Raw genomic sequence first — 288,358 nt, forward strand, 5'->3', positions numbered from 1 at the left:
ACCGCTTCAAAAATCAGTGGTGTAGGAAAACATTGAAATTAATACCCATGAACCTTACATGACTGACTACCCTGGTGTAGGTGATTCCCACCAGTAGATAAAATACTAACAACACAAATAAATTTATGAGAAGATAAATGTGAGCTATATATTCAAATTTGCAGTAACTGAGTCCCTGGGTTGCTCTGTAAAACGCTTGCTTAGTCCAGACAGGTGTTTACACCATGCAGTTACCATGGCACCTGGTTCAGTGTAGCGCTAAGTCCTGCTGAAAAGACAATGATTCTGTTCAGGCTTGGCTATGTGGCAATGCATCCACACCACCTCCACTCTGCTCAAGATTTAAGTAGGATGGGCTCCTTTTCACCTGCAAAAGCCTGTCTAAACGTACATAAAGATAAATAATTGCAAGAAAAGAATTGTCTCCTTGCAATGCAAGATTTTTCCATGGGATATTTGCCATAATTTGCCAAGATCTCATTATCTATCTTTCCTCTTACCCCCGAGAATCCTCACATTTCATATCAGACCTCTTCCCTTTTCCTTCTCTGCCCTGTATTTTTGCCTGGTGAGACCAAGCTCTGAGACAGTGCTCATCATTTGGACAAGAGTGTGAGAGCTTTTGGCAACTAAGATTAGAGGTGCTCTGTGGGAGACAAGTATGTGCTAGAATGTCCTATATTATTTAGATGTCTCATTTTTAGATATGTTCAGAGCCATCAGTTCTGCAACTGAAGAGTGTACTAATGTATCAGATTTTAAGAAATGAAAAGTATCAAAGGAGGTCTATGAATTTTCTTAGGGCAGTATGCACTAAGGAAGGTAAGGAAGTGAAAACAAGAAAGATATTAAGAAAATTATACTTATGAGCAAATTGTTATCAATTATCAATATACTGAAGTTTACAATTTTGCCCAACAGCAGAAATAATAGCATAAATGAAAAAAATCAAAAGACATATTCATTATAATGATTTATAACAATGGCATTATCAAAATAAAGGATCAAATTTTTTTTTTATTTTTCTTTCTCTTCAAGGACTTAACAAAGGCATTTTATCTAGATTCCAATTTCTCCAGTATGACTAAAAAAAGAGACTATAGAAACCTGTGAAAGGTGACTCATATCTCCTAAGTTCTCTGCCTAAAAATGGGTATAATTTTGATCACATCTATGTTTTTCCAGCTTGCTTTTTAGGTATATTAAGAAACTTTGTTTACTCATGCAAAGCATATCAGAGTGGAGATTTCAGCCATCATCCTGTTAAAATCTGTTAGGACATTATAATCTCCTAAGTAGAACAGAATAGAGATTTCCTTTACATGACCTCCCTGTATGCTACTACCTTCTACTTTTTATTCTCTTTTTCCTTCATTGGATGTGCAGAGTAGATCTTCTGTGTCAAAAAGTCAGCATTTGTGGTAAAGAAAGCCATTGATTGCAGAATTCTTTCTTGTTGCTGAATTTAGAAAGAGCATACTGAGTGACTAATGTGATTGCAAGCAGAGAGAAAAGGTCTCATTAGTCAAAGCAAACAAATGATTCTATGGAAAATTCCTGTGTCAAGTCAGTTAATCTGCCTCTTCACAGATGATCACTATTATGTGTTTCTTATTTTCTGAATGCTCAGCTTGATGATCTGGTATCTAATTGATGGACCTGCTACTCAGTAACTAATAAGCAGCAATGAGTAAGAGCTACCTTTTGGACATAAGTGCTATTCAGTGATAAGTGTTCTGCTAATAACAGACACCAGAGATGTCAAATTATGGACCTGATCTTGCACAACATTTTCACACTTATCTTACCTGTCCTTCTCTTTCAGTCCAAAGTGGAACTGCTTTGACAGAAGAGTTAGGGTAATATGTTAAAAAAGGTTTACATTCTCAAATCCAGTAGCAATGAATGCTAAAGAAAAACCAAGAAGCAAACTTTGGTTAAGGAGTCATAAAATAAGGGATAGAAGCATAAGCTGATTATAAAGGGTGGAAAATAAAGACATTCCACTATAAATATAGCATATGATCTTGTTAATACAACTTTTTTTTCACAGTGAACAAGCATCCTTACAAAGGCATTACCTAACTTTGATTTTCTTAGCTCAGTGGTTCTAAAATTTAGGCAGGAAAGGTTGATTTCAGTACACAACTCATTTTGGAGTTCTAGAGACAATTTTCTAAAACTTATTTTACATGAAATGCTTATTAGATTGCTACATTTTTTGGTGTGAGGAGCCAGCATATTTTACTGGTTTGTGTTTAATGAATGCTCCTTGAAAACCAAGTCTTATCCTTAAGAGCCTAAACATCAATAATACATCTTAAGTTCAAGATCCTATTATATGAAATCTTGACTATTGTACATTTTTGTGGTTCAAGGCCAGCTGGAAATAAGGCACCACACAGCCACTTGCTCATTCTGCCTCTCCCCCATCCAACACAGTGATAATGGAGAGGAGAACAAATGTTAAACTTGTAGATTGAGATAAGAGCAGTTTAATAATCTAAAATAAATATACAGTAATAATGCTATTAATAATAATAATAGGGGAAAAGCAAGTGATGTACAATACAATTGTTTATCACCTGCTGACTGATGACAGACCCACTTACCCAAACCCTTGGGAAATCAGCCCCACTTCTGAGTAATCCCCCCCTAGTTTATATACCGAGTATGACGTTCATGGTGTGGAATATCCCTGTGGTTAGTTTGGGTCACCTGTCCCAGCTAGGGTCCCTCCCAGGTTCTTTTGCTGCCTTCTCAGTGGCAGAGCATGAGGCAATAAAGTAGTTCTTGACTTATTTTAGCAAAAGACCAAAACATCAGTGTTTTATCAACACTTCTCATTCTGAATTCCAAACATAGCATTTATAACATCTACTGAGAAGAAATGAACTCTACCCTAGATGAAACCAGGACATACATAAAGATGAAAACCACAAAATGCAGACATATGTACAAGCATTATAAAAATGTAAAAAGCCATTTAATTTTAAATATGCATTTGAATGGCAATGCTGACACATTTCTTTCAAAATGTCACATCTATGGCTGCATCTCAATTTGTGATAACTTTCTGCAAATATTTGAGTGAAAATTACATTTTGAACGTCAATATTCAAGTATAAGGTTTATTAATCTTGATGACATGGATTTCCCTTTCCATAACCAGGTTCCAAAGTCACTCTAAGTCTTTATCAGAAACAGAGGTTAAGAATGAGGAATTGGATGGATGACCACATCAAAAAGTTTCAATCAATGGCTCAGTGTCCAAACAGATATCAGTAAGAAGTGGTGTCCCTCAGGGAGCAGTATTAGGACTTATGTGAATCAGTATCTTTATTAATGACATGAGAGTGGGATTGAGAGCACCCTCAGCATGTTAGCAGATGGCTGCATGGGCAGCTGACACACCTGAAGGATGAGATGCCACCCAGAGACACTTTGAAAGGCTTGAGGAGCAGGTCCATGTGAACATCATGAACTTCAACAAGACCAAGTTCAAAGATCTACACCTCAATGGAGCAATTCCCCCTATTAATATGAGCTGGGAGGTAAATGGATTGTGAGCAGCCCTGCAGACAAGGACTTGGAGATACTGGTGGATGAAAACTGGGTCATGAGACAGCAATGTGTGATGCAGCCCAGAAAGTCAGCTGTAGCCTGGGCTGCATCAAAAGCAGCATGGCCAGCAGGGTGACAGAGCTTCTGCACTTTGCTCTGGTGAGATTCCCCCTGGACTTCTGCATTCAGCTCCAAGTCCTCAGCACAGGAAAGATGTGGGCTTGTTAAAGCAGGTCCAGAGGAGGCCCCTGAAGAAAGGCTGAGAGAAGTGGGTTTGTTTAGCCTGGAAAAAGAGGAGGCTCAAAGAGACCTAAGTGACATGCTTGATTTCTAAATGACAGCTTTTAAGAAAGATGGAGATAGAGTCTTTTTATCAGGATCTCTAGTACAGGACAAGAGGCAAGGATTTTAATCTGAAAGATGGGATGTAAGAAAAAAACTTTTTATGGTAAAGATGGTGAGATATCGGGCCATTTTGCCTAGAGAAGTTATGGATGTATCCTCCATAGAAGTTCTTAAGGCCAGGTTAGATGTGGCCTTCAAACCATCTGATCTAGTGAAAAATGTCCCTTCTCATGGCAGGGGACTTGAAATAGGTGATCTTTGAAGGTCCTTTCCAATACAAACACTCTGTGAATCTGTGAATCTATTCTGATTTTACGAAATTGATTTAGTACGGCATTTTAAATAGTAGGACATTTAGGACACCCATAAAGAACCCTGATTTTAAGACTGGTGCCAATTATTGTAATGTTGAAACATAGAGCAGCAATTATACTGTGAAGTGTCTTAGCAAAATATATAAAATATACATCATTAGGTATCTTCTGTCAGAATAAGGGAATAAAGAGAGAGGGAGGTATTTAACCATAACCATTGCTACTGTTTATTCACAGAATCTTCGTAATAAGTCTTTTATGTCTCTCAGGTTTAATTATGCAAAGTTCAGATAACAGGTTTATAATTATGAGAATTATCCTCCCTGGTGTGGTTTCCTATTAGGCATTTTAGGTCCTGAAAATTATGCATATGTCTATTTTCACTTAAGGGCTGTCATCACCACAGATCTTTCACAGAGCTGGTCAGCAGGAGTTACACACACCCATTAAGCATTCTTCATTCTGGGTCTGCTGCCAACAAAGATCATTAACTGAACAATGTATTTAATCTCATAAACATTTTCTGTGCTCACAGTTTGCTGGTGTTAACTTGCTAGGGACTGTAAAATTGCTATACTTTCTCCTGGGTTAAGCAAGTCCTGCTCTATTATCTCTAGTTCTGAAAGACTGTACAGATGAATGATAAAAGTCTGAGACTATAAACCAGAACCTTTGAATTTCCCTTGACAGATAAATGCCCTAATTGTTGGTCTAGTCAGTCTTGCACATGCTCTTGATCTCTGGCAGGTTCAATATCTTGTGCTTTCTTGGAGAGTAGAATAACTTCAAAGGAAGGATGTAGAATTAATAGCATCCTTGCACTCTGAATAGAGTCCAGCTTGTGATTTTCAGTACTCTTCAGTGAAGGGAAAGCTAAGATCTGGTAAAAGGAGTTTCACATGTTTTTCCCTGTATTCAAATCTAGTGATTTATGCTTAGAAGTGTAGAAGATGCCGAGGCTTCATCTGTCTCCATTTTCCAAAGAAAACCTCTAGGAAATTCTAGACTATAATCCTTGAGTGCAAAGGAGGTTTTCTGTTGATCAATAACATGCTGAGGTGCAAGGAAGGGGTGTTTATTTGACAACATTTTCCTTTTCTTTTCCTTAACACACTCTAGTTTACCTATCTGGGACAAATTTTCATGACAGCAACTGGAGATGTCTAGGCCTCAAAACTAGAGAGTGGCCCTGAAACTGGACAGCAGAGCCATGACAGATTTTTATTACTTTTTAACTTGGGTTTGGACTTTTCCTCACTGAAAGAAATTCACTTAAATGTGATTATATAAGTTTGCCAGGTTTGTGTGTCAGATGTGATTTTCAAAGTTGTCAGAACTGGTTTGGTGATTAGTCAAAAGCAAGCAGTTTAGGGGTCCTGGTTGCTTAAAAAAACTCTCATTTTACCTCAATGAAGTTTAGCCTGTGGAAATTTTGGTCATAATGCTGTCAAAAGGATGTGTGCTGTTGACTTCATTTAAGCCTATCCTTCTATCCAGACAATTTTTCCTTTAAGATAATCAACCACGACAATGAGTAGGGGAGAGCTTTGGAATAGTCTCCTAATTATATGTCAAATGTTTATTTTGCAATAAGTATGGTTCTGGCTGATATTTTAAAAAATAATATAATGAGACTTGGAAACTGCAAAAATCTCATCTGTATTAACACCCTTAACAAATGGAGATGAAGGAAAAGTAGGGGATACAGTATCATAAAATCTTCCCAAGATGTACAGGATTGTAGTGCATATGATGGGAAGATGTATTTAAGGAGTTATAAGCATACAGTGGAAGCTATTTAGACTTAAAAAACATTTAAAAAGTGTATGAGTCAAGATAGTTTTAATAAATGATGATTTTAAGTGTTCTAAGTAGATGGTCATGTAGCCTTCTGACCCTAAAACTATGATTATAATAAGATACAATTTACCAGTCTAACTGACAGCTGGAGATGCAAGTAGTTCTAAACACTAGTTTTTATTTTTACTCCTGTTTTCAATGCAGTCAAAATTTGCAGTTCAAACCAAAAATTTGCATGATTCTTTACTGAGCCTTTCCAATAAAAACTATATTTTCTCAACAAAAACTATATGAAAATTAATTCTGAACACATTTATAATCACATAAAATTTTACTAACCAAACTAGCTCTTTCCAGTCTCAAGAACTTTATCTCATTCTCAATATATTTTCCCCAGACTGTCAAGTTCTATTCAACTAAACAGCACTTTGACCAGGTGAAGCAATGCACTGCGTCACTCAATTTTTTTTTCTATAATGTATTCCTAACTTTTTTCATGGTTAATTTGAGCTTTTCAATGGTTAACTCATGTAATGACTACGACAAAAGAAAATGACTTTCAAGTGAGAATCCTCCTCAAACAAATATTTGTTTTAGTCCAGTTACATCCAGGTCGCTATAAAAGGCTAGATTTCACCAGGACAAATTTATATTTGAGAGCTCAGTTAAAACCACATTTTGACTTCCTTATGCCTTTTTATCCTACTCCCTTAATCCAAGAACAAAAAGCAGAGGTTTTTCCTTCCTTGAACAAAGCCATACAACCTACACTTCAAAAGTTACTCCACATCATTCTTGCAGTGAGCAGTGGAGTACGAAACGTGCCCATCCGAGGGAGTCTCTCTGGAGCTGTATGTGGAGGTCCTTCCTACTTGGAATCATATGGACACCTTGATGAGGAGAAGGCTTCTTCTAACTACCCTCTTCTCTTTGCAGAGTACAGACGTGTCAGAGGCACCACTTCCAGGCATTTTACTACAGTAGAACAAACTTTTGTCTTATATGTGTGAGTGTACCTTGATGTTACATATTTTTGACCTTTATCAAATGATCTTAGATGTAATCTTAGAATTTTGGCCTTTTAACTTAATTAAAAGCATGTAAAATATTTTTCTTCCTCAGGAAATGAAACTATTGCAGTAATTGAACAAGTTTTTTGACGCAGGTTTCTTCCATCTTTTAGCAAGATCTCCAGGTAACTGGTCAAGCTGGCAAGTACCATAAAATTGGCTTACAGATGTATGGGCATACTTACGTAATAAAAAGTTATGTAGCTGTAAAATATTCTTAAACATATGTTTTTTAATCTTCTGAAACTTCATACTATTTTATCTTTTATGAAAGTTTAGATTGTTTCTCCTTCAATCTCTCTTTTGAGTAAGTTTTGAATATTGTCTTATTAAAATCATCATTAAAATAATTTTTTTCTTATTTCATGCTTAAAAGACAACTGCAAAAAATAATACTTTCATCTCTTTAATAACTATCTTGAATTATATGTATAGGTAGAAAACATTTTTATATAAAAATCAAGGAACAGCTTCCTTCTCTATTTTTGTCAGAGATTTACATGGTTTACTTTGCCAGGATGTGTTTTGTCTCAGGTTAGGTTTTGATTTTTTTAGGGCAAAAATTGAAATATAGACATAGTGCAATGTAAGCAAGTTGTTCTTTTTTCTCAATTTATTAGTAACTATTAATGATAATGCTTATTTAATTTTCCCCAAATATTATTTACACCTTTTCTTTATAATAATAAGTGTTCCTAGTTTTGAAACTGTCTAAAAATGAATTAACAAAATATGTTTGTGTTGTCAACTGGAGAGTAATGAGTAAATAGCATCAAAGAAGAGTATCTTGTGTAGGCTCATAGCTGCGATCTAATATGAGAACAAAACTTGCAGGCTTCTTCTGTTCTCTTCATTACAACATTACATGTTGTGTTATGTTGGATTGTTCCATTCCCCCCTGTTCTGTAATGGTTCTGCCCTGGTTCTCCCTCCCCTCCCTTACTTGTCTGTCATCCCAACTCCTCCCCAGTTACCCTAGCAACTGATGTATCTTTTTTGTATCCCTCCCCGGTGCCTGTTACTCTCTGCTCCCACCTTTTTCTCTAGAATCTTCCAGCTGGAGCAGTGGGTGATTGGCTCGGGAGCCAGGGCCCCTGCTTTATGTTGTTCCCATTGGTGTTTCCCTCAAGTCAGTCTTTTGTACCCCACTCCCCCCTGAATCCCTATTCGCCCAAGGATAGGCTCCTCCCTTGTGTCCCTCACCTTTTATAAGTTGTAACAACCACCCACTCCCTCTTTTCTGCTGCTGGTTTTCCCCTGGGTCTCCAATAAAGCTAGACTGTGCCCCAGCTGGAGAGCGCCCTCTTTATTTCCTGCTGGCTGAAGCTTTGTCACAGCCATGTCCTGCCCAAGGAGGCATCGCTGCTATAACACAGGGTGCTATCCTTAGGCTCAGCCCCGAAGCGCTGCTATTGGGGTAGTGCTCCCCGAGCTGCAAGCGGTGCTGGCCAGCTTGCCGGGACGTTTGGGAAGGTCGAGCCTTGCCCCTCTAGCCGACACTGCTTCAGTTCCTGGCACCCAAAGTGGGGCCTGAGGCCATCTCCAGACCCCGCGGACGAGACTCAAAGTCTCCTTGTCAGTCAGACTACCCCCGTGGGAGCAGACCCCTTTTTGGTGGGTGGCGCTCCAGGGGACCAGGAATGGCAGCTCCTTTCACCCAGGGAGTCGTTCCCATGGCAGGGACCACCACGCCTGGACTTCTTTTGGTCCTCACTGGATTTGATAAGTATTTCTTCTTTTTGCCCTGTCTTTCCCTCTGCATCGCGGGTGGTGCTAGAGTGGTTTCTTCTTCCTGTGCAGCCCTTTCCTTGCTTGACAGGGACAGGTGTGGGGCTCTTTCTTGTTTTCTTTAAATTTTTCTCCGGGATGGTGGGGTGCTTGAGCTGCACCACTTAAGATCTTTGAAATGGGAGCTCGTTTCTCTGCGGCTCAAAAGAGAGCCCTAACCCAAGTTGCAGGAATCCTTGCTGGGGAGAGTTTAAGGTTCATAAAAAAGAATTAAGATTGTTAATAAAGTGGCTGTTTTCCCAATTCCCTGAGGTTTCTCCTGAGCAAATTTATGATCCCGGTTTTTGGGACGTTGTCAATTGCAAATTAAGATTTGGTTAGATTGGGGGATTCCTCCCTGACAAAAATCATTTATTGGACATCACAGATTGATATTAAAACCTGGCTCGGTATTGGGAAAACAGTCCTCAGTTTCAAGTTTATTCCCCAGTTCTTCCTGCTCCCCTGCTCCTAGCCCTTTTCCCTCCCCTGCTTGCCCTAAAGCAGGGATTTTGAGAGGAGCAGCTCGCTCCAGCAAAGTGCAGGGTGTCCCCATTCCCCTGGCTCCCCTCAAAGCTCCCAATCCCCCCACCCTAGGAGTCCTGGCCAGACTCTTAGGGATCCCTTTCCTTCTTCCTGTATCCCGGTTAATAAATCCCCAGTTCAAAGCCCCTCTGTTAGGTTTTGTCTCCCTCCACAAGATGGCTCCCAGGGAGCTCAAGATGGAGGGAGCTGCATGGTTTTTCCCACCACTACCCCTGATTCTGACTAGAGAGGAAAGGTGAGGGAAACAATAGATAATAAGTTACTGTTTTATATATTTTGATTTCTATTACGATTAACACTCAATGTTATAATTAAAAAAAATTAAAGAGAGTCTTATCATGATATGATGGAAAATTTCTAATTACATTTTCATAGAGAAATCCAGTCCATCAACAATTTCTAAATGTATATGGGATAAGTGGCCATGTACCTTCAAGTAATAGTCTGTGGAACTAAGGTTCAGTGGTGAGAATTTTGAAAGAAATCAAGAATCTTGCCTTAATGTGTGTTTCATTTGATCTAAACCAGGATATTAGATAAGGCAACAGACTGTATTTTGTATTCAGAAGAATTCTACATTTGGTCAGGCACAAAATAAAAATCTCTTTAAATCTCTTTGTGTCTGGGTTATCTCACATGGTCAGCATGCAGGAGCAGAACAAGGAATGGCTAAAGGAACAGCATGACTGAAGCATGTGTAAGAAACTATGGGCAGAAGTAACTCTTTCTGTAACAGCAGTTTGGCTCAAACTGGGCTTTGCTACCCAGCATGAACTGACAATAGTGACTTTGAGTGAAATTTTATAAATTCATAATTGCATGAAGAATTAGGTAGTATTATATTGTTTATATTTTTGGATATTTCTCCTGTTGATGAATATGCTAGTTTCTAAGCTAATTAAATAATTTCTCAAAAAGACAAAAAGCTGTTCATTGAATGCTGGAAAATTCAGGTTAATTGTTCTGGATTTCTGATATCAGACTTGAGCTAGCCTGTAAGTAGTGACAACTTCAAAAGTGAAAATGAGTTTTATTGCTGCTTGTCATAACCTTGGGAAAATTTGCATATCTTGGTAAAAGTGTTTCTGGGGCATATACCCAACTATTATAACACTAAATAATATTATTCCTCTTTCTTCTGTATATTGCCCTGACAGACAACTCAACACTTGGCAGTACTCTGTCTTCTAAAAGCAAATGTCAGTTACAAAATTCATAATCTCAGATAACTAATTGAAGTACCTGTGCTTAAAACCCAGCCAAAGCTGGTTTCTGCTTGTATCCAAAGGAGATACCTGGGCATCTCACAGACAATTGCATTTCATTGACATGCAGTGATCACTGTCTGTCCAACAGCCCTAAAAAGAAATGATAAAGGTGGTCTTCTAAGAGGTGTATGTTTGCAACAGCAGATTGCAGTGGTTCCTAGCAGAACCATGGAATAGAAATCTGCCAGTATTAATAAATACCTAAAGAACTGGTGGAATCCATGAAAATAAATGATTATTGGTGAAGCACTCGGGGGAAAGCCCCTATATATTATTCCCCTGTTTTTATGCTATTCTCTAGTCATCAGCTTATGATCATTGTCAAAACTGTCATACTGGGCTGAAGGGAGTGTTGATGCTAACACATCAACAGTCTTTTATCTCAGGAAGGATAAAGGCTTGGAACGTTTGGGGTTTTTTGGAAAGGATCTGCACTGGAAATTTTTTGACAGAGTACCACCACATATGATGGTATCAGGTACAGATTCCTGTGTGAGAAGTTTTGCTTCCAGGATCAAAGCCTAGTTTTACAATTATGCTGATGAAGGTATGATTTATACTCCCCATGCTTCAAATTACCTTCCTTTACTGCTTTTACTTCCTTGAAGGCACTCAGAACCTAAATAGATCTTGTCAGCCTACCATCTGCTTCCAGTGGCAGCCAAGGGGCAGAAACATTTATATCAACAGCAGTGAGGCTCAGAAGTGACATATCTTCCAAAAGTACTCACCACTAATTACAAAAAGAGGCCTAAATGACAAAAAGAAATATTTTTGTTCCAAAAAAGAGTAGCTACTCTCCTCCTCTGAGTTCATTGAGACAAGAATAGGAGATGCTTAATGTACCTTTGTCCAGTGAACAAATGGGTTAGGGGTGAAAGAATTTTGGGAAGTTTTGAGGTCACTCAGTTCATGTTTTTATTTTTGTCTATATGTGTAAAAGGTTGATGTAAAATGCTATCCAGGTTACAATGTGAAGTTCACTTTAGGAGAGACAAAAAGCCTCTGGCCAAGGCAAATTTAGCTTGAAATGCAAGAGAGCACTATGATAAAAAATATATCTTGGAACTGGAGTTTTAACTTTTCAGCAGGATCTGAAATTCTACAAAATAAATATGTCTTCCACATAGACATTTAAAATCAACTAAATTCAGAAGAGTCTTACACAGAAAGCAGGGAATTTTGAGAGCAAGATGTTCTGAGGGGCTGTGTCAAAGGCTTTTCAGAAATCCAAATAAATGATATATGTAGCCCTTCCCTAGTCCACAGATGCAGTCACCCCATCACAGAAGGCCACTAGATTGCTCAGACAGGACTTGTCCATGGTGACACAGTGCTGGCTGTCTCAAAGCACATCCCAGTTCTCCATGTGCCTTAAGAAAGCTTATAGGAGGAGCAGCTGGTCTATTCAAGGTGGAGAAGAGGAGAGTGAGGGGAGACCTCACTGCAGCTACAACTTCCCCATAAGGGTCAGAGAAAGGGCAGGCACTGATCTCTTCTCTCTGGTGATCAGTGACAGGCCCTGAGGGAATGGCCTGAAGCTGTGTCAGGGGGGGTTTAGGTTGGACATTAGAGAAAAGGTTTTTCACCCAGAGGGCGGTTGAGCCCTGGAAAGGGCTCCCCAGGGAAACAGTAACAGCACCCAAACTGACAGAGTTCAAGAATCATTTAAACAAAGGTCTGGAGCACACAATGCAATTCTTGGGGATTCTCTTGTGCAGGGCCAGGAGTTGGACTCCACGAGCCTCGAGGGTTTCTTCCAATTCAGCTTATTCTGTGATTATACAAAAATGCATTTCTGAATTTTTTTCAGAATGAGATTATAAACTTATGGGTACTTTAATTAGTAGTGAAATAAATGGAAAGTGTTATTGTGTAATAGTTAATAAAGAAAGAATTGAATGATAGGTAGGTAAGCATATTCATCCATAAATAAATTCATAGATGGTTTTCTCAGGCACAAGGTATTATTCAATGTGAGCACATCTGCTGTTTAAAAAGATATGGACATAGATACAAGCAAAACATATAGATTACTCTTTGGTATTTCACATTAGTTCTCTGGATTCTGTGAGGTTTTTAGAAGAAAAATACACTCTTGATTTTTAGACTGTATATTGCTCTTGCATTGAGGAATATCATTCATTACTCAGAAAATGTTTTGTTCATTTATCATGTTACATTTGTTTTGCTAAAACAAGAGTTGATAGGAACATCAATTAAGTTAAACAAACAAATATTCAGTTACCTGGTTAAAAAAACCCAATCTCTGCTCAATATACTTAACTATAAATATCTAAACTATTACAGCACTACTAAAATATAATACTTGTTTTTATCCTTAGAATTTAAGGCATTTAAAATTGATTGCAATTCCAGCATAACACATAGCATTGAGGATCTGCCTCAAGGTCACAAGACTCTTCAAAAAGCTGAATTGTACAAACTGTAGATCTTTCATGGGTTTGAAGGCACTCAAATTATGAGATAAAACAAGTTTCCTAGGAAATCACGTCTTTTAAATGGAAGGTCTCCCTCTGTTGTTATAGTAAAGTACAGGGGATTGTGACTAGATGTTTGGCATAGTAACTGCAGAGCAGGACAAAAAAAAAGGTACCGCATTTCATTCCCTTTTCAAACTCAAAAGGAACTGTTTGTTTCAAGTAAAATTCAAAGTATAAGCCTTTACTACAGTAGGAAGAGATTTTAGCAACTCTGTCTGTGTGTCTAAACAGTTATCATACATACTGTGTGTGTGATGAAGAGACTTCAACAAGCAGATCATCAATTTTATCAGAACACCCAGTCTTAACAACTCTATGGTCTGTGCTATGAATTGGTAAATGGCTGCTGCCATACAGTATTACTTCTGGAACTGCAATTCTGGTTCCCCTACAGGTCAAAGAACATTTTGTAACACAGAGGGAAAAAAATATTTTATTTTGATCTGCAGAACCAAATGGACAATTGGAGCCAAAAGCTTTAATGCAAATTTGCCATTTGGTCTGCCCTTCTGCCAATTTCAGCCACTCGTAGAATACATTTGAAGGGGTTCTTGTGCTAGTCCTGAAATGAGTGAAAGCCAGAGACTTGTTCCATAACAGGCTCAAAAGCTAGATATCAAAGGAAAGGGAAGTATTGGATCTACGGAGTTTGCCATGTACAAAATGATTCCACAAATTATGATTTAACAAAAGAGAGTTCCTCAAGCTTCTCTATGGACATGAGCCTGCATAACCACAAACATGACAGCCTTCTGCCAGTCTATGCTATGAAAAGCTCAGTGGACAGATTTCTGATGGCTGTATAGGAATTAATTGCAATTAGTTGAAGAAAGCTGCTTTGAAGGGTCCTCTCTACCTTTATTTGTTTATGTCCATATTGGCATGCTGTGGGATAAACTATGTTAAAGAAACCAGAGGCACAATCTACAGTACAGGTTAACCAAGCCCATAAATCAGCTGTGACAATATTTCAAAATCAATACAGAAATGGACCAGCCAAGGCACAGAATACGTTCCACCACACTCACCAAGTGAATAGGCAAAGCTTTATATTGCTCATGTGCTACTTCAGTTGGCCTGCTACATGAACATTGATGTGGTGGATAGATAGCTTTACCCTCTTGCCTTACAATTTCTATTTCTGTCATATTCTGTATTGCACAGATGGGCTTATGTGGATAAGAAAAACCATGTCATTTCATGTAAATTATTTTGTGTGTTATTTGCAGAAGACACTTTCATTTTAAGCCTTCAATTTTGCAGAAGGCAGAGTAAAGATGCCAGTTTATTTCAACAGCATCCCCAGGATAGTTTAGGTTCACTGGTACAATCTGATAGGCTTTTTTATAAGATTTGGTTGTTTTTCCCTGCTGCTGTTTCTAACTCACATAAGTACATATCATAAAATGGCAATCTAACAGTTTAAAGACAGAGCAAATCTATTGAGATCAAAAAGAACAACTTAGATCCTGATGAGTCACACTGCTGGGAAAGCCCATAAATAAGATCTAAAGCTCATCAGCCCAGTGTTTATGACTTAGGGGCATATCTCCTGCCAAAAAACACGTGACACAGGAGGGGCTTATTCCTATTTTTGTTTTCCAAGGACTGTTAAGGCACTCAGCTTGTTACACTTGCTCAGATATCCAAATTATTTAGACTGCTTCAAATCACAATGTTAAGTTCTTAATACTCTCCTAGGACAGAGGTTTTCAGTCAGGTCATTCCTTGCTAGTCTTGACATGAAGTGTGATGCAGCATAAACCTGCACCAAATAGTTTCAGTTAATAGATTAAAAGTAAATTGTTGCATACAAGGCCAGAGGCAGCTTTAGGCTACTAATTGTGTAGAGACTGGAGTGTCTCAGTATCATCCAGAGTCCCAATGTGGTGGTGCAGTTGTGCTAAGAATGGAACCCAAAAATCAGTGGTAAATGATGATAAGCAGTAGCAGAAGAGGCAATGTTACGCATTGAGAGGGTGGGAAGGCAACAGGAATAGTACAAAACTTGCAGAAGAGCTGAAGAAATGGAGAAGGGATCCACAAAGATTCAAGCCAGATGATGGGAGGAAGGTAAAAAAGAGACATCAGCAGCACATTGGGGGACTTTGAGAAAGCAAACAGAGCAGACTCATAAGTCTTGAAAGCTGCCCCCAGGTATGTCTGTGTGAACAGTCCCTGGAACAGTTTCCTCCCCAAGCCCAGGAATCTGGATCCATTCTGGTTTGTGCAAGGCACTGTCCACTAATGTTCTCCTAAACAATTTCCAGTTGTGGTTCCTAATGAGAATGGACCACAGCCCACTCATAGCTTGGTTATGTCTACCCACTTTTGGGCAATACAGGATCTTAGTAGCATAGATTTGGACTATTTCATGGATCATTGGATCAGCTGTCAACAGTCTGAATGACTTGCAGTTTCCTAGACTATCTCTAGCCCACAGCTGTGAAGGAGTTGCATCATTTCACTATACTGGGATTTTTTCCCTTTCATAACCATCTCAGATAAAGAAAAAGCTCTCCCTATTTTGATACTGTTCCTATAATAGGAGACAACCAAACAGAAAAATAGCACAACAATCTTATTTTGTAATTAAATGATGTAGACATAACCATACAGTTCACAAATGATTGTTCATAAGCAATCTCTAATAATAATAACTGGAGACAGCTTTCTGGACTAAGAAATCTTCTTTTCCCTCTTCCTCTCTGATGCTCTGTTTAAACCAGAGATGAGAACCAAACTGTAGATCTGTCCTGTGTAGTTGCACTTACAATGTGTCCTCTTTCCTCAGAAGGCAAATTTTTCTTTCAAAATATGAAACCTAGCTTCTAACCCAAAATAATCCATGCTTTTCTCTCTTTTTTAGAGTCTGAACAGGATGCCAGGAACATATTTTGTATGAGTGGACAAAATGCAGATGTGATCATAAAGTAAATGCAAATATTATTTCTTCAATCTAGTTTTCTTTGGTTTCTCTGTAAGCAGGGATGCTTCTATTTCACTTGTGGTTGTTTTCACTGCTCACAGTATATATTGATTCTGGATAGTCAGTCTGTCACTCCTGATCATTTTCTGTCATTTAGAGATGCCAAAAGATCTCTGAGTGTCTGAAGAGATGCTAAAATCAAGAACCCTGCCTCTTAAGGACCAGATGTTTTCTCTCCTTTGGGAAAAGTTTTGTCTCAGCAAAAAGAATTATGACTGAGTGCCTCGTTATGTTCTAGTCATTGCTTCATTTACTTCCATGAATGTATATATTTCCTTTCTTGTTTCCATTATCTGTCTTTCATACAGATAAAAGGATGAAATTTGTGTGGCTCATCCAAGGAAGAATAAGTAAGCATACACAGAAACACACGTACCTCTATTAAATTCCACATAAAATATGTACAATATGTGATTGTGTTCCAGTATCAAATATCTTGTGTCCTAGATATGTTAGTAATTATTTTTGAAAATTTTTTCTTTTTTCATATTATTTTTACTTTCTTACTGATTTCTGTACATTTAAATTATTAAGTTTCTTTACATTCTCAGAAAAAGGATATTTAAAGAGAGAAATACTACACAAATTATGTAAAATACTTCCTGCAGGATAACCATTCATTTGATAAATCCATTATATTTATCTTCCTTTTAAGCTGGTTATTTTTTGTATTTGTTTAAAATTTTAATGTTCTAATCTAACATTATCCTTTATTTTAAGCACAAGGCAGCAAAAGCTAATTGCTTGCTATTAATGCGACAGACCTTTATACTCCTGGCCTCACGTGGCTTTGGTTGACAAGATCTGTTGTGTCTGGTGTGAGATGTGAAGGATTCTCCTAAATCTTATATTGTCAGTACCTAAGACAAAAGAACGTTCGCCATTAAAGCTGTCCAAAAAAAAAAGTACTTTAAAAGAGTTTACATTATTTTAAGTTTACATTATTTTTACATTATTTTATACACCCTTACATTAAAACTTCTCTTTATTCTCTCTGTTGAAACTATTTTTTGTCAGTCATTCAAGTTCCAGAGTTCATTTTATTCTCTTCCATACATTCATCAGTCTGGAGTGTGAGTTCTGGTGTTGACCTACTTTAATACATCGATGTATACTAGTGCTAAAGCAAAGAGATGTGTATTTCCATTTTTCTTCAACTGTCACTCTCAAGATGACTAATAGTATGAAATGGTTCTTGGCTGCTGTCAAAAAGCTAACAAAAAGAAATCTGGTGTTCTCTGCCTTCCCCTTTTACTTTCTTAGAAGATTGTGTGATTCCTGCAGTAGGAGTGGGAGGTCCATTTAGAAAACAGACCTTTGCATGCCAGTAACTTGTGTGGGTCTCCTTCACAGCAGGCTAACTGGGCACGTGAGGTTAGGATGCAGTTATCTGATCAAATGTACATTCAGCTTTACTGTGGAATGAATAAATCTCTGCAGGCCACAGATGCCTTTGAGAAAGTCTCAACTGAATTAATTTAAGGTCTAGATATCTTTGAATAAACCTATACTGGAGACACCTTGGGGTGAAGTGATGCCACTCTGAATGTGACAAAATTTCAATGCCAAAAGATTTCACAACTTTGTGGGTGTGCTACTTCAGTGGGTCAGCAGCTTATATCTTTATTCATTAGTAGCATGTATTTAACTATTCATTCTGACATTTTCTGTATAATATGATGCCATAATATTTAGTGAAATAAATTATTTATAATTTTGTTTTGCACCAGATAAAGATGTATTTGTCAGGCATACAAAGGATTCAAATTACTTATTTGCTATTTTTTCATTATTAAAAAAAATAGAAAAAATTGAAGGTAACAACCTATTTACCAGTGATGGAATGAAAGGAATCCTTTTGCATGATACTCTCAGAAAACATATCACATCTTCACTTGTTCAATCAACAGAGTTAATGAGACAAAGAGAAACTGCTTCAATCCATGAGAAGGAGAATTCTTGCCAATTCTTGTTTGCTGACATTCATTCAATTTTTTTTATGTTAATAGAACTAATAATTACATTACTCTTTACAGAATTTCCAGTAGTACAAAAATTCCCAAAAATGCATAATTCCAATTCTGCATATTAAGAGCAATTTTCTTTTTCTTCAGGGTGCTGATGAAGTCTATGGGTAAAAGTTGACCTGATTTATTCATTCATATATACACAGAGTTAAAATTGAAAAGCAGTTAATGATTTTAGGAGAGGGGCTTTTCACAAGGGCATGCAGGGATAGAACAAGAGGGAATGGTCTTAAGCTGAAGGAGAGCAGCCTTAGATTAGATATAGGGAAGAAATGCTTTACTTAGGCAGTGAGGCACTGGAGCAATGGCCCAGTGAGGTTATGGATACCCCATTCCTGGAGGTGCTCAAGGCCAGGCAAGCTGTGGCCTGAGCAACCCAGTCTTAGTGGTTCCCTCCCCACAGCAGCTGAATTGTAACTAAAAGATCTTTGAGGTTCCTTCCAGTCCTAATAATTCTATGATTCAATGATTTCACAGAATAAAGAATTCAATCTATGCATTTAGAAGGAATTACATATGTTCATGAATATGTGCCTATATAATTCTCAAGAGAACCTATGGTAAAGTAAAATGCTTACTCGTTTTCTTTGTATCACTTGAGTACACATTAGGGTGATGACAAATTTTAATTGTTTTTAACTTATGCAATGTCAACAACATAAATAACCACTGTCTAACTACTTTAGCCTGTAGATTAGGCTACACATTACCCCATATTCCTATCCATTCCACAATCTGAAAAAACATAAATGTTACTCATGATTGCAGTTTATGGTCTAGGGGGTGGACACTTTTGATGCAAAGTTTATCATGAAATGAACCAAGATGCTTATGTAATGTACTACATTTGTGCTGTTATAACCTTGACATAAATGCATATTTTTAATTTTATAGCAAAGAATGTCAAATGACAACTCATTCTTTTTATTCATTTTCACGTATCCTCCTGCACTGACCTTGCTTTGAAAGAAGAAACTTTTAAGCAACATAATAATTAGCTGTCAGAGGTATTTGTCAAAGACTTGGCTCCCTAACATCTATTCAATCACAACTGACTTTCAAGAACCAGATTTCTGTTATCTTCTGATTAAATTTGTCTAATTTTCAGTTTAATACAAAATGTTATTGTCAGATTATGTTAAAGCAATGGAAAGGTGTTGCTTCCTAATTCTAAGAAAGTTTTTAGAGACTTTCTGCATTAAATCTATTTCACTGTTATTATACAAGACCCATGTGTTTCTCATGGAAAGAATGCTCTTGCCACCTCTAGGTGATCCTTTGGTTAGTGCTACTCTATAATCTCAATAAACCAGGATCTAAATCCAATCCACTGAGAGTACCACTCCACAGACAGAAAAGTCAGAACACATGGAAATTTACTCTATGGCTCTTTTTGTTTTCCCCAGATTATGAAGTTTTCTTGGAGGAAACAGAAACAGGTCTTACTGACAGAAGGGCCATCAGCCTTCTGTGTGGACACCCGCAGAGATTGCAGGTTTTGGGCTTCTACACCACCACAGAGTGGGACCCTCTCTGCTTTCTGAGCTGCAGGGAGGGTCATCTTCTTGCATTCTCTCTTCCTACAGCAGCTTCACACATACAGTGATGTAAAATGTAAGAGCTGAACATCTTACAGATGTGGTACAAAGTAAGTTCACCCCAGTGAAGCAGAGAAAAAACAAAATGGTCTCTAATATGCTTAATTAATTCAATCCCACCTTTCTGCATGCTTTACCATATTTGTGGCGTTAAACAATTTCCTACAAATTTCTGTTCATGAGATTTTGATTAAAAGTTTTAATGTCTGTATTTTTGTTTGTAAATATTTGTGTAGATTGCCAGATCTTCTAGGTTTTTAGTTAAGTGATTTTTAAATTTTGTTCTCTGTTCATACTGTGATATAGAAATGATTAAATGTATTCTGCTGTAATAGCATCACTCTTTGAATTTCTAATTGCAACACACTGAAAACAGCTTTGATGTGATAGCTTCTTGATCCTGATGTCTATTCCTATGTCCTGATCAGAAAAACAAAGAAATCCAGGCAGGGATATCGACCATGGTGAGAAAAATCTTTTTTTTTTTTTTTTTTTTTTTTTTTTTTTTTTTTTTTTTTTTTAAATAAATGCTCTTTCAGTTCATGTTGTAAATTTTGCTAAAAATGAGACTTAACAAATTCAGTTGTGGTGTTTGGGATTTTTTTTCTGAGTGCAGGCAGAAAGACAATAACTTTGTCAATCATATGTCATAAAGATCTTTGGTGCCTTTGGTGATGACAATATCCCAGTGATGACAAAAAGAAAATTAAAACATATTTTTACTTGACATATTTCCACAAGCTTTTATTTTCTTTCTTTTTTTTTCTTTTTTTTTTTTTCTTTTCATTTAGGAAGTCTCAACCCTACTATGATTGATAGCAAACCTGTGGAGGCACTAGGGTTTCATCTGCAATTTAATTTATCTTTAACTCTCATCAATTTTCTTGGTGTCAGTAAGAAAACCCTCAGTTATTAGTTAAAGTACCATAACTAGGTTGAGACTAGTTAAAGGAGAATGAACCTTGTCAATCTCCTGAAAAGAAAGAATTGCACTTGTCATGGCAGTGATGTAACCAGAGGAGATGCAGGGATTTGCCACAGCTACGCCTGTTAGTGGAACTGCACTGGCTTCCAAAGGAGAGATTGTCAGGATCAGACTGGATGATTTCTGAAGATAATTGGTGCAAATAGTCAGGACACATCATCCAGTAAACCAAGCATATATAAAGGGTGTGGAATACCCATGCCAAAGGCCTTTTTCCCATCAAAATGTATAAGAAGGAGAACCTTACTCCTGATAGAACAATACCCAAGTGGTCACATATTGCCTGAAAAACACCAGATCAGAAAAGCAAACTGGAATCAGGTGAAAATGTATGTCCACCACACTTATGTATCTCAAAAAAAACCAGTTTAATCTTGATTAAATTCTCCATTGCTCATTCTCATGACTTGTTCTCATCACTCATTCTCACTGCCAACTCACTATAGGATAACTGCATGTTTGCAGGACAGTTCAGTCGCTGCACTGGGAACAGTATTCAGCACCTATGGTATCTCTCTGTATACTGATGTAGCATCATTTTTAAATGCCCGTCATTTTTATTTTTTGCATCCCAGAAGTTCAGGTTTTTCAAGTCAGGACTTGAGAGAGCTTGCTCATTATTCATAAGTGCTTTTATTTTAAAAGTTGAGCACGATGGTAATGTAATTCACACATCTCTCCCAGCTTTATTTCTGTAGCAACAAGTATTTGTATAAGGAAACAATTTTCACCTCTCTGAGGCTGGGTTAGCTGTAACATGGTGGGAGATGCTACTGTTTTTAATAGCCCATACCGACTGCATTATTCTGGTCCTTATTTTTTAGTCTCTATGCATCTGCAAGGTAAATTCTTGATGCATTTGGTAACAGTAGGACTTCAGCTGACAGGGCTGGGCAATCACCAACCACACAAAGTATCTTTTTTACCTGAGATGTTGCAGAAAATTACATAAATATTCAGAAGGAAGGATAAATACATTCACCTTCAGATTCTGTGGTTTTGCTTGATAAAAAATATTTCTTTTGATTTAAAGTTAATTTTTGAAATATGTTATTTTTAGTAACTCTTCACCACACTTATCTGCTATAATTTTGAACCCTAGAAGAAGCTAACTTTTTTCTATTTTCTATTCCCAAAGAACTTCATCAGGCCCAACCTCTAGCATTATTTCCTAAATAAAGAGACGTCATCTCACACTTTTCCCTCAAAGCAGGTTGAAATACCTCCTGGAAAACTTCCCCAGGAAGGGTGGCACATGTCTGATTTTCCTTTTTATTTGTTGTTCTCAGAGACAGTCTACCAGCAGTAGCAAACACACCTTTGTGGTAGCTTGCATTCTCCATCCTGCAGAGTGCAGCAGCAGTCACCAGGGAATGGCAGGAGCAGAAGCAATAGATTATATTTAAGGCTGAGCCTGAGACTTGTATCCATGACTGCCATTACTCACAGAGGTGGATTTTATGATGTTGCCATTTCATAATTTTCTGGTTTGAGAACTCGATACTGTAGATGTTGTTTCCACTTTTAGTAGCCTCTGGAGTGTCCCAGATATTACTTTATGTTATTGATAGCAGATGTGGCCATGGTCTCTGTGGTATATGAACATTTCTGGTGAAACTGCTATCATTTACTGTTAAATCTAATTTGAGAAAAGAAATCAACTGTTACACACTGTGTATGTATTAGAAAAATAAAGAAACCAAACCTAATAACTCAAAATAATGGAAGTAGTGGGTTTCCTTCTGTGGATTCCCAGACAGCTCAATTGCAAGCCCTCTAAATTTTGCCCAAGCTCTCCAGACACCAGGGGTGATCAAAAGGTCCCAGTGTGAATTTTTCTACTGTGAAACACAATGAACAAATGTTCTAAAAAACAATGAAACCAATCTATTTCAAAAATTTTAACACAGTAATAAAAACATATTTTATTTCCTTTATGGTAGAAGCATAGCTGTCACTGCCATATAGAGACTCATTTGGAGAGTCCATAACCAGTCTCATGCTCTGCTGGAGAAGTTTCTGCACTAAATCATATGAATTATCAGCAATAGGTGCATGCAAACTTTTTGACTTTGAATTCTTACCTTCCCTTACTTGTAGTCCTTCAAAGCCTATTAAAAGGCTTAACAAGTATTTGAATCCAATCAATTTACTTCTAGTTTCACTTTCCAATAATCTTGAGAAAAAGTAGCAGAGTTTTAATTACTGTCTTTTCCCAAGAGAACACAGTCTTCTTGATGATGAAAATTAGATATGAACTGGTCCAAAGCTAAGTGTCCCCCAACACCACTAGAGTTTCATCTGTGATTAGACCTGATATTAGACCAAGCCTTTAATGAAGGTCTGAAATATCCAAATAACATTTTATTTTTATGTATGCAAATTTGCCTTATGGGTTCCAGATGGAACTGGAAATGATGAAAGATCAACTGGGTTTGTAGCAGCATTTCAGAACCAAAAACAGAACAGCTCTAAATTTTCCAAGAAAATATTTTCTTGTAAGGTCTCCAGATAGATATCTTCTAAAGCTCAAACTATTCAAAGACTTCAATCCAACTCTGTCTAATCACCAAAATTTTCTTTATTTAGGTGAATGGAATTAAAAAAGGAACAGATAGAAGTTTACCTATTTTAATGAAAGCCCATGTCAAATTTGCTTTCAGTGGCAACCAGGATGAAAAGAGAAAAGACTTGCAAAGATCTGCACTGGGGGAGCAGTGAATATGCTAAATATTAGTTTTAATTATAAAGCTCTGGTAGGTTTAGGAAAGAAAAATGTTCTGTGCATTGTGATGGTTTCAGTGCAAATCAAAATTATTAAGATTTTTTGTGACTTTTTTAGGTGCTAGATCATGTTATTAGGGAACAGAAAGAAATAAAAAGAGGTACAGAAAAGTACTGCTATCTACCTTATAATCAATCAACTATTACTGAACAAAAATGTTTAAGATTCAAAACCACAGCAATGCAATCATTTTCCAGAACCAGACTATCAATCTGGCTCTTTAAATTCTCATCCTAAGTGCTGGCAGCTGCTGCAAGAACTTAAGCTTGAAAATCCCATTAATGATGTACCTTATTTCATGACCTGAGAACGGAGAATTTTTAAAGCATGTGAATAATTTTCTACTTTCTTTAGTCAAGGAACTCGGAAAAAACCCCAAAATATTAAATTTAATAGCAAAACTTTGTTGCCTTTGTAGGGTACATCAACCTACTTATCCAAAAGTGAGGAGGTATGTGGGAACATAAATGAACCAGAGTTAATTTGGTGCATGCAACCTTGTTAACCATTTAAAAAAATGTGATAAAGCATTGTACCCTGGGAATGAATCAAGAAATTAATGTAAACATTTTAAAAAATAGGAATGCTACATTCCCAAGAAAATTTTAATAGTGCATGACTGTGTAATTCGCTCTTTATAACTCTTAATTCTCTTCCTGCTTTGTCTGGAAACTGGACTACCTCCCATTTGCTCTTTGAAACTTGGAATAATTAAAAATCCATTATACTTCTCTCTTTCCAATGACAGTACATAAATTAAGCTTCAGCAGTGTTGAAACATACACAAGAATTGATATGACCCTTTCAAAGTGTCACTTATCTGCAATGCAAATTTCTTCTGGGTGATCACAAATTCAGCAAATATTTTTTTTCGTTTAGAACTCAATCTTTTACAGCTAAGTAGTGTTCATTTGTTGATTCACAGTTCAGAAGTTACTGAGGTGTTTATTTTTGTTAATCAAATGCACACTTCTCTAGTTATTTTTATATTCCAGAACTCCCAGTAGTCAGCCTCAAGGATGCCTCAGTGCCTCTCAGCAAAGTGAGCTGCAAAAATATGCAAGCCAGGCTTTTACTTTAAAAAGTCCCTAGTTTTAGTAACTCTAAAAGAAATAATAAACAGCAAGTTCTGCTAAAGTGTATCTAGTATTTACCTTCTGTCCTGTTTGTGTTTACATATTTTTAATTCAGACAAAAATTATCCTAGCCCAGAGCTCCCCAGATATCTTTCACTCAAACCTCATATCCACAAAAAGGAAAAGTAGTTGTAGAGTTAGCCTGAGTCAGATGTATGCATGTAATGTTTTGCAAGAATTTGACTATTTATCTTGATTATGGCTTTTCATTTTAAATTTTATTCTGTGAAAAAATGTGTTCTTTTTATATTTTCTGAAGATGCTTGAATAGGCTTTCCACTTACTCTCAAACCTTGTTACAAGGTGTGTATTGAAAATGGTTACGGAAATGTTGGCTGGAAGCAGCCTCTAGCCTCTTCCTCAGATAGTGGAACCTTTTGTTCAAAGCATAAAGGAAAAACATTGAAAATTTGCCAATTCTTTGCATAATTTGTCTATTTGTATTGAATAAGGTAGGCTTCTGGGAAAAAGAGAGATTTGAAAAAACAGGTATAAACTCTATGAATTTTTGCATTAAAAAAAAAAAGCTCTGGATGCTTAACTTCATGACTGACAACTATGACTGTTTTTAAATTTATTTTGTGTTTTTGCAAAAATGTGAGCAAATTTATCTCAGCATGAAAGGGAAACTTACAAGCAAGTATTTTCTTTTTCCTTATCTCTTTCAGTCATTGGCTTGAATGTCGCCCAAGGGGTTTTTTGGTCAAAGTCTTTACATTACTTTCTGATGGCTTGAACTGCTTGTGCCACTGCTGCACAGTATGATGAGTAGAGACAAAGGGCAAATCCAAGGGTGCAGACAATCACTTTAGAGGCACTCACATCTCTACTGCGTCTCTAAAAACATTAATGTTTAGAAAGTTTACTCCACAATTATTTTAACAGCTAGAAGTCCATTTATTTAGTTAAATTCAGTTTTTTCTTAAATTCTAGGTTCTTCAAAAGCAGATTATTATTTAATTTATTAGATGAATCAGGAGAATTTTCATTTACTTTTCCCCATTTTCATGCATTTACTCTCCATCCTCATCATAGTTAATGTCCTGAAATATTTTTTTATTAAAAACCTTGGGCATCTTTAATTTCTGTCCATTTATTTTTTACTCTTCTTCATTTTTGGGGTTTTTTAAATACTTGAACTGACTGTGAGATACCAGATTAATCTTGTATGTTTGAGCAGCTATTGTGATGCTATGGGCTGATTCTGGATACCATAGGTAAGATTGGTTTTAATTCAGAAATTAGGAAGTCTTAAGTAGTAACATTGCTCTTTGTGTTCTCTTCTAGGTAGAACTTGCCAGAGTAAATGTAAAGCTCTAGCTCTATGTCTTAATTTACTTGAGGTCCCTCTCTGGCTAAGCAAGTGAATTAGGAAATTCCAGGTCGTGATTAATCTTACTGATTAGCTAAAATAGGCCAGATGAATATAAGTCTAGAAATGTCTCATTTTCTCCATTGAGTGTAGAAGGAGCCAATGAGAGTCAGCACAACTTTAATTTTTTTTTTTTTTTTAATGGACATCTAAATGTAGGTTAGAAGAATCTTGCCAGAGATGAGTAAGGTAAAAATTACTTGGAAGCAATGCAGTCTGTGTGGGTGCTTTGTTTCATTTTAAAATTCTCTTTGGAATTAGAGGGAAATTATTTGAGTTAAGACAATTTAGTGAAGCACCAGAAAAGAGTACTTAGGCAGGTTATAACATCCCAGTTACTGGTGGATTTCATGACAGGATAGAAAATATTTGTTCAGAATAAATTGAGGGACAGAGAAAGAAAAAAAACCTCTTATAATTCAGATAAGATATATAAGGGAAAGATGAGAAAAAGTATGTGGGCATGTGTGGGCACTCTTGCAGGGATATAAGGGGCAAGATGCACATACTTCTGCTATTCTTGCCTTGTAACATGAGAGTAAAAAGACTGGGAAAATGATGATCATCTCTTTGTACATTGGATACAATTAAATACTTTCTTATACTGGGTATGAGGAACACCACATTATTTTCTACATTCCTTTCTAATACCCTTAAAGTTCCTTAGGGAGCCAATGTGTTGAACAAATAAAAACACCTTGAAAAAGACGACAACACAAATCTTAAAATCTACTCACCATCCTACACTTCTGGGATGAAGAAAATACTAAATTTTATCCCTCATGAAACTAGGACATCCTGAAACTTGTTTCTATTATGATCTCAAAGCTGCAGCATGGATGTGGTGAAAGGAGGGAATGAATTAGGATTTAGATCAGTATCAGAAACAGGCAGGTTAGACAGTCCAATGGGTGCCCAATGAAATCCTGGACTATACTGCACTTTCTACCTAATCACTGAGTCAAAATACTTATAAGCACCTATAGCACAGAAAATCTACAGAAAATAATGGAAACAGAGGGAGGAATAGTTTGTAAAGAGGTTATAAATTGGTTTCTGTTTGCCAGTTTAAGGTCTTCACTTTGGGATTACATAGAGCAAATGATTTTTCTCAGCCCTAGCTTAGCAATTTTTGAAGTGGTAACAGGGTGGCAGGAAGGGGATAAGGCAAACTTTGTGAGATAATAAGTGCAACAAGGACTTTGGGAAGAAAGGACATAAAAGAACTTTTAAATGTGAACATTCTAGTGAGTACCAGAAAAAGACATAAAAGATACTACCCCCCAGTCTTTCCAGCTGAAGGTTTGAAAAGAGAGCAAAATATTTTCTTAGCACTATTTCTTGGTTGTGTCTGTGAGTTTATAGGAACATGTCATACTCCCCAGTATATAATGCCATGATTCACAGATATTTCATGTGCTTTATAAAGTAGTTGTCTTCTGTAGAGAATAATCCAATTTTTCAATTTCAGAGCTACTTTGCTAAAATTTGCTGCCAGTTGAAACCAGGATCTCCTGAGAAATTATTTTAAGCAAACAATGGCAATGGACAAAATATCAACAAAAATAGAATCAGTAAAAGCAGACTCTGCATGTTCCACAAAATATGTGTCCTTTAAGGTAATAAAAGAACCCCAGCCATGAATTCCTCTGGCTCCAATTCCTTTCTAAGTTGCCTTTTGCTTTTGTATGCTTTTTTTCCTTCCCCTGTGATTGTTCCCTACATGTAGCTGTTAAAGATATTTTAAGTACAGACAGAGATTGCCCGTAGCACTCACTAAATGAGACTGTCACATAGGAAGGTTGTAAATGCACACAAATAATAAAGCAAAGTCTAGGACTTTGGCTACCAGCACCTGCTCATAATAAGCTCTCATGGCCTCTGGCAAAGCAAGAAACTGGAGATGAAACAATACTTCCAATTGCATAAGGGGATTGTTTTTCCTGGGTGGTACTATGCAAAAGGTGTGTCACTGGAATCATTGTGGGGGTGGGTGGAGAAAAGACATCATGGGAATTCTGGTCACTGTGAAATCACCTGGATAAAATTCAAAGAAGGCTGTGAAGAACTCTCCAAAAACAGTGCAAGCATTTGCTCCATTTAAAATGGAATGGTGCAGTTTCCTGATCCAGTGCTGGAAGGAACAACAGGGCACTTGCAGCAGTATGGACAGAGACAGAATGACTTTGCTCCTTCATCTGTGGGTACAGCTCTGACCTCTTGGTATAAGAATGGGCTGTTTGCTCATGAGCAAAGGAATGGCTGGGGGAGTATCAAAACATTCAACAAAAGGAACAGAACATATGTAATTGCTATTATCACTGATCAGTCCTTACAGTCTCCCCTCTTCTGCCATGTGATGTTGCCCTGCCCCACTGGCCACTGTCTCATCTCTGAGACATTTCAGCAGCTCTGCCCTATTTATGTCATACCAGGTGCAGATGTTTTGCATTGGCCACAGCTGTCTGGTCCAGAGTTTACATCTAACACTCTCTTCTTATGGAAACACATTAATTTAATGCTTGACCAGCTTGATATTTCTTTTGTCAATCAGATTTCTCAATCTGAGGATGCTTTCTGTGGTAAACAAACCTATACATTAGCATTGTGATCAAACAGCACAAAACTGGACCTCCTTGGTCAGCAGTCCAAAGTAGGAATCAAACCCACAATTCCTCTTTACAAAAGATTGTCATCTTCCAACATGCATTTTCTAACTAGAGAACTAAGCTTTTTGTATGGTGGGTATGTGCATACACAACAGTATGCACATCATTAGTAGCACTCTATTCAGAACACATTATGTGTCTTTTGATGGCACATTTGAACTTTTTCCTCCATAAAGCATCATAGGAGTCTTTTGTAGAGCTTTTCTAGTCCTTAGATGATCTCAATTTAAGAGTCACATTTTTAAAGTATTTTTCAGATATTAGCTCTTTGATTTAGCACAATCTTTAAATGAGGGCAACAGGACATTATTTCTTCAAAGACTACCCTTATCAGAAATTTCTGGATAAGGACAGCAGCAGTATCTGAAACATGTTTATAAGCCCTATTTTGGCTGTTCAGACTTGACTTGTCCTAAGCTGAAATACCTGACACTGATACCAGAAAACTGTGTCTCATGAAGCTTCCCACCTGGCAGGGCTTTCCCCAAAAGGAGTGTAGCTATGTCAAAAACTGCAAGGGTGGGCTCCAGCTCCCCAGCCATCTGAGGGCTGCCCCAGCTGAACAGCAAACGGCTCCAGATCTGTGTCCTCCCAGGGGCACCACATGTCTGTGACCAAACTCAAGTGGGAAACAACTTGGTTGAGGGTGTCTAAAACCTGGTCTCATAACAACAGAGGCATGTCCTGCCAGATGCCTTGCAGAGTCCTGCTGGGCTCTGGAATGGTGGGGAAAGAAAAAAAAGGTAAATAAATACACTCCCCAAAGCTATAAATTCGTGGTATAAAAAGGAGCTGTCAGTCACAGCTGATGGAGCACCTCTTCAGAGAACAAACTCTCTCACTTTCCTGACATGCTTTGATGAACAGTGAAATAGTTAACAGTCTTGACATTTATAGATTCTCTAGAAGAAGTACACTCACTAGACCATACTGCTTCATGGTGGACCAGGTCACACCTTCACTGTCAGCTTCTACTTACAAGGCTGTAAAGAGTAGTCATGGGAAGATTTTATGAAATTAAAGAGAAGAATTAATATAATTTTAAGTGCCTCTGGCAGAAACATTTTATACATGTAAATGCATATGCAGTGGTTTTCTGCTATAAAAGGAGAGGTAATGCTTTTTTTTTTATTTTTATATCTTTGCCAGAGATGAACTCTCCTCAATCAGAACCCTTCTGTAATCACATGAAAATGTGAGAGTAAAAAATGAGACTATGAAAAATAAGAATAAAAAAGACCAATTTCCCATGTTTGATAATCTTAAATATCTGCTGGGAAAACAGCAAAACAAACAGCAAGATAAAACAGAAATATTTTTTAGCTAAATTGAAAAAGTGTGTATGGGCATGTGACCAAGAGAGACAGAAACCTTCAATGAACACACAGCTGTTCACTCCTAGCCCAACAGTTAATTCTGCCCCTAAGCCTCTCAATCAATATTGCTCTTTTCTGAGTGAACCCAGTAACTCTGTTCCTCCCTTAACTGTTTCTCATGTAGCATCTGGGATTCCTTAACATCCTTCCTAAAGCTGAAATGCTGCTCTGTGTCTCATTTCTCACTCTGGTTTCTTAGAGTCTCTCTATTTGAGCACTTATTAGGGGCCTGGGTTGTTAATGATCTCTCCTATTGCTGTCAGACAGACAGATGATAGAGGAACAAGTCTCATAATCCTAGTTTCTGCTGTATTGTTCCCTTCTGCCTGGCAATGGAAGAAGGGAAGTAAGTTCATTTACTCTTTGTAATGTCTCAGATTGGTTGTTCTTCCCCAGAGATGTATTAAAAAAATGTTTTTCGAACCCGAGAGAAAGTGGCTTCTTTGGATGACACAACTTGCATAATCTCCAAAAAGAAGGATTATAATGTGAGGATTGAATTCCTTTGTCTGTGCTTCTTAAGTACTGAAAATGATCAGCACATTCCTGTGTAGGTACAGGCAGTTCTCCATTAACTTAAACCTCTGTTTTCAGAACTCTAATATCAGAGCTTTTGTAAAACATGCTTATTTTCAGGCATGGCCATTTAGGAAGCTATTGTTGGCTTGCTGTTTTTTTATTTAATAATATGGGATGGTAATTTAATCCTTTTAACTGCATGTTGTGGTGATCCTTACCTTTAACATCTGGAGAAATGGACATCTGAAAATGCTGTTCTGCATAGCTATTTGTGAAAGACAAGGTGGGTCAATCACTGCAGTGAAAACAGTGCTCAGCTGAACAGACACTCTGATTAAACCTGATGACTAAGCAGATGTATATTCTCTAGTGTCCTCCTAAAACCTGCATGAGATCTCAATGTCTTCTTTTTCAAATGGAATTTTAGAGTAAAACCAATATAAGTTAGAAGCAGAAGAAATAATTCATAGTCTTAGTTTATCTTGTGCCCACTACAAACAAGCTGATGCTCCAGTTATTTAATACAGGTTCAGTACTAAATGGAAAGTTTTTATTTAAATGACTGCATAACCACATTGCAATCAATATATGTATAAACCTTTAAACATGGCCCAAAAGCTCTTTTAACTGATTATTTTTGTAAGTGTCCACTGAAATCTGAGGAAGTTTAGTCCCCAGTTAAAAAGCCCCTTTTCCTTGATCATTGAATATACTCTGACACAGCATTGCAGATGGATAAACCAGGTCCCAGTGGTTTGGGTGCTTTTATACTATATTGCAAAATCTGTCTATAATTGTTATGTCATCACAGAATAATGTAGAGAGTCTCTACTCATAAAAGAAACTGTCCAGTGGTTGTTCAGATTTATTTTGAAAAGTCACAAGGATTTTCAGCTGAGCACTAAAAGTAAAATATGAACTGCATTTTGAAGCTTGTGTTTTGAAAGCCCAATGTGTATTAATATTTAATTTCTAATATAACATTTCTACGATCTGTATTTATATAAAGCAGTAAGAAGTTACAGTATAATAAAGAACTGTGATATGTTTTTAATAAAGACTATTTTTACACATGAAGTTGTGGGCACACTTAAGGGATCACAATGCACATAGATTTTCATGCCTTCAAAAGATGGACAGTGTTTTGTTTAAAAGGATCTATATATGGATCATTGACTGAATTCCTGAAAATGTGTTCATACATTTCTGAGCTTATATTTCACCACAATAATTTGCACCAAAAAGTAAAGAGAAAAAAGACGGATTTTATTATCAGGGAAGAAAAAGTCAATAAACAGAATAAAGTGTAACTCAATGGGCAATTAAAATTATTTTCTAATATTAATTTAATTATCGTGCCACTGAATGTTTCAATTGCCTCAGGCAGAATTTTTCCCTTGCTTTCAATATTCCTTATATTTACTAATGAAATATGGGGTATACCAATAACAGGAGCTAAATTATTTATCAAATTCCATTTATTACATAAATATTTGTTTGTCTTTGTTGTTTTTAATGTTAATTTCCTTAATCAAGTTAACTCTATGATATCAAAGCATTTAAAGGATCAGGAGTGAATTTTTTGTTTGAATATAATTTATTAAGAGTCCCACAGACTGTCTTTTCAAATAACATAATGCATTTTTTGCAGCTAAAATCGTAGTTTGCATAATTTTTGCAAGTTATGTATTGCAACCACTAAAAAAAAATTAAAAATTCATCTAAAATTTACTTTTCAGTTTTATGAAACTCCCAGTCTTTGACATGCCCTTTAGGCTCCCTCTCAAAAAGAACAATTTTTCCAAAACTATGTGGGAGAGTACAAAAGGATATACCAATATGTGTTTTATTTTCTGAAAGAGCTGACCTGTTTGTAGGTATTCAGATTACTGACACCTACAATTAGGTCTCTGCATAGGGATATTTCCTTTCTTGTTTTGTTTTGTTTTGTTTTGTTTGCTTTTTGTTTGGTTTTTGTTTGGTTTTTGGGGTTTTATTAATCTAAAAGATGTCTATATATTGAAACAAACATGTTTGGTGGGAAAGGATAGGTTTCAATAATTTTTTTCTCTTCAAAAAATTGTCAAAGGAAATCTCTAGATAATTTACAGGTAGCAGAGACAGCTGATGATCTTCTGAGCTCTTTTCAGGGCCTGTGTTCATAAACATCTAGAAAAGCTGTAATTTTTTCCCCACAGTGTCAGCCAAAGAAAATGTCATGGTAAATTAAAGTGACTGAACTACAACTGACATGTGAGAAGATTCCAGCTCTACCTAAAATCTGACCTGTCTCTTACATACATAGCAAAAGTAAGAGGTTGGATGATTAAATTTTATTCTCTCTTCTTCACCTGCAGTGAAGATGAGATCATCTGTAGTGGATGATTCACCTCCCAGCTTCAAAAACTCCGAATCTTAAGAGCCTTTTTATATAGCTGAGTGATCCGATCAGGAAATCACCTATCTTGAGGCCATCCTGACACCATTCTGTAGTGAACCCCACTCTGGGTGGCCACAAAGAAGAGGACAATGCCTGACCTTCTTTTCTGTCAGCTGAAATTTGGGCACGTTGATCTCGCTGAACTACAGAGAGCACCTTGCCCTTCTGGGTCATTGTCATCATCATGAATCTCAAACATGATGTAGGCTGGGGCTGGAACACATGCCAAGGGTCATTCTAATACCCTGAAACTGGAAAAAACCCCAGACTGTAGTTAATATTGCATTTTCTTAACAAATAAGAGTAATTTCACAGGCTATAGTATTCTCTGTGTGTTTCTAAGCTGTCATTATATATCTACAAAGAATTCCGTGAAAATTAACTCTACAAGAAGAAGAGTGTATGAAATTTCAATGTATCATTTTTTGTTGGTAGGGTAAGGTTTGCTGGATTTGTGTTGGCTTTTCTAGTAGAGATTTGAGAAATTATTCAGAGATTACAAATCAACATAAAGACCAACTTTGAAAGATAGGATATACTGCTCACTATGATTTGTATGAACTAATCTCTAATGGCTCTTTGGGAAAAAAAATCAACTGAAACTTATATTCCATGCATATATTAGCAATGACTACTTATTAATCTTATAACCTTTTCTAATTAACAGAGTAAATTCTAAAATGAATACAAATTGAATGTATCCAAGGGTAAAATATATTCAGCTATGGAATGTGCCCTTATATTTGCTGAAATATCTATGAAGTAAGTGGTGTGTCACAGAAATAATCTGTTCAATCCCTTTTTCTTTCACTTTTAGGCGAGAAGAAAAGCAGTGCCAGCAGCTGGCACTTTGCAAGTAGCAATCTTATATATCATCATAGGCATGGACAGGAAAATTGCATTGTTGCTGCTGCTGTTGCTATTGCAGCTGCTGCTGTTTACTGTGTGCTGCAGTCCTTTCTTCCAACATGCGACCGATGAAAAGCAGAAGAGAAATCTGAAGGGCAATTTTAAATCTAACATCCTATAGTCTAAGGTGCAATGCACAAATTGATCCACAGGATGAAGGATGCTAATGACAAACATGCTACATGGAAATTGACACTGTATGGAAATTCTGCTGTGTGTGTTCCAACCAACAATTTGTTCCATCAAATCCAGCATGGACAAAAGTGCATGCAGGAACCATCATCATAAAAAGAGGTACAAATGCCTATAGAGATTAGGATATGGTAAAGGAAGAAAAAATACCTATAGTTATTTCCTAGCAAGAATCAAACTGATATAGCTACATGAACAAGCAAAAACTATCAAGAGATTGAATCTAGTTGTAGCAAGTTTAACATATTTGGTATTCAAGGAAGGGAAACTTTATGTGCAGTCCTTTAGAAGCATCTGACTCTCTCTCATTCCACTGTCTGCAGGAATTAAAAAGCTGCATTAAACATCCAGGTTTACACTTTCTTATCCAGGAACCAAACAGAAGTCCTAGAGTACAAGTGATACCTTACTTCAGCTGGAACCTATTTTGGCACTCTCAGCTCTGGAATAGAGGTATATATATTTTTTATTTGTGGGAAAACAGCTCAAATTCGAGGAAACATCTGCAGAACCAGAATTATTATTTTACTGCAGTAATTACTTAGAGAAAAGAGGAAATATGAAACATAAAAGGACAAAAAAATCAGAACTACTTTTTAGTTATACTTCCCATAACAAAAACTTCAAAATATCCATTTATGACAATTGTATCAATTCCATGATACACCATACAAGATAGGCAGCATAAATCTGGGATTAATGATTATGAGTATATATTTGTCTTTTAAATGTACATTTCTGTGTATAAGACTATAAGTGTAAGGCATACAGGCTTCCTTCAGTGATACCCAGTGACAGAAATCATGTCAGCAGGCACAAAGTGAAACACAGGAGGTTCCCTCTGAGCATCAGGAAACAGTTTGTTTGTTTTTTTTCCTGTGAGTGTGACTGAGCATTGGCACAGATTGCCCAGGGAGATTGTGCACTCTCCATCCTTGGAGATACTCAAATACCTCAGTACCTGGTTCTTAGCAACTGGCTCTGTGTGGCTTGGCTTGATCAGGGGCTCGGATCAGATGAACTCTGGAGGTTCCTTCCCATCTCAGCTATTCTGTGATAGCATCATTAAATCATATATGATTAAAAAAATCTATGACTTAATGAAGTTGTCTGTTTAATTAAGAAAAGTAACTTCTAAAGTAATGCCATAAAGCAAAATTATGATTCCTTTGCAGCTGAGTAAGTTTAGCCCAGAGACATTTTATAGGTGTTAATCTGTGTGGCTGAACATAGTTATTAAATATGTTGAGTCTTTTTCACTCACATCCCCAAAGCCATTTAGATGTTAAAGTTCCACAGACTGAAATTTATGAAATTATGATTAAATTGAAATTAACTGACTTCTCAGTGCCTAAAACTCTCCAAGGTATTTGGTCCTCTCTCTTCAACAGAAAAACATGTCAAACAGGAGACTTCCACCACTACATAGTTGCCTTGGTACCGCTCTTCTTGAGCTATACAACTGACATTGTGCTCTGTAAAATTACCAAAATGAAAACTGATTTTAATGGAGTTTTCTCTTCTTATTACCATTTTAAAATGTATACAAATATTACCAAAATAATAACTCAAAATTGAGGTGCTGCAGTCAATGTATATACAGTTTTACATTCATATTTTCCTTCTCCTTCAAATAAGGTAACTCCATTATAACTTTCTATGAGTGCTGTAAACACAAAGCCAGAGAAGCTATACCAGAAAATGTATTATATTAGCACAAAAACCAAGGAAGATTATTGAGAGGTGAGAGCTAAAAATGTAAAACAACAAACTATTGATTTTTTACTGCATCTGTCTCCAAAAGGCTACAAGATTCTGGGACTCTTCTGGTGTCTTGTAAAGATTATATGGTATGGGCTATTGTGTTACCATGGTTAGATGAGCAATTCCATGAAGACCAATATTATTAACTATTGAAAAATTGATAAAATGTATTTAATCAGTGCTTTTAAAGTAATCTACACACATTTGCAGTCGATATCCATTCATCAGAAGCTTTCCTTGATTTTTTATTGCAAGTTAGCATACTGCATCTTATCACCTAGTTTGGAATACTGGATATAGAGGACTTTTCTCACATCAAGGTTATTTGAGTTATGCATACCTATTATAGGATTCAGTATTAATTTGCTGTGTGAATAAGTAAGGAGATAGAGGTTTGGATGGCATGGAAAAACCATAGATATCTCATAATCTAAGTCTTGTTATTTGCAATTCAAGCACAAGTCAAAAACCATATTCATTGCAGATGAGTGCTCCCTTGACTGAAAAAAAACCCCAGCAGCAATGAAAAAGAAACAATCTCCCCCACTACACATACCCCCAAGAAAACCCACATTTTACACACAGGACAGAATGTCTTCAGGAGGGAAATTGAAATATGTTAAGTTCTATTTTGAGCAACACTAACCCCAGATTTTTGTCCCTTGTTTAGTAACATGGTGGTGATTGGCAGACATTAAGCCACCACAGCATGCATACAACCATTCATTATAGCCATCACTAACTTCTGATGTCAGCCCACATCCTCCTCAGCTAAAACTATGTCAACCAACATCACATGGCCCCAGTTTTCTTTTTTGCTCATTCCAACACATCTTCACTATTATAAAAATCCATTTTCTTATTTGGAGATCCTTAGAAAGGTCTCTTGTAAAAAAAAAACAACTGATTTTGTAGTGAGAAGGAAACATGGCAATGCAGGAAAATCATGTCTCTGGAGTGAATTTTCTGGTCACCTCCAGAGGCCGTAGGATCCATTGGAAATCTGTGCTGTAACATCACAGGCAATTCCTACTGTTCAGCAAACAGATGACACAGGTGTTCAAATTGGACTAAAGTATTGGAAGCCCTACCAATATCCAAGCATTCTGTTTCAGCACACTCTCCCATCTGCATTCTGCCATCCATTCCTAGGCTACCATTCAAGAATCTGAGTTTTAAAGTCTTCTCATTTTGCTCTGGTTTTGTATGAAAACTACCTCCTTGAGCATACACATATCCCAGTAGCTGTTGTACACTCACTTGTCTAGTCAGGGCACTTCCAATGACAAACCATGCAACTAAAAGTTAAAGCTCCATGCCTCCATCTATTTGAGAGTTTCTTAATATTCTGTATATGTTTAATCCTCTTTACTTGCTGCTTCCTCAATTTGTCATACAAATGCATCCTTCCTACTGAGATCAAACTTAAAATAAAATTTGCATTCCATGGGTAATGGCCTCCTCTCAGACACCTGGGAAATTATCTTTCTCTGTCTGGCATCTTTTATCAGAAAATCCAGTTTCCCTCTATGTTAGGGTTAGCACCAGTGCAATTATGGCTGTCACAACACAGTTGTCCCAGAGTAGTAGGCTCAGTGCACCCCACTAAAATAAGAAACAAAAAGTAATTACAGTTCCCATTCACACAGATTCCATTCCATCCTGTCTTTTTGAGGAAAGGGGAATTAAACACGAGCCTGAACTGCTGTATAGGGGTTATGACCCACCAGTGCCTGGGTTGCCTCCCTTACTGTCTGAATTAATTTTCTTCTTTTGGGATGAAACTAAAGCTGGCATTTTAAAGTCTTACCTTTCAGAAAGCATTTTGGGATGTCTTCCTTAGCAAGTAGTATTTTTTATTCCCTCCTGGTTATATTTAAGCCAATTCCTATTCCTCACATCCTCATTTTTCAGGTTTCTTTCTTACTTTGATTAACTTGATTGATATTCCTTCAAACATACTATCAAAGTTTAATAAAGCAATGCAAACATCCCCTGGAATATATGCCAGGTCAGTTTAGTATAACATGGCACTTAAAAGTTGCCAACTCTCGGGGTGTGACTACAAGAAATAACACCATTTGGCTATCTCCTGCTGACCTGCTTGCTCCTTGTGATGGGAAAACGCCAACCTCCTCTACTTTAAAACTCTGCCAGTGAGAAATATTTTGGTCTCTCTCCAGTCTGTAAGCAATACATAGTCAATGAAAGGTCTCTGGCAAAGTATTCCTCCTCCACTGAGGAGGTGGCAGACAGGCATGGACATGGGAGAGGGTCAGAGGTATCAGCCGAACCTTTTACAAACAGTTGGTAGGGCAAACCACAAAAATCCCATCACCTTAAAGCTACCTTCTCCTTCCCCTTCCTCCCTTCCATCCCTCTGCTCTGTCACATGGAGTATCTCTTGAAACATGTGAGGAATGGGTGAAACAGAGAACACTGAAACTTTGGGAAGGGGAAGAGACAAGATATTCCTGGAGCTGCCTGCTTCAGTATAATGGTGGCAGCCCCCAGCCCTTGCCCCTAAATACTGCTTTGCTGGGGGATGTGTCCAAAAGTGGCCTAGTCCTAGGAAGTAAAGAAAAGAAGCACACAGAGGAAGGCTGTGATGGTTTGAAGGACTAAAACAAGACTGAAGATTGACTTTTGGGCTGAAAAAGCAGACTTGCCTCCATTTACTGATTACCAAAGAGAGCTGGCAAGACCGGTTGTCCCAGGTAGAACAGGGCTGGCAGGTTATTCTATTTAAAAAAAAAAAAAAAACAAACCAAGACAAACAAACCAACCAAAAAAAGCCAACAAAAAAAAAAAAAAAAAAAACAAAAAAAAACCCAAAAAACAAACCAACAACAACCAAGCCCTAATCTACAACTTTGTCTTATTTATCTGTTTTGTTAAGGCTTTATGGCTGTGTTGAAAAAGGATCTCTCCTTTTGGGGAAACCCTGTTACTGGGGTTGACAGTTCCAGAGTTCCTGCTGCTGCATTTATAAGGAGATTCTGTGCATCATGTTTGAATTAAGGGAAAAAAAAGTGGCATGTCATGATGACTTGATTGATGGCAAACAAGTTTCTAGTGAGGAGGCAGGAGAATCAGAGCTCTTGCAACACAACACAGAAGATTAATGCTAAGTATATTAGTATTGATGTGGGCAGTAGATTACACTTAATAAACTGTTTTAAACAGTATCAACAGCCAAAAAAATGTGGATGCAAGGAACTCACACAGTCTGATCAACAATGGAATTTCAGATGTTCTTTAAAAGATCACATGTAGTAATGCAGAATAGTTGGATTTTAATTTGGAATTCATCTTCATTGTTTCAGTGTTATTCAGAATTATTTCAGTACTATCTTGCTTTTCAAGGCACGGATAAAACCACCAGAAACACAGGGAAACACTTCTACCAGAGTCCCTTCTTTCTCATCATTAGGAATCAGCACTATATCTGATGGACTCCTCCAGCATGAAGAATATGGTTGCTCCCTGTCTTGGACCTTTTATGTGAGAGGCCTTTGCACACCCTATAAATTCAAAGATATGAATGTGGTAAAAGTACTACATATGATAGAGACTAATTTCTCAGCCATATGGTTTTTCTCTGTTTCTGTAATCTGCTTCCAGAATCTGTGTTATCTAACACTGAGCTGAATGGGAGCTATCTGTTCTCTGGCAGTAACAGAGCACCCTACTGAAACATTCACTGGAACAATAACGTGTCTTGAACACTGAAATAATGCGTGCTCCAAAACCTTTTTTTAAAAAACAGACTTCACAGTGGCAGAGGGCAGGGAATACTCACAGAGCATTAATAAATATCACAAAAGAAGGTCACCCTTTAGTTTAGACAAAACTTTGTGTTCCTCAGAAAAGAAAAATCTAAACTGGCTGAAACATGTCTTCTTAAGCAATGTTGAACTACAGCAGAATGCTATATTTTATGGCAAAACATAAGGTACCTAACTCTCAGAGTTAAGTCACAGATAGCTGGGAGTACTTGGTAATTGAAAAACTATCCCCTTCTAGCTATGAGTTGATATATGGATTCATATCCCTGATTGTAGGCATCAGACATACATTCCTTTTACCCTACAATAATGTTTTCAGGGCATACAAAAGACCATTAACCCACAGCAAACAGATGAATGACAGCACTGACCTAGCAGTAAAATTGTTCTTATATCTTCCACTTACGAAAGATAGTGAGTTTTTTGGTCAAAATTTAAGGTTTTCATTAAAACACATTCATGTTTTTTATTAAAAAAAAGTGAAAAAAGTCCAAATTTTCATAATCTTAAAAGAAAATTCTAAATAAAAAGAGGAAGAACACAAGAAAGAAAAAGGAATTGATCAAGAAAAGTATTTTTTTCAAAATAGTTAATATTTGAATTAAAATCCAATTAAATTTATATCATCTGGTTTTCCTCTCTAATTATTCAACTCAAAGTTTCATAACAAAAAAAACCCAAAATGCCCCATTTCAGATGAATATTTTGCTTCATTACAGATAGTTCTTTGAAAATATTGTGATTGCTGGGAACTGTTTGCCACCATGACTGCATATCACACAGTTTGAATCTAAACTAATGTGGCAAACATTTGAAAAATAATTTAAAATGTATATTCTGTAGCTAACAATCATGACTTTTCAAGTACTACATCACAAAGCTTTCCATCACCTCCTGCAGCTCCAGCCTTTCATAGAGAAATGTTTTGCTGCTACTCTTTAAATTACCATGCTTTTCTGTGAAGAAAAGCTTCTTACATTAGGAATACATTTATGCACCTAGATTCCTAACACATGACATGTATTGTTATTTGATGTTGTATTTTGTTTATGATATTCCAAAGTGCACTTCATGTGGTGTGACAATGGTATGCCCTCTACCAATTCTTATATCTTACAGAAAGATAGGGGCAATATTTTCTTAGGGGATCATAATTATTGGTGAAGACTTATTAGAATCACTGTTGCCCATTGAAGATGTGGCAAAATGAAGAAGACAGTGCCAATGTCACCTGTTCTGGCATATTTCAGGAAGCATTTTAACAGCTACAGTAGAATATATTATCATAAAGGTTAACAGTTTGGCGACCATAACAATTATTTTAATGGAGTTTGAGAAATTCCAGTTACATCCTTTTCTATTTTTTTTTTCCAAAGAGTATTCTGAAGGTTTATAAAGGAGACTTAATGATGTGCATGCTTGTGCATTATGATATTTTGTGGATCAGTATTCCAGACCTGAAAGCACAACCAGGAAGACCTCTTTGCAAATATGTAAGCTGTTGGTGTGCCTTTAGGGCAAGATAGTTAGTGATTTAATCTGGGAGCCATGGAAACATAGAGGTGCAAGATCAAGTACAGATTGAGTTCAAAGGATCAGGTTGTCAAGCAACATCTTAAATGAACTCAGGTCTGGCATGGATCTCCAGATATATCTATGCAAGTTAAATCAAGGCTTTTTAACTGTCAATGTTACTTAATCTTATTAATACAAGAATACTGAGAAAAAGCTGAGGACAGACAAAGTAGTTAAACATGTGGAAACACACAGTGGCTTCAGTACCTGCTTTCAAAGGCCTCCTAACAATACATTAGTTTAAATAAATTAGATAATTCTTTTTGCGTGGAAGGCTCTAGAATCTTTCCTATAAAAGCTTTAGTGTTTAATGACTACCATTGAATGCATTAATCATGAACCATTTATATTTTCATCATTTACCCTTGAGGGATAAGAAGCCTAGGCAGGCAGGGAAACCATGAAGTCCAAGTCTATTCACAAAAACTGACCTTCAGAGGACCAATCAAAATTTTCAGTTTACTTTTTAGGGTTGAGACATTACTCTCTTCTCTACTTTGATGAAAGGAGTACCTTTGTTGATACTACTGCTTTGTTCCTCTGGTGCATTTGTTATTTTTTTATGGTGTTTTGATCATACCTCCAACTCTTCCTTTGCCTCACCAGCAACATTTCTGCTGGTAGGTCTTCTCCTCATGCAGCTTGTGGCCTACCTCTCCAGCCATGCCTACACCATCCCTTCCTCTGCACACGTGTCCTTTCCTGCCTCCACTTCAGCTGTCCCTGCTGCCAGTGCCAGGGTAGTGAAAGACTTAAAAATCATCAGTATCACTACACAGCTGTAAGTTTACCAGGACTTCCCCTAATTAAAGAATTGTTGAATAAAGGGGCAAGGTGAGGCAAGTAGAGGAGCCTTACAAGAAATTAAATTATTTAAGGGTGTTTTATTAGAGGCATCCACCAGTTAAGGAAACTTAGCTGCAGATTCACTTATTTGCAATGGTGTATCTTCTGAAGTAGTGATTAAACCTTTTTCCTAAACCTCATTCCCCCGCTTCATTGAATTTTCACCCTGAATATCTTGTGTTAATCACTTCTTAAAGTTAGCAACAGAGTTCATCTCTTCTTTAGAAAATGCTGCTTCTCTTTGATGATGAAAATGAGGAAAATTGCAATGGAATAAAGAGTACATAAATTTGATAGACAGAAATAGAACAAAAATACAGAAAACATTTCTGTGAAACTGAAATTTAACTTTCTGCTGAAATCAGGTTACTGACTCCTTAAGTATTTGATGCACATTTATTCTAATTAATTTCAATTATGCAAAACTAAATGCAAATTAATATTGAAACATGGATAAAGAAACCATGCTCTTCTATCATCACTAGGCTTGATTTTCATCTAAGGTGATTAGTAAAAGTTCTAGATGGTCCACTAAAAATTGCATATTATCTCTTCTAAGTGATCAGTTGCATTGGGTAGGCTTCCTAATATGATACTCCTTAAACAGATTCATATCCTTTGAATTTTCTAATTAATGTTGACAAGTACATGCCACTTTTGTTAAGGCAGTTAATAATGCGTAAGATTGGAGAGTCTTCTGCTTCAACTCTGAACTTTTCTTTTTTTTCACTATTTTTGTTCCAGAAAGATTGACACACTAAAATCTTTAGAAATATCTCTTTCTTTCCTTGTTTTTTTGGAGGGTTCATTGCTAACTTCTCTATTGTGTTCTTCTATGAATTATGAATTGCTAGAAACAGAAACAAGCAATCAGGACCACAGCCCATTTATCTGTCCAGAGGAAATCATCACCTTTGGTTATATTGTTTCTTGGATAGATTGTATCTTGTTGCACCATCTGAGGAAGCCAGTGCCAATAATTCATTAGGAAGTGCAAGGAAATGTATGCTTATAGTATTCATGCAGAAAGGTAAGAGAAGTGTGTGAGTCTGAGTCTGATATTTTGCTAATGTCAAATTACTTCAGTTTTAAATATGGCTGTACTTAATATTTTGGTGCAGCTAATGTAGATAGAATGAGACTTTTTTAATGAGCTTATCCAGCTGCTGCTTTGCAGTTTAACCTTGTAAGCACAAAACTGAACAAGGATTAATTTATGATTCTAAGTGATGTTATTCCTTTGGAAGCTAAATTTTAATAGGCTTTAGAGTTTTATTTAGTAGTAGCAGCAATTTGGAATTATATTTGACATGTTATTTGACAGTACTTAGGATCATGATGTTACCTTGTAATGGAAGTAGGTAAAGAGCAGAGTTACAATGAGGAAGAGAAAAGAGAAATTATTGTCTTAGTGATTCATAACAAAAACAAACTTACATGTCCCTAAGCACAAATGTGGTTTGAACAGAATTAGAAACATGTATAACATATATTATATGGATCTAGGATCATAGCATCTATTCCAACAAACCTGAATTAGTTTCTATTAATGTATTTCATTAAAAAAAACCAAACAAACAAAAAAACAGAAAAAGAACAAAACCCTCCTCCACAAAAAAAAAGAAAAAAAGAAAAAAAATGCACAAATAAAACATGGATGCTTGTCCAAACATATTTAAAAGTAGGTTAAGTAAAGAATAATTTCTTCATTGCTAGAGGCACTCATCATGTTTCTTAAATTAATATGTCTTATCTGGCCCAACATTTACTTTGTCTAAGTATTTGGTAACATTATATTATTGTAACATTGACCAAAATAGTCTGGTGAAATCACACTTAAGTATTTATTTCATTTTATTCAGGGAATAAGAATAGACTAACCATAAAAGCTGCTGGCAATGCTGTCCCAGATCAACAACTTCAAAACCACTGCTTCTGGATTGCTTCTTCCTCTACAATTAGATTTGAGAATTTCTCTTTCAACACAATTGCAGAGAGAAACCTATGTGTTTAATTTTATTGTTTACGATTAACATAAATATATACCTCTGACAAACCTCAAAGTAATTTTTGCATTAAATTTATGTACAAAAAAGTAGGCATTTAGAGGGAATCCCTCCGCCAATTACAGGGCTTCATAGTTGTCCAAGTCAAACAGATCTTTTTATAGGATGACAGGAGTTTTTGGCTTGGAGGGGACCTTAGAGACATCTAGTTCCAAGCTTCTTGCTATAGGCAGGGACACCTTCCACTTGACCAGGTTGCTCGAAGCCCCATCCAACCTGGCTTTTCAGGGCTGAGGTATCAACAACTTCTCTAAGCAAACTGTTCCAGTGTCTCAGCATCTTCACAGTAAAGAATTTTAGTATCTCATCTAAACCTGCTCTCTTTTTGTTTAAAGCCATTACCCCTTTCCCATCACTACATGCCCTGGTAAAATGTCTCTCTCCAGCTTTCTTTTAATCCCCTCTAGGGACTGGAAGGCTGCTCAAAGGTCTGCATAGAGCATTCTCCAGGATCAACAGCATCAAATATCACTCTCTGTCTTCACAGGAGAGCTGCTCCAGCCCTCTTATCATCTTCATGACCCTTCTCTGGACCCACCCCAACATGTCCATATCCTACTTATGCTGGGGGCCCCAGGACTCAGTACTACAGGTGGGGTGTCACCAGAGAAGAGCAGTGGGGAAGATTCCTTCCCTCCTGCCCACACTGCAGTGCCTTGCCCTGCTGCCCACACTGCTTTGGATGCAGCCCAGGACACAGTTAGCTCTCTGGGCTGCAAGCACACATTGATCAGTCATGTTGAACTTCTTGTCAACCAACACCACCAAGTCTCTCTTGAGCTGCTTTCAGTCCATTTTCCACCTGTATTTGTGCTTGAGATTGCCCCAACCCACAGGCAGGACCTTGCACTTGGCCTTGTTGAACTTCATAAGATTTTCTCCTCTCAAGCCTGTCCAGGTCCCTCTGGATGGCACCTCTTCTCTCCAGCATGTTGACCCACCTGACAGCTTGTTCTTTTTTGGCAGACTTGCTGAGAGTGTACTCAATCCCAGGCCAGTCCCTTGTCTGCCAAGGGATCCATCTATCAAATCCACATCTCTCCAGTACGGAGACCAGGATGTTGTGTGGGACAGTGCCAAATGTTTTGCACAAGTCCAGGCAGATGAGATCAGTCACTACTCCCACAACCACCAATGATGTAACCCTGTCCCAGACAACCACCAAACCTGTCAGACAGGATTTGCCCTTAGTGAAGATATCAGCTGTCACTAATCACCTCCTTATTTTCCATGTGCTTTAGCAGTTTCCAGGAGGATCTGCTCCATAAACTTGCTAGGCACAGAGGTGAGACTGGGTGACCTGTACCTCTCTGTGTCTTCCTTCTTACCCTTTTTAAAAACGGGGGTTCTGTTCTCCCTTTTCCAATCAGTGGAAACTTCACAAGACTGCCTCAACTTCTCAAACACACTTCCAAGTATACATCAATATACAATATACATCCAAGTATAGCAGAGCTGGTGTACATTTTTTTTGTATCTTTCTGTGGTTACTTGAAAAATTCATATATTTAATACTTGAATCCATTTTCCCTGGATGTTAGTTTATTTGAAATTCTTTCAACAGCATTTTATCTGTGGAGTCATAAGCCAATGCAACAGTTGCTAATGCTGGGCTTAGCTCATTTCTGTCTCCATGTGTAAAATGCTTCTTTCACCTCTCATTTAAATATTTTTGTCCTCTGTTTTAACAATGGAATCTAACAGATTTAGTGTTGCTTCTTGTGACCCATGTAAAAAGGTACATATTATAGCTGGATAGTAGATGATCATCAATTCCTTTGGATTTATTCTCTCAGAAAGCTTTTTATTGTTCTGTTAGTTTTTATTCCTTTTTATCCAGTACATCCTACATCATGATCTTTATGGTAAACAGTATCCTAGTAACAGAAGTAACTGGCTATAGACCTCAGAAAAAAATATTAACTTGCATTGCATTTTCAAAAAAAAAGCAAGGCTGGAGGCAAGCTTACAAATGTCTGATGGACATTGCCTAAAAGTATGGAATTGGAAAGGTTGGAAACACCTGGCAATTAAAACATGCAAAATGTTTTTGGTTTAGAGTAAATTAAATATATTGATAGTATAAGCAAAATATTATGCATTGCTTAATCTTCTCTTCAATGGTCTCAATCAGCAAAATTCCTGGATGCAGTGGAAATTGCAAACCTTGTTTAAATGTCCTGCTGAACTAGGATCTTTCTCCTTGTGTTCTTACAAGTCATGTGATAATACTGAATACTCTGACATAAAAACCATTAAGGTGCTGCAACTAGTTTTATACCTAATATAAAGAAGCGTAAACATTTTTAACTTAAGAAACAAACTGCAAAAAAATGCCTAGCAGATGGAGCCCTAAAATATTTTTTCATGCATAATTCAGTGCAGTTTATATGTTTGCTTGGCTGCAAAGTATTTCTGAAGATACAAGAAGATAGAAAATGTGTCATATGTATATAACAATGTAAATTTTTTAACACTTAAACATCCACCATAGTAGAGGTTGAAAGCTGTATTTTAAATTTCATGAGATTTTTTCTAGAAGTTCAGCAGTATTCTTCAATTGAAGTCCTTTCAAAACAATCAAAACTGATGTTAAAAGAAAATGTAAATTGGAAAATATCTTCAGTTACTGTTAGCAAAACTCTATTATAATTGAAATATTTCACCACAGTAAAATAATTAAAGCAGCATAAAAAAGACTAGTATGATCTTAAAAACAAATTGTCTGACCTCTGTAATGATGACACTTCTTTTAAGTACTTCCAATAGGATATTTCTTCTCTTACTTGCAGATAATGGTAGAGACAAAAAGAATAGAAGATCCATGCAAATAAACCCCAAGGAAACAAACAAGTAAACAAAGACATGTATCCTTTAGAAAAGGGGCTTTCAGTGAAAAATAGGCATTTGGTTGCAAATTTCTGACATGATGATCCATTTTAAATTTCATAAGTACTTTCCTACTTAAAAAAAATTCAAAGATTGCAGGAGAAAGAAGTAGGATTCTACTCCCTAAAAACAGGTGTTGTGGGATTTTATTAAATGTTTAAACTGTTTAATGTTTAAATGTTTAAGCTGTTTAAACTATATCCCGTGTCTTTTTTTTGCCTAAGAAAAAAAAAAAAGGCACATTATTAGACATGACTAATAAAATCTTCACACAGCCACACAAAATAGCATTGACCCATCTTGGTTTTGTCTGTCCTGGGTAGAAATGGAGACAAACTCAGGTATCTTCATCATCTAACTTAAATAAATCTCAGACCTAGAACTCTATTTCTACCTACAGTGGTTTCTAAATTCTTCTGTGGGCAGGGAATACATCCTCCCTATGTCATCTAAGTACTTTGATCCTACTTTCAGAGCACTCCTGGCAGTGTGAGAATGAGGTCCTTTCTGCACAAGCACAGTATTTCTAAGCCTGGGATCAAAGAAGACAGATAATACTTCCAAGCCTCCTCTCCTTGACATTTTTCTAGATAGGATGTGGAGTTAAAACAAAGCATTCCTAAGCATCTGTGTCTGGGTGTGAAAAAAGGTGGGCAAGGAGAAGTACACTGTACTTTCTGCCTTTTTTGTAAGAGCTTTGCTGCTCTGAAGCAAAGACTGCTACCCTCACCAGGTCAGGTAGTGAGTAATGGAGACAGAAAGTGACTTCATAGCCATAAGATATATCCTTCTCTGCTCCAGAGGCAATATGTGTACCTCATGTGATTAAAAACACTTAATCAGTCTTGAAGTTTCATAGTAAAGCTGTCATCACAGCCCAGGTGAGTGTCCTTACCGCTAGGGAATTTTGCCCTCTTAGTTTGCTGGATTTAAAATTTTTGGCCATGCAGTGGCACAGTCAGATGATGAAGAGCTATTTTTTTTCATTGGCAGCCCGTACACTTTCCTACATCATGATTTCTACATTCCCCAAAAATGGATCTGGAGAGCAAAAGGAAAAACACAGGAGATCGCTGAAACCAACCATAGGTTTAATATGTGAAGATGGAGACTCTCTATATAGCCTGGAATGGAGTGCATAAAAAGTGAGTGTCAGCAGCATTCCTTTAGTACACATTGCTGCAGCTGCTGGAGCTCTAGCATTCATTATTGTCATTAATCCAGAAAGGGCAGAGTGCTTATCTGCTGGGGTTGGTCTTTTGTGGCTGAATTTTCTTATAAATAAATATAATAATATAAATAATAAAAGAGGGTTGTGATTTGGTAGCATAAAGCTTAGTATCAGAGAGGATTTCCATTTATTTTTGGTAAATTTCATAGAGGAGAAGGATAGGGTATGAGGCAGCTCATTTTGCAGAATATTATGCTTTTTGAAAGCTTGGTCTGTGATGACAGATCTCTGAATTATTCTGTTTCTCATGGGTATCAGACAGGGAAATGTTAGGATCTAAAACTCTCATCCTAACAATCTCCCTGAAGTTTAAATAGTCACCAGGAGAGTGGCATTAATCAGTTACTTCCCAATGCATTGCATATGACAATGCAAGGTTGACACTTACCAACCAATCAGCACATTTTCCTACATCTGAGTATAAATACTGTCTGCTTGCCAGGAGGAGCTATAACATAAAAGATAACAATGAGGAAAAAAAATGAAAAAAATTCTCGCACATAGCACAAATTTCAAGTATTCTTTTTATCACTAACGGCACAGGCAAACTATTCTTAAAGTTTTTTCTTCATTACTTCGTTTTTAATTTGTGAGCAAGAAAGACCATATTAAACCAAAGTTATTCTCTTGCAGCCCAACTTGAGTCCATAAGGCTTTTGAGATGCTTTGTATCTAATCCTTTGTAATAAATATTGCTACCCAAAGCAACTTTGTATCAAATTCTCTTAAAATAAGTGTCACAATGAAGAGCTCTGCCTTATAATTTAAACTATTTCACAGTATTTTTCACATAAATCAGGTACAATGAAGTATTATCTGCATAAAAAGGCTTTATTATTGGATAAAGGTAGAATAAAAAGCGTTGGAGGGTTTTTATAACTGAGCTGACCCCCACATGCCGAATTTATTATCTTCTAATATAGCTTTCTTTTCCAAGGAAAATACCTGCAACACCATTTTCTAATAGATAAGACTAACATTAATCTACATAGGGAACCTAACCTGATTTATATTAAAGCAATGTTTTTTAGGCATTCAGGAGATGCTGCATAAACATCGCAAAACCTATAATTCACATCTCCCAAGTTCAGAAATGTTTCATAACCTTGACAGTGCAATTAGAGATGCACAGATAATCAAGCCAGTCTTTATCTCACTAACCAGTATAGCACAAACTCCAGTGGGAGTCTGAAATTCAGCATCTTCCACATGTATAAGAAATCTTCAGTTGCTGTGTCTCGCATTGGCACAATCTCATTGTTCTCAGTACCAAACTCACAGGATAAAATTAAGGAGGGGTGGAACTTAAGAAAAATCTGCACAATCCTTTGTTTTCTGTACATGCGAAGTTCTAAGCAGATTCTTATTAGTTTGATGTAAATAAAAGCTACGAAGAGGAGCATGGAAAAGCCATATCTGTCAGCCTTACCTGCCAGGGTATTTCCAGGACTCTCTGAATTATTTGCAGTTTTAGCAGCCTGTAAACTGGGAGTCCCTAGAGCCTGCCTCAGGTCTTCTGGTCCTCCAGCAAAAAAACGTGTGAGACTGTTGCTGCCTTAGAGTGTCAGACTAAGATCTGTCACCTCATGTATGATGATTCAGGAGCAGTCTGCTTGGTATGATTATTCAGAGGCAAGAGGTCCTGCATCCTGTGGGTTCCAAACTAATTTCCACCTGACATCCTGACACAGAAGGACCCTGTTGCAGAACACATGACAGTCCCGTTGGACACAGTGGGGACCTCATTCCTCCTGGTCACCTGCAGTCTCTGACAGACCCAGAGGAAGCAGCAATTTCACAGAATCACAGGATATTCTTAGTTTGAAGGGACCCAGAATGATCATCAAGTCCAGCTCTTCAGTGAATGGCCCCCATGGGCATCCAACCCTGAACTCTGGTGTTATTAGTTCTGCTCTCCAACCAGCTTAACCAGTTTAACCAGTTACCTAATCTCAGGGTCAATTTCCAGATCTCTGTCTTTAGATTGGAGATAAGCCCCAGACACTCTTTGCTTCCTGGTGGTTCCCATGCAGAGTTTTGCCCAAGCCTTCCCTCCTGCCCGCGTGTCTGACCGCACTGCTTGTAGTGGGCAGGGTGGCCGCCTCTTGCTCCTTACTGCATATTTTGGATACTGCACAGGCAATGCCAGAGGAAAGGGAAATGAGAGAGAAGATGAAAAGATATATCTTAAGCACAGAACTATATGTTCTAATGTAAGTAAAAATTATTGTAGTAATGGATGCCAAAAACATAAATTAAAACACTTTTTAATAAACACACTTCAATAGAACATATGATTTTTGTAGCTATGCTTGCACTCTTCTTCTTTCTTTTTCCTTTTTTTCCTATATCAAGTGATATTTTAAGTGAAATTTTTTACATTGTCCACATATCTGAATATCCAGATTTCCCATTACTACAGTGTGAAATAAATGATTGCTGGCAAGTGATGATTCTCACTGACCTGTGAAGTATACAGAACAGATTCTCTTAGTTCTGTGCAAACTTTCAGTTGGATTTAAGCAAGCTGACACCTCTCGCCAAAGCTCCTATTTCCCTTTTTTTTTTAACTTTTGATTTTTCTGACCATAATTGGAGGCAAGTCGGGACATCTCTATTTTTAAGAGCTGAGAACCTGTGACATCCAGTCCCTGAGGGAAAAACATTATTTATTATCCCACATAGTTTCCTGACTGCTAAAAAAGAGAATAAATATAATTATAAAAATGGGACTTAAAACTTTCTCTGAATCCTAAGTGTGTATCTTTTTTAGCCATCTATTCTTTCTCCTCCAGATCACAATCCCACTAAATAACACACAGAACCCACCTGCAAACCTCAAGTTAAGGGTATCACCTACCGTCTAGGGGGATCTTCTACATCCTGTTTTTCCAGCTTTTAAATTGTGTGTTCTATAGAGAAGGTACTAGAAAGTTCACCTTTACCAGCTTACCACATTCAGCATTTTCTGTTCTTTCAGTATTCCCAGCAGTTAGAGAAATACTGTTTTCCTCTTCTGAGTGCAGCAGAGGAGCTGAGAAATGAGTTAAATGACTTGCTCTGGGCTGTACAGGGACTCTGTCACAAATTAGGACATGATACTGTTAAACAATACTGTAGAGGAATACACTACCCTCTGAAGCTGAACTCCCTGTTTAAAATGACATATCCTATAAACAGGCACCATGTTACAAGAGCAGTGCTCATTAAATGATAGATTGAAAGTCAGTTTCCAAGTATCAGAGCAGCACACTCTCCTTGAGCCTTCCTTGTTAGTAAATTGTGAAACAGGTATATGCCATCAATAACCTGTTGTTAAAAACAAAACTTTTCCTTGCTAGATCAGGCAGTGCCATTACACAAATGTTATATTGTCCTTCACATTTTATTTTGCAGATAAACAAGACTACTTTAATTACCCTGATCTGACACGCCATCTCCAGAACAGAAGGTATAGTACTGAAAAATATAATACATTTGCAATACAAGGAAGGTTTATTTTAGGTTTTAAATGAAATGGTATTAACAAAGAATACGAAAAATACTTCCCTGTTCTTCACAGAATCTTTCTTGAAGGAATAATTTTAAGAATGGATTTCAGATTTTATTGCTTATGTCAAAGTATTAAACATTGTACTAAATTATATTTTGTAAAATATTAAGTTTGTGCCACAAACAAGAAATATTTTATATTATTTATATTAAACAACATCTCAGGTATGTTTTTATTCCTTATATTTCATAATGCAAAGTTCATTCCTTTTGGATCTTAAATAACCAGGAGGTTAGCAGAGTCAAGGAGCCTTACGAGTCAAATTTTATGACAAAGACAACTTTGCATTTTCTGATTGATTAAGGCAACATAGCCATTACAATTAATATGACAAGCAAACAGAAGGACTGAGTGGTAAAGAAATAGATGGAAAAATATTTCAGGGGTGTGGATGTTTTAAGAAAGGAGATTAGAAAGATGGCATCAAAAGCCAAGGGGGGTATGAGAGAAACATCATATTCAGGCAAGAAGAAATCAGAGCAGTAGAAAAGTCATCATTTTTGATATTTGATCAAGCAGCACAGAACAGCTGTTGTGCCTAGCAGAACAAAGAATTCTTGCACCTGCAAAAAGAAAGAAAAAGAAATAATAGCAACACAGTGTCTTCCTGATTAAAAAAAAGTCAGTGTGGGTGTCCTTGAGAATATACATTTAGTACTCTGAAAGGTCACAGACCAGAAACTGTGGAAACAAAGTAGAACTAATGACACCAAACCCCTTGTCTGAGTTAGCACTGTACACTGAACACAACACTTTTTTTTTTCCATTTTCTTCAGGAGTTCTTGTTTGAAAAGCTTTTGTGTAAGCTGTGGCAGAGCTGTGGGAGTTGGAAAGAGCATCCCTCCACACCGTGGTGTTTCTGCACTCTGGCCACAGCTAGGCCTGAGTGCTGCCCTTTGGCTGCAAGGAGGGACATGCTGGCACCAATGCCATGCCCCAAGGGGTTCTAGGGCCACATGGTGAGGACCAAAAATTTGGGATGTACAGATCCTGCCATGACATTGAAAGGCAGCCACTCTCATGGAAGAATATTTGTATTCAAATGAGAGGCATTTTTCTTCCTAAGGTTATGTAGTACATTCAGTGATAAATATTGGTCATGGGGCTTTGCCTCCTGCAGAGAATTTGCTGAGGGTATAATTAAGATCATGAACACAAGGTGAAACATCAAAAATAGGACTTCAAGGAAAAAGTACATTTCCCAGGAGAGGCTTCTGGGTATTGTGGAGAATGAAATTTTGAATGAAACTGCAATGGAAAAATCAAATAAAGCCTAGGTTTTACAGATAGAGAAGTATACCATTTATCACAATATATTTTTTAAGGAAAGGCTTCAATAGCTTACAAGAACTGGGTCACAACCTTAATGCTGGCTGACTGAAGCTACTGCATTACTATCATCACAGATCACTTTTGCCCCAAACAGCTTTTAATACATTGTAATGTGGGAATTAACTGCTGCTTTCTGATAAGGAGTAAGTCACCTTCTATTATCAGGCATCAAATCATTTTAGTATTTTGCTGATATCTTCTTTTCATCTGCAATATGCCAAAGAAAATAGTTTGTCTGCCTGTAGAGGGGAAAGAAAATGTGCCTGAATAAGACAGAGATAAAAATGGATACAAAAATTAGCCCTTGAGGACAGTAGATTTCCCAAGACCTTGCTGAGAACTCAGAGACAGTTATATTTGGCTTTAAGTACTCAAGCCCAAGCTTATTTTCAGAAAATGATAGATCCTATTCAGAGAGCTTAAAAGATGGCAAAGATATTTAAAGGAAGACCAAATTTTATTTATTTGTGATTACTTTCATCAATGGAAGAATAGGTATGACAAATAGGTGAAAGACAAATTTGTAGTGTCATGTAAATTTGGAACTCATATATCAAGTATGGACCAAATATTTTCTTTTATCAGTTGGAATATGATCATAAGGGTGTGCCTGTATCAGGGATTGAAGGATTTATGCACACACACACATATGCATATACATATATATATATATATATGTATATATGGAGACTTGTGGTACACACTCAAACACGCAGCTGGTGCAATTGAAGTGGTGTCCTTTTGAAACAAAGGTTGCTGCCATGCAATAGGAAGAACAGCAGGGATGCTGGGGAGCATCATTTTAGTACAGACACAAGGTCTTCTACTACCATAGCTCTATGCATTTTTATGGCACATTCAAAGTTAGACTGTTGGCAAGCTGTCAGTTTTTTCATATTTGTCATGGTTGTTAACAGAGATCTGTTGCAAGTCTGCTCTTAACCTATCTATCAGTTACCAAATGACTGTCACAGGAGGACCTCTCCACTATTATCTCTCTGTTTTCAATTACTCAGTGCTATGTCCTACTAATGGATAACACTTAGTAAAAAGGACAGGAAAGTGTGCATTTAGTAGTTGTGATTGACAGAACTGATAGGTAAATTCTTTGCTGTGTAAGACAAAAGCACAAGCTGAAGGTCTAGAAAATTATCTCCCATAGAAAATGCCTACAATTCTACCCATGTGTATATGAGGACGGCAATGTGTCCTTCATGCTGTGTGATAAGGACAGAGGTCTGTCTTGCCTTCCCTCTCCTGGCACATTTTCTTGACTGAAATTCTCTTCTACTGCAATATGTATTTGAAGACTGGTCCTCCACCAACACAACAAAACCTTCTGAAGGCTTGTACCCTAAGTTCAAGTCAGACACTCACACTCAGCTGGTCCAGTTTCTGAAAGGGAATTGCAGCTTATTTATCCCAAATGCACCTGCAGCGGACCCCCTCCTGACTCATAGTCACAGTAACAAGACTGAAAGAGAGATGAGCAGCAGAGCTGGAGCCATGGCTTCCAGAGAAGGTTGTCCCATGACAGCTGGTTAGGAACAGCATGCAGGGATTTGGTGTGGTTGTCTACTGCTTGTTGTATGACCCTGATGATTTCATAGAAACGGCTCTCAGTTTCTGGAGTCAGTGGCACTCTCTCTTCAGGGTCTCTGGACAGATCGAAGAGCAGTGGAGGATCATGTCGTGTAATGAATCCTCCATGGCAGAAGCAAACGTGAGAATCATAGCAACCATTGGAGTCCTCAGGACTGAAGTTGGGAGTGAAGAAGAAGACCTTCCAGATAGATTCACCTGCAATTTACAGCCACAAAACAGTCGGTGATAAAGTGATAAAATAACAAAATGGAAGTTCCTTGGTCTTAGGAAATTCCACCAACATGGGAAGTCAGTCTTTTGGTAAAAAGTACAGACACTCTGTAACAAAAACTGCAGCATACTAAAAGACTAAAACAAGATAGAGCAAAGCAAAAATAAGCAAAACATCATGATTTTCACGCTACACATATTTATGAAGCAACTATGATAATTTCATTCCCTTGGAAGAATTCTGATTAACCAAATTATAGAATACTTTAAATAACATTGAGTTTTATATAAACAATGCTAAGATTTGCAGAAATATATACTAAGTCTTCTTCAAGGCTTATTAAAACTTATTTTTGCCCCTTGACTATATTTACCCACTGCTGGGCCCTGTCTGCTTCTCATTTTGCTTATCTAAATAATTTCATTGTTACCTTTTCCCTCTCTTCCTCTCTTTGTTGTATTAACCCATTGTCTTCTGCCCCATTTCTTCATTGCAAACACCTGGATACTCATTTTATTAAATGGGATAACAGGATGACATGGAAAGTCATAAGGGATGCTAAATTCCTGTCTTATGCTTCTATATGATTTTTCCAAATATAAATTTAAAATAACAGTTACAGTAGCACAACTCTTAGGTGACGTTCTGCTTTGCAAAATGAGGACCAAAGTTCTTAATTTATAGACTGGTCATTCTTAGTTTGATTTTCTGTATACAGAAAATGGAACTGCCCGTCCTTATGTAACTTCAGTTGGTGCTTTCACTGCTTGAAAATCCTAGCTATTTCTTGGAATAAGAATTGGCAAATATCAGTTGGTTCTTTCAAGAAGCACCCTCAAAGAGGAGGATCAAAAAACACTTAACAAGAAAGCTATGAACAAGAAAGTCGTTACTATTTCCCTCAAGTATCAGAGAACAAACAGGAAAGGCAGAAACAGACAGAACAGAACTTCCAGGGAAGCACACCGTGTTCCTACAGCCAATGAAGTATACAGTTCTTCAGAAATGGAACAAAGAATAATTAATTAGAGTAAGAAAAATCTGTATTTTATTCTTAATAAAAACAGGTTACTAAACAACTGAGATCTGCAATGTCAGATTAACTGTCCACTTGAGACTATAAAAACATTGGAAAACTGTAGTCATCAGTAATTTACATTTCTCAGCACCCTACTGTGATTTTTTTATCATCTCAAGTTTTTAAATACTGAGTGAAAAATCTCTTTTTGGTATTTTGTTGAATTTTGTTAAGGTCACAGAAAGCCTGTTAACCAAGTAAGAGACTTTCAAAGATCTATGTGTGCTACAGTAGTTAATATTTATTAATCAATTCATTGGTACAACAGAGTGGAAGGCACTAGAAATGTGAGATGGGAAGAGCAGAGAGAAACTGGTATACACCATGCTGTAACTACATCACACTCAGCTTTTAAAGAATAAAAACAGATTTAAAGAGAAATGTTTCAGCAGACTTAAGGGTCACAGACTGCAGTTTGAGACTATAGGATGGATTTAAAGGACAGTAGGTGACCTTAAGATTCTTTACAGCTTCTTCCACTCCACAGCATTTTTCACATTAGAAGCGATTTTTCCTTTAGGAACCAATTCAATGACAGAGCCTGGGGACTACCAGTTCACTTGGTCTCCACTTAAATCAGGGTCAGATAGGTGATGGCTATTATACACATTAGACTGGGAGAAGACTCTAAATGCTTCTTGGAAGTCAGCAAAGGGGAAGGACTTTTAAAGGCTGAGTGAGTTGCTGGCACAGACAATGGGACGTGGCAGGTTTTAAAAGGCTCCAGCTGTGACAGCCGCAATGGCACAGTCTTACTGGGAAAAAATGAAAGGAAATTTAAAGGAAGGCAAAGCAAGATAAGGTCAGGTAGCATAAGATGGCATTCCTTCATCTGCCTCCAGTAACATTTTGAAAGGTTGGTCTAGCACTTAAGTCTCTTGTTTTCTTAGAATTAAAATAAACAAAATCAAATACTGCCTCTTAAATTTCTTTGAACTTTTGTGCAAAACATTTCCAAGAAGTTTATCTCTTGTTTGCTGAGATTTAGAATTTTTATTCTGAGAAGGCATGTAACTCTGTACTAAGCATTGGTTCAGGCTCCTCAGACATGTTTAATTGGCAAGATGGATGATAAAAAACATAAAAAAGCCAAAGGTCTTGGTTATTCAGTGCACTGTGTGCCATCATAGACCATGAAACGCTTGCCAGCCTGAGAATTTGATTCACAACGCTATAACAACTTGACAGAAGATCAGCAGAAAAAAAATTATATGGCTACCAAAATGTCAGTTAAAAGAAATTCCAATTAGGCCACGCACATGAGAACTTTGTGGTTAAGCTGTCTTCCCACACATTGGTCTTTCAGGTTGACATGAATGACATTGAAAAGAAAATTTTCAGCCACTTTTTTTAGTGTTGGGCATTGTAGTACCAGGTCTGCTGAAGGGCTTACAGACAGCAATACAAAATTGGGAACTCCGAATTAATGGAAGCCAGTACAAGCAGCTGATATAGGTAAGAAATGGGGAAAGAAAGAAATAAGGAAGTTGCACCATGATTTTTTTTTCCCCACACAAAAGAAAGACTTGTTTAGGTTTTGTTAAATGCAGAGCATACAGCATGTTTCAAAATCATGTGTGGGTTTGGGGACAAGGCATACGTGACATCATCTTGTGTCTAAGAGACACTGCTAGTGTTCTGAAAAGCTGATGCTACTTTATCAGATAAGCAGCTACAGAATGTCACAAAACACTGAGCTCTGGGAGTGCAAAGCCTGTTCCTGTGCAATGTTTATCTGTTGCACTGCAGCAGTGTTTCTGGAACTGCATGTTGTGCTGGAGAAGCAGCAGCAGAATTTAAACACCTCTTTTCTAAGCATGATAAAAACTAAAGCCTATCTGTCAGTGTCTGTGGCTGAGGAGCAGCCAGTATACCAGGAGACATTAGGAACTGTCAGACTTCCAATCAGTAAAGCTGATGAACTGTATAAGGCATGATATTAAAAAGAGAGAGCTCTTTCCCAGTCTCTCAGCTGACATAAAATCTCATTCTGTCAGAAAGCTAACTACAAGGATCAAATTAATCTCCCAGTAATTAACGGTACCTGTGTTCTCCAAAGCATCTGGATAGTAAACCCTTGTTATATAAAGATAACTGTATGTCTCTTCCACAGTGAAGTTAGTTGTAAAATTGTCAGGGTTTCCCCAAAGCCAAGTATATCAAACCCCTTCTGAAACAGCAGGCAGGCTCTAAGCCTGCAGCACCCTTAAAGGTCCCGCCCCAGTGCTTCACAAATAATTTCAGTTCTATTTTCCTGCAATTCTCCAGTTCTCTGAGCTGTCCAGTAAGTTTGCTCTCAGAATACCTCTTTCCTTTACATGTTAAGAAAAACAAAAATTAAAGAAGTTGTACTTCTAAATAATTTCAAATTAAAGGGGTTGTCATTATTCCAAGTAAATCTGCTATGAACATAGTTGTTCAGTGTTCAATCTCCCTAGAAGACTCCTTTTATTATCCTTTACCCAGCTATTTATCCTCTCATACAGACAATAGTTGCTCCAACAGACTGGTTGACACCTTGAGATTAAATAAAAGTCTCTCAGTAAGATATATTAATATATTCAAGATGAAGTGACACACTGGATAGGGATGCCATTTCTGTTATAAAAACACCCTTCTTAATCATTGATGGCAAGTGAGGGTTTTCTGATAAGCAGTTCTTGATGTGCATAGAAGCTATTGTTGTCTTATTGCCTGGAGTTCATTTTCACTGCATTTAATCTATGACAGTAGGTTTATAGGTTTGCAGCTACTGTCATTTCCTTTGCTTATATTATTGTGTTGCTTCTTTCTGTAGAAGAACAAGTTAACCAGGGCTGTTCTCCACTGTATATTGGGGAGCTAGTCCCTGCTTGAACTCAGATGCCTCTGAGGGGAGCCATTTGGGTGTAGCAGACCAACATAAATTGAGACAGACTTTTCTGTGTCTCAGGTGTGCTCTGTAGCCATTGTCAACTCCCGCACTCTAACTCATGCTTTTCAATGTTTCTAAACAGTAGCAGATGAAAACTGAAACTTACTTGAAAATTACTTTCTTCAGATAACTCTTGTTATTAGATTGAATCCTTTCTTCCTGCTTCCTCTAAGTTCATTCAGAATTTTTAGGTTCTCTGCCTATCTTATTCATAGCAGATAACACATATATTCAGCTCTTCAATCATTTAACTATGCAGAAAAGGCTTCAGTTGTGAAATTCCTGTAGAACTATATATAGCTCTATATAGCAAAGACAACACTATTTGGTTACTGTAATGAAATGACACATTATTTTTATGACTATGTGCATTTCTCTAACAGCTAATAAAAATACTCAATTTGAATTTAAAAATTTGTAACTTTATTGTTCTTACAATGAAAACTACTTATTTTTTTATATTTTTTAGATAGCTTTTAAGTGATAGCTTTTTTTTTTTTTAGATAGTTTTAAGTGTCTGGGTATCTTCTAGTGTTATTTTGTTGCACCAGTCAAAAGACAGCACATGATGTCCCAGTGTAGGTGGAGAACAACTGAGTGATATACAAAGACACAATGTTGGTTTACAACAATCAGTTGTTGCTAGAAGAGACTTGCATAAAGAACTGTGCAGAACTTACAGTATTTGAGTGAATCCCATGGAAAAAACCAGCAGTAGCAGTGATTTTAAAATATTTAGAAAAAATCCTACAGTGTTAAGTATCCAGTAAACCAGAAAGCATTGCACATTCTTGAATATCTAATAATCTCACTGAACAACTGCTGCAGGAAAAATACAAGACACACTGAAACCATGCTCAGACTGCTGAAGACAGAAATCTCATGACTGAGCTCATTATCTAGAGTAAGTGCTGTGGTATGAGAAACTTCCACTGAATTCTGCTCAAAAGTCAAGATTATCTTGTTGAATTGTAGTAGATCAAAAAGAATTATTTTCCTGAATTCTTCATCATCACCTTCAAAAAGAATTGATTGATCATTTGCAGTGTTTTCTTGTTGAAGAAAGTCCTAAAAGAGAAGAATCTGTGGGTATAGAAATTATGCTGCTAAAGTAGGAAGTGCTATAATGCCATGTTATGCCTCATATTGAGATGTCTTAGGTGATAGCAACATGGAAGAATACATATTGCTCTGGAAGAAAAATTCCATCTGTAGCAATTTCATGTAAATAATCCAGACACCTGCTAAAGATTTGTTAGAAGAATATTTATCTGCTGAATGGTCCATGTAATTTTCAGTTCATCTGAGGAGCAGCTGATGGCATGCTGAAGACAGAAGATAATGTTGGCACACACACAAAAAAAAGCAACCTCAACCAAACCAAACCAGAAAAAAACCACCCAAAAAAACCTGCTCATTTTCAATCTATATAAGAAGCCCTTGAAAACAGAAAAGCCTTATTTTTTTGCTTATGAAAAAAATAGTCTTGATTTTCAGGTAGTTGTTTTCCATGGGAGTCAGTAAGAGATTAAGAACACCCTTTCAGTAATCAATTTATCAGTTAAGAACACCCTTAGGAACAAAGCAGAAACACTTTGCCAAAGATAGCAAAACCAAAAGAGAAACCTATTCAGAACTGTGTTTTGTATTTGGATTATTTTTCCTGTCCTTCAAGATCACATTTTACAAACAGAAAATAAATTTGGTACAATCATTTCCCTCTTTCATAAGGTGGATGCAATTTTTCTGAGTGAAAAGAACAGATATGGAAGATTCAGACAGCAATTTTTCTGATACTAGTCAAACATATGGGAGAAAGATGCCATTGAAGTCCTAAGAAATTTCTGCAAATATTTTTAGATAAGTTGGAGTCAGCCAAAGCCAAACCCATCCCCAGGAATTTTTTAAAATAAATTATTATCTTCAGAAAGTTTTCAAAATTTGGATGTCAAAAAATAAGCTGTTGATACATGAAATGATAATGAAGTATTCAAAATAATTAATATGAAAATTACTATCATGCCTAACATTTAAGTTACCAGATGTACATCTAAAGCCAAAGAAATAATTGTTCAAAGTTACTTTAAAAATGAAAAATAGAAATTTTGTAGCTGCAGTTGCCTGAAATTTTGTGCTGTGCCAAAGAACATGGAATAATAATTTTCTTTACTTTAAAAAGTCAAAGAAAATGGTGAATTACTCTTCCTTACAAGTGTCCTAGCTAGTTGAATGATTTCATTTTTCTTTTATTTTTATAAAGTTACTAGGTCACTTAGGCAACCTTTTGAAAAAAAAAATTAAGATTCATTCAGTTAAGCATAGAAGACAACAGAGCAAAGGAGTTTCTTTTTTGAGACAAAAAAAATTGAGTTGAAGAAAGCAAACATTTGCAAGTAATTTGGTGCAAAAAATATCAGTATCAGGCAGTCCTAAATATTTAAAAAAAAAAAAAAACAATAGCTGAAATTTGGTTTTATTGTAAAGATGTATGTCCAGTTTAGCGTCAGAAATATGAGACAGCAGTTTTTATCCCAGTGTTAGAAAATGCATGTATTTTCCAGAATATGAAACTAGTAAAAGATTACAAGCAATGTTAAACCATAAATTTGCAATTCTCCTGATACTGAGCAAACAATGCAAAAATCTTTCAAAATCCTGAATTAAAAACCTTAGCATGAAAAGGACATAGCACAGGAGGTTCTCTTACAGATGATCAGCAGGGACTCTGGTACAAATTACAAATTTGTTCCTAGGAACATTTCTAGAAGTGTATTTTCTCTTTCACATTGACTTGTTTGAGGCAATGGTATTTCAGAGAAATCCAACAGTTCTTTAGTTTGGACCTTTATGCAAAAGCCAAACTTGATTTCACAGTTTCAGGCAGCAAAAATGTCTGACTTTGGAGAGTTTTAGTAAAGTAATGGGAATATTTTCTTGTTTTGGTTGAATACAAAGTGGATGTAGAAATCTCCAGCTATTCTCCAGATGACAGCAAGTAATGGAAAAAGGAAAGAATCCTGACTCTCTCTTATAATTTTGAGCTTAAAAATGCATGTACAATGTGCAGTGAAAAATAGGCTTTACCTTTCAGAAGTGCAATAACCTGCTAAAATCTCCTTCCTCTGAGAATCAAGAACAGAGAAACATGTCCAGTGGATGCAGATGAGAAAAATAGGTTTTAACTGTTCCTTATAGAGGATTTAGATGGAAATACCAGCATCATTTTCATAAACGGTTACTTAGGTCTGTCATTCAATTAATACAAAATAATTTTGGAATTTTCAGGGGTTTGTTGTTGGGTTTTTTTGGGGAGTTTTACAGGGGCTTTTTGGTTTGTTTTTTTTTTTGGGGGGGAGGGGTTTGGGGGGGGGGGGTTGTTTTTTTGGTTTATGTTGCTGGTTTTTTGGGTTTTACAGGAAGTCTGGCTTGTGCCTTCCATACTGCAGCCATATTCCTGCCTCTTAGCTTGCACTCTAAACCAGGATAAAGGGATGTGAAAATAAGACAAGAAGCAGAAAGGGAATAAAAAAAGGTCTCCATTTCAGCTTAAATAACTATGATAATAAATTTGTTTCATGCTCTTGCTATGATTAGGAGTAGAGTTAGTATTTTTTAAAGGATGGTATTTAATTTCTTTTCATTCCCTTTATTCATATCTCTCTCACTCTCTCTCTTTCTCTTTCTCCCAGAATAAGTAGGGGAATGATGGTAGGGAATGGAGCACTGCAAATCCCAGGGTATAAATAGCTCTGCCTGAGCCTAACAATAACTCTGCTGCCACCAACACAGAGCAGAGCAAAGGCAAGAAAATACTTTAACAGTATTTGTCATGCTTGTCAGGGGGAACACTTTCCTACCTAAAAAATTGTGAGCAGAAATTTGTATCAGATGATTAGGTCAATTTTCTTGAGCTTGATACAAACTGTTTCCTGGTGTCTCTTCATGCTCTTCATGCTCTTCTCTCTTTTGACAGTCATGTTATTTCACACTTATCAAATAATATGTCCATAACTGTGTCACCCAAATTCAACTGCAGCTGCTCTGATATGAGGCTCAAGATAGCATATTAAAATTCTTAATGAGATAGTTTAGGTAAATGACATTTGATGCTTGTTTTGCTTCCTCCAGTGCTGTGGTTGAAACACAGAACACGAAGAAGGGATCTGGGAGATGATTTGAGATTTTTGGAAGCTTTCCTTGATTGTGGTGCATCCATGACATGGGGAAGATCAGGTAGAGAGAGGGGAAAAAAAACAATGGGGGCAAACATGGAGTGAAGATGATGCTCATAAAGCAAGTTAGGAAGCAGGGAAACAAAATATCTTCAATAATCAAGTATATTAAAAGGTTGCAATGAACTAGAGCAAGAAACAGTAGTAAGTGATTAGATGTTTCATGCAGAGCAAAAAGATATTTATTTTTGATATAATCAAAAATAAAATGAGTAAAGAAAGAGACCATAAAGATCTTTGAGAAATCATCATCAACAACAAAAAAACTAATTCCAAACCCACTTCTAAAATAGGAGGCTTCTCTAGAGAGTACACTGGAAGTCAAGGAACTTGTGAGATTGAAAAACAAAAGGCAAATGACAGAAAAACCCTCATGAGGGTCAGAGTTCATTATAGCTTCTGCAGTCACAGAAGGGAGAGTCACACAAGGGTTGGATCAATTAAGAGGATCAAAAGAGGATTCACTATCAGTGAGATGAGAAATAAAGGGAGCAAGATGAATAAACAGACAGGAAAAAGATGAAAAACACTGTAAAAGGACACAGTTCAGAGGGGAGAAAGGGGCTGCTCTCTGTCCAACAAAAATGTGCTGTAAGTAATGTGAAGACTCCTGAGTTATTACTGAAGGAAAAGTGACTTTTCTCCCATGACCTACATATTATGAATCAGATACTTGATGCTATTTAAGTCCTTCAGTGGAGAACAAACACTAATCCATGTCACACTGACTTTTCATCAATGGCAGTACTCAAATCCAGAAAAGTGGCCTGCAGCATTTGTCTTCTACTCTTGAGGAAACCTCAAGAAACAACTTTGCTGTAAACTCTAGCATGCAAATGTCTAATATCAGTGAAACATATTTCTGTGTATCTATGGAAGCTTGCTACTTTTTGCTACAAGATTTTGTGCAATTTCTTTGATACATTACTTTGCACTGTGTGTTGCTAATAAGACAAAATCTGGTGACAAGGAATGAGGTTTAAGTGACACTAATGATGTTTTTTAAAGTGATTTTGTGGAAGGACACCTATGCTTCCACAATAAGAGCTGCCCCATCACCAACACCACCTGTAGGAAAAAGTAAAAAGATTACTAGAGAGCTGATAGCTGACAGGTAAAGTAAATGACAATTTCAGTCTTGTGTTAAAAGGAAAATTGAACAAGCATAGTGAGAGGCACTTTCTTAATTAGATTTTAAAGATATTTATGACACTGCCACTCAAGTCAGGATTTGCATTTCAATATCTTTCTGACCATTCTTGCCAGTTCTTTCATGACACTAATGAATGAATAAGATGCTGCTTTTTGTTCCAAAACCAGTTAACTCTTTGCATTTTATTGCACATTTTAATGACTATCTTATTTATCTATATGTGTAGACAGGTCCTTTTTTGAATCTCTGGTGATTTAAAAGAAAAAAATACACTAAATAAATTCCCTGAGTCTAAAATTCCTAGTCAACTTCAAAAGTCTCCTAGAGTATTCTTCCTGTCACTTAGCCCAATAATACTATTTTTCAGAATGTGAAAAAGGTAGCAAGGCATCTCCACTTTTAAATTCATGTTACTAAAATAGGATTTATTGCTCATCACTTTGCTGCTACTTAGCATTCAATCTGACAATCTGGTTCACCTCACTTAATTTTGGATCACTGCAACCAACGTGCTGGTCTTTATGTAAGCTAGTTACCAGCCAATAGTTATCTGCTTCTTAACTTTGTTAGAGGTGTTTAGGATGAGAAGAGTTATGCTTGTTTCTCTTTTGATGAGAGCGACTCGCTGGGGTTAGCTCAGCTGTAGGCATCTACACAGTATAGTATACATGTACATGTTGTCATCACCATCTTCAGAGTTTGCTAAAAAAACAAGGTGTTATGAGTCTTGAAGGCACCAAAAAGCCTCACTGGCCCTGCCCAGCCCTCGGGGGGACCCTCATCTGTACACCCTGCCCATGGACCAGGATTCCCATTTCAGCTCAGCCCAAGGCCATCAGTCCCTGCCCGAGTGGTGCAGCAGCGCCAGTTCCCAGCCCTGTCTCTGGATGTCTCTAGGCTATAGCCTTCCTTCCAGCTCTGTCTGTGCTCTCATCTCCTCCTGCTCCTTAATGCACTCCCTGGGTAGACCTTGAACTTGACTTAGCACCTTTCCAGGACTGGGGCTACTGTGGAGTCTGTTACCAGCACCCAGCTCTGCTCATTCTGCTCAGGTGCTGGAAGACATTGCTCTGTCAGTGCAGGGGTCACCCAGTCCTCTTGGACTCACCTTCAGGATGAAGTGTCACCCTGCTTAGAAAGCTGAACTTGTCTCTCCAGTATTCTCTTGTGTACCCTCAATTTTGTTTTTAAGACCAAATACCTATCTACAAGGTGCTGCTGCTTATGAAAATCCCACAGTGTTCATCCATAGGATGTTAAAAATTTCCTCTCAAGCACATGTAAAACCTATAAATATCACTGACATGGCCAGAAAATAGAGAGGTTTGCCTTCCTTGCTCATATATGTTACTTCTGCATACTTTTTTAAAATGAGCCTTACTTATCCTTAATGGTCATTCAATGACCTTTGAAATGCAGTCGCTAACTACAGCACATCTACATCAACACTGCTTATGAGATGCTGTGTCTTGCTCATATAAAAGTACAGTTTCTTAGGTTCCAGTTGTAGAAAATAAGAACAAAATCTCATTTCAGGTATTTCAAGTGAATTTTCTTTTTGTCATCTAATTCATCCCCCTGCCACTGCACAATTGTTCTCCACAATGTATTTTCTAAGAGCTCTCTTGATGTATGGTGTCTTCTGTTGTAACTTTTGTGCTACTATCATTCATTTCCTTTATTGCAGAAGACAAAGACATTTTATTGGCATACTCCTTTCACTTGGTGTTTTATCTACTAACTTTTTCAAATACAAATCCTTCACAAACTTTTTCTGGAGTTTAAATAAGGATTTTGGTACAGATGACTGTCTCACAGTTCATTTGGTCTGCCCCATCCCTCAATTACCTTTTGCATTGTCTATTCTAAATTCCATTTCCACACCTTTTGTAGAGTTGTGGTGCACTGAAGTGAATGTTAAAATCCCTGTGAATTTACTGATTATTTAATCTTGTTTGCCTTCAGTTCAACAAAGTAGTCCTACATTAGCTTAAAATAATAACTCCATGCTTAAATTTAGCAAAGTACAATGTATTCTATGACTGAAGCTGCTGTGTGCTTAACTAATTGCTTAAGCAAGGATCTGCATATGCTGCTCAACTTCCATCAAATCTCCTACTTCAAACAAATTATGAAAAATAATGAGTAAATTATTTTTTGGCCACCTGTGCTATTGCTTAATAAAACAGTTAATAAAAACTGTTTTATTTCTTTGCAACACTGATATATATTATTGGATATACTGTGAGGAATTAATTTAATGTTGTCTCAAGGCCTATAGGAAGAAGCTACCTGAATCAAGTTTTACCAACTCTAACTGTCCTGTTCATTGGACAACTAACTCTGCCTTGTAGAAAAATCAGTGTTCAGTTTACCTCCCTGAAGATTAAACCCATGTCTGCTTAGCAACATCCTCTCCCTCCAAACATACATTCCTCAGTTACTCAGCATCTCAGTGGTAACATCTTGTTGGCTTTTCTTCTTATGGCATACACATCTACATGTGGCATACTACTTAATATAGCCAGGTAAATACAGGTGCTTTCGACCTGTGTGATGCATGGACCTGGGTGCAGCATTTGAACAAAGCCCTTCCCAGCTCTTGGGCCTCCTGAAGAGATTCATCAGCATAGGATAATCCTACACAATGCCCACAGTGCTGAGCTGAGATGTAATCAGCTATGGAGTGAGTTCATCTCAAACCAGAAGAATGCAGCAATGGACCTCGGGAACTCCAGCCACTGTTCATCATTCTCTGTGCTATATTTTCTTACAGATTGTAGTGTGAGAAATACAAGAGTGCTAGAACTTCAGTCAGTATCACAAAGGGCCAGGGGTTTTGATGATACATGAGTGGCAAAAGGAATACTGGTGGAGTTTTTTTTCTCCAGTTTCTGGAGCACAGTAGGTAGACCACTGCTGTGAATGAGGGGGTAGAAAACATGTTTGTTGCCTTTGGCTTGATCTTTTATTTTTTACTAGCTATACAATTCAATTTAATAATTCTAACAAGCTTCAAAGTATCTTTGAAGAGGGCACTTACCTCATAAACTCAATCCAACACCTATTATTACTTCTTGCAGCACAAGGAGGCTCAAGATATGTTAAGACAATTACAAAGACAAGTTAAACAAAGAAAGCTTTATCCTTGAGCATAAAATACACCTTTTTACTGGTGTAAGAGTATGTTGCCATACATTATGGTTTTCTTTAAGGACTCTAACCTCTTATTTTAAGAATTGATATAAATAAATAGAATATAAAACTGTTCGCAGTCTGAAGTCATTCAGTTACACATTGTACCTTCTCAGAACAACTCAAAGTGCTTTTGGCACTACATGACAGGTATAAATTTTATATATCCCTCCCTCCTCACTGCAGTTAAGAGTAATGGCATGATATTGTGAAATAGAAACATCTGCATACTGGTAGTTGTTTCTGGACTGTTGAATCTTACATTAAATTTTTAATTCATAGTTCTGCAAACTCAGCCTCCATCTCTCAATTTTAGCTGGTTTCTTTGTCAAAATACTCCTTATAAAATCTGTGACAATAGTAATGGCAGCAGGAAAGACTAGGAAATCTCTTTCTATTTTATTCACTACTCTGGCCCCTTCTAAGCATTTTTATGTTGTTCTTCACAAAGCAAATAATCTTACACATATTCCTCATCCATTGCAATGGAAAAGAAAATGGATAACATTAATTATTTTTAGCTGTAAACCAAGTATAGTTTAGCATTCAGCAGTGGTTTGCAGTAATCCTTCCTTCATACTATAGCGCACTGCACACTGACAGACATTTACCCCTAGTTCATCTTGTGATTAATTAAAACACACTTTCTATAACATTTCCAAAGAAATCTCTAACTAGCTGTCATTTACCCTGCACATGTCCAAGATTAAAGTCTCCCTTAAACTTTTTACTGATACTCAGAGGGAGTTCCTAACTGAGGTCTTGGCACTTGGACTCTGAAGACAAAAAAAGAAACCTGAAATTCAGTTATGATTATAGAATAGGAAATCTACCAACCAAAATGCACTCAAGTGATAGTCAGACCAGGCAGATGGACCTGCTAAACAATTTAGCTGTCATCCAGATCTTCACCCTCACTTTGAAAGCTTTGCCTGTCCTGCCGAATCTCATAGATCTGTCTAGTTTTAATTTCAGAACTTTGGATCACTACTCACCTATCAAATATAAAAAGACCAAAACTTTAAGCATAAAAAGGTCATTTGTGTTCACAACTAGCTCTGCAAGAGCAGATGAAAATTTACAGGAGGAGTAAGACACCCATATATGGACATATTACACAGCTGTACCGATGTCCAAGAATGCAGACAGTTTAAGCCTTCCTAAAGCTTCTCCTCTACATCCCTGAGACACAATGTGTCCTCACACAGCTTTTTCAAGTATGTAGCAACTGAAATGCAAAATCTAACAATGCAGCGTGGCAAAAAAAATATCTGAGGTCAATTTGGTCTGCAAAGAGAACAAATTGCCTGAAAGACCAAATATCATAGGAACTGTTCTTCTGTGTCCAGGCAGAGATTGCATTGCCAGGTTCAGCCAAGCTCTCAAGGTTCACATGTTAATGGAGTAGAAACCTGTTTCTGACTTCTCCATGCCATGGCAATAACACAGATTTATCAAGCTTGACACGTAGACATTGTCCTTGTAATCACTTGCCAACACCTTAGTTTGACGAATACTCACTAATGGAATAACAATACTTTAAACCATTCTAATAATTTATACTTAATTTTCTTGATTTAGAGATAAAAATCTGGAACTTTTTCACATTTAAGCTGTGTTAAAGAGAGTAATGTTGGTTTTTTCATATTTTCTATCTTCCAAATACAAACACTTCCCATGGATTAAATGCTTTGAAAGATATGTAATAAGAATTTTTTTCTGAAGTACAAGTGGCACGTTTACTTTTTTTAGTTCCACCTGCTGGTTGCTAAACATTCAAATGTACTTCTCTGACCTTAGTTCAGGGTTATTGTTTTGGTTTGGCTTGGCTAACTTTTTTCAAAAATCAGTATGTCATCACCATTTAAAACCATTGGTAGATATTAAACACTTTCAATATGGAGACCTCAAATATTTTGGCAATATAAAAGGCGGGGGGGAAAGGAGGCCTTTGATAATTATCAGGAGGCTTAATATTATCTATTTAGTACCATGTTCCCAAACCCAGTTAAAGCATTTCTCAGCACCTTTTCTTGATTATTATAGCGTCTCTGTAAATATCAGCATGGTTTTCTAAGTCAGCCTCCTGTTGCCACAACACAGCCCTGGTAATTGGTGCAACTCAGCATTCTTGAAATCACCAGAACCTTTAAATGACCCAACAGCACCACTAGAGCAGAGCTGAATGAACTGAAGCAATAAGGAAACAACCTGTATTCTTGTACAATTTTTTGCAATTCCCAGTTGCTCTTCTACCCACAGACTGATTATGTTTCCATTGACCGTGAAACTGAACTGAGACATTTGTGTTCAGTACTTACTCTTGTGCTAAGACAAACTCATTAATGAACTTTGCAATATTTTCAGGAAAAACCTGAAAACTATCAAAGTATAATATCTAATAGAATTTAGATGTAAAAGAACTGGTAATTTTTGCTAATTTTGAAAAATTCAAATGTCATAATCCAAATATTGCAAGTATCATAATTCAGTTTTAAATGGATTTAATTTTATTATAATCCCTATTTAAAGTCACATAATGTATTTTCTGCCACTAAAGAATGCATCAGATTACTAATATTTTCCTTACTCAAAACCTAAAATTAAAGAATGAAAAATAAAATAAAATGTATGAAGTTCTGAAGTTTTCCTTCAAAGTTTAACACTGACCATTGCAAACAGGACTCAAAAAAAATTTACATGTCTCTGTATTTGTTTTGAAAAAAAGTCATTTATATAAAACCCCAGTTTCTGCATGACATAATAGCTACATTTTTCTCTCTCCCTTATTTTCTTGATTCTACCTTTGGTCTTCTTATTCTGATTAGCTGTATTAGGATAAAAGCTTCCATATGATATTAAGGTTTTTTAGGAAATTTCCAACTTTAAGACAGAACTTCCCTCTCACAGCATAATTCATCTTCACTTCTGTGAAACCTGTATTTGTCCTCATACTTTCACATAAGCTCATGCCTTTACAGCATACCTACAAATAGTCCTCACTGATGAAACTGATTTTGTCTAGAAAAAATGGTAAGTTTTATTCAATCTCTGGATTTCTTGTAAGTTGCTTTTTGAAAAGTGACCTGAATGTTCAAGAGCTGTAGTTGTTTCTGAATCATAAAGGTATGTGGTCTTAGAGCCTCTGGCTACAGCTGAAAATTGGTTTTAGTAACAATTACATTGTTTTTCAGAGTCAAAAAACCATTGTCAACTAAAAATACTACAAGCAATCCACCATTCAGTATTATAGAGCTATCACTGTCATCCTCTGTGAGTGAAAGTCAAAAATCTTAAACTTTTATATAATATTTATGAATCATAATTATGTTTATTAGGCTTTGAGAAATCAGATACTAAAACTATGATCTCATATAGAGCACCTGATGCATATATATATTAATAAAATAACTGTTTTAGCTTCTAATTTAGATATGTTGCATAAAACAGAGAGGGATATCTTACAGCAGAGCAAACTCCATTTTTTTATCAATGCTTTAAAACCCACAGTCTACCTACAGTAGATAGGAATTGAATTTTTCCATAAAACAACGTCTGAGACAGAAAGATAACAGCTGATCAAAAGCAAACAGCAATGTAGTTGCAATAAAATCTCATCTGCTTGACTGGGATAATTTGAGAGATGAAGAAGTAGAGAAAGTGCATGAAAGTGCATCCATGACCAGCTGTGGCATAAAGTGGACTTAGACCCTGATGGAACTAAAGGATATGCAGTTCTAAGGCACCATGGTCATGAAGAACTAATGAATCCTAATTTTAATGTTTCCCAGAGCATCCTAGAATGCTCTAAAAGTGCATTCAAAAAAAATTACAGAGTTTTGAGACAACATTTTCAGAGAATAAGTAATTTTTTTATTGAGGTAGATTTATTTACTCACACTTTCTTGTCTAATATTTCAGTCTTATATTTTCATACTGCTAAAGTCAAAATCTTCATTAAATAATTTATACTTTGTAATTACCTCTCTCTAATTAGCTTTATGTTTATGTATCATGGTACTGTTTTAGCAGCTTCACCAAGTGACTAATTAACAATGCTGGCTTTTGGAAGATAATAAAGTATTTGGAGCTTGGCATTGGAGAGGAATGGGAGGGGACCTTTTTTAAAAAACCCACCAACCAACTAACCAACAACAACAACAACAAAACAAAAAACAAACAAACAAAAACCAAACCCATGTGAATCAACTAAAATCTTCCAAAATTTCAATTCTGTAAAGAGCTAGAGAAGAGAATTCAAAGCGTAATTATCAACAACACAGTAATCAAGACATTGGTTTTGAGTCCACACTATAAAACTTTGTGGCTAAGTAGTTTTGCTGTCAAGGATATGAACTAATGCTAAGGTAACTATAAGCTTTTAGGACTGAGATTCAGTATTCATTCGTCACCAAACAGGACCATACAGAAAGATAAGACTTTCAGACTGAATAACTGCCTGTAAATATCCTATGGCATTGAAGAGAGCCCAGATAATATAATTAAGTTAATCTTGAAGACTCTATGGAGTCTTGAAGACTACTCACTGAGCAAGTGAGATGATTGAGTATCTTGCTTCTGTGATATAATACCATTTAAAAATTAATGTTCAACAGACAGGTAACAGGTTGCACATGAAAAATTAGCACACACTTGGTAATGACAAAATTATCTTAAGGATGACTAATATTTCTTAATACTAAAAGGGTCACCCTTTCTTTATTGCATTAGTGCTAATTCTAAGTACTAAATTTTCATTATCTTTATTGAGGTTTTATAGTCTTGTTGACTTTTAATGTTGTGAGTGAACCATGATTTCTAACTTCCTCCTTGTACTGTGAATGCTAGAAACCTACTTTGCTTTAAAGTGTCAGTCTTGAAGAGGACTGAGTAATTGAGTCTCAGAAATGTTCACCTTACAGACCTACAACCACGAGACCATAAAATTCTCCTGAATACGAGTGCACTGCATCTGAAAAATTATTTTCAATAAATTTGGGGTTAAAACTTTGAATAAATGTGAAAAATGTCACAATGTGCAGGAACCTATTTTATACTATTTCACCTAATTTGCTTTTCTACTAGGAGGTAATTGAAAGAACTATGATAAAAAACTACAAGTGAAATGTAGTCTCTTTCAGTTTCAAAAATCTTTCATACAAATCCACTACAAAATTTCTGTACTAAGGATGACACAACAAGTAACAAGTTATAGAAATCTGTTCAGTGTTTTGCTGTGGGTTTTTTTTTTCCCCTTACTTTTAGTTTTAAGAAACTATAAATGCCTTAAGAAAAGATACTTGAAAAATTCAATGTGTTACATACCCTCTGATATTTTGAGACCACATAAAATGGTCTGAAAGCAACAAAAAGACCACTCTTTGTACTGAGATGTGAGCTTTTCTCAGGCTGATAACAGTTTCACTGATTACTGAGTAATTCTGCTTGTGTTTTCTGTCCAAAGTACTGAGCAGAACTTAAATTTAGAAGCAATTACATGGTACAGAGTGCACATCATCCACAGATTGCACACTGGCCTCCACCATAGTATTGCCCAAGTGCACCTAGCCTGCAAACATTCACTGCTTTCTTCTACGTTTATTCCTTCTGCCTTTCATGGCAGGGTCTTCTCATGCCATACTGAGAAGTCACCTCACTATTGACAGTCAAGTTTCCAGGGAATTTCTCTAATAAACATATGGTTTGTTTTATTTTCTAGGAGTAATAACATGAGGTTAGAGGCTGTGGCACACAGAATACTCCACGTGGGCTGTGCATGCATTAACTACTTCCCTTGAAGAACATTGCCTAAGACAACATATGCCATTTGAATCCGACTTTAAAATTAGGATGAATCAGCGCTATGTTCTGAATGTAACATGCAAAATGCTGCAGGCTCAAATCCAACATTGAGCTAAAGATATTTTTGGAAGTGTAATGCTCCAGATATTGTTAAAGACTCACTTTTAATGTTACTTGGAATGCTGAAATTAGTTTTTGAAAGTTGCAGAGCATTTTTACCTAGTCTTTTATGTGGTTGTTGTTTTCACTACTGCTAAATTTATAAATAAATAAAAATATATCAGACAGTTGCTCTAACTCAGATACCTTTTTGTATTTAAGTGTTAGCTGTGGAGTATACAGAAAAAATCCGTTAAAATTTATCTTTTGTACACATCACAAATGCATGACAAAATATCTGACAGCAATTCATTAAAGCTGAGGTTTAAATAGCACTGAATTATCTACTTTAAATGCCTTTGCCATTATATGATCACTGAAACCTGTCAGCCTCTTTTAGTGTTCACTAAAAACATTACTAATTTAGGTCAAGATATTTTGAACTCAATAGACCAGTATGTTACAGTTTCTATTTTTATATGAAGAAAAAGCATTCTGATATGATCACTGAAAGTCTGTGTGTATAATGCCACTGTCAAGGGACATTTGCCATGGTCCTTCACTGGGGGAACGGCCCTCTAAGACAAAAATGTCCTGGAATCAATTTTACTACAATTAAAGAAAAAGTCTGTTATTGCTAGCTGGAAATCTAGAATTTTTGTGACAATAGGAAAGTTTTACTCCTTTAAATGTTTATTCTTTCTATTTTATCCTTTCTCATCTGTTATCTTCTGAGAAAAGATACAAGGTTGGTGTGATAAAAGATTGGATTAAAAAAAAAGATGTTTCTTTGTAAGGAAACAAAATGTTTCCTTGACAGCAGTGGAAGTCACATGGTAGTATCTCTCCTTGAAGATGTTTTGCAAAAGAAGAAATTTCTGGATCAAGCTTCTATTAAATTTACCTTCCTTTGTACTATTAAGCAATGCAAGCAACTGCAACTGTTGGCATTCTCAGGGTCAATGTGAGTCTTTACTAATCTGCAATAACATCTTCTACGTCCTTCATTCCCCACAGAGAAGGCAAATAAACCATAAATGGAAAAAGCTCCTCCGAGAAGCAAGCAAAAAGAATAGGAAGAAGTTAGGCAAGGGTATGGGTTCTGCCAATGGGTCTTCTGTGTATGACAAGCACATCCCACATCTTACAAATGAAGCTGCTGTAGCATTTGTTCACACTATGGTAAAGAACACACTGAAAATTTTCCTCTGTTATTACTAAGAAAGTAGTAAAAAAGCTTATGAGGCTTTAAAGAATGATTTGAATGATTTGAAATTTCTTGTTTATATTCAGAAAGTGGAAGCAATATTAAGACAGATCTTTAAAACATCAAGTACTTAGGAAAAACTCTAATACTTTCCAATTCAGAGCAAAAAGAGGTGCTAATTTACTTTGTGGATGTCTGCATAATTATATTTCTTAGCTGCACTAAGAGGACCAAACAAGGAAGGACAGGCATTTTCAAGTGTTTTTGCACCACATAACACTCTAAAATTTCCCTTATATACACATTATGTACACACTGTTTGCTAGAGACAACCACTAGATTCACCTACCCTCACACTGAGAACCTGACTGGAAAAAAAAAACATTTCAAGCTGGTTCCAGAGCTTTTTAGAAGTTTTCCAGTTTCTGTTACTAGTCCAAACTCCAACTCCTGTGTTTTTCCTCAGAGTATAATATTGTGCTCACAAGCCAGTGTTTTAAGCATATGAATTCATTTTACAGTTTTTAACTATTAACACTGAATGTGATATTACAAAAAATTAAGCTAAGAATGGCACTATAAATAATGTGAGCCCCCTAAATTTATAAGGTAACTCTTACTACCCTTTAAGGCTTATAACATTGGGCTTTTGAGAGGTAAGGAACAGTGGAAGGTATTCCTCGTGTCTAATTTCTTCAAAACCAGGTCCATTTTAACTCAATTTCACAGGAAAGGTTATGCTTTTCCAAACCAGAAGTTGTTACAAAATGACCCTTCTGAGAAGATTTTTTATGTTTTGTCCTCTCTTTATTATGACTCCAATGTTTTTAGTCAAACTAAATCTGGAGGAACCTCTTAAAAAACCCAAAACACTATTCTGGCAAATTTATCCTATATATTCAGTCTGAAAATTGCAAGCCAAAATATTTCTCTCTCATTTAATTTTTATTTGTTTTTCACCTTCAATTTTTACAGCTGAAAATGTAGAAAAATTCATGACTAGGAAGCGCCTATAACCCCTAGCCATAAAACAAAATATGTCTCATGAAATACTGTTGGATGCTGGAGAATATTGCAACAGCCAGGAATCAGAATAGGTTTGAATTCTGTGATACTACAGAGAGAATCCCTCACTGGGGAATTTGACTGAAATAATTTCAGAAATTGAGGTAGTTCACGACATTCAAGAAAGTCAATATAAACACTAATTGAAATGTATCTTATTTGTTAATTGAAGCAAAGTGGGAAATTTCTATATAAAGGTTTTCAGTGAATTTCCACTGTCTTTAAAAGTCATTATATTTGCACAATAAGGTAGTTTGGCATTGCAGTGTAGTCTGCTTCAATTGAACTTCCCATAGAAAATCTCCTTGTCTTTTGTTAACTGAATGACATATTCCACTGAAGAGCTAAATCCATTTTGAAATAGAAAAAGTGAAGTGCTGCTAGTAAAGTCACTCTAGCATTCATCAGAAACATTATTATATTTTTATCAGTAGTAGGAAAATACTGTGAAGATCATTATTTCTTTATAATGCAGACTGCATTGCATTATATTTCTCAATATTTATTACACAGCATTACAATAAATTTTCTCCTTATCAAATCAAAATTTTGCACACAAGCAGTGCAACCTGAAAGATGAAGTTTCATTCAACTATAGATTGGCTGTGTATCTGATTAATCCTCTCCTTATAATTAAGTTGTCATAGCAATGCATTTTTAGTAGTACTGATTCATATGCCAGTAATATTCTGGAGACAGTGCTCTTGGTAGTTTTTCAGTACTCAGTTATGCTAAATTATAAAGTTAGCAAATACAAAAGTACTGGTCAACTTTCCCAAGCAGAAGAACATGTGATCAGACTTAAAACAGGCTAAAGTATCATCTGGCATACATCACAGAAAGCAACACAAAATTTTGGGTGGCTCAGCTCAAGAACGTTAAGGCAGATCCTACATCTGTTTTATTTTCAATATAAATGCTTAATGATTAAAAAAATACTCAATGCTTTAAAAAAACAAGGTGATTATGATTACATCTTACTAGGAAGAAAGAAAATGTAGTGGTTTTTTCCTAAAGGTGTTGCTTTCATATATTGGTACTTCTGTGGTATACCAGGCAGCTGTGCAGAAAACATATTGATAATAGGAAATCACTTTACTTTTTTACATGTCTTTCCCTCTGTATTTTTGACAAATACATTAAATTAAAAATATTTATAAGCTTTCAAGACAACAGAAAATCATCCTTCAAGGTCTAGGACTATATATCTTGGCTGCTTCTGAGCCAATTACAGCAAGTTGGACTCAATGATCCTTCCATTGAATGGAAGGATGTGGGTCCCTTCCAACTCAGCTTATTCTGTAACTCTGTGATTCTGTGAAGTATCAGCATGCACAAGTCTGTGAGAGCAAAAAAAATTTCTTGATATTTCATTCATTTTTTAAAATTCAGAATCTGAAGAATTATGTGCATTATTTTCTAGTATGAGGTAAAATGTGAGTCAAAGTGACATGAAGAAAAAATGGAGTTAGCTTATTTCTGTGGCTGAGAAAGGAAAAGAGAAAAAAACTCAAGAGATTATTTTCCTCACGACTCTCTAGAAAGCACAAGGTTTAAATTCTGCAGACTTTTTTTGAGAAGATCATTGCATAGCACACATCCTCTAAATGCTCCTTCAAAGGACTGATCAAGGGGAAAGTACATTGTGAATGCAATAACTGACCTAACTAATATAACTTAATGAAGATGTGTATTGATTTGGTTATGAGGAACTCTTAGCCTCTAAATGTATAAATGCAAAATGGTAATTGTTCACTCTGAAGTTTCTGACCTTCCCTGAATGATGTGAGAAACCTGCCTGCTTAACTCAGACTAGAATCTTGCAAGCAAGGGAAAGATGTGCAACTACCAAAAATTTAAATCACACTACATTTTCCTGTTTCATATATATACATAAGAGTCAAAAATTAAACCCAAAAAAGGGTGTCTGGACTGAGGCATGGTGAAAATCTAACAGTGACAAAGATGGAGTTACTAAGGGAAGTGTGGGGTGATGGAATTAAAAAGGGACCAAATAGTTAAGCAGAATTTAGCTGAGGATTTCCTGAGGATCAAAGCTAATACTACACTTTGAGCATCTAGAAAAAACAGTGGAATAAGCAAGCTGTCACTGATATGCAAATTGAGACTTCCCAGAAAATAAATATAGTAAGAAATCTCATGATAGATGCATTAATAAGTGCATACACACAGTATATGTACCATTACCTTGTACCGTAATCAATAAACACATACATCACATTTTCCTTAACTATTGTAAGCTTTCTCTTCTAAGCTGTTGTTGCTTTATTCTTCAAAAAGTACATATTTGAAATTAATATAAATTACATGTTTAATGAAGGAATGAGCAGTCTAGTTGGACATTTGGGTTAGGGCCCATTACCAGAGAAGTGTAGAAGGTGCTGAAGGGTGTGAAGCCCTCACAGAGGGTTGGTACATAAGACAATAGAGAAGAATACCTGGCTCTTGTCTACTCTCACTACAATGTAAGCTGACAAGGCAGAATATCAAAAGACCTCTGTGCTTGTTTTGTATGGAATAGAGCCAATTTACCTCACAGTAGCTAATATAGGGCTGTGTTTCACATTTGTGCTGAAAACAGCGTTGATAACAGGGATGTTTTATTTATTACTGTGCAGACAAGGTTCTTCTGCCTCTCCCCCCACCCCACCAGTGAGTAGGCTGGGGGTGCACAAGGAGCACTTGGTGGGAGCACTGCTGGGACAGCTGACCCCAACTGACCCAAGGCATATCCAAGACCAAATGACATCATGTTCAGCTTTGAAAGCTGCAGAAATAAGAAGGAAGGGAGGATATTCAGGGATGACATTTGTTTTCCCAAGTCACCAATATGTGTGGAGCCCAGCTTTCCTGGAGATGGTTGAACCCCTGCCTGGTAATGGGAAATAAGAAATGAATTCCTTGTTTTGCTTAGCTGGCAAGTGTGGCTTTTGCTTTATCTGTTAAAATGTCTTTATCTAAGCTAATGAGTCTTCTCACTTCTACCCTTCCACTTCTCTTCCCCATCACAGAAAGAGACACAGAATGGCTCTGTCAGTCTTAGCTGCTGTCTGGAATTAAACCACAACAACCTTCTGTACAAAAGCCAGTCCATGGTATGAAGATGTTATCACCAGGTTCTGAGTAGGCTTTATCATTTGAATGCCTTGGAGAAAGGATGAATCACTCTCTACATTGCTGTTACTCATCAAGTAAATGCAGTAGACTAGTCCCCCACTGTTGCTCATTTCCCATCACATTCCCCTTCAGTGAATAATAAAGATGACCCTTTCCTCAGACAAGGGTTATATCATCTTGCAAAGGTGTATGTTTGAGAAAAAACTGCTTCTCTGCCCACTTCTCTCATGATGCAGAATAACTTCATCCAACAGTTGATACAAAATGGTTCTAGATCTGATTGTTTGGTTCTTCCTTATGATTATTTATCAAATGCAAGACATAGAGGCACAGTAATGGTAAATAAATATTATACTTAGTATTTCCTTTTTCCTAGTTTAAAGTCCAAGACAGGTAGAGAGTCAGCCTACAGATGACCAAGAAAACAGAGTTTCCAAATACTTTAAGTTTGCATATTAACTATTAAACAAGTCCCTTCCACAACACTTTAATAAAAAAAAAAAAAATCTAAGCCAAAGCTTGTTTCGGATCATTATTTTGAAGCTGTAACACAAGTCATCACTTTCAATGTCAACTGAGATGGGACAAAATGTGTGTTTAACTTCATTCAGCACAGAGATTTTTACAGAGAGGAATATATGCCTTGGTTAATGTGGAAGGTGCTACTAGAAACAGTGAGCTGTTAGTTTAAAAAGAGCAAATCAGTGAGAAATGCTTTTTTTCTTGGCCTACAAAGTAGAATTATGTCATTCATAAAAAGCATAAAAAGGGACTCTATAATGCTATATTCATTTATTGGATAATTATGACTTTGACTCAGGGATTCCTCTATGTTTTTTTATCTGACTAACAAAAATGGCCAGGCTGACATCATACTTTTGCTGTTATTCAGCAAACCATCTTATTACCTGTGCATTTTAAGGACTATGTAAGAGTCAACCTTGACTACTTCATTCTGTTGCACAGACTCTCTCTCATGAAGGTTTTAAAAAAAGGACATTTTCGATACCACAGATCTCAGTATTGCATTCATGTTCAACATTAATACATAACAACAAAATAAAGTGAAACAGTAAAAGGGTGAATAGGAATGTAACAGCAAAGACAAAAGTGAAAGAGATGGAAAAAGGCTAGATATTTTAAACAACTTTTTTGTTACTATAGCCTAAGGCTTCCTCCTGGTTCTTTTCAAGCTGCAATAAAAATTATATTAAATATTTAAAATGTGAACAGGCAAGTTTACTTACTGTTTCCTGGATGCCAGCGTACTGCATTTAAATATGCATTGCAGTAATGGAAGAGAAATTCATGCTTAGATTGAGTAACTTCTCCTTGAAGTAAAGGTAGCAGATCATGTCCATCAATAATCCTGAGTAAGAAAGCACTTCAAAATCAGAAAAATAACTCAAACCTCACTTTCCTGGAAGATATGATAATTCTGCTCATCTGCTGCTTAAAAAAACCCAAATCTGAATGGCCACCTCCAATTGGTCAATTTGGACAAAACCTTCAGGTGCTCTTCCCTTTGATGTTTACATTATCTACGGAAACAATTTTACATTTTGCTATTATGAATAGTTCCCTCAATTCTTTTTTTTTCACTTCTGAAAAAGTGAACAGACATAAGTGAATAAATTGCGACAACACAGTCCTTCACATTCAAGTTTTAGGAGTAGTCTGGCTGAAGTAACCCTAAAACTAGAGAAAATATGTTGTTCTGTGCTAGCCTCCCTAGAAGTAGTGGTAATATCTCTGTTCAGTATTTTCTGTATGCCAGAATTTAAGACAGAAGTTGTAATTTCAAATTTGAATATTAACGGTTTAAATATACATTTATCAACTACACACACACACACACACACATACACATAAATATATATAAATTCTCTAAATGCTGCTAGACAATTTGATCATGCTTTGAAGGAGTCAGTCAATTTACATAAAAACTGAGTTATAAAATAAGCAAGTCTTTTAGCTGTTTCCCTATATTAAACCTTTGAATTGCTGACATCAGCTGGGGAGAAATCATAGTCTGCATTTTTGACCTTGTATGAATTACAAATTTTTCAATAAGTCTTATCGGAAATTACTTTTTGCTGATATAAAAATCAGCATGTAATTCTTTCTCAAGCATTTTGAGCTACATCCCATAAAATTGTTTTGAAACTTATAAAAAGTTTTAAAAGGTCTATGTTGATTTTCATTATCTTTACATAGATGATCATTTCATTACCATTACATAAAAAATATTTTTCACGTTGGTGTAACTACTACAAGACAGGTCCTAAGTGTACTTTTTAAAGTCGCATGTGATAATTGAATTCTTGCCAGCAATTGTATGCAATAAAGCCATTCAGAATAGCGCTTTTCTCAAAGGATGGGCAGGAAAACTTCCTGGAATTTTGAAAGCTATCTTGTCTGATAACTGCCATCTGGGTGAATTCCCAGATGGTCTGTGGGGGTCTGTTAAAACAGAATCTTTCCCACTTTCAGTTTTTCATGTTCTCTTGCCTAACAGGCTCGTCTTGCAAGCTGGCTCATTAACAGATGCATGTCTATTGAACACTTTCTGTTCTAGAGCCTGTTGATGGGCAAAAAGGCATCTCCAGAAAAATGTCTCCAGTACTCTAGCATTGCTTCAGCTGCTGGATTCAGAGGAATATATGAGACTTTTCTTTTCAATTACTAATTTCTCTTCTTTAACTAGGAACATCCATTCCTTTTCAACCTGCTTTCTCACAGCAACAAAGCATTAATTATATTGTTCTCTTATTTCTCAGGAAGAATTCAGTGGAGCTAAAAGAACCCAGCTGCTGGAACAAAAATACTTCAAGATATTCTATGACCTAAGATGAAACAGTACTTATGGCATCAGTCTAGCACAGAAGAATCACAGCGGAGCAACCTACAAGTGGAAGTTACACAACTATATTTGAATTTCTATAAAGGGGATCAAAGAAAACATCAGTACTTAGTATTCACTCAAGCAATATGAAAACAAAATGCAATAGATCTGCCACATAAAGAACAATCAGAACTTCTGAGGTTTGACAGAATTACTGCTTGTAGAGCATCTCTCAGGACCAACCTGACTAATTTTTAATGTCTTAGACTTGTCCTGCCCTGCCATTTCCTTCAACCACTCAATGAATTATCAGTAGCAGAGTGACTCTGCTCACCGGTGGGCTTCCCAATGTGGATTCTTGATGCTTTGTGCTCAAAAGCTGTTTGTGAGTCATCAATGTGTTCAAAGCATATGCATATCAACAGGTTTCTCCACTCACTGGATTTGGAGAGCAACAGCATTTAGGCAGAGGCACCTTGCCACTGAGACTGTGTATCTCACAAACAAGATAAAGCCTGGGGATGTAGCAGTGTCAGGAAGGCATCTTATGAATTGTGGAAGTCCAGTGGCTTTTCTTATCAGGCTGCAAAACCCTGTATGGGATTATTTTGACTACTAGGTACAGAGAAAAAAAACCAAACAAACAAAACAAAAAACTCCAAACAAAACTGTGAGAAAAACGTAGCTGGTGTTTTGATGTGTTTTGTGATATTAAGCTGGTCACCACTAAGCTCATGAAGTTTAAAGTAATTTACACTTAAAGTTTCTTTTTCTACCAAATTCACTCATGCAGAACAGAACCTTTTTTGTTACATTCATTTTTGCTTTTAGTAAGTAATTCCAAGTTTGATTTGACAGTACATTGATCTGATGGTATTCTGCTGTCTTTTTGGTGCTTGTTCTGTGAGTTAAGCTGTATTTACATACAACATTTCTGTAAAATATTACCAGTCTGTCAATATGAAAAGAGACAACATGATATTGCATGTAGAAAACCTAGTTTCTTATTTACATTCTCACCTCTATCTTAATAGATATCACCAGAATGAATAAAACACTCATGGCACTTGCTGTAAAACAGAGATGACTACAGAGCATACCTGTCAGAGGGTAGCTGTGCATCTGCAAGTTTAACAATGGTAGGAAATATATCCATGTTACTGGTTGGCTCATCAATATAGGCACCAGCCTGTACCACACCAGGCCAACGGAGAAGACCTGGCACACGAATGCCTCCTTCCCAGTTCGTTGATTTTCCACCTGAAAAATTTAATTTTTTGCTGAGAAATCAATTTCTTCTTTGATAATTCCACCCCATTAGATTCAATTTCCAAATATTAAACATTCTGTCTAACTAGAATCTTTCCATTAGACAAATTTGTCCAATTCTTAATGTTCTCAATTTTCTACCTTCTGTAGTACTTTCTCTCTGTAAATTTACTAATATGTATTAGACACAGCTTATAAAGTGCATTTAAATTGCACCAAAAAAAGTAGTTGTGGAGATTAAAGAGCATTTCACTGGAATCTTCATATAGGCCTAGATTGTGTAGCCTATAGATATGTGAACCTATAACCAAAAAACAGGAATCCAAAAATAAAAAAAGAGCTATACTCTTTTTGAATCCAGAGAAGGTACATGACTTTTTATTAAAATGGTGCTTAATGACTTTATATAAAGAAAGTACTAATTTAAGTATGTTACTGAATTCTCCAATTCAATGCATTATAAAGAAATTCACTTCAGTGATGGTAACTTTCAGGATGCTGTAAAGTTCTAAACCAACACAGTTGCATCAAATGCACTATCAACTGATTGCATTCAACAGTGACTTGCAGTCATTTACTGTTTCTACAAGATCCATCACTGCTGAGTTCTCCCAACATCTTTTGTAGAAGGGCAATGGGTTTATTCTCTGAGACCATGTTCACCATTACTGAATAAATAATTGACCTGACCTGACTCTGTATGAAGAGGAATCACAAATGCTATTACCAATGTCCTACACAGTTGTGACTATGCAGAACACTTCAGGATGACCTTTGAAATTAATATATCACTTGAAAAAGAAACCTCTTTTAAGCAGATGGGTTTTGAATATGGTTAAACACAGTCAGGGCCATTTGGAAATAAATTGAGATTTTATACAATTAATATGTCTGGAAAAACAGAAAGGTATTGGTTGGACTTCTGCCATTAAATGAACCAAATAGCAACTGATGGGTCAGGCCAAACTACTACAGGACTATTTTTTTCCTGTATCTCTCTTTTTCAAGTTAAAAAAAAACCCAAAAACAAAACAAAACAAACAAAAAACCCAAACAAAACAAACAACAAAAAAAAAAAAAAAGAAAAAAATTATTACAACAAAGTATTTCAAAAGTTCTGCTTCCTCAGCATCTTAAACACCCAAAACACCTCACAGATGTCAATACTTTTGGTATTGACCCCAGGCCTTGTTATACATGCTGTCTATTTTATTGACTTCTTGATGATCCTTTCCATTTCAGCAAAGGGGGTTCAGAATCTACCTGGTTTTCTACAGGATTTTCACTCTTTGTAAAGGTAAGTACTAACTTCAAGACAGACAACTCTTTTTTGTATAAATTTACCTTTTTCTTTTCTTGTAACTGAAGGACCATTAGCTCATGATTCCTTATTATACCACATTTTTGCTTAAGTTTTTTTCACAGGCTTTATCAGAACTCATAATATTGAATAGTAAGGGACATATCTAGTCTGACATCAGAAAAGTTACAACTTTTTAATATTCAGCCTTATGTCAAGCAACAATATTTGCTTAAGTTTTTTTTTTTAATGGTGCCAAGATCAGATCTCTACTGGATTGTCTGTCTTCCAGAACACTCTTAAAAGTTTACTGTCATTGCTGAGTTAAATGTAATTTCATTCTCACAATGAAGTGTGTGGCTACCTACTCAAGAATGAGATGCATGTCCTATTTATGTTTAAATTCTCGTAAAATATTATTTTCAAAACACAACTCTAAAGAAAATGTAGATTTAAATTCAAAAAGTGCTATTTGGTGGGACATAGAACAACTGTCACCCAAAGAAAATGTTCACCCAAAAGTATGCTGATTGGTTGTTCATGTTGTTGGGTCAAGACCAGTGTAGATGTCAATATCTTGTGTCTATCTCCTGTAGAAAAGATGACTCTACTCCTGTACAACAGCCATTATGCTTTTCAAAGTTTGGTGGGAATTAGGTGTTACACAGCAGGAAAGATTAATAACCTGACTGAGCTATGATACATTGAAAATCCTGCATAAGGCCTTAAAATTACAGATATCCTCAAATGAACATACTTTTAGTGAACAGATACACCAGGGAGATGATTTAGTTCATGAGCCAGATCCTAATTCTGTGTATACACAACAGCAGCTTTATGGCTGAAGGGTACCAATAGACAAACAACACTAAGAGCTGATCTACATCTTTGATAGCTTTAGTTATGATGTTCCTTTTATTTCTGTATGCCTGTCTGAACCAAGTAAGAGACTAGATGGATATTTAAATAAAGACTTGTTTTACTGGACTGGATGTTTAAATAATGTCTTGTTACACTGTTGTCTCCTGTATACTCTGAAGAGAGAAATTTCAAAGTGGTAAATCTGATTCTCACACATGTTGCAATTCTTAAAACTTAGATATTGGGTCACTTTCACAGCTCTTAGGTTCACAGTACAATTTTCTTGAATCAGCAGAAAAGAACAGAAAAATTGCACATTACCCAAGTACAAAGGAACACTGCACAAACTCTGATGCCCTGCTGTAAGGTAGAAAAAGCAAAATGGATTCCACAGCAGGGCTTTCTCCTTACTTACATCTATGAAGAAGTGACTGCTGTTTTCCTTTCAAAAGGTTAATTGGAGCATAATTTTTTTTACATCTCTGGAGACTGGGAATAACAGGGAATCAGGGCAGGAATTACAGGTCATTGCAGAAGACTGTCTTCTATTATCTCTGCTTACATGGTGTTCATTTTTATTAGAATTGTGCTTAGTGACTGCAGGTGCTTAATGCCATTACACGATTACAAATCCCTGGACATTTATCATCTTTAAAACTCTAGCTGTTAAACTCTGTTCAAGATATCTGCATTCTTTTTCCCTTAAAAAAAATCAAGGTTTTACTACTGATGCTTGAAACACAGAAACATCTAAATGGCTAATAAAATAAAATTTTTAAAAATCCAGAAAATATCATTATTTTGAAATAAAATCTCTTGATATTTAATGACATGGCTCATTAGTTTTGTGTTTTGCTCAGACTTGACAACATTGAAACAGAGAAAAGACTGAAACCTAGTAGCCTGTATGCCTTGCAAAATCTAGACAACTTACCTTTTTGTTATTTTTGTTCTCCTAAAGTCTTTTAAAAATGTTTTTAAAGCAGCACAAAACACACGAGGCTGTATTTTCCTGCTATGCCATTTATGCTTTCTGAGTAGTTGCACCTTTCAGTGTTACATTGAACAATAGCCTGCATTCACCTTTCCTGAAAAATCTGCAGGAGCAGGCAAAATACAGACATAACTCTCTGCAGTCATCCACAACATGATGTCAAATTTCCATTTTAACCTCATTTCAAATCTTAGCTAAAAGAATATATCTTTTTTTTCCCCCTCTGGTTTAAATTGACTGCTATTACCTAACTCTGGCAATAGAGCTCTACAAAGGATGATGTATAAAGGGGAACGCTGCAGTAAATCACCATTAACATTATGAATGATGAATGATGAAAACTATTTGAAACAACTTTCTTAAATCACCTGGATTATAACCACACTACACTTTCCTTCATATATTCTTCTAAAAACAAAGCTTCCAAACCCAATTTATTCTCTTGAATTATAAACACAACATTAATTATTCCACCCATCTCTACTGGACTTAATGCCACAAATATGAACAATCAAGACTGGTTACTATTGCTAACTTCATAAATTAGTTGAACAAAAATTTATTTTCAATGACAAGTTTACTCTTACTGATTTTTATCTTGTTTCTTGTACTGTTTTTGTTATTTTTTTATATTAATCTGAGCTATTCTTGTACAGGTGAATGGAATAGACATGGCTCATTTGTACGTTTTCATCTAACATTTCCTTCAATCAAACAAAATGATCTCTGAGGATAATTTTTATTTCAGTCAAAATTAAAAGATGGGTTGATTATTTAAAAATCTGGATCACTTCAGAGAGACTATAAAAATACAGTACATTTGAAAAAAGTCAACTACTGCTTTCTTTCAAGTGAAAAGTAAACTCCAACAAATATCACTAGATATGCCATAGCATGATTCCTGGGGTCAAAGTAATGGTCAGCTTGATTTCTCTGTGGCTTAGAGAAAGGAAGAGATTTACTAACAGCTTCAAGAAACCCTGCTGAACTAACTTATCACTGCAGTATATATATTTGTTCTACAGTAATACATTTTTTTAAAAAAATAGGTATTAATTTCTTGTTTTGATCTCACAGATCTGTAGCAGATTTTAAAATACAAATCAGGGCCTAAGTCCTTATGAGACATTATTGTTTTTTACGGATATTAAAAAATAACTATGATTATACCTATTTCTAAGGCACAAAACACTTAAAATGAATGTTGTTCACACAGTTTGACTTTATCGGTGTTTGGCTCCACTTCCATTATCAACAGACCTACTCTGCACCCACTTCTGACCCACTATGGCAGCATGACAGTAGCCAAGTGTCTGTATTGTCCTAAGTGCTACATAAGTACAAAGAAAAACTGTTTCTGATGCAGATCTGAGATACAGGCAAAATGTGCATAACCAAAAGACAGTAAGATGTAAGGAGATTAAACAGAAAATCCAGTATGTGACAAAGTGGGAAAGATGTCAACAAGTGACAGCGAGGGAGGACGTGTACTGTCTGCATATGTGCCAGTGAAATACTATAGTGAGAAAAAGTGTAGAGAAAAGTTTTTATTGCCTTCATTGTTTATTGATATAAATTATGTATTTGTATATATGATAGCACACTAAGGCTAATTCAAGAAATTACTAAGAAACTAAATAGAAATTACAACAAAATATTTCGATTCAAAATCTCAGAGTACCAAAGAAGAATATTTTGGCTTCCTTTAAATCAGTCACCTTGCACATCTTGTTAATATAGAGGAAATTCTCTTCATTTATTTATTCTGCTCATCTTATTTGAAAGTACAAATCCAAAGTATTTGGAAAAACTAACCTTATTTCTGCTCCTAAAGGAAAGCTATGGTGACTACATCAAATGGACATGCTCCAGTGAGGCAGAAAGTGAAAAACACCTAAGGAGAAGTCAGTGCAGGTATCCTGGAAATCATATATACAAGCAATACCTTAATGTTCTAGTGTCTGACTTTCAACAGACAAATATTATAGAACTGGAAAAAAAAAGCTGGAAAAACTACAAAGAAAATTTTAATAAGATACTTCAGTTACACCTATTACTTTCCATATTTCAATATAAAATTGTTAATATTAATGTATTTATTAAATTGTTATTATTTTTAATTTAATTAAAATATTAATAGTGTCTTGTACAAATCCCAGGAGTACTTCATGGTTCAGGTATGAAGTCCTTCAGTTGCGAAGAAATTCTTACTAAAATAGCCACTATTCTTTGGTTTAGAATCTGTATCTAGGTTTAAACCTTAGAAAGATCTTTGACAAAGACCTTCAGGAAAAGTTACTGGAACATTAATCATTGCTTAGGAGACAAAGAATTTCCATGAATCAAATTCTGACTAGAAAACAAAAAGAGGAAACAAAAAGAGAGAACAAACAGTCTGTGACCCTTTGCAAAAATACCCAAAAAACAATAGTAAGGTACCTTGAAGCTACACTGTGTTAAGCCCCTGACTGTTTTAGTATATTTTCTTCAGTTTTGAAAGTGAAGTAATTCACACAGGAAAATAACAAGAAATTAGGGATGAGTAAAAACTCAACAACTAAAAATCATAAGAGAGATGGAAGAGACAATTATTTTCTGAATTTCGCCACTGCCAAGAGCCATAGTAAAAGTATACAAAACAAATCTAAGTTATGGAAAATTTAAAATTTCCCCTCCTTTATGCTATATTAGTGAGAACATGTTATTAAACTTCAAGATGTTCCATGAAATTTGCAACTGTCCCATTTCATAATAGTAAATGAAAGCACTGTGCTCTCATGGATAAGTGATAGAGGCTAGAGATTTTAGAAAGACTCAAAGTGGGAATTCATCTTTACATGATAAAAATTTATATAATTAATGTTAAGAATCTTTTTAGAATCTAAATTTTCAGGATTCACATCTTAAACCAAGGTCATACTGTCTAGTATTAGGATCTTCTTAGGGATTTTATTTACTACACAGATCCTGATAACCAACCATCAGATCCATCACTTCAGTACTACTATATAATGTCTTCTAAAAAGGAATACTGCAGAAATAAACCAGACTGTGTATGACAGTAATTGGTTAGTTCTGGTTTCTAACTATCCAAATTTATGGTGGACTGTTCTGTAGTTAGGATCCAGAGTAATAAAACCTTCAAACAGCAATTTCCCCTTTTTGCATTGCGTTTTGCAGCACTAGCTTAACTATCCAACCCCCTCTTAAATTTTATTATTGGTGCGTATTTGGCTAGGTATCAAGAGAAATTAGTGAGTTAGAATTGCGGAGATCGCTTAAGAGCTTTTGATTTTAGGGCAGAACCAATTATTGCTGAGCATATTGCTCCAGCTCTGACAAGAGGGTTAAGTGCCTTGATTCATGTTTGCATTCATACAGCACTAAGAGACAAAAAGATAAGTAGTGGAGATTGACTAGCTGAGACAGGGAGAGAGAAAGTATGTGTGTGTCTCACAGGTTTTTAAACTGCACACTAAAGAAAGGAAATTCCTGGTGTGTGGACACATAAGCAGAAGCAGCATCAAGATTGTCCTGCATTTTTAGGCACATTGCTAGTCTTGGGGCTTCACAGGTCTGTTTCTCATTAACTCTGACAAATATGTACAGACGCTTTTCACCACACATGACTTTTAATATGAATAAATTCCTATGTATGAAAATTGCTAGTTATGCAATTAATTGATAATTTTTACCTCAGTCCTTTTGAAAATGACACATAATATACATGTTAAATTAAGGACTGATTTTGAGATGGAGGAAGTGGAATGTAAAGCAGAATTAATTGTATTTTAAAATGTTAAAAGTATATTCAACTAATGGCATGGGTCTTTTTATTTTATTAAGAATGTTTCTCATCAAATAATAATTTTGTTTCTTACATTGTGATTATTTTCTAACCCATTTGTCAGCACAGCAGAGGTGTTAATTGCAAACTACACAATTTTTCCTTCTTTTTAAAAAGAAGCCCCATTACTACCCAACTAAATCTATCCATCAGATTTTTTTCTTAATACAGGTAAGATATATTTCAAGTTTTTCTCCGCACTGTAAGTATGAAAAAAAATTTTGCAAGGCTTGAGAGAACGACTCCATTTAATCAAAGTTCTTCAAGAAGACATATTCCCAAGTGTATTTTTTCCTTCCTTTTAATTTATCCTGTACCTTATGTCTGGCACTCTAGAAGGCAAATATTTTTTAGAGCTTCTAAAACACCTCAGGCTGAGCCTAGGGCTACAGATATGTAACCATATGGTTCCTTAATTACTTAAATCACTATGCAAGGCCTATGTGCTAACATTCAAGATACATTTCACTCTGGTGTTAGCCCACGGGGACCCATCTGATAGACATCATCACTTTGGCATTCCTTGTTTTTCTTGTGTACCATTTTCTTTGAAGCTCTCTTAAAATGTAAGGGTCATTTCTCAGACAGATACCTACTGACTAAAAACTGTGGGGTCCTCCTGCTTGAAAACCTTACTTTATATGTCTGAATTTTTTGCTTTTTGAAGTTTTGCTCTTGATATAAATCTGGCAAGAGTGGAAGATTGTGTTACCTTTCAAAGGGACTTTGATAGGTTTGGAGAAATGGACCAAAAGAAACCCTGTTAAGTTCAGCAAAGGAAATTTCAAGTCCTGAATCTTCACAGCAGCAACCTCTAGCAAAGCAAAGGCTGGGGAGTAACTGGCTGGAAAGCAGCTCTGCAGAGAGGGACTGGAGGGTTCTAAGGAGCAACCAGCTGAACGTAAGACAGCAATGTGCCCTTCTGGCAATGAAAGACAACATCACTCTGCGCTGCATTAGGAAGAACTCTTCCAGCCAGTCCTGCTCTCTGCTCAGCACTGGTGAGATGTACCTGGAGCACTGGGTCCAAGTGTAGAACTCCCCAGTACAAGGTACATGGGCATACTGGAGCGACTTTGAATGAAGGTGATGAATGATTAAGCAACTGGAGCATTCAATATATGAGGAAAGGCTGACATCCTGGAGAAGAAAATGCTTACCAGGATCTTATCCACTGGTAGGGATTACATGGATTTATATGAGTAAAGAGGACAGAGGTAGACTTTTTTCAGTGGGGAGCCAATGACAGGACAAGAGGCAATGGGCACAAACTAAACCACAGAAAACTCCATTTAAACATAAGAAAAAGGTTTTTTTTATGGTGAGTGTGATCAAATACTAGAGATTTGCCCAAGTTGCCCAAGGAGGCTATGAAGTTCCATCATTTTCATAACTTGACTGGATACAATCCTGAGCAATGTGCTACAGCTGACCCTGCTCTGCAGGGCCTGGGACTGCAGACCTTGGGAGATACCTTCCAGGCTCAACTACTATGAGATTGCTGGATTTCTTTGATCTTGACCCCTGAAATATGAGTGGAAAACAAATTACACAGCCTCTACCTAGTGAAAGAATGAAAAGAAATTAATCTCTCATAAAGAAACAAGAAGACTAATTGAATTTCATTAAAAAGAATAAAAAACAAACATTCTTACTTTATTCCAAATAGATCAAAGATTTTGACCTGGGCCACATAGTACATTACAGTTTTGGTGCAAACCCAAGGAGATGCTTTTTCTTGCATTTTTCAAGAACAATCAGAGAATATTCACCTTTATATATGCCATTGTATCCTCCATGGACTTCTCCAGCACTGGAGATTTCTTCAACATGAGCCCCTTGGTCAGATGTAAAGTATACAAGAGTTTTGTCATTCAGATTATGCTTCTCCAGCACATCCAGAACTTGCCCTAGGTGAAAAAAAAAAAAAAAAAAGAAAAAGAAACAAAGGACAGCTTTAAGAACCACAGAATGAACTAGGTTGGAAAAGACCTTTGAGATCATCAAGTCCAACCTATGACCTGACCTAACACTTCCTAATCAACTAAACCATGGCACTGAGTACCATGTCCAGTCTGTTCATAAAACACGTCCAAGGATGGTGATTCCACCATCTCCCTGGCCAGACAATTCCAGTGACCAATCCTTCTTTCAGTGAAAATTTTTTTCTGACATCTAACCAAAACCTGCCCTGGCACAGCTTAAGACTGTGGCCTCTCATTCTGTCAGCTGTTTCCTGGAAAAAGAGACCCACCCCCACCTGACTAAAACCACCTTTCAGGGAGTTGTAGAGAGTGATGAGGTCACCCCTGTGTCTCCTGTTTTCCAGGCTAAACATCCCCAGCTGCCTTAGCCATTCTTCACAGGGCTTGTGTTCCAAGCCCTTCATCAGCCTTGTTGCCTTCCTCTAGATGCTAGAGACTAAATGACCTTTTCATTAGCCTTGGCACATATAAATATTTGTGTCCCTTTGCCTTTTTGAGACCACTTTTCACATAAACTCTCTAATACTCAGCAATAGGCACATGCAGCATACTAGGGCACAACCACACAGGGCTTGTAGCAATCAGGACCATGACTTGGTTGCTGAAGGGTTTCTTGAAGTACAGTATGAGAGGATTTGTGCACATCAGAGAAAAGGGATAATCCACAGAGAGCAAGTGACTTTTGGAAGCAGTTGCTCTCAATCAAGGAAATCTCTTAGCAAGAAGATTCAAGCCACTGAGGATATTTAGTAACACTGAGGAAAGAGTCTCAGCACGCAGAGTAGATCTCGCAGTTTGGGGGTAAAGCCTTGCTGCCTAGCAACCCATAGAGGCAGCATGGCAAAAATCTCAGCGCTAGTGTTAGAGTAAGACAAAAAAAAAAGTAAGAGAATGCATGTCGCACCTTTAAAGTATGTGTTTTCATTATCAAACCTAATAATTAGCCCTTAATATCTCAACATATGGAAAAACATCAACTAAACTCAAAATATGCAAGGTAATAAACACACCCAGGTGCACACATTTAAAAGAAATACCCACAGGGATATGTCTTGTACCTCCTAGGCACCACAGGCTCATGTTTCATTTTCACAAAGGGCTCTTCAACTACTTTGGCACTGTGGAAGGGCTTGCAGTTATATAAATTGCACTGAAACCTATTTAGACTGAATTCTTTAAAGTGTGTTTCTGTACGAATGAGAGTGAAGCTTCTCTTTGTAAGCTTCACTCCAGTGGATTTTATACTGATTAGGAATCTAAAATTATTGGTCCTGGAAAATCACCAAAGCTTAAGAATTTAATTCTTCACATCAGCCCGACAATGAACCTGTCCTTTAGGGATCTCAGAACATATAAAGATAATTCTGTCTTCACAACTATTTTATCTTTATTCTTTTACTTAAGCATCCAAGAATGGTCCAATTTGAATGTTAATTTTGATTTGCTAACCTGACCACTAAGAATTAATTCATCATCTGATGCCCAATTATTGTGTCAAAGAGGATGAGATAAGAACTTTGAAATACAGAGCCTTCTAAATGGTTTTCAGATCACTGTTTCTGCTGCTATGCTCTTTTTCTGGATAAGGAGTAATTACCTTACTTTATTGCTACTATTTCTAGTTGCCTCTTAATGCTATATCATTTTAAAACTGTCTTTTTAAAATGGTTGACTGTCATAATTTTTCAAATGACTGGGTCAAGAATAAAGGAACATCAGCTGCTAAATTTAAGTAAATACCTGTTGGTCTTGTTTGTAAAGTAGGAGCAAAGAAGAAATGTAAGAGTAGGAGAATTTGTTTATGTAAATTTTGAAGCCTCGTGGGAGTTGAAATTTCCCAACAGAGCTGAGAAAATCTGTTACAAAGGCTGACATTTTAAAGCTGGTGGGTTGAGGGAAAATCACACAGATCCTTCTGACAAGCCATGCGCTTGCTGCATGAGGTGGATGGACTTAGTGCCAGAAAAGAACGAGGCAATTTCCCATTGGCTTCTGGAGCTGTTTGGAGAACGTTCTTGTTAAGTGATTACAATATCTCTTGGAAATGCGTCAATGATGATAAAAACGTAGAGTACAAAGATAAATTACTAAATTATATGTAGGTATTCAGCCACATGACCTTCAGAGTTCCCTTCCAACCTACATCAAGTTATGATTTTATGATACAATGACAATAAATAGTATTGTGCAAAGAAATATATGTGCAGTGATGTGCACAGCAATATTTTTTTTTACAGACCTCATGTTCATGATGAAATTGAGCTTTCAAATTAATCTTGTATGTAAACCAAAATGAAAATAAAGAGAGACTGGTACTCAGTATATAACATGATCTCTGGTGATCAAAGGCATTGGCAATCATTCAATAATGACCACTTTGATTTCCCAACTAATTTGGGAAGACATGAGAAGCAATGAAAATTGTCTCACTATCACAAATAATTAAACTTAAAATTAAAAATTAGTATTAAAATTAAATGTAAGACATTATAATGAATTTTAATGAGGTTGAGTAACTAGTCTTTCTCTGAAAAAAATATTAAATACTGACACTCAAACATGTCCCATTTTAGAAAAAACCCAGCCATATAAAATGCATAGAAATTCTCATCCGTTGTTAAACTCAATGGTAAAACTTCCATTTCCTTCAAAAGGATTTTGAAACACAGAGGATTGCCTACATAAGGTTTAACTAACAAATGCTAAAATGACAATTTATCTTAGCAGCAACATTTTTCAGTACAGATGGACTAATAGTGGTAATTCAAAAAACAGTATTGCCAGAGTATGGCAGTCACAACACACTCATAAGCAAACCTTCCATTTCTATTTTGATCCTGAACACTAGCACCTACTAGAATGAAAATTGTAAATAAACAACAAAGTGTGTGTTACCAGGAGATAAGACAAATTTAAGTGTATTTGAATGATGTGACTCCCGTTAACACAAGAAAGACTTTAAATTAAAATACCTTGCTCTAAAGTCACATTCTGAAAAATTAACTGCTGTACTGATCTGTGTGGATGGTACCAGTTATTTTTTTTCTGATTTGAACAGAACATATTTGGAAAGACAACATTTCTGAATATCCAAATCAATCTAGCTGATGGAGCTCCATAATTTCTGCAGCTATTTAGCAACTAGAATTTCAGATCAAGCTACTCCTACCACTGCCATTATAGGAATGTATTCTGCAATGTAGGTGACTAGCATTGTAGCAGACAAAGGTGTTAGATCATTGGATATTTTGCTTCCATTTATATATTTTAAGATACAAAACAGATTGAGGGCTGTGTTAAGATGTTACTTGTTTTAATTAGTACATCAGTGTTCCAAAATTTAAATTAAACTTCTTGTGAAATATACTGAGGAGTGCTCTCTGTATTCTACTCTCCATTCTTGCTTCAAGCTGTGTAAAATTATAAAGAATTGTTTCATTCTGAATATGAAAATGCCAATTTCAGTGGAGTGATAGCCATGTGAAAGAGAGAAGAGCAATTGTCTCTGTTCTTTGGAAGGAAACACAGCGCCATGCCGCTTTTCAAGTTCTCCAGCACAGCCTGAATGGTAGCTGAACCAGCCTTGCTAATGATGACCATAATTACTGAGTTTTGACTCATGTAAAGCTCCTAATATATGCATCTACAAGAAGAGATAGGGTTTATAAAAAATCACTATTCATTTGTAAACAAGGTACAAACACTGAAAAAAAATAATGTGTTTACAAACGTGCAACTGATTTGGAAAAGTATTTAGACAAGCAAGCATAGGAACAAATGCATTTTATTCAAAAATTAGTTTACTGACATTTCAAGTCAATGGGAAAGAAATATTATTTGTATTAATACAAAATAATTTAGAGTATTGCTGAAATTGTGAATAAGAAGCTAGAGGAAATAGAATACCTCTGTGTAATCTAGGCATTAGAAAAAAATAGCTTCTACTTGTGATGAAAGCTTTAAAGCAGTCTGCCAAATTCAAAGAAAAAACATGTTTCAGAAGGAGGGTTAAGGATCTGTCTCAGGAAGAGACAGCTAACAGTAAAGGAAATTCCTAATAATGTAACACTATTTTCCAACTCCAGTAAACTTTCACATGCCTCTCTTGTATCCAGAAATTTACAGCAAGACTGAGACAATTATTGAACAAAGATTCCAATAGATCAGACTGGGAAAATAAGCCATCACATCACTGCCTAGAAGAGGCAATTTGATTGTGTTGGTGTTTTATTGTTTTTATTTGCTGTTTAGAATTTGCTACTGCTGCTCATGTTTGGTTTTGAATAGCATCATTAGCCAGAATCACAACTTGCAGTCAGCTCCAGGCATTCACCTCTGTGAGTGGAAAGCCTTTGAATAAATGCATAAAATCCTAAAAATTAATGCTACATGCATAAGTATTTGGAAGCCCAAATTTCCCCCAGAAAATATATTGATGCCTTTCAACTATATACCCATAGGTTTACCACATAGTAAACCTCTTGGGAGCCCCTTTCTGCTACAGCAGTTTAAGGTTTTGCCACAGTTAATCATCTCTTCAGGGCTCAAAGGCTAAGATTTTCACCTTATGAAAACTTAATGTTGCAGCTTCTGCATATCATCATTCACAAGCTAACAATCATTTTAATCTCTATGTTGATTTTCTGTGATGAAGAAAAGTTTCTTCACTTTAATGTACTGATCTGATTACAAAATCTACTGACTAAAACCTTTGTATTAAAACAAACTTACAACTAAGATCAAGACACCCCTATTTTAATTTTAGCTTTTGTACATTTCAGGTTATAAATATGCAAATGTTCCCATAGTATGCCCAGAGCCATCCAGTTTCCTTTGATAAATATGTAAATCAGCTTGTCTCTGCAGTGGGGAAGTAATTATCACTTTCAGACCTAGTCATTGAGTACAACACTTGAGGTAAAGATGAAAAATAATAAAACCATTGAAAGCAACACAAGAAGTGGCTGCACATATGATGAACAGTACATAAACTCTGCACACAACTTGTTTAACATTCAGAACTACAACACAACCAGTGCAGAGTGGAAATTCTGGGACAAAGCATTAGAATGTGCTATGGCACATTATCTAGCCAGGCAACAGAACATATCCACCTTCGAAGACAACTGATTCCCATAAGGAGGACATCAGCATATGAACCTCAAAGGTGAGAGTGAATACTAGGTAGTACAACTCTGACTAGACCAGAAAATAGATGCATAACTAATCACAAAAGGTATAAGGTTCTTCCTGCAGAAAGAAAGTAGAGTGCACATTCAGTATAAAGCCTTGAATCAGTACCACTGCACTACTATTTCTAAAGTTACACAATGGAAACAATCCATACAACAAAATCTTCTCCAAAAGTACATAGCTGGAGTCTCAAATGTTCTAAGCTCCTGCTATGATAGGTTAGTGGGATCTTGAATGTCAACAGGAAATTCTGCCAAAAAGTAGCATCTGGTTCTGAAAAAATACATCTATATTAGTGTTTTGATTTGTAACAGGAATGCATATTTACAGTAAATCCAATCATGGACAGTTAACATATTTATGTTTCCATAGCAAAGCCCTCTTGGATATTGGGACCTGGATTTCTTTCAAAGTCTTATTTCAAGGCCAAATCCTGGGAATGCAACTGAGGCACTCACACTACTAATGGGCATTCAGTCAGGGACCACAGTAGAGCTGAAGTGGATTTCTAATGTCTTCTGGTATGCTGGCTGTCTTTTTCCAGCTCAGAAGACAGTTCAGACCTGCCACTGTCGGCAATTTTAAACATTGTAGGATTGAGGAATCCTCCAATGGAAGTCTAGAGCAGGCACAATCCAGCTCCAGCCGTGTATGCTGTAGATACATTGAAAGTGGGATTTACATACAGTGTACACAAAGCACAAAGTATGGATTTTCATATGCAGCTCACCTATCTTAAGGATGTGGCCCCAAAAATTCTCAATTCTTTTCAAAATGAAGTAAAGTAAGGCAATTGCCCCAGATTTAACTACCTCCCACTAGAAATCAGGTAAGAAGTTCTTAGGTCCAGATAGTCTGTAGAACAACAGTTCTCTGTTAGATTCCTCTAGACTCAGAGTGGGACAAGTAAATAAGCAGAAGCGCTCAGAAAAGGGCAGTCTTTTAATCAGAAAACAAGGCAGCTTTGGTGTGGTCAGCTAAGCTATCAGTGTGAACTTGCTTTTTGTTTGGATTTGGATTGCCATGTAGCTGTAAACTTCCAAATCACTTGTGACTGTTTATACAGTTTTATAAGTATAATGTGTCTTTCAGACCCTCAGGATAAATTTTCAGCACAGTGCACAGCAGATTAGGTACACACACTTCTTAGCAGCTTTGAATAAATCAACCAAATTTTGACTTATGCATAAGGTTTTTCCTAGAGATGAGTACCACAGCTCTTATTTTTCTTATGCATATAAGTTCAAATTATTTTTTAAATATGAAAGTTGGAATGATATTTTAGATAAGTATAAATACATGAGCATAATGAAGCACAGAGTTTAGTGTCTGAAGACCTGTAAGTATAGCAGCAATAGAGACAATGCAGGATGGAAAAGCTTCCTGTACTGCAGCACTAATGATGGATTATTACAGGTCAAAAAGTATAACTAATCAGTAGCTATTTCCTTATTAGTATTTAAATTAGCTAATAAATGCATTGCTTGAAATTCACTTTTAGACCTTACATCTGTTGAACATAAGTCAATGTATTTCTAAAGTAATCTTGATTTTTAGCCTGCTTAAAATGCTAAAATATGAGAAATGGTCATACAATTTTAGGAGGGTCCACTGCATTTGCATTTTGCATGACAGCTTAGATAACTTTTTGGGTAAATTTGCACCTTCATTCTGCACATATCTAAGATGCCATTTCACACATACAACTAAGATGAATAATGAAAAAGACATTGTCTCATTTCCCACTTTGAGGTCTCCCATGTTTTCTTCCAAATTATGAAAGGGATTTCTTTAGGTGTGACCTTGGCAAACTGCAGTGACAGCTGAGGGGTACTATTCAATTTTGAATTAGACTGTCAGGTGAATTTAAGGCTTCAGGTATTTGACCATTCCAATATATGCTGATTGTGATTGATTGCATAAATGGGGAGTGATAAAAGAAACTCTTTCCTATGTCTTTGAAGGTTTAAACATTTACTAATATCAGACTAAGCTTTATACTGAATATGTATATGGTCCTAGAACCAAATGCATAATGACAACATTTTGCCAGATTAATGTATGAAGAATTATGAAGAATGTAAAGCAGGGAAAAAAATTAACACCCCATTTAAATCCTCTGCACTTTTCTAGAAAACTTCAAAGCATTTGGAGTTGTTTATTTCATTTTTATTAAGTAAAATTCAAACTGTAAAAAACTGGCTGACATTAGAGCATAAACATTTATCATCTTTCAGCAGCCAAATTTTTTTAATCTTTGCTGAATTTGGAAGCAGGTTTTAAAGACTTGCTATAAATTACATGCCATACAGTTAAGAGGAGTTCTATCAAGAGTGAATGATATTCATCATGAAATCTCAATAAATTTAATTTCCTGGTTTTCTGATATTAATTGTGCAAATCTAATCTAACATGAAAGTAGGTGTGCATTAACTCACTCCCAATACACATTTTTTTCTCCTTGACATGAGGATCACCATGCACATTTGTTAATTCACCTACTTCTCTAACTTTTGTGCCTAAGTGCTATTAGACACTCAAAGCCTACTGTGAAATCACCATCTCCAAAACATGTTACTTGATAATGAATCTCTGTATAGACACTGTTACTACCAATAAGAAAGCAAACCTGACTATGAAAATTGTCTCAAGGGACTTTTCCACTAATGATGTAGACTCTACTCTGTCTTATCTAGATGACATTCAGAATTTAGAAAAAAACCAAAAATAAATATACTGAGAGCCACAAATTATGATTTGGCGCCTTTTCCCCCTGGTATATGTATGTGTGTTAAACATGACATATATATGCCGACTTCCATTCCAGAGGATCCTGTCTGAAGGGAAGGCAAATCATTTTTCAGGTCATCCTCACTGATGATAGATTACTAGCTCAAAAACATTACTCACTATCTCATGAAATGGCACTTTGATTCCTTAATTCATCTAAGTGCTCTTGAAAAATATTCACAGCCTATTCAAAAAGAGTTTTTGTTGAAGTTTCAGAGTAGTATTCAGTAGCACAGCAGATGCCTATGAGGAAGAAAATCTGCCTTTTTCTGGTCTGAGGCCTGGAAAGAAAAATATGCCATTCTTGTTTTAAATTGGTTTGGAAATACTTGAGGACTCTGCTTAGACCAAGATGTGTTTGACGCCCCTAAGACATGGTGGAGTCATGAGATCGGAGAGGGCCCTGAGACCATTAGGCTCCTTTCTTTGCCTTTTCTCTGATTTTCACTCATATAATAATAAAACAAAAATAAGTATGTTACATGTGAAATTAATGATAATTAAGTGATAATTAATCCGAGTTTGCCAAGGTTTAACACTGTGAATGCCATGTGTCCTTTTGTTTGTAATGAGAAGTTACAAAAATGGACAATTATATTTTTCCTGTGTGAAGTCAAGGCAAAATTCTGAAAGGGTTCTGCCTTGCATGTAAGGATCACAGTCAGATGTGTTTTTTAGGATAAATCTGAAGGCTAAATGTGAAATGAGGAAGGATTATTGACAAAAACACCACAGATCAGCTGAAATATTTACATAGATACATGGAAAAAATTAGTCTAACTGTAATTAGACACTATTTGGGGAAGAGAGGAGTTATTGCCAAGGTAAACTCTGCAAAGAACAGATGGCAAATAACCACTTGAAGATCCCAGGCAGCACATTTGTTACTTATGGGAATAGCACTATTCCTATGGATAGACAGGCAGGTAGAGGGTTAGTTCCTCCCTATTAATGTATTTTTAAAATAAACTAAAAATTTCTGAACTTATAAAATCAAATTTAAGAATTTGTATATAAACAGATGTCTTTCAACAGGAAATGTTTGGGATCTTCACATTTCACATTAATAGCTCTGTAACACACTGGTGTTTCAGTACCACATGCAGAGAGAAGTAAGTACAATCCAGCAAATAGATTTCTGCTCTAGAAGGCACTGGGAAAGTATGGCTGGCTATACACAGGAACTGACTATTATTACCAAGATTCAATAAGTAAATATGGTAACAGTAGGATAGAGTATTTACATTCATTTCCTGATGATATATTTAATATACCAGTTCCCCTTTTGTAAAACAGTTATTTTCAACTATTTTACCATGAATTCCTAAAGTTAATATATAACCAGGGAAGTAATTAAATGTCTCATCAAAAACCAGTTTACATTCTGAGAGGTAAATGTGATATTATTGTCTAGTATTTTTTGCCAAGAAAGTCCTCAAAGCTCCCTTTAACTAGGCTACCTATTTTTTTACGAGCCGCACCTGGGGGTTATTGCACAAGAAGATTGGCAAACTGCAGCAGAATCACACAAAAGTTGGACTGAGAAATTGAGGATATGGAGCTTGACTACTTCAGCTCTAGATAGGCAAGAATATTTAGGATATGTCCTGTAGAAAGGTTTTAGTTTTTTTTTTTTTTTTTTAAGGACAACTGCCAATTTTGTGCCTCTTAAAAAAAATGCTGATAAAAAAAGCCATCATAGCAGCACTTTGCTCATAAACACCCTGCTAGGTGTTCAAACATTGTTCTGTAGGATGTGCTGGGTACATTGTGTTTCACTCTGTCCTGATGTTGGTTTGGAATGGGCCTTCAAAGACCATCTAGTCCAACCTCCCTGCCTTAGGAAGGGACATCTGTCACTAGATCAGGTTACTTAAAATCTGGCTTTGAACACTTCCAATGATGCAGCATTCACAACTTTTCTGGGCAACCTGTTCCATGTCTTACCACCCTCCTTGTCCAATATTTCTTCCCAACGTCCAATTTAAATCTACCATTTTGCTGTTTAAAACTTTTGTCCCTTGCCCTATCACTACAAGTACTGGTATCAAGTCTTTCTACAGTCTTTCTTATAATTTATTTTCCTTTAAATATTCTCCCTAGAGCTTTCTCTTCTCCAGGCTCTCTCTCAGCCCAGCTCTCTCAGTCTGTCTCCACAGGAGAGCTCCTCCAGCCCTCTGCTCATCTTCACCAATCTCCTCTAGGCCAGTCCTGAGAGGCCCCCACCTTTCCTGTGCTGAGGACCCCAGAGCTGGATGCAGCACTCCAGGTGGGATCTAGCAAGTGCAGAGCAGTGGGGCAGATTCACCACCCTCATCCTGCTGGCCACGCTGCTTTAGATGCAGCCCAGGACATAGCTGGCTTTCTGGGCTGCAAATTCACACTGTTGGCTCATATCCAATTTTTAATCTGGCAAATGGAAAGGATAATTATATGTGTTTGAATTATAAGCAAATAAAAATATGTATTCATTTATATCTTGCTTAATGTATGCTCTGTGATTTTGTGATGTCAAAATCATTTGAACTCTGGATTAGAAGCACTTTGGTACCTTTTACACAGTGATATACTATACATTGAAATACTCTATATTGGCTATACTTTTCACATTAGCACAACTAGGATCTTCCTTGACTTTACTAGAAATAATGAGGCATCCCAAACTATTAATTTCTTTCAAACATCTGGCATTAAGTTATCTTTGGATTCACGGGAAGACAAAGTTTGTACTGCTTTTTTTGGGCTAGGCCATTCTTTTCTTTAGGATTAAAATGCAAATAATACATTTGTATTAATACAAATAATACATTTTTATTATTTCTTGTTTCCTGCTTTGTTTTTTGATGCAAGTCTGATAAAGAAATGAACGTAAGTTTGATTTCTAACCCACAACTATCTCAACCACTGAGATAAAAGAGCCTAAAGACCCAAAATCCTTTACCTTCACAACAGTGAAATGGCAGCAGTACTATAAAACCATGTAAACTGAAGGACCTAAGTTAGTCATACTTAATTGTAGGCAATGTAAGTGTGACATTATAGACGAGTCCATCCAGTAGTTTGCTAAAAGGACACTTGCTGAAAAAGGAAGATTCCTCTCTTCTTCCTCTCTTTCTCCTTCTTTCTATTTTCTCTGGAAGCTGGTTAGAAAAAAAGGAGGTAAGGGAGAGAAGGGTGCTCTGCCTCCCCTCTTGTGGAATCATAAGGCTGCAAGATCCACTAAAGCTGTAGAATATAACTTCATGCTGGTCTAAGGAAAGAATTTGATTATCATGGAGTCTTTTTTTGCTCATCCCAAGTAAGCAACTTAGCCCTTAGGGGTCAGGTGTTCCTTTGGATATTGAGCTTACTACTGTAATACAAAATCAGTTCAGTCTTCTCAGGGTTACTGAAATATGCTCTTCATGAGGAAATGTTATAAAGAAAGTTTCATGGGTAGGGAGAGAGAATGATTTAAAAATAGAAGTGTGTATACAAAGTCAAAAGAAAGCAAAAACAAGAAGAAAGAATTCAAACTAGTAACCTGAGTACACTACGAACCCTTGCCCCACAAACATCAGTATTAAAAAAGAATGATAGAAAAGAAAAATACAGAATCAGTTTCAGTTTTCTTAAACAGCATCTTAAATTGAAATAGAAATGCCTTTTTATACAATCAAGTGGTTAGGGGAAAAGCTCCAGAGCAAAATTACCATTTTACCAGACTGCCTTTCACTAATCACTGCATCATTACTCTACTGCTTTTCCTAGCCCTAAAAAATTCATTATTTATCTCATTATTATATTTTGTTATTATACAGAAAGCAATAAAAAGCTTTCTTTAATGCAATATAAGCAACTGTTTTTATAAAAATAATGATCTTTAGCAGTATTACCACCCAGCCTATTATATAGTGTGGTTGTTTTAGCACTAAGTCAAATGTACCTTTGAAAGATTACCAGCCAGAGTCAATAAAAACCCAGTTCTATAAACCTCATCAATAAGAGCTTATTACCACCTGGAATTTGAACCTTGTGATTCAACAGTATGAAATTCTGCATGAAAATTCACTAATTGGAACCAGTCTGTTGATGAAGAATACAGAATTGATATTGTCATAAGCTTTATTGTATGATTACTGCTTTCACTCTGAATTAGATCACCTTTTTTTAAGCAGCACAGTCTCAAAAAATTAACATACATTTCCAAAAAAGCATGAAAAAGTTTCATATCTCTCTTCAAAAAAACATTGTATATTATTTTAAAAGAATCTATAGTATTCTCAATATCATCACTGAAACTGAAATGCACATGATCAGTTTTAGGGTTTTTTCTACAGCTAATTGATATGCAGCCAGGTATGAAAAAATGGTAAAAGGCTGGAAGATATTCCCTGAGTCATCACAGAAACTGTTCATATCATTATAGTTCATATATTGAAAAAGATATTTAATTATCCTTAAAAAGGACTATTTAGTCCTCAGGACCAGAAGAAAACATGAGTTCCTGAGTCCAGGTGCACATTCTAACCATTTCCAGCCTCCAATATGGATCAAGACTGTGAAAAAAATTACTTTTATCCTTCCCGAATCCCATGCCAGCTGAATTAAAGTCCTAATGCTTTACTATAGATCCAGATCTGGATTAGTGGGTAACTAGCAACAAAGTTATATCTCAGGAGTTAAAACTGAACATCATCTCTGTGTCTCAGTTTTTCTTTTGGGAAACAGATTAATGAGATTCCCCTATCTTACAAAGGCTTTGTGAAAATCCTTATTTGCAAATCTGTAATACACTGCAGCAAAGTACTGACACAGAAGAGATGAGACATGTCAAAGTATCTGTCTTCAAAACAGAACTTCAATAGCATGTGTTAAATAAAACATGAGAACTCATATTTAACAATGAGGAATATACCTACTGTTGAGAAGCTGCTCATTAAGAAGGCACTCTGATAAGGAGATAGGATTCCAATGGGAAAAGAAATGGCATGTAAACATACCTTAGAAAACTGTACCACGAGACACAAGCATAGGAAGAATGATTTTTTTTCTATCTTTTGAGTACTTGACTTCATAATCTTACAATGTTCACTTATGCCTTCTGCATATTTGTATGCATTTATGGGCTGTATCAGCTATGGTAAGGTACTGGGTAATCCACTACAGAACTATCTGAAGGTACAAGGAAGAGGCATGGATAAGAAAGTTTTAACACACAGATTAAAAATCCTTGACATTTTCAGTCTCTTTGTCCCTTAGTTTCATGTCAAGGCTTCTTTCAAAGACATGCAACTACCACCAGCAACATCCTTCTCCTTCTCTAGCACAGTCACATTCTTTATAAAACCATGATTACAAGCTCCATAAATACCTACACAGATATGCTTTCAGTGTCCAACTACTGAAGAAAAAGGATGGCAAAAGTCATGTTCCTAATTCAGGGCTGAAGGTTAAGGCTGACAACAGTAACACTTCCACCAAAGTGAGTAAAGTCTGTCATCCTGATCCCTTGCTCTGGATGACTGTCTTACTAAATTCCTGTGGAGTTTTTCTAGCACAGTGCAAATGTAATTTTTTTTAAAGCTTCACAGTATCTGTGCTAAAAAAGGTTGCTATGCAAAGGCCCTCGATGAGCAAAACCTTTAGCAGCTTCCTTAAAACTGTTTTTCCAGTCTGTATTTTGGAGATTATCTAGAATTTGAATAAAGTTAGCCCCATTTTGTTTCCTTATTGCAACTTTTATCTGAATATTCATACTCAGACCTTTGTCCATATTGAATTGAAGTCCTGCAGGTCAATTTTGGCTTAAATCTGTGCTCTTAATTGTTATGAATTGTTCTTAATCTTGCTGTGTTCTTAATCTCACTGATAATGGTTTTCCCTACCCACCTTAAGCTAGGAGCAAAATCCAACCATACTATTAATTTGTAAAATTAAACTTCAGAGGCAAAGGTGAAACAAAAGGTTGGTTGCATATTTCATTAGAGAACTTCCTATCCTCCTTACCTGGATTTATCATTGCTTGGAGTCATCAGGATTCTTATTTCTAGTTTATCTAAAACAGGTTTTGAGCTTTCTCTTACTGATAGAAATTAACTTGTCTAAGACTAATGCAAATTTTCTTTCACCAATTACAGCATTTTGATCTAACAAAACGTTAGATGTCAAGTCACTGTTTTTGCAATAGACCGAATTTTAAGAGCTTCATAATTAACAGAAAGCCTTTACATTTTTGAACATTACATGATTACATTTTTGTAAAGAAAAATGCACAGTGCCCTAGCACACGTTGTTCTGACAATTTAACTTCTGCAGTATCAGATGCAAATGAAACCTCTTAAGCAGCTGGCAGCAAATTTTGAACCATACAGCACTATTACCACAAACTACATTACACTCAATTTTTCCATCATGGAGTACTAAGACATTATTTGAACATGACTGATTAAAAAGTGCTACAGAAATGGTGACTTAAGATGTGCCTTGTAATCTTGTAAATAGTGTTCTGAGAAGGAGCTTTGCTGTATACAAAGATGTGATATATAAAAAGAAACTATACTTAAAGAGGATTAGGTATATCAGGAGTCTTATCATAGTGGAAACAGGAGTCCTTCATCACCTAGTCACCTCTTAAATTTGGTCCCATTCAGTAGTGACTGAAAGTCATTGCTGCTTAGTGACATATGAAATGGGTTTGGGTTTTAGAGCAGATTTTAACTGGAACACATCCATATCATAAAAGGCAGAACCACAAATGTTTTTAATCTGCACCCACACTGACAATTTTCCCAGATGTGACCTAAAGAGTGAATGTGCTTCAAGAGCTTAACTACTGTCTTACCAGAGAAAACAGTCTCTTAATGCTTGAATAAGAGCAGATTAGCAAGACAGGGTGGGAAAATTCTATCCTAGTCACAGAGTACCTGTATTGGCTGAATACCTTCTTCCTCAGGGTGCTGGCTGAACATCTTTTATGATAAGAAATCCAGCCTAATATTAAACCTTACAGATTTGAGATGTACACCAGTATGTATTCAGAAAAGCAAGGTCAAGGAATGCACTATTAGCATCAGGCATCCATCTCCAGATTTTTAATTCTATTTTTTGGTTTTGAGGCTCAGCCAACATTATGTCACATTCACAGTAGCTGGATAAGATCAGTGCTTATCTGCTGCTTCTGATCATGTGGCATCATTCTGTTTTGCTTATCTTTTTAATCGATGTTGCACTGTTACAAATGACTACATGAGGTGAAAAGCCATGATAAATTAGGCTTATCTTGGTGTGCAGGATTTTTTCGCGGAAAAAAAAAAGATAGCTCATTCATTTTTTTCTCAAAGCAATAGGAATTTGTCCATATTTTTCTTCTCATATTATTAATAATGTTTATTTTGATTTTTAATACAATTCAGAATTCTCAGAAGATTTGTGATACATTTTTAGGTTGTCCCTTATAGAATAGGTTTTTAAATAAAGGTTCAAAGTATACAAACACTGCAAAGTGATTCAGAGACATGAGAATTCAAAATAACAACCACTAACAATTTTATGTAAAAGAAGAAATATTGATTTCGGATAAAATTTAATAATACTATGCTGTTTACCAGAAGGAAGATAGTTACTGTACTGTATTTGAAAGAACATTAAAAAAGCACACAAAACCCCCACAAAACCCCAAACACCCAACCCCTAAGAATGTAACTTCAGGACAGAATAGCCTGAAAAAATTATTAAAATTAAATTTTAATTAGTTTGTAATTAAAAATAATAAGTCAGCTTTAAGAGTTTAAAGGATTGTAATTTTAAAACAATGAATTTAAAAAGTGAAAAAAAATTACCTTTTTTTCTCTGCTTTGTGAATGCATTAGACTATGTTACTTTCATCAGAGCAAGAATTCCTATGGGTCTTTTGGGCATAGTTCAGTTTTCTGTCTCCTAAATATATTACATTTTCCAAAGTAACTTTTGTTTTGTGTCTGAAACCATTATTTTCATTTACTTGGTGTTACATCTATTACTAAAAAGAGAGAAAGATGCCTCAGGGGTCATTAAAAATAGTTTATATTAAATTGGAATGGTTTGCTCTTAGACCCTTCATTTACATCATTCCAGAATAGAATAAAGATTAAAGGAAAGGATGTGATCAAGTTCACATGCTTAGCATATTAACTATTTAATCATGTAAAAATTCATCAGATAAAGGTATGTAAGAATTTAGTTTCCATCATCTCACAATTGGGTGGAATCAACATTAGGAACCACACCTTAATCCTGCACATATCATATTACTGATATAATCTTTTTTATAACACTAGGAAATCTCATTAGGGAATAAGTAAATTAGATGTTTTTCACAAAAGTCTGGTGTTGGCTTGGTGGAGCTTCTGCCTTTCTCTTCGTCTTTGAAAGTGCTTTGTGAAGATATGTATTTATAGAAAATTCTTAATAATGATAGCAGTGGAATAATAAAAAAAAAAACAAACCAGTTGAAAAGTGGTCTGACTTTCAGACAGTCCTACTAGATTACCCCAGCTGTCCTTCCTCAGTGAAGAAAGTATGCTTTACATCTGTCACGCTGCATTTCAGTACAGGCTATATGTCACCCCAGAGAGTTGTGTTGCAGAGTATTGCAAATGCTTCAACAAGTTCATAAATGTTCCTCATGTGAGGTTCAATTTCTTCAGATACCTAAGGTTTAATTGCATAGTTACTTATACTTTAAAAAAATTATGGGATATTATTTCCTTATAAGGAAAATCTACTTAAGATGTCTTTAGCATCCTCAAAACTTGTCAATCACTATAGTAATGGAGAATCAAAGAATGGCTTGTATTGGAAGGGACCTTCAAAGATCATACAGTCCAATCTCCCTGCCACATTACTCCAAGCCCTGTACAACCTGAACCTGAATACTGCCAGTGATGGGAGACCCACAGCTTCTCTGGGCCACTTGGTCCAGTGTCTCACTGTCCTCATCACAAACAATTACTTTCTAATAGCTAACCTAAACCTGTTCTCTTTCAGTTTAAAACTGCCCCTTGTCTTGTCTATACAGTCATTGGCAAGTCCCTCTCCACCTTTTTTATAGGCCCCCTTTATATATTGAAAGGCAGCAATAACCCTGGAACCTTTCCCTCCCCAGGCTAAACAATCTCAGCTCCCCAAGCTAAAGAACCTTAGCTCTTCCAGCCTTTCTTCAGAGAAGAATGTTTCCAGACCTCTGACCATTTCTGTGGCTTTCCTCTGGACCTGGATGCATTGCTCCAGGTGGGGTCACACTAGAGAACAGCAGAGGAGGGGAGTATCATGACAGAATCTTGCTTCTGTTTGCTTCAGAGTTTCTTTGTTTCTCTACACTGACTTTTAAAAGTTGTATTTGATTTTGTTTCAAATATGATTTGACTTTAGTGAACAGATTTTTTTGTTTTCTCCAGCATCTCACAGAATCACAGAATGATTGATGTTGGAAGGGACCTCTGGAGGCTACCTTGCCCAAGCTTGCTCCTTAAACAGGGCCACTTGGAGCCCTGGACCATCTCCAGACTTCACCACCCCAATGGCAACCTGGGTTAGCATGTGATCATCCTCAGAGTAAAAAAGTTTTCCCTGATGTTCAGAGGAAACCTCACATGTTTCAATTTGTGCCCATTTCTTCTCCCCACTGGGCACAAATGAGAAGAGCCTGGGCCCATTCTCTTTACACTCTTCCTTCAGGTCAATAAGATACTCTCTTCTGCAGGCTGAATAGGGCTTCAGTCCCAGCTCTCCCAGGTTTTTCTATTAAAAAAGGCTCGAGTCTTTCTTATAACCCTTTTCAGGACACTGTTCAGTGGTACTGGGAACATATTCCTACAAAAAACACACTTCCTATAAAATTCTATTTTATTTAAAATAAAAGTCAAATTTAAGATGCTTTGGGATTTTTCCTTTCCCTTTCCCTTTCCTTTTTCCTTTCCTTTCCTTTCCTTTCCTTTCCTTTCCTTTCCTTTCCTTTCCTTCTAAATAACTAATATCAGATGACTTATAATATTTTCTTGTAATATTAACTTGATCCTAAGACAGGTCAAAAGATCATGGGAGAGAGGCAGTTAAGGTTTTTCAGCTTTCAGGACATTCATTTAACAAAGACATCCAGACAAGGCCCCCTCTTTACAGTTACCTAGGATGTGACAGACTACAATTTCTGAGACTTTTTTACATCTAAACCTTTCAATTGGGATTGACCTACAAAGGAAGAACACCTGATATGTAGTTCAGCTGCTGCTAACAAAATAACAACCAGCCATTTGCAAAAGTGGTGTGGGATTAATGTCTTCACACAGCTTGCAAGTCTACAGGGGGCTCCAAAACTCTTTGCAGTGATCTGTTTTGGATTAAATTAGTGTAATGCAATTACATCAAAAACAATTTCTGAGCATATCCATTTTTCTTCCTATACTCAATCAGGATGAAGGAATGAAAGAAGGGAATAGAGGAAGGAAGAAAAGGATGATAGTGCATTCATTGATTCATTCATCATTTCTTTTTCCATTTTTAGACTGTAAGATTATTTCATCTGCTCTCATATTAATTATAATTAATAGCATTAATAAGGTGCTTAGCCTACATTGAAAGAAAATTAATGTTATTAGCCAGAGAATAATTCTCTAAGGCATGTCACATGCAGTGACATTATAACTGAATGCTTTCAACATTGAATTCTGTTATACACACATCAGTATGAAAAAACAATAGACATACATGGTCCCAAAGCTTATAAAGAGGCTTTTTATTTTGGATATTTGACATGGATTGTAATCATAATCTTCAGTATTGGTTTAACAAGTCACAAACATGAAATATTCAAAGTATTTTATTCTCACTTTTTTGGGGCTTTTTTCCTCCTAGCATGACGATGGCCTTAGAATTGAATTATTGTCCAATTTGGTATTGATTCTCAATAAATAAAAAATGAAAATGTTCAAAATGAACTGTTTTGTAATTAGAATTTTGAGTCTTGAGTGGACTTTTCCATCTTACAAGAAAAGCTTCTGCTTTCTTTCTTGGAAATGGCACCTAAAATCTTTTTGATTCCATCTGATCTCTCAAATAAGGAATAATATTTCAGTTGCATTTGAATGTTCAATCTTTATGTCTTTATGTCATCACTGGTACCTGGTAGTACTTCTACTTGCAACTTCTACTCCTTTTCTACTCTTTTTTTTTTTTAAGTCATCCACAAGGGCCTTCCACAACATGACTCAGTCAGCAGAAACCACTGTAAATTTCTTTTAGAACTCAATGAAAGTTGGTTCTGATGTTGTTCTATAATGTAGATTTCAATACACTCATGTTTTCTTCATATGCTGTGTTGTCTTTACTTAGAAAGTCTTGCAGCCTAGTGTTATATCTGGGCTATCTTGTTCTTACTGCTCTTGCAAGTTACATTCATCTATGCATAAATACTAATTTTTGTCAAATGAATAATAAAACCTCCATTTCTGAAAAGCTCACAGTATTCACTTTTTCATCTTTTCTAGACAATTTTTTTAAAACTTTTTCTACTGCCTCATCTTCAGAGGCATTTTCAAGAGCATACTGGTTACTGACATCAGCAGTACAGTGAATCAATCTACTTTCTCTGACATAGCTGATGCATTAAAACTGGACTTTTCAGTGCAGGTTAATGGAAATAAGTACTCCCTTCAACTGAAAAAAAAAAAAAAAAAGTATATTATTCTTCCAGATTCATTTGGAAATGACAGCCATGGCTTTTTTTTTTTTTTTTTTTTTTTTTCCATCAGGCTAATAATGGAGGAGAAAGTAGCAGAGGAACTAAACATGTTTTCTACATCCTGGAGCAAATATGCCATCTCTCATCAAGAAGATTTTTACAAGACACAACCAAAACTGAGATCAACCAAAAAAAAAAAAATTGTTACTTTTATACTAGTAAATGACAGTTGTGGATCTGTGGATCTGTTTCCTGATTAAGCTAGCTCTACTGTCCCTGATGTTCCTATAATGACCAGAAAAGGACAATACCTGAGGAAACTTATGTATCTTCTCTAAATTTGTTCTAATTTCCTATATTATCACCATAAACTTGAATCTCTGATTTAGCCTAGGCTTTTTAAATAGCATGCTTCTGTCCTACAGTTGGTTTATTTGACACATCTCCTAAGAGCTTGTGGTCATTCTGGAAAAGGGCAGTGGTTTTCAACCTGTTATCACCTCTGTATCACTAAATAGCCTGAAACAGCAGCATGTCAGCTACCCGGCTTTCCAACTTGCTGTTTAAACCCTAGAGACACTCTCTGGGGGACAAGAAAACAGAAAAATGTAATGGCAGCAGCAAAAAAAAACCAATTAGGCTGGAATAAAGTAAATATTGCACAACAGAAAAAAACCCCAGGAAATCAAACACAGACAGTAAAACAAGCTAATGCCCAGTGGACTGCTACAATGTGGATGCAAACAGAAATTATAACACATGCATTCTTTTATCTAATGCAAGTACCCATTTGATCAAATGCTGGTGGCCACTGATACACATGGTAAAGATTCAGGGTTGATAGAACTGGAATAAAACAAAACCTGCTCTCTCTTTACAAAACATGATTTACAAAAGAGTGTTGTTCTGTTATCTCCTACATTGAAAACCTTTCCTAAGCACATTACAGTTTCCCACAACAGTTCTCCCCATTCCTGTAAACACTGCAATAAGCACATTACAAATCACTGCCTTTTGCCCATTGTTTCTGCAACTAGACTTCCTGATACAAAATATGCAAAGAATACATGTTTAACTGCTCATACTGGCATGATTTATGCATGCACCAAAGCTAAATATCTGTTAATAGAAATTTAGTCAGAAAGCTTTCTTGAAGAAAGCCAATTTGCATTGACTTGTACTGAGAAGAGAATCAACTTGAGGTATAGAGGAAGGAGGACCATAAAGTCATCTTTAGTGCCTACAATACTGCTATTCTACCATATGATTATTTACAAATATGAACTGTTACTTGTTTTCACAGGTGATTATCTCTGGAATCAGAGAAACACTTCTATACATCTAGATATACAGGAAGCCTGCTGAAAGATTTAAGGACCAATTCCTCTCCAGCCTCAGACAGAATGGAAGGCTCTGAAAGGCAAATTGATTTTTTTGGACTATTCTTCATAAACAGAAGTGGATCTCATCTTGGTGATTTCAGTAATTCAGAGAACTCACTGAAATAATTAGCAAACTAGTTTTGCCAAGAGTGCATATTATATACTTAATTTGAAAATATTTTGATTCTGATATCATATGGTCACTTTTTAAAATAGTTGATTGTTTTATAAGGATCATTTGAATATGCAAGATGCACTCAGAAGCTCAGAGGGTTGGATTTAACTACTCAGCTTCAGAAGCCCATACTTAGATGTCCACATCTCTGCTAAGTCCATGCTGCATAGACCACTTTCACAGTCAAAGGGAACTGCTTTTTTAGGACACAATAAATTTGGCAATAAAGTAGATATCACAAAAGCTCAGATTATTGTGCTTTCTAAAAGACTGTTTCTTTCCCCTAAGTATAAAGGACAAGTATGACAGATATACTATAGACACAAATTGCTGGTCTCAATTTGGTGAACATGAACACAACTCATCATGAATCCCTTCCACCGCTGTTAGAAGCATGTGTAACATACCTACACTCCAGTCCATTTCCTCCACTGCATCACCATATAAACCATGCTTGCTCTTTCCTTGGAAATTTTCTGAAGCATATAGAGCAGTATGGACATGAAGATAAGACAGGAAAAGAAGAAATGGTGTATCAGTGTTCCTGGAAAACAAAACAAAACCACAAACTCTTACAGTATTTTATAATAAGCTTTCTACAAATAAATCTTTCTTCAATAGAGTTTTTTTAAAAAAGGCTCCCTCTACCCCCTCAAAAAAACAAACACCAAAACAAAAAGAAAGGTGAAAAGGAAAAATGTAATTGATTACAGGATAATTCTGAATAAACACACATCCAGTAAAAATGCCACTCTTTTACTGAATTGAAAGCAAAAATAAATGACGAAATCTATCTTAATACTATTTGTGATATATATTGAAAAAGGACTTGTTGTTCAAAGGCAGGAATCTAGCAGTTTCTGAATACAAACACGTCTCAACAATTTACATGTATATTTTTAAAAACCTGAATACAATTTCTGTTCAAAAATATACCCTCAGCACTACATATCCATGTGAAACGCAATTCCTTCCTCACAAAGTCATGTGGAAGCTGATCAACTAAACTGTTATGGGGACCTGGGTCTTTATTATGGGTTAAGGTATATGACCAAACCTCTTTCCTTTTAAAGCTCTGTATGTGTATGCATGTGACTCTACATAACCTCAAAGTCATACCAATATAAAACTTTTTGTTCTCAGAGTAACGAACAGTCTCCATTGTCTTCTGTCTATTTCCTAAACAGATACAAGAGAAAGAGTGCAATAAATAGACTCTCTGTAAATTTTGCTCTTCATGTGATCTGTCAACAGGATATTTATGATCAATTCCAGCAGGCTGTGAAAGCACAGCTCAAACAAGTACTTCTCCTTATGCATTATTTATACTACTTTATTTAAAATTGTGCCGTACTAGCCAAATTTACTGCTATATGCTCTAACAGCACTTGCAGTACATTATGCATATTGTAAATATCAGCTGAACCACAAAAGCACTACCCACAACACTTGTCTGGATCTCATCTTAAAGCACACAGCTAATTGAAGACTACTTTTAGTTTTATTTATCATATTTTCCCCCACCAAGCTGTGGGGGATAATACCTGTGATTCACATCAACATCAAATGGAGACCATGTATTTACTCAAGCAGTTGGTTCATCCACCTTTTTAAGAGGGTAGTCCCAATACAGGCATGCTCATAAAAAACACTTCTTTAAAATTAACAAAAAAATCCTAACATTTAGAACTTGAAAACAAGTAGAAAAAGAGATTAATCTGATATCAATAGTTTCCTCCTAAAGAAAAAAAATTAAGTTTAATCTACTATATTTATGATCCATTTTCCTCTCTCCTTGGTTGGATCTGTTTTTTTCACAAGTTGAATGATTAAAGCTTTTTTTTCTACTGGCATATACAGTAGTAGATAAACACAGAATGGGAAATTTTTATCCATATTACTCACTTGATAAGTGTGTTTCTGATGGGGATTTTTTCTTCATAAAAAAGTTCTCATTTTTTAGGAAACCCAGAAGAAAAAAAACATTCTTCATGTGGAAGATGAATAAAAAATATTTTAATTCTCTCACAAACATTTGTGCATAAATCCTGTATTACTTTATTATATAAAGTACCGATCCAAAACGTTTAAGACATGTTTTTCATAAAAGATATACTTTCCATGAAGTTGTTTGTTGCTATTTGAAAGGTCATATATGTGAGAACTTTTCACAATTTTAGAAACAAATAACAAGAGATCCCTGAGTCAGTGAAAAAGGCTGAAAATATCACCAATTGAAGTAAAAAAAGACATATACTTAAAAGTTACTTATTTAATATATACATAAATGTAATACTGACCTTTCACTAGAGAACTTTACTTCAAGGCAGATCATTTTTGTTTTACAACTAGCATTTTTTAATTCGTGGGATTATTGTTGACTTTTTCCTTAAACACAGTTCACTGAATTGAGATTAATATACAAATTCTAGGGTAAAACAACACAAAAAATTATTTTGTACTTTAACACTGCAGGCTATATTTAGTTTTCATACAAACTACCTTGTTCTAATGCCATAGAAACACTGCATTCTCATAACTGCCTACTTGCTTTGCTAAAAGTATCAATAGGTTCCATTACAAATGTTATTTTCAAGATGTAACAATTCAAGTTTGTTTTGTTTGTTGAACTCACAGAAAGACCTAACTTTCATGAAGAGTCATCAAATCAATGATTGATATGGAAGGGCACTACATCATTCTCTTTTTTCCAACTACAATTGACAGCTTTTGATTGACAGCTTGCTGTCAGGTGGAGAAGTGTCTCACCTATTAATATCCTCTAAAAGATCAGAGGCAGCTATTTATCTCCTGCCAAAACACTTTGAGGAGAATCATGACTAAATACCTTTACTCTGACCTTGAAAATGGAATGACAATACCAGCTAGTAGGCGGGAGAAAAATTTGACAATAACAGCTTAACTCCTTAACCACTTCAAAAAACAGCTCTTTCAAAAATGTATTTCCACTATCTTTTACACAGCCCAAACACAGTGAATCTCCTTATCAAAAAATTTGAGATTTTTTATCCTCACATGAGTCACACAGTTTTTTCAATTTATTGAGTAGCTAGAGAGATTACACACATCTGACATAAGATATTCTTCAGGGTGCTTTTAATGGATCTTGAAAACATCTTAAAGCATCACAGTGCTGGTGACTCGTCTGCATTGCAAAGTACCAGGTTCTTCTTTTGTATAGTGAGGTGTCTTTGTATTACTCAAGGATTCAGCTCAGGCCTGAGCTATAAAAAACAGCTTTAAAGTGTGTGAGAGAGCAATTAAAACTAATCTGACTTTGTGCTTCAAACCCAAGTCTTTTAACATTTTTCCTGCAAATCTGCCTAAATGCTTGCTGCTCTGAAAACTCCTTGGGCAATTGTTGGCTTTTCTGTGCACTTAAGTGGCACAGTTGACACATTGCAGGGAAGGAACACCACCCAGAGGTGCCTGGACAAGCTTGAGATTTCGGCCCATGAAAATTTAATGAAGTCAACAAAGCCAAGTGCAAAGGCCTGCACCACAGTTATGTCAATGCCAAGCACAAATTCAGGCTGGATGAAGAATGGAATGGGAACAGATCTGAGAAGGACCTGGGGGTGTTGGTTGACAAGAAGCTCCATATTAGCTGACAAAATATGCACTTGCAGCCCATAAAGCCAACTGTATCCTGGGCCTCAATAAAACCAGCATGACCAGCAGGTAATCCTTGAACAATTCCAGGGATGGGGCATCTGCAACTGCTCTACCTGTTCCAGTGCTTCATCACTCTCAGAGTAATGAATTTCTTCATAACATCTCATCTAAACCTGCCCCCTTTCAGTTTAAAACTATCATCTGTCACTATCTGTCCTTATAAAAATTCCCTCTCCCTCCTTTTATAAGCCCCCTCAAGGTACTGAAGGCCACAGTGAGGTCTCTCTTGAGCCTTCTCTTCTCCATGCTAAACAACTTCAGCTTTTTCAGCCATAGGAAAGGAGTTTCATCCCACTGATCATCTTCTTGATCCTCCTCTGGACCCACTGTAAGAGGTCCACATCTTTCTTGTGCTGAGCACCTCACACCTAGGCGCAGTACTCTAGGTGAATCACCACTGTATCAACTCAAGCAGATAGAAACATTACATTTCCTTTCCTGTCATTTTCCTTCTACTAAAAAAAATTATTCTTATTCATTATGCCCCCAGTGGATAAATTAATTAGTGCTTATTCCCCACAGATGCCTCCTCTACTTCCAGATTAGATCACCAGTAAGACAGTGCTCTTTGTGATAGCAGTGGATGAATACACTTCATTAATCTTGTTCCTGCAGGAGGAAAAGCCAAATTTTGGCTCAGTTGTATGAAAGCAGGACTGTTTCTATATGCTGGATTTTGTTTTGTTCTGACTGCTAACAGTGCTAAAATTCTTGTTAGTCTGAATGAATTTATGAATGAATGTTTCTGTCCTGCTCTTTTAAAATATAGACCTTCAAACACAGATGTCATATTTTCAATTTTTTTCAAAATCAGAAAAAGAACTCCAGACTACTGGGGGATAACTTATAAGAACCATAAAAGGTGTTGAAAATGTAACAGAAAGAGAAGGAAAAATGCAAATATATAGAAAATCTGACTCTTTCTAGTAGATATTAAAAGTAGAATTTTTTACCACTATATCTGCATTTTTTAAATAATTATTCTATGCCAATAGATAAGATGCTTCTACTTTTCCAATTTCATGTCTTCATTGCTTCCTTTAAATACTTAAGGTAAACACATATGTTTTTATTTCCTTTCTATGCAACCTTTTTCTCTCGCTCTGAAAGAAAATTTTGTAAGCGTGGAGAAAAAAAAAATCATTTAGTACAAATTAAACTCATTACTAAACCCTCTCATCCACAAAGCTTTGGAGTACAGTATACAGATCTACCTCTGTTTTAGAAGTGTTCCATTGACCATTCAGTCTGCCAATCACTGCAGAACTAGTGAGGACCCTAATAATTCTTAAATGATCTAAAGATTTGGTAAAGTCCTATATGAACCCACACTTTCCTCCTGTTACCTTCTTGTTCAAAAGGCATAATCAGAGATCTGGGAGAAAACACTTGAAGATCTAGTAGAGTTGCTAGAGCTTATAAGTTACTACATTTTTTAATATACGTGCACATATACATTATATGTATACAGAGATACACAAATTCTTCTCTATATTTTTTTTTTTTAGCTGTAAAATATAAGGAATATTCTTGTAGGATTCACAAAAACACTGGATTTGAGAACTGCAACTTCAGTGCAACATGACAACTGCTAGATCCTGAGACCTAATGATACATGGAAAAACTCTAAACCACAGTCTGCAACAGTAGCTAACAAAAAATTTGAACAGTTGTTGCAACAGCATTTCAAGAACTAAAATAGAATAGATAAAGAGAAAATTTACAATTTATTAACTGTTACAAAATGTTGAACATTATGCTTATGCAACCTATGACTGGTAAAACTAGGCAAGAAGATTCAAATTCACCTTCACCACAGTTTTTAAATATACTAAGTTAGTATTTAAATACTGTTTTTAAAAAACTAGATTTCATTAGACTTTTAAAAAATATTATTATTACTTGTGATCAGGTATAGAAATTTCTCAGAGAGGTATTCTGTATCACAGAGTGGTATTTTTGTGTTGTTAATTTCTGATACGCTAGAAAACAGACCCCGGCACTTTGCAAAATTGGATTTTCTGTGCAGCTGGTATTGAAAGGCGTGCTGAAGATGTATGAGTGACAACCACATTGAATTTAACATGAAATAAGTAGCACCCATTTGACTTTCAAATACATTGTAATACCAAGAGAGCATTCTATTAGGTTTAGGACATGTAAACACTTCCTCTCAGGAAAAAGCAATTAGAATTAACATACACAGAGCTGACCTGCCCACTTACAATTAGGGTAAGCAACTAAACTACTACCTGTTTTCACACACCAGATCTGACACTTGTAATTGCATACATTCTTCTCCAGTGCCATTTTTGGGCATTGAATTTTGTATTTGGTCTCTTTTAGTCTATTAAGGAGCAAACAAAAATTGTAATATGCATACACTGGACTAAGGCAGATAAAACCCAATACCACCTTTCCAAAGATCAGACCAAAATAAGCCCAATAGCACATAGCTGTACACTATGAAGACATTATAAGACTTTAAAAATACAAATTCTAATGATTGTATAGAATCACAGGCCAAAATCGGCCATCCAGCAGTCTGAGGTAGTAGTTCTGGAAGACCTCTCTCCTTATTTTGCTAGGAATCACAAACTCTCATTTTGTGGTCTCTATGCCCAAACAGCCTCCAGGCACCACAGCACCCACCAGTCTTTCCCTGTTCACAGAGAGCAGGTCCAGCAGGGCCCCTCCCTAGGTCAGTTCACTCACCAGCTATGTCAGGAAGTTGTCTTCCATACACTCCAAGAACCACTTACACAGTTTCCTATCCACTGCAATGCCTTTCCAGCTCTGGTAAGCTGAAGTCCCCCACATGAACAAAGGCCAGGAATTGTGAGACTTCTCCCAGCTGCTTACAGAATATTTTGTCTTCCTCTTCATCCTGTCTGGGTGGTCCATGACATACTCCCACCTTGGTATCTACCTTGTTGGCCTATCCCCTGATTCTTACCCATAAGCACTCAAACCTATCACTACTATCATTAAGCTCTGGATAATCAAAACACTCCTTAGCATAAAGGTCTACCCCACTGCCTCTCCTACTTTGCCTATTCCTTCTGAAGAATCTGATGCTTATACAAATCACAAAACTGAAAATTACTGAGAAACAACTAGGAAAGAGAATGTCTGGAAGTCCATCACCTGAACTCTGAAGAACTTCTAGAGGCAATAAAGGCAATAAGCAAACAAACTTACATAGATAAAACATTGGAAAATTAATATGTTCATATACATTGCATATAAATATAGCATAAAAAAAGCTTTACAGGAAATATCAGTGCTGGTGAAGACTGGAGCTTCATCATATATTTATTGTAAAGTTACTTAACCAACTAAAAGACACATGATATCTGATAATTTTAATTTGATGATGAAATGTGTATCTAGAACCAGGTAGGGTGAAAGCTTGAATTCTTTAACTTCAGGATTGTTTGCTCTCAGGTATAATTGTACACAAGGATTAACAGCGTACATGACTGAGTTTGCTGCTTAATGTGTCAGCTGAAGAAAAGGAGACTGTGTGACAAGTTCAGTGTTCAAACATGTGGCTAAAGGGCTGAAAGAACTGGAATGACAAGAATGCTGCTAAGCACTGTGACTTTCAAAATACTTGTAGCCCTTCACTTCTGCAACCTGGTTACCTCTTGGTGGCCAGTCGCCTACAAATGGCCAAAGTCAGTGGATTATTCATAAAAGCAATGGTCTACTGGTGCTCTGGATTTAACAGGTATGAACTCTATCATGTCAGAACTAGTGTGTCAAAGCAAATATTGGTTTTGTTGCTCACACTAACGGATGGGGCAGATCAGTTCAGTGAACATTAATCCAATTACTCATTTCCCCAAGAGTAAGGTTTATGGTCATATACTTTGCATGTGCATTCATTAAAGGGCACAGTTAAGATTGCTCAAATGCACTAATTGCTTCTCCATACTTTAACATGTTTGGATATTCTCTAATATAACGCTGACTATGAAGAGTCTGGGTTATAATTCTCACGATAATTACAGCACTCCTGTTACAAAGTTTGTTGTAAATTATGAATATGTGCTATTAACCTTGACTTCAATTTAACATCAGTGTTGTCTGAAAACTACACTGACATTTGAGGCCAAGTGCCTAAATGATGTAAAGTCACTTACCTCTAGCTGGGTCAACAAAGCTATGCTAACTTAGATTATACATTATTTTGCCAGCTCTAAACACTGGGGTCAAACAGCAGCACTAATCTACAGGGTAACACTGTGCACATTACACATATTAATACAGTTAAAAGAGTTACTAGCTTTCTACCATCGATTTCCATCTTGAACTCACCTATTTTGAAGCAACCATTCCATTGTCATGGCATTGAAACTAGTGAAACATTAATAGATACACATAACAGTATCACTACAGGCACTTTATATACTTGCAAATAGTGGAAGAATATACCAACAAATAGTTCATGTACTTGAGAGTCTTTTGAAATTGCCAAACACTTGGTCACTAAGCAAGTAATCTTTTAACAATTTTCAAATGTGTTTGTTCGTGTGTTTGTAATAACAAAGTACTTCACTGTTAAATTATCTACAATGTATCTGAGAAGGCATCTTTATATCTATCCCCATCACCAAGAGGAAATACAGATGGTTGAGTTAATTTATAAATACTTATGAAAATGTTGATCGTTGGGAACACTTAATTATTTAAGGAAATTTGTTATAAAAACCATTTTTTCGGTATAATATGTAAAAACAGCCACATCAAATATTCATAAGGATGGAAATGATAAAAAATTGCAGTATGAGATCAAGATTTTAAATAAACATTTTTTCTTGCTAACAGCTAGAAGCAGCTGCTCTGTAAAGTCATTAAGTCTACAAAATTTAGCTGCAGATTCCCGGTATGTGTTTTCATCCAGCAATGACACCATTTGCATGTGTTCACAGAAACTAATGCTACATACTTTAAAGAATAGTAGTTCAGGGGTGTTGAATAGAAATTCAGGATAATAGTAATTCTATATGTTAAAATATGATTTTATCTTGATTTAGTATTTTTAAAAATGCTGCAATTTGTGTCAAAAGTGGTGGAGAAAAATACATACACATATTTTTCCAGAAGTTAAAGTGAATAAATATTTTTTTCTGTAAATACATTGATTTCTATTTTAGAATATACAAATGTATACTTTTTTGACTTAATCCCATTAAGAGCTCTTTGGTGACAATTATGAAGTAACTGACCTAGCAAAAATGAACCACGACTTAGGATGGTTTTGTAACCCAATATTTAGGTGGCCCAATATTAAAAACACAGTTTTCAAAACACCCTTTTTTTTTCACAGAATCACAGAATACAGAATGGGTAAAGTTGGAAGGGACAACAGTGGGATCCTCTGGCCCAACCTCCCTCAGGGTCAAACCAGAGAACATGGCCCAGGATTATGTCCAGACAGCTCTTTAATATCTCCAGCAAGGGAGACTACAAAACCCCTCTGGTTAACTGTGCCAGGGCACTGTCACCTGCACAAGAAAGAAGTTATTCCTCATATTCAGCTGGAACTCCTGTACATCAACTCCCTGTACATCAGCTTTTGCCCATTGCCTCTTGTCCTATTGCTTGGCACCACCAAGCAGAGCCTGGCTCTGTCCTCTTGACACCTCCCGGCAGACACTTATGTACAGTGATAAGGTTCTCTCTAAGTTGTCTCTTCTTGCGGCTGAACAGGCCCAGATATCTCAGCCTTTCTCGTAAGAGAGATGCTCTAATCCCTTAATCAACTTTATTGCCCTCTGCTGGACCTCCTCCAGGAGCTCTGTGTCTCTCTTGTCCTCAGGATCCCAGAGCTGGACACAACTTTTCATATGTGGCCTCACCAGGGCTGAGCAGAGGGCAGGATCACGTTCCTGCTGGCAATGCTCTCCCTAATGCCCCCCAGGATCCCACTGGCCTTCCTAGCCCCAGCACCCACTGCTGGCTCATGGACAGATGGTTGTCCACCAGCACCCCAGGTCCTGCTCCACAGAGCTGCTTTCCAGCAGGTCACTCCCTGCCTGTCCTGGTGCCTGGGGTTATTCTGTCCCAGGTGCAGAAGCTAGCACCCTAATTTTGGAAAATCAAATATTTTCAAAATTATGGTTATAAAAGTGGAGTCATCTAAAATGCCAGTATCTTAAAAAATTAGCCATATGAATGCCTTTTAATGGATGCATCAACTCAGTGATGAAGAACATCTCCCCATTCCAGAAAAGTCATGAATTATGACTCTGCATTGTGCTTTCACAGAATTAAGTCACACCACAAAATATTTGTCATATTTCAATTTACATGAAATTCTTAAGAATAAAACATTTCGCTTTTTATAGAGAAATTAGCTACATACCTGACAGGAGGAAACCAAACAGTCATTCCTACCAACAAGATTAACGTCATCTTTTAAAGGAAAAAAATTACAATCATATATAATGACATATTCCCTGTGCCCACCAGCTCACTTTTTTTCCTAATTTTCAGAAGCACTGTCATCATGAGATGCCAATGTTAACTTACAACACAGTTAGAAACCTACCTTTCAATAAACTTCATGGCTTCTTTTGTCAGTCTCTGAGTAAGGTTCTCATAGGACAGTGGCTGCTGGATAATCTGATGGTCCCTCATTAAAAAGCAGTTTAGTTGTCGAAATTGATAGAAGAAAAAAATCAAAACCACAAGTGAAATTGTGATTATTAACAAGAAGTAACTCAGAGCTTGGAAGGGTACTTTGAGAAGGCCAATGTACTGCACTACTGCCAAAGACACAAGGGCGATTCCAGTGATTTGGACTGGGATGACAAGGTCTTTCTGAACACCTTTTAAAAATACACTGCCTTGGCCAGGTTTGCAGTCTCTAAAATTGGTCACAGGAAGGCCATAAAAGTAATCAAATCCATGACTGAGGGGGTGGTGACAGAAGTCATTATTGCTTTCACAGTTCATCCCAAGATGCCACTTTCCTACAAAGAGAGAAGGACAGGGAGTATTTTTGTAGTTAAATCATCAAACTTACTTTTAATGTGCATTATTTAAAACATAAAGCTGTCACTATCTGGCTGATATCCCCCTGCTCCCAGCATTTATTGTGTGGATCACTATTTTCTATTGAAAGTTTCATTGTGCCTCCATCAAAGATTTTTTTTTCTTGTCTCTCTCTTCATCTCAGTTAGAAACAGATTAACATGGCTGCTGCTGAAGAACATTAAATTCTGAGTGGGCTAGTAGATCACTGAAGAGCAACAGAGCCCTAGCAGACAGATACCTTTGGAAATTAAGCATGTGTAGTTGTCATAAGATAATACTGTTTTGTAGCAGCTACTGATTGAAGAGGAAGAACAAATATGGAAGTACAAAATATCTTTTCTGAAGTTTTTCTGGCAAATAATTTGACTAGTTAAAAAGAGACAAAATAATAATAAAAAAAAAGCAACAAATAGAAAATAAATCAATAATAGGAAAATTATTAAAACATTTATTATTTAAATGATTGTGGAATCTCTGAAATTGCCAACATCCTTCAAAATATACATATATATACAAGGCTGATTATTTTGTATTTATATTTCATATATATAAATTAAAACAACAGTAACAAGTAAATTGCTGTCAAATACTCTCTCTCACAGCATTTTATACCACTAGGAAATCGCTCTAATTCTGCAATAATGTTGGACCCTGTGTGACCACTGAGTCTGATTTGCATTATACTAATACAATCTATATTCATGTTGATTATGGTAAGTATCTAGATAATTCATTCTATGACTCAGGTACAACCTCTTACCACATGCTTATGCATTGCTTAGCACAACAGACCTAACTGGTAGCTGCTATTTGAATAAAATGCATAATTATAAAAAAAATTCAAATTCAGTTAAGCTTATTGAGCTAGCTTATGGCTAGAGCTATGCCTTTGCTCTCAGCACAAAAACATGCTGAATAATTTAAAAAAGCATGCTGGCCTTGACAAAACAGATAACACTATATACTGCTGGGCCAAACTTTATTTATTTTTCTGAATCAAACACCTAAACATGACTGGCATAATTCAGGGATTGTGATTGCAAAAGAAATAAACAAGAAAAACTACAAATCCAGTAAGTCTTCATTCCCATAACTTACCCCAAAGAAATTTGAAATACTTGTTTCAGAGAATTCAAAATATTCATGACAGTAAATGTAAAACATAAAAAAAAAGCATATACAGAATTTTTCCCTTTTTCAAACCAAGCCAGCTTTTACACAACTGTAAGAGAGTCCTGATGCAAACAGTCCTGAACATCTCCTTCTGGGTCTCCAGAACAATGTATTCATCCTGCACTTTTTCCTTTGGCTGTGACAAATGCAGGTACTGCAGTACCAACGAGGGTGAACATGGGGATCAGTTCTGCTTTTTTAAAATTTAGCAAATTAGGTGGATGTACTTATTTCTCTTCTACTAATAACAGAACTGAGTTATAGGATGAGAATGTCATATGCCTAAGTTTGTCTGTCAGCAAAGGTGGAGAAAAAGCAGAAGTCTTGAATCTGAGTGCTTAGTTGAGTTCAATTGTCCTCATAAGTATCTTGATGGTCTTAAGTTAAAAGTAACTTCTGTATATCATCATAGCAGGTATAAAACATTTTCAGGTCTGCTTATGTGCCAGTGAAATTAAGGCCTCTACACATTTCTCATTTCATCAGAACTTTTCCCTGTCAGATGGCCCCTCATCTGAAGTGGTATTCTCCTGGTGGTATTCTGCACAGAATGGTTCTGGTCACTACTTTTGATACAGTCCAGTAAAAATTATTGTGGTCAGTAAAAAAACAAGCAGTACATACCATTTTATTGAAATTTCAGAAGTTATAATGGTGCTATAAAGGGCTAGGTAAGGCTGGAACTCTGATTTTCCTTCCCAGCACCCAAAGACACAGATTTTTGAAAAGAAATGCTTCAATTTTTCTCTTATGTTTGAATGAGTCTCTTAATGGAATAATCATAAATCAGATGTGTAACACAGTGAGCATGAAACAACTGTCATCAAGTTAGATTTAAAAGTAGAGGCTTATAATCATGAACATAAATGCTCTTCTGGCTTAATTTTTTTTTTTTTTTTTTTTTTTTTTTTTTTTTTTTTTGCTATTATAGGTTAATCTCAAAGCACCTATAATTCAGTAAGAAAATACGAAAAATAAACTCAAGCAAATTAAGTATACCTTCAAGGTCACTTCTTATGATACATAGTGGATTTTTTAACTGGATCTCAACTACAATCCAGGATAGAAAAACCTTGCAATAACAAATTAGGGCAGGGAGAAATATAAGTCCTATTTTTATCTAAAGACTTTCTTTAGCAAGCACAACAAATTGTTCAATGTCAAGACAAACTTGGGCCTCAGAAAAAGATTTGTTGAGAAGCAACTTAAGCCAAGCAAAGCAGAGATCAGGTTAGCAGGAGAAACAACAGAAGCCCCCACTCAAATTATATTGGGAGCTGTGATGGAATGACACAACTGCCATTCTCAAATGGCTGGGGAGGTAGAAGGTTTTGATAGATCCTGCACTACTCTGAAAAAGCAAGTGATGGCTGGGTGCACAATACATGTTTTGCTTCACTCCTTGTGACAATAACCCCTGCCTTGAGCTAGTGCTTGAACAGATTACTGTAATGTGCTTTAGATTCTGGGGCCCTTCTGAATCTGAGAGCAATGCAAAATGCTCTCATCTCTTTGCCAAGTGATGCTTCATAGAATGGACACTTCACATAAGCATCATAAGCATTTCAACAGATTCTACCAAGCTTTTGAGTGAAATTTATGCTGTTAATTGTAAATTATGAGTACCGTAATAATTTCAGACCTAGGCTTTTTTCCCTCTCCATCAGCCACAATTAAGACTTCTGCAGAACGAAAGCAATGCAATGAAAGGCAAGTGGAAGTGAGAAGCAAGTCCTATTCAGCCAAGAAATTTCACTTGAAACTCCATTTTTCAAAATGCAGAACCTTAAGGACACTACAGAAATCCATGTTTCCCCTGTATTTTTCCCTCAGATAGTGGAAAAAGGAGAAATACTGTAGTGGTTTTGGTACAAAGACTGATTTTTATGTAATGATAAATATGTTTTGGAATGATTTTGTGGTTTTCGGACAAATGGCAAGGTACAAGATGTGGAGCAAGATGCAAACAGAAATATTTTATGTTCTTAGGAAATATATTTATTTGAAGTACATAGCAAAATTTATAAGAAGTGTATGTACATATGGTATTAACATGGACAGATTTTAGGCTGTTTTATGAATAACTGTGGTATTAACTCCACTCCATAGACTCAGTCAATCTTGGACACCTTACTACTGTGATGTGCCCAAACATTAAAATACTTCATTCTGAAAGAAATAAGTACCAGTTATCAATTAGTATTTTAGCTTTGGATATAAGCTACATAAGTGGATTTTAAACTTCTCTGGATGCTGGACAACACACTGGATAGCAACAGTGATGAAATTAACCTTTACTCTACTGTAATTGAGTATAGCAGTAGTTAAAATACTATCTATCAAATTTAAGGGGAATTTTTGTATTATGAATTGCTATTTCCAACAAAACACCAGCATTTCTTCCTACTGGTGAAATATTATGTATTCTATGCATCTGCTTTTTTTGATAGAACTTTGTTGTGTTGCAGATCTGATTGTGTGCTTTCCTGACAGATCTATTGGTTGTCACCTTCTTTATGTCACAGGGGAAAACAATGAGGTAGAAAAGTGTATACATAAAGTAGATTTATAGATAAAATATACTTTGGGACATATCAAACAAAAGAAAGCACATATTCAGAGGAGAAAAAAAAAATTAAAAAGAAACAAAAATGCACCTAGGGAAGAAAAATACTGTCCTCAGAGAGGAGATTGACCAAAAATATAGAAATGACACTACAGGCTTGAGGATCAGAAAGGCTTCAAATTAACCTTATGCCAATCCATCACTGGTGCAGGATATGACAATTAATTTTTTGGGAACTGCTGAATTAGATTGAACCAAGCAAAGACTCCCTGACCTAGACCAATATGATGTGATAAGAACACCAGCAAAAGCAGAAAATATGCTGGCTGTGAATCAGACTGTCTATCTAGTCTTCAAATCTACATAATTTTTCTTTTTGTCATTTACATATGCTTTATTGCTAATTTTAATGCACTTCTTGATTTTTGGAAACCTTCATTATACTCTAAGGATATGGTAATATTACATTTTATGGTCTCATAGCTATCACTCAGGCCACTTGGAAGAATTTTTCATTAAGCATCATGGAGAGAACTTCTGGAGATCTAAGTGGCAAGCTGTCATGCTGCAGCAAAATTAGTTAAAAAAAGAACATTAACTGGGTCAGCCCCAGAAAATGAGTTGTATTACTGTGCTTGTTACAAACAGAAAAAACCCAGTCTTTAATTGAATACGGAGAAATAGAAATCAAGTCCACAAGGAACATGACAAATTATGAACAGCTTTTTTTTCAAACTATGAACTATTTGAACTATGGTTCAAATATACCTACATTAAATACATTTCTGATAAGAATTTCTGGTTTTCTATTTTCATTCTTTCAGGACATCATGGTATTTTATGCTTTATAAGACTGAGGTATAGCTAAGTAGGATTTTTAGTTAGAACGCTTACACTGGTTTATCTACATAATACAGACATTTTTTGAACACTGGCAGGAATTGTTATCCTTGCTAAACACCCTGGGTTTTTAAACAGAAATTACTCTCAAAATTGCAAGTTTCTGTTTCATTTAAAAAACAAATTGCATGCATCCTTCATCTAAATCAATTTAGTAATATTCCAGTATGATATTCTCTGTACAACTATTCCCTGGCAATTCCAGTACAGAAACACATTATGTAATACAAATTAAACTTCTCAAGAATCTTCTAAAATATAAGCAGTGTGGAATAAGTCAGTGGCCAAATTAAGAAAAAAACTCAGAAACCTTTAAAGTTATACTTTTATGACATTAATTACAATTCTATTTAATATTAACCTAGTATGATTCCTTTTGCCCATCACTGGATATTTATGCTGCTATCAGTTTTCTGAACTATCTTTATAATGAGAGAGAAATACCTTTTTATATGAAATATCTACCAAATAATTTGAGAAATTTCCTAGAAATGTCTCCATTTTTGTCTGATGACTTAGATGGTAACCCAGGTACAGCATTATTTACTGTATGGGAACACTGGTGAAAAACAAGCACAGTGCTGACTTGCACCCCTGTGATCAACCCCTCATTGTCTCTCTGATGTAATCAAACTCCTATTTATACTGATAACTTTTAAAAAGCTTGAATAATTTTCAGTTTGTTCGTCATGTTTCTTCAGTACCATGCAAAATGAGACTATAACTACACAAGTGAATTAGACATACTTACCTGACTAGTGTTTCACACAGGCATGGGAATGTGCTCAGCTTTGTTCCAGAAAAATAAATTCATTATGCTGTGGGGCAGAAAGGCTTAATGCAGGCCCTTAAAAGCCTATACAGGAAGTTAATGTTCTTTTCATTGAAATGAAAGAAAACAGAGCTGTGCATGCCTGCAAGTTTACCTATTAGAGCTGTTGCATAACCTTTCTGCTTCAGGAGTTTGGAAAAAGTTATTTCTTCAGAAGAAAGTCCCCCAGAAGAGGCAGAAAATAAGAAGACACCAACTCGTGAGAAGGCAGCCATTCCTAAATACAATAAAAATGAATGAGACCAGGATAATACAAAGAATTTCCATTCATTAGTCCTGCATGCACCTTTTTGCCATAGGTGGTATCACTTAAATGACATATTACAATCAGACACTACGTGTTGCAAGTGGAAGGTACAATCATCCATTTACATGAGTGAGGTATTTCCTGTATTGACACCAGAAACAGACATGGAGAAAAAAATTCTGAGCTTATAACCATGGGACCAGCCATCACATAAACAGCTGTAGCCTCTTTTGTAGATTTTCTAAGGTATAGCAAAATTTTAAGAAGTTGATCTTGCATAATTTATTTTTCCTGTACACAGGGAGGGAAGGAAGATGAGGACTAAGTGAGATCATTCCCAAGTTCTACTTTGAGAATTTCCCCTGTCCTCATATGTGGTTTTCTACAAGCCTGTAAGGTTTTTTGAGAGAAGTCATATTGAAATAGGGCAGTCTTACTTCTGGGCATGTAAATATCATGAGGTCAGAAAGAGCAAGAGGGAATCTGATCCTGTAAATAGAGTGGTTTGAGCTGTCAGCATTGATGGGGTGCTCCAGTGGCATAAAGACACATTGCACACTGAAGGAGTGCACTAAAGGAGCATCAGGTACCGGCTAACAAGACAACATCTAAATAAGGCACAGTAATTTCTATATGCTAAAAGTCTGAGAAACACAAATGAGCTTACAAAGTGCACTCAGGATGAGGAACTTGAGAGCTCAGGTTCATGAAAATTAGATTACTAGGATTCCAGATGAGAGCTGGCACTGAAAATAGACAGTAGGAACAGAGAATATCTATGCAAATCTGTGCAGATGTATCTTCAGGAAGTCTAAATTATGCAACTGGATGATTACAGTGCCCAAGTTACATGACTGATGTAGACAACCAGAATCCTCCCTCAGGTATCCCTTGTGGTTACATGAGAAAATGACTCGTTAGACTGGTTTATTAAAGAGAGCTCAACCTACCCTTCAAATGCTGCCTTCAGTTTTTCACCCCAGATAGTTTTGCTGATCAATGCTTCAGATAGCTTCAGTCATATATTTATCTATATTTTACTTATTTATATTTTTTTATATATTTCAAGCTCTTGTAACTGAAATCAGTGTAATTCCATTATCAGAATGAAAGTACAGAAGCATGATTTATATTTTTTTTCATCATTACCTTTCTCTGAGCTTGTCTTATCCAGTACAGCATTTTGGAATCTTTTTCTTTAGCTCTATTAGCAGGAGATTTATATTTCTAACATTTTTTCCACATCATGATTCTAGTGTCTTCTATAATAAGCGTTTACTAGTTCTTCACTGATATTGGGAAGCAGTCCATATTTAGAAATTTTGTAACTTAAGTAAGACAAAGTTCAATTTTTGTACCTACATGGAAATGATTAAGTATGTCTGAGAGCTGATCAGTGAAGAAAAAAATTAGTTCAAGTCTTAATTTTTCAGAAGTAAGAACAAGCAACAAAATGGAAAATGACCTGTGACTTTACCTACAGTAATATTAATAGCAATGTATCTGTAACAGGTATATAAAATTTTCCTTTGCAGATGAATTTAATGGAAAATTTAGCAAGTTATATTAGCTGGCACTTTTGCAGAAGCTTGTTACTTGATTTGAGTGAGCACGAACGTATCAAGTAGGCTCCAGAGTCTTGCTTTGCTTTCATTCCCAGAAGCAAGGACAGGATGTTTTACCACTAATGAACAAGTGATCTGATTAATGTATAATGATCCTTGCTAAAAATGATGTTAAGGGAATGTTAAAGTTGCATGGCTAAGCACTGAGAGGCTCAGTCCCAGCACACTAAAATAAACAGACTAGATCTTCATGGACTCAAATAGGCTTTGGATCAGGTACTTTGAAAGTAAGAAAAATTAAATGCATGTATTCACAAGATACTTAGTGCCGTGTATGGGTAGATATGAAACAAAAATAATCCTTCAAATAGGTGAGATATTTTTTACTCTCTTCCCAGTTTTCAGGGCAACTTGAGTACTTTAATGAACTGTCCTGCCCCTACCTCCCCCCTACAAAAAAAAAAAAAAAAAGAAAACCAAACCACAAACCCAAAAATTTTTCTTGATGCCTTGTGAAGGCTGACCTAGAAGAGAGACTAGACAGAGCTAAAGAGTAAAGTAGGTATTCATTAAGAGGCCTCAAATAGATCCACCTTGGGTAGCACAACCCAAATGGCCACAAAATGGGCAACAGGTCATGGGTTCTTACATTTTTATAAGTTTTGGTCCATTAGCATATTGGAGCTAATTGTCCAATTACATCTTTAGACCATGAAGTCCCACCCTTCTTGTTTTCTCTCTTTTTTCTCTCTTTGGTCCACTGTTGTTTATGCTCTTGGGCCTGAAATCTAGATTGGCTGTCCTTGGGCCCCCAGCTAGAGAAGGAATTGTTTTGTCTACCTATTCTGTAGAGAGAGCTTACTATCCCCTAATATGAAGCCTAGACTTACATGCTAAAGCAGTATAGAATCTGAAAAATATAAAAGCTAAAACCTGAGGCATCAGTCTAAACAAAAAGGTTTAGCAGAAATTGAAATGTCTGAGAAGAAGTATTTACACTAGGTTCTTCCACTGAGTCTTTCTAGATGCATCTCTGTGGTGTTCAATACTTGGGCTGCCCACCAACACAGTGGGAGCAGCCTGAAAGCAACTGTGGAGGCAGGCAAAGAGCCTGGGGTCATTGCATAGTGGAGGAACTACACACAATCACAGAGAATCACAAGAGATGCTTAATTGGAAGGGACCTACAGGGATCTATGAATTCAACATCCAGCCCTTCACAGGGCATCCTCAGGAGTCACACTATGTGCCCCAGAGTATTGTCCAAACACTTCTTGAACTCTGTCAGGTTTGGTGCCCACAGCTCTTGAGGTGAGGCCACCCTAGCACAGAGCAGCTCTCTTGCCCTCAACAATCCCCTCCGTTGCCTGGCTGGTGATGTTGTGCCTGATGCAGTCCAGGACATTAGATTAAATGTTGGCATTAAATAACCACAGTCAGATTGCTTTGTTGCTATTTAAACAAAAAAAAAACTTTACTCACTAAATAAACTTTATCTTTGGGTCAACTCTTCTGAAATGTGAAAATTCCCCATAGATGTGAAATATTTTTAATGTAGACCAACTCTGCTGAGCTTGATCAGTCACTGAAAGGACTGATCATTTACCATTACTTAATCTCATAATAATAAACAAATCAAGGAAGGCCAGACAAAATACCTGCATACAGTTTACTGTAAATAAAATAAAATATTTATATATAAATAAAGTAATGGGATTTTACCTGATCTTATAGGATATCTCCCTGTCAGGAAAGCTGCCCTGCTTGGAGTACAAAGTGGGGATGCTGCTATATGCTGAGTAAGTGTCACTCCTTCCTCTGCTAGCCTGTCAATATTAGGGGTTCTGGAAAAACACAAGCAGATGAAAAAAAAAACCAAAGATGGTTATTTGGATACAGGCATGGTAAGAACAAGGCATCTGAAGCAAGAACTATCAGGAAAATCCAGTAAAAATTTACCATATGTAAATTATCAAATGCATGGTGGGGTTGCAATTCCAAATACTATCATGTCAGATATTTTTAAAAGGGGCGTCTGAACAGAGACACTGTAACATTGCAGCAAAAATCTTTTTGTCCACTTTCTTCTATTCTTCATGGCCAGTGTTAAACTGCAACACCTGGACCTATAGTATTGCAACGCTTTTTAATGTGTTCCTTGACCAGAACTGTAATTTCTACAACATTTTTGCTTCAGTAATGAGGGTAAGAGAGACTAGAGAAAGGTTGTGCTTCCTTGCTCCCTACTTGGTGCCTCTTCAGTTTCTCTCCAGCACAGGCTTTTTGGGGTAGGGATAATGTTGTGTGGTGCTATAAGCTATTAGAAGAGATTCAAATGATTATGAGTCTGTGTTATGCTCTATATTAACAATATCTACATGTCTGACATGATTGTGTCTGCTATATTAGACCCAGGGGCAGAACCTAGCTTCCATATCTGTATGGGAAACTTGTCTGTGACCTGGCTCATCATGCAGATTAAAATTGGGTCCTGCAGGAAGAAATCCTATGTCCTTGGTTCTACAGATAAAAATTACTAACGCAGACTGGCCAGCAGCTGCAGCATGCTCTAATAGCTCTCTGACCCTGGAGATTAATGACCATGACCTCAAGGCACACTAGTGCTCCCATCATCTAAGTCTGAATAGTCAGAAACATTAATTTTCTAGTGGAATTATTTTCTATCTGTAAAGTCACCTACTGATAACAATCACTAGGATGAAAATTCATCATATTCCAAAAATCTAATTCTGAATTCTCTCAGCACAGAATATAGATCTTGAGGTTGTTCTGGTGCCTGTGAGGGGAGTGATCCAAGCATCAATGTTCTATGTATTTTTCCTTGTTTAAAACCTGAAGCTGTAACTTGGTTTGTATTTTTTTCTGAGTTATGAGAAGATTTTACTTCTAACTAACTATCAGCAGGAAAAAGAGCATTTAACATTTGACAGACAGTGCTTTTAGTCTGAATGTTTTATTTAACTTTGCACCACTGAAACACAATGGCTAGATATCACTTGCTCTGTTTACACAACCATCACATCTAAGCTGGTAGCAAGAAACATCCCAGGGCACACTAATGTATTATTCAAGTATATTAACATTTGCTTTAATTAATACATTGACTACTGTATGAAGATAAATTAAGGGCAAATATCAGCTCTTTATTTACAGTTAGTTAACAACAAGCTTGTCCCAAATCATGAGTGTTTCAAAATACTTTTAATGCATAGTACTTGTGTCATGTATATTCTAGAAGAAAATTGTTGATTATAACTCTCTAGAGCTATCCTTATTTGGTTGGTTGCTCAATCCTCTGTTTATAATGCAACTTTTCAGCAGGATAAATGCATTAGCTAAGACTTTGGTCAAAAAAAGAAAATAAGGATTGAATATTCAAATCTCTGGAAAAGTTAATAAATTTGATTACTCATAAAGAAACCTAATCAAACCTCTGAATATTCTAGCATTTTTAGTTTTAAAAATCCATTGAAAACTAAATATAAAGCTATGACTCCACCAAATTATCATCCTACCTTAAGGTTCTGTTCCCGTAACATCCCAGGTCTCCAATACCAAGATCATCAGCCATCAGTAAAATTATATTGGGCTTTGAAACACTGTGTGTTTTGATGCTGTTTATGGCACACTGGCAAATTATTAGAAGAAAAAGGAGCCCCATCTTCCTCCTGGTGTGTAAGAACACGTGGAAAATATAATAAATAGATTGTTAATATAATTTATTCTTATCATTACACTTTGCATAGTGAAAGAGAAAAAGAAAGATTGAATGCTTTTAGATGGTGCTTTTTTTCTTGGAATTTTTTTAAAGCATTTTTTTTCTCTCACACTTCTTAAAAATAAAAATGCATATTTTAGTATATGGGTATTTTTTCCTTCCACTCCTTTACACAGATAAAGCCTTTAAATAAAGACAAATAAAGAACTAGGTACAACCTCAGTGGCAATTTTGCATATACACATGCACAACTATAAAGCAATAAATCATAAGAGCTAACAAAGCTTGGGGATTTTTTTATCTTTTGTGTGCATGTTTGCTTTTTTTTTTGTTTTGTTTTGGTTTTTTTTTTTTTTTGGTTGGTTGGTTTTTCTTCCCAGCTACAAATATTATTTAAGTAATACAGAATCTGAAATCATTTAGGACCTAAACCTCCAAGGTTCACTGCAAAAAAAAAAGTTAATCAATTCCACTAACAAAGTAAATTACTGAATTTCTCTTCAACAATGGGGAAAAAAAACCAGCTGAAGTTTCTGGAAAATTATAAATATTATGGAAAAGAGAGTGAAGAGATGCACTATGAAATTATTGTAAGGAGTGTTTAAGAAAAGGCTTTTCACAAACATTACAAATACCAGGGTCATAGCAAAATCAATTAAAAATATTTTATATCATATCACAATGTTCTATAAACAATTCCCATGCCATATCCAACCTAAAACAGGAAGAAGGATGTATTGTACACAGCACAATATACCATTATACGCCTTTATAGTAAAAGCAGAGCATTTGCAGACATGCATGATATGAATGCTGTTTTACCTTAATCAGAACTTGTTGAATCTCTGTGTTAAACTGCACTGACCATGTCCTGGCTGAAACTGAGTGCCTTCAGGCTGGAATGGACTATGCCAGGCACACACATCAAAAAGAACAGAGACTTAGTAAGATTCCCATCTTTTCGGGATGCAGGCAGCCTTTTTAAAATGCAGGTGAGGCATGAGTCACACCTGCACTCTGCATTATTCTTGGACAAGAAGTGGAAGAAACCAGAACTAAGGTATAAATTTGTAAGTGAAAGGGTAGAAAAAGGAGAGACAATAATTTCCAGAGAGAATGCGGATAGCTGGTCAAGAAAGAAAAATCTTATAAATCAATGAATTATGGTAGATAATGTAACTGGAGAGAAGATAAAGAAGTCAAAACTGAAAGACCTGGTACAAAGAGACATTAAGGGAGACAGATTCACAAAGAAAGAAGATGGGCAAAACTATTTGTAGAGGAGACAAAATAGGCAGAACTAGAAGAGTTTACTCTGACATTAATAGCAAGAATGCGAGTTGATAACCAGCTGGAATGAGAACTGCAGGCAGAAATGAGGAGAAATGGCACAGTAATAAAGAAACTGGAAGGGATGACAGTGAACAGGAAAACAAAACTGAGGAACAGAGGCGAGAGAGAACAGGGAATGTCTGGGAGGAAAGAGCTGAGGAGTTATGATTATGGCCAATGAAGAGAACTGATTGGAAAGAATCTGGGAAGATAAGATTTGGGACTAACATAAGTGAGAAGAGATCAAAATAGTAGGGATCAACCAAAACAGACTGGGACTTCTGATTCCCAAATTCATTATTGTTGTTCTGTCAGGAAGTATAGGTACAAAGAGGGCTTTAACTCAATTACTATATTAACTATGTTTCACTGCTTAAGGTATATTTTATAAACACTTTGGTGATCATAGTTCTGGCTTAGACTTCAGCCAGGAGCCTCTAAAGATCCCAGCCTTATCACTGCAGTATATTGTTCTCTTGCTTATCCCATGGAAAGCAACATACTTCATTTCAGACATGGAAAATAAATACACAAGCTCTAAGTTTAAGAGAGTAAATGCATTTCTGCATAGGATACATCCACTTCATCCTTCATCAAACAACCATACTAACGAAACTGTGTAGCCCCTACTATGGTGCAGACTTGCCTTTCTTCTCTGAAAGGATAAACAAAAATTGTTTCCCATGCATTCCAAGAGAACAACTAACTCCCAAATTGACCCAAGAGGACAGGAACAAACTGCAGCCAGATCTTATGTTCCTACTCTTATATTCAGACTACAAAGGTCTCAAAGTACAATGGCAATGGGCATGTTGAAAAAGGGAACACTATAATGTTGGTGACATTATGTAGAGTTGCATGGATGCTTGCAGGACCCACAAAAGATAGCCTCATTTAATAACTCCATTTGTCATTTTGTAAATCAGCCAAAAGGTTATTGCATGTTGTCTCTGATACATTACTGCTGGATACCTCTGAAGGAATATCTGTAGATATTCACACATTGAGCTATTTGCCTTCACCTGATATCATGTCCCTGAAGTGAAATCAACAAGGAAACAGGGAAAAAATAATCCAAACAACTATGATTTCTCTGGTGTACTCCTTCTGCAACAGATTTTCATATGTCTTGAAAGGATGTGCATAGAAAGCAAGAAGAATCAGATGGATGAAATTGAGTGGAACAGACAACAGCAAAGAAATTCAAAGGAGCTAAAAGGGAAGGACGTGAGAAGAATGAAGCTCTGAGAATGCTGAGAGCTCTCTGTATTACACCAGGGTTTCTCCTGGTGAAAACACAGGCATATGTAGACCTAACAGAAAAATGAAAACACAAAATCAGATGAAGCTTCCAGCTAACATTTCCTCTCGGTCCAGAGCCAATTCAAATGCTTAAGAAAAGATTTTAAAAAAATCCTGGCAAAAAAATCTTTTACTAGCACAGCCTTTTAGCTTTTGGCAGCCAGCATTAAAGGCATTTTCGAGAGGAGAACATTGTAATTAATATCTCTCCATGGATCTCTTAATCTTCATGGATTTGTTACTGTTTATTTTTAATTGATTAACTTGTGGTTTGGTTTCTTGCATTGAAACAATTTGATTTTAGTTTTTTTACTTCTGTAACACTGTTTAGATGGCCCTTCAGTAGGCATCAGCTTTGAAGGCTTGTGTTTCACATTCATCTGGCAACTTTTTTCCTTCTTTTTTGCATGTGGGGCACGTAAGTGCAAGTTTTAACCTCTGCTTCACTTTCCCCATGATATAATAGAACTGAAAGTAGCTTCTTCCATTCCAAGGTGGCTGATAAGTTGAATAGATTCAAGAGGTGCCTAATCTCCTACAACAATAGCCACATAAGAATTTGTATTTCACATATCCTATTCCAACCTACAATACTTAAATCACTGTATAGGAACCTATAGACACGAACACATATACACACAGATGTATCCATATGCACATATACACGTGTATGTGGGGGCATACACACATGTCCTACTTTTTCTACATATCTCCAAATTGTATTTTTGGGATACTAATACATATTTTCTATTAGCATTAAAAAAACCCAATGTATAAATATGTAAGAATAAATGAACGAAAGAAAAGCCCCAAACAGATCCACAACCCACTATTTCACCAAACACTTCTTTTAGGTTTTTATTTTCTTCATTAAAAATGCTGGCTAAAGAGGTTTGGGGATTTTTTTTGTTTTTTTTTTTTTTGGGGGGGGAGGGGTTCTTGTTTGGTTTTTTTTGTTTGTTTTTGTTTTTGTTTTTTTCCATCAGAATAACTGACTCAAGATATGGCTGTCATAGAATTATAGAATAACCTAAGTCGGGGACCTACAAAGGTCACCAAAGTTCAACTTCTGGCCCCGCACAGGACATCCCCAAGAGTCACACCATTTGCCCATGAGTATTATCCAAATACTTCCTGAACTCTGTCAGGCTTGATGCTGTGACCACTTCCCTGGGGAGTCTGTTCCAGTGTCTAACCACCCTCTTTGTGAAGAACCTTTCTCTAATATCCAATATAAACCTTCCCTGGTACAGCTTCAGGCCATTCTCTCGCCTGAAGAGAGATCTTGTCACTGATCACCAGAGACATCAGTGTGTGCTCCTCGTCCTACCCTCATGAGGAAGTTGTAACTGCAACGTGGTTTGCCCTTGGTCTCCCATCTCCAGGATGAACAAACCAAATGATCTCAGTCACCCCTCATATAGCTTCTCCTCAAAGCCCTTCACCATCTTTGTGGCCCTCCTCTGGATTCTCTCTAATAGTTTAATGTGTTCCTTGTATTGCAGCACCCAAAACTGCCCCCAGCACTCGAGGTCAGGCTGTCCCAGCTCAGAGCAGAGCAGGACAATCCCCTCCCTTGCCCAGCTGACCATGCTGTGCCTGATGCCCCCAGGACAGGGTTGGCTCTCCTGGCTGCCAGGGCACTGCTGACTCATGTTCAAGTTGCCACTGAGCAGGAGCCCCAGGTCCCTTTCCTGGCACTGCTTTTCAGCCTCTCCTTCCCCAGTCTGTCTATACATCCAGTATTGCACCATCCCAGGTGCAGGATCTGCCATCTGCCCTTATTGAACTTCAAATGGCAGGTGATTGCCCTGTCCTCTCATTTGTTGAGGTCCCTGCAGGGTTTCTCTGCCTTCAAAGAAGTGAACAGCTCCTCCCAGTTTAGCATCATTGGCTGGTTTAGTTAGTATACTTTCCAGTCCTGCATTGTTTATGAAGATGTTGAAGAGTACTGGGCCTACAATGGAGCCCTGTGGACCCTCACTAGTGACAAGTCACCAGTCACTCCGTTCCCTGTAACCCCTTGCACCTGACCCACGAGCCAGCTGCTCACCCGTCACATGATGCGTTTATCCAGCTGTGTGCTGGATAATCATCTGACTACTACAGACACATGCATTTTTACAGGAACAATTAAATGAAAGTCTTTGAAAGATCTCTTCCCAACTGAATCACCTCAGCATTTTTATTAACTTTGATTAAGCAATTTATCTGCAAACTACTCTTTTAATGTAACAGAACCCTTTGAGAAAATGCTTAATATAGTTTATCCTTGAAGGTACGGTATTTTCTGATGAAATAAGCAACACTTAAAGATATTGACCTCATTAAAAAATGCTGTGTTATCCTTAAGCAGTATGCAAAAAAAGAAAAAAAAATTACCTTGCTTAACTGAATGCTCAAACTCCAAAAATTTCTATAAAGTCATAAAAAAATCACAATGTAAACAAACTAGAGAAAGCCCTGCCCTCCATAAGATTCTGCAGAGAAAATTCTTCAGCTTAGTGAGAAACAAAAAAAAAAAAAAAAGAGTAAGCTTTTAAATTTTAAGAAATGGCAAAGTTATATTATGTATAATTATTTTATGGTAGCAGTTTAAGATTCGCTAGATTCAATTAATTCTCTTACAAGTCGGTAATATCTGTTGAATCTTTGATGTAATATAACTGTTTTTCTGAAACTTTTCATTATATTTCAGTATGCATCCTAACTATATACATATATGAAAATCTGTATTTAATCAACTAAAAGTTTTCTCATTGGAAGAAAGAAATTTCACTTTATAAGCTGGGAAAAATATTAAAACAAATAATCATGTTTCTTAAGTGTGAATAATTATTGAATCTGAATGAAACAGAGATAAAGCCACAGAGCCCCTAGCAGATCTAAGCTTAATTTAGGTATCTTTTTAAAATGGTCTCTCAAGAATTTTCTACTTTTGTCTCAACTAAATTACAGAACTTAAAAGGAGCATTAGTAAATAATAAACATTCTTTCTGGTAGCAAATTATAGCCTGAATGGAGTAAAATATAATTTTTTGTGATATAATGTAATTATTTTATATGTAATAAAAAAATCCTATATAATTAGATGCACATATTAGAGCACATACATTTTTACCCTTCTACTGTTTCACAAAATTCTCCGTTAGCCAAATGCTCATTAAAAAGTTGATTTTGGTTATGGGCTCTGGTCAGCAACATAAGAAAATACTCGAGATAAAACAGGTAGTAATCTTATTTGCCAGTTATGCACCATCCTCAGAATGAAAAATCTTTTAAAACAAAAAAAAAAGCTAATCGCGAGTAACTAATTACTAGTGACTATGTCATGTCACTCACTGGAGACTAGATATAAGTATCCAAACCAATTGAAATAAATTTTTCTTACATACTTTGAGGGCTTAGCTAAACTCAGCCATTATATTTAGCTTACTTTACAATTTTGAAAGATGTTGAGTCAGGGTTTTTTTAATATACACAGATGTTGACTGAAATGACTATTTTTGAGAACGCCTTCTTCAAGAGTGTCAAATGGACATGTAGAAGAACTTACGTGCCTCAAATCTTGCACTTTGGAGTTATGCAAGGAGATAAGGAATCTAAAGCTCTGCAAGACTGTGACTCTTACACATCAAATTAACAGTTTGGTTACATCCATTTGAACTGGACAACATAGAAACCACAGCCACACTGACTGGTTACAAACTCTTCACCTTTGCCTAACTGCAGCCAAACCAGTCTCCTTTGAGTTTCCATAATGTTTAAAAAAATTTAAATAGAAATTCTTATAACAAATAGTATTGGATTAAAACACTCAACTTCAACAACACACGCCTTCATAGGTACAGTGCACAGGTTGGAATCTGTGATCTGAAGGTTGGAATTTAAGTCCTGCTCTAAGTCACTGAAGGGACAGTAGCACAACCAACCACTGAGCACTGAATTTTATCTTCCTTTAATCTGAAAGCAGATTCTAAACCCTTTTCACTGAAATGGTAGCCTTTGAATGTCTATCAGAAGAAAACATGAAACCAAACAGAAAAAAAACCCAAAACCAACAACCCAAACAACCCCAACAAAACCCACCTCTCTCCCCTGAATTACTTAATGGAATCCTCTGGAGTCTGTCACGATCAAAGCTTTGGATTTTATAACACCATATTCCTCTACCTACAATCACTTTACTAGACAGAGGGATTTACCAGAGAAAATTGCAGGGAAATGGCAAGTTAATTTTCTTTGCAACATAAGGTTAACAAGTAGCACAGCAAGAAAATTACCCAATATGCTGTCATTTCCAAAATAATACTTCATTTAAAGAAAAAAGGCATTTGAATTAGTGTGTTCTCAAGGAGTTATTATTTTTATACGAGTTCTATTGTTATTTATACTGTCATTATGGTAACACTTAAGGACTCTCAATGTTGCTGATTGTACCAGATAGAAAAATTAAGACAAAGCTAAATTCAACCAATAGTGATTTTACCCATGTAGAATTTAGGTACCTATATGGCCCACAGCAAGTAGACACTCATGGTACAAACCATGAGTGAAAATCCATGTGAATTTATTAATGTTCAAGTAAGGCATTTAGTCTGAGCTAATTACCTAAGCTTTCTTTTTAATCAATAGGAAGATACAGGCACCTTAAGTTTTTTCTTAAGACTGGTATAAAGAAATTTTGGAAGGAATGCTCATGACCTCTTTCCACAGACTAGAAAGCCTTAAAACTTAGTTTAGACTAGATTTATATAAAAGTAATAGTTACATGAAATAAATTCCACCCTGTTGGTTGTCTGTAGGCTCTCAGCATGAAATATGGAAAAAAAATCCCTCTTTGTAATAAACAAACATGAAGATTTCAATTAGTATGATGTACTCTCCCAACCTTACTGGTGTAACAATTTCTTTTTCTGTGAGTAGTAATTCCTACTAGAAATCTAAGAACTGGGGACAATTCCTCAGGAGTATCACTAGCAAAATTTTCCTCCAAGGGATTCATTTAAGTATTCTTCCTTTCCAGACTGTATAGCAATATGATGAATATTCCATCTTAAATATTTTATTCTTTCATTACTCTAAAACAAAAGAGACCAGAGTGATCAATCCAACAGCAATGATTATTTTACAGGAATATTAGTAATTCTCTAATTGAAGTCAGCTATAGCCAATGTGTTTAGGTTGCAGTCACAAATCTGATTAGAAAAATAAACTTTATTTTGACATAGTTCTAAAAGAACAGAATTTATTCAAGCAGGACATCAGGATATCAAGAAGCTCTTGTCAGAGGTGACCAGACAACAGACTGTGAGCTCAGCCCATCTACTCCCTGCCCACTTTCCTACAAGCGACACTCACAAGGCAACCAAAACAGCCTGGTGATTACCAGATCCTGTTACTTTCCTTCATGAGGTCCTTGTCACAGAAGAAAAAACACTTCAGTTCCTGATACATGATAAGAAAAAGTCTGTCACTGTCCATGGGCACTGTTCAGCAAGTCACATGGACAGTGAACATTATGGTCATTACACCACTCACGTACAAGTATCTTCCGTGTTCTCCTGACTCCCATCACGCCATGGGAAATTCATTCATTCCAATCATGAAACAGTGATGCAAATGTTTGTCCTGTCACATGAGAGGTAGAAGAAGAGGAGGATTGTTTTGACAGTGGAGGGGCACTCCAGGGGATGCCTCTGAGGACAGACCAGGAGCTGCTCTGTGCTGAACATAATCAGTTCTGGCCAGCTCTGCAATGGACCCACTGCTGATCACAAGTGAGCCCTTAGGGAAACATATTTAAGAAAGGACAAAAATACTGGAGGTGGGGAGGAACAGAGAGAGAAGGCTGTGTGTGAGGAGCAGTGGGAGAGGAGGAAGAAGAAGAAAGAACAAAAAGGCCAGAGCAGTAGGAAGTGTCTCACACTGGATCAGGAACGTGCCCAAAGGCACTGTGGTCTATGGAGCAACTACAAGTAGCATAAGGAAACTACCAAGCACTGACTACAGCCTGGTGTGCCACCCAGTGCCTCCCTGAAGGGACTGTGCACAACCTGCAGCAGCAACACAGGAGGACATGTCTGGAGTGAAGGTGTGGAGACTAGGAAAGTGAAAGAGAGGAATCTGAAGCTGAACCTGGGAGAGTGGGAAGAAAACTGTTTTTCCTGTAAAATTAAATGTTTGTCCTTTTTTTTGTTTTGTTTTGTTTCCCAATATTCCAACTAATTAAATATCTATGCTACCTATTAATAAATTAACTTGTATGCCCCAAGTGGTTTTGCCAATTTACAGGGATTTTCCTGTCTTCATTTCACCACCAATTTTTTCACTTGCATCCCTACTAATTTTTCCCCATATCCCTGGGGAAGGCACGGAGTGAGCAGCTGTGTGAGTTCTTGGCTGTTAGCCAGGGCCAACCCACCTCATTTAAAATGAAAAGGAATAAATGGATCCAATGGAAAATTACTTTCATTGATTACCAGGAGCCAAAAATTTCTTTGCTGTTACTGAATCCATCTAGATCTAAAAGTGAGCTTTTTACCAGGGAGAGAAATGGTAAAACTTATTAAGCAAAAAAAAAATCACTTGAGACCAACTGACTTATGATGTTACTGCTATAAGCAGGAGGCTCACAGGACATAAACAAACATCTTCTCCTTCCTCTTAATTTGCATGGGTAAGAGACATTAAAAATAGACAAGTAGTGGCTTATTAAAGACCAAGCTCCTTCCCTACAGTTTCTAAAACCGGAAAATCTGGTTTATTTTACTTTTGTGCTACAACTAACATCCATGGAATGTTGTCCTCATTCTGCAAATAGTTATGAATGGAATTGTTTGGAATTTTTTTGACAAAAGTCATTCTAGCAGGAAAGAAAAGCGGGTTAAAACCAAAAAAAGTATTTTCTTTTTTAAATGAGGCAATTTAAAAAAGAAATTACTCTCCCTTACTTTTAAACACAAAAATAGCCTGTTTAGCACTTGCAAGGAGAAAGAAAACCACAAACCACTTTTCTTGTTCTTTTAGGCTGGGAGATATTTTTACTGCATTATTTTGACTTGAGTTAAAAGATTAACTCTCAAATTACCCAATTTTTAGCACCTAATACAAAATTAAAACAAACATAATAGCTTTATCCATTCGCCATTTCTATTTTCCCCTCAAATAACATAATGAAAAAAGGGCTTTAGAAAAGGGGAGAGGGGGAAGTAAGATGGTAAGTAATTTTCTAACCACCTTTAATGGTGAGATACTCTACTAGCATTATTCACTAAAAAATAAAAGTACAAAACAGCTTAAAAATAAAATACAACCACTGCAAAACAGAATTGAAAACAACACATAAGGATAACGAAATTAGGAGGTCTAACAAACCAGGAAAATGTTTACCCTAGAAAGAACATTTAAACAATTAAGAAAAGGATTATGAGCTGCATAGTGGCTATATGGCAGTTCAGACTGCAATCAGTAGTAGTGTGTAGTCAGTTGCAAACTACGTAGACCAAGAGTCTGCTAAAAATGTCGAAGACAAAAGGAAAAGACATTTACAAAATATATACACATTAACCAAATCTGTATCCCAATTCCAATGATTTGATTATTTACTAATTTCACTAATTCTACAAAAGAATAACTGACTTTCCCATCAATAAAAAAAAGTGTCTATACTTAGCTTGAAAAATATTTGAGGGATAGACTTTTTAAACATCATAGGATTAAGTAAAAAAAAAATTAATGTCTTAAAATGAAGGACACTGAAACAGCAAATAATTCTAAGACAAAAAATATATGTCTACAATACAAGAAGAGGCTAAGTGTATTCTTAGAGACAGACAGAAAATAAAAATACCTGAATAAACTGTAGAAATGCAAATATTGTATTACAACAATACAGGAAAAACAGCAATTTAAGCTGGAGGTATCTTGTTCTGCCCTGTATAAGTAGGAAACTCTTGCTCTTTCCCTTCCTTCCTCTCCTTCTTTTTCTCTGGTTATTTCCTCCTTGCTCACATAGGAACTCTATGAAACTTGTAAATTCTTGCTGTTAAAACAAAACAGCATTCTTTTTTGTTGAGGAAAAATTCCAACATGACAAAATGAGAGTTATCAGTAGAGGAATTTCTTTCATTTTCACCTTATTTTGTACAATATTATAAGATCATAAATAAACTAAAAGGTACTCAGAAAAGGCATTTTTCTATTTTCTTATGGCACACCTTTTCTTGTGGTACACCAGCATTAACTTTTCCATTAACATTTGAAAGTTTCTCAGTAATAGCTCCAGGGGTCTCATTATCTTTTGGCTTGGTCTAGAGCATGCTGCCAGCATTTCTGAAGCAAATAACATGCTTTTCCAACTGTATGAGAATGTTTTTAAATAAGTTTTTAAAAAACTATGTTTTTCTTTGCTTTGTGCCTTTATGTACAACACAACCTTATGTTTTTAAAGGATGGATTCTGTTAATCAATGAGAAAGAACGTATCAATTCCTCTGTCCAAAATGCCTTTTTCAGGAGAATACTGCTATTATTAGACAACTGCTATAGTAGAGAACATACCCAGTTATTTATTACAATAATAGAGGACCTGGATGCTAGGAGTTACTCTTGTAAGTGACTAACCCATGTCAATAGCTTCTAGTTTTCTTCATCATAATAGTCAGTTCTGTCAGTAGTGCAGAATATACACAATAACAGAGAAAAACAGATCTGTTTGAGATCTGTACCCTAAAATTTCCTTATGAGTATGGCTAGTCATCTGATTCTTTAGCACAGTAGACAAAAAGGCCATTTTTGCACCAAATTTGAAATTTTGGTCCACGATGCAAAAAAATCCAAGATCAGTGCATACCTGAAACTGTTCAAACTTGTGTATTCAAAGCCTAGAGTGCCATAGTCACAATTCTTGTTAAGCACGTCTTAAAAAGCCATCTCAGTTGTCCTGTAGTCCTGCTCTCAAGTTAACTTCTCACCTGAACTACTTTTATTTCATTCATCTTCATCCCCAAACTTCCGCTCCTACAATCAAGAAGCCGCCCCACAAATTCTTCTGCAATCCTTATCTTTCTAAACCCTGCTCTACCCTATTTCCAATCCCTTGTTACTCAAGAATCCCGTATCAGTGTGCCATCGATGTAAACTGAGGCTAAATACCTTTCGGATGCAGTGGCTCGACTCCTCCGATTCTGCTTGCCCAGGCGCTGCTATTGTCACTGCCTCTCTAGCACTAGTCACTGCTCTCAGTGCTGCTGTGCCTCGCTGCCTGCCTCCTCCATGACCTCCCTCCACATGGGCTCTTCCACGGGCCAGCAGCACACAGTGCTCCCTACTGGGGACTGGGGCTCTCCTCTGCGCTAGCACAGCCTCAGCCGTTGGACTGATGGGGCTTTAACACGGATTTACTAAAATCCACCTACACAGCATCCTGAGGGCAAAAGCAAAAGACATGTTTGTAAGAAAACAGGATGAATGGAATACATATTATTAATGAGTCATTACAAAACTGCAAAGCAAGCAATATGTATGGTCAGATTCTGTTCCAACACTTGGTTTGGTTATATAGGCTTCTCTTTCATCTTCCTTCTTCTTGTCTCAGTATGGTTGCTCAAATGCAATCTTTTTGTTTAAGCCTGGCAGATACAACCTACCCAGAAGTGATGAATTTTTCTAACATTTTCTCTGTCTCTGTTACTCTTTGCCATTCTCCTCTATCTCAGAGATTCCTCTTACGGATACTCTCCCCTCAGTAGCTGTGTTTACTCCCAGTCTGGAAGTTGAATGTGTATGAGGTTACAAAGGAAAAGATTAGATTTATTTAATATATTTTTAAAAGTTACTTCCACCTTTGAACTGAATGGACTTTTTCAGATTACATACACTGCACCATGAACCAGTCACTTCAAAACTACAAGCTTATTTCAGAACCTACCCCCCTCCAAAACTATTTAACAATTCATTTCCATTTCATCCTTGAAACAGACTCCATAATCAAAATTACATACACTTTCAACATTACTTTTTAAACAACCAGAACTGAAGTGCTGAGAAAAAACTGCTGTGGCACAGCTGGAAAATCTTCTAGCTCATATAGACCCTGCTTTCTATTTTCTTCAAAATGCTTTCACAATTAAAGTAATGCTTATACTCTTTATAATCTGTTCAAAGCAGGGAATATTCTACTCCATTGCAATACCTGATAACAAAGTGCATTCTGTTACAAAATAATTTGCCACTATATTTGAAATTATCTTATAGATATGAGTGTATGGTTTCAGCAATCTCTTCTTCATTGTAAAAAATACATTGTATTAAGCTAATGCAGAAAAGACAACATTGAATGTTATTATTTCTCATAATTGCTAACTTCCTGTCATGAAGAATTTCTTTGAGCTGTGAAAGAATATGAACTCTAACTACACATTACCCCAATATTTACAATATAAACTACATATAAGGGACAGACTTTGGGGCAGAAAGGGTGTTTTACCTTGCAGCACAGAATTGTTTCAGTTTTTGCCTCTCCTATGCAAACAAAATGGCTGTACACATATCAGTATGTGGGTACAAAGTCCAGTCATGTGAAGTGAAACAGAAGAATGGAGGGGAAGAAGGACAACATTGAAAAAGATAATTTATACGAGACTGACAGGATTTCTTGATAAGACACTGCTTCACTACTACGAAACAATTTCAGCATGTCCTCATAATGGATATATAGATATGCCTAATCAAGATGCTTATTTTAGTTTGTTACTGAAGATCTTCTGTGACTTTTTCATGAATTTGCACTGTATTTTTAAAAAACAAGGGCTATGCCAGAATTTCAAGTACATTTCTGCCTTCTGTATACATGGGAAGCATTCCTACAGAATATCTACACAGCAATTTTACACAAACCACACTGAAACACCTGTTAAAGTATAATTTCAGATCAGCATTTTTCAAACTTTTCCATTGGAGGCAAAGGATATTTTGAGATTCTCTTTTTATAAATACCATACACTATAGCCCATCCTGGTTTCTTTAATATGAATTGTCTTAGAAACTATATGTTTCTAAGCTCCCAGAAAATGACTGCTTCCAGAAAGCCCAAGGACCCTAACATGAAAAATCATCATTAAACTTCAAAAAGTCCTAGCTAGTTGACATATTACCTTCCTTCTTAGCTATTGTCCTCCTCACCCCAATTTATGTATTTCTCACGAGGAAATTTGATCAGGAAGAGAAAGATGGATGTCCAAAGATTTGTGACAACCACTGCTGATGAAACTTAACAGAATCCAAGCCTTAAAACCTAAGTATGAAATTTTACTTTTTTTCCAGGCAAAACCTAAGAGTTCACAATGACTATGAGAAATCAAATTGAACCAAGATTTTTGAAGAGCTGCCTAAATGCAAAGCTTAAATTACATTTTTCTGTGGTTCAGGAAATCAGTACAGCTTGTCCTGAGCTTTCTTCTGCATTTCTCCTCTGTCTATTTTAAAATAACATTCCACTTTAACAACTTTGAAAGAATTTTAAATTACCAACCTTTTCTCTATCTCAAATGCTGATGGGAAATGCTAGCCCTATCTTAAAAAAAAAACCTGCACTATTGTTTTTGCATTTATTCAAAGCTTTAGTAAGTGAATATAAAAAGCATTTTAAAAAGATCTTGTCAATCTCTCTAAAATAAAAGTAATTAAAGTAATTAAAAGTAATTAAAAATTACTTTTTAATCCCTTTGACTAATTATACTTTAGATTAACAATATTTTAGAATGTATAAAAAAAAACCCCCTGTATATGGACAAAAGAAGTACTAGAGATACAACAGATGAGAAGCAACATCCACTGACAAAACACATTTCTTGTGTACATACACAGCAGCTCTTAAATGCATAATAACTACTTACAGTAAATTTTATTAAAACAAATTATTATTGACATTCATTCAAAACCTTATGATTATGTAAATTAGAAGAAAGTAATGATAAAAACAAGGATATGTATGACAAAATATAGATAAAAAGCAGACTTGTCTATGCAAATTAGCATGACAATTTAAAGCATTTGATATGGAAAACCAAAATGCAGTGTATAAAGATCTATTCATTCCAACTGTAACAGTATGCAAAAAATTACAATGAGGTAATGAGTGTAAAAATAAACATCCTTTCATATCTGAGTACTGAATGAAGACTGAATAGAGGGGGTTTGTTTGTTTGGGTTTCTTTTCCATGTTTGATTAAACATCACTAAGGGGTGCTAAAGTGACAATTACTTGCTGAGTTCAAAGCTTAAGCAGGAGTGAAAACTGAAATGCCAACAGGGAGGCTGCATTTAAGCATGGCCAATAGAGTACCATGCCACCCAGTAATGTATTCTCCAATGATCCATGTTACTTAATGGATTATATTCTCCATTTTGGCCAACAGGTGGTTTTGTGGTTTGGGTTTCTTTTTCCACACTGAAACGCAGAGTCAGATATGAACACACAGTCCATTTCTTTTCTTTCATAATATATTAGAAACATTATTTTTTAAGGTACTTTGGACTTTTGGTCACAAATTGGGAGTTAGTACCTACCGATTTATTTATGAATGTTCATATGTATAAAAGAGTTCAATTCATTGAACTGGTAAAGGAAATTATGGTTTTAATTAGTGTTTGGGATGAAAAGGAGGAAGAAGGATGCATGACTCAAATTTCTCAATTTTCACTGGATTTTAGTGGTAAGGCAGAGCTGCAGCAAGTCAGGCCCTTTGTTTCAGTTCATCAAAACATCTCTGCTAAAGTTTCAGAAGTTTAGGATCCAACTTTACCACACAACTAAATGTTCATCTACCATGTATGGTACAGTGTCTTCGTAAAAACAAAACATGATACACTGCTATCTTGGCCTGCCTGGATGTTGGTGCACATGTAAATGCTTTTGCTTCCACATAAATCTCTTAATACAAACTTGTATTTTACTTAGATTCAAATGAAACATAGCAGCAACAGAGGTAAGATGAAACACAGGGTATTTGTTAACTTCTCTTATCATAGAGAAACCCAAGGAATCTAGCTAATTTCAAAGGATATTTTTGAAAGACATTTACACAGAATTTAAAGATAAAAGTTTTGCTGTTCTAGGGACTATGTACAAATTGGGTTATTGGATTCTAGAGAATATTAAAAAATCTTCAATGAGAAAAGATGCTTTAACTTCATTCTTCAGCTTAGTCCAAAAAAACATTGGCAAGTTTCCCTCTGAAAATTGTGTAGTCATGTACGTATCTTGATAGAAAGTCAGTACATGAACTTGTAAAATCTGTGAATTGCAGAGGACTTTATACAGGTCTGAGGAAGTCGCAAAAGCTTTTGTACATAGAACTCTAAAACACTGTCTAAAGGTTTTGGTCTAAAGGTTTTTTTAATGATTGTGATTAACTTTTGTTAAGACTTACACATGGGAGTTCAGCTGGAAGAACGTGTTGGCTATGCCATGCAAGAAGAAAGATTCAGGTTTTGTAGTTGCTATAACCATAGTTTCTGACTATCAAATAATACTGGTCTAAGCTACTGCGAGTCATAAACAGAATATGACTTTTAAACAAAGATGGGCTTGAACAGGCAGGAAAATATTTTTCATTTTATCTACAAGATCATTAATTTTATTTCCTGGATGTGATGAAGTCAGAAAAAGCATATGGATATTCATGTCCCCACATGTTGGCAGGTCCTCCAAGAATCAACAATCATCCAAATACTGAAAAATTGAGATCAGGCAGTGTTTTACTTTATTTCCACCAACTTCAGAAAGTTCACCTAGTTGATGCTTGGTGACAAGAATGCCACATCCTGAGTGAAGTTCTATGCCCTCTGAAGCCTGTAGGCTTTCCTCCATGATCTGCAACTCCAGAATACACCCTTAACCATGCCCCATTTCATGACCACAACAAAAGCTTAGTTTTGGCATGGCACATTAGGATATATAGCCATCTTAATATTAAAAGTCTTGTTAATAGCTTTTGGAAAGTTGTATTAGTCCAATTTTTCCAGACGAGAGCATAACTATTAGCATAAAAAGGAAAAGTCAGTGAAAAACAGATTATGAAGCCAGGCTGTCAAACACAGTCATTAATATAATACTTATTCCCTTCTGCTTGTAGCAGTCACTGGTCTAAATGACACATACAACATTTCTGAAAGAATGCTACAATTCATTCTGTAGCACAGATTCTTGCAGATATCTGCCTCATTAGCCTTGCAAGATAGTAGTTTTTCATACTTAAAAATGCGTAAAGAGATTTTGAACTGTATGAGGTAATAAGCTCTTAATGGGCTAGAGATGCTGTCCCTGATCTCTTTCACTGAAGCATGATACTGACTCCTCTTAATTAGTGAAACTACATATAGAAGTGAACCATAAAGAAAATTTTAAATGGGACAAATAGCAACAAAAGTTTTGAGCTTGGCACAATATGGGGAACAACCTGACTAATCAGCAGTAAAAACCAAACTATGGCAAAGACAGTAATTCAGCTCTTATGTTAATTCAAAGGTGTTGATCTATCTGGGACTAAGAAGGCAAAAAATAACTTTCTATTTGTCATTTATAAACCCCACAGCTACAGTAAATGTACTTGTGTGGTGGACTTCTCTAAGAAAACCTAAAATGCTGAAGAGCAATCAAAATATGAAAAGCTTCAGAAAGCATAACTTACAATAGTAGATGAAAGAAATTAAATTGTAAAATAAAAGAAACAAAAGAAGAGTAGAGGAAAAACACAGAATATCCTAGCAAAGCAAAAGTTTCACTGAAAGATTCAGAAAATTTTAAGCATAATGTCTGGACACATATTTTAAGCCTATACAATTCTATTGCAGAGAATTCATTTAGATCTTGAGCGTTTCTTGTGGTCTTACCTATATGTAAGTACATGAAATGGAAATATAGGACTATTTCAAACCTGCAGTGTCACTGTAAGCAATCATTCACCTCACTGAACTCAAGGTGAAAATGTTTGAGATTACCTGATTAAGTGGAGCTAGCTGTCTTAGGGAAAAAAGTCAGGGCCTGACTGGCTTGACAACACTTGAACTTCATTGCATTTTTCTAGGTATCTCTAGTATCTAACCATCTAACTGTACTAGTATTTACAAGTGGTGTTCCTTGTTTTATAAAAGTTTTATGAAAACAAGTGTCTGTTACTAATCTTCTACAAAGAACATTTCAACTGAAATATCTAAAATAAGAAATAAAGCAACATCATCTCCTTATCTGTTTTGTTACAATACACAGAACCTAATTCCTTAAAATAGGTAAACATAAGATGTACTTAAAGTGGACAGCCTAATTGTGGAACTATTTCCTCACCCAAAGATTATTCAGTGCCTTACATGGTAGCAGTCACAAAGCCTATTTGCCATTGCCTGTACACAAGAGCATGTTCTGAGGTATACTACCAGTATGTTTGTCTGTACATGGGAGAAGGAGAACAGAGCAGTAACTTCTGGGGCAAGAGAAGTCAAAAAATTGAATTATGACTTGGTTGGGAGGCACACTAACTCTGGCAGCCAAGGAAAAGTGCCACTTCCCACAGTAAGGAACAGCCTGGATGTCTAATACAACTCTGCTGCAATGGGGACTCAGGAAGCTGGCTAGCTCTGTTAGGCATTGCAATGGGGACTCAAGAAGCTGGCTAGCTCTGTTAGGCATTGTCCCTTCTCCTCTCTGCACCATTTCTGCTTCCCAATCAGAGCTGCTATTTTTTATATGTATCGGTACAGTACTATTGCTTTTCTGCCTAGATAATTCTAGAAGCTGAGAATCACTGCAAAGAAAGAAAGAAAGGTCACAGTACTGTATGATAGCTGGCCTCCAGCTGCCTCCCTGCACCTGCCAGGCTGTCAGCATGTTCCTCCTGATCATGCAGCCATTCTGGGCTGAGTGTCAGCCAGTTCATTTATTTCTATTCAACTCTTCTGGATAGATACAAACTTTTAAGGGCACACAGCCACAGAGTAGGCAGAATGTCTGAGCTCTGGAGATTCAACCCCCCAGCCTGTTGCATCCCAAGCAGGGAACATGCATATAAAACCTGAACATGAAGTAGCATTTCAGATCAGTGGCTTAGAGACCTTGTGACCCTGAGAATCACAATTCCTTCTCTCTCTTCTCCATCTGAAGATCTAATTACCACAGCCTTTGAAAAGTTTGAGCTTTGGAACCCACACTGGAAGGGTGACTGCATTCAGTTTCACCTTTACTTCCAGCAACCAAGTTACAGATGACTTGCTCAGAAAGGTTCACAGCATGTGCATTCCACATGACAGTAGAAATACAAAACATTTTGATTAATCTGTAACAATCAAACTGTAGTAAAATGAACAAAAAAGCATTAAATCCACATGCAGACAAGACATAAAACCAATATAATAACAAATATTTTAGGTTCCAGTAACAATGGGAAGTTATAAATGAAATACTGAAAGTTAAAACATATATATGTTAGAATGAGTTACAACATAACAAAAAAAATGTTACAGCAAACCCGTATCACAGAAAAAATAAAGCAGGATACCATACTTCATATCATTTCTGGGGATGCAATCCCCTCTGTTCTAATCTTCCTGATAGTTTAAGGCTAAGCAGGACCCAGCCATTAGGCACATCAGGATTTTCATTACAATGACACTGCTAATTACCTGAACAGTTTGCCTGTGTGCAGCCAATATTTTATTAGAAGACCAAAAAGTAAGTCAACAAGCTAAGTCACAATCCATAAAGGAGAGTAAATGGTTCTCAGTGACTTTAACAAAAGCAATAACAGCCCTAAAGCATGATATTAAGGCTTCCTTTCCCAGCTTCAGAAACTTTGTTGTTGTACAATTCCACCAATAAATACAGCAATTGACATCTAAAAATGAACCCTTCTATAGTGCCTCATCTAAATTTACTGAGATGAACACATGTGAGTAACACATATCTTCATTCTCCTGCAGTGTAACACATCATCTTCCCTGCCTTTGTAACTATCTCACTTGTAACTGGTTGTCAATACCAAAATCTAGAAAACACATGGCTTTCCTATCCCTGCTGGCTTGGCTGAGAGAAGACACATGTGGTTGATTAAAAGAGCATATACCTCCTTTAAACCTATGTAATCAAGAAAACATGACCTAGATCAGGAGTTCCATGGTACTATTTAATTTTTAAGACATATGGTCATCTTCCATTTTGTACCTATAAAAACATGAACTGAAACAATACAATTCACCTAATTCATAATCTTAAGGTGAAAAGCTCATGTTTGGTGATATCCAGCACTGAGAGGGGTTTTATTTTCTGAAAGCTTATAGGCTTAACTATAGCAACTGCTGAGAATCTCAGCTGATACATGAATTTACATTTAATTCTAAATCATTCCAAGTAATTTGTTACTAATAGTGGTTTTAACAGCTGTTTATGTAAATAATTTAAACTACTGGATTTATTCAAGTCTTTTGATTCTTTTTTAATATTCAAACCAAAACGGATTATAACCTGTTTATCCTTTGTCAAGGTGCCTGCAGAAAAAGAAAAATAAAGTCAGTCATTTCTGTGTGAAACACATAGTGCATGATGCTCCTATGAATGGCATAAAAAACAGGTAAGTGAATCAGTGCTTCGAGCACAGTAGGAAATAGTGAAATAGGAAACTGCAATTATTGAATCAAATAATTGATTTGATAATCAAATGTATTACCTATGAAAACACTTAAACATATTCTGAAACTTTTACTCTACAAGAAAGAACTCACTCACATACTTCTAGTGAAGTACAAAATTTCCAGCCTCAAAGTAAACTCAAACAATATAGAAGTTTAAAAAAGGTTAAGAGGACCTAGTACATAAAACATTGTGTTGCATACTTAATGACCCCACAGCACCTGAGTATTTTCACTTTATCTCACATTCAAGAACAATAAAACCAATGAGATTTTAACATATTATTACAAAACCAGAGAAAATAGATTTGTTTGACATTAAGTAGGGCTACCTACAGGCAGCTAATTTACAGGTGTTTAAAAACCTGGACATCCAGATATATATGTACCTTACAACACCATATATCTGCTTTGGTGTATGCCCAGATAGCATACACAAAATTATGTTTAAAAACATAATTTTAAAATGTAAATGAAGTTAGAATTGTGTTCTTCAGACTTTCCAGGATTCAAGTCCAGTTACAGAATTACATCTTAATTATTACATCCAACTTCATTCTTCTCAATATGCGTACATCAGGTTTGTAGGAATACAATTAATTATTGGTGTTCATAATTACTGTGCTTCAACTACAAAATGCTTCCCACAACTCTGAAGTCACTGAAATCCTTATAACTCAAAGCCAGCTTCAAGTAAGTAATAAAAAATAGAAGCAAACAAAAAATAAATTCCACAATTCTTAGTATCAAATTCTCAAAATCAAATTTTCACTCCCTTTCAAGAAAAAAATAACCCAGAAAAAAAAACAAATATTACTGGTGAGTCATTAGATACAGATATTTAAGACAGCTCAAACAAAACTTAGATCAGCACAATTTCTTACTTATGTATCTAGAAAATTATGCTCCACCATGTTGCTTGGACTTTTACTTAATTTCATTCTGTTAGTAAAAAGACTTAATCACACAGAATAAACCTAAACAGTTTTCTATCTTGGGAAGATTTTCCTGTGTTTGAGCACAGCTTTGAAGAATCAAGTAAGCTAACATCACACTGATTATCACTGATGAGCCACAGCAAAGCAAAGCAAATTGAGGTCATCAGCCCGTCAGCAATGTGACAGTCTTGAAACGTGTACCATAGGATTTGCAACCCAGACCATTTAACCCTAAAAATGTTCAGCTTCTGTATTACACTTTAATCTTGTAGGCTATTTTCACAGATTGCCAATGACTTATTTCCACTTTAAATACTCACAAGTTTTGCAAAACCCTCATTTTCTCATACAAATTGGGAATTTACATGCTAAAAATAGTGATTTTTCCCCTTTTAAGGAGCTAGAAGCAATGGAAGTTATGATCAAACACTTTTTTCTAATTAGAACAATAAATCAAGGTAACAAGAAAAAGCTACATCTGTTGAGTAACAAATAAAGGTATTACTCCCTCACCATACGTACAATTAAAAAACAGATTTTTATAATATTTGCTAATTAGAAAGTTAACAAATGTACCTCAGGTAACACTGTCATACAACATCATTACCCATCCTCTTTAAATATTTGTCTCTTACAGCAGAATCACATTCTTTCTTAAGACAGCATAACACTACCATTATAACTATTGAAATTACTATTTTTTTAATTCCGTTTAAGAGGTTAACACCTTTTTTGACCTACTGTATTTATGATTTTACCCCTATTGATTCTAGCTATGCTCCCACCTAAGTGTGCTACAAAAGAAACTATAAATGTTTGCTGAAAACAAAACTGGAATATTGACTTGTTGCACAGTGTTTATTGCAGAAACAAAACAGCCATGGGCATTTTTAATACTCATATATTGTAAGGTTACAAAAAAAACTCCTCAAAGCTCAGGAGCCATTTTCTTAAACCTACACAGGAATCAATTTCACAACTACGCACGGAATTTTTAAAAGACATTGAAGGTACTGCACACAATCCTTTTCCTAGCCTACACAGACAGGGCCTAAGCAGCATTATCATTACAGAATGAGACAAGATAAAAAAGAGAAAACCAACCCAAAACTCAAAAACTGTTGTTTGAAAGTCAAGTTTTATTATTCAAAAGGTACAAGTAAAGGCCAAGGATGTTTTATTTGTCTTATTTCACGAATAGGAGAAGGTGTCAGGAGAATTCTGTGTCTACATTTCACATATATGTCAGGTGAATGTACTTGCAAGGGATAGGCTTTGGGGCTAGGTAAGATGCTTAACAAGCCTAAATTAAAATTCAAATATAGCTATGTGACACCTAGCTATAGGTATTAAGTTAAGGCTTTAAAAGCCCCCACTAACTTGCTAAAATGGTGAAACATCGCCAATTCAAATGAAGGCACTGTTAGGAAAAAGGAATTGCTGCAAGGCCTACCTACAAATGAGACAGGACTCCCCCTACGTGAAGCTGCAACTAACCAGTGTCCTCACACAGAATGGCATAGCAGTACACATCTTCCAGCCAGTATGTCACCTTGGGAGCCTGTTACAGCTCTTTTCATGTCTGCCTCTGAAACTGGTGCCTCAGTGATCTTGATGCCCAGTGGAGAGTTACCTGCATGAAAAAATACAAAAGGGAAAACTGATGAGGTAGGTGCCCTCTTTCCCTCCCAGCTGCCCAGTAAAAATCAGATGATGTGTCCATGCAGGAAGATTTTGTTTCAACTTAAGAACAGTCATGTTTCTTGAACTTCAGAACTTCTTGAATGTTTCAGAAAAAAAACTTACAACACCCAAACCAGCTTTCAATTAACCATTCTTGCACTCAGCAACCTGTAAGAGATAGATTTACTCCTTCCTCACAGTTTCATAGAGATTTACATCTTTTTGTTTCAACTATAGTCTAGTGGAATAGTACCCCTGTAAATCTCTACACAGGCATGCAGAAGAGACAATGGCTAATAAGTCAACTTGATGTCATGTTCTGTATTTCCCGCCAGCAGCACCAAACAGGTTTAGGAATCACAAAATAAGTTTGGTTGCAAGGGACCACCATGGGTCGTCTGGGCTATCCTCCCTGCAGGGTCATCCCAGAGCACACAGAACAGAACTGCATCCAGATGGTTGTTGAATATTTCCAGAGAGGGAGACTTCACAACCTCTCTGGGCAAGAAGTGCTATTCTGCAAGATAAGAGGCCCCAAGAAGAGAAATGGACTTTGTTTAAAAAGTAGAACAAGACAGAACAAAGGTCCGGCAGGCCCAGCCCGGCCCGGCCCGGCCCGCCCCGGGTGCCGCTATAAACCGCCGCCCTACTCCGACCTCCCCGTTAGGTTTCCGGCCTGGCCAGTCTCGCACCGCGAGGGCCCCATCTGCCTCTGCTCCTGCTGCACTCCGGCTGCTCTGCCTCGCCATGGCCGCTTCCTCCTCGGCGGCCGCGCTGCGCCCGGTCACTCACCTGATCTTTGACATGGACGGGCTGCTGCTGGGTGCGTAGCCTGAACCCCTCTCCCCTGCACGGCCAGGTCCCCGCTCCGCTCCGCCCCGCGGCGGTGGGTTCCACCGTGCCGCCGGGCCCGGCCCGCCCGCCCCGACTGCGAGGGGCCGTGGCTGGCGGCGGGCAGCCTCTTTCCCTTCCCTTTCCCCTCCCCTCCGCCTCCCGCGGTCGGAGCAGCCCAGGCTGTGGCTGCTCGTTCACGGCCTCGCTCCGGGCGAGCAGCCAGAACGCCCCGGGCAGCGCTGCTAAAACGAGAATGAAGGGATTAAAGCAACAGGAAACGAGTTAATTCCTTCTCCTGCTTCCGCTATTTGCTGCCTTTCGGGGGCAGATTTGGCCTTGAAGTAACAGACCAGGGGCTGAGCGTGAGCGGGGTACTCGCTCTGGCTGGCGGAGGGCTGAGCGAGGCTGGGGTGGCTGTGGGGAGAGCGGTGAGGGGCAGGCTGGGGCTGGCAGCCAGGGAAAGCGGGTAGGGAGCAGGACGGGCAGGCAGCCTGGGGCTCAGGGACCCCCGGGCTGTGCCCTGCCGAAGGCCGGGAGCAGCGCGGCTGGGAGAGCTGGACAGCGCTCGGCAGCGTGTAGGGCTACCTTCTCCAACTGATGAGCCTGGACAGCACTCTGATAGTTTTCCCTTAGCTTTGGTATCAGTAGACTTTCTGCTTTGCAGGGTTACTCTATAGCTTGATGCTTCCCGTGCTGCAGCTCGGTTAGATCTTGGTGTTTGAACAGTCGCTATAACTAGGACAGTTTTTAAGTCTGCTCTTAACTATTCACTGTATCAGGACCCTCTGGTGAGGAATAATGGGATATTTTGGCATGTGACTTAGTTATTGAAATAGTTATTGTGAGTTATCACATAGGAATAGGTGAATTCCTAAAAGGTGTGATCTGGAGGTGTGTGCCTTCTTTCTGCAAAACATGAATTGTTGCAGTTTCTAAGACTGCTCTGAAGTCTGTTGAATTACACTGTATTTCCAAGAAATGTGCACTTTTCCCTTCCTCAGGGCTGTAAGAGGTGAATGTGATCCACATTTACCTTCTAAAACAAAAATGACTGTGCTATGCAAAACAGTGATTGAGTTGCATTTAGATTTTAGCTGCATTTTCAACTTCATCACTGGAGTCTCAAATAGCCTGGGGATACTCACACACACATATATATATGTGTGTGTGTCTGTGTGTGTGTAATCCTATTATCTAGAACCAACTATTTTAATTTTGTTTTTAGAAGTTTCAGGAAAGCTTTTTTTAGTTACTACTGCTCTTTGTCAGAAGCTGGAAATCTCCTTCACACAGACAATAGTCACCTTAACAGGACAGTATTGGTAATGATACATGTATGTGATTTCTTCTATTTTAAAAAGTTACACATAAAGTATGTATTGTATTTCAGAAATCTTTCAGCTTCAAGGAAATAGACTGAAAATACTCTTCAAGTATCTTCCAGTACTAAGTAGTAAAAGTGACACTACCTTGGTGATTTTCATTATATGCACTTCATTTCAGAGGACTTCAGTATGTTTCAGCCTCTGAATTCTATGAAACGTTTAACATTCTTGGTGAGCCTGTTTGTTTCATGATGAGCAGTGACCCTTGGGAGGCAAAAAGGCAGGCAGGAGACTGCTTGGACTTTCCCAAGGTTTCTAAATGTTTCAAGAAATTTGGAATAATTTGGAGGAAAGAGTTATAAAAGGCATACGCAAATTAGATTCCCTCTCCCCAACGTGCCTACTGTAAATATTCTGAATGAGACAAATGTTCATATTGATGTTAACCTACATAAGAACCCGTAATTTTCTTATGAATTTTTTAATGTGCCACATAATGTTCATTGGAGGTGATAAAATGATTAACATACGTATTTCAAGAAGCTACAGAAATGGCCCAAATGTACTTCCTTTCAAAGAGTACAAACAAGAGTTTTGGTATTGAATATCTATTATTGCTAACTTTTTTGAGTGGTTGGGTGATTGCATAGTTTAGAATAAAAACTTAGAAATTTGATTGCAATTTTTAGAATCTGAAGCTTCAGGTTTTGCAAAACTTTTTCTGAATAAAGTAGTGTCCGCAAATGTACATGACTATTTTTAGATGTTTTCACCTAAACCCTACTGATTTTATAGAACAAATATAAATTGATCTATAAATGAGAAAAATTGAGCATTAAATTCATCAGATGTAACATGCCATGAACTTGCTTTCTGTAATTGACATACTTGCTTCTGATTAAGGAAGATAATCTTTCTATCTTCTGATAGAAAGATTTCCAAAATCTTTGTGCGTATAAAGTCCTTAAATGAGGTCGGAGGCGTTCACAAGGTTCTTGACTTTGGAAACAATCCAAGTGTTACCCTATAAAACCTGCAGCCTATACTTTACTGCGAATCCTTGTCTGTGTGGAAGTGTTGCTAAGTCTGATCAACTGATATTTTATCTTCCCCCTCCCTCTAACATAATTGAGGCTGATTAAGTTGTCCTTGAGTTGCACCTTGATGTATCAGCTTACTTTCAACGCAGAAGTTACTGCCTCTGAGCTGCCTGTGGAAGTCCTTCAACCCTTTCATTCAGAGTCCTTCTGTATCATTGTTTCAAAGGTTATCTAACACCAGGTTTTTTTTGCATTTCTAATCAATGCAATCTACTCTTCCTTTTTTTTTTTTATTATCTAATCTTTCCCTTTGAGCTCTTGGATGGAATCTTAGGGGTGATCACGCACTGTTCACTCGTCTGTCAGCCTCCTTTTTCTGCATTTCTAATCAATGCAATCTACCCTTCCTTTTTTTTATTGCCTAATCTTTCCCTTTGAGCTCTTGGATCAAATCTTAGGGGTGATCACGCGCTGTTCACCCGTCTGTCAGCTTCCAGCAGGCTCCTCTCCATAGGGGTCTGTCGTGTGATGCCTCCTCCCAAGGTCAGGTCAGCTCTGTGCTGCCATGTGCTTCTGCAGGTGCGTGCCACAGACTGCAGCTCAACTCCACCCATCTCTTCCCAAAGCATAAGGATCATTGAGTCCAGCTCCTTGCAGGACTTCTGAAAACTAGAACAGAGGACTAAGAGCCTTGTCCAAATGCTCCTTGAACTCTTGACAGCCTTGGTGCCATGATGACTGCTTGGGGAAGCCGGTTCAGTGACTGATCATCCTCTCATGCAGCTTCATTAATTATCATAGTTGCTTAGTGGTGCACTGTGTAGTAGAAACCAGAGGAAAAGGAATAACTACATCTTAATTTTTGTTGTACTGCTGTACTTTCTCAAAAAAACCACCCGAAACAACAACAAAAAAAACCACAACAATACCTCCCAGCACTTCAATTAAGGCATTACATTTCTTAAGTTAAATTTCTATTTGATTTCCCACAAGTAATTACATTAAATGCTCAGAATTGTAGATTGCTTTCTCTTGAAACATAGTAACCTGTTCCTACAGAAGACTACTGTTCTAACTGCTAGTGTGTGGTCTAGTTAAAAATGTTAAACTATTTTAAATATTAATTAAATAATTAATTAATTATACTAATAAATTAATTTAATATAATTAATTAAATATTTAATAACATTAAAAATATTAAACCTAGTTATGCACTTATCCAACACATAGTACGGGGTTAACAGATACTAAGAATAACAACAACAGAAACTTGAGATATTTGATTCCTAAATAAATTCTGTTGTTACAGATGTACAGTTTGGATCTTGACATTTTAGCATATTGTAGAACATAAAAAATCAATGCTAAAGATAGAGAAGGAAAAATCTATTTAACTTGTGCAAAATATAAAACTAGAGTAATGCCCCCCAGGATCTATCATATAAACTTACTGCATAGGTTTCTTTTTAAACGATGACAAGTAGTTTTCTTATATAATTGTAGCCAATAGCTACCCTACTACTAAAACATAAATAGGATTGAATGTTGCCTTTGATGATCTGTGCTTAAACTTGGGCTGAAAACATTTAAAATTCTCTACAAGCTACATGTGTAATGTGAAAAACACGTTCACTCTCTTGTAAAAATTAAAAAGTTTATTAAAGGACGATAGGAGATAAGGACCATAAAGCAAAGGTTATTATGGCCAGGTGCATCTTGGCACTCATATAAGAAAGTCACCTTCGGGGATACCCCTTAAATACCTTTTCCCTTACATCAGCTTGTTGCATGTTCATAGACCCCTATGCATATCCATAAACTAGTTGACATTTTCCAGGAACTATTTTACATGGCTTCTCCTTGGGTCTGCCTTTTTAGAGCATGTATTTTTCATGGCTGTGGTTCTGGCTCCTTTATCACTTCTAGTTTGGGCCTTGGTCCATACTTTCTTCAAATGGTGAGTGCTGATAGTTGGCATATCTGTAGCAGGTGTCCTTATCCTGTGTTCATTGGATGTTATCCCATCCAAGCAGGCATTTTAACACAAACAGCTATTTCACTACTATGTCTAAGCTTAATTAACAACAGAAATACAAACTATATCTTTATAAAAAAGTTGCTTTAATACCACACATATAAAACCTATTATAATATTTGCAAAAAGCCAATATTATAATATGTATCAATAACATGTAATACTAACCTTTCCCAACTGACAAATGAACTTAGGAAAATGGCTGCAAAGATAAGATATTTCTTAGCGTTGTGCTTAAAGCTGAACTAGAGCTAAACTAATGTGCAAAGACCATGACACTTTAGTATAGGAAGTTTAGTCATGTGTTTATTTTTGTTTAAATTTCTTCTAGGAGTAGGGCTTGTTTTATGTAAATTATTATTCTTGTCAGTGCCCCTTAGTGTTGGAAAAGAGTATCATTATGTGAGATAAATCAGTGTGTTCAAATATGAGAGATGGTTCCTAGAGCAGCTTAGTTTTACAAGATACCTTCACCATAACTCAAAGTCATGTTCAACTGCACAGGCACAGGTATGCCAGCTTGTGACCATTTCCAGAGGGATGAAAACTAGTAAAGGCAATTGGGATCAGAAGTTGCTGTTTTTATAGCCACTGTCTCCTTTGTGTGAAGACCTCTGTGTTTTGTGCCACTTCTAAGACACTTCTGCATGGCTGGCCAGACAGGTCATCTCTGGTCTAAAATATAGAAGAAATTAGCTTGCAGTTGTATTTGTTGTAGTGTTGTGAGATTCACAAGAATTTCAGCATATTTTCTTTCTCCCCATTGTTACCTACTCATCGTCAAAAGGTCAGAAGTCAAAAATGTACTCTTACTTTCATTTTATTGCACGTTGCCTAGGAGATGGCTGTTACAAGAAAACTGATGAGAGTTCCATGCTGGAGTTTGCTTATGTGCATGCTGTCTCTTATTTAAAACAGCTTCCTATTTTTTGTGCATCCAAGCAAATAACACCAATTCCATTAAACATCAGTCCTCTCTAGATTGGTCTATGTTATGCCTTAAGTGCAGGAATTAATCTTCTTAGGCTATAACCTGGCAATCTTTGTAAGCCTATTTTCTGCTTCTGTGTAGTGGAAACTTACTTTCTTGTCATTCTCACTTTCCATCTGATTTTGGGAACAAAGAGGGAAGGGAAAATACTCTCTTGCCCCTGTGTTCAGTATTTGAAATTTGTTGCAAAACTAAAGAGATTAAGGATATTATTGGATTAGAATACCCTATAGATGCTTCATGAGCAAAACTTGGACTAAAGTAAAATAGCTCCTCATTGAGAATTAACTAACCATAAATACAGTAAATAAGATTTGTCATATGCTTGAAAGCTAACATTTTAATTTAACAGCAAGAAAAATTTTGGCAAGAACATAACAAACATACTAACCCAGAGCCTGACTTCTGTTATTCCCTTGATTGATTTGTGAATTGCCTATCCACATGGTTGCTTGTTGTTTGTGGTTAGAATAATCCAGAATCAGAGTAATTTCAGCATTCAGCAGGGGGTTTTTTTTGTGAGTTTTGGTTTTGATTTCTGTAGTGGCTACCACATTTCAAAATTCCATGGGCAGCATTAACAATGATTTTTTTTTTCCTTGAGAAATTAACCAAGGAATGCTCCCAAGCTGAAAGATCCATGATTTGATTTTAGTGTTGTACAGGAATTACACACAAATGCAGTGTATTTTTGGCACTTATTTATGAGTTGCCCCAGACCCAAAACATTTGGTTATAAAGTAAGGAAAAAAAAAACCAGAGAAATCACATGCCAAACAGTTAATCCGTAGAGTTTTCCAATTTCCCATGTGGCTTTTGTCTTCTGACTGTTACACACTTGCAATTGCATAGAGAGCCTGTAGTAAGTGGAGAGGTATGTTTTGAAAATGCTGGGAATGTAGAGGTTCTGTTTAGTGATTTTAGAGGTGCATACAGCAGTTAGACCATTTATAAAAATTAGTCTCTTCCTATACCTAAAAGAGGATTTTCAAATCTGTTTGTAGATGATAAGGATTTGTTGCATACGTAAACTGGCATGTTTATAAAGTTCCAATTATTTTGCTTTGAATGTAAATAATAAGGTGTCATAAATGGAATAGAATTTCACACAAAGAAAAGGCTCATAGAATTTTCCATTATAATAACACAATTTCTAGCTGCTGTATTCCAATTTTCTTCATACTTAAGAAGAAAAACAGCATTAACATCCCTGGTTTTATTATTCTACATACTGGCAATAGTTACACTCTGTACCATCTTGGACCCAGTTCTGCAGCTCTTGTTCTGAGTAGCTGTAATTCATTCATGTAGCCTTGTTGTGAGTTGCCTAATTGAGCTCTTGAGAGTGGAATTTTTCAGAACATCTTAATTTGGGCAGGGCAGTTTCTGATCTCTGAATTCTGCTGGTGTATTATCTCTGAGACACAATCCTGCTCTTGAATACTGGCATTTACACTTCTAATGGAGGAAGAGGAAGGGTGATTGTGGTTGCTATTATTTTTAACTTTTTTTCTTTTTTTATTGGCAACAGACCTTAATGGAGATAATTTTCACACTATGACTATTGCTCTTTTTAAGACCAGGAACTATATTAACTAAAAATACAGAAGCAATTAAGCCAAATATCTTCTCCTCTCAAACTCTATTGCATTCATTATGGACATCTCTGGCATGAAGTAGATACTGCTAATGATTGTTGCTGCTCCTCTTATGTGTTTATGTACATCTTTGTATCGATACTAATTTCTTTCACAAGACTACTGAGAATTATATAACCAAAAATTTTTTGTGGCTTAAAATGGTTCTCTCAGAGGCTCCTGACCTTGACTTATCCCTTTTTGTCCCCTTTGATAATAATAAGAAGAAAATCATTGTTCTGACTTAAGGTTTGTTGAGGTAGTGCTAACCTTCATCGAGATTTTTTTTGGTACTTAGGGGAAAACCATCCTCTATTTTTAATCACTGGTTTTTGCTTCAATAACTGGTGAAGAATGTATCTTTTGTGGCTCTGTTTTTTTTTGATGGCTGAAAACTTTTTTGAACTTTCTTTTTTAATCAGTATTTTGTTTCTTGAAGGGTTGCATACCTGTTGACAGTGTCAATTGTTGCTGTCTCCATTTATGTTTTCTGTTCTTGTGCAGCTTTTAATAATATTTTTATTTTTCTTATAATGAATACTATATTCAGTAGTAGTTTGGTAGTATATATGATGCTGCATTTTGGAAAAACTTTCATCTAAGCATACATTGCTCTTTCTCATGTACTTTTCCAGGCTATTGTTATATATAATAGCTGGTTTCTTGTTAAAATGTATTCTTACTTTACTTCCTCTCTCTCTTTAAAGAAAGAGGAAGAAAAGTATGACATATGACATGTGACATATTTTTGTAAAAGTCATCAAATAAGTACTAATAGACTGTGTCTCATGAAGCAAGTTTATTTCTAGCTCTTGAATGATTTCATTTGGGCACAGTGGGAAGAGATAGGATAGAACTCAGTTACCGGCTGTGGCGCATCCCCGCAGAATGCCATGGGGCAACAAAGGAGCCCAGGGGGGCACAAAGGAACCCAGGGGGGCAGAGAGGAGCACAGGGGGGCACAGAGAGGCTGTCTCCACCTGACCTTGGGGGAGGAGGTGCCACACAGCAGAGCCCTACAGAGAGGAGCCTGGCAGAAGCTGACAGGTGAACTGCACATGATCACTCCATAGAAGGACATTTAGAAAGTGTTGCTGATGTGGCAACATGGGATAAGTCACCTATCCCATGTTGCCACATCGTGGTAGTGAGAATTACCATGTAAGGGAATGCTGTGCCTTGAAAAAGTGTATAAAACCAGCTCATTTTCTTGAATAAAGGATTCAGATTCCCTCCCAGTCTGAGTCCATGCTTCAGTCATTGCAGGGCACCACTTATGGGTTAGCATTACAAACATTGCTTTTTTCTCTGCTGCTTGTTTTTGGATTGCCTCTGCCTGTGTGTGGTTCTTTTGGATAAATTTCACATGCAGTTTGCCTCAGGGTAATGCAAGGCATTTAAGAGGAAAGCCCACTTTACTTAGTATTTGTCAGTCCAGTCTTTCTGTCTAACATCTCTGTGAATGTGCTCATGACCTTTGTCATTATATAATATGGGCAGTGTTAGAGTGTCTCATTCTTCCAGCTCATTAATGTGTGCTCTCTGACCTGCTGTAATAGGGCCCCGTGTCACCTTTGCTCTCCACAGGACGGGCTCGTGCTCGCCCTTTGCAGCAGCCCTGTGCTCGCACGTGCTGCGCTCGCTGGCTTTGCTGCCAGCCTGCTCAGCCCTGGGCATGGACTGGCAGCTGTGCATAGATAGGAGTTCACTCAGGCTCTCTTCTCACAGTACCAGTGCCACTGTATACATAAAATAGCCTGTTTATGTCAGGGCATCTTTTGAAACATTGTGTCTTCAAAATTATCTTCTGCTTTAATTGCTCCATTTGTGTGCAATGTAAGCTTAAACAGAGTACCTATTCAAACTAATAGAATATACCTTTATTTGATTACTGACCAGTAATAAGTGGGATTATATTTTATGGATTGGGATGTTTTATGAGTTTTGACACTGGTACTGGTCATTTGGGAACATTTCTAAGCAAGAGGAAAAAAATTGTACTAGTACTAGAAGAATGAAGTAAAAGATGATGTGTGTTTAATGAAAAAAAAATAGGATTATAGTGTATCAAAAGGTTTGAAGTACGAGAAATTAATGGCTTAAGGTGGAGCATGAGTATACTGAGACATATTTCTTTTGAATAAATTGTTCTATGGTAAAGATATTTTTCTTTGCTTGTTTTGTAATTTACATATAGGAACCTCCTTTGACCTGTCTCTCCAGGGAAGAAGAGTATACTCATGCATGCCTGTAAAGTGACATAACCTTGGATACAGTCAGTGTTCTGCTACAAGATCATTATTACAAAAAATTGCACCATGTAAAATGGTGGATCTTTTCATGCTAGGACTGAGTCTTCTCTATAGCATTATATTATTACTGGACTAACAAAGTGTTCTTTGCTTTATGGCTCAGGGGAGATGGAGCCATAAAGAGCTTATCACAATGTAATAAATTTCTAGTCTTTAAAAATTAAAAACAGTGTTTCATGGGGAACATGTCTCAGGAAAATGAAAGTATTTGGGCCACTAAGGTATTGTAGTCTATCTAATTGCTATTCTGCTGCCTAATAACTTTCACTGTTATTATTGTTGTAGATCATATTTTTATTATATTTACCCTTTTACCATTTTTAATTTAAATATTTTCGTTTTTCATGGATGAAGGTATCTAGGAGTAAAGAGCAAGAAGTAGTGTTGCTGTTCTGGTTTTGTGTGTTCTAAAATGTCAAATGTTTTATGTGTCAGTTTATTGCAAATTCTAGAGTATTGCAAAATTTAATTTCTTGGAATGTTTGATTCAGAGTTCATTTTGCATAGTTTACTGTTTATCATGGCTTTGTCTTTTCCAAAATAGAAATGAACTATTCCCCTTTATTTTGCAACTTGTTTTAAAGAGTAATTAGTGAGTATATGGATTTAACAGTAACAAGATAAAATTTTAAGTTGTTAGGTTACAAAAAAAACCCTGAGATTTGATCTGATTTTCCTAGAAATTATTCTCACTACCATCTTGAAATTCTCATTTTATCTGAGTCATCTTGACTTGGCAGCTGATTTGATAGTGCATATAAATAACTTTTCCCAAATCCCCTATTCTTTTTGCCATTCTTTTTCTTAGAGGAGAGCATCATATAAGTACATAATTCAGAAAGATTGTGTTATGACTGGTTACAAAGTGCCCAATACCTAGGTGATGTAGGATATCAAATGTGTAATATGGAGTACCTTACAGGTACTGGACTTTCCATGGGTAAAAGTAAAGGAATTGGTTACAATGTGCTGTAGTTTATATAACAGTAGCTACTCCCTTCCTTCAATCCATAAAGAAGTGGCATTGATAATGTAAGCCCAGAAGCGTAAATCATATATTCAAAAAAATAATTTACAATTATCTATGATTACAGCTATTGTATAACTGTACTTAATGGCAGTCTAATTATGGAAAATGTATTACCCACTTTAATTGTCTATAGTGGAGCCTTGGAAACAATTGCAGACTACCAAAGAAATTATTTTTTCACAGAATAATGATGATGATGATGCAATTTAATTGCTTTACTACTGACAGTGTAAATGCTTCCTATTTCCAGTTCAAGAGCTACTTAAGCTCCTCTGTGAGTCCAGTGTAGGGAGTTAAAATCTCAAGAGATATGCTAGGTTTTCTGTAATTAATAATTAGGATAGAGAGTAGTGAGAAGAAAAAGTCCCTCTCCTAAAGAAAACAGCTTTTTTTTTTTTTTTTGTGTAATTTCAATTTTATTTGTTAGTGGAAAAAAATTTAAGTTGTATAGAATACGAGTTCATAACAGAAATTATGAGAGCCCTGTAGCAATACCACCATGGTCTGTGTCAACCTAACACAAGGACAAAATCTCCAATCTCTTTGCTTATGACAAGGTCAATGACTAAAGCCACCCTTTGTATTAGAAGGTGTAGACAGTAGCTGTAGTCAGCAGTGTGTGGTTCTCTTTTCTCTGATTGCAATGTTCTATACAATTGGATTCTCTTATTAATATTTAGATTTGCTTTTCAGAAAATAGAAGAAAAAAGGTATTTCTGCTTGTTGATTACCAGGTTTGCATTTTTGTGCAAAGTTTTTAATCTCTTTGAAAACTACTTCCCAGAGGTTGTTAGGAAGATGTGGCCTAGAGTGTGTGCAGGTCTTGCAGAAAAGAAAGGTCTTTGGGTGACCAGCTGTGAACTTGCACACCTCATAGTTATTTATTCCTTACATTTAGAAAACATGTAAGTTACCCTGTTTAACTGGTTATGCAGCTCTAACTATATGCCTAGGATGTATTCTAACAGTTTAAAAACATAATGGGTCAAAAAGTATAGGACTTTTAATCTAAAAGTCATTAGTTCAGTGGCTCAGTTGAATGTATTCAGCAAATAAATCAGACGCTTTTCCTTTTGCTGATTGTGGGAGGAAGGGTACTGGATTTTTTTCCTTCTTTGTTTTTCAGATAGAGTGAAGGAAGTTTAGGCTATTTTTGTAAATAAAGTAAACAAATCTCTTCTATCTGCTTATTGAGCATATAAATTACCAGCCTGTCTTTTGCAAGCAATGTTACAGTAAAACTAAGAACACCCCAGCGTAGTAACTCCTGTGTCAGGCTTATTAAATTTCAGCCACTGGAGAGTGAAGCTGTTTGTGTCTCAAGATGTAAACTTTGACCTCAGCTTGCAGAACTGAGGCAGAAGGAAAGAAAGATTGAGGGAAAGTGGAATGACTTCTAGTTCAATTCTCAGTATCTCTTTTTATTTTTATCACATTACTCATATGGAAGAATGAAATGATGGACTGAAATTTCTTGCACTCTTTGAGTCTCTGAACACATTTTTTCATTTAGTAGGATACACAGCAGTGTTTCTTGTAACTCTAAGCTGTCACACTCAAAAGAGAGTCATAAGGTAGTATTTCCATTATGCCCAGAACCACTCTCTAGCAAAAGAAGATTCAGCCTCTCCCCTTTGAGATACCTAAAAATATAACCCTAATAGCTACTGTCAGAGAATGTCCTTCCAGGTTTCCATTTCTCCTGTACTCCTCATGTGAATTGGGTTCACTGACATGTCAGTGAGATTCTCTCTCTGAACCTTTTTGTAATTACAGTATTCTTTCAGGATTGTACTGTATATAAGTTTTATGTCTTCTTATAAAACATCTCTGATACTGTTTTATTATTTTTCCCATTTTAAACAAGAGATGGTAGTATTTAGGTTAATGCATTTTGATGTTCAAAGACCTTATGCTTCTTTAAAGTTTTCATAATGTGCTAAAATAATACCAGGTCAGTTTGACTCAAGCATGGGAGTTAAGATTTCTTGATCATCTCCTCTTTGCCAAGAAAGGGACACTCTCAGAAAAGCTTCAAAAGCTGAAATATTTTACTTGAAAGCGAGCGCTGAATCCAGTACTTCAGCCTTTAGGTACCTGACATGTGCCAAACTTTTAAATGTTTTCTATGTCACTTCTACTACAATAAAATAATTGTGTGCAGTTGTTAAGATCTCATTATTGAGAGATGCCTCTATCCGAATTAAGGTGCAAGCAGGATCATACACCCAAATTAATAGTATGGATTTTGTTTAACAGTAAAATGTGAGGTAGAAAGATTAAAAAAAGAGAGGAGGGAGAGACAGACAGACCGACAGACAGATTAAGCAGAATATAGTCACCACCCATGGGTCCAGCAGCATCCCATTGGTCCTTCTTCACCCTGGGCTTCTTAGTGGTGAGGGTCCCGAAGTTGTTGAAAAATTTTCACTATTTATACATTTTAGCAAACAAAGGAATTGGTGTTCATTGGCTACATAGTTCTCTTACTCTATTGGTTAAATAATTCCCTTACTTCTAATGCTACTTAATCCTGTGCCCAGTCTTTCTGAGTTTTGAGTCAGGGGGTTTCTTGAGTCAGTGGGTTCTGATCTCCCCCTGCCAAATTTAGTCTGAGCTGATTTTAGCAGTGTTGCTCAGTTGGTTTTCCTTGTCCATAATCAGTGACATATTCTTGTCCCCCAGCTTTTTTTACCTCTTCTAGCTTGAGATAGCATTTAGACAACAGTACCACCTTTACCTTTTCTCAAGTTCCTGTCAGGTGGCTTAATTTACTGTCCAAGTCCCAGGAATCAATGCAGGTATATTTGGGGGAGACACCTTCAGTGGTTGCAGATGAGCGTTTGCTTCTTTACACAGTTTGCCACAATGGGCAAAGTCCTTCAGTGGTAACAATGTTTGAGGCAGGCAACCATAATTTTTAAATCCTTACAGCAGCATAGAGGTTGATGAAGATTTTTGCAGATGAATGTCCCTGGGGTGGTTTCAAACTGAGGTGATTTGAAATCCTTTCACAGGTATTTTGCATCAGATATTTAATTTTGAAATGTTTCTTCCATGTCTTACTTGAACTGTAGCTGATGCTATTTGCTATTGTTTTTCAGCCTTCCTAATCAATCTGCATCTGCCATATTAAGTAGAGATTTTCTATGATCGGAGGTAGAAATTTTGGGCAATAATTTTCATGACAGGAGGCTAACTTAAAGTATTCTGGTAAGGTTTTCCAGTTAATGAAAGTTAACTCAGTCTGGTTTTAGTTATATAATAACTAAATTAGTTGTAGTTCTATCTATAGAACTGTAGCTAGTATTAATATTAATAAATAACTAGTGTAGGTTCTATACTAGTATTACTATGTAGACTAAAACACGTAAGCAGAGAGGCTAAAGCTTTTTAGCAAAATTTCAGATACATACTGGGAGGAAAACTATGCAGCTCTTCAGCATCAGGACTGAGACTTAGTGTGTAAATACTCATGAAGAAAATGAATGCTGTTAAAAATCTGTTATTGTGTACTAAACTCTGTAAGTGGCAGTTTGTTGGGGAATATTGTTACAAAGACCTCGTACTGATAGAGTATGACTGCACTTGAGTGACTGGCCTAATTTCCTGTGAATAGACATTCTTTTTGCCATATGAGGTGTTCTCAGTGCCTCTGCATCTACCAGCCTGTGGTTCAGGTTCTGGAGTACAAATGGTGTTTTAGCACAGAAGCACAAAGGTGTTTTATGTTGGGTGGGGCTATGAGCAACCTAATCTAGTGGAAGGTCCCTGCCCCTGTCAGGGGGATTGGAATAGGTTGTATTTGAAGGGTCCTTTTCAATCCACTCCATTCTATGGTTTATGTACCTATCTCTCACTGGGTTCAATAGGGCTTAGTTAAAAGTTTCTATGGCCAAGTGTAAGTTTTGTTTCATCCTGAAATCTTAAGCAAGCTGATTATATTCTAAAGCAAATTGCACTCTTCCAGTATTTCTGTACTTTTACCAATGGGGTTGGGAAACAAAAAAAAACACCATTTTTGACAGTTGTAACTTTGGGTAGTCTTTCTCTGGGCTACAGGCTGTATTTGATCTAAGACTCAGTTACAACTTGCCTCTGGTTTACTGCTGAGTCTGGAGGCAGGACAACTGTTGCTGTTGCGTGAGGCCTTTGAGTACTCTGTGAAACTAGCCCTCTATTCTGATCCTCAGTCCCACATGGGAGGTGAGGGCTCTGGTCACGCATCTTCAGAGAAGCCTATGGCTCACCTGTGTGGAAGTTCCCTGTTATGTTGTGTTGGAAGTTCCTTTTATGGGTATCTATATTATTATAGGTTTGAATTTTCCTCTACAGGTTTCCAACAGTCATTGCAGCTCATAAAACATAATTTTCAGTTCACTGTATCATACTTGCCTCATGAATCTCAAAGGTCTGAATCTTTTTTATGTATTTTAGTTAGTTTAGTTACTATAGTTAGTATAAGAAGTGCCTGGTATACTATTAAATAATTATTGTGACCAGGTCTTCTGCAGTATTTCTGTCTCTTTGCTCCTGTATGTAGATAGTCTGTGGAGACCCTGAAGGGGCATTCCCTGGTCTGGGGAGACACAGGAAGCTTCCCTCAAAAAGCTGTTAGACCCCATTGGCCCTTCCCTTTGTTCCTATGTCTGTTCCTGTGTCCCTGAGCCACTCCCCCCCATTCCCTAATTGGCCCTCATGTTTGTACTGCCCTGAGACTAGGGTCAGCCCCCAGGCCCCTGGAGAGAGAAAGCTGCATCCACCTTGTGTGTCTGTCTGGGACTTGAACATCTCACTGTGTGGCTGAATGAATATCTGTGGATATTAGGCAAAGATCCTTTTTGCTTCCTTACCCTGGACTATGCTAGCAGCAATTCAGCTTGCTACAATAGTCAGCCATGATGAAATGTCCTTGCTCTTGGAAAACCAAGCCATTTGATGATGTTTGGTTTTCTGCTCTTGGTGTTATCTCTGCAGAGAAATCACTCCATCCACAGATTTACCTCAAAAATTTTAGGCACTCTTGAGTGGACAGAAGAAATTGTCTTTATTAATCTGTAGTTCTCTACGCTTTCTCTGTGGTAATGTTTGACACATTGCCACCATTAAATTTAGAACATTGTCCAAGGCCACAGTAGAAATGTAATGGTTTTTTTTTTTCCTATTGAAGTCACTCTGTCTTTTAAAATGTTTCCACTATTGAGGAAGCAATGATGTTTTGACAGTATTACAAAAAGTGATTTAGAAACATGTAGCACTGAAAGTCAAATATCTTGAATTTGCAGCTTGATCAAGTCTTTATATACATATATATGTATGTATATATAATCTCTTTGAGAATATATGCATATATTCTTAGAAAGATGAAACTGTTTTGAGAATAAGGAAATTGGTATTAGGAGAGACCTGTGATGTGCTGAAGAGAATTTTCCCTATGGCCTCATGTTATGTTTCTTTTTGAGGAAGGAATAAAGTTTCCTGACCGTTTTTCCCCTCTCACAACTTTTTTTTTTTTCCATTTCTGCTCTTTTAGGTTGTGGGTTAAACAGAACAGCTCTGGGATATCTGTTTAAGGAAGGTTATGTTCCCTATAGATAGCTCTTCCCAGAGAAAGTATGTGTTTGTATTTGGCTTTGTGTGGCAAGGTTTTGGTAGCAGAGGGATTGTGTGGAAGGGTGGGCTACAGGGGTGGCTTCTGTGAGAAGATGCCAGAAGCTTCCCTGATGTCCGACAGAGCCAATGCCAGCCAGATCCAAGAAAGACCTGCCTCTGGCCAAGGCTGAGCTCATTAGTGACAGTGAGAGCACTTCTGGGATAACAGATTTAAGAAGGTGAAGAACACCTGCTGAACAGCAGCAGCCAGGGCAGAAGAGATAGAATATGTGAGAGAAACAGGCCTGCAGGCATCGAGGTTGGTGAAGAAGGAGGGGGAGGACATGCTCCAGGTGCTGGAGGAGTCCTACTCCTGCAGAGGAAGGAGCAGCAGAGATGTGTGATGAACTGACCACAGCCCTTCTTCTCTTTCACCTGTGCTGCTGCAGGAGAGGAGGTAGAGAAGTTAGGACTAAAGCTAAGCCCAGGAAGATGGGATGGGTATAAAGGAAAGTTTTTTAAAATTTGGTGTTATTTTGTATTCCCCTGCTCAGTATAATTTCCCCAAATTGTGTCTGTTTAGCCTGTGATGGTAACTGGTGGGTCATCACTCCCTGCCCTCATCTCAACCCGTGAATCTTTTGTTATATTTTCGTTCCCTTGTCCAACTGATGAGGAGAATGACAGAGTAGCTTGGGACTTGGCTGAGTACCTGGCCCAACCAGGTACTTCTCTTAATTAAGAAGATACAATTAGTTATTCTTCTGCTGACTTTGATAACACAGTGACCCTTCTGGTTTCATCTACCTTGTGAGGGAGTGGTTTTACACAAGTTCCTTGGAGCATCTAAATTCAAAACAACTTCTTAAACCTTGTTTTGCATTCCTTTGGCTAGTGGACTGCTGCTCTGTGTTTTCAGCAACATCTTGAGAAGAGGAGGTACCCCCTTGGTGAAAGGCTAACTTCCTTGTGAATATGCTGTAAGCTGATAGGGTGTTCAGAGCTGCTAATTGCTTCTCTGGTTGAGAACATTGCTTGTATAAATTTCCATGGTATAGTAGCTCATATAATAATGATAGTGTAACTGTTGCCTGACTTGAGTTTCCCCATACACATTTTAAGAAGCTGTGTCTCTGTAAACTGTAGATTTCCACCCAACAGACAGGGTTTTGCAGGCATCATATCAACTGATGTTTGCATAGTTTAGTCTTTAATGGTTAAGAGCCTAAGAAAGCATATCAGGCAGTTTCTATGAATCAATAGCTTTTCTGTTTTTACATTTTTAGAATGTTTTGTATTAAGTCATGTATATTGCCTTTGTATTTCAACGTTTGATTCCCTCATGCTCTGGAATTGAAATACAGACTTTCTTTACATTTTCATGTGTTGTTTTGCATTGGTGCCAGAGTATTGTTTACAGCTCCACATCGAAAAAGTTTGCATGCTTTATTTGTGAACTATTTCTTTCACTTCACTGTGGCATTAAAAAAGAAGGATAAGGTGTATATATGAATACAAGATAGCATTAAGATATATCTGCTGTATTAATGTAAACCAAAAGCCTTCTGAATTTGTTCAGAAGTTTCTTCTTCTCCCCATAGAAGTACCATGTTTCTCTGCATATAAAATGAGAAATTGGCTTCCTCTGTAGCTGCCATTGAAAAATTCTCCTAGTAATATAAGCCCACAGGGGGAAATACGTGATACTCATTTGGGAACAGTTTCATACAGCTGCTGTTGTTTGAGAATCAAATTTACTTCCTTTTTAAACCTGTTAGCAGTAACTTGAATTCATGGTAGGATCTATCAGAGAAGGGCAAACAGACTGACAGCACTGAATTAGCCAGCAGCAACATGTTTCTCTGGACCTAGTAAAGTAATCACAATGCAACATGTTTGTCTACCTTGGAGTGTACTTATATTAAATTCAGGTACAAGGGAAAATAAGAAGTAAGTTTGCAAAAATTAAAGCTCCGGAACAGTCTTATACCTGCTCCTTACTAAAATGAATAATGGATATTTTCAGTGAGTTTTTCTAAGTGCTAATCAAAAATGTAATGGTATACAAATCATTACTCAGTTAAATTGGAAGCAGTAATTTTAATTTTCAGCAATTATTTTTTTTCCTGTATCTTTAGAAGTTATGGTTTATCAATCATGTAAAATGGTTTACTAAATAACTTGTTCTTTGTAAGTAGCTTATTATTTTGAAGTAGCCATTATTTGGTGCTTGATGTTTATTTTAATAGATACTTCACCTTCCTTTAACTTCCAGGGAGCAGTAAGATGAATTTAAATGGTACTGGTTATGAGAGTGGAAAGGTACAAGACATGAATATGACAGCAGCATTTCCCTTGGTTTGGTGGTCCAGACTGCCTTTAGGTTCAGCTTGCCTGGTTGGGTACATCGGCCTTGACATTTAGGCATGGCTCAAATGTGTCACTTGAGCATGTGTGAAACCAGTGCTTGTTTCCTCCTGTGGCAGTGAAGTGGGAATGTCTACGATGATAAATTTATATTTCATTTTTCTTCCTAAACAAGTTCATGGAAGGAATGGGGGAATACTACAGTAAAGAATGGAACATTCCTTTTCCTTGTGTACTTTCAATGCTAAGCATTTTGAAGCACATTCCTTTAATGAGCCCTTAAGTCAAGAGGCTCCAGGTTGATTTGTATTCATTGGCTAGTACTCATCCTGAGTTTCATTCTTTAAAGGACACTTTTGCCTGTAAAACACAGTTCTATACATACACCATTTAAAAGTAAATATATGAAAATAAATGCCTGTATGCTTTATATATACATATATATATATATATATATATATGTACAAGCATATAAATGGTTTATCTGTATACAAGTGTATATATGCACATAACATAATAGCATAAAAAATGTCAGGGTATGTTAGAAAAACAGCCTTAGGCCCTTAGGATGGATTGAAGGACTGAGTTTTGTTTTCTGAGCTAGTGCTCCAACAGTTAGGCTATTATGCAAAAGGTTATTTCTGTTGCCTGCCTTCCTCATCCCTACTTTTGCTGGACTGCTTTAAGTGATTTTGAGGTCAGCTGTAAAACTGCTGGTTTTTTTCTTCCTTTTAGCCATCATGGGTGACCATAGTCAGGCATTTTTAAACTAGCTTTCATAGTAATGGAAGTGTGAATGGAAGAATGTTGAGGGGGAAGTGAAAAACTGACCTTTTGACACAAACTGCAAGACAGTTGTCTGCTATAGATGGTTTATTTAGAAAAATGGGTTATTCAAACAAAGAACTCAAGACTAGTGATTAAGATGAGCTATAGTTAAAAGGAGGTTTCATGCCTACTTGATAAACTAGAGATTATTTTAGAACAACAATAACGTAATATTCAATTAGAAGATGTATAACCTTCTAAAAAAATAAGTTCTGTATTCATGAAGTCATAATTTTCTGCCTTAAACTGTCTTTATGTGTAAGTGATAAACATGAGGCTTACATACTGTTTTGATGTTTGCTGTACCCCCAGCCTGCACATCTAATTGTGACTCTGCAGTGATTCGAGCAGTTCATGCACTCCATATATTCACTGTGGTGTGTTTCCAAGTGACCTGCAGGTCTTCCTGAATACATGTCAGCATATTTTTGTGCCAGATCAGAAACTGAGTAATCCAGTGCCTCTGTCATTTTGGTCACTTTATTTGTATTTATTGTGGCTGGCTTTTACACACTCTAAACAACACCAGTGGAGCTGATTGTGCTTTTATGTTGAAGAAGGGTCACTATAAAAATGACTAGAAGATGATATGTGACTAGGGAATAAATATTACTCATTCCCAGTGAAATGTAGCAGGCAGATGGACAGTTCATTGTGCTGATAATGTGTACATAAAAGATATTTCAAGAGATGAGAGCTAAAGATAAAAAGATGCATTTACTCAAAATTGCATTTATGCATTTCCTCAAAATTGCAGGAGTTAAGAATTCTTACTTTTCCTTTCCACTATTAGAACAGGCCACTGCCACATATGTCCTGTTGTGTTCTCAGTTTGTATTCCTGATGGAGGTTAGCAGCTGGGGCTGGATTCACTTGCTGAAATGTGTGAGTGTGAAACACTTGGGATGCTGTAGGGCATCATCTGGCTGCTTATGCCATGAGGTGTGAGTTGTGCCCAAATTACCTTTTTAACATTAGATGTGTGTGGATGTCTTGGACATACCAGTGTAAATACCAGTAGGTGCTTGTAATTAGGCACTTGAGTTGAACTTCTAATTCTTCTTGCTTGTGTCATTTCACCAATGGGTTTTATTCATGTGTGGGAGCTAGATATAGTTTGTTTTGTATAGTAGGTTTATAGCAGTATGAAATTATACTTCACTGATATATTTAAACTCTGATCAATCCTTTGAACTGTGTGTGGTTTCTTTCTTGTTACAATGGTGAAAAACCTCGCCTGCCTTTTTTTTTTTTGAGATTGCTCCTTTCCAATAGGAATAAGAAATCTTGAAGGTATATCATTATTTAGTATTCGTGTAATGCTCTTTAATTATTAGGGAGACATATAGATCTTCCTTTGTCTTCAATCAAAAGAAACATGTCCTTATCTGTTAATCATGCATGTAGAAATTCAGCTTTATCAGCAGTGATCTTCTCAGATTCCAACTGGATTTTACACTGTATGTGTACATAATCTTTTCCCTCAGATTTCAGATTTGATTTGTGTGCTGTAGTGAAACATATCTATTTCGGCAAGTAAAAAAAATGCCAACATCCATGCTTTTGTCATCTACTCATGAAAATCAAAATAATTTTGATTTTTTTTAAGGAAAATAAATAAAATTTCATTCACAAGTCAGCTATGTAATTTTAAAAATGCAGGACACTATTAAAGTAGTATATTTAGCAATAAAGTTGAACCTTTCAGTTCAAATAGATTAACGTGTAATTATTGTTTATGTCCTTCACCTGGTGAGTCTGAGATAAGGGAGAAAAAGTAGTTTACAAAAAAAAAGGAAAGTGAGAGCTCTGAATTAAAAAAATTGTATTCTTAATTTACATTCCTAGCTTGCAGAGAGTACCAGCTGGCATTTTCAAGCAAAATTGAGGAATTTTTGTTATTGTTCTCTTTTCTCCTTTCTTGTGTCAGCCAGCTTATCACTTTTCAGAGCCCATTTGCCTGTGTTTCTGTTGTGATACCTTTCCTGTGTGTTTGAAGGATCTCCAAGATCCCTTGTATTTTTTTTTCCCTTATGTGTAGTTGTTTGAGGAGCATTTACAAAGAGTAGTACAGGGGTTTTTGCCTCTATTTTTAAGGTAAGAGGTTTTTGTGAACCCCTTGGTGCTCTGTTAAACATTCCACATAAGTATGTTGGGTCTTCATCTGATCTTTTGGCCCAACATCCCCTCTAGTTACTGAGAGAGACATGGACTAGAGCACTCTGACAGGTGGCAGAGAATCTATTCTGCACGGCTGTGGGTTCACACGGTGGTGAAATGGCCCCTGTGTTTCTCATTTGCTTTCAGATGAGACTTGTCTGCTGATCTCAGGATGACATTACTGTGGTGAAGCAGGGAGTGTTTGTCAGACTGCAGGGAAGGACTTGGCATCTGTTGTAGTCAATGTGCTCTGTGCTTCTGTCTTCAGACAGTGTTCTCCTTAGTATCTTTGTTAAAGCTTAACGTTTAATCACTCCTACATAACTATTATGAATTCAGAAATTGACACAATATCCACATGAATAATTTCACTATTTTATTATCTCCATTAAAAATATTTTACTTGGCAAAGGACATGTTGATAAGTGAAGTCCCTAGTTTCTGTAAATAAATCTCAAAAAATCAACTTGTTTCTTTGCTTGCTTTTGCCTTTTATTTCTAAAATGATGATAATAGACATATCTTTGGAGATACAGAAGGCAGAGACATGCATGAGAAGGAAATTAAAGGTTAACAGAAGTAGCTGACTTTACAGAGGAGACTTCCTAAAAAGGTAAACACACTGGTAGAAAAGCCAGTGTTTGAGATCTTTGCTGACATGAAGACAAGAGTTGGAAATACATGTCATCCCCATATTAGTGTTAAATTCAATGTTAAAGACCTTCTTTTTCAAAAATTTGTAGGGGGAGGAGGGCAGGAAAGGATGAATTGTTTGTTTGTATTTAAAAAATAGCTTTAATCCTAAAACCACCTTTGAGATATAAGCTGATAGTATCACTACCAAAATTCAGTCTGAAGTTTGATCTTGTCTGAAATCCACTGGAAATAGAAGTGAGTGTGTTTTGCTTGAGTAATCTCTTGTAAATGCAGTGGTGCCAGCAGCTCTGTAATAATGACCATAATGACTTTGAAGGCACTTAGAAGCTTCCTCTCAAAGATACTCTTAAATAATTAAATCTTTATTTTCTTTTTTCAATTTATATAGAATGTGTAATGGCACCCCCCTAAAGTACCAGATTTCTTCCCTTTCCCTTTCCTTCCCGTCCCTTCCCTCCCCTTCCTCATGAAAAGCATACATAGAGTACTTAAATTAAGACTTGCCTGCCAACTTGGATTGTGAAGAAAGGTGATGAAAGAGCAGATCCAGATTGTTATTTGTTCAGACCCTAAGATACATTTCCTTAATGCAGAAATGACAGTTTGAAAAACCTAGGTAGCTTTGAGGTGATGGGAGAAGCCTTGGTTCCCTCCTGCAAATAAAGGGAGGCATTTTATCCACTCTGCTCCATGCCCTCTGGCTCCTGGCAGTTCATGCTCTGACCTTTTATGTGGTCTCTTAGCAAGAACCAGCTGCCTACTTGTTTGTACATAGGTTTAAATTTCTTTTTTTTTTTTTTTTCAGATACTGAGATTCTCTATACGAAAGTGTATGACGAGATCTGCAGGCGTTATGGAAAGAGCTATACCTGGGATGTGAAATCCTTGGTTCTAGGTAGACAAGCCCCAGAAGCAGCAGGGATTATTCGAGATCATCTAAATCTTCCCATAACCAAAGAAGAGTTATTCAAGGAAAGTCAATCGATGCTGGAGAAGATATTCCATACTTCTGGGCTGATGCCAGGTATGTTTCTTTGCAGCATTTATAAGCTCTTTATGGAATAATTTAAATGCTAATCAAGGTAGAAATCTGTAATCTGCCTTCCATAAAGCAGTCACTCTTACAGATTATATTTCATTGCTCTTGTTTTAGAAAATTTACTAAATCTAATGTTTATTTACCTGTTTAAAAAAGGATATTTTACCTATTAAAGTTGACTAATTTTTTTTTCCTGTTTACTTGGAGAAAAGCTTTTTTTCATGTTTTAAAAGAACAAAAAAGACTAGATACATATGCATGAATTCTGTTTGGTAAACTAGACATTTTTTGTAACTTTTTTTGGCAGCTGTGTTTTACGTGGCTGTGAGCACAGTCTGACTTTGTTAAGCACAGATGCATTTGCCTGCACATACAAAAGTATGTGTGCCCATGGGTTTCTTTATGTTGGAATTATTCTCACCTAACCCGAAAATTGTAATTCAAATACTGTGTCTGGGTGTGTCAACAGAGAAGGAGGGTTTTTCAGGTTATTCTAAGACAGGGGAATTTCCTTACCTTCTGAAGATATGTCCTTTACCAGTGATTATATAGGATGCTCAAGTGAGTAGCTTCAATGAGGTAACTCAAGATAAGCAAGAGGACCAATCTTACCTGTAATATAAATGCATTCTTTTGTATTGAGTTAGATTTAGATTTGAAATGCTTAGAGAGAAATCATCAGCCATGCAACACTATCAGGACCTAAAGTTAGGATTACTGCTAACTTTATGTACAATGTTAAACTTTATGGAGCAAGTATCAATAATTTATGATGAAAAAAAAACAAAATCAGAAGGACTATAGAAAAGGTATTAGAAGTGAAATAACTGCATGTCACTGTACGTGTTTAACAGTTATCATTTTTTCTCTTTGAATGTGTGCTCGTTTGTTCTGACAACTGCTAAAGCGCATTAATATTTTAATTCTTAGAGCAACTTTTTTATACCTAATTTCATAATGCATTAAGAAGATGGAAGTTAAAAATATGTGATATGTTAGGAATAAGTAACAAATAGCAAAAAAAAAGTGTGATTTTTTCAGCAGCTTAAAAAGCTTTAGTATATTTTGTGTCCAACTTAGTTCTCACTCTTAGTTATGTCTCTAATGTCTTTTATAGGCAAGATTTTTCAAATTGCATCTCTCTCACTTATACATCCACCTGAGACTGAGGGCCTAGTTAAACTTTCCAGAAAACAAGAAAGTTGGATTGATGTGTTTTTTTGTTTTTTACCTCAAGCTTCTGGGACTGACTTTTCAAATATATCTTTTGCAAGCCAAACAAAAAAAACTTGCATGGATTTAGAAAATGCCAGATGAACAGACTAGGTAAAATGTTGGGTAGCACAGAGGAGATGTTCCATGACTGCTGAAGACTGTGATAATGTGGCTGAGCTGGCTTAAACAGAGTTAGAAAGGTGATGGAACAGATTAGCCAAAGGAAACATGAAGTTTTCTACTGTTCCTGCCTTCAAGAAGTGAATTTTGTCCTCACTAAAGCTGGGCTATTATGGATGAAACAAGTAAAATTCGTACGAGGAGAAGGAAGCAAACATTTTCATCACCAAAATTTTTCAACTGATTATCTTTTCAGTATACAATAACTTTTTTCAGTCCATATTCTAAAGTAGAATTGATGTGAACTAGGTTGCAAGCTGAATTGCCATGAATTTTGGGAAAACAGGATGATGACAGCTGATAAGCTAGGGGAAAATATCTCCAGCTACTTACTATTCAGTTTCTTTAAGAACTTTTCTCCAGTTAACCACATTTTTAAGCCAATTCTGTCTTTTTGTATCTTCTGAGGATGTTTATTAATAGATTGTGGATTTATTCTATAGTCGCTTAATGTTGTTGAATTAAGAATGGGCTTCTTGAATGTGTTGTGCAAGATGTAAGATTGTGGTAATGCTTTGAGTTTACCATTCTTCTCTGACTAAACTGATCTTTCAGATGGTTACAGGTAAATACAGGAAAGTGAAAGTTAATTGTCATACTAATGGTGTAAGAGTCCTCTAAAGTGCTGTGTCTCTGGTCATCTTTTGACAGTTAATAGACAGATGACATTCTATTTTTCAAACTGTTTCTAAAAGTTGTGAAAAAAAATTGGATTGAAATTTGATTTGGTGGAAAGCACTGCTAAACAGTGGCCAGTGATGTTTGAAAAAGTGGCTCAAACAAAGTGGCACTTTTTTCTGGATGAGCTACGCACATGATCTTGCCAAAGATGATAGCTCTATAAATTCCTAAATCATGTAAAGGTATGTCAATGATGGCTAAGGATAGTGTGGTAGTTGAATGAAAATTTAATTGGCAAAGCAATTCTTCAACTGACAAGTTAGAAACTTGTCCTGGTTCTGACTGAGATAGAGTTTATTTCCTTCTTAGTGCCAGGTGCAGTGCTATGTTTTGGATTTAGTACAATAATAAAGTTGATAACACACTGATGTTTAAGTAGTGCTTGTCCCAAATCAAGGATTTTTCATTTTCTGCTGCTCTGCCAGTGAATAGGTGCACAATAAGCCAGGAGGGAGCATGGCCAAGACAGTTTATCTGAACTGGCCAAAGGGATATTCCATACCATAGCACATCATGCCCATGTGTAAACTGGGGTTGGTACCCAGGAGAGGGACCTACTGTGGCTTGAGGATGGTCTGGGCATCAGTCAGCAGGTGGTGAGCAATTGTATCGTGCATCACTCTTCTTAGATTTTATCTGTCTCTCCTCCTCTCCCTTTCATTTTACAACTGGTAGTATTAATATTATCATTATTACTTTGCTTTTATTATTAATCTGTTCTTACCTCAACGCACAAGTTAGTTTTTTTCCTGATTCTTCTTCCTGACCCACCAGGTAGGAATGCACACAAAGTGAGAAGCTGTGTGGTACTTAGTGTCCTGATGGGGTTAAACCTTGGCACAGGCTGTATGACTGGCATACCACTTAGTGTACAACACTCTGAGACATAAGTGGCTGAAGACAGAATTTGGGCTATTTCAGTATGGCCAAACTGACAGACAAGCTTCAATACATCAGGCTGTGGTCAAAATACAAATTTCATTTAAGAAGAGGCACCATCCATTTCTAATATGGAATTTTCGGGTAACTATTTGGGAGTTTTTCACAGTTTGATTTATTTTTAGTTCTGAAAGAATGTTAAGGAATGGTAATTTTGATTCAGTATAGAAAGAAATTAATCCAAGATGACACTTAAAAAATGACAAGCCTGCAACTGCACTGCTTTTCTAAATATTTGTGTCAGAGTACAGACATTGTTATCTACAAGAGTAAGGCAGTAGGCTTTCTGTTCCTGCAAATGCATTTTGAGTGTTTCTATGTTTCAGGGAAGTGCTTAGTCAGGGCAGATGAGGGAATGACAAGCAGAACAGAAGAAAACCATGCATATGTATCGTTACCTATACGTATATAGGTGTGCTTTTGCATAAACCTAGCATATATGGAGTGAGAGAAACTGAGCTCCAAATTATGCAACTACCAACAGTTGCTGTAATCATGTCAGGATTATGAAACTACTGTTACTCTTTCACTGTAGTCTCTGGGTTTTGGCTCATCATCATTATCACAAAACACAGATCTTTAAGGATTGTGTGGCTGTGTATGCCTTTCAGACATTTTCCCTTCCTGGACCGTTTTCACGATAACTGGGATTTAGTTGTTGCATGTCCTCTTCAGCCAGTGTGGAATGTGATGTGCAAACTATTTTCCAGTTCAAGTGCAGTTGACTGTCCTTTGCAGCCATGAGAAGATAATTTCATACCTCAATTTTAGTACCAAATGAAGCCAGTCAGAAAGCACAAAAAGAGAAGAAAGGATAACAGTTTAACTGTCAATGGCAACTCACTCCAAATTTCTTTTTTCTTGAACAGTTCAATTCAACCAGAAGTCTAGTTTGCTTAAACATTGCTTCCTTGATTCATGTTGTGCCCTTGACAGTTAAACAAACTTCCTACCATGATCTTTTCTTTTCCTTGCTGTTTTTGTTTTAATGGTATGAGGCCCTAGTGAGTCCATGCTGGGCTCAGTGAGCCTGTAACCCCTAGAGATTAGCCAATTAACTGCAAACTTGGAATGATGTTTCCTGTTAGGCTGAAATCAAACATTTGACCGTTACATCAAGTCCTAAAGGACTGCATCCCAAACATGCTTTTATCAGGAAATCAGCAACACAATTGATGCAGGTTTTAAATTATGTAAAATTTAATATTTATGTTCCTTCTATGGTCATGCATGTGTCAGTATGTCCAGATTCAAGTGAGAGTAATGATTTGATGAATAAGAAGTCTCTCCAACCAGAAGGGTCTCTGATACTTTATAGGGAGAAATAAGATGAGAAGACAAAATTCCTTCTTAATAGTCATGGCCTTCCAAAGTGAGGGAGTAGGCTGGTAGTTTCCACCTCCGCTTTTGTAGCTTAATGAAAGGATGCCACACCATTGCAAAAAGCATTTTTAAACAGTATGTCATAACAAATAAAGAAGCAGGTTGATCGGAGAGCTGTGTTTCCATAGTTTCATGAGATTCAGAAAGAATAGAATAGAATAGAATAGAATAGAATAGAATAGAATAGAACTTTTTCAATTGGAAGGTACCTACAGATGTCATCTAGTCCAACTGCCTGTTCAGGGCTGACCAATTTAAAGCATTCTTGGCAATTAAACCAAGAAAGGGATAACGCCACCTCTGTCACACTCACATTCACAGCAGCAATACTGACTTCACCTGAGGATTGAGAGCAAGTGTATAAAATTAATAGCATCAGTGATGGGCTTGCCATTTTTGTAGCACACCAGACTTCATAAAAAGATTTAAAAATAATTTTATTACTGAAGTTAACAAACAGCATCTTCTTTTTCTAAGTGAGGTTGTTTTGTTTTACTGAGTGCTCTTAGTGTTCAGAGGATGCTGAGGTTTCTTGCCATAGATTTGTTTTTGTAAACTTAAGGATTTCCTTATCATTGAATTGGTTAGAAATCTAATCGATGTGACAAAACTGAGGGCAAATGTTAACTTTGCTTTGATTAAAGAAAGTGATGAAATCTTGAAAAGCTCTACCACATATCACATTCAGTGTGGGAACTGTAAATGATTTTAGGAAAAAGGGGTAGTCTTTTTAATACACAAGCTATATTTATCCTTGAGATTTCTGTTTGTGTACAAGTGGACTTAAATTATCAAGACATGTATAATGTATGCACAGTAATTTAAACACTGCATGGACCACTTTGGTTTCCTTTAGTCTTTTTGTCAGCAGTAAATCTTTTCTTCCGGATATACACCAAACACTCTTGGACAGCTTGTTTTGTGCAACATTACAGTAAAATGAAGTGGACTTGAATATGTGTGTCTAAAGAGCCTCGATTTTGGCACAGAGGTCAGGTGTCCTCTGTTCTTGTGGTGCTTAGTGTGAGTGGAAAAGTAACTGTATCTACACAGTGGTGAATGAAGAGCAATGCTGTGATAGATGTAGGTGTAGGAGTACTGAATGTGAGACAAGTGCAAAGTTGTATTTGACCATTGCCATTTAACTTTTTTTTTGGCAACATGGACAGTGGGATTGAGTGCACCCTTAACAGATTTGCTGATGATTTGTGGCCCAGTCAGCATGCTGAAGGGAAGGAGTGCCATCCAGAGGGACTTGGACAGGCTTGAGGTGTGTTGAGGAAAAGCTCATGAAGGTCAACAAGGCCAAGTGCAACGTCCTGCACCTGAGTTGAAGTAATCCCAAGCACCAATACAGGCAGGGAAGAGAATGGATTGAGAGCAGCCCTAACAAGAGAGGCTTGGGGGTATTGATTGACAGGAAGCTCAACATAAGCTGGCAATGTGTGCTCGCATCCCAGAAAGTCAACTGTGAACTGGGCTGCATCCAAAGGAGCATGGCCAGTGGGTCAAGGGAGGTGATTCTGCCCTTCTATTCTGTTCTTTTTGAGACCCCACCTGGAGTGCTGCATCCAGCTGTGAGGCACCTAGCATGAGAAGGATGTGCACTCACTTGGGATGAGTTCAGAGGAGGACCAGTGATCATCTGATCAAAGAATAAACCATCTCTCCTTGAAGGCTGACTGAAAGAATAGGGGCTGTTCAGCCTGGAGAAGAGAAGACTTAAGGGAGACCTGAGAGCACCTTTCAGTATCGCATAAGAAATCTGGACAAGGACTTTTTACAAGGGCTTGTAGTGACTGCACAAGGGGGAATGGCTTCAAACTGAAAGGGAGTAGGTTTAGGTTAGATATTAGGAAGAAATTATTTTCTGTGAGAATGGTGGGGCACCAGAAAAGATTGCCTAGAGGAGCTATCAATGTCCTATCCCTGGAAGTTTTCAAGGACAGTCTGGATGGGGCTTGGAGCAAACTGGGCCTAACAAAAGTTGGCCCACACATGGCAGGGGGTTGGAACTAGATGATCTTCAAGGTCCTTTCCAATGCAAAGCGTTCTACAAATTTGTGCACAAACTACATGAGGAAAGAATATGGTGACCGGTACCGTTCTTACAACAAATATTTCAGTGCACAGGTCTGAAAATCTGTTGATTAATACCATGTTCTTTTAAAAAGTCTGTAGCCCATGTTGTTTCTTCTTCAGAATATGCTGCATCTCAGCTACAAGTCTTAGCAAGTGTAGTTGTATTAGCATGAGCTACATGGTGTAGACAAGCTCCAAAAGTATAGTAAGGAAAGAGAAACAAACTATACATGTACACCAGCAAAGGAAAAGGGAAACAGAATAAAAGAAGTAGCAGATTAACATATTAGTCAAACATCTCTGTATTATGATATGAAAATAAGAATAAAAACAATGGTGTTTTTGAATGAGCGTAAGAAGTCAGATTAAATAAATAAGTTACACCATTCCCAACTACCCCTCCCAAGAAAGCATAAGCATGTATAGATGAAATATACATAAGGAAAGATCTGGTTACCCATTAAATACAGTTTTTGTTCTTTGTTAAAAAGAACTGTGTAATGTATTTCCATACTCTATTTTTTCAAACCATCACATTTCTTAGCAAAATGTTTGGAAATAAAACCTTTCCTTTGGCTTATAATTACAGTTGACATTAAAATGAATATGACTAATAGTACTCATTAGTACATAGTACAAAGGAAAGTGGTCTTCAAAATTTACTTAAATAAGGAGAATGAGTATCTTCTCAACAATGAAAAGTAACTGGCAACCAAATGATTGTGGTTATGAAATACAGACAAACATAACACAGGATTGTAACTGGATGACTTACCAAATAACCAGGAACTACCTGGGGAGAGGGATAAGACAATCTTTAAAATTTCCTAAATACCTCACTTTTTCTGAAGTATTTTTGTAGTCCCCAAAACTATGTCAAAGGATACCTAGTAGCAGTGGGTAGCACTAAAGTTGTTACTTTAATCATAACTATTCAAGGCCTGTGTGAGTAAAGATTGTTGGACTCGATCCTTGTGGAACTCCTCCAAATCAGCTTATTCTGTGATTCTGTGAAATGAGAAGTAGTATTTTTATTAAACTAATTAAAGTGTAGAGAAGCTTTTGAACATAGTAAGTCATCTTCATATCACTTTTAAAATACACATTTTCTATTTTGAGTTTTCAGAGTTCACATGTATTTACTTTCTAAAAAAAGCAACTATGAAGAAAGATACAGAATAATCACCCTAAGCCTAGCTAATATTTTTTATTATTTCCATACATGTAGCCTTTTCCTTTCTGTAATAATTAATATGAACTTCCACTTGAATCTGAAGGAAACACAGAATCTATGGAAACTTCACAATATAACCTGATTTCATTGACTACTTGGTGCTTGCATTTAATTAGGTTAAGAAATATACTGTATTTATGGTGTTTTGTTTGTATGGTATTATTATTATTAATAATTTTGTTTGTTTGTTTGTTTACTGTCTTGAACTAAAGCAATCCTACATTATATTGTTTCTTAGATTATTAGATGTCTGGCCTTGTAATAAGGACAGCAATCATTTAGAAGAACATGAGGTATTATTGTATATGATGGTTCTCTCTTCCAGCCTGCTCAAAATGTTTTTCAGTTGGTTAACACCTTAGCTAAATTACTTGTAAACTATAAAGAAATATTATGTATGATGGTTGGGGCAGATCTGAAAGCCTTGTGAGCTGTTTGGGTTTTGTTTAAGGGTGGGATAATGTGGATATGTCTGCTATATGTCCTTCCTAGCAGAGAATGCCAGCTTTCAGATAAATTAAGAGCAACAACACACACACACACATATTTGATATTTCTCTATTTCCTATTGATTTCTTTGTTTTCTTTCTGGGATTGCATTGTGGATAAAATACTATTTATCAGAAATAAGATGTAATTGTTACCTAGGTGCCAATCAGGGAAGAACTAAGCAGTGGCAAGAGGGGTATAATACATGTGGTGTTTGTGAAAGCATATGCCACTGAAAATGACACTGTTTGTTTATTTGAGGCCTTCTCAGCCATGTAGGACATCCTGTAATGTAATTTTGAAGCTTAGGTTTCACAGAATTTACCTAATAAATTCTAGGTGTTTAACTTATTATGGTCCTACTTGCAATATATGCTTTCTTGAGAAAAGGTCCTGTGAAGTTCATTTTAAGGGCATTTTCCTTACATAACTTATGTTCATCTCTTTAGGATTGAGACATTAGAGGAGACAGGGGGGCTGTCTGTGTAGGTCTGAGTATTTATGTGTTCCAGCACTCTGTGCTGACAGTACACAAACCAGCTGTTTTCCTGAAGCTGGAAGACTGTAGGACTTCAGCTCTGTGTATAAGACATCAAACAGTGAATTTTCAGACTAAGGTACTGTCAGAGCTTGCTGTGTGATTGTCTGTATGATGGTCTTATGCCTTCAAATAAATCAACTGCAAGCAGAAATGTAAACACCAGTGTGGGTGAGTGAGGGTCCTTAGTGACACAGAGTCCCCAGGCAGGTGCAAAGGAGAGCTGCTTTATTGCAAAAACCAGGCCTTTTTGAGCAGTTAGCCCAGTTAGAAGTTATCAGTTACATACTTTTAAATCATAACAAACATAATTCAGCCACCATACACCATGATGTGAACACACCATGGTTGCATAACTTATTTTTCTACCCCTAATTCAGCTGAGTCACTTTCCCACAGTCCTTTTCTAGTTAACCAAAGTAACAGGCCTGAGCCATGATTTTGTAAGGCCTTCCTTTTGTAAGGTTTTACTGATGTGCAACGCAAGAGATATTCAGTTGGGGAACAGAGGAAACTGAAATTAGAGTTCTGCCCTGAAGTGGTGTGTATAATTCTCTTCCTCATTTCACATGTTTTCCCATTTTATCATGGAGATCACTTTCTTGTTTATCTTGAAAAACATTCTTATATACTACTGTAACATATTCATAGATGGAAGTTTGGTTGGAGATTAATATTTGAAAAAAACAGAAGAGCTTTATAATCTTTCCTTCTTTATCTGAAAGCATTTTAAAAGAAATAGATCTGAACCTGCATATATAGAAGTGGTACAAGTTAAGAACAGTGTTTTGTTCATGGATAGACAAATACAAGAAAAGGGATTGTATAAAAATTTGAAATTATATAAAATAAAATGTAGCAAAAATGTATGTGCTGTTCACTGTTCTAAGCTATTATGCATAACACAGAGATTATATTTATATAAGCTAAAAGGAAAATAAAAATTCCCTTTGCTTTCAATCAATTTGACTTAGCTTTCAGGAGTTTCATCTTGTTAATTTTCACTTCATGATCAATAATGTCATTTATTATAAAATGTGATAGCTTAAAAGGAATAATGTAGAAAAGTGTTGTAATAGCATGTAAATAATTAGATAGGAATTCTTATTAGATCATTTTAGTGTAACATTATTTGGTTTCCTGAACTCTTGGTGTACATGTATGCATTAGTCAATTAGAAGGAAAATGTGACAGTTAGCCCAAGGGTTTTGTTGTTCAGTATAAGTCTTATTTTTAGTTTGTCAGTTGATCCAGTGTATTAGTCACCATGATATCAGCTGAATCTAAGGAGAACAACACCACATCCGGAGTCTAATGGAGGGATAAAAGTTCATTTTTCAAAAAAAAATAAAATAATGCACATACTTTTCTGCAAGTTTCAGAACAAAAGAGCCGATCTCTTTCTTTTAAATGTGTCTGTGGTCTCAGAAGAAATAGGTCCTTTCTGTTTGTTTGATTTGTTTTCTTCTTTCCCTCAAAGTTGATAACTTCATTGACATTTGTGATTAATTGGGTTTTAAAGATGCTGACATTTAAAGTTGATCCACCTTCTTTGCAGTTTCTGTAACAAAACTCTGCTTACAATTCTTTTCAGCTATTTTTCTGTGCAATAGTCACTAATACTTAACTGTTGTAGTTATAATATACTAAGGTTCTGTGTCGATCTAAAACTTGTTATTTAAAGAGAGAGTGTAAAGTTACAGTATTTACCTCTTTTACTATCTAAAAACAAGAGTACATTTGGAAATAAATCATAGCAATGTGGGATATTTTTTCCTAATTTTTTTATAACTACTTGAAGAATTTATGCTGTTCTGCATAAGATATTTTTTGCCTGTGGCCATATTTATTGCCTGCATGCCACATTTGGGGTGTATTCTTATGCTGGAAAAACAGAGATCCTTATTTCTTTTGGCATTTCTTGAATTTTTATTGTTGTTCTATACTACTAAGCTTTCAGTAGGAGAAGTGGAGGGTAGTCCCAAGAAGTCTAGCAGAGGGGTCCCTCTGGGATGGGTGGGCCATGATCCCTTACGTGGTGCCACAAATAAATTAGAAGTCAGGGAGATCACGGGAATTTTCAGTATACTTCTTCATAGCCATTGAGTTTTCAATTGGTTGGTTTTGATTGTCATTACATTGAAAAATCTTTGTAGCTAAAGTAGATATAATGACACGGTATTTGCCAGGGGAAGTTTCTTACAGATCTTTAAAGCAGTTCCTCAATTCCCCTTCTGTTGATGCTTTCTTAAAAAAAACAATGAGAAAGATACTAAGGAAGATATTATATTCTTAATGAAGACCTATATGCTGAATTAGTAAAATAATTGTCAGTAATTTGATGTGGTGGCAAAGCGTCTAGAACTAAACTGGTGGTAATTGATGCAAACAAAAATGGATTTTTCTGATCTATAGCTTTTACAAAGAGGGAAGCAAACCTGAAATTAAAGTATTTTTCAGCTGCTGTTGTTCTGAGCTTGTCAAGTTGTGCTAGCTATTCATCCAAATACAGTTTAATTTTTTTTGTGGGCAGCTGATTTGCCCCTTGCATTTTTTTTTTCTATCTTGCTCTATTTACATGTGTGCAAATAATAATTTTTAAGGGGCATGTTCTCTGAATAATGTAAATATCTTTAGCTAATATCTCTGGAGATATTAGCTAAAACTGCATTTTAGCTCCCTTATTGTGAGGGAATCCAAAAAGAGAAATCAAACACACATGCAGACACATTTACACACTGAAATCATGATGTGCTTGAGGAATACAAGAGAGAACCCTGGAGAAATAACCTTTCTGCAACAGTGCTTCTCTCTGGCTTGCTACCTCCAATAGAAACAAAATAAGCATACCCAGTGAGAGATGAACTGGAGCTGTGATACAGTGGGACTGAAGAAAATTAGCTATTTGAAAAGAGCACAACTTTAGAGAAAACTAACGATATCATAGAAAGGGCGTAGGAGATAGGAAGAGTCTTCTGCTTGTGTAATCTTTGGACTGCTTTATGTTACAGCACTTATGTATGCTAGCCTTGCTAAACATTCCAGTTTATTAAATTCTTTAGAATGAATGCATTTTATTTTAGGGAAGAGACACTTATACTACTGCTTTACATAAAGGAATCAGTGCTTCCATTAATTTAATACAGACTTACTTGGCATGATTCAGAATGAAGATATAAACTGTCTGGCATAAAAAGCTGTCTTGTTTTTAACATTGTATTTTAGTGAGAGGACACAGTAGCATCATTTGAGAAAAAGTGCACTGCTTATTATAACCACTTAACGGAGCATAAGAAGGCTTTTAAATAGCTGATGTATTGACCTTAGAGGAAGAGTAGTGCTTGTTATATCTGTCCATCTCAAAATCTAGCATTAGAGAAGTGCATGTATTTAAAGTTTGAAGGCCATCTTCAAATACAAGCATGGAGCTGGAAATCTCAGTTATTAATTGTTTGGTTCAATTTTGGAGAATAAATGAGAAATCTGCAGAGAGTCATACCTACAAGTCCTATTTCCAGATAGATAGATTAGTTACTGCACCTATTCACTAATCTACACACTTTGTTATCAGTAGAACTTACAGCTTCCCAAAGTTGGGCATATGACTATACCTGGGAAAAATGTATGGCAGATAACGTGGTTGTTTATGGAATTGAATGGCTGGATCACAAGGGAAATACAAATCAGAGGTGCTGAGGTGGCAAAGGAGGAGTAGAAATGGTTTAATGGTTTAAGGGAGTGGAATGGTTTAAGAGAGTAGGAATGGTTTAAGGGAGTGGAGACCAGACCTAATGATGACAGTGAATCAGGAGGAAGGGAATAAGATTATTTTTGTATAACCAGGCATGGAAAATAGGATAAGAATTAATGTAGTTGTAATATGAAAATAGAATTGTGCTCAAGTTGTTTCAAGGAGACAAAAGTCTACTGGACTCTACTTGAACCTAAAGTACCTGAAACTAATATCCTGTGTCCAGTACAGTTGGGATTAATGCCAGAAAGCACAGCTGAAATTATTTTACAGGTATGCAGGATTTTCACTTGGGAATTGATAAAGACCAGATACCCACACTTGTTCTTTATTAGATAATGCTAATTGTTTTGTCTGGGAAAGGTATCCAGCATTTAGAATACTTCAGCAAAGGAGCATTAAAAACCCTTCAGAGAAAACTCAAAACTTGCACTGAATAACAAAGTATGTTTCCCTCTTACACAGACTGGTTGTGTTTTCACTGTTCACTGCATTAACCTTCCTTAGAAGACTGGATCAGATTGAAGTTTCTACCCATTAGGCTTGAGGTGTTCATTACTCTGGGTTCACAGCATCAATAGATAAAGCTCTGGTATTAACAACTGTGACTGACAGCTGCTCTCCTCTGCAGTGTTACTTGCTTTAGTATTGCAAAAGAGAGAAACTGAGCTCTCTTATGGGCTGGTTTGAGCCAGCTGGATACCTACTTCAGGAATTAAAACTCTGCAATCCAGTGAGGAGAGTATACTTCTTTGGTTGTTTTTTTTTTGTTTTTTTTTTTTCCAGGAGCATAACTGTATATGAAATAAAATGTTCTCTCAAACTCTTAGAGTTTATTAGTTAAAACTCATATGAAGTGGGGACATTGCTTAATGAGTTTCTAGTGGGTCTCATTATGTAGTGATATTAATCACATTTTTGACAGATTTTGAGAAAAGCATTGTTTGATAACAGAAAAAGTATGTATATAGCTTACAGAATGTTCCATGATTTTTGAGTGTAGAAGGAACATTTCAGATATAGCAAGAATTTTCTTTTACACTGACTGTTTGAAATAGGTTTATCACATTCATTAAGACAGCATTGTTGAAGTATTGCTAAATGCTTTGTAATTGGGTGTAAAGATTACTACATATACCAACTTATACGCATATTTATAAAAACTAAAATGTATATATTTGTCTTGCAGGAGTCAGTAAGCTGATCCATCATTTACACAAACACAAGATACCCATAGGTGTTGCCACCAGCTCGAGTGTATCATCATTTGAGCTAAAAACAAGCAGACACAAAGACTTTTTCAGTCTTTTTCATCATATTGTGTTGGGAGAGGATCCTGAGTTGAAGCGTGGCAAGCCGCATCCTGATCCATTTTTGCTTTGTGCAAAGAGATTTGAACCTCCTGCACCACCAGAGAAGGTAAGAGGGGGAGGGCACAAATAAAATTTAGGAATTTTCTGTAATTAATTAATTTACGGCATAAATTAAATTTAGGAGTTTTCTGTTTGGGCTATATTTGGAAATATTTTTTAATGTGATAAAGACTTAGATTAATATAAACATTATTAAAATCAGCAACCTCCATTTTCAAAGATGTTTGTGCTATCCAAGAGAGGGATTTGGAGTTTGTTTTGCAGATTGCTCTGGTTTGCTACATGGTAGCATGCACTAATAGGAAAGTGTAATGATTTTCTGCTGTATATATAAATCTACAAGCTTAACTTCACTATTCAGAGTTTGGAAACATTCATGGCTAATTTACCTCTTAAGTGTCAAAACATTAAATATAGTTCTTTGTGATGAGGACATATATTTTTCTGAAGCTGTATCTTTCCATGAGCAGTCTAAATCTCTGAGATCAGAGTCCTTGTTTCCAATTTAAAACTATCAGTTTGAGCACTCTTTCTCAAATAGTATATGTGTTAATTTTTCCTGTCTTATAATAACTTTACAAACTATTCTGAAGTAGAAATCTGTAGGAAGAAAATTTCACATCAACTGAGAGTTAGTTAAAACAATGTCTTCATTTTTATTTTAAATTAAATTGCCTTTATCCTTGGAATATTTTTCTCACTTCTTCTCTGCCGCAAGTTGAACGTAAGTTTTGGAGTTATTTTCATTACTGCAAAAAATGTGTTGCATGATAATTTTAAGGAAGAAATTTAGGTAGATTAGACTGTGATTACTGTTCTCTCAGTAAAATTATTGGGAAAAAAAAAAGGCTGCACAAATACATATGGAATGATTAGGTAAGATTCCTCACCTTTCATACTTCAAGTTCTCACCCAGAGTCTAAATGGTATTTCATTGCCTGGGAATACAGAGTGAATTAAGTTTGGTGCAGTGTGGTTTACTTTTGAACAGAGTTAACCAAACTGGGTTTGGGTTTTGGTTTGGATTGATTTTTTTTTTTCTGTTGCAATTTCTCTTGGTGTGTGAATCTACACATTTATCTAATTTATCTAATTTATCACATTTATCTAATCATTTATAAGCTTACATTTTCAGAAATGATACACCAAATGTACATAACCAAGGACATTGAATGTCAGCTGTGTTATTGGCAAATTAAACTATAATTTCATGGAAGGAGCAGGGCAGCTTTTCCAAAACTCTTAGTTTTGTGTTTCTATTTCAGAAAACCCACAAGATGGTAATACTTAAAATGATCAAAAAGTTTGAAAACAAACCAAAAGGAAGCAACAAAACCAGTGAACCAGTGACAGAGTGTAGATACTTGTATTCTTTAGTTATGGTAGCATTGAAAAAAAGACGCGAAGAAATAGTAGCATCTGTATTACACTAAATATTTTTAAACTTTAACGGTATGTTAGACAATCAGAGTCACAGATCATTAATAGTAGTTGTGTATTTTTAATTTTGTTAACTTTTCTTTGAAGAAGGGCATAGATGTTTGAATCCATCTTTTTCCTTTGTAAGAAGTTTACAGCATCAAATTCCCTTTGTGCAGATAATTCAGGTGAACTTTTTTTTTTTGTTCCATCTACAAAAGTCACAAATGTTAAAGTGTGGGAAATTTACAAATGCACAGAATTCCCAAGAGGAAAGAAGTGAAAATAGTGCATGTGAAACTATCCAAAACATTTGTGATCAGTTGCAGTGTAATAGTGTCATCTGCAGTGTTTTGTCCCAAGCAGTGAACTAATAGAGCTACACGTTTGGATTTCATGCCAGCAATCATTAACATGCAAGGCTGCAGCCAAGTATCAGGAGGTAAAGCTAATGTCTACATAAGCAAATAATTGGATTTAAGCAAAACAGATTGTTAGAGCATCATAGGCAGTGCTTGGGCTCAGACATCTATGCTATATATTATTTGAATGTTTTCAATTGGATTGGATTTACTGTGATCCCAGGCTGAGATAAGGTTCTTTGGAGCTTTATGTACTCTTAAACATTGGAGGTTGCTTGATGAGTGCCTGCAGAGAACTTTCACTGGAGATGCTGGCTAGAGCAACCTAGTACATACCAAAACTACCCAGTGAAACCAACTATCAGGGAGAAAGTGAGAACTTTCAAGTTTGCTTCCAAACTTTGTTGCTGCTGTAAGCAAAAAATACAATGTAGGCATAGAGAAAACCAAACCCAGAATTTAGCTGTAGTGTCATATCACTCAGTGGCAATTGCTGTGCAGGCATACTTCTGCAAGTAGACCAGTATTTAGGTGGTATATAAATGGATATGATATCTGCTATACTGTCATTGAAGGATGTCATAAATATCCATCTTGAAATTTCTTAGATGTTGATCTTTTGATTTGCAGTCTTTGCTTAACTAGGACCTTAATAAGCATAATGATAAAATGATAGCACAGAAATTTTAAAAAAGATACAACCTGCAAGTTCAGCCTAGGCCTCCTATCTTGTGCTACATGAAGCATCATATGAACTTCCAATGCTAGTCACAATGCCCAGTCATATAAGTAATCATGTAAGTAAATTAGCCAGATAATCAAAATATGATCTAGAAATTAAATACTAGAAATTTTGTATTTTAATAAAATTTATTTTTAAATATATTCCAAATGCACAGATGCAACTTGTATGAAAACTATATGTGTAGAAATGATGTGTTCTTGAATATTATAGAACTTTCAGGCCACAATGTTCAAAACTGTGTTCTTTTTCATACATTTTATTTAGATGATTGAAAAACACTTTTCATAGTGTTATTTCTGTTTGGATTCTGGTCAGGGAATACTTTAACAAACGGAACATTAATAAATCCAGGGATCCTAATGGGATGCACTCTCAAGCGCTGAGAGATCTGGAAGATGTCATTGAAAGACCATTTTCCATAATCTTTGATCTATCATGACCATTGGGAGAAGTGCTCAAAGGTTGGAGAGAGCAAATGTCAGTCCTGTGTTGAAGCCAGGCAAAAAGGATGACCCATGGAGCTGCAGGCTTCTCAGCCTCATCCCGATCCCTGGAAAAACATGATGGAACAACTTATCCTGAAAATCATTTCCAGGCACAGTAAGGATAAGCAAACCATCAGGAGTAGTCAGTATGGCTACACCAAGGGAAAGTCATGCTTGACAACCTGATTAACTACTTTGATGAGTGACTGTCCATGGTGAGAGCAGTGGCTGTTTTCTGCCTGAGCTACAGTGGTGCCTGTGACACTCTCACCCACATGGTGTGGATGGGCAGACAGTGAGGTGGTTTGAAAAGTGGCTCAGTGGCCAGGCCCAGAGGGTTGTGATCAGTGGCACAAGTCTAGCTGGGTGCCAGTGATTAGTGGTGTGCTCTGGGGGTGAATACTGGGTGCAGCCCTGTTTAACAACATCTTTAGTGGTGTGGATGAATTGAGAGAATGCTCAAGAGGATCTTATTAATGCATATGAATACCTGAAGAAAGACTGTAATGAAGAAGGAGACAGACTTTTTTCAGCAATGCCCAGTGATGCAACCTGAGGCAATGGACATAGATACACACAGGAGACTGAGCTCAAGGAAACTTTTTTTTTTTTTTTTTTTTACTGTGAGGATGGCCAAGCACTTGCAAAGGTTGTTCAGGAGGCTGTGAGATACACAAAGTGTGTCTGGACACAGTCTTGTGCAATGGAGGAGGCTGGACCATATGAGCTCTGGAGGGCCCTTCCAATCTCACTCATCCTGTGATTCAGTGATTAACTTCACAGATTTGATCTGGGGAGAAAAAAAATAAGGGAAAAAAATAGCTTTTGCTGAACAATATTTTTCTGTTCCTCTATAATATACAGAGCTCACAATATTTAAAATAATGCTTTTGGGATTTGAAATACCAGAATATTAAATTTTGATTTAAAAGAGTTATAGTAACCAAGCCATTTTTGTGTATTTTTATACTTTATGCATATATATATTTATATATCAACTATAACTTCTCAATGCTATCTTGAAGAAATTTTATTTCATAATAACAAAAATGGCATGCAAATAAATTTATTTTAAGTATGGCTCTGAATCAGAGGGTTTCTGACATCCGCATGCCAGCATTTATACATATTTCCAATATGTTTCTGTCATCAAAACCACACAGATTAATTAACATTCTGCTTAAGGGCACTGAAGGCTAAGGCATTTCTTTCCAGTATTTTGGTAGATTTGCTTATAGCTTTTCTGTAAAATAAAGGACCTTAGTAGTAGTTTAAAAGTAAATAAATCCATTTATATTAACTTTTTAAACAGAGGGATAGACTGTAGTAATACAAATGGTCATAACTCTCTTATGAAGAATCAATCTGTTCTATTTAAAAAGTTCTAAGTGATGTAAATCATTGCCTTAATTTAAAACACTATTTCTTTGCAGTTTCTTCCATTTCTAATTAATTAATTGATTCCATAGTTACAAATAATCTCTGTACCAAATCTAGAGAGAGCTCATTAAAATTTTTTCAGACTGATTAAATGGCATTAGGATTTATGAATCTCAGTGGGCATTTTGTCATAGAATGGAGAAGTTCAAAGAGAAATTTTCTGTGACTTTTTTACTGTAGAAGATATAAGGGAAGAACAGTAGATTCAGAACATTATGACATTCAAATATTTTGTAATTTTATTCTATATTGTACAACTAAAACTGGATAAAGAAGGCTAATTTAGCACTTAATGTGACCATTGTTATTGTGAGCTTTTGTAAAAAAGAATGCTAAAACTGTTTTTTTGTATTATCCGCTTCATTTTTAAACCTTTTCTAGTTTTCTTCCCCCACTCAACTCTTCCATTTTGACTGAACACATGTAGTGTATATATTTTACTCACTATGGTTTTCAGATAAGCAGGTATTTAATTAGTGATGTTGCTGTTATTCCTTGTGTATACCTGGAGGTTGAATGTATTAGAAGCACTTTATTTGAAGTACAGAAATTACAGACATGAACAACCATTCTAAGTGGTGCACTGAGCTGTAAATTGGAATCCCTGCTGTTCAAATCAAATGTTTTAGTCACCATAAATCTGTTCCTTTCAATTTTATTGGCTTATACTCTTTCCTGAATGTTTACAATTCACAAATTTTTTTATTTTGGAAATAAAGGCATTAAATGTAAAACCACTGATATTTTTCAGCTTAATTCAAATATACATCAATGTTTTTTTCTTCAAACTTGGCTCTAGTTTTTCTTTGCCTAGGCCTAGATTACCGATTTTTTTCTCATCTGAAACAACCTTCTAAATAGCTGTTCATGGTATGAACCATTCTGATGTACCCAAGCCCTGCTGTCTTATTTCCTTGGACTCACAGTTCTTACCAGCTGTTTTGGCATATTGTTAGATATTGGATTTTTTCCAGTGGATATAACTTGTGATGGTAATGATCAGAGTATGAAGTTTAAAGTGCTAGGCTGCATTCAGAGAGAGAGATGACAAAGAGTTTGTAGATGATTGCTGTTGTTCTCAGACAGTTTAGTCTGACAGAGGCAGACACAGCACAGGCCAGTGGCTGCTTATTGTGAAAAGGCATCAATGTTGCTCCACAGCTCTTTCTGGCTGAAGGTGCATTTTGAGATAGAACGCAGAATTTAATCTTTTTTTTCAGAAAGTTGGCTCAGGACAGCACTGCCCCACCTCCATGGGACCCTCTCCTTTCATCACCTTTCCTGTAGCAATACTCTGAATATTTGAGACAAAACAGGCTTAGGTCTGGTCCTTTACACTACTATACATAGGCATCTTTTCCCTAAATTCATAATAAGCCACTATTTTATACTTAAAAGATAATTAAAGGAAGGGTACTTTTTGTTTGTTCATTTTCAGTTTTTTTTCAATTGTCATGCTCTCAGTTCCTATGGTTGATTTACTCCTCCCTTTTCTTCTAAAGCATGTGTACTTGTGTGTTCACACGTGCACTCACCCACTCTCCCAACCTACCCCTCCCCATGCTGGCAGTCTTTATTATATATTTGTAGAAGAAAAATGAGATGTTGTATGGCTTGCAAGTAATTTAACTTTTAAGTGTTCCAGACATTGCCCTTGTTACTGCAGTGCATGTTTATTTATGGATGTATTTGTCTTACGGAGATGAAAAAAGTCATTGAAATTCCATGCAAAAAGTAACCTGGTCAAGGTTTGCTTTCACTGAAGGTATCTTGATGATTGGAAGGGGAAAGAAGGATTATAATTAGTTCTTAGTCTTTGGGGTACTCTACTTGGGAAGGTGGAGAGGTAGGAATACTTTTTTTTTCCTTGCATTTGTCTTGATAATGTATCAAGTAGCTGCTAAGGGACTTGATGAAATGTGATGCAGAATAATAAATTATGCTCTGCAGCCTTCTTTGCTTCTACGTGAGGTGAGTGTGCAAGCACAAAGAGACTAGTGCACCTCCAAATTCAAAAAGCATTACATTCAGATTAGCAGGTCGCTGGAGATGTGTTGCTAATTGTTTTAGGGAACTCATTATGAGTATTATCACATATTAATTATGCATGGCAACTAGGAAAAAAGAGGGGGGAAATCCTTGTTTTATGATAACTTGCTCACTGATTTATCTTTTCTTTCTTTCAAGACCTTGAGCGTTTTCTTAGAGATGCCAAACAGCAATCATTGAATAATTAGATTTTAATTAACAAGAATTTTCACAAAAAATGTTTTTAATGTCTTCTGAGTTATAGCAAGCATGAATAAATCCTCTTTCAATAAGATCTAGTGCACTGATTCTCTCTGTATCTGGAGTTACCTTTGTAATCACCCAGAGCTTGTTGTAACAGTGGCTTTCAACAATTTCAGGACAAAAAACGAAGACTGAAAGAAGGAATTGTGTTGTTTGCTTTATTTTTTGGTTGCTTCTTTGTAAATTAATGTCATGGGGAAATCTCTGGAAACCTATGAAAGACTAAAGTCAGCTATGTATTGTTTTAATACACTAAGGCTAGGGAATGATGAGTTTTGGTTGGTTTTTTTTTGCTGTTAGTTTTTTTAAATTATTTGTTCTTTGTGGAGATGTGGTTGTAGGCAATTTTCAGAGAGCTGGTATTACATGTTAGGGTTCTTCTTATTCTGTTGTGTGATAAAGAATTTGTAAGAGTCTGTCTTTTTGGCATGATTGCAGAAAACCTACATATGGAGCCATCAATTAACACTGGTAAATTATTTATAGTCTAAACAGGGCAAAGCTTTTTGCTCAGACTGATGGCTGCATCACGAAATAAGTGCACTTAGAAGGTGATTACAAAGTGTACTCCATAAAGGAGTACTGGAGATTTTTTTTTTCATTATTATTGTGATAGGTGTTATAAAGGTAAATGACCTTGTAGTATACAAAAGAATTGAAGATATGAAGACTTGTCTGCTAAAAAAGGATGCTTAGCATTTCCATTTCAGCACCTTTTTTCTTAGAATAATAGCATAATTCAAAGCCAAGATGAAAATGGTTCAAGTTTAACTTCAGTAAGACTGGAGTGATTCTGATTTAAAGTAGAATACAATTCCAAGCAATGGTAGAAATTCTGCCCTTCTGTTCCATAAAAAAAAAACCAACCAAACAAAAAAAACCCCAAATTTAAAAAAAAAAAAAAAAAAAAAACAAAAACAAAACAAACAAAAAAAAAAAAAAAAAAAAAAAAAACAAAAAACAAAGAACCTTTTCATTTTTGTCTAAATAATGCTAAATACAGGAATTGCTGTTCATGCTCAGATTCAGTGTCCAGCTTATTTGGTACCATCTCTGGTGACAGCTAATAATCACAGCTTAATAATCACCTTTTAGCTAGAGGTTAATTTATCCACTTAAATTCTATTGCTCCCATATCAAGTTGCTTTTAACAAAAACAGACATAAAATAGGTTATAGTAACTCTTCCACAGGATCTGTGGTTTTTCTTTCTACTGATGTGTGCCTGGGACAATGAATTCTGTATATGTTGCATATGTTCCAGTGTCAGTTTTTATATGTTATGAGTGAGAAAGATAAGGAGTAATTGATCTGCCACTCAGTATTGTAAATGCTGCTTGTCACATCCCTTTTTATTTTTTGCTCCGTAAATTAAGCTCTTTAGAGTCTGTTCAAAACCTCACCATCTCAAAGGGTTGTGTATGGGATTTTTTGTGGGGGTGAGGGCAGTGATATGGTTGTTTGTTTTTTTTTTCTCTTCATAAGCATTCTGATTGCATTTCTTCAGACTCTTCCTATCAAAATAATTTTAACACAGAATAATGTCTGTGGGACATAGTACATAGAGCATTCCAGGTGAGACCATTTTATATATGTCTGTGAATATAAATGATATCACCCAAGCTCTAAGTTTTCACTGAGCTGATCTCCCAAGTCCTGAGTTTTCTTTGAGCTGTTTAAAATGATGTCCAGTATTTAAACAAAATATTAGAAAATGTATATGTCATTCATTTTCTTCCAGCTAATGGGTACTGCCACATTTCTTGACCATTTCATTTTATTTGACACTTGACTGCCCAGTAGACTACTTTGTCACTCCAAAGTTCTTACAGATGTTATCCCAGATGACCTACAAAACTTTCTGCTATCAGCAGATTTTACTAAATATAGAGGTAAGGATTCTAGTCAATACTTCCCTGAATAGCACCAGAATTATTTTAAAATACAACTGCAACTATTTTCTAATATAGTGGCATGGTAATGGAAATGTCTTTTGATGTTAGTAACTCCTTCATAGGTTAGTTGCTTCAAAGCCTCAAGGTTTTGCTGAGTAGCAAAGAGCAGTTGATGAGATTTCATCCATTGCTGAAAATATCCTCTGTTACAGAACATGTTTTCCTCCATTAGGAAATTGTCTTCTTTCTCCTGAACAGACACCTGGTCACAGTGATCTATTCAATTTGTCTCCAGAACCTATTATTGCATCCCGTAGCTCAGTCCGGAGACATTAGAGATTGCCTATTGTCCTGAACTTCAGAACTATTAAAGACTCAAAATACTACTGATTCAAAAACTGCCATGAGCACTTTTAGCATAACAGTATGTAACCTATCTTACTGCTTTTCACTTTCAATAATGCAGTTATCCCAAGCAAACAAAACCAGAACCTTTCATTTTAGAAAGAATGATCATGTATCTGAGGTAGAAGGCATTTGCAAGCTTTAGATTACGTACAATATATCATTTGAAGACTGATATCAGTTGTGATTTTTTAAATTTTCAGCCCAAAAAATTTCATTGAAAGGATTTTGTTTTATTTCAGCAAAAAATGTTTGCAGTTTTTTTAAGATGTTCCTCAGAAGATAATATTTTTTCAGTTGTAGTGATAACTAGTTCAATGGTCATATGATAATTCTGTGAAGAGTTATATTGTGTAAAGTAGGTGTTTGAAGTTTGGAAAGGTGGACTTCCTGTAGTCAGCTGTTCTAGAAGTCAGGAATGATGCTATGACTCTACCATACTATGACCAATACAGCATCTGGGAATGTTTCCCTGTTTTCCTGATGTTCGTGTGCTGCTCAGTGTGGTCATCATATTTACATTTAAGTGCACATTAAACTATGACGGGATAAAAAGCATCATATTCATGTATGCCGGATCACAGGCATGGAGTCTGCTCTGGACAATTTTTGGAGCACTATGAAATAAATGTAAACATCTAAGACTATAAGTACAGATGTAGCTTGTACAAACTAACCACTATAAGCACACAGTTCAATTTATTTAATGAACATTGTGGCTTTTTTAGTGAACAAGATTCCAATTTCTTGTTTTAGATGGCAAGCAAGTCCCTCAATTCTCCTCAGAGTTAGAGTTAACAGAGGTCATTCCTAATAAAAATAAGTAAATCAGACAAATCTGCTTTCAGCTGTGTTCTCTGCTGCCCTGGTCCAACAAGTAGCAAAAGTGATTTAAGCAAGACAAATTTTAGTTAATAGCCCAGCAATAAGAAAGGGAGGACGAAGAGCATGTACCAATGATTCCAGAAAGACTGTATTCTTAAATATACTGCTGGAGAAGGATGAAGAATGTAGGCATGAAGATTGTACAAGGCACAGAGGTCAGCATGGTATAAGACATACAGCTGGAAGTGGGAGAAAGAGATAAAGAATGCAATTAAGTGAAAGAATAGAAGATGTCTAGGGAGTAGAAGGAAATAAAAGCAAGACATAAGTAATTGTGGGTAAGATAATATAGGGCCTTGAAGGTGAAAATGAAAACTTTAATTTGTAACTGCACTAAGTAATCTATATACCTTCATTATAAATAATAAAGAGTTAATAGTGTGCAGTAGCCCATTTGTCCTTATGGCTTTCTCAAGCATTTTTTAGGGAGTGTAGATGAAGTGTGAGGAAATAGTCTATAAGTTAATGATGTGTATACTGAAATAGTAAAGGCATTTGCTTCTTTGAGGCTAAACATTCTGTCTCATGAGGATTGGTAGATGATGTGACAGACCTAACATTACAGCAAAAACTCTTCAAATATTTAAGATGCTACATGTCTAAATTTAAAGCCTCATGAAGATAGTCGAAACAAGAATTAGCTACAAATTTGCACTTTGGCATTTCTCTCAAAGTAAAGAAGTTTTCTTTAGGAACACTGATGACAGACTTTCATCTTCTATCCTAGTATTGCATTAACTAGTAATTCTAAAGTGTTTGGACAATTTTTTACTGTCCCTTTCTCCTTTCAATTGATTTTTTTTCCCCTGTCATCTTAGCAATCTTAGTTGAAGAGCAAGTATGCTTGAAGGATGATTGTTGACTTTGAGTAGGCTGGTGGAAGACTGTTTCAATATCTTCATATTTACAGGTCCTCTTTATAGCTGATATTGTAAGTTACAGCCTTAATTTTCTTAAAGGTGATTAATATTTAGTGCAGTAACTTTCTTGTTTCTCTGATTTTGTTTAAATAATACAGTGCTAATTAATGGTGAATAAAATGTTCTGTTTGTAGAATACTTAGAAAAGGCCTTCAGTGTAGTTTTTCTCAGAAACTTTGAAATGAGTCTATTATTTTCTAGAACAATTCAGTCTCACCAGCTTTCACACCATTTTTAAAAATCTGCCAATTGAGTCCTTAGCTTCTCTGTCTGAGTTGAGTATGTGATCTGGCTTTGTGTAAAGTGATTACTAGTAAGAGCTTCAGGCTCAATGTCAGTCCAAGGATGAAGAAATCCATCACAGAATGCTGTATTTTAATAAAAGGATTTCGGTTACTTGGCAATATAAAGACATAATAATGCATGTGACATGCTGTGGTGTATTGCTTTAGGATCAAACTGAACATTGGAATAATAGCAGCATTGAGAAGAAAGGAAAAATAGGATGTTTGATTTGAGCATCGTTTTTTCTTCTATTGATTTCTATATTTAGCATAGTGTATGGCATGTCAGGCCCTGGTTATAAAGACCTGTAAAAGAAAGTACTTGGATTCCTGGTCTTGCATGTTAGGAATCAAGCAGCATGTGATGCATAAACTTGCACAGAGTTGGATGGATCCTAAGAAGATCCTCTATGAGATGCAGATGTTGGGGTTTGTGTTAAAAGCTTCTTTGCAGACCCACAAAAGAGCTGAGAGAGGTGACAGCAGGTGGGGGATCCCAAGTCAGGGCAGCACAGAGGCCCAAAGGTAGATAGAAGCTCAGATTAAGAACTCAAAGGGAGGGACAGCCTGTTCAGGCCCTCCCAGGGCTGTCCCAGAAGTGCTATCAAGGTAAATCAATGCTGGACCAACCCTTTTGGACTGAGGAAAGATTCAGCCTAGGGTGTCACACTAAGTATGGAGTGCAGAGGAAGAGAATTTGGGGTTTGATCAGGATTTATTACAGGGAAATAGAGAGATAAGAGGATAAAAAGCATTGGATGTGTAAATAGGTGACGCATTCATTTGTCTGGCCATGCACAGCTCCTTACGAGTGTAGTGTGTCCTCTGTTAGCAAATTCCACTTCTAACACTTCCTGGCTGAAGGGCCTCTGTGTGTGTGGCCAGCAGCCAGACCCAGGCAGAAGCCCATGTGTTCATGGTGCCAACATCTGGAGTGAGCAGGGATCTGGGTGCTGGCAACTAGGCAAAATGAGGTGCCAGCCCACAGCGGCCAGGCTGAAGTGCAATCTTGTGAGCACTAGAGAAGAGGCAGCTGAATGACCCTGTGGGTACTTGGGAGTGCTAGTATAACTGCATTGATCTGTGTGTCTAGCCTTATGTAAAATTATTTATTTATTTATTTATTTATTTATGTGTTTTGTGGTGCCTGCTGGGAGATATGTGCTCAGCCTTGCTACTGTTTGGGCTGGGAGCAGGGAGCTGTGGCTGCCTCCCTTTTATCAGGCAATTAGAGGAGGCTCTATCCCCAAACAGCAGTAACCCATTCCCTAGCATCACATATTTCTCTCTATAAAGGGAGATTGGATAACCTGGTCATGTTCCAGGCAGGTATCATGATCCTTCTGTTTCAGTCTCCTAATGAACTGCCTCCTTTCTAAACATCTCTCACAGCCATTTGAGCTGCACTGCATAGCAGAAAATATGCAAAATATACATGGAACTGTGCCCCTATTCTGTTTGCCCTTCCCCTCCCCATACTATCCAAAGGTGGGGGATGTTTTCTCAGTTGAGGTAGTCACCATAAAAGTCTATTTTAATTTCTAACTTTATGCTTTTTATGTATTTGTGAAAATAAGTTTGTGAATACTTCTTTATTCTTCACTTAGAATTTCTCTTATTACTGTGTCTTCCTTCTTGCTTCAAGAGGAAGAAAAGGAATAGATTGTTTAGGCAGAATCTGGATTTTCTGTTTACAGAGCAATAAATGTTCTGAAATGAACTGCAGTTGTGTACGTTGTAAAATTGCTTTTGTTTGATGGGTTAATAAATCTTAGTCAAAGGTCTAAATGACTAGAGATATTAAAAGCTTGTGTTGTCTGACAAACCCAAACAAGCCAACCATCTTTTTGCATTTCTTTATAAATACAGCAAAGGGATCAGTATTATTTAGATTGACCATGGCTCTCATTTTATTTGCAAAGTCTTTGTCTATGGGTCTTCCACATTTTTTATGGCTTGGAAGGAGAGATTCTTATTAATTAAGATCAGCCTACCTGAACTGTGTTCCTTTTCTTCAAGGAAGGTAGTCAGGAAGGCAGCCAAAGCAGAGAGAAAACTTTTTTAGTTGATAGGGAAAGTAGAAAAACATGAAGAGAACCTAGACTGGAAGCCTGCAGCACTACCACTGCAAAGCACAAGAACATCTGGTTAGGAAAAACGTTTTGAGTGTCATGAGAACATCTTTGCTGTTCATCAAGCTGTAAGATACTGGGTATCTATGTGAACTAGCTCAAAAGGGTAATTGTCACTTGATTTTGTAAGATTTCTTTCTTGTTACTTTTTGTAATAAAGTTAAATATGACCTAGTTGAGCATAGAATAAGTGTTTCTAGACAGAGTAATTGTTTCTTTTCAGTTTTATTCCATCATCTTGATATCCAGGAGAACTACCTGTTAAATTCCTAGTTTTGTTTCACTGAGGAGGCTGTTCTCTATGGCTTTAAAAGTATTGAAGTGGGTTTTTTTTCTGCAGATGCAGGGTCAATGGAGAAAAAAGAATTTTTAGGGTCTTTTCTCACACTGTTTTGCTTTCTAAGACTAGAACTTACAAACATTTGAAGACTATGAAACAGTTATTTTTAGCCACACCCCCAAGATCTGCAGGCCCAGAACATAGATCCCAGAGTCAGCCTTTATGTGTGGATGAGATTTTCAGTCCTCAATCTTTAGACATATTTGCTATTTGATTTATCAATTTTTTCCATTCAATGATGAATCTTACCTATAAGCTTGCTAGAGACAGCTGGAGTCAATTAGCAAAGACTTGAAATAAAATAGAAATAGAATATAATAGATCACTACAACTTCTTAAAGTAGAAAAAAAATCACCTGCACCATTTTCTGTGTGCTGAATCACAAAGTTTAAGATTCACTTTTGCTTGTTCATCTGACAGGCAGCCTGTCGTATTTTATATTTTTTAATGGTCACAGCATATTTTACCTGGTAGCCAGAACATATAATTCAGTGGACTGTATGGCAGTGATACTTTTTCACCTTGACACACCTACTGCAGTCTGGTTTCCCTAGGGAATCTTTATATAATGTCTGGATGCTGAAGCTTCCAAGTTCCAAGCTTCCAGTAAAATGCTGCTTGTAGCACTCAGTTGCTTGTCAGTTTATCCAGATTCTTGTCAATAGCTCGGCATCTCTTTCTGAACTGATTGTATTACTGTATTTGAGGTACTTTCTTTCAGGTCATGTGTTGTGATGGTTAGAGCAATGTAAAATCACTCTTTCCAGTATGCCATGGTAATTTAACTAATATATAAATACACATAATTTGTTTTTAAATAGAAGAAAAGCAGAATGGACTGTGTTTACACAGAGAAAACTCAGATTTTTTTTTCCAAACGAGTGTGTCTTATAAGCACATTAACTCTCATTAAGGTGCTTCTCTGTAATTTGACTGCAGGCATTTGCAGAGAAGGCAATTTGTCTTTGATTTAACTATGAAGAAATGTTTATAACAGTATTGGGGTGACTGAGACACTTCCTAATGGAGTGCTTTATATTCTCATCATAAGTTTTCTAATGGTCACTTAGCATTAAGTTTTGTCTGTATTTTTTGTACATTTTTCATTCAGACCTTTAAATTTACAAGTTCCATTACAGTGCCATCTGTCTCTGCAATGAATCTAGCTGCACCCTTTTGAACAGGAAAGAAAACCCAATTGATTTATTTCCTGTGGTCAGAAAAAAAGGTAATTACACCAATGTCTGGTGGACACTGAGTTGGCCGTGAGCCAGCAATGTGCCATTGCAGCAAAGGTGGCTGATGGGGAGTCTTGCCAGCAGATTGAGGGAATTGATCCTGCCCCTCTACTCAGCACTGGTAAGACCACACCAGGAAAACACTGGGAGCAGTTCTGCACTTCCCAGTACAAGAGACATTGAGCTGCTGGAGGGAGTCCTGCAAAGGGACACCAAGATAATTAAGGGATTTCAGCATATCGCATTTGAGGAAAGGCGAAGTGTGCTTGGAGAATAGAAGGCTCAGGGAAATATTAATGCAAGTAAATACCTGAAGGGAGAATGGAAAAGGGCAGGCACTCTTTAGTGGTCAGAGTGAATGGACACAAAGTGAAAGACAGGAGGTTCCCTCTGAGCATCAGGAAACACTTTTTCCCCATAAGGTTGACTGAGCACTGTTGCAGATTACCCAGAGAGGTGGCCGAGTCTCGTTCCTTGGAGATACTCAAACACTGTCTAGATCTTGTCCTGGGCTGTAGGTGTCCTTGCTTGACCAGGAGGTTGGCCCAATCTTCAGAGGTTGCTTCCAATCTCGGTCATGGAATCACAGAATCACAGAATATTCTGAGTTGGAAGGGATCCACAAGGAACATGAGTCTACCTCCTAAGTGAATGGCCCATACAGGGATCAAACCCACAACCTTAGCATTATACCACCACACTATAACCAGCCATTCTGGAATCATGTGACTCTGAGCCCATACAATACTTATGTATCATTTGCACATTTTCTGTGTATATATGTATATTATGTGGGGTCCATTAAAAAGCAATAATTAGTTAATAATTGCATAGCAAAATAATGTGGCAACAAGCTTTAGAGTAACAATTCAAAAAGTTTCAGAGACATGGACACAGCTTAAATGGGAAATTAGCCACCCTCTTCCCTTTTCTAAAGACTCACTCAAACTATTGAAGGTCAGCAAATGCAGGATACTTCAGAACAGCGGATTCATTAAGTGATTCTTACTTTTATAAAGTTATGATTGTGTTGGATGAGCAAGTAGTTTTCACTTAAGCATATGGCCTGATGAAGTGTTTTGAGGACTTTGCCCATGAGAGGTTGTTTTACAGGCAAATATGTGGTAGTTTTCCTTTTGAATTAGTCTGCCATCTGTCAGCTTTATACCCTATTGAATCTGAACATTATTTGTGGTTGAAATATACAGGATGGGAGGGGGTTTTAGATAAAAAATTATATTAAGAAAAGCTAATGAGAACTCAGGTACTGATAATCTTGTTTCTTTGAAGAACTGAGTACCCAAAAGAAGTTAGGGCAGAAATTGTGTGACAAGCATAGTAACAAGTTGCTAATACCATGGCTAATATTCCCAAAATAGTGTTCTGTTAAGCCAGTGTCATGGCTCTGTTAGTTACTGATCTAACATATCTCTTAAACTCAATAAGCCTTATGCCACAGAGAGGGAGACTGTCTGTAGGGAGACCATATACACCATGTATTTATCCATATGCATACATACACAGAGTTAAATAAACATGCTTTTCTATTTTTGTTCATTGTTTACTCTTATGCATTCATTTATATGCACACCTTATTCCTTTCATGGAAAATGACCTGTTACTCTTCCTGTAAGCACACCTGAGTCAAAAATAAGAACTGAGAGCCCTTGGTTGAAGTGACTGTTAGCATTCTCTTATCTGGTAGAGCTGGTCTAATAGAAAAATAGGGACAGCTTGATAACTGTGTCTCATCAATGCATTTTAAAATGCATGTGGTATATAAAATAGCTAGATCATATTAGGGGAAGTTAAACAGAAGCATATTGAAATATTTTGAGATTAAGACTTAACTTTCTACATGTGAATTCATTTTTTAAGAGTATATTAATTTTCTTATTTACATAAATATTTGGGCTTGGAGTTTACAATAGAAAGAAATTTTCTAGAGGAGCAGCCTGTTGTAATGGTTGATTCACTTAAAACTGTTTGATATTCACTGAATTTACTTCTCTGCATTTTTCATAGATCAAAATACCTAGGTAACTATTGCTTCCCTAAAATAAACAAAGGAAGCTGATAAAAAAACAAGCTAGGGATTAATGTGAAAAACACAACTGTTCTACTGGAATCTTAAAAAAATAATGATGACTTTTTTTTTAATCTTTCCTCTTAATACATAGTTCTTATTAAAAATTTTGATTTTACCAATAATAATTTTATTGATCTTGTAGAACTTGAGTGTACTTACAGTTTATCCCTCATTCAAGGTTAGGAGAATGTGTCCATTGAATTAATTATTTCTCAGATTTAAGATCTGGTTACTGATGTAATGAGGCATTTCATTTCAGATGTGATATTTTTAGATTGCTGTTGCAAAATAAATTATGGAATTATGACATTCTTTACCATAACCCAATGGCCACAGGTGGGCTACTGTTGAAGGAGCACATTCATAAACACTGGCACAGCTGTTTTGTGGGTTTACATGTACAATCAGCTTTACAATCATGCCAGGTATAAGATGGGTTGAAGAGATGAGCCTGTATGATTCAGATCCTGCCCAACAGGAACATTTATATTCCTCTTAACTTTAGGAGTTAATATTTTTTCAAACTTAGTTTTGTACATTCTTCTACACTTTCCTCTGAAAATCTATATGGAGAAGAGAGAATTGCCATTTTTAATGTGGTTTGGGTTTGGTTTTTTTTCTGTAGTTGAAATACATAGAAAATACTTATTCGAATTTTGTTAGTGTTTTGTTTGTTTTCTTTAAAGGTGGTAGTTTCTGACTTCGTGCTTGGAGCTTTATGCTAATAATCTTAAATATTTTCTACAATAACTTTCAGCTTTGAATTTTGAAAGAAAGGCTCTTTTCTTCCTGATCAGGAAGAGTTAAAGTGTAATGCAGCTATATCTCACCAAGTCACTCCAGATTGGTGACACTCCTTTGTACAGTTCAGTGAGAAGCTTGTACTGAATAGAAAAAAAAGGACCTTTTGCATGGCGTTTTTGCACTCCCAATAAAAACCTGTTTAAAGGTGGAACACAAGAAAAAAACCATTAAAAGGTTAATGCCTTTTCTGACCCTTTCTCTCTTTATTGAAGAAATTAAGAAATGACCTTATGTCTGAAGCTTATGTAGGCTGTTATTAACACTTCCATGAAAATTATACAATCATTAAATAATGTTGAGATCAAATTCATGTAAGTTTCACTATGCAAGCTGATCTTTCTGTGTGAGAAAATAACACTGGTCAAGGAGGCACTATAGAACAAAAACAAACTATTGCCAAAATAGATTTTAGAAAAATTACCTTGCTCCATGAGAATCAAGCGCCTTCTGCAGCACCTACTGAGGCAGTTGTAGGCAACTGATGGGGTCCAGTTACGCAAAACAAGCAGGAAGGGTACCTGCTCTGGCAGCCTGCACCTGTGGGTTTGTCCACATTCCCTGTGGCAAAAAGTTCACTGCTTTTATTCAGGAAATACTTTTGGTGCCTACTTCCAGTTTCAGTTCAAGACTTAGAATCTGGATGCATCAAAACTTCCTCCTTTGGGTGTACCTGGCTTGTATTTGTCATGTGTTTGCTCACAAAATGGGCCCAGCCTCTTGTCCAAGATGCAGAGTGATCGTGTGTTAGGCAACAGACAGAAGGTGGAACACAAGAAACTCCTAGATTCTTGGAAAATCATTTCCACCATAGGGCAGGTTTCACCATATGATTTCACCATATGGGAACAGGTATCCAGGAGGTATGAGGAATCTGCATACTTGAAAATGCTCAGAAGTCACCTGGCCAAGGACCTGAGCAGCCTACTTTGGCTGGACATGTGTTGAATAGGGTGTTTCCAAATGGCCTTCAGGCACTCACTCAGCGTATTTTGTCCTACCAGTTCTGAGCTCTGCATGCAAGGTGCATTCCTTGAATGTGTTGTGTATTACATGTCAAGGAAGTCAGTGGGTGTGATAAAGATAGTTCTCTGTGGAAGGGAAGGCAGCACAAATTAACTGTTTCATTGTACAGAATTACTTTTTAGGCCAGTTTTAGAGATAAGTGACATAAAACTCCAGCATGTTATTCAATATGAGTAGCCTCAGTAGAGAACATCTTGAGTATTTGCCTTGTGTTCTCCATAAAGGAACAATACCCTTCTATGGCTAATCCAAGCTGCAGTTGATTGAGTTAGATTTCTGCTGCTGGGATAATTGGACACTGTTTCAGAAACGCCTGAGAATTTCTTGAGGCCTTTAACACAAGTTACCATACAAAGTTCCCAGTGTGCTGTCCTCTAAACACACAGTGCTCTGTGAAAAGAGTGCTCCAGCCATCTGGAATGATCAGAGTAACCCTGCATGTAAATGTGACCTTCTCCCTGCCTCACAGAGCCTCTGTGTCTGGGCCTGACTGTCACTCACAGAAACACTTTCTTTCATTTGATCAAGTCTTGAAAACAAGCAAGAAATATGAAATTTCTCTTCCTTCTTCTCCATCCAAACTATTTTATTCCTTCTGGCCTTCCTTGAGATAATGTTCCATGAACTGATTTGTGAGAGAGGAACTGCTGGTCTGGTCTGAAATGTAAAGTGGCATTTATGTGAGAGCTAGAAACCCAGAGTGATCTAATTATGTGCAGATGTAACACATTTTTTTTTCCTTTTTTCCTTTTTGAAATTATGCTAATGATTTTTTATTTTGTATGTTTTATGGTAAATAATTTGATTCTTATAATGGTCTGCAACGTACTCTTAGTAGTGAGTTAATAAAAATCTGAATTAAAAAGCATATGTGCATGTAATTTCCAAACACTTCTTAATATGAATCATTGACTCATAAAGAATGGTGGCTGTAGTTAGTATTCTGAATATTCTGGTGCTTAATTACGTTGATTTTTAGTTTCCAGTTTATTCATTTGTTATAGCATTTAAAAACATCTTGGCTTACTCCTCATTTTCCTTAATGGAACCAAGTTGTGAGGCTGTAAGCTGCTTTACTTTCTTAACAGCATATTTATTATGATTCTGTTATCCCTGGCTGGTCAAATTGGCACATCCTTAAAATAAAATGAAATGTAATTTATTATTGTATTCACTACTGGAATTTTTCCCAACTATTTATGGAAGGAGTGCAAGTCCAAATATTAGGAGAGAAACATTCAGTACATTATTTCATTATTGTTTTTTTCTTAATTCATCAGAGAATTAACACCGTAGGAGACCAAGACTGCAAATATTGCAGCTGCTTAAAATGGAATAATTCAATAATGTTTAAGTAACTCTGATGGTAAATGGGCCACCCAGAAATATATTTACCTCTTGTTCCCAGGTATCTGGACAGTGAAAACATAAAAAAAAAGAAAATATAAGTTGAGCTAAAAAATTGCCCAGCATCTGTGTTATGATGTTAAAATTGTTGTTTCCTCTCTCTTTTTGTGAGTTTCCACCTTCTCCCGTAAATGATAAACAGCCCATTCTGAGCATCTCAATATTTTGTATAGGATATGGATGGATCTGTGCTGTATTCTGAATTATATTATGGTTCTTAAAAATTTCTGGGTCACTCACATGACTAACACAGTCGGTTAGTACTGGAATTATTTTGAAAATCTAAAAAAAAAATTGAGCAAGAAAAAATTACAGAAGTTGTTGAACAAACCACAAACCATTATTGCAGTAGTAATACTTTTCAGACTGTTAAGTTACTTCTTAGATGCTATTTAGTTTTGAATTTTAACCATGTTGAATGGGCTATTTTTTCACAAAAAAAAATAGTAAAAACATTTCTGGCAATGAACAGTCAGCAAATTATCTGTAGAAATAGAAGGCCGGAGCACCTCTTGGTTTACAGAAATCACCTGTCATTCTGATAGCCATGTGATCTGGCTGTACTTGGTGAGTTTCTTCCTGCAGCCTGTCTTGGGGCTTTTTTTACAGATACAATGAAATTTAAATTAGGCCTTAAACATTTATACAAGACATTATTGTGCATATATACATAAATTAATGTATACGGGTACCACATATTTCTACTGTGCAAATTTTCCAAATCACCCATCATGCTTTTGACCAGTTGATTAGATTAGGAAGGAGAAAAACATCAATTAAAAATGAAGAAGTTACAGAGTATGAGATGTAATCCATAAGAAGCCCAAAACATAATATGTCACATTCTGTTACCAAATGTTTCTGTGTCATTTGTGGACAAGTGATGAAAACTTTATTTTCATTCTTTCCTTATAGAACAATAGATGGTAGTGTTAAACTTGCAGATGAATTCTGTATGTATAAGTCATGGCATCTTTAGTCTCATCCTTCAGTCTGTTTTAGAGCTGATATAGTAGTGTCATATGTGGTCAAGGATACTTGTTAGATAAGCAATCCCTATGCAAATATATTTTATTCACAGGTCTTCCTAAATCTTAATTTTAAAACTTATTTTAATCTTTTATCCTTCCAGCCTTCTTGGTTATCACTAACTGCAGTAACACTTATAGATATCCCTGTTAGTCACATAATTATTCCATACAGGCTTTTGCAGTATATAGGGTAGAGAGGGCCTGCTGTACATACCAATAGCCTAACTAACACTCTTTTCTTATATTCTTGTATTTAATGTAGGAGGATGAGGTAATGAGGTGCTGCAGTAATATTACTTCTTCCTTTGGTTATGTGATTAATTTTTTTTCTAGATTCATAGAGTGAAATATAAATTAATATACTTTGCTATACTTTTTTAAGCATTTAGTTCATTCCAAAGTGAGAACTGTCCTATATTAGTATGACCTTTTGAGAGATCTCATAGGAGTAGTATTGATCAATGACACAAGTTTTAGAAATAATGCACAGAAGCAGCCAGAATCTCAGCTGAAGTCTGTATAAATCTCATCTGTCTCTCAGTTGGAATGATGCTGATGTTGCAATACTTATGCAAAATGGAAAAGAACTTGGCTGCTTTCATATCTCTAAATTTAGTGTGTGGGTGGTCCAGGACAGTGAAGAGTTTATAACATCTCTGTGTATTAATAAATCCATTTCGTGTGTGAACCTCTGTAAACCTTTTGTCATCCATTAAAAATGTGACTGTGCTGTTGACAATAAGTTTCAGTAAAAAGAAAGACTTAAGGAAGACCTTATATATACAAGAAATAAGTACATTTATTTCCTGTAACATGCAAGACTGTAATTATGGGTCATTTGCCTGGTTTCTTTGGTAATTAAGAGTTTTAATTGTTCCAGGGAATTAGTTAAGCTTTTCGTTATGCATGTTGCCTTCCATAATCATTGGCTCCTCTCATACAGTAAGTATAGTGACATCATGGAAGCCAGTTAGGCTTTCAAGGCAGAGCAGTGAAGTACATTATTTTGTATGAGCTGGATCAGAAAAGGTTTCTGAAAGGCCTTGATAATGCTCTTCTGTGCAACATTTAAGCTTATTCTTCAAAAAGCAAAGCCTTTCAGAGTTTGATTTGTTGTCCTTAGAGTGCTTAAGGTCACGAACTAAGTTATTGTTAAGAAAAAAACCTATAGGCAGAGTCATTGCTATTCTAATAGCAATTGTATGAAGCTTTCCAGGATGAGCTGGTTACATATTTGTAGTTAGTAATAGTGATAATGATCAACTTTTGAATGTATCACATTGTTCAAACAGGAATGTAGTGACTGTATGAAGGAAATGAGCACAAAAGACATTGGTGTGATTCCTTTGGCAAAAAGGAATCACACCAAAAAATTATTAATTAGGTTTTACTTTATTACATGCAAAGTAGAAAGCACCTTTTACTTTTCACTTCACAAACTCCAAGTTGTTGCTGATATGTTGAAAGGCAAGAATCAATATTTTAAAAAGAAAGGAAATTAGGAGAGGGTTCTTTCATTTTTCTCCTTCCACAGTCCCATATATACCATAGATAGGTGTATATAGGGCAGACATTTGATACATCTTGCAAAATTTTTTTCTTTGAATGTATTAAAGCTTTTGCAAGTTGCAACTTGGTTTCCTTAGAGCAAAGCCAGAGCAAACACTGTGCATCCTTTATGTTCTGCAGTGAAATAGTTTTGTGTTTCAGAACCTAAAAGGTGCAGTATGATGTTATATGTTCATAGAATCATAGAATATTCTGAGTTTGAAAGGACTCACAAGGATCATCAAAGTTCATCTCCTGGCCCTGCACAGGACAGGCTCAGGAATCATACCATGTGCCTGAGAGCATTGATTACTAGATGTGAGGAAAATTGCCCTAACCATCCCAACATCTGTTTTCAATTACTAAAATTACTTGTCGCAGTGATTTTGGCATTAGTAATAGTAGCAGTGCTAATATTGATAATAAATTCGGTATGAATTGGAGAAGTGTTAGAAACCATGTGTTGGTATTGGTCAGAATTTTTCAGGTCCTTGGATGCCAAAAGTTGCTTTGGGTTATCCATGCCCAGAAATCCACACTAAATTTGCAGGTCATGGACAGAAAGAGGCAGGAAGAGATGCTTCATTATATAAATTCTGGGATAATCTCCAGAAACATTATCTTTCATTATATAAAATTTCACATCATATGATTTTTATATGTTTATCTTATTTGTTTATTATTCAATATTCCAACATTAAATTACAAAATCCACATAAATAATGTGTGATTGTTTTTAAAAATTTTAGCTTTGCTTCCAAACTGCAATCTGGAATGATTGTGACTATTGTAAGGCATGGAAGTTCTACCTGACTAAACGCTTTCTTTTCTAAATGTAACTTTCCGATATAATTGCTTGTTTTCTTTCTCATTGTTGAATTGGAAGAATTAAGTAAATAGAGTATGACTTCAACAGCACTCTTCTGATTAGTGTCTATCTCCACTCATTTGAAGTTCTATGGTTGACCTAGGTAGTTTAGTGGTCCCCATACCTTCTGTGTGTAGGAAATGCCATACCTGTGAGTGAAAGCACTGCTTTTGCCATTTTGCAGGTTTTAAAGTTGGTGTGGAAAAGTTAAATTGCCTGCTTATTTAGGCACTTGCTTAATTTTGCTTTAAGCTTGTGATTAAACACGTCCCTATTAAAGCACTTAGGAACATCTGGATAACCACTTTCTGGGATTTAAGTAAGTGTATTGATGTTTTTTGAATTGAAATTAATTAAAGGTTAATTACCATGCAGATGTTCAAACTGAGAGGTTTGCTCTTCTTCCAATTAGGGGTGTCTAAGACAAGAATGAAATTTCGTTTTCCTACTAAGTTTCAGTCAAGATCATTCTCTCTTTTAAAACAAGCTTTTAGAAGTTCATAGTAACATTATAATCAGTTTTTTCTCCTCACCTTCTTGTTTTTCAGTGTCTTGTGTTTGAAGATTCACCACAGGGAGTCAAAGGAGCCCGGGCAGCAGGAATGCAAGTGGTTATGATTCCAGATGAAAATTTAGGTCCAGATTTTAAAAAGGAGGCAACACTGGTGCTGAAGTCCATGGAAGATTTCAAGCCAGAACTGTTTGGTTTACCAGCATATGATTGATGCCTAATGCCTATGAACATGTGCTTGGCTGGAGATGAATTTAAAGCTAAATGAAATTTTTTTTCAGTTTCATGAAATTGTTTTCATCTTCTACTTTCTTCCTCAAGACTAGAGCCCAAAAATCCTGTTAACATTCAGTCTTTTACACATTACCTTTGATAAATTGTCTGGAATGTTTATGATTTGTCCTTTTGATAAACGCAATATTAAAGCAGCATCTTTCTGTTAAGTGAATCCAGCCTTGTTCTATTCACATCATAATGATTTCTGAGAATATTATGGAACTATTTAGACAATTTATTGTAACTGCATTGGAAGCTTCTTGTTCTGTTAACACTTGAATTACTTACTGTTTACATCTTAATCAGAAACCTGTTCTGGATTGCCTTTTATCCCATTAAAACATTTTTAACACCATTATTGCTATCACTATGTTTATTCTTTTCCTCATGCCATTGATGCCTTGGAGTGGCTACCTAGAACAGAGGCTAGACAAAGTTAAGAGAATAAAGTGGGTATTTATTAAAGGCCTTCAATAGATAAACCTTGGGCAGTCAAAAGCCTGACAGAGGCTACACCCAAGATGGACAATGGTCACCGGTTTTTCAGACAGATATAAGTTTGGTCTATTTGCATATCAGAGGTTAATTGTCCAATTCCAGCTTCAGGTAATGAAGTCATATTCCCCCAGCTAACTCTCCCCCTCCCCGCCCTACTCACTTTTGTTTATACTTTCTGGGGCCTCTGGCTGTCGGGTGTCATTGGGTTCCAGGCCCAGAGGAATCGTTTTGTCTGACCACACTGTGAAGACAGTAGTTAACACTTTATATGAAGTTTAGAGTTATGCACTAATGCAGCGCAGGGATTTGAAAAGTGTAAAGGCTAAAATCTTAAAGCATCACCATTCTTGCCCATCTATTCCACTTGTATTGTGTTGCCTTTTTTCTTTTTCTTTCCCCACTTCTTTGCAACAGGGATTCTGTTGCACATTCTGTGTTTTTTTGTTTTCTTCTTAGAGATTGAATGAGATGACTTCCAGACATCCCTCAAAACCTCCATTATTCTGTAATTCTGTCATTATCTTTTCTGATATTTTGATCACCTGCTAGGAGATAACAAGTTTATATGATCTTAGAATTGAGCAAAAATGCTTTGCATCTTGTTTCTTTCATTTCCTTATATCCTTCTTATAGTCCATGTATCATGTGACCTTCTGTTTCATTCTTGTGAAATAAGTGTATCTCTGTGCTTCAATTCTGATAAAGTTATGGCCCTAACTCCTTTATGCTAATAGCTTTCAGTAGGCTGTCCTTAGTTTCCATTCTTTCCTTGTCCTTGAGTCCTTCTTTTTCACCAATTTCTCTACAGAGTTTTACTATATATTTTTAAAATGCAGGAATTGCAGATTTGGTTTAGATAAATACTTAAAATGTCTTTTTCTGGCTACCATAGTTTCCATTAAAAGTTTATGTTGTCAGCTGTCCTTCTTACTTCTGTCTCTTTCTGGTATCTTGTCAATACAAGGGTAAGGGCCTCTTTATAAAATGCTAGATACATAGACAGGTTTTGGTGGAGTCCACAATTTCATGTATGACATGATGGAAGCAATGTCTTTTACCTTGTCTAAAGAAAGCTGTAGTATTCATGTACCTTTATGACAGTTTTATAAAATTAATTATTGTATTCAACACTTAAATCCCTCATTTCTAATGAGTATCCATGAGTTACTTCACAGTCTTGGTAAAATACCAAACTCCATAAAGAGAAGAGGCCTAAAATATGTCAAATCTGATAATTTGCATGTATTATGAGAAGGCTGCTCTGATCTTGGGTTTTTTTAATATTATATGTTTATATATGATCTTCCTCCCAAAACTATTTTCTAGGCATTTCTGATGTTTAACTGTTTTAGCTTTAAGGGTGTTTTGTCAGGAACAGAAATTAATGAGTTATGGACTCTTTAGTATTCATGGTGATTTTCTTCCTTCTGTATTTATAAAAACCTCAAAATTTTATGTCTTTTATGTAAACTGTTATTATTTTCTTTTATAGTTGTCTGTTTATACCTCAGGAAATTAAGGACATTTTATTCTATATGGTCAGTCAGGTATGACCTAGATTATACCAGCATCTTTTTATACATACAGTATAATTCTTTGCAGTTAAATGCTTTCCATTCTAAGGATCTGGAGGCATTTTTTCAAAAAAGAGTAAATATTAATTTAGTGTAAGTGTTCTCCATATTATGTCATTTCTTTTGGCCATGGATATTGCAGTCATAACTGTTTGTGTAGTGACAACAACCTGTCCCATCCAACTTGAACTCCATTTCTGATCTTCCCAGACAAGATAACAGAACTATTGCTGTACTATTCCTCCTTTGACTTATGTTACACAGCATAATGTTTTACTGTAGAGTAATAATTCTGAGCTTTCAAGTGTAAAACAGGTGCCTGTTGGGATCCCCTTCATTAATAATTACTGAATTCCAACAAGGAAGTTACTATGTAGAAGAAGCTTTAATAAGCTGTAATTAGTAACTTTTTCAAAGTTTTGCATATATTTAATTTAACTGGTGAGTTTTGCAAAAAAATAAAGTGAGACGTCTCATTTATACTTTACTTTGAAGGAATTGCCATTGAAGTAATGAATTTTGGTTTTAAAGATGTAGATGCAATAAATATATCACTGACAAAATCAAAATTATTTCATCTAAACCACCATGGCAAGATCAGCATAGTTCTAATGTAAAAGCCTTATCTTTATGAAAATTACTAATCAGAAAAATACTGCTCCTTAACTCATCAGTAAATCATATTGTATACAATTATTTTTCCATTTATTTAGTATCCCACCTGACAGTTGTCAGTGAAATTGTGGCCCTAAACTGAAGTCTGTGAACCTGAGCCATATGCCATAACCTTCCCATCATTCTGGTGAAATTTCTTCTCCATAATTTTCAGCTTGTTGTTTACCAACTTCCTGGTCCTGTGCTGAACCATTTAACTGTTACTAAAGTAATTTTGACTGTTATTGTTAGCTTTTCTCTTGACTGAATGAAAAATCAAAACAGCACACGAAATTAAATCCTTCTTCTACAGTATCCCTAAAAATCCTGTCCTCTCCATTACATGGGAGGGAGATATTCATGTCAGCAGTAGATGACTGTAGCCTGCCTGATTAACCATGTACCAAGTATCAACATATGTTTGTATATATTTCTTTACCCAGTTTTTGGTTGGATTTGTGGCTCTGTAGCTCGATCATCTCAACAACATCTGTTCAGAAAATAAAAAAAGGGAAAAAGGATTAAAAACTTGGATCCCCTCCCTTCCTTCCATCTGCTGCTTTCCAGATGAAGTCCTGTTCTGACTGAACTGAAAAAAATCCATACCAGATCCTGGCTACAGATCATGAGAACATGTGAGCAATCAGGACATTTGAATGCTCCATCTGTGTTTTTATGAAGAGAACTGTTAAAAACTAATCCAAAAAGTCTATCCTCTAAATCAGCTAGCAGACTTCAATCCCAGTAAATAATTAACACATGCTTAATTAATTTTTATTAAGCAAAGAATAAGCACCAGCTTAATTTTAAGGATACATTTAATTTTATTTGGCTTAATATAGAACATGTGCTTCAGGCATATCCTGAGAAGGACTCCAGCCTCCAGAAAATAAATGTGAAAATTCGTGACCAAGTTTTTGCCATTGGAAAATAGGATCAGTGCAGCAAGATGGAGCTAAATTCAGTCATGAAAATAATTTTAAAAAGAAAAAAAAATAAAAAAGACAATTTTGTGATTTACAAACTATTGTACTGAAACTTAAACTCCTTTCTACCTCACAAGTGACTTAGGATTTACATTTTACTGGAACTTTAACAGGATTAATTTTGGTAGAATTTCCAGGTTGAAAAGATCTACATAAATGGGGTTTCATTGAATATATTAAAATAAAAATTCATTGCCTTGGAACAGGATTAATTTTAAAATGCAGTCTGACTTCTATGAAGCTTGGCATTTGCCTTCTACAAATAAAGATCAGAAAAAGCTCAGATATTCATTCCTCATTTGGATTGGGTATCTTTCTAAAGAATGTTATACTTAAACCAAAGAAACCTCTGCCCAGAATCAATCATGTTGCATATATTCCAAAAAATGTCTTCAGTAGAATCCAAATTAGAAAAAAAAAATATAAGAAAACTCATAAGAAGAAAAAATGCAATTATTTTCTACAACTTTAAAATTCATATTTGTCTTTAACAAATAAAGAATGAAGCTTGAAATTTGTGTTTTCTTGCTAGCTCTAGATACTGGTTATCCATACAGAAATCTGTTGTTTGTTTTTTTTTTTTTTTTTTAATCTAGATAAATTTAGACACACAAAAACACTAGCCAGGCAATAAATTCCACAATTCCATGGGCCATTTCAAAAATTTGTTACTATTTTTTTTAATATTAGAATAATTTTAAACAACAAAAATACAGCAACTCCTTTTTTCCCAATTAATTTGTTTCCATACATTTGTTCCTAGTTTAACCAATTTCTATCTTTGCCGAATTTACTGGCACTAAGAAAGTAGGACTGCTTTTTTTTGTAAAACTAATGGAAATAAATGGAAATAGTGGAATGGAGGAAAAGAAGTTCTCTGAGAACACTCCTCTGCCCCAAGGGAAACATGACTCTCATCAACACTTTATGTTAATTTTCCCTATGGCCAATAAGTCTAAGTTGTGGGTCTAATTACCATATTACAGTGAAGGACAGAAGAAGGGCAAGGATCAAACTAAACCCCTTCCGGAACTTCAAGAGCCAAGGAAGCCAATTCCAGCAGGAGGGCTCACTGCACGTGCCAGTGGCTGTGTTTACACCAGGTAGCTCAGTGTAAAAAAAAATATGTATATACTAGAGGGCAGGGGGCAGCATGAGAAAGTTTTTTGGTCTCTTCTGCTCTTCAGCCCTTTGATTTATGGGCTCTAAGCCATCATATTCAGAATGTTCGGTGCTGGCTCACTCTGGTGTTTAAAACAAGCTTCCACAGAAAGAGAGAGCACTCCAGCTATCACTTCTCTCTTTATGGCTCTTTCCCCAGAATATCTCCAATATGAAACTGGAGTATGAAATAAAACATTAACAGGATCATTGTTAATATCCAAAGTTCCTGTGATTCAGAAAGTAGCAGAAAGGGCATTATTTAGTGGAGAGAACCAGAATGGTAGAAGAAGGGAGCTGGAGACCAGGACTTGACCCATGGTATAAACCATCTAGGACCTAGCACTCCAATGAAATGAAAGAAGAGAAACGGTAAAGCCTTCCACTTGTCCTTAGCAAAACTGTAAAAACAGTAACTATGACAGGAAAATGTTTTGTGTTAATGGAAAGAAAACTCATCTCAAAAACAAATGCAAAGGCACTCTGTTATGAAACTCAGGTTTCTACAGATAAGAGTCAGCCCCTATGGCAACTAGAGCAATTTGCCCATAGGAGGGGATATTGATTTTGACTGCATTTCATCCATGCTATCATGGTTACTTGAGTAAAGTCTGTTATGGTGGTCTTACTGACTACTCTTTTTACAGACAACTTTTCTGCATTTAGAGAACTTTGGAAGCTGGATAACCAAGGTTAATAAAGTTTTCTGTAAATTTGACAATGCAGTTCCTGCTGTCTCATCTCGATGTCTTGCTAGTAATTTAATTAATTACTTCTACCTACATACCTAGAGTTTGGGCAATGTGTCTAATAGTAACAGTATGCAATCCAAATCACTGTATGGCTGCAGCTATAACTGCTATCTTTCTTACACTCCAATATGATAAAATAAAAAACATTAGGAATTTCAAACTAGAGGTTCTTTGCCCAGATAACCATATTACTTTTTGTGAAAAGGAAGTGTTTGCTAGGAGATTACACAGACCTACAACTGATAGAAAAATATGCTTGCCACCAGCTCCTCACAAAATAATGCAGCTCGTTTGAGGAAGAATGCAAATATGGTATTTCTACAAAATAGTTTTACTTCCAATTACTTTATCCAAAGGTAGTGTAGGTAGAAACATGTAGGGAAAGAGGAAGACTCACACAGATCAATCATTCTGAGCCTCAGATTCTCTGCCTGAGACCATGATATGAGAGTCATTCTAGCTGTTAACCAAACAAATTCAGAAATGCACAAGTTTTAACTCTGTTCTCAGTTTTACCTATTGTACATTAACTTTAGAGGTAAACAAAAATATGTGAAATGCAGTTAGGCTTAACTTGCAGAAAAATCTCTGTACACTTTGCCAGAAGTACAGAGAAGTGACTTTGTGACATACCAGAACAGCTGCTGTTCTCAGTGGTTATCTCAGCTGCTGCTTCTCATGCTCCTGAGTTAATCAGCTGAGACATGGTCAAGCACTGGACCGTGGTAATGGTGCTGAAGAAAGAGAAGGTAAGTGCTACACTAGGGAATGTTTTTCCTTTTCAGAAAATGCTGAAAGGGGTTCAATAGGGCTGCACCTTGGGAAGTGTCTTTTTGCTGTAGCAGAATGTAATTTCAGCAAACACTAGGTTTTGTGACATAGAAATATTTCATGTATTGAACTTGCTGCATAATATCTGCAGAGACAAGGATATCATAAGCAGTTTTTAAGTAGGGAGAGAGGAGTTTTCATTACAGTACCCAAAAATTGGGGAGGAATGGGGAACATGGGGGAAAACAAGTGTTAATGCTTGCTAAAATACCATCTTGATTTAAAATTGTGACGACTATGCAAAATGTATTGAATCTTTTTTTATTACTGTGTCCTCATTCTTGGATATGATCCAGAACTGCTACATTTTACCTGAAAAATTGGAAAGCTGATTAAGTCAAAATGGATTTCCTGGAGGCCTATGACTGCAGCCTTGTAAACTGATCCATTATAGCCCTCAAGATTGTTCTTATTTCAGATGGTTGTATCCGAAACATTGTAAAAAATTTGGTTTTTTCAGACCAAACATATTAGGTAACTGAGAAGGGAGGGAGGGAGGAAGGGAGGAAGGGAGGAAGGGAGGAAGGGAGGAAGGGAGGAAGGGAGGAAGGGAGGAAGGGAGGAAGGGAGGAAGGGAGGAAGGGAGGAAGGAAGGAAGGAAGGAAGGAAGGAAGGAAGGAAGGAAGGAAGGAAGGAAGGAAGGAAGGAAGGAAGGAAGGAAGGAAGGAAGGAAGGAAGGAAGGAAGGAAGGAAGGAAGGAAGGAAGGAAGGAAGGAAGGAAGGAAGGAAGGAAGGAAGGAAGGAACCCTGAGGCTAGCCTGTTCACTGCATTGATGTGGAAGACATTTTGGATTTTAAGATCTGTTTGGCTCTTCTCCATCCAAGCTTTAAAAAACCTGGATATTTCTCAATGATATTTACTTTTACTATTTACTGCATTTTGGCCACAATAACCCCCTGCAATGTTACAGGCTGGGGACGCTGTGGCTGGACAGTGCCCAGGCAGAAAGGGACCTGGGGGCGCTCGTTGACAGAGGGCTGAACATGAGCCAGCAGTGTGCCCAGATGGCCAAGAAGGCCAACGGCATCCTGACCTGGATCAGGAATAGTGTGGCCAGCAGGAGCAGGGAGGTCATTCTTCCCCTGTACTGGGCACTGGTGAGGCCACACCTTGAGTGCTGTGTCCAGTTCTGGCCCCTCAGTTTGGGAAGGACCTTGAGACGCTCGAGTGTGTCCAGAGGAGGCAACGAGGCTGGAGAGGGGCTTGGAACACAAACCCTGTGAGGAACGACTGAGGGAGCTGGGGGTGTTTAGTCTGGAGAAAAGGAGACTCAGGGGTGACCTTATCACTCTCTACAGCTCCCTGAAAGGTGGCTGTAGTCAGGTGGGGGTTGATCTCTTTCTCCAGGCAGCAACTGACAGAACCAGAGGACACAGTCTTAAGCTGCGCCAAGGGAAATATAGGTTAGATATTATGAAAATTTTTTTATGGAAAGAGTGATAAAGTACTCTTTAGAATTGTCTGCTCAGGCAGGTGGTGGAATCACCATCCCTGGATGTGTTTAAAAAAAGCCTGGATGTGGCACTCAGTGCCATGGTTTAGTTGAGGTGTTAGGACATGGGTTGGACTCGATGACCTTGAAGGTCTCTTCCAAACTAGTCATTCTGTGATTCTGTGATACTTAGGTTACCAACCTTCCCCAGAAAATGGAATTATCACAATAAACTCTGCTTTAAAGAGACACTGCTTAAAGGACTAAACACTTAGTATGAATACCCCATGGGGAGGCTTGCATTTCCTTTTCCAGTGATAGTGTAGGTGACACTTCCGGGTGTAGACTACCTGGACTGATGTTTAGCAAATGACAGCACCCAACATGAAGCATCCTTTGCAGAGCAAGCTGACTGCATTAACATTTACTTCAGTCGTGGACTAAGATTGGTACCTCTACCTCTAATCTGCTGTGGTAGTATCAGTACTCAATGTAACTAATCTGTAAATAATCTGTAATTCTATTGTATGTGCTTCTAATTGATCTATTTAGCATACCAAAAACTGAATTGCATATTTAAGACTGCCTATATGAGAGGGATTGCATACTGGGTTTCTGAGATGTGTTCTTACAAAGGTGACTGAGACCATCCTTTGGGAGCTCTCACAGTTATTGATTCTAGTCTGCCTGTTATTTTTACACAATACCCTGCATTCTTAATTCATTAATTTATGAATGTTTTTGCTTATATTTTTCTTCCCCTTAAACCTGTTGTTATTAAAATGTCTTTTTTATAGAAATATTAGTTGGTTTGTTTGGTTCTGTGGGTGGTTTGGTTTTGTTTGTTTTTGTTTTTTGTTGCTGTTGTTTGGTTCATTTTTGGTGTTTGATTATCAGAGTTAAGTAACTGCCAAACAAAATAGTCACTTCAGAGATGTTGTCCTGGGTTGACTATATGATGCTTTTATCCCCAAACAGTCTCATTCTGTTTATGTTGAATAATAAGTTTTGCACCTTTAAGAGTGTTCCAGAGAGTGAAGCGGGGGGAGAGAAGAAGCAGCAGTTTTTTTTCAGACACTGCACTCACTCCTCCACATTTCTGCTCCTGGACTGTTGTTGTCTGCGGATGGACAGACAGCGGGACAGAGCTCTCTTTTGCTTTTAGTTAGTTTTAGCTAGCTGAGGCAAAGAAGTTCCCTGGACTTTTGTTTTTTTGCCTTTTCCTTGGACCTCTTGAAACCTGCTCTGGACTGAACACCCAGGGGAGCGCCGGCAGCTGCCCCTGTGGCCCACCGGGCCGGGCCTGGCCTGCGACATTTCCAGCACCGGAAGGACTGACCAGAGACTGAGTGAGCTGAGCTGCAACCCGGGCAGGGACTTTCTCAGTTTGTCATCTCTTTTGGAGTGGCAAGGGATTTTATTGTTTGATATTGTTTAGGTTTTATTAATAAATTAATAATATTATTTAATAAACAGGTTTTTTCCACCTTTCTCCAAGGAGGTATTTTCTTCCGGACCAGTTGGGGGAGGGGCCAATTGGATCTGCTTTCCTACCGGAGATCCTTTGGGGGATTCTCTCCCAAATTTGCTCTAAACCTGGTCAAATACATCTATTGACACCCAACACATGGCTCAAAAAGGTGGAAAAAAAGCTCTATTGATTGTGTGTTGGTTGTGCTCGCTCTTTAGTGAGTTAAAGCAGTCAGTAGCCATGCTGCTTGAATTTGTAATGTCTCTTGGGGTGGAGGCCTTCATGTGGCTCTGGGCTCTAGACCTTTTTGAGGTTTCAATACCTTTCTGGTCACTAGGATTATTGTCCATAACACGTAATTTTTACAGTAGAGGGGTATGGATTGGAATAGCTGTTGTGCTGGCCTTGGTGATAATGATTTATAAAACATTTACAAAGATACTGGCGTCTGTTTACGATATTTATGGTTTATGGTTTCTTCATCCTACCCTGCATCCCAATTCCAGTAGTATGTTTTGGGAATTTATTAGTAATGGCACCCAGTCTGTTAGAAGAGGAGCCAGGAATAAGGCCTTTCAGCCTTTCCTTTCCTTTCCTTCATCTCCTTTGGATCTGTTATGTCACTTTTTGAGAATGTTCAGTTTCCCCTGAATGTTAAAGAGACCATCTTTCTGGTATTTAATCTGATAAGCTTCCTCTATATGGTCTGCAGCTTCTCTAAAATGAGGGCTGAGATATCCAGAGGAGTTGGTGAGACCCCTGACCCAGAAGCAGATGCAGGCATGAAAAATCCTGAGTGGTGTGGAGAATGGGAAAATATAGGCCAAACCCTGAAGGAATTTTCTGATCCTGTAGACTGGGATTTTCCACAGGAACAAATTCAGAACCCAGCTGAGGTGGGGAAATACCTAAAAGAGAAGTGCCATGACAATTCTAAGGAGAAAAGGCTAATTGCAATAAGCTGGGACCTGGCCTATGCTTATCGCACTCTGTTAGATACTGTAGGGCAGCAGACAGAGGCAGGGGGCAGGGAGATAAAGCAGCAGCTACCACAGTCACCCCAGGCTCGAAGCCAGCAGCTAAACCAGATAGTGAGCCTAAGACACTGGCAGTTGCTGCAGGAAAAAAGCACATAAGCAAAACCAATCGGCCAGTGACTGAATATGATGATCCAGGAGAAGGACCCTCAACACCAACCGATACAAAGCCAAAGTTAACGCAACTAATGCAGCATCAAAAGCCAATATTGAGTCTTATTCCCTGAAGGACCTTCGTGGCCTAAGGAAGGATTACACTGGATGACCTGATGAATCCATAAATAGTTGGTTAGTCTGTCTCTGGGATGCTGCAGGCAAGGCTACAATTCTGGATGGCATTGAAGAGAGGCATTTGGGATCCCTGTCACAGGATCCTGTCATTGACCAAGGAATGATGACAGGGGCTAATCCACACAGCCTCTGGGCACGGGTCCTAGGAAACATAGCACAAAGATACCTGTGCGCAGACGATCTCTATATGCAGCAAACCCAGTGGAAAACCATAGAACAAGGGATTCAACAATTGAGGGAAATGGCAGTGGCAGAGATTGTCTTCTCAGATGATGTAAACACTGTAAATCCAGACTTGGTACCATGCACATCTGTGATGCGGAGAAAACTTGTACGACTTGGGCCACGAGAATATGCTTCTGCTTTAGCAATAATGAAGCAGGATGATGGCGAGGAGACTGTGCTTGATATGGCAAAGAAGCTCTGAGCATATGCAGATGCTGTACATGGCCCAACACAAGTCAGAATTGCAGCGGTGGAAACACGTCTGCAGAAATTAGAAGACAAGATGGAGGAGGGTCACAAGAAACTGAGGGAGGAGATTAAAGAGGGTTTTCTCCAAATCTCGGCAGTACAGATCAGAGGTTCTGGTATCCAAGGCAGACGTTGCCCAGATGCCGAGAGAAGGTACACCCCACGAGCTAAGCTGTGGTTCTACCTGCGTGACTGTGGAGAAAACATGGGGAGATGGCACATAAAACCTACTGCTGGTCTGGCACAACGGGTGCATGAACTGAAGACTCAGAGAGGAAGTTCCAAAAGGGAAGCAGCTCTAGTGGCCAGTAACCAAACTGTCACATATGTGAAAGTGGTCATGGTTTAGGAATGGTATTCTGCAATTTAGTGCTCCCACTAAACTCATACTACTACTGACTCCACCCAATTTTTCCCTCCCTATCTCCTTCAGACGCTGGGAGCCAAGAACTAGAGGCACAAAAAGTAAAGATCATGTGTTGAGATAAGAAAAATTTCCTGGCAACAGCAATGAGACAAGAAAACAAACAGGAACAGCAACAATATTAATTTAAAAATGGTATAGGAAAATGAATTATTCACACAGAAAAACTCCCTGATAATAGACATATTGGATGTGTCCCTCTGCCACATTTTCTGACCAGAAGAAAAGGCCTTCTCCCTGGAAGAGAGAATTCCTTCCTCCTGCCCCCAGCAGTAACAGGAGGTGGATCTTAGCCATGCCCCCTCCTGGCTACTGCAAAAATTAACCCTGTCTTGTTTAGAATCAGGACAGAATAAAAGTATTTTCCCAGATGTGCTGTTTCTAAGACCTTGATAAGGACAAATTACCATTGGAGACTAGAAAAAAATCTGGCTTTAGGAGGGTTGTGACTTGCTGGAAGACTTCCATTAGTTCTGTGCAGTGAATTTTTCATATAGCTGAATACCCAATCCACTTTGTGCCATCAGGCTAAGCAAAGTTCATCAGCAATTAATTGATGTGAACAATTCTATAGAAAATTTTAAAAAATACTGCAGACTATAATGATTTATAACAAATTACGATAGCATCTTCCTACCTGTTTTGGTGGCAGTGATAAGACTAAAAGTGTGCCACACATTTTTTCTTTGAGTAGGATGGCTAGAATGAAGGGAAAAATATCTCTCATGAGAGGCATGGGTAATTGCAGCTCATAAAATCCTCTGTTAAATGGGCTATACATCACACAAGTATAGGCAGGCAATCTCCTTTTAGCCCATCTCTCTCTCCCCTGTTACCTTCCTCTTCCCATCCCTCTTCCAGGTATAAACATTTGGTCTTAGAATGTGTTTCAAGTTAAATGCAAGGATTAATATATGTTTAAATTCCTAACAATAGATTAATATGTTCGGCAAGATTGAACACTATGCTTCATATGAGTTCATCTTTGAAGAGTTCATCAACACATATATGACTTTAATACTGGTGATTAAATACCATCTTCCTTGCTGGGTTTCATGGCTGAGGTGTCATTGTTGGAATGGTATTTTTAAGTTCTGTTAGGTTTACATAAAAAGAAATAATATAAATGCTGTCTTCAAATGTATGGCTATATATCTGAATTAATGTTGTTTGCCCTGATAACCGAAAGATTTCAACTGTTCTTGCCAAATTAATATTATTTTAATAGTTGCAGTTTTTACCCATAGAAAAAGCAAAAATTTGTGGTTCTTATCTGTTTTGCTCAGTAACTTTTCTTCTTAAGAGTAAAATATATGAAGAAATGTCTGATAAAATTTTATATAATCCATTTAAAACCAAAAAGTTCAAGAACTCCAAGTTCCCATGGCTGTTTGGACTTATTAGGCAGAGTCCTCATCTTTGATAACAGACTCTGACTTAAAAGATACCCAGGGAAAACACAAGCTACTTCAAATGTGAAGAGGGAAAATGTGCATTCTACTAATTAAATTAAAAACAACCTGAGATTTATTTGCAAAAATGTAAAATTTATCACCTCACCAAGGATTTTGATGGGGAAACACCACCTAGATATTTGTTTTACAATGAATCTTATCCTCATATTTCTTAGTTTACAGACCACCATGCTGGCAGTTATTACTAGTGATTTGAACAAAAATCCCTTTTGATGTTAAAGATTAAAGCTAATTCACTGGGATTCCTGAAATGTAAAGCCAACCCATTGCATGGACCACGTTTATCTAAAAACTAAAGTGTTGTAAGCTAGGAGAGCTTCTATGACATAAAGTAGCTGACATTAATCATGTTATCCCAAGGGAAAGAGAGGAAAAAGGTATCAATGACCATGAGCAAAATGTGCATATGAACTGTGACCATGTGACTGTTGTAGCGTGGCCAGATGGCAATTCAGAGCTCACTGAACCCCCTTTGGTGTCAGGAGCCCCCTTCAGTGCCCAGAGCACCTTGCACCAGCAATGCAGAACTGTCTGTGTGTGCAAAGTGCTTGGAGTAAGGCTCATCACCACTGCAAAGCCTTACCCCTTTCTAGAGTACAACACAGAGCTGAGAAGTCTTCAATTATCATTCACTGATGATAGGGTGGTACTTCCCCCCACCCCATACCTGCTGGGGATTTTGGAAATGCATGCAAACTAGTTGAGTTATTCAACTCCTTTAGATGTCTGATTGCACAGCTGATTACAGACATAAACAATCAGCAGACGTGAGCTTTGCAGATGGAATTAATCACAAAACACAAACAAAAAGTATAATTGTGAAAAGTTAAAAACTTACAAGCCAGAGTGCAAACAGCATTTGAAATATTGGAAACGTATCAGTGATGCATTTCTGCTTTTTAAAGGAAATTTTCTTTAATATTATTATATCATATTTTAAGTAAAGGTTTTGTAATTATTTTTATAAGACCACTAGTGTCAGGAATATTATACCTGTAATTCCACAGCTTAATGACCATTGAAAAGAAGATGTCAGATCTACCAAAATGCAGTATTTTGCCTATTTAATTCTACAATTATGGCTGTAAATTTTGCAAATAAAAATTTCTGTTTACTATCTAAAATTAAGACAAAATGAAGTAAAACAAACCTGTAATGGCAAACAAAAAAGTGGATCCTAAGTAGAATACAAACAAAGCCCTAGTTGTCCATTCTATCTACAAAGAGAAGAGACCACACTTTTATCCCTCTTTTTCTCTCGTTTGCTTTTATCCCTTCAAATATGGAACTTAATAACTCAGGATTACTAAGTGTACTCCCTCTGATCAACATAGTAAGAAGTTAGCATCACAGAATTATAAACAAGTATTACACACTGAGAAAAAAAAAACATTTCCTTGCATTAAGCCAGGGTAAGTGGAAGCACTGCTTTTGAGCTATCTTTCCACACTGCAGATGGGAGCAATAGCTACATCAGGTCTAAGCTGTATGGAGTAAGGTTAAGATATCCATCAAGTAGATTTTGTTTGGATTGTTGATTCCTCTTCTTTTTCACTTTTATTCTATGTAAAAGTAAGGACATAGTAAAATGTAACATGTAATTGCAACCTTTCAGCTACTTAATGAAATTAATATCTCTGTGCCTTTTCCTGCTATTTGTTTTCTAGGGTTAATGTGGCTGTAGAGCATCAGGAGGACTCCTGGGAATTCTCCATCCATGCCCATCATGGCAAAGCTGTTTCAACACACTGACCCAAGTTATGGACCCAAAGCTTCCAGGGTATCAAATAAGCAAGGAAAATATGGTGTTAGTTTTTCTTCTTGAGGCATGGCTTCTTTGTGTTTGAACATGGAATAAAATAAAATATAATGAATCCACAATGATTATCAGTGGACAAAGTAAAAGATTCCCTTCAGTATCTCTGTTCTCTTTTGGGAAACATTCAGATAATATTGTGCCTTCATGGTTCACAATAAAGAAATTTCCATTACTAAAGTTACTCTGAAGGATGTTAAACTCTCCCTCTCACTTGGATGTACCATCAGCATGTCTGTGTAATTTGCATCAAAGAATTATTACAGAAGTGTCAGAGGAGTTCTCTACACCATCAAGGTTGATTTTCAAAAGTATTGAAATGTGGAGGATATTCAGGAAACATCTGGAACAAAAATTAATGTTGTGCCAATATATAAAAAAGATGAAATAGAATAACCTCTTTATTATAAGCTTGTCATAATAAAATCAGACTTAGAAAAAAAATTAAATAAGTACTGTGGGACTGGGGATAAAATTAGAGGAAACTGAGAAGTTATATTTGCATCTTAACCAACTTAAAATTTGTAACTGTACAGAAATTACAGGGTAAAATCCAGTCCCTGCTCCCTGGATGGAATGCAGTTGGCATGCTCAAAAGCTGCCACGATAATTCCTCACACCCACGATCTGCATCCATAGCACCTGCCAAGGGGAATGGAACAGAGAGAGGAGCAGCGTGGAGACACCGTGGCCAGGCCCTGTTGAAATCCTTGCAGGGAGGGCAGCTCAATGGTGTTTTGCAGCTGAGAAATGACCCAGCACCTGTCAGCCAGGGGAGATGTCCTGCTCCTGAGCCTGCAGCTGTGGTGAAATCGCTCTCCTCCAATGAGCTTGGTTCATTGGAACCTAATTGTAATATCAAGGCACACCTCCATCCCAAAGTTACCCCCATCCAAGTTATGACCACCCCTCCCTGGGCATGTGCTTTATATTTTATTGACCGTATCTTAGAGAGAAAGGTGAGTGAATTTGCACCAATCAGTAAAAGTGACTAGAGCCATTTAAGTGTCACCTAAGCATAAGAAGTCCTTTCACATAGAATGAAATGTTCTGGCAAGCCATAGCTTTGAAAACACTTGTATTCATACAGGATGGGTCCACAGGACATGAGTTTCCATGTTTGCAGAAGCAAACAATATTTGTTTGGAACTGGGAAACCATGCAGACAGGAGGCATGTCCCCTATTCCAGCCAGCAGTGAGTGTGCCTGCAGACCTCACATGCACACCACATTGTCCAGTACATTATTGTTCAGTAAACTGCCAGTTGCACAGGTAATGCAGACAGACACAAAGAGGTCTCACACAAACACAGGCACTGCCAGAGGACTCATCATGCCTGTCCCACCGGCTGAGAAAGGTGAGTGTTGGCTACTGAGAATATAGAAATACATGTCAGCATTGAGGCTCTTTCCCACAGCTGCACTTAGACAGCCAGGTTGAGCACAAGAGCTTTTATCACACAATATCCTCAGTCTGGACATGTTAATTTTTGAGCCAGAACTAGGAACCTTGCCATTGTAGTAATCTAAATCTTCCTCAAGAGGGGAAGCAGAGGAGCAGTACTGATCTCTTCTCTCTGGTGATCAGTGGCTGGTTTTGGGTTGGGGTTTTTTTGTATGGTAGTTGTTGTTTTTAATTAATGCCTAATTCATGTGAGACCTTATTCAGGAAAATATTTCGTTGTCTGTCAAAAAATAGTTTGGATGTGAAGACCATAGTAATTTTACATTGCCTTATGCTTTGTGAAGACAAGCTTTAGGAGCTGTTAGGTCCTCACTTCAAAATGCTTCCAATTTTTCATGCCATTGAAACATTGAGTTGCAATATCCTTTTACATCGTGTCCAGGTCTGCTAAGTGAAGGGTTTTCTTCTAACAAAAAACAGCCAGACATAACATTTCATGCATTTTTAGTACCAGATGTATAAATCTCAAAAGCAATTCATCATTTTTAGAAACCATAAGATAGCGATCAGGACAACCATCATTCTTTAAGGACTTTAGGGACACATGGCTCTATTGTGAAATTTTCACTATAAAATACAACCACACTTTTCCAAATTTGATTCAGATTTAAATCTCCTAAGGTAGAAAGGTATAATATGTCAAACATATTCTCTTGGGAAATGCCTTGCAAATGAATTTTCATAGTTTTGTGTTTTGTGGGGTTTCTTTGTCTAAATAGGAATTTCAGACACACCCCCTTCTCACTAGAATGCTGAGAACTGTGGTGGCAATGTAACCATCAACTTTGCCTTCCTAGAGAAAAACAAATCATTATTTTCTCAGTTCAAAGAAACAAAAAGGTAAATGAAAGGGTTGCACCCATAGTGATCTCATGCAAGCAGTAACATAAATGCACTACAAAAATATTAATCCTTTTGCTGTTGCTTTTAATAGTATATTAACAAAATCTGAAAAGTGTGACCAGAGGGAGGGAAGGCAAAGACTCCAGGGATAATTTTCTTATTTTGCTTAAAAGCAAAAATCTCCCAAACCCCTTATTTATTTCTATTACAGTAGATATAGTTTAAAAATGCATTAGAAGGTCATAAAATGGTTGTTGAGAAAATAAAAATATTTTGTCTAGCACATCTATAATGATATTTAAAATCTTGATGAATGTGGACTCCTGTTTCTCAATTATCAAATTCAGTATTGTATTCACATTAGTCAGGTTAATATAACATTAAATAATAATTCATCAATTAAATAATAATTAACAGCTCAACATAAATAATATCTATGTACTTAGGGGAAAAAATGGGATTTTATGATCTTTAGAAGAAGGGGCAGGCAACTTGAAAGGACTACAAGGATATTGAGAGGTTATGCAGGGAGAAAATTAAAAGGGTCCAAGCTTAACTACTACTTAATCTCACTATTGGCATAAAAGGCCAAAAAATAAAAAACATTTCTATAAATGCATCAGAAAAAAAAAAAGGCTTAGGAAAATCTCCCTCTTTTATTAATGTGGGGGAAAACATAGTGACAAAGAATGAGGAAAAGGCTTGATTTAATTCATGCCTTCTTTACCTCAATCTTTAACAGTAAGAGCATTTGTTCTTAGGTTACCCTGCCCCTGAGCTGGAACAAGGTGGATGGGGATCAGCATGAAACCCCCGTAATCGAAGAAATCTGTGGGTCTGGATGGGATCCACCCACCCTGAGGTACTGAGGAAGCTGGCATAAGTGCCACTGAGCCATTTTCCATTATTTACCAGGAGTCCCGTTTAGATCAGGGAGGTTCAGTTGAGTGGACATTGAAAACTGTGACACCAACCTCCAATAAGGGTTGAAAGGAGGATTCTGGGAGCTAAAGGCCCTGACCTTGGTGCCAGGGAAGGTCATGGAAGAGATCATTCTCATGAGTGTCATCACGTGGCATGTACAGTGTTGTTCTTCTATTTCTCTAGAGTCCATACCTCTTGGGCGTATTCTCATGGCTGCAGCTCTTCACTGACTCCTTCTGCTGCATGCTGTTCTCTCTCAGGTCAGGGCTCCTCCAAGGCTCTCCCTGACTGGCTGACCCGCCCTCTTTTATCCCGGTCATCTTCATTGGTTACAGCTGCAGCCCATCAAGGACAACCAGGACCACTGGGGCAAAGCCTCTATACACATATTCAAAAACATTTCCTCTACTATATTTCCCCCTTTTCTTTTACATGAGTTAACAGTTGTATAGATGTTCAAATACAATACATATATCTCCCCATGGCTGACAGGCCACATACAACCCACATATTCTCTCATGACTCACAGGCCATATACAACCCACATAGCTCCTTGCTCAAAGGCCATACTCTTTCACAGCTCCCTCACCCAAAGGCTATGTTCCGTCACAGCTCTTGGCCACCACAGCTTTCAGCTGTCTTATGTTCTGTTAACTATCGCATCAGGGTCACCACTTGTTGTTCTTCTATTATTTCTCTGGAGTCCATACCTCATTGGCATATTCTCATGGCTGCAGATCTTCACTGACTCCTTCTGCTGCATGCTGTTCTCCCTCAGGTCAGGACTCCTCCAAGGCTCTCCCTGACTGGCTAACCCGCCCTCTTTTATCCCAGTCATCTTCATTGGTTACAGCTGCAGCCCAATTAAGGACATCACAGCTGCAGCCCATCAAGGGCAACCGGGACCTCTGGGGAAAAGCCTCTATACACATATTCAAAAACATTTCCTCTACTATAGTACAGGACAACCAGGAGATCAGGCCCAGTCAGCATGGGTTTAAGACATGCAAGTCCTGCTTGACCAACCTGATCTCCTTCTACAACAGGGGGATGTGCTTAATAGATGAGGGGAAGGCTGTAAATGTCATCTACACAGACTTAGTAGAGCATTTGACACTTTCCCACAGCATGGTGCTAGAAAAGCTGGCGGCCCACAGATTAGACAGGCTTTTTGCTGGGTAAAAAACTGGCTGGATGCTCAGGCCCAGACAGTGGTGGTGAATGTTCTCCAGGGCTCAGTGTTGGGGCCAGTTCTGTCTAACATCTTCATCAGTGATCTGGATGAGGGGGTTGAGTGAGCCCTCTGCCAGTTTGACGATAACGCCAAGCTGGACAAGATGTTTGTTGTTCTGCTGAAGGGAAGGAAGACTCTGTAGAGGGATCTGGACTGGATGAGTCAATGGGCTGAGGCCAATTGCATGAGGTTCAACAAGGCCAAGAACCAAGTCCTTCCACCAAGTCACAACAACCCCATGCAGCTCTACAGGCTGGGCAAGAGTGGCTGGAAAGGTGCTCAGAGGAAAAGGAGCTGGGGGTGCTGTTTGACAGTGGCTGAACATGACCCAAATGTGCCCAGGTGGACAAGAAGGCCAAAGGCAGCCTGGCCTGTGTCAGAAATAGTGTGGTTGGCATGACCAGGGCACTGATTGTCCCCTTCTACTCAGTACTGCTGAGGCCACACCTCCAGTACTGTGTTCAGTTTTGGACCCCTCACTACAAGAAGTATACTGAGGCTCTGGACCATGTGAAGAAAAGTGTAGTGGAGGTGGAGAAGAGTCTGGAGCACAGACTCTTAAGACTTAAGAGGAGCAGCTGAGGAAGCTGGGTCTTTTTTAGGCTAGAGAAAGGAAGGCTCAGGGGAGACCTTATTGCTCCCTGCAACCACATAAAAGGAGGACATATCGAAGTGGGGGGGTCAGTCTCTGTCCCAGGTAATAAGTGATAACACAAGAGAAACAAACTCCATTAGAGCCAGAAGAGCTCTAGATTGTATATTGGGAAAAATTTCTTCACTGAAAGGGATGTCAAGCCCTGGAACAGGCTGCCCAGGGCAGTGGTAGAATTGCCACCCCTGGAGGTGTTTCAAAGACATGTGGGACTTAGGGACATGACTTAGTGGTGGACTTGCATTTCTGGATTTACTCAATGATTTCAAGGGTCTTTTCCAACTCAGTGATTCAATGTATATATTAATGCATTATATACATGCATGTTTTCATAATATACCCATTTTTGTAAATATACATACATATATATGTATATCTATATATGTATATATCTCCATATTTATTAAAGAGGGAAAAAAGCAATTATTTGACATTCAAAAGTAAACATTTCATTCCAGGTGGTTTTGAGTGCTAAAGACATAGACTTGAAAGAATGGAACAAACACAGAGAGGAAAACAGATTGTCTAGCTGAATAGCTTTAGACTGCTAGATCGAAATGACCTTTTGATATAAAAGTTGCCTCCCTCTCCACCTCCCCCAGATTGAAAGATTTTAAGAGAATAACCTCTGGTAACCTCTTTGTGCTACAGTGACATTTCTCTTTTATTCCATCATGCATATATTATGTCCTTCAGTATGTACCTGCCTCATGTATTTTAATCTAATAGTGTAGCACATATTTCCATAGAAAATGTCATCTTCCTCCAAAGGGCTATGGACTCAGAACATTCAGCTGAGAGGTGTTTCTCCACATTTTGATGAAATAGAAATTATTGGTTTTATTCTCAGCAGTAGAAACAAAAAATATAACTTTCTCTAGTGGATCTTCTAAGATCGACAGTTTTTGAGGTGCTTGAATTGGCAGCTTAAATATTCATAGGTCCAAAACTAGTTACAGAATCCTCATTGCTGGCAGCTCCCTAAGCTGAGAGATTTGAGATCTGAATCTGTGCTTTCAGAGTCATGTGAGTTAGTTTTCATAGGTGTGAAGACTCAGGCTGCACCTTTGCTCTGTAGGAGCTTTATCACCTCACTGCTCTGGGATTATTTTAATCAATGTGTTATACAAAAAATGACCACAGACTACTGTCAGATATCTCTCTTTAGAGGGCTATAATACACAGCGCTTGCTTGGCATCAAATCTCTGTATGTTTGCCCCTTGTTTGTTATTCCCTTTGCCTACAGGCATTACTTTGCTCATTCTTTTAGAGCATTCTAGAGGCACTAGACTTTCCCTTCCTGGTGACAGATAACCCAGATTTGCCCAAAGCTTCAGCTAAATTTCTACTAGCCAGACAATGTTAAAGCTATTGAAAGAACTATATCTGCTCCCATTATTACATCTCCTAAGTAAACACATCCTCGTTTAATGCAATGCTGTTTATTTTTTAAAAGTGAAGAAAGAGAAAAAAAGGTCAGTGTTATTGCTGATTTAAATAACTGAAATAATACAGATTCACAATCAAATATATTTTATTTGAATTATATGAACTTGAGTTTATAGTATCATGCCCATGAAGCATTTAATTCTTCAGTGTTTCCTTAGAAAAGAGGCTACATTGCCAAATTTGGTTGAAGATGTAGACACTAGAAAACAGGATAGAACAACCCTCTATGAGATCATTTTAATAATGCAAAAAAGATAAACAGGGTTTGAAATTTTCTCAGGATAAAAATTTATTTATAGAATTTACAGCAAAAAAAATTAGGTATGAAAGCTTTAAAAAGTAATTTGACTGGAAAGCTAAAATAAATTGGGTTTTGGTATGCCCAAGTTTAGAGAAATTAAATCTAAAAGTAATTATAATAGTATGTTGCAGTTGGAAAATAACTGGGAAAATACATTCTTCAACACATAAAAGGGATAATTTCTGTTGGTTGTTCTTGCTGACACAATATCTTAGTAAAACAGATGGGGTTATGTGCTTTAGTAAATACACTAGTTATCTTCAGTGATAGTCCACAGTTTTCACAGTCCTTTTTTCCTTCATCACTGGATCTTAAGTCGGGCATTTGATGAATGTACAGATTTATAGACTTGCCCATAATACTGTGTATCCTTACCTTGGTGCATTTTATGCATTTGTGAAGACAGTAATTAATGATTCAGCTTGAGAAGACAAGAATCCTTCTCAATACATGAGTTATGTGACTCATTAATTTACTATCATATCTGCTAAAGGCTTTGTACCTGTAAGTTTCCAGGCACTACTTAAGCTTTTTTTGTTGCAGGAGGAGTTTAAAATTCACTTACTCTGAGTTTAGAACATGCCATTTCTAATGGAAGTGTTCTAAAGCTAAGCTTTTGGAAGTATCACACACCTCCATAAAGACAGATGTTCATCCTGTCACTTCTTAGAGTAAGCAAATCATCTTTATCTTTCTCCTTACTTTGCAGAACAATTAGAGAAGGCAGTGTGTGTAGGTCTAAATTATCATACATCCACTGATGTAATCCTTTTAACTCAACTACTCTGTCTTGGCCTACATTAGCTGTGTGTGACATCTGCAACCTATTCATCAAGTGTTTAGCAGTAGCATTATAACTAAGCTGACAAAAATTCTCATATGTATTAGATTTTTAAGCAATTAGAAGAATTGAAGGAAATGAGCCAACACACTTTCAAAGTGCATAGCCACATTCTCTTTGTGTATCTTATTATTGGGGCTCATTTTACTCTGCAAAATGTGCACAAAACCCATGTTCCATTACTAGGAATGAGACAAAGCACTCTGAGGTGTTGATACAATCTGAGAATGCCATACAAGATGTACAAACTTTTAATTTAAACAGTGCACACTGAGGGAGTCAGGATGCACTTATAAATTAGGCTTATAAAGTATTCATCAGATTCCTTTTGTGCATTGAACTGCTGCATATGCATTATACATTTGCTTTGCCTTCTACATCTCTCTCTTGATCCTTCTGTATGCAATTCATGCAGACTTAGTCTCAAGTTCAGTTAGAATCACTGGACAAATCTGTATATTTGAGAAGTCTACAAGCTGCATTTCCCTACATGCCTGTTATTTCAGTGTATGTCTGTGACTCTAAGGTCCAAAAATATAATTGTTTACAAACTTCATACACCCACTGTGGAACAGTTACAATTTACACAGGCTGAGAATAATGTTCTCAAGAGTCTATTTCACAAAGATCTGTGCAGACAAAGTAAAAGGACTACAAGATTACAATTATTCTGATTTAAAATAATTATAGTTTTGGACATTTGACCATAAAGTTAAAAATGTAAAATATAAACAGAAGTGCATGCACTGTTTCTGACATGTTTTTTCATTTTCCTCCTCATCTCCTCCTCTTCTTTTCAGTTCCTCCCTGGAAAGTGATTGGCAGATTTTACAACAAAGGAAAAATAATCCTGAAGATTGTTCCTTCTTTGTGTTTCAGAGACCTTCTTTCTTTGACAGAGAATTTAAGGAATCAAGGTAATTGCTTCTACTCAAGAGATTCTAATCCAATTTAAGAAGAAAAATTGAGTGAAGTGTGGGAGTTGAAAGAGGAACAAAAAAGATTATCTTACATGTTGCGGCCATGACTGAAATTTAAAAAAAGAGTAAGTTATGCTTACAGTGGTTATGCTGATGTAATTATCCAAAGAAACCTACTTTCTAATTCTTCTTAATAGCTCCAGTTTTAATGGAAGGTTTTATCCATAAATATATCTCTAAAAAAGGCAACGTTTCTGATTAAAATAGCTACATTTACTTATAAAATATATCCAATATATTCCAATAAATTTCTTTTGGAATTGCCACTTCCCTGTATGTATGATGCATGTATGCATCACATGTGTGAGTGTGTATCAAGGAAGCAAAAGGATCACTATCCTAATTGCAACAGGTAATGTAATTACCATATCTGATGGCCATCATGAACACATATCAGCTTAAAGGGATTACAAAGATGTGCCTGAATGAAATGCTACTTGCCTACAAAGGAAATGCACAATGATACCAAAAATTTCACTGTCATAACAAAACTGAAAAATAAGTTCTCAATGGAGACATAAACCACACTGTCTATAAAATAATGTATAGCCATGCCCTGAATGTTGACATCACAATATGGGACACAGGGGAAAACTATATAAGAATAAATATGAATGTGTTTTACTAAACACTAAGGAACCCAACAGTTTTGTATTAGTCTGCAGGTCATAAGTGGGAATCTAGTAGAGATTATCTCCACTGGGATTTAAAAGAAATCTGTAAACTCATCTGTAAACAAAGCAAAAGTAGCTGTTGTTCACTGCACACCTGTGACAAAAGCTCTATTATATGAAATAAATTCCATGCTACCAAGAGACACTCTTCCTGCTCTGAAGACATAAGGGACATTTCAGTTCCGCCTGTGTGCTTGTATGGATGAGAGAAGGAGGTAGGGCATGACTCATTCTAACAGACAAAACCTATTCCCAGAATAAATGTTCAGACCCTAAAAATAACAAGACAAACAAAATGTGCAAAACAGAAAAAGGAGAAAACATCTTACATAAATAAAGGAGTGAAAGAAGAGATAGCCATCTGAGATATCAGTAAAGTATAAAATAATGCATTGGTATGCAAGCAAGGAAAAGTAATCATTCAGAGCTTAATGTCTTATGCCATTAATATCATGCATGCATAAGTTGTCTCTTACAATATCGCTTCTAAAAATATCACATTTTTGTCTTCCACAATTTGCAAAAAGAAGTGCACTTCACAACCATTAGGCACATCTCATTTCTGTGATAGATTCTCAGTTGATGTCGACTACTGTGACTTCATCCATGGCAGTGGAGCTTTATTATATTAATTAAAGATTTTAATATTTTCCTTAGATATTCTACGGAATGTAGAATTTTGTGCAAGTAAGAAAGTTATGAAGAAGAAAAAAGGTTCTTAGTATTCAAATCCAAATAAAATCAAAACCAAATAAGCTCCCACAATTAGAATATTAAAAAGAAAAAATTATGGTTTTACCCCTGGAAATGGTCCTCTCTCATTTCATTCTCTGGTATGACCCCCTTCAGGCAAGATATTGCAATATCTATTTTTCATCCAACAGCAATCCTCAGTTCCTAGACTGGCCAGAAAACCATTAGTGGGGAGAAAAATTCATCTATCACAGACATAATACACTATTTATTTATCTATCATAAGTACTTGATTCATTTAGAAGACCCCAAATCCTCTAGGGACTGTAGCAAATCTAAAAGCTGTTCCTAAATGATAAAGTAAATGTTTGAGTTTCTGAGCTGACTAGCTACTAGGTAATAAAAACCTACAAAAATACTGACAACAGTTTGTTGTATGGGATGTATACTTGCCTACTCAACATCAGAGCTGGCATGCACCCCAAATTTTGCCAAGTGTAATGCATTAGATGTCAGTGCAAATTGGCACAAAGCTGCCAAATCAGCACACACAAAGTCTGGTTGGTTACTGCTAGAGGGTTTTGTGCGAGGACTAATGTCTTGAAGTCACTGAAAAATAATGATATTTTTGTTTTAGCTTAAGATTACTCAGGATATTTATCTGTTGCTTGTTCTTCAGCAGTGCTTCAAGACATTTGAAAATGGCTATGACAGTAAGAAAGAATGGAAAATGCAGATAGGTAGAGACAATAAAATGCAGATAGGTAGAGACAATATACTCACAGATCAAAGCTTATACTTTTTCTTGCATTGATAGCGATTCTGATCTCTAGTTTTTGGAGGAACTAGCATTTAGCAGTCCATTGGAGGATGGCCAAGCAATCTTTCAGTTTGATTTATTGTTTTAGATGCAATGCCTTGGAAGAGAAATCTGATTTGGCTCTCAGATTAAGAAAGCAGTACTGAGTGAAAATGTTAATTAGGCTCCTAGTGGCCACTTAACATAGCAGCCTTCTGTTTCAAGGAGCAGTTCTTTCTGTGCCACAAGGAGCTGCACCAGTGCACCTTTTCCTGGAGATTTCCAGCAGCAAAATTGCATTAGAAGATGGCAAAAATTGTGTTACTATCATAATATTAATTTTCCATGTAAGTAATTGTTTCATTTGCCATAGGAATGCTATATAATTGTATTTTGATGGTGGTGTGTCTTATGGTGTGTATTATTGAGTAGAAAGAAGTCAACATTATAAAGAATTCAGAGGGGCTATGGCAGACTTAAAGGACTTTTTCAAGTGTAAAATGGAATTCCTTGGAACAGATTCCAATGGTAACGTAATTCTTACACGTAATATATGTAATGCGCAATCTCCTTATCCCAACGCATAATTTTCTTTTCTCCTGAAAAACAAATAAGCATCTCCCCATGCTTGCATCCAGTTTACAGCCAGGGAGCAATGTTATGTTCATGTTATGGTGACTCCAATGTGTCTTTTTGGCATGTAATTCATGCATTGAACTGGCCTGCATTGTTTGTAACATGCTATGAATGTGGGAACATGACTGACTTGACATATTTCAGAATGCACTAAGGGATTTGGGACAAGAATGCAACTTCACCTTTGTAATAAAATGCCATAAAGACAGAATCAAGCAGTAAACACTATTTAGGTAACACATAGGACAGTCCTGAGATTCAGGTATTGGTACAGAATTTTTAAAAAAATGGACCCAGCTTCAGGTTCTTCCATAAACCTCCTTTTCTTCTGGTCTAAGTATTGAAAATTTGTGACTGCTGAATTCTGTGATGCCAGAAATATGTGTTGGTAGAGGGACAAGGATGTATCCCTGTTTCTTCAACAGTAAATATGGAAATCTGATCCAAAAGTAAGAAGTGATCAATCCCAGATCATTAAAGATGGGAAAAGTTGATGGAAAATTAGATTTTTGGCTCTTTTCCTAAGTGACTATAACTGTATTAATGTAAGAACACCTTTCAGATCCTGTTCTGTGGCCCTGGCACAGCAGAGTTTGTCCAAGTGACTAAACCCTTGTGTTTCCTTGGGTTTTACTGTTTGCACACAGGGAAGCATCTCTGGCTTGTGCTATCTTTTGAACAGGAGCCAGGCAGAGGTTATTTGGCACAAGCTGCAGCCATGCCTGAAAGCAAGCTGACCTCTGCATGAAATGCTTTCATGCCTGTACTTCAGACCATGCTTCTGCCAGATTTAATTTCCTAGGATAGATGTAAGTAACAATGAACTGCAGTGACAGTAAGGTTTACCAATATGATGAGAGACTGTACTTCTCAAGAAAGAACAAAATGTAGGAACAGCAGGGAGGATTTTTTTTTTTTAGGCTTTTATGTCTCAGCTATTCACATCAGAGCAGATGTTGACATGCTGGGCAGACTGCAGCTCAGTACTGCTACACCAGCTCCACCTGTTGCATCCTCTCAATAGACCCTGCCTTTGGGCCAGGAAATGGACTAGTTGACATCCAGATATCTTTATTAATATGTTTTCTATAAATCTAAATTACTGCTCCTGCCTAGACTAGCTTGAGTGGATCTTGGGACATGTCTTAATTCTCTGCATAATTGCATATGGTGTAGCAGGACACAGAAACCCAATTGCAACAAGGATCTCGTTCTTTTGAGCATCCTCACATGCAGTTTTCCTCTGCCACTGCTTTTTAGTCCAGCATATTGAATCCACCACACACCCAGACTAAAAGGAGATTACACGGATGAGCTGAGTGAAAACTTACTTTCAGGTTCAACTGTTCAGGAACTGGCTTTCTGATCAAAGTCCCATCCTCCCTCACATTCCCTGAGGAAATTCGAATGAAAAGTTATTGAGAGATGATCAGTATGCTGCCACTTTCTCAGCTGGGCTTTTCTGATTGAAACAACCAATTTTGATTGCGAACAGAATTGCAATGCCAGAGTTTGCATTGCCTGTGTCCCCAGCTTAATAAACAGAGCAAAGAAACCCTGACACAATGCACAGCATAGAACTGGAGCAAAGTAACTGCTAGCTACTGTCTCCAGTGAGGGAAAATACATGGAAGATTTCCAAGTCTGTGGATTTTTCTGCTGGCTTTATTCCAGATAATGGAATACCAAGGATGATGTATGCAAAATCGCAATGGCTTTGTGAAGAAATGTTGTGGATTTTTATGATATTACCTTCCTATGGGTAAACTCTGTCTGACAGCTTCTTATGGGTGATGGTTGTTTCAGATGGTTTCTGTTGTGTCTGTTTATCAATGCCTAGCATTTATTTTAAGCTGATATTTTTTTTAAATTTTCCATATAGAATAAGTGCTGTATTCCAAGAAAGTCAATGTGGAAATAATGAAAGCAAAATCAAGTTCAAAATATAAAAGTATCAATTTTTAATACTCCAGACAGTAAGACTGATGGTCACAGGAAGTCCTAAATATGTCTCTTGAATCTTCTTAAAATAGTGCTCATATCCTCATAGCACATATATATAGATATTTTTTTAAATAACCAAATCTGAAGATTCCAGAGGAAAAAAAAAATCTATTTTATCCAACAAACAACAACAACACCTCCACAAGGCAGTTAAATTGCACAGTTCTTTGAATATATGAGCAATGAAAGTCTTGAGTGTTTCAAGTAAACTTGATTTACAACTGACACATTTTTATGTCCACTTTCAGGTAAGAAAATGATTTGGAGCTTTGCCATACGACCAGTATCTATAAGATACAAGCAAGGCTGCTATATATGATGTAAACAAAGAAGATTATGTTCTCTAAATATATACATTCACTTGCTTCTTTTGCCACCTTCCAAGCTCTAAATTTCACTGTTGAAAAAGTGACTGAAGTATTGAAAAATAAGTATTTTTACCTGCATGCAAAATATGACTTAGCTACAGTAGTAGGAGGACTCAGAGCAGTATACCAGTATATTTTATGGGCAGAAAACTGAAACTTACAAAAATAAGATTTTAGACATTTATTATTAGTTTTCAATATATCAAAATAAAATATATTCACAAATTATTCACAATTTCAATTACTTACATGGAAAAAAATACTTGCAAATTGAAGTTTTTGTTGTTGCTTTTATTGAGATTTTACTTCTGCATTCAAATATGATTTAATATTTGCTACCTGAAATAAGAAAAGTATCCATACTAGAATTCCTTTTTTTCCTCTTTAATTAGTCAAGTCAAAATGTGTAAGGTTTGTGCAATAAAGTAAACTTAAAAGCTGAATATTGAATTCTAAATCCATTGTAATTTTATTTCATGTAATCTCATATTTTTTCTAGGGTGGAGATGATTTTTTGGTTGTCCTGGGAAAAAAATACAATTAACAGTGGGAAAAAAATTACCATGGCTATTTCCATACTCTGTAGACTTATTGTAAAACACAGAGACATTAATCCAAAATGCAGTTATTTGAAATGCATGGAGATATTGATCAACGCCATTTATTAATGATATCTGCTTTTCATCATTTGTTTGTGTAATATCATAGATATGTATTATGGCTTTACAGAGAACTCTCTGTGTTTGCTTTTGCTTTGGTTTTCAAAATATTTGTTTCAGGAAGCCCTTATATGACAGATTATGAAATACCTGTGGAAAAAAAAATGTGTCAGAGCAACTGGCATCAAATTTACCCTTTTGCTAATAAAGATATGAAGGAGGCTGTAATAGACTCTTGAAAAAAAAAAAGAAGTTTCTTTACTAAGGAAGAAGCTTTCTGACTAATCTGTTAGGAAGGAATGTGCATAACTAATATATACAGTATTACTCAATACATACAGTGTTAGTCCCTTGAATTAGTTTGCAGTGTTCAAGGATATCCTTGAATCTGAAGGTAAATCAACATCAAATTATTACTCTATTTGTTTAAATCCTCATCTATGTTTTTAAATCACATGTGGTGATATGATTTTCCACATGGCTGCAGTCTTCTCTTAATCAACTTGGAATTTTGCTAGGATATCCTGTCTTTCCTCATGTGCCTAAAAACTTCAGAAGCCAGATGTGAATTACATTTTTAAGCAGTATCCCATACCATAAAGACTTCAAATCCCAAAGAGGTAATAGGAGAAAAGCCACTTCCTGCTGGACTAGGCTTTCATGCCATTGAAAAATTTAACAGCACTTTCCACATGTGGCCACATGAGGGATGCAAGTCTGACATACAGAAATGCCTATTTTTATTTAATGAAAACACCTGTTCTGGAGAAAATTAGTTTTGAGCAGTCATCATATCTAGGCTTTAGTTGTTTGCTTCAAAGTTTTTAAATACAGCATCTTTGGTATAATTTTAAACAACTGTATAGCTTTCACTTTATATATATGTGAGAAAAAATAATTTTTATTTCCCTTCCTTCTGCCAGGAGATACTTCAATTTTCCTCGCTTGTCAATTACTAGTGGAATGAAAAATAACAGACAAAATAAAATTTTCTCCATGCAAATGAACAGATGTTGTTCTTCAAAGTATTGCAAAGTTTTGCATTTCTCATTGAAACAGAAAATTGTTGGGAAAATTGATTAAAACAAAAAGGATATGTTGCCACAGACTTCTAAAACAGAACAAACCAGTGTAAAATCACATTAAAATTCCAGTAAAAGAATGCCTAGAGGAAGGGACCGATTCCAAGAAATGTTTGAGAAATCAGTCTTCACCCTGCAGGGCATCTGAGGAAGGCACAGTGCTCAACTTGAATGATTTACAAGCTCACTGTGGGATACAAACAGGGTTATAATCAAAGATTACTTAGTAATAATACTTAATTGAGGTGCAGACGGTTACTATTTTATCTGAATACAGGCAACAAGCTAAATGAGAATAAATGAAGATTAAACATTTAAAAGACACTTCCCCTTTCACAATAACAACCTGAAAAATAAAAAACAGCAAAACATTGTAGTCAGCTCTTTCTTAAGATTTGCTTATTTTGTTTCGCTTTTTTTCTTGTTACCTTCAAGTACTTTGAAACAGGATTATCCCTTCCTGTTCCTTTTGCACTTCTGAGATGTTTCCTAAAGACAGTTTTCTTTCCTACTCTCATGCTAATTAATACATGGCAGGGTACTATCTTGTGCAGTGTCCATTGGTGCTACTAATTTTTTGCTTTTTCTCTCAGTAATTAGCATGAGATGATGAAAGGAGACATTTTTCACTAATGACTGCTCATACAGCAGTTTGAACATGTAAGGCCCTATAGAAGGATGAAGCTCAAAATTTCCAGTTCTTTCCCTCAAGGTCTAAGTCCATGTTTGGTTGGCTTCATCTTTTCTCCTGTGGCTAAAACTTTTCATTTACATATTGAATTTCAGTGATGTTAAATGATAAACTTAAAAGATTGAGAATAGAGGAGGATTAGAGTTTGTATTAATAGGAAAAACTTATAATTATTGTAATGCTAACTTCCATAGGCCTCATATTTAGCAATATTACCTGAGTATCATTTCTTTCTTTCATTACATTTGACCACACTTCTGAATACTCATTCCTGAAGGAACTTTGCTGGAAAAATGAGATGAGTCTCACTTGGTCAGTATAGCATTCTCCTGAGACCTCTTTACTACTTAGATTTTGCAATTTTTTAATTGTTTTCCCTGAATTAACGATTATTTCTTTCAGCTTTTGCCTTCTCATAGTCTTTCCAACTATCTTCTCATTCATCAGACTATTTTTATGCAATTAATATTATCAACATGAGTTGTAGTATAGGTCCTTGGGAATAAGTTAGCCTTATATACATCAGAAGAGTAGGTTGCAAACATTTTATTGCCCTCACATTACAAATATATTGGAATCTGGCTAAAACAACATTGTGATCTCAATAGGATATATAAGTATTAGTAAGGTATCTGATCTTTTTTCCTCTTTGATTCATAGAAACTTAAAAAAGAGGCAGCACCAGTATTTTCTTGGACAAAACAGTAATAGATCATCTTAGCTAGTAAGATCAGCTGAGTTATTATATGACTAAGCTGATACAGCCAGTTTTATTGGTCAGCTCCTATTCAACTAAAGATTTACAGGTGGATATGACATGCTTTTTTCGTGTAATCACTATGATCTGTTCTAATACTTCATCTCAGACAATCTTTCTAAGTCATTGTCTCTGACCCAAAGCCTTCACTGTGGGGTTTTTTTCAGAAGCTGAATAATTTTCTTCCTTTCATTATGGAAGACTCATAGTTTCTATGTCTGCATTTTCTTCCTCCAAGAGCTTTACCATGACCCATGGTTTAAATAAGAGTTGTATGTAGATCTGAAGCTTGCTTATTTCCTTCTTGAATGTCCTTCAGATTTTGTCAATAACCATCTGGCAACATGATGTTCAGGCTATATAATTCCTCCCCAGGTATTGTTTCAAAGGCTGATGCCATTTATGCTTTAGTTTTTATGGGGTTTCAAAATAGTTTTCTAAAGATTTTTCACATAGTTCTACATCACCTTTTCTCTAAGGTCCTTATTAATGAGTTTAATATACTATTAATGTAATTTTTTGTCCCATTTCTACAATTGATCATCTGTAAGATTTATTTTCATAATTTTGTTTAGAATCTTTCTATGTGCTAGTGATTGCATGTAGGTGATCTAGCAGAAACCTGGTTTAGCATATTGGCTTCATTATTACTGCTGTGTCAAAAGCAGTTAAGCAAGACAGTGGGAATTTTCTATAAGCCTAATAGTTCCCAGATTGCTTGATAAACTGGATGTGATGTTTTGAACATGAAAAATTTTCATGGGCTTGTGGAATACACAATGTTAGGCAGAAAAGTAAGCTTTATCTTTTAAGTACAAAATTTTACAAACAAAAATCATAGAAATCATAGTGGGGGGTGGGAATTCAAAATGAAAGCAAACAGCCTCCCCTTGAAAGATTATTTAGTTTCTTGTTTGCAGGCAATTCGAGCATACCCAGCCTGTCCATGTCAGAAACTTGTGTGACTTCTTTCAAATCTTGAAATTATACTGTTTCTATGTAGCCTATTAAACAGCCCGTTCTAGCAAGTTTTATATTAAGAAGGACATTTCCCTGATCTATCCAAAATTTCTTTGCTGTAAGTTAGGCTGAATACTTAATGTACTGCATTCATAGGACATGATGAACAATTGATCATGCTCATTAATAGCAACTTCTTTTACTGGAAAATTCAGTCTTTTCTAGTCAGAGGCAAATTCCTTTAACCTGTCATGACATGTAAATTTTCAAAGTGTGTTTGGTTTCATTTTGATGATGTCATTTTCAGTCTAAACTTTTCATAAATGCCTTGTGAAAATAATGTCTTATACGGATCAAAGAATTTTCTATTGCTAGTAGTGCTTATTATCAACCTCTACTAGAAATCCTGCTCCTCTTTGGTTGCCTACCTAGTAAGTACTGTCTGTTTGGTGGTGTCATTAGTATCAAGACAACTGATGATTATGGTGACTCGCATAGGACTATTCCGAACTCTCAGGCTGTCTTCCAAAGAGCCTGAGTTCCCTTTCTGACCAATGTGATTTTAACATTTTCTCATAATTTTCTCCATTATCCAGGTTTCTAATGAAAATACTGAGTACTACCAGACTTACAGAGAAAAGTATATCCATAGTCCTGCAATAGCTAGACCCTGCTCTGTCACTTGGCTGCCAATATTTATCACTTTTAGTAGATGCTGTACTTGGTCTTAGCCAATTTAGTCTATTTTCCCCCTTGCTGCTGCTGCTGCTGCTACTACTACTACTACTACTAGTATATTGAATCTTTATAGTACTAGTATATTGAATCTTTACTGCTGCTATCCCTCCCCTTATCATATGCATATCAAATGCACTGAGTAGCTACACATCTCTTAGAAAATGACCCTTTAACAGGAAATCAATGGGCATCATCCTCGAAGCACCTTCTGCGGGCATCTGAGATGTTACCAGCTCTGCAGAAATTCTCAAAGACAAGCTGTAACATTCAGTGCTTGCTTTAAGCTTTTTTTAGGCCACATTTCATCACACAATATCCTCACTGCTATGTTAGATGAAAGCCAGTTGCCTTGGTCTTGGCTGAGATAATTTCTTCCCAGTAGCTGATACAGTTCTGTGTTTCAGATTCAGAATGAGAATAATGTTGATAACACACTGGCCTTTTGAGTTTTGCTGATTTGTGTTTATCCTAAGTCAAGGATGTTTTTATGTGTGTGTGTCTCATGCTGTTCCAGTGAGAAAGAAAAGAAACTGAGAGGAAGCACAGCTGGGACAAGTGATCTGAACTGGCCAAAGGGATGCTCCACATCACAGAATGTCATAGCCATTAGATAAATTGGGGTGAGTTGCCCAGAACTGGGGACTGATCTGAGTTCGGGAAAAGGGGCCTGGCATTGGTCAGGGGATGGTGAGTGATTGTATGGCACATCACTTGTTTGTTTGTGTCCATTATTATTATTATTATTATTATTATTATTATTATTATTATTATTATTGTGTTTTACTTTATTTTTTATTATTAAGCTATTCTTATCTGAACCTGTAAGTTTTACTTTCGATTCTCCTCCTCATTCCACTGGGGTGGGGGGAAGAGAGGAGGGTTGAAGGAGAGTCCACATGGTGCCTAATTTCTGGCTGGGCTTAAATCACACCACCAGTAAAAAATTCAGTCTGTATTTGTTTTCATTCTTCTGTAATACTTAAAATGGAAGAAAACCTTCAACCTTTTGAGCAGTAGCAAGCACACATAGAAACAAACATGCTTGGAGATTATTAATCTTATTACTCTATTAGGTGTTTAGTAACTTGCACAGTGAATGAAAAGAATATTTGGAGGGAAGTGGTATTTTAGTCTGCTTACTAAAATGAAGTGCTGTTGAATGGAGAGATGTTGTTCCCATCTTCCATTTTGATCTTTTTGGGTAGGACTATCTGTCTAATATACCTCTAAAATTAGCTCAATGACTTCCCTATATCCTGCTGGTATGTAAGCAGAAGCTGAAAACCACTTAGGTTCCTTAGGACCTTCCCAAGTGTTAACCAGTGAAAGAAAACCAAACCTACACATACCAAAGAATTCCATAATGATTTCTACCAGATTTCTAGAAGATTCATGCAAAATTTATGAGTGGCCGCTGCCTGTAGGAACATGACAGGTCTGTAAAAGAACTTCTGAAGTAATTTTTCAGGTGGCTATCTTTCCCATAGTACATTTAAATTCTCACTCCATTAAGCAGTTAGGATAAAGTCAGATCACCAGGTACCCCCACATCCTTCTGAATAGTTTTGGGCTTGTTTATTAAAAGTTTGTCTCATCATCATGTTCTTGGATGAAATGTTAATTTTTTTGTGGAAATCTCCAACCTAGGCAGTGTCATTTGTCACAGTTTCTGACATAGCGAACAACAACATGAAAGCAGAATAGAGGCTGGCTTTCAAAGTATAGTACATAAAACTTGTTTTAATATCAAGTCATTGCTAGAAATAACATTTAAAGATGTCCCTTTTGTCAGTCAGCTCCAGACAGCTTTCAAATGCATTTTAGAAATGTACCTTGTTCTGGATAAACATTTTTATGGCTGCATTTAAATTAGTCATCTGGTTCAAACCCCTTTATAATAATAAAGATAGATATAGTTGCAGACTCTACCTGTAATAAGTGATTTACATCTTGTCTTGGGGATACACTGATTTAGATGTTACTTAGAAAACCTAAAGTGTGGGATCTCAGCACATCGTTCCCGATGTCCAGAGATGCCAGGAGAACCCTTGGGGGTCTCGAAAACCCTGGAATGTTGCCAAGAGTGCTTGGTGGCTTGATTTTGATCCATCCACAGAAGTAACAAGAGTCTGAGGACAAGAGAATCACTTTAGAGTACAAGGTGTAAAAGAGACACATTTAGAGGGTGAGATATAGACTTTAAGGTTTTTGGTACAGGGGGGTTATGGAGACAAGATGGAGAGATCGGGGCGTGTCTTGTCCTTCTTCTTTCTTCTTCTTGTCCTCCATCTCCTGTGATGATGTTGGCACTTAGAGATTGGTTTCTAGTGAAGGTGCACTTGCCAACATGGGCGAAAAGCATTGGGAAATAAAGGTAAATATTGTATACGTAGGTTTTAGTATAAAAAGACATGACCGCCCCGTGGGTGGTCAGAGAGTGCCTGTGACTGCCTGCAGATCAGACCTCTGTTGGGCAGACAGAAAAATTTTGTAGATAAGAAATAATAAACAACCTGAAGACCGAAAGCTGAAGAGTCCAAACTCGTCCTTTGCATCGCGCCCACCAAAGAACCACTCTACCCGTGTCGGGGCAGAGACAAACAGCCGGACCCGACACTAAAGAAAGGTAGAAAGTGAAACAATGTAGACCATAAAAACATAAAAACCAAATATCTAGAGATGTATTCACTGTGACAGAAAAAGGAATGCAAAATATGATCACATTAGAGAAAGTATCTTTTGCAGACACTGTGTGGGATCATAAATAACCATACAAAAATGCAAAGTAATACTGAATCATCATATCCATGGTTAACAAAACAACATGGAAGAAAGTCTAGGATGTAATGGACTCTGATAAACAATTCCGATTGTATTCAAAAATATTTTTTGTCACAATTTATGAGGACTGTTGACTGGTCTGGTGCCTTGCTGAGCTCAGCACATAGCTGACGAGGAGTTAATTGAAACTAAATCCAAGGAAAAAAGAGGTTATGCCTGCAGGCAGAAGAAACCCCCTAGGGAGCTTTCCATCATATTTGCTTCTTCATTTGAAGACATGTCGCACAAATCATCAAAGCAGCCTTTGGTTTCTAGACTCCCCTCTGAACTTGGACTTATAAATAGCACGAGTGCCAGGACTAAGAGACAGCTTCTCACTTTTTGTTTGGTGATGAAATGACCTTAATCATGTATACCTTCTTTATCTCATGAATTAATTATCATGATGAAGCTTACTGAAGCCTGAACACGATAAATACCTACACCCACGGTTGTGCTCTTGGCAACAGCTCCTTATAGGAAGAACACTGAGTCACATTTAATGTTTCATCTAGTGTCTTCCAGTTGTTGACTAAGCAGGGTCATAGTTACTCTGACCTTCAGAATTTAACTACCTAACTTCATGAGAAAGCAGGTAAGTAATCACATATTTGGAGATTAAAATAAAATAATGGAATTCATTGATTGGAGACCATAATATTCATCACTTTCTAATCCAATTGTGAAGCACAGTACTTAGAGGTTTCTTATAAAAAAGGTTGAAACTATATAAATATTTAAGAAAAATTGACCTTAAAAGACCAGATTTTATAAATGTCAATTTAATATAGAAAAATAATGGATTTTTTTCCTCTTCTGAAAAATGAGAATGATGACTACTAACAATATAAGTTAGGTTTGTGTAAAAAATATATCCAAGAAGACCTGGAAAGAATGAAAGAAACAAGTAAGTTCTGCTTTACTCTAAACTTTGTTTCTTGGTCATTAAATCATTTAAAATCTAATGGCCTATGACACTTTTTTGTCTTCTCTCTGGGCATATCTCGCAAAAGCAAAAGTTTAGGTCTACAAAATTAAGTTTTAATGCTATAGACTCTATGCCACACCAGAAACATGAAGCTGATTGCTCCTTCCACTTCCAACTTAGTTGTTATCCTACTAGAACAGGATGCTGGAGACCCATTATAAAGATTACCTTTGTCTTGTCTCTGAAGCATTTTCCTTCCATACAGGACCTACCAACTTCTTCCTTACAGCAGCTACCAACCAAAAAAATATTTCATTTTTTATTCTTTTATCTTTTAGTACCCAAAAACTATTGCTTGAATTCCTCTTAACCAGCAGGGTGTTGTGCTTTGGTTTGGGTCTTTCTGACCAGTGTTCCAGTAAAAGCTCTGTCAACCACTAATTTGCTGATGACTGTACTCAAGGGGCTTCAGAGTTTCAGTTGTCATGGTTCTGGAGAGAGATCTCCAATATTGCTGAGGTAATCACTTCCAAAATGCTAAATGAACCACTGTTTTCTACTGGGGAAGAGGTAAGTTAGTACTCCTAGTATTATGATGTCAAGACCAGGAAAAGACAGTTCTCTCCCTGCAGAGAGAACCTCAACATATTAGAGAGATGGGCCATCACCAGCTGTATAAAGTTTAACTGGTGCTGGATTCTGCACCTGGGATGGGGTAACCTTGGGCTGAGAATGGTTCATTCCCAGGGAAATGAGAGGTTGGAGAGCAGTGCTGCAGAAAGGGACTTGGGGGCCCTGGTCAACAGAAAAATATGAATTAGCAGTGCCCTGGCAGCCAGGAGGGCCAACCCTGTCCCGGGGGCATCAGGCACAGCATGGTCAGCTGGGCAAGGGAGGGGATTGTCCTGCTCTGCTCTGCACTGAGGTGGCCTCACCTCGAGTGCTGGGGGCAGTTTTGGGTGCCACAATAAGGAACACATTAAACTATTAGAGAGAATCCAGAGGAGGGCAACAAAGATGGTGAAGGGTCTGGAGGTGAAGCTGTATGAGGAGCAGCTGAGGTCACTTGGTTTGTTCAGCCTGGAGGAGACTGAGAGACTTCATTGCAGTTACAGCTTCTCCATAAGGACAAGAGGGAGGGGCAGACACTGATCTCTTCTCTCTGGTGATCAGGGAACGGCATGAAGTTGTGTCAAAAAATGTTTAGGTTGGACATTAGGAAAAGTTTCTTCACCCAGAGGGTGGTTGGGCACTGGAACAGGCTCCTCAGGGAAGTGGTCACAGCACCAAGCCTGACAGAGTTCAGGACACATTTGGACAATACTGTTGGACACATGGTGCAATTCTTGGGAATGGTCCTGTTCAGGGCCAGGAGTTAGACATTGATGATCCTTGTGGGTTCCTTCCAACTGAGAATATTTTCTGCTTATGTGATTCTGTGATTTGGCTCCCCTTGTTATCCAGTCATTTTTCTCCTCTGAAAAAATAAAGATGACAGTGAATAAATTACCAATTTTTCTTAAAAAGATGGTTGTGTGTCTTGATTTAGAAGCTACAGAAATCTAAAATAACTATAGGTAAATTTCAGTTTTATTTATTGCTTGTGTGCTCCCAAAGCAGTGTTATTAAGGAAGGAATATCTCACAAGACCATTCAAAGACTTTCTCTTACATCACATGAGGCCATAAGGGAAGAAGAGGAGAGCTTGTGGTCATATTTTCACAAGCAGCTTTTCAGAAACCTGAGGACATTAATGGACAAGGCAAGAAAGGCTGCTTTCCCAAGGTGGAAAAAAGCTCAACTAAAAGGTGGCAAAAAGAAAAGCTTTAAACTTTATCCTTGCTGCAGTCCATAGAAGTCTTTAAGATACTTGCAAGTAAAACCCTATTCTTGCTCCAGGAAGGGAGCTGTGGGAAGCATGCCCAGGACATGAAGGTCCCAGTGTTCACTTCAGCTATAGTAAATTAATATTCTTGGCAGCAATGTGGCAACTGTTCCCTCTTGTTAGCCTTTTAAGCCATCCTTTGGGCAGAAAAAAAACCCAAACTGAAAGTCCAGAGAAAAACTTGAGATCAAAATTCCAGCTATTTTGGAAGGAGAATAAGCTGATATGGCAAAGACACGGAGTGGCATCAGCTTCAGGAAGAAGTTTTGTTAATGAATTTGTGTATAGGAGCTAGTGTTGTAAAGGCTACAGCTCACCTTTAACCTCTCTCTCTACCTACTGAAAGATGTGATGTTCAGGTCACCTCTTTCTATCTCAGTTTAGCTGAATCAGTGACCCATAAACCAAACACTTCCTCCAGGGTAAAAAATGCATGAGCTTGTTCTTTAATCCATGTCCTTAGGGTAAATGCTTATTTTAAGTCTCTCCACTGCCTATTAACTTTAGCAAAAATTGCTATATCTTCCCCATTAAAAAAAAAAAAAAGGAGAGAGACAGAGAGAAAAAAATGGGCTAGAATGTAATGAAGACTTTATTATCCTGACACAGCAAAGTGTCCTTTTTGCTATTTTGCTTTAAGGAGCATAATCTCTTGATATGCAACAGAAAGCACACAGATAATTAGTGCAGCTTTAATAATGCTTTAATTTATTGAGAAGGTAAAGTCTCAGTGGATGCTCTGGGAACACACACAAAACACTCTGAGTTTGAAAGGTTTAGGGCAGGTTTGTGTTGGAATAGTTTACATTGATTGCATAGTGTCTAGAATAATGACCATTCTGGGTTTATTTTTTAAAATTCGCAATCTATTTTATTAATGACTTTGTTTTAATTTCTTTAGTATCCTACAGGAGTGTATGGTACTAGGAAGCATGCCAAATAACTTTCAAGTCAATTTTATATATTCTTCCTAAGAACTTACAATTTTCTGACCTTACGAGTCTATAAGAACTTAAATTTTCTGACATTGCCAGTCTATTTAGTGAGCCTACATCTCCATTCACCAAATCATTCTTTTGAGTCATCCTATGATGTGTATAACTGCAGTGAACAAGGACCAAAGAATTCTGTGCTGTGCTTGAAGATGATTGTGTGTCTTTAGAGACTTATATGTCCCCAGGACCTGTTCTTTTCAGGAGAGACTGCTGCTGTTTCAAAGTCACTGGTTTGTACTTTCTGCCTGACTTCATTCGTATGGAGACACTTACACATACAATAAAACTTTTTCTGAGGACAAAACAAAAATAGGGAAACAAAGCTTACGTACAAATACTTTAAAATCCAAGTAGCTTACAAAACTCATTACATTTCAACACAAAGAAAGTCATCATGCTAAGTCAACTAAAGTCTAAGATTTATGATACCATTTTCTGCCACCTCCAGGTAAATAGCACTGACCTACTTTTGAACTTAGACTTTGTCCTGTTTATATTTTTTCACGTTAAAAATCATGACTGACTTAGAGGCAGAATCTTTTGCTGTCAGAATTTAATAGCTTAGAGAGCTACTAAACACAGCAGCAATAACAATAACCAAACTGTGCTTTATTAACTTTTCCAGTCCTCCACCCTATCTTCTGATATTCTCTGTTTCTTTAAACCTATATATTATCATCCAGTTTTAAAGCAAGGTATATTTTTCATTTTTTCTCAATGTATTAAGTAATTTTTAAAAAGGAATTAATTGATTGTATTATACATTGAAAATGGGACACAAACCCATGAAACAATGGTGCTTAATCAGATGAGATGCAATTATCAGCTATTTAGTAAATTGAGAGTATTCTACTCTGTAATTTACTGAGTTCCTAGATGAAAAAAACCCCCTAGATTTCTAAAAGAGTTTTAAATATCCTCAATTCATGGAGGACATCTGGTAAGTTAAGACTATTTTAAGACTTGCTTCCAGAACAGCATTTTCTTCTGATTCAAACCTTTTCTGGAAACTTATGTAACCCATGACTTTCTAACTGTACAACATTCCTTAAAATGTTTTGTTCTTGATATGATGCATCTATTAATTGACCAGTAGTTCCTGAGTTTCATTAAGGACTGATATATAAAAAGTCAAGTTTTAAATGAAGAGAAAAATTTCAGTAACTTACAAGTTGCTGTCACATCTGTATTCTTCATCGTCTATGTTGAAACAAATAGTCAAAGTAGAGTAGAAGAGATGTATGATTATAATTTATTTTACAAAGGACAACCATTTCTTTTAAACAAAATATCCCCTAAAACTACAGATCTGCCAGAAGTTTCATTACTTTCTCTATTGTCTGTAAAATGCCAGGAGAGTTTCAAAGAAACACCATAAGTGACAATAAGAGCCACTGTGGTCTGTTCACCTAACTGGAGTGCCACAACAGCCTGCAGCATAAGAATGTACACATTTTATATTTGAGTAGAGGAGAACCAGAAGATCTGCAGACCCACTTTTACTGCAAAAACTAAATGGAATGACAGAGACTTCTGAAACATTTAACATAAGTAACTGTGCTAGCTAGTATGTGGATCTGTTTTCAGAACCTTGAAAGCAAAGGAGTGCTTTTGTTATTGCTGAGCAGCACTTACAAATTATCAAAGCCTTTTCTGTCTCTCACCTCACCCCACCAGCGAGGGCTGGGGGTGCACAAGAAGCTGGGAGGGGACACAATCAGGACAGCCTGCCCCAAAAGACTAAAGGGACATTCCATACCATATGGTATCATGCTCATCATATAAATCTGTGTGAAGAAATATTAAGTGGTGGTGGATGAATTCCTTGTTTTTCTGTGCTGGCATGTGTGGCTTTTGCTTGACCTGTCAAACTGTCTTTACCTCATCCCATGAGTTTTCTCACTTCATCGATTCTCTCTCCCATCTCAGTGTTGTTGGAGGGAATGAGTGGTGTCATGGGGTTACTTTCTGGCTGGGTTAAAGCCATAACAGCAGCTGCTTCATTTGTCAGTCAGAATGCAATTTATTATCAATGGAGGTCACAAAACATAATTCTGAACCAAATTTTGGAGTATATTGTAACAAAGGTCTCAAGTTTCAGAAACTTCAATGGATGTGATAATTTTCTGTGCGCCCAAGTGAAGCTCAGAAATCAAGTGAAACATGTACCTGAAGGATAGAAAAATATAGGGGAAATAATATTGTAGGTCCATGTCTTTGAAGGCATCCTGGCTTCTTTGCCATGACCTAGATGTCTTGCCACAAGGTACATACATTAGCCAAGATTTTTCAGGAGGCAGTTGCCATACCCAAGCCAGTGTTGAACTGAAGAGAAAGAAGAATTCCATCATTTGACTACCTCTGGTTAGGCAGAATCTTTCCTTGTTTTTACAATTGCAGTAGGAAATTTTTATGTTTTAGATATATAACTTTTCTGGGGTAACACAATCAGATATCTGTCAGTGCTTTAGGAAGATTCTGTCTTTAGGTGTATTCCATACTTCCCATTGATTCAGGCTGCTGGAAAAAATGGTTTGGAGGATTGTGTAAGCTTCAGGTTGAGCTAAGCTCTGAGCCACTTACTGACTTGACAGCACTTGCTATGCATATGTATGGCAGTAAAAACGGGATTTCAAGCATAAATAGGTGGCACTGATTATAGGAATTGTAGTAAAACTTGCTCTTTATGTACATGTATGCCTGAAAATGTCTGAGATTTTAGTCTACAGGGAAATTTATTTTTCTAATTTATACTTTTTGACACTTCTAATGACTTGAGTGAGGCTACTGCAGAGTTTGTGAGATTGTTGTCTTAGTTACTAAGGGGATAACAAAATGTTCTAGAGGAACAGACTTCTTGTTTAACTGCCAGTTCTGCTGCTTTTATTGTAATGGATGTATCTCTAATGAAATATATGGATCTATCTCATGAAATATAAACTTAACAGACCAAATGGTCAAACCAATTCAATGTGCCAAAAGAATCCTTCTAGTGCCACACATAAAAGTGAGAAAAGTGAAAGGGAGAGAGGGGAAGGAGAGGAGAGGAGAGGAGAGGAGAGGAGAGGAGAGGAGAGGAGAGGAGAGAAGAGAAGAGAAGAGAAGAGAAGAGAAGAGAAGAGAAGAGAAGAGAAGAGAAAAGAGAAGAGAAGAGAAGAGAAGAGAAGAGAAGAGAAGAGAAGAGAAGAGAAGAGAAGTTAAATGTAGTGTGAAGTAACTATTATCGACTACCAATACCTGAGTGAAAAACAAAATACTTTCAGAGCTGACTGCAAAGCTTCAGGGACAGCTATCCAAAGACAAGGAACTTCACTGCTGTTGTTCATGTTAGCACAGTGTTCATAAGTTCTGAAGCCCAGGGCATGGTTAGCTGGTCACACATCCCAAATGCTGCTCAGGATAAATGTTTGCACAGGTTTTGAGTTTAAGTGCTCTTTTCAGTAGAAAATGGAAGAAAATAAGAAGTTGTGTGTTGTCAGTTTACTTTTGAAACACATGGCTTCACACAGGCAACTAAGAAGTGAGGGAATATAACAGACATTGCTACATAGCCTGGAAAGAAGCCTACAGCCTTCTGCCTTTTAGAAGTATGTCACAAACACGCAAACAATTTTCCTGGGATACTAAGCCTGGATGCTGTCAGTTCAAGAGTAAGGAGTTTTCTCTTTCATTTTTTTTCTCCAAACAAGGATTTGCTGACATACAGGTGAATTGTTTCCCTAATGAAGAGTCTAATTCCAGTCTGCTTCCAGCTATTGTCTTTGGCCAGACCTAGGTTCAGTTTGGTTTCTTTTGACCTTCCTCAGGAACTTTGATGCTCTTATTGATCAGCAAACAGCTGAATCTATAATTCTAACAGGAATTTAGTCCAAGATTACTAAGGGTCACAAGATAATGCGAATGTGCCTAGTGAATTACACAGATCTAATTTAGCCCATAAGGTACATATGTAAGAGTGCAGCAAGGGACAGCTGGTCCCTGAGGGCCAAGGGTGACCATACCACAGGCTGTGCCTTCTCCAAGGGGGACAGGCCCATAGGTGGGACAACACCAGGTACCAGTAACAGGATCATCAACAACCTCAGGTGCAGCAAATGAAGAGCTAGGGCAAGAGACCAGCCAGGGGCACCAGAAAGGGGCAAAAGGAGGTGGGCTACTGAGGGCTCCTCCACAAGATGAATTATGTGCAGAGAAAACTCAAGGCTCCTCTGAGTGGCAGGGCCAGAGAGAGGACTGGAGAATGACACCCCAGCTGGGGCAGGGACTGATGATCCATCCCCATGTGGGCTGAAAGGGGGCTCCTGGGACCATGGGTGGTGTGGGGAGCATGTGGAGCTGGCAGGGACAGTAAGGCCTGGCAGTGCCCTCAGTGACCTGGTGATGCATCTGTACGGATGTGCGCAAGGCCCATAAATGTATGGGGGTACTTGCCTTACAAACAGAGAAGGAGGCAGACCTAGGTGTAAGGCTCAGGTAAACCTGTATGATCACAAGAAAGTCATCTGTCTGAGGCCAGCTACTAGGAAATATCATGGACCACTTCAACCACAATTGAACTGATTAATCCAACAGATTGGCACCTAACTTTTAGAAAAAAGTCTCTCTGGCTGCACAGCAGTCAGTATTCCCACTCTGGTCACTGGATAGTCTTGACAGACATTTCTCCTAATTAGAATTTTGTTTTCTATATTCTATTAATTTTAATCTTTATTTCAGCAGTACGAAACGTGCTTTTATGCATGAGTTGATTCTGTATGTCTCTTTGAGGTGTATTATGGTGTGGCACACTCTCTCTTATTAAACTTCTCTGCAGCAAGAAGGATGTTAATGGGGATCTGGAGCCCTGGTGATTGTGCTAATCATCTGTCCACAGAGTCATTGTTATTTTCTGGCAAACCCAGTGTTTTAGCATGCATAAAGCAGAGAAAGAATAAATAATTTGCTGCCTGTAAGGAAGGAGAATGTGAGAAACTAAAGTACAAATTCATACTCCAGATCAAAGAAAGGAATTTCATCTGATTTTCCATATTTCTTATACAAACCCTAATTATTTATTGAGAAGTAGTTTATTAAGATTATTTATGCAGATTCAGGAGCTCTGAGCATGCCTGCTGAACCAGAGCATGTGGGTAAGTGAAATAATTTTCCAAATAAGTCAAAAATTTAGTTGCAAACTAAGGAAAAAATCTGCTCAGTTGTTCCCTGCACAAAGAGAAATTTGGGATTGTAGTGGGTAAATAAGTTGGATTGTTAAATTGCCAGTGGCACATAACAAGAAAAATACACATCCAAGTCTGCTTTGCAAATTTTGCCCTTTGTACCTTTCTAGTCCTTCATCATTGCCAGTGAAGCTGTAGCTACTGTCACTAATCCAATTTATAATCAATCCAGTGGTGTGGATTTGCTTGAATGAATAAGAAGGTTAGTTTTAATCTAAAGTGAGACTAAAATAGCAGTGTAAGGTGGCTGCTAAATTGCCTCTACAACTCCAATTAAATAAATTCAGTTAAAATACCTCAACTTTTTAAAAAAGGCATTTGGAACCAGTTGGAGTGCACAGATGTTGAAGTCATACAATGCTGATCAGCTAGAACTTAGGCACTAAGGTTTAAAAGTGTAAAACTCTTTTGCTCTGAGTGATTATTGAACAGTGCATCTGGCTCCTGAAAGAAAAGTTAAGTTTAATATAGTATAAATGACATAATGGATTGCTATTAATTAGCTGCATTATTACAGCAGAAGCTGTAGTTATAGGCTATAGTTCCTCTGTGCAATCTTCCAGACACACTAAAAGTACAGAAAAAATGCTACCATCTCTTCCCAAATTAATGACTCTGCATATACTGTAGCAAAAGCAACTTCCTTACCTGGTCTGTAATTAGGAACTGATTCTATTTGACACATGGTTAAAAGGAAAACTGATACAACTTTTCTTTAGGTTTTCAAGGTCTATTACTTCAGCTCTTTGCCTCTAAAATCTGTCTGAAATGCAACATCAAGCACAGGAGACAGAAACATTAATTCTTTTTTATTCATAATTTTCAAACTTCCTCCATTAGTCTCTCCATTAGATATTAGAAAATATCTATCCTTATTTATAGATATTTCCTCCTTTTTATTCCTGAGAAGAGTTATTTTGTGGGTTATTCTCTACTGAAATTAATTTTCTTAATTGCATAAATGGTAAAACAGTGTGTATGTGAGTTAAGTCCTACAAAATGGAGCACTTTTAGAGTTATTAATGTCACAAAAATAAACAGAACTGCAGGTAATCCTTATTTTCTGCTCAGTCCTAGCCTATTAATTATTCTTCTACTTAGAAAAAATCACTTATGTGCTATTAGAATTATGCTATTTGCTGATTAAGCCAGAGTGAAATCCTTGTCTCTAACAGCCTCTAATGGCTCTTACTTTTAAAAATACATTTTAACTTTTTTTTCCATCCACACATTCCAAAGGCTATGAGCTGTGTACTTCTTGTGCCTTTTAGGTACCTTCTACATCTATTTCTGTTACAATTCCAAGGAATTTTGACCTCCAATTAAGAAAACAAAACATCAAGAATCCCAGGTTTTTAATGCATTTTGCTGCTTCAGCCAGTGAGCTAATTAGAAACATTTGCAGAATACAGAATAGAATGCATTGGGGGGTTTAAGCCATAACTATATGATCCTTTTAATCACAGAGAGGAAAAATCTGCTTTTTCATTTGGCAAATGGGAAAAGAAAAAAGCAATCTTTTGAACATTAAAATGCAAGGAAGGCAGTTATAACATGATATAAAAGCAGCTCACTCCTTTCTGGGAATTTTTAACTGAAAAAGTGGAGAAAAACACTAATTGAGAGGTATTTTACATTTTTTGGGAAGGAGGTGTCAGGTTTTGTATTGGGCATTGGTGTCCAGGAGTTGGCAGTAGAGGGGGAAGGGCAGTGCTGGTCTCTGTGAGGAAAGGCCAGGGGCTGCCCCATGGACACTGCCAGCAGTTCCAGCAATGCTGCTGGTGATGCCTTCAGGAAACATACTGAATAAAGGGAAAATGCCTCATGGCAGAGCCTGTGAGAGAATGGAGTGAGGAAAAACATAAAAGCATGAGAAGTCATCCCACAGACACCAGCATCAGTGCAGAAAGAGGGAGGGAAGGGGTTCAGGTGCCAGAGCTGAGATGTTCCTGCAGCCCATGGAGAGGCTGAAGGGAAGCAAACTGTTCCCCCATGGCCCATGGAGGATCTGGAGAATTGGATACCCCACTGCAGCCTGGGGAGGACCCCACACTGTGGCAGATGGATATTCCCTGAAGGAAGCTGCAGCTCAGTGGAGAGGCCTCACTGGAGCAAGGGCTGAGGTGAAACTGCTATGAGCAGACCATAACCACCATTCCCTATTCCCCTTGTGCTGCTCAGGAAGGGACAAGGTCAGAGATTGATGGATGAAGGAGTGAAGTAAAGACTGACAATAAAGGGTAGAGGGAATTTTTCTTTGTATCTCACCATCCATATCTATTTTACTTTTAAATAAATTAAATTAATTTTCTCAAGTCAAGTCTGTTTTATCTGTGACACTAATTGCTACAGGATCTCTCTGTCTTTGCCTCAAAACCATGAGCTTTTTTATCCTCTTTTCTCCCCCTGTCCTGTTGAAGAGGAGTGAAATTGTGGCTGTGTGGGTGCATGGCCATTGACCAAGGTCAACCCAACACAGTGACAAAACAGTTTATCAAAACAATGTTATGAAATTCTTTCAAGAAAAAGACCTTCTTTTACTTGAAAGCATAAATTTATGCAAAAAAGGAGTTCTATTATTATTATTATTATGGGATAGAATACTTTATATGAATTTTTATGTCTGAAAACTCAGCCTGTTCAAATTTTTAAGTGTACAAGTGCTTTTTCTATCACAGTGATCCCTCTGGCATCTCTCACAGCTTTCAGCAAAACTGACTTATCTGTGCAAGTAATCTGGGGGTAAATGCTTTTCACTGTAGACCAGGATCATTTGCTAAAATCTATCTGCATCACTGGTCCATAGAAATTTAGGAAAATTTGTGGTGCCTAAAAAAATTAAGATCCACAGTAACAGTCCTGGAAAATGGAAATAAATGGGGCCTGGGCACTCACACAGCATAAGCACACACAAATTTTGTAGGTGCTGCTCCACACTTCAGATACTTGCCTGCAGCACTTGGAATCCAAGAGACAATCTCAGCATTATTTGAATTTACAGTGTTCTCAGAAAGTTCCTCTACAAATTTATTAGCCTATTTATTTTTTTTCTCAAATGTTTTCTACTTTAAGTGCTTTCAGAGATCAGAGATGTCTTCCAATAATATTAGATATTCACCTTTGCCAATATAGCCTCTCTTCTTTTATAAGAAAATCTATACAAAAGATTTTTGTCCCAAATGTGAAACATAAGCAAAATTGTAATAATCAATGTTTCCACCAGTGTACAGTGGAAGCTGTTTGTCATTATAATTCATGAGGGGACATATTCTTTGCCACTATTGAATGTTAGTCAATATTTTCCATGAGAAGTCAGTGAGTTTTTAACACTGTAAAACCAGTGACAGCTGTGGCTGAGACTCAAGGACTGCATAGAATGAAGGGCAAAATTAATATCATGCAGTTCAGTTTGATTTGGTTTTCACTTACCTGTGTAAAACAACCAACAAAAAACAAACAAAACAAAACAAAACAAAACAAAAAACAAACAAAAAAACCCCAAAACAAAACAAAACAAAAAAAAACAAAACAAAAAAAAAAGAGAACATTTTGTTATCTGGTCAAAGGGGGATTGCATAACATCCCACACAGGTGTCAGATGCTGTGTGTAAAAATACAGGTTTGGCCATCTGGAATATGTTTGTTAAATTGTCTTGTTAAGCTTGGGACAAGGCTGTAATTCCCTTGTCAGACCTGGGCAGCAAAAAGGCTGAAGGAACTTGGTCTCTCTCTGCCAGACTGGCCCTAATGCAGGAGCAGCATGAGCTGTGCCAAAAGCTGCTCCCTGGGATGCTGCTCAGGGTGGTGAGAGTCTTATTCCCTGCAGTTACTTTGGGAAGGAGGCAATATCATATTTACCTCTGCTGAAGCAGGAATAACTGGAAACTAAACTGTAATTTTGGTTACAAAATCTCTGTACTTTGTTACAAACTGAAAACTGGGCCTTAACAATCTAAAGAGTCAGATACTGACCTTGAAGTTAAAATCCTATCCAGATGAAAGACATCTACACTTCTGCAGGTGTTACATTCTTCAGTCTGTCTTGACTGCAGAATGAACAAGACAGAAATCTATTGATTTAGGGAAGGAAGGCTATTTTCACAGCCAAAGTGTGTGAGAATTTATTTTTACATGAAAGCTCCCATTCTGAAAAAAACAGCAAAATCTGTAGAAGTTTATGGAATTCATCACTGTTGCCTTCAGTGAATATTGACTTGGTATTCAATCCTTTAAAATATAGGGGTTTTATACACTGAGTCAATGGCTTCTGTGAATGATGATTGAGAGTAATAAATTTATAAATGTGATGTGATTTATGGACAGAACTTTTGAAATCTGATTTGCCCGTGATGGTATTTGGTGAGTGATCTCTCCCTGCCCTTGCCTCAACTCATGAGCCCCTCATATATTTTATATATATTATTATTATTATAGTTTCTGTCCCCTATCCAGCTGAGGAGGGGAGAGATAGAGAAGCCTTGGTGGGTGTCTGGCATCCAGGCAGGGTCAGCCCACAGAGCTGAACAGATCTGTAGTGACATGACAAGTCCAAGGCTAAAGGATATCAAGTTGGTAAGTCAGAGCAGGTTTGTCAAGGTCTCCATCCCAGCAGTTTGATCCCAGGTCACCAGGCGGGTACTGAGAAAATGCCACCAGTCTTGGCTTTTTCTCCCTTAGGCAGCCCTCCAGCTCTCTCTCAACAGCATTGTATACTCAAGTAACCCATAAAACCTCACGTCCCACATTTCCAGAAAAAATGACTAATTTTGTCAAATAGAGCACAAAGGACCCAGGGGAGATTGAAGACAGAGTGCTTTTCAGGACACACATGGGCAATTTGCCGTACACACGACCAACTTTAACAAGCACGGACGGGAATCAGTTCTTGCCACTTGATTTCAGGGTCATGGCTTGGTCATCTTCTATTTAGCAGAATTGACTAAGTTTAGCTCTTTGGTGATGTGGCACTTGAGCTGTCATGAAACAAGGACAAACTTAGATATATTCTGCCTGTACTCCTTTAGAAGATTTTCAAAATTGATGTTGTTTTGCTGAAATATTTTAAAGCAAAACAATCAGAAGTATCAGAAAATTCAGGCCAGTTGAAATTTTTATGTAGAACTTCATTGAAACCTGAAATTAGTTGTTTATCTATCATTACATCAGCACAGTATAGCTTCTCAAAGCATGCATTTCTAAAATTGGTTTGACCTTGTACCAAACTACTTTTAACTCCATCTCTTGATAAGAGCACAGCTAAGGTATTCTCCATGTTGCAAGTCCAAATACTTTGTTGGTAATGGCTTTACAGCATAATTCTATTATTTTTGCCACCCTACTTCAGAAAAAACTGTGGATCATAAAGTAAAAACAAGTGAATTACTTGATGTGTATTACAAGGGCACTAGCCATTTCAATTACATTATTGCTACATGTCTGGAATAGAACAATTTATCTAGTGATAGGTACCCTTAAAACAAAGGGAAAGTTTTGTTCTCCAGGCCAGAGAAGTCTATTGCATTCCAGAATAGATTGTCCTGAAGTTGATGGAATAAAGTGTTCCTTTTTCTTTTTTTCTAATTCCTCAAGCAGCCAGTGACATTATTGGTGCATAACATTGCAGTTCCTTCTTATTTCTGACTACAAACACAAAGTGGTTTTGATTCTCAGTTTACAGTCTGTAAGAATATGGTTGAATATCATTTGAGTAGTAATCATTAAGTGTTTTGTGTTGTTCAAACACACTAAATTTTTTTTAAATTGAAGATATGTTATTTTCTAAATGTCTGATAACTTTTGATTTAAAAAAAAAGTCATCTGAGAAAGGCATCATCTTCAGGTACACATATTTATTTATTTTTAGAAACACATGACAGTTACATAAATCAGGCTGAAATTCCTTTCTTAGGCTTCTGTCTCCAGCACTAACAAATACTAAATATTGAAGGAACAGTGGGTGATAATAGTGAGTGATAAAAAATACAGGCAATAAGATTATACTATTTTACTGAAATATTTTCCCAGACTTCCATAATTTATAATAGGGGTGAGAGTGAGTGCTTGAAGTGAAAGTTGTTATTTTTATGCTTAATAGTCCTGATATACTTTCTGCTGTGATGTTGTCCAGTCATAAAGATTTGCTTCTTCAGCATCCTGTAGTAAAAATATAACATAGCTATTAATTGTATGAAGAAATAATACCTTTTCAGGTTTTTTTAACCTGAAGTAAAATGGCTTAATTTGATATTTAAGTATTTTTTATTAGAAAAGACAGAGAACCATTGATCCCTGTTGATCTATGTTTTCTTCATGCGAGTCACCAGGCTAAGTGCTTATTATTTCTAAGTGCTTATTATTTGTTTACTTCTATTCTCATTGAGACTACCAGCAGAGGATTTGATGGCATTAGAGCTAGGTCAAATTCAGGATTTTCTGAAGTCTCAGTTTTATTGCTTGTTCTTTTATCTTCCCTCTTTTAAAGGATGTATATCTTCAAGCTTCTTTTTCATTTGACATCTCGCACAATATCTTCACCTCTATTTTTTCTTCTTTATTGTGGCAAATTTTGTTATGCTGCATACTGTAAATATATATTGAAGTTTGGCAGATACAGCCAGGGACCTCTTCTTCCATTTCCCAGGAGAAGGTTGCACTGAAAACACAATAACCATGACAATCAAAGCTCTGCAGTCATTCCTTCTTGTAAAGAACTCCATATGTTTCTTAGGTAACTTGTGTGATATATAAAAGAAAAACAAAGTTTATTTTAGTATCTGCAGTGGCCAATGATTTTCAAGACAACAGACATTGTTCATTTCTGTTTAATAGTGACTGTGACTCTGCAAAGGCAATGGTAGAATAAACTTGAAATTCCTGCTTATTTTTCATAATGTTTATTTTACAGATGGCAGGACAGTCTCTTATTCGGTATATCAGACTTTGTCAGAAAAATAAGCTATTTATTCAGAAAAAAAACAAGAACAAAAAGATTAATGAAATCCCTTATATAATGACCGCTGAAGAAATTAATTTTCCCCTTAGAACATTCAATTTACTGTATAGTAAATTGGTTTGCCTCCAGTTAAAAGTTTTTCCAATCACAGAAATTTCAATCTAACACTTCATTGTTAGTTTAATCATTCATCAGTTAAATACTATGAGCTACCTCCCTCTTTAATGAATATCAAATACCACTCAGTCATTGACTGAAACTGCTTAAGATCAGCATATTTTTTCTTTTGCAACTCCTCTAGAGTGACACTTTTCATATTATCCCTATTTACTGTTAAGTCTTCAATAGTCAGTTGTCTTTTTAACTAAACTTGATTCAACTGTGACTCTGCTGCTAAGTTTTTAATCTAGCTAAAAAAAAAAAGTATTTTTCTTTCCTGAGGGTACATAATATATATATATATATTATAGAAAAAGAATTTTAATTTTTCTTTTAACATGTATCCACAATATATGTGAGAGAGATAAAAATCATGGAACAGAAAGAAAGGAAATAGCAATATGAACCAGTCCAACAATATGGTTAAGGATGCTGTAAGGATGGATTCCTAGGTGCCTGTTGGAACATTTGCTTTTGTATTTCCCTCGTTTGTTGATGAATGAGTTAAACATCCATGCAGTTTTGGGAAGTGTATGTACCATATTAACTAGTTGTGTGGGCACAGCAGGCAAGACTAATGCATTTAAGTGTTAAGGTGGGAAAAGGGAAAAAGATTTCCTATTGGATAGTTTGAGTACATTAAAAGGGACTCTTTGGAGTGCAGATAGCAGACAGCTGTCAGTGTGAACCATTTACAAATGCTGACTTGTGCTTCAGCAGCTCCTGCTCTCACTATTGCATCGTAATTAGCACTCCCAGAGACAGTTCACCAGAGATTTGAAGACTGCCAAGCTCTATATGTCTTGCCCTGGCCTAGTTTAGTTTAGATTTTTCAGCCAGTGACGGGGAAGGTTAATGCAGAAAATTCTGCTCATTAGGAATGTTGGAAATAATAGGGGACTTTTCAAGTACCACTGTGTCTATGAAGTAATTCATTCAGGAGACAGTTTTAAGGAATGAGAAATTAATTATGTTAAAAGAAAAAGAAGACTGGAGCGAAATAAAGCAAAAGAAGACTGAAGTGAAATAATTGTTCTCCTATAAATCCTTTCATTGGCTCTTGATTTTTTGGTTGTTTTAGGGTGGGAGACTTGATTTACCTGTAAAGTCCCAGTCTTTCAAAGTGATGAATATGATGAATATGGTGAATATCTTTTCTCAAATAAGGACTTCTCTTGGATTATGCACAATAATTTGCATGATCCAAGTGATCTGTATAGTTATGTTTTAAAAAAAAGTGTGATTGCAGCAAAAAATGTCAACTAGAATCAAACAATAAGCTTATGGAATCTGCTAGGGGCAGAATTAAAAACTAAGGAAACTTACACTTGTGCCTTTCTTGGGCATGTGGCTATTCAGAGGGATGGAAGTTTTCCTGGAGGTCACAGTATTCTTTAAAAAAAACACTGAAAAAAATGTCTTTATCTATTCATTTGGGAAGGTTGCTAGCAAATGGAAGAAAATTACCTCTTTTCTTTGAATCATGCAGAAAGTAGCTCTGAAATTCTCTGCTAATTTCAGGTGATTCATCCTGTGTACTGGACATACCCAAAATAGCCACACCTCTCTGCCAGCAGCCCCCAGGGGCTCCCTGTGAGTCAGGGTAGAGCATGGGGACACCGGGGCAGCCCCAGGTGTTAGGAGTAGAAAAGCTGCACATTTATTTAAAAGGTTGCAGAGCTAACAGGTTGGGCCAGTTGCTGCTGGGGTGGAATTCTAACAGTTTGTTATTGTAATCATCTGTCGTTTTTGTTAACTACCTGCTGTTGATGGTTAAGAATTCCCCCTTTTGTCGAGTGGCACCCTGCTGCTCCCTGGAGGATGGCGCCCAGACGAAGGGGAAGGGGAGGAGACCTCGGAACTAGCATGCAATGGGAGAAGGCCCTCACCAAACCTAGCCAAAAACCCCTAAAAACAACGAGCCAACATGAAATGGACAAATCAAAGTGATGTCTAGATGTGAGGAACAGAATCTAGTATCTGCTAAGACCCTTTTTGTCCCTCACCCTAACCTAAATGTCGGCTAGACAGAGGACCGCGAATGATGACGGGGAACGGCCGAATTTTCCCATGCTCTGTGAGGACAGAAGCCCCAGCTTTGCCCACAGACGAGCGGACAAAGCTGCGCTCTTCCTCCTCCGGGTCACTCCTGGGAGTCACTCCTGGGAGCGGCCGTGGTGTGAGCGCGGACCCGTCGATTCTCCCCTCGAGCTGATCGCTTTTAACAAAGGCGTTAAGAAGGAGAAAGGTCTCCTGCCCGTGTTCATGTCACCGGGTGCCTGGCGCCACAGTGGGCAAAGGGACGGGCTGGGCTGTGTCCTGGGAGTGCTCCTGGCTCAGCAGGACCGAGGCAGGGCAGGAGCCCCCGAGTGGGCAGGGACAGTCCAGGCTGCCCTCGGGGACACAGCAGGAAACCTTGCAACATAAGTACAGGCTGAACCTTGCTCAAAGAAGAGAAATTTTAGCATCGTAATTCAGAATCTGTTATAGAGTGAAGCAGAGGTTTGGTAGAAGTCCATTTGGGGTCAGGGCTATGTGACATAAGGTACATAAAAACCCTGAAGTCCAACTCTTTACAGTGACATAATAATGCTATAATGCATGTTTTACAAGTTTTTACTTGTTTGTGAACTTGTCTGTTTACAATCACTAATAAATACGCAAAAAAATTTATGATAGCTAACATAATCATGCATTTTTTGCTGGGGATAAACTTGCAGCCAACTTTTCTGCTAGGTGTTTATCACTGTTATCCTCAAAACTAAGAGCTGTGAGCTTTAAGACGTATAATCTTTCCCTCCCCCTGCACTGCCATTTGAAGCAGTGATAAGTGTTAATTGAGGTGAATTTCTTATCAGTTCTTAGGGAAGCATATTTATGCTTGTCCTACTTAGGAAGCAGATTAAAGATGTAATAAGGGAAAGTGGATGGGGGATTTCCCCACCAGCCCTGAAGGGCAGACAGCCCCAGCTCAGGCACTGCCCTGGGGTGAGGCTGTGTTTGGCTGTAATTGCCCAGATCATCATTCTCTGGGTAATCTGGGTGGTAGAACCAAGCTGGTTGGCATTTTACGTGAGGAGCTCTCTATCTACCTGAGTTTGAGTGAAGCACATTTTTCACAGTGTGAAAGCTAAGTACTGTGTGTTTATATATTATTTTGAAAGTTAGTTTGTATAAATGTTTGTAGCTGTTTGTAGCTATTTGTAGAAACAAGGCATTGGAGTTTAAGCTGAGTATCACTGTGTGATTGGCAAGAGGGTTCAGACTACTTAAACCAAATCAACCTCTGTTTTCAGAATCACATTGCAAATTAATATTAGTCTAGACCTGCACAGCTTACAAAGATGGAAGAAAATGCAGAACTATTTACATATAAATAGTTTGAAAAATATCTCCATAAATCCCAGTGCTATAAACATAACTTTAGGAGGGACAGGCCAAGTAAAAGGATGTAGGGGCAGTTCTCAATATTAAATAGGGGAAACTCTAAGACTCTCTGATAGCATCCAAGCATAATCTATATTACAAAGAGGATGACAGTTTAGCCTACAACAAAACACATGTACAAATTCGTGGCAGCCTTTGCCAATCAATGCTTAAAGACACAATGCTCCAAAGAACACAGTTTTAGAAGGGCAGATCCCTTAATTTAGATTTTTGCATGTTTCCTCTCCCCCCCCCCCCCCTTTTGTACTGTATCTGACAGAACAAATAAGCAAACCTTCAAAATTTGTCTTTAAAACTCAGCCTTCTTTTCATGAGCTAAGATAAAAAGGGTGGGGTCAGAAGTGATATAGCTGCTTTCTATTTGACTTTTGCAAGGTTCATGGAATTGACTTATCAACCGTTAGCAACCAAGGTAACAGGTTTGCTCAATGGCTGCTATTCAGACAGTGATTGACAAGTGATCCATCTCCACACTGCACCTCTTTCTTACAGGGCTTTTGATACTTACTGAAAAAAAGAATAATTTGAGTTCAGTTCCTTGTTGATTCTTTGAAAAAGAAATGCTTTAGTAGAAGAGAACAGTAGGATGCATTTCTTTCTCTCTTTTGACCTTTTTATTTGCAGCAGCACTAAATGATGGGAAGAGATCAGAATCTACTTCTCTGAAGCTTTATTTCTCCCTCTCTTTTGTTCTGCTTCAATATAGTATATACAAGATGGCATTACCTGAAAAGACTTCTGAAATAAATATATTGAGGGCTAAAAAGCAAAACTAAAAAAAATGGGGAAAAAAATTAATTCACCTGCATTTTCATCACAACTCCTTCTGGGTTAGTTTGTGGTTTAATAGATCCCTGGTGGGTCTCCCAGGGAGTCCTGACTCAGCCAAGCCCCTACAGCTTCACAGAGCCACTCTTCATGCATATCCACAGAGACCCAGGTGTAGGTAAGTGTGATTCCCAGTGGGAGAATTGTAATGGAGTTTCTAATCAAGTCAGATGGCCGAGATTATTTCTGACTTCTCCCAACATCATTGCAGCCTTACGTCTTGTCTTCCTAGTTAGTGGAATCTTGTGCAGGTGAAACAGCTGCTGTACATTCAATATCTGCCTGAATTTGAGCTTTTTGACCAAAGGACCTGTCCTATTTATATTTCTGGAAAGCAGGATACAGTGTTATTTAAGTAGCAGAGCTGTAGAAGACATTTAATGAACCAATTAAATTATATAAATGTTCCTAATTCTGAAATCTTATCTCACTAAGAAACAGAAGAGTGAAAGAGTCATGTATTAATATCTGCTTTATTGATTTTAATTTTTCCTTCCTCACCCTTTCTCATTACAATTTCAGTAATAAAATGGAGAAAAAGCAAGATAAGAAGGACTACCTGTGCTGAAAATCAAATTTTTAGATGACATAATATAGACTTCACAATTTTAAAAAATAGTTGCATAATTTTGTTGTTGGCTTCCCTAAATTATTTAAATATGAAAGAACTAATCAGAGTAATACCTAAGAAGAAAAAAGGTAGTTAGAGTATAATTACTGATATCCCTGTTCTTATGGTACTGTTGTCCAGCATTCAAAATATTTTAGTTATAAAGCAAATGGGTTTCTTTGCACCAAGTTTTCTCAGTATGTACTGTCCTCCCATATTATATGAAGGAGAAACTCTAGCAGTGAGGATAATACTTTTCTACACTGAAAATATGCATAAATATTGCACTGAATATGCACAATATTGCAGCAAATGAGTATGTGGTATGTTTTCTCTCTAGCTACAGCTTTCCTGTTCTGGGTTTGACTTATATTTTTTTTCTCTGGATTACAAATTGTCTGTTTAAAATCACTACTAAAAATACAGCTGAAATAGCACTGACGATTTATTTATTTGTTTACTTATTTATTTATTTCAGGTGCCATCTCTATCTGCATAATATTTCACGAGAAATAGTGAAGGGAAAGAAGACAATAATTTCAAGAAATGGAGAGATGGTGCTATGACGGAAAGGTTGAGTGCTATAGTGATATCATGCCAATTGTGTGATTTGGACTTGGCCTAGATAATATCCTTCTTTTGGATAATTAGAAAGCTCTCACTGGATGTTGCATATAGGTAGAACCTTATAAAATAAGGGCCTTGTTACCCTTGTAAATTCATGGCTCAGGCCTGCTCCTTTGGCTGAGCAAAGAAGGGCTATGGGAGAGTGACTCAGCTGATTGGAGGTAGAAAAACAAGTTATGTAACCATTATGTGCTCACATCGTGGTGTGTGGTGGTTGGTTGAATTGTATTTGTTATACTTAAATGGAATGTAACTGATAATAACTGCTTTAAAAGGCCTGGGTTTTGCAGTAAAGGGCTTTCCTTTACACCTGCCTGGGGACTGCCTCACTTTGCTTTGTACATCTGGAATGTCAACAAGCCAGCCTTCCTCATCATCACTTAGTCACAAATTAATCCTGCTTAGTCAAGATATTATGGGAGGATTGTTTTGGTGTTTTTTAAGACTCCTGAGTTGCTAGCAAATATTTATCTTAAATTTTGGCTGGTGAAAACTGCAGTTGTTTCAATTCTCACCTAAGCTGTAATCACTGAAATGTACCGGTTTTGTTTTTCTTGATGAAAATGTTTTGATATTTTTGGTTATGTGGTTTCCATTCATGAATGGAAAGGCCATTACAATATCAATAAAATAATTCTTGGGGTTTTTTTTTTTTTTTTTTTTTGTTTTGGGTTTTTTTTGTTCATATAGCAGCCTTTGCTGATGATCACAATGAAAACAGATATTGTCACAGGAAATAGTTACAGTTTTTCAATTTTTTTCATGTGAAACATCTCTGCTCATGGTGAATCCTCACATAGTAGATCTGGTAGCTTCATGAATTAAGCAAGCTCTAATGGCTGCTTCAGTTATAAGCGCTGGTGCACTCACAGGAATGCGATCTTGAGAAACTGGTATCTGTCTGCAATTATAAGGAATTGACAAATAACCCAGAAAACCTTAATGTGAAGCCTGCTCTTTTAAAATTCTCTACACTTAGGAAGTGTTACAGGTAGTTGTAAAGTATAGACATGGAAAGAAATTCTTACAAATGCTGATTAAGTTATCTGATGAAAATCCTTTTACCCATTACTTAATGGTGAGTTTTTTGCTTTTCAATAGGAATCAAATTAAATGTCTATGCTGTAAGTGCTATTTCTATTTTTAAAAAACTCTATTTATCATCTATCTATCCATGTATCTTAGAGAAAAATAAATATTTTAGAACTTTTTAAGATTTTTTACAAGTACTATGGATATAGAAATTTGCAAAGATGTGTGGTTTTTGTGTTTTATATGGTCATCTCTTTCAAATTTGTTTGTAGCACAGCCTTGTGATCTCAGTATTGGATCTTTGTATGCAGTGATAACCTGATATGTCTCTGTGCTAAAATAAGTTGTTTGTTTGTTCCAGAAAGATTTGAGAGATAGTATTCATGCTCTCAACTTTCCTTCATCTCTCTCTCCTTCTCATTTCACAATTCTGCTAGATAATTTTGATTTGTTGTGTTGCTGAAATAATCTTTGGAGGAAAAAGTGAACAGTTATTGCCTATACCTTTAATGAGAAACTTCTTGTATAACATGAAGACTAATTTGGATGAACACTGCAGGTATACACAGAGAAAAAGTAATATCTTTTGCAAAGAACTACCATAAAAAGTCTTTGGGGAAGATACAATCTGCCTTGTACAGAAATAAAGCCAATTTTATTTCCCACTCTCCCTTAAATGTAAGCTGCTTAGTGGGGTATCTCAAAAAAAAACAGATAAAATCTAGAGATTAAGAAGTCATATGACACATAAATCAAAAGAACAGAAGGGGTTGAGAATGAATTTGTAAAGAAGTAATTTTTAGCATTCACTATAACTGGTCTGCCACAGTACTTAACCGTTATCTTCTTTTTTTAGTTATCACCATCTTTCTGGAACATGATGGATAATTGTACTTAGGAATTTGAAAGTAAAATGTGATATTTGCATAAAGAATTCATTTTTAACTCATTTTCACCTTTACATTTTTTAGCCTCATCTTTTTATAAAAAGGCACCTGAAAAGCAAAGTTAGTTTTTGTAAGGGCATATCTCATATTGCTACAAATCACAGGACCTTCTGACTTTTGAAAGATAGGTTCCTACTCTTTACAAGATTTCTGTTCTCTGTGTCACAGTGACAGCAACCTCAACTTGATACTATAATGCAGCTGACTAGAAAAGCTGGCACAGTATCTTTGAGGATTCAAAATGAAGGTAAAAAGAGTTACCTCAAAACATTTTAAGTATTTCTAAAGAGAATGAGGGAAGAAAACATAAAAAACTTCAGCCTTTAAATAATACAAACTACTGGAATATGCACATCACATATTTAATCAACAATAGAGGCCCTTTTGGTGAGAGCAATTTATCATCACATGGACAGGGATTAAAACAGGTGATGGGTCACAGGAGAGCCTGTTTCTCTGCATGAGTCTGAAGAGGTAAATGCTCATGTAAAATATTAAGTTTGGTATACCTGAGAAATTGAGTATGGGATTTAGTAGGGCATATCCACTCCTGGATTATACTTCCCTTTCAAACTTTTACATAAACCAACTCTTACAAACTTGTGCCTGTTTATGCTCTTGTCTCTGCTCTCCAGCTGAGGTAGAGAGCTTTCTGAGCTAATGCAGTTTTCTCCCAAACACTGTTCTGCTTTCTGTTGTGCACTTTTCAATTTAACCTTTGAAAAATAGTCCCTCCATGGAAATATCACAATAACAGCGTATCAAATAAAAATAAAATTTAAATTTCCGTGTAAATAGTTGCCTTGCCATATCTCTCAGTTGATTTAATTTCATCTCAAATGAATAATTTCTTTAAAATGCATTGCTAAAGTCCCTTTCCTATGATGCTTTGATTATGAATAGATTTTTGTTATGCTTATTCTTACATTTGAAGGTTATCTATTCTTTTCCTTACACTTATTTGGCTTTATCCACCCGTGATCCTTCCTTCCACTTCAGGACTGTAGGGAGATCCTCTGCAGAACTGAGATTAAATAGTGGTAGTATCTCAGAAAAAGCAGGGAAGTTAGCACAGAAAATGGCAAAACTTCACCTCATTTCAAACCTGGACACAAGAATTGGGTTAACACATGTCTCAAATGTGAAAACAAAAAATTCAAAAGCACTTCTAAGAAGAGAAGAGAAGAGAAACTAAGAGAAACTTCTATATGAAAGAGCAAGAAATACAACTAACTATACATTAAACCTAAATTTTCCATGTTTCAAATAATTTTCTTGACATTCACTGATTTCTTGTTTGCATACTCCCCATACTATCTATTTCATTCCAGTTTATGCCTTCTGCTTTGCTTCATGTTCAAAGGCTTTCAGCTTTTTTGCTCACTGCTGCTTCAGTTAAGTGAGGTCTTTTTCTTCACATGATTTTAAAGATGAGTGGTGGGATTCATCTTGCCTTGTTTGGCTGCCCCAGACTGAGATGGATGTCTTGGTTGGTTCTACAGACTCTTTTTATCAGCAATTCAAAAAAACAACTACCTACACAGCATTACACTATATTGCTGCACATTTCATTAATTTTATTTTAAGAAAAGGCATGTAATTCTATTATCTACTGTTATCTAACTCCCACCTCAAATTATCAAGGAAATCAAGACATCCTATTCCCTTATATCCATCTTTAAGACGCTTGAGTGTCATGGATTTCACCTATAATTTTATTTGTTTTTAGCATTTAATTTTATTTATCATTTTAAAATTTGTGTTGCAGGTAACTTGAAGAGGAGGGGTGAGGTATCCGTGTTGCAAACATTGTTCTGCCTATGGCTAGAAATTCCTAGAAAGGTGCATATAGAGTGAATCAGACTGCAATCTGCTCTCCAGAGAGAGAGCACCTTTCTTTTTTTTTCATCCTGACATCATATCTTTTTTCTCTTGACTCTAGAATTTGCATTGTCTCAGAAAAGCACAGCTGTCAGTTTTTAAATCAAAATTCAGCCTTTAACATAGCTTTGTTTCAATCTGTGAATATGCATAAAACTAAGAAAAAATATGCTTTTCAATGAGAACAATTAGCAGCAATGCTCAAGATGGAGTGACTGTGTATATATGCATGTGTATCTATATCTCCAGCAGTTTTAAGTTTGTGGGGTGTTTTCAGCTGACTACCGTAACTTTCAAAAGGACTTGTCATGTAGATCCTCAGTCATCTGGAATACTTTTGGAAACGCATCATTCTTTTTCCCTGAAGTTTGCTCCCAAAGTTTCATTTATCAGTGCTTCAGGCACAAGTCTATGTGGGGGCTCTGGTCCACTCGACCTACACAGCCAGAAAGCTTAACATGCATCAGGAACAGAACATTTTGGAAATTGCCTATTCTCCTTTTCCCACTAGAGTCAGTCTTTTAGACATTTAGCTGCCACATTCAGAAGTCAAATGCCTTTATTATGATTGCTCATTTCCAACGGTGCGCTCTGCACTCTGCAATATATAGCACTGCAGGTAGGGTCTTCTCTAGGGACAGAAATGTTGTTTTCTAGCCAACGGCAGGCAGTGAGACTAGTGATTTTTGAAGGCAAAATACTTTCTTGGGCTTTACTACTACAACAAGAAAAAGATCAAAATCTCCTAAACCTGACAGTGCAATCCTTATAGCTGCCTCTTAGAGCAGAGTTTTAATTTGTTTTGGATGTTCTGATCTTGTGGACATAACTCAAGACAGTTTCTCAAAGTAAGTCATTGCACTCGCCATTGTTTGCTCATTTACAGAGGAAGCCATTGTCTTTCTGTATATTTGGAGATGGGAAGTGCAGTTGCAATGTAGTGACCTGTCCTTTATCATCCCATATGTCAGAGTCAGAAACAGCACCTATACCTTCAAACAGTACATGATCTGTATCCAGCAGCTACATCTTTTCAAATGATGGTGCTTTGGGAGCAATGCAAATGGAGGCAAGTTTCAGTGTGGTGGAGTGCCATACTAAAAGTGAACTGTACACATATATATGCAGCTGGACCATGTCAGTGAACTCAAGAAGTCTACTGAACCATGCCTAAAAGGCAGCAGTTGTGCTGTCATTCATCAGCATCAGCAGATGATGTTTGGAAGCCTTTGCAAGAATCTGAGATCCACAGTGTTATGTTTCCTTTTGGCCCTTCAGTTACTACAGACTGAAAGACAAAGCACCTGTAAAATATCTTCTGTTGTTCTTTATAGGTAAAGTACTGAACTTTCACACCCTTGCATTGCATTAATTCTCAGTGTATGAAGTGGAACTTCCAGCTTTCTGGAATGAAGGTTGAGTTTGGTAAATAACTACTGTGAAGTCAGTTCATAGTAAACACACCTCTCCTGGCAGACAAAGATAAGAAAATATTAAGGTGTTATTTTACAACACTGTAAAAGAGAAAGAAACTTAAGAACAGTAATTATTCCATTTGTGATGGATGGTAGTATTTTTCAATAGTGTTAAATTATTTTAAAAGGGGCTATGGCTTCATAGCAGTGAATTGCTACTTACAAGAGCAACTCTAGTCAGTCTGGAGGGAAGAAATACTAAGGAATTGTCAATACTAACACAGTGAGCATGGACCACAGTCTTCCCTGGAACAGCTAGTAATGATGTCAGAGAATAGTCAACCATGCATTTACTCTAATCTGTTGCAATATAATCATATTACTTTGAGTTTTAAAGAGTCCTATTGCTCTTTTTTGAAGCCAATTTTAGAGATGAGCCACTTTCACTGACAGTCTTACTAGGCTTAGTCACAGCTTGTGCTTCGTTTGTAGAGATATCCTTTTGTTAGAGGTGGAGGATTAAACATTAGTATTAGTATTAGACAAAAACCCCAAAAACATAACCACTGAAACCAAACAAAAAAAAAACAGAGGAGGAAGATTAGGCTGCAAAAGGTTTATTTCACCACTGACAAATTTAGAGTGAGGTTATCACAGCTACTAATACTGAATGGTGCTAAATAATTTCATTTGGCTTGCAGCTCACAAAGTATAAAGAATTACCTCGCCAGAGCATCCTGTTATAATCCATTTCCTACTTCTTTCTTTCTTTCTCTTCTGAACTGACACCTCTCTAGAGAACGACTCCTTTATGGTGGAAACTCTTTAACTGGTAACAATTCCAAGTGAGCTGTCAACAATATTGATTTATATTAGAAGAGTATGTGTGTTTTCTCTCTGCATTTCTGCCTGTAAATTTATTCTTCACATCTGCAAAAATTCAGCTATGGAAAAGAGTCATTCAGTACTACTGCAATATTTCCATACCACACCTCTGCCATGATATGATTGGTCTCAATAATGCAGTTTTCATTATATTGTCCAACATGCTAATCCATAAATAACATTTCATATGTAACACACCGAGACTTTACCTACATTTAAAGCAGGGAAATCTTGTGAATGTAAGAAGCTAAGTTCTGAGGGAATTGATACTCCTAGCATGAAATTTGCCATGTAACAGGGCTTGTGACTAGGGAGATGACAGAAATATCTTTTTCTGATGAGGCTCTACGAACAATGTTTTAGCCTTTAATAGGTTAATTTCCTGATAGCTTCCCAAAAATACTGTTGAACTGAGAGGATAAGAGAGCTTTTTCTGTGTCATTTTCACTATCTTTAGTATTTAGGAATGTTTCTGCATGTGTTTGAAGTGCTTATGTGAAGTTTGAAGAATGATTGTTTTTAAGTATTTTTTCGATTAAGTAGCCAAAGGTAATCTGGTAATCTACACACTCTCCCCAAATTTCTGCTTTGTTTCTAAGGCAAAAAGACATACTTTCTAATTTACTCAATTAAATAGAGCCTGCTCCAAGGTGTAGAAATATAAGATCTTTTTCTCTCATTGATCACAGCTAAACTTTTATTCGATATCATTGTGAACACGTTTGTTGTTTCAGGCACTTACTCTCATTAATGTTATTTCAATATTGTTCTTTTAGGTTTTTTTCTCTTCAATGAAAGTCTCTGTAATTTGTGTTAAAAGCTCTAGTCACATAGCCAAATTATTTGCATTTTTTACCCAGTGAATTGCTTTAGGCAATTGCTTTAGGAGTTCACATTTTGTGCAATCTTCAGACCTTCTCTTCTTTCAGTATGAAAAGGAGTGAGAAGAAATTCACAGTCAAAACGATTCAACTGCAGAAGCTTACACAATTGCAAATTTTATGGAGAATTTAACCTACGCTAGAGCTGATTGCACAGCTGCTACATGTTTATACTAACGTGGGTTCCAGTTTTCCTTCAGACCCAAGCCCCAGTCGCCCATATTCTGATATGTCAGCTGATGTTCAGATTCTACTCCTGAGTGAGCCAGCTGTCTTCCCTGGCAGGAAAATGAGCCATTGCATTCAAGTCTTTTCCCTGAAGACTGTATAGTGACCAGAACCTTCCTGATTAAAGCCCTTCGCAGTGCCCCTCTCATATCTTCTCATATCTTCCAGATAACTGTATTGTCCTTGCTAGCTTGTCCTCATTTTTTAGCTGCAGAAGTTCTTAAAAGGTGGGTTGCAAGCCCTTACATTTCTGGGTAACTTTTCTGTGTGCCTCTTATGTAAAGAGTGTGATTTGTATCACAGTGAAAAAAAGTCCTCATTCATATTTTGAATGTGCCCACAGATGAATTCACAACATCTGGTGTGAATTCTGTGGCAGAAAAAGGAGTCAAACTCATAGGATTTCCTGAGCCTTAGCCAGCAGGGAATCCACACAGATTTTTGTTGTTGTTGTTGTTAATTTGGTTTTTTCTTTTTTTTTTTTTTCAAATAAACTCAAGGGTGTTTTTTCTCTGTCATATTATATTATACATTGATAATGAATCGCAAAAAATACATAACAAGGAATCTACAACTCAGACATCTCACAGGTCAGGCAGCTTTAACTAAGTTTTAAGGCAAGTCTCAACTGAAGCCTCAGTAAATGAGAATCACAGAAGCCAAAGAATGAAAGGAATACCCTTACTCACAGCTAGGTCTGAAGTCCCAGTAGGAAAAAAATCAAGCATCTAAGGCATTCAAATTAATTCCTTAAGATATCCTTTAGGACCATGCTCATTTCTCCTGTAGTCTACATAAATACACTACTATATATATTCATTCTGACATTTGTGGAAGAGTAGACAGGTGTGTGGACTTTGAGTAGAAGCAATGTTTTATGGGGGACTGAGTGGTCGGTAGGACTTGGTCTCTAGGACATAAGAAACATTTAGAGACTGTAAAGCATTCACATGTCCTCAGCACAAAGTATGTCTTCATCATTCACAAGTCACCATGAGAAGCTACTTCTAGCCCAAGTGAAGGAGACTACTCTGATTTTTAAGGCTGTGCACATCCCATAAAAATTAGTTTTTGAGTTTTTTAAATTACTTGATTATGATTTGTTGTTGTGTGATTTGGAGCAAATTTCTTAACACCTTTTTTGCCTCCGTTTACTAAGTTGTAAAGAGAGTTGTAAAGCACTCTAGCACAGTTTTTCTTTCCTATGAAAGTGGCCATTTCATAAAATATTATTGAGTATTAAATTGTATATTATTGCATCAAAGAATATAATTGGATTTGAATAATCATTTTAATTTTTATCAAGATCCACAAGATCATTTTGTATTAAAATGATATCAAGAATGTATAATTTTGTTGCTCCTGAATCATCTTAGATTTGCTGAAAATACAGAGTCTGTGATATATAAAGACTGATGAATAGCCTTCTACAGCCCTAAGCTCAAGACATGTGTAAATGATGTTTAGTGTGATACTTCTTGTACTTCCAGTCTGTACAAGAACCTTTGTTTTTGGCTAAGAAAAATGGAAGATTAAAGGAACATCCTTCCCTAAATTTTGCTTTTAAGATTTTGAAAAACCTTTTCCTAAATTTTAGAATCAAGCTTCTAAACAGCTTTTTTGAGTATCTTCTATCCAGAGATCCAAAAGTGGAGTTCAGAGGACTCCAAGTATGGGGCTGGAAATTGCCATGTCCTGGTTTGTCTTTGTAGCCCTATTATAACTGCCTAAATCTACCCAGAGCAGGACTAAGCTTTTTGTGGAAAGTTTTGACAGGTTGACATAATTTCTCTAAAACGGAACACCATTTATTATCTACCATTAGAGTAAATAAAAGGTTTTACTCAGAAACTCATGTTGTTTTTTGTCTCCTATAGAGCAAGACAGTTTAAAACCATGATGAATTATCTGTTTTGAAATATTTTTTTTCTTCAATGACATTTCACTTTAATCCATTTATACCTGTAAGAGAGTTGATGCAAGCACTAAACTGATGAATGTAAATGCCTCACTGCTACATGGCATGATGCAGAATTCTTCTGCAGTGAATCTTCCTCTTTGGGAAATTTTTATCTGACTTGACTGAACATAATTGAAAATAATATTTTTTATTTTTTTTAATGACACTAACACTATCTTGGAGTCAATGCAAATAAAATACAAAAAACCATCTATAAACCACAGTTTATGTGTCACATAGCTAAAAGAGCAGTGTAAGGAGATAATATTAACAAAGTTAGAGATTTTTATGTACCATTAAATGATCCTCTATCAGTTTCTTGGTTCAGGATTGTTTTTGTCTTTTGTTGATTTGTTTGGTTGAGATTTTTTGTTTTACAAGTACAAATACAGATTTGCAAATAATACATCTCCAGTTGTCCTTGAAAGCAATACACATTAAGTGGAACAATGTAATTCAAAAGATTCTGTCCGTATTTTATATACCCGAGGAGATGTTCAGAATTAGCCTTGTACTGTACATTGTTCCCTCTTTCTCCTACTGAAGTACTTGCACTGAGTACCTCAGTAGGTAAAGATTTTCTCCTCTACCTTTTTTCTTCTCAATGTCTCTGCTTAAAATGTTTTTCCAAGTGACTATAAAAGCATACCCGAGGCAATGTATCAACAAGCAACCAGCTGATAGGAAAAGTATCCTCAAAATAAATTCTCATAAAAACATAGTGTATTGACTGTTACACTTTCAGTAAATGACTGAGATTTATGAGGAATAAATTAAGGTGTTTTTAGAAAACCCAGTGTTATGAAGAAGTACACTTTGCAGGTGAATTTTGGTTTTGTATTACAGATACTGTTTTACTTTTACATTATGTCAAAATAGTAGCAATATAAAGTATTCAGAATTGCTTATTTTTATAAAGTACTAAGAATGCTATGAGAAAACGAAAAAGAATAGTTTCTTGCTTCAGT

General features: G+C 36.7%; 2 protein-coding genes across 8 annotated transcripts; one reads left to right on the plus strand and one right to left on the minus strand.

Moving 5' to 3' along the window:
* Positions 1–51,700: 51,700 nt before the first annotated feature.
* STS (steroid sulfatase) lies at positions 51,701–158,882 on the minus strand. Of its 6 annotated transcripts, none has more exons than XM_077173293.1 (12): positions 158,745–158,882; positions 157,723–157,902; positions 134,817–134,969; positions 133,003–133,124; positions 129,563–129,685; positions 123,510–123,933; positions 113,662–113,798; positions 91,807–91,944; positions 82,864–83,023; positions 80,166–80,287; positions 54,597–55,019; positions 51,701–52,450 (listed from the first exon to the last, which is right to left on the minus strand). In XM_077173293.1, the coding sequence occupies exons 3-11, from the start codon at positions 134,960–134,962 to the stop codon at positions 54,637–54,639; spliced, it is 1,755 nt and encodes a 584-aa protein (XP_077029408.1). In that variant the 5' UTR covers positions 134,963–134,969; positions 157,723–157,902; positions 158,745–158,882; the 3' UTR covers positions 51,701–52,450; positions 54,597–54,636. The 6 variants fall into 6 exon arrangements, with proteins under 6 accessions (XP_077029408.1, XP_077029411.1, XP_077029414.1 ...); XM_077173296.1 differs by adding an exon at positions 146,809–147,079 and having other exon boundaries at positions 51,701–55,019; XM_077173299.1 differs by having other exon boundaries at positions 51,701–55,019; positions 157,822–157,902.
* Positions 158,590–220,418, plus strand: PUDP (pseudouridine 5'-phosphatase). Of its 2 annotated transcripts, none has more exons than XM_054651724.2 (4): positions 158,590–158,775; positions 181,566–181,784; positions 195,481–195,710; positions 219,825–220,418. In XM_054651724.2, exons 1-4 carry the CDS (start codon positions 158,700–158,702, stop codon positions 219,999–220,001), a joined length of 702 nt encoding a protein of 233 aa, XP_054507699.2. In that variant the 5' UTR covers positions 158,590–158,699; the 3' UTR covers positions 220,002–220,418. The 2 variants fall into 2 exon arrangements, with proteins under 2 accessions (XP_054507699.2, XP_077029416.1); XM_077173301.1 differs by lacking the exon at positions 158,590–158,775 and adding an exon at positions 158,955–159,067.
* The last annotated feature ends 67,940 nt before the right edge of the window (positions 220,419–288,358 follow it).

This window comes from Agelaius phoeniceus, chromosome 2 (assembly GCF_051311805.1).
Source record: "Agelaius phoeniceus isolate bAgePho1 chromosome 2, bAgePho1.hap1, whole genome shotgun sequence".
NCBI classification, from domain to species: domain Eukaryota; kingdom Metazoa; phylum Chordata; class Aves; order Passeriformes; family Icteridae; genus Agelaius; species Agelaius phoeniceus.

Excerpts from the sequence above, each read along its gene's own strand:
- PUDP (XM_054651724.2), top strand. The coding sequence starts at position 158,700 with ATGGCCGCTTCCTCCTCGGCGGCCGCGCTGCGCCCGGTCACTCACCTG. Across the intron at positions 158,776-181,565 it reads CATGGACGGGCTGCTGCTGG|ATACTGAGATTCTCTATACG; the intron begins GTGCGTAGCCTG and ends TTTTTTTTTCAG. Across the intron at positions 195,711-219,824 it reads CTCCTGCACCACCAGAGAAG|TGTCTTGTGTTTGAAGATTC; the intron begins GTAAGAGGGGGA and ends CTTGTTTTTCAG.
- STS (XM_077173299.1), bottom strand. The coding sequence starts at position 134,962 with ATGGGGCTCCTTTTTCTTCTAATAATTTGCCAGTGTGCCATAAACAGC. Across the intron at positions 113,799-123,509 it reads GCCATGAAGTTTATTGAAAG|GAACACTGATACACCATTTC; the intron begins GTAGGTTTCTAA and ends TTTGTTTTCCAG. Across the intron at positions 55,020-80,165 it reads ACGCTGGCATCCAGGAAACA|GTGAATCTATCTGGAAGGTC; the intron begins GTAAGTAAACTT and ends TGTAAATTGCAG.